The 288,358-nt window shown below is 48.5% G+C and overlaps 2 protein-coding genes across 2 annotated transcripts; both read left to right on the forward strand.

Annotated features, from left to right (window-relative positions):
- Nucleotides 1–14,984: 14,984 nt before the first annotated feature.
- On the forward strand, nucleotides 14,985–214,793 carry LOC138797917 (uncharacterized). The gene is made up of 21 exons (XM_069978720.1): nucleotides 14,985–15,031; nucleotides 34,562–34,895; nucleotides 40,025–40,125; nucleotides 44,494–44,563; nucleotides 46,304–46,434; nucleotides 60,832–60,920; nucleotides 62,083–62,182; nucleotides 65,452–65,495; nucleotides 75,387–75,464; nucleotides 79,037–79,233; nucleotides 96,064–96,122; nucleotides 110,010–110,116; nucleotides 115,765–115,870; nucleotides 122,578–122,677; nucleotides 148,253–148,292; nucleotides 148,672–148,723; nucleotides 157,364–157,475; nucleotides 170,408–170,491; nucleotides 172,683–172,806; nucleotides 206,469–206,559; nucleotides 213,416–214,793. The coding sequence occupies exons 2-21, from the start codon at nucleotides 34,688–34,690 to the stop codon at nucleotides 213,488–213,490; spliced, it is 1,968 nt and encodes a 655-aa protein (XP_069834821.1). The 5' UTR covers nucleotides 14,985–15,031; nucleotides 34,562–34,687; the 3' UTR covers nucleotides 213,491–214,793.
- Nucleotides 214,794–237,033: 22,240 nt separating this feature from the next.
- LRAT (lecithin retinol acyltransferase) lies at nucleotides 237,034–251,050 on the forward strand. Its single transcript, XM_069978723.1, has 2 exons — nucleotides 237,034–237,569; nucleotides 250,777–251,050. Exons 1-2 carry the CDS (start codon nucleotides 237,042–237,044, stop codon nucleotides 250,927–250,929), a joined length of 681 nt encoding a protein of 226 aa, XP_069834824.1. The 5' UTR covers nucleotides 237,034–237,041; the 3' UTR covers nucleotides 250,930–251,050.
- Nucleotides 251,051–288,358: the final 37,308 nt, after the last annotated feature.

Raw genomic sequence — 288,358 nt, forward strand, 5'->3', positions numbered from 1 at the left:
CCAGGCTGCACACCAGACCTACTGCATATACATATATACCAGGCTGCACACCAGACCTACTGCATACATTCTGCATATACATATACATGTATACCAGGCTGCACACCAGACCTACTGCATATACATATATACCAGGCTGCACACCAGACCTACTGCATACATTCCGCATATATATATATATATATATATATATATATATATATATATATATATATATATATATATACCAGGCTGCACACCAGACCTACTGCATACATTCTGCATATACATATATACCAGGCTGCACACCAGACCTACTGCATACATTCCGCATATACATATATACCAGGCTGCACACCAGACCTACTGCATACATTCTGCATATACATATATACCAGGCTGCACACCAGACCTACTGCATATACATATATACCAGGCTGCACACCAGACCTACTGCATACATTCTGCATATACATATACATGTATACCAGGCTGCACACCAGACCTACTGCATATACATATATACCAGGCTGCACACCAGACCTACTGCATACATTCCGCATATGCATATATATATATATATATATATATATATATATATATATATATATATATATATATATATATATATACCAGGCTGCACACCAGACCTACTGCATACATTCTGCATATACATATATACCAGGCTGCACACCAGACCTACTGCATACATTCTGCATATACATATATACCAGGCTGCACACCAGACCTACTGCATACATTCTGCATATACATATATACCAGGCTGCACACCAGACCTACTGCATATACATATATACCAGGCTGCACACCAGACCTACTGCATATACATATATACCAGGCTGCACACCAGACCTACTGCATATACATATATACCAGGCTGCACACCGGACCTACTGCATACATTCCGCATATACATATATACCAGGCTGCACACCAGACCTACTGCATATACATATATACCAGGCTGCACACCAGACCTACTGCATACATTCTGCATATACATATATACCAGGCTGCACACCAGACCTACTGCATATACATATATACCAGGCTGCACACCAGACCTACTGCATACATTCTGCATATACATATATACCAGGCTGCACACCAGACCTACTGCATACATTCCGCATATACATATATACCAGGCTGCACACCAGACCTACTGCATATACATATATACCAGGCTGCACACCAGACCTACTGCATACATTCTGCATATACATATATACCAGGCTGCACACCAGACCTACTGCATACATTCTGATAAAACTTGGGGAATATAGAGTCCATCCACAACCTCTCCACATTGTCTGTTACATTTCCCCCCCTCCTGTTTCAGTCTGGTGGCTGGAACACAACTGGTCATAAAACAGTGAACACGAGAAAGAGCGTCTGCATTTCCCATTTTAGCTCCCGGTCTGTGTTTTACAGTAAATCTGTATTCCTAAGGGCTAAGAACCATCTTGTTACCCTCCTATTTTTCTCTTTATTTTCGCACATCCACTTAAAGAGGACCTGTCACCCCCTGTGTCGGGGTGACAGGCTCCGGACCCCCCGCTGGAGCACCCTATACTCACCCGATCCCCGGCACGCTCCTCAGATGAGTCCTACGCTCATAGAGAATGACGGAGCATCGGACTCGCCCGGGCTTCGGGCGCTGATATCTCAGTCACCCGGCCACCTCCAGAAGCGGGACCCGGCGGGATCAGGTGAGTATAGGGTGCTCCAGGGGGGGGGGGGGGGTCGGTAGCCTGTCACCCCGGCACGGGGGTGACAGGTTCCCTTTAAGCGGGGCATGGTCTGTGACCAATTCAAAGTGCCGACCAATAAGATAATACCGGAGCACCTCTAGTGCCCATGTAATAGCCAGGCACTCTTTCTCAACAATTGCATACTTTTTCTCATGGTCATTCAGTTTCCCACCTTAGTACAGTACGGGATGTTCTTCACCATTTCGTACCTGTGACAGGACCGCCCCAAGACCAACATCAGATGTGTCTGTTTGTAAAATAAATTCTTTTTTAAAGTCTGGAGTTATCAGCACCGGCCGAGCCCACAAAATATTTTTAAGAGTTAGAAACGACTGTTCAGCCTCTGGTGTCCACTTAGTCATGGCTGAGTCTTTCCCTTCTATAGGGGGCAGCTTCTCCTTCCCAAGTTTCTTTGGCTATATCCAGAAGCCCTCTGGGGTGGCGACCATACAGGAGAATACCCTGTGGATGACTGAGGGACCTCACGGACTGCAAACATAAGGTAGGGGAGAAGAAAGTCACAGTTTTCCCATCTTTATCCACCACCTTTTTTAGCATGGCTTTTAATGTTTTATTAAATCTTTCTACCAACCCATCAGTCTGTGGGTGGTAGACAGATGTACGCAAATGTTTAACCTTAAACATCTTACACAATTCTTTCATGACTCTTGACATAAAGGGGGTGTCTTGGTCTGTAAGGATCTCTTTTGGTATTCCTACTCGACTAAATACATGTACTAATTCTTTAGCGATATTCTTGGATGAGGTATTACGTAAGGGGATAGCGAGTAGCGTAATCCAATATGACCAATATGTGCTGGTGACCCCTAGCAGATTTCACAATAGGCCCCACCAGGTCCATTGCTATTCGCTCAAATGGCACTTCAATAATGGGTAGTGGCACCAGGGGACTAGGATAATGTGCCATAGGAGCTGAACGCTGGCATTCAGGACAAGAATCACAATCATTTCTCACATCTCTGTGTATCCCGGGCCAAAAGAATCTTTGTAGGATTCTATCAGTAGTCTTTTCAATTCCCAAATGTCCCTCCATAATGTGACCATGGGCAAGATCTAGTACCATTCTTCTATATACTTTAGGGACCACTAACTGTTCCACCAGATCTTCTCCCTTTTTCACTACTTGATACAACAAATCATTTTTTAAAGCCATATGGGGAAAAGATAAACTAGTTCCTGGCTCAACCAGTGACCCATCAATAACCTTCTTATTTTCCCTGGCTCTAGTCAAGGTCAGATCCTTCAATTGCTCGGCCCCAAACTGGTCCCTCCTCACATCCCAGTCCGGCATCTCATTTGTCGTCAGGTCTCCCCCATCTGTAGAACTAGTTTCCTCTGCTTCCCCAACCATGACAGAAAAAGGAAACGTTTTGGGGTTCCCTGGAGTTCTGCTCACAGACTCAGGTTCATGACATACAGGCATATTAGATGGAACTCTATTTTCTCCCAGAACTGTGGGAAATCCCGCCCCATAATGACATCATGCATCAGCATTGGCACTAACCCAACCTTAAATTTAACAGGACCACAATGGGTATGTATATCAACCATCGCAGTCGGGTAACTACGGGTATCCCCATGTATGCAAATGATATCAATGGTTCCAACCTGACTTTTCCTTAAGTTTACCAAATCAGATTTGATGAGAGTGACCAGACTACCTGAATCTAGTAATATCTAGTAATATCTAGTAATATCTAGTAATATCTAGTAATATCTAGTAATGCATTTACCCTTTTACCTTCTACTGTAATCATGCACATTTGTTTATCACTATCCCCACCAGGCGATGCAACACATGCTAGCCTAGCGTAAAGTGATAAACAACGGTTTATTGATGCAGTATCACATTGCATAGGTTCATAAGACATAGGGCAATTAGCAACAACATGTCCTGGCATATTGCAATGCCCTGGCCCCTAGGGGCCACTCCGCAGTATAGATGGTGCTGACAGGCAGGAACCGGGGGAGCTGTAGGATATAGGGTTGTCACGGTTTAGGCACGAGGGTGATACAGCTGGAAACCGGGCTCCTGACCATGCGGGAATACTGGGCATGCGATTCTTCATTGTCCTTAGTCAGGGCACCAATGATCACACCAATGCCAAGGTTCAGAAACAACGGTAGTTGTATATTTATTGTAACGGTGGTAACTAGTAGTAACAGTCTCTCCGGATGCAACCGGGTATAAGGCAGAGTAATGGGTGATGCTGCAATAGGCTGTGAGAGTAGCGTGCTGAATGATGGGAGTAGTAGTGATACTGAAGTTGAGATGCTGGGTGGAATGAGACTTGAATGAGATACTTGCTGTTGATGATTAGAGAAGATGATGATGAGAGGAACTGAAGAATGACTGAAGAAACGACACCCAGATGAGAATCTTGAGACTTGAGACAGGAACACAGCCAGTGGACTGGAGCAGCAGAGCACAACGCAGGCCTCTCTCTTAGTAGGGAGAGAGGAAGGACACAGAACCTGTTCCCCTGATGGTGGAGAACAAGACTAAGGCAGACAGGAAGTCACATGGTATTCCCAGCCAAAGCTCGATGACCATTGGAGTTACCATGGAAGCAGTGCAAAGTCACGTGACATCCAGCCATTGCATCATCACACCATTAGGCATATGCAGAGGAATATACATGAGAAGTACCATCCTTGAACACTGGGGGGCGACATAATACCATTAGACACTGATACCTGAATACACATGCAATAAATGAATGGAATAGCAGACCTGAATACTGAGAAGGGGGACACAATACACACAGTTTGCAGTGAACCATAGCTTTCCACTTGTTTTTCATGGGCAAATAAATTCACAGATTTTCTTCATTTTGGAGTGCTGCGGTCATCTTGTTTGCTAGATAGATAGATAGATAGAGATAAGACAAGGGTTACCAAGGCTAGGCATCCATCCACAGACTGCAGTTTCGGGGTATTTGCCCCTCGTCAGTGTGGAGCAGGATTCTGGATACTGGGGCAATGATAAATAGACCAACAAAACACAACAATCACCGAACTCAGGGAGAACAGCGAAAAATTCCAATGGAGTACTCATTGCCCCAGTAGCCAGTAGCTGTATGTGTATATATATATATATATATATATATATATATATATATATACCAGCATACCATTAAATATATATATATACAGCCCAGCATACTAATAAATATACATACAGCCCAGCATACCACTATATATATATATATATATATATATATATATATATATATATATATACACAAACTTTGAAAATACAAATACAAAATTTGAATATGCAAAAAAGGGGTCCGTGGAGCAGGATTCTGGCTACTGGGGCAATGAGTACTCCATTGGAATTTTTCGCTGTTCTCCCTTAGTTCAGTGATTGTTGTGTGTTGTTGGTCTATTTATCATTGCCCCAGTAGCCAGAATCCTGCTCCACACTGACGAGGGGCAAATACCCCGAAACTGCAGTCTGTGGATGGATGCCGGCCTTGGTAACCCTTGTCTTATGTCGTTATACTCGCCACAGAGTTAGACTTTGACTTACAGGGGCCACCCTGGTGTTTCCCTATTTAGGTCCCAAAGCTCGCAACAGAGTGAGGACCTGAGGGACTACGTATCAGGGTGGTTTGGTGCTCTCCCCACTGGGAGGCGCCCCTTGGCAATGGGCTTCCTTCTCTGGAGAGAGGGATATCTGGCTATTCCCGTGTTTTGAGACTCGTAACTGAGGCTCCACAGACCCCTTTTTTGCATATATATATATATACACACACAGCCCAGCATACAAATAAATATATATATATATATATATATATATATATATATATATATATACACACAGCCCAGCATACCATTATGTATATATATATGTATATATATAGCCCAGCATACCATTATATATATATATATATATATATATATATATATATACACACACACACACACAGCCCAGCATAATGTATATATATATATATATATATATATATATATATATATATATATATATATATATATACAGCTCAGCATACCATTATATATATACAGCACAGCATACTATTATATATATATATATATATACATACACACACAGCCCAGCATAACATTATATACAGTATATATATACAGCCCAGCATACCATCTATATATATACAGCCCAGCATACCATTATATATATATACACAGCCCAACGTACCATTATATATATATATACAGACCAGAATACTATTATACTTATATATATACAGTCCAGCATAACATTATATCTATTGCCCAGCATACCATTATATATATACAGTTGGGAAGACAGCGTCCTTCGTGAATTAAAAAAGTTTCTTTATTTAGCCATATGCATACACAGAAAAAATCACGACGTTTCGGCTCCTCTAACACATTCTGCATGCATATGGCTAAATAAAGAAACTTTTTTAATTCACAAAGGACGCTGTCTTCCCAACTGTTTTTTTCTGGATTATGTGCTGGGTATAAGCCAACCCAGCTGAGGACTGTGCGCACATAAAGGGATTCCGCTGCTTCCACAACGAATTGGAACTATATATATATATATACAGCCCAGCATACCATTATATATATACAGCCCATCATACCATTGTATATATGTATACAGCCCAGCATACCACTAAACACACTAGCTGCTAACCTCACAGACAAATCCACCTCGAGCAGTGGGTTAGATCAACAATAGCCTAAAACAGCACTTCTCAAACTCAATCTTCTCAATCTCCTGTGTGCACTGAGCTCCATCTCCTGTGTGCACTGAGCTCCATCTCCTGCCTGCACCAAGCTCTATCTCCTGTGTGCACAGAGCTCCATCTCCTGTGTGCATCGAGCTTCATCTCCTGTGTGCACTGAGATCCTTCTCCTGCGTGCACTGAGTTTTATCTCCTGTGTGCACTGAGTTCAATCTCCCAGGTGCACCGAGCTCCATCTCCTGTGTGCACCGAGCTCCATCTCCTGCATGCACCGAGCTGCTGATCCGCACTCGGCTGGCCTGCCCCTTCTAATGATAATCAATAGAGCGAGCAAGCCGGATTGTCTATATACAACTAGGGGAGCACAAAGGGGGTCTATATACTTCTGGGGGAGCACTCAGGGGGTCTATATACAACTGGGGAGCACACAGGGGGTCTGTATACTTCTGGGGGAGCACACAGGGTTCTAAATACAACTGGGAGAGCACACAGGAGGTCTATATACTTCTGGGGGAGCACACAGGGGGTCTATATACTTCTGGGGGAGCACACAGGGGGTCTATATACTACTGAGGGAGCACACAGGGGGTCTATATACAACTGGGGGAGCACATAGGGGTCTATATATTTCTGGGGGAGCACACAGGGGGTCTATATACAACTGGGGGAGCACATAGGGGGTCTATATACTTCTGGGGAAGTACACAGGGGTCTAAATACAACTGGGGGCAGCACGCAGGGGGGCTATATACTACTGGGGGAGCACACAGGGGGACTATATATTACTGGGGGAGCGCACAAGGGGGCTATATACTACTGGGGAGTGCACAGGGGGCTATATACTACTGGGGGAGCAAACAGGGGTCTATATACAACTGGGGGAACACACAGGGGTCTATATACAACTGGGAGAGCACACAGGGGGTCTATATATAACTGGGCGCAGCACACAATGTGTCTATATATAACTAGAGGAGCACACAGGGGTCTATATACCACTTGGGGAGCACACAGGGGTCTATATACCACTTGGGGAGCACACAGGGGGTCTATATACTACTAGGGGAGAACACGGGTCTATATACTACTGAGGGCAGCACACAGGGGTCTATATACTACTGGGGACAGCACACAGGGGGTCTATATACTACTGGGGCAGCACACAGGGGGCTATATACTTCTGGGGGAGCACTCAGGGGGTCTATATACAACTGGGGAGCACACAGGGGGTCTGTATACTTCTGGGGGAGCACACAGGGTTCTAAATACAACTGGGAGAGCACACAGGAGGTCTATATACTTCTGGGGGAGCACACAGGGGGTCTATATACTACTGAGGGAGCACACAGGGGGTCTATATACAACTGGGGGAGCACATAGGGGTCTATATATTTCTGGGGGAGCACACAGGGGGTCTATATACAACTGGGGGAGCACATAGGGGGTCTATATACTTCTGGGGAAGTACACAGGGGTCTAAATACAACTGGGGGCAGCACGCAGGGGGGCTATATACTACTGGGGGAGCACACAGGGGGACTATATATTACTGGGAGAGCGCACAAGGGGGCTATATACTACTGGGGAGTGCACAGGGGGCTATATACTACTGGGGGAGCACACAGGGGTCTATATACAACTGGGGGAACACACAGGGGTCTATATACAACTGGGAGAGCACACAGGGGGTCTATATATAACTGGGCGCAGCACACAATGTGTCTATATATAACTAGAGGAGCACACAGGGGTCTATATACCACTTGGGGAGCACACAGGGGGTCTATATACTACTAGGGGAGAACACAGGGGTCTATATACTACTGAGGGCAGCACACAGGGGTCTATATACTACTGGGGACAGCACACAGGGGGTCTATATACTACTGGGGCAGCACACAGGGGGCTATATACTTCTGGGGGAAGCACACAGGGGGTCTATATTCTACTGGGGGAGCACACAGGGGGCTATATACTTCTGAGGGCAGCACATAGGGGGCTATATACTAATGGGGAGCACAAAGGGGGTCTATATATTACTGTGGGAGCGCATAGGGGGCTATATACTACTGGGAGCAGCACACAGGGGTCTATATACTACTGGGGTAGAGCACAGGGGGGCTATATACTACTGGGAGCAGCACACAGGGGTCTATATACTACTGAGGCAGAACACAAGGTGTCTATAAACTACTGGGGGAGCATACAGGGAGGGCTATATACTACTGGGGGAGCACACAGGGGTCTATATACTACTGGGGGAGCGCAAAGGGGGTCTATATACTACTGGGGCAGCATTTAGCAGTCTATACTATATTGGGGCTGCAAAGAGGGGTCTTACTACTATACTGGGGCACAGAGCATACCTAGTTAAGTGGGGGCACAGGGACACTTTAAAACTATAGGGGCAAAGAGGGTTGTAACTACTATATAGGGCTACAGAGAGGTGTAACTACTATATATGGGTACAAAGAAGTGTAACTACTATATAGGGGCATGGAGGGGTGAAACTACTATATAGGGGTGCAGAGGGGTGAAACTACTATATAGGGGCACAGAGGGGCGTAACTACTATATAGGGGTACAGAGAAGTGTAACTACTATATAGGGGCACGGAGGGGTGTAACTACTATATAGGGGTACAGAGGGGTGAAACTACTATAAAGGGGCACAGAGGGGTGTAACTACTATATAGGGGTGCAGAGGGGGAAAACTTCTATATAGGGGTACAGAGGGGGGTAACTAATCTATATGAGTACAGAGGGGTGGGGGTAACTACTGTATGGGTTGGAGCCTAAAATATTTCTCCGGCATATTCTGGAGAGAGGAAACACAGCTGGGGAAAGACTTCAAGACGGCCGACACTGGAGAGAGAGAGAAAGAGAAACAGTGACAGACTCTGATGAGAGAAGACGCCCCCTGTGAGTGACTGGATGTAACTGCACTCTGTTATAGGGTTGAAGTGAGAGGGGTCATGGTATGGCAGTATTATGTAATTGCATCATTGTGAGATCTTCCTGTTTTGTTCAGGGCAGTTTGGAGGCAGGGCAGTAGGGTGGTAGGAGGGTAATAAGGGGGGGGGGGGGCATTTGCCTTCTCTGCCTTGGGCACCCAAACTCCTTGTCCCGGCCCTGGGCAGACGTGCTTGTGTGAGGCTTCATAGACTGTGTGTCCAAGGGCAGCCACATCTTCCTGATGCCACGAATGGTGTCGCCATGAGCCGGTTCTTGCATGGGCACACTGTATGGTGGTAAGAGATTCGGGGGCGACACAGATGAGTGAGCTGCCCGTCGGCATCAGGGCTAGTGGAAGGGAAATGGGTGGCGACTCTTCCCGTCCCGGCAGGCTACCGCACAGCCGTCCTCAGCAGTGTAACCTGCCGTATAGCCTTCGGTTAGGCCTTAGAGGGTTATGTCTGACCAATACTCTCCCAGCACTGACCACTGTACAATATCACATAATCCCTCATCTGCGGAGTATGGGCGGCTTATGCCCACAACCACCTGTCTAGTCTTACCTGTCTAGTCTTACCTGTCTAGTCTTACCCCAATTCATCAAAAGTCCAAAGAAAACTCTGTGACCAGACTAAGGCTGCGTCTACACAGAAGACAGATTATTGAAGCCAAAGCCAGGAAGAGACCATAAACAGGGAACAGGTCAGAAAGGAAAGACTGAGATTCCTCCTCCTCTCACATCCATTCCTGGCTTTGGCTTCAATCATCTGTCAGATAAATCTCTGTGACCCGGCAGCTTTAGACTAGTGTGACACTCGACCTTGTGGTAATAATCTGAGCCGAATCCAGAAAGAGATGCAGCAGGAGGCAGCCGCCTAGCTCCATAATGATACGTGAAGGTCACCAGGTCGGCTCTATGACCCCGGAGCTTCTAACACACCAGGTCGGCTCTATGACCCCGGAGATTATAACACACCAGGTCGGCTCTATGACCCCGGAGCTTATAACACACCAGGTCGGCTCTATGACCCCGCAGCTTATAAGACACCAGGTCGGCTCTATGACCCCAGAGCTTATAACACACCAGGTCGGCTCTATGACCCCGGAGCTTATAACTCACCAGGTCGGCTCTATGACCCCAGAGCTTATAAGACACCAGGTCGGCTCTATGACCCAGGAGCTTATAAGACACCAGGTCGGCTCTATGACCCCGCAGCTTATAAGACACCAGGTCGGCTCTATGACCCAGGAGCTTATAAGACACCAGGTCGGCTCTATGACCCCGCAGCTTATAACACACCAGGTCGGCTCTATGACCCCGCAGCTTATAAGACACCAGGTCGGCTCTATGACCCCGCAGCTTATAAGACACCAGGTCGGCTCTATGACCCCGCAGCTTATAAGACACCAGGTCGGCTCTATGACCCCGCAGCTTATAAGACACCAGGTCGGCTCTATGACCCCGCAGCTTATAAGACACCAGGTCGGCTCTATGACCCCGCAGCTTATAACACACCAGGTCGGCTCTATGACCCCGCAGCTTATAAGACACCAGGTCGGCTCTATGACCCCGGAGATTATAACACACCAGGTCGGCTCTATGACTTAGGAGCTTATAAGACACCAGGTCGGCTCTATGACCCCGCAGCTTATAACACACCAGGTCGGCTCTATGACCCCGCAGCTTATAAGACACCAGGTCGGCTCTATGACCCCGCAGCTTATAAGACACCAGGTCGGCTCTATGACCCCGGAGCTTATAACACACCAGGTCGGCTCTATGACCCCGCAGCTTATAACACACCAGGTCGGCTCTATGACCCCGGAGATTATAACACACCAGGTCGGCTCTATGACTTAGGAGCTTATAAGACACCAGGTCGGCTCTATGACCCCGCAGCTTATAAGACACCAGGTCGGCTCTATGACCCCGCAGCTTATAAGACACCAGGTCGGCTCTATGACCCCGCAGCTTATAAGACACCAGGTCGGCTCTATGACCCCGCAGCTTATAAGACACCAGGTCGGCTCTATGACCCCGGAGCTTATAACACACCAGGTCGGCTCTATGACCCCGCAGCTTATAACACACCAGGTCGGCTCTATGACCCCGCAGCTTATAACACACCAGGTCGGCTCTATGACCCCGCAGCTTATAACACACCAGGTCGGCTCTATGACCCCGCAGCTTATAACACACCAGGTCGGCTCTATGACCCCGGAGATTATAACACACCAGGTCGGCTCTATGACCCCGGAGATTATAACACACCAGGTCGGCTCTATGACCCCGGAGCTTATAACACACCAGGTCGGCTCTATGACCCCGGAGCTTATAACACACCAGGTCGGCTCTATGACCCCGGAGATTATAACACACCAGGTCGGCTCTATGACTTAGGAGCTTATAAGACACCAGGTCGGCTCTATGACCCCAGAGCTTATAACACACCAGGTCGGCTCTATGACCCCGGAGCTTATAACACACCAGGTCGGCTCTATGACCCCGGAGATTATAAGACACCAGGTCGGCTCTATGACCCAGGAGCTTATAAGACACCAGGTCGGCTCTATGACCCCGGAGATTATAACACACCAGGTCGGCTCTATGACCCCGCAGCTTATAACACACCAGGTCGGCTCTATGACCCCGCAGCTTATAAGACACCAGGTCGGCTCTATGACCCCGCAGCTTATAAGACACCAGGTCGGCTCTATGACCCCGCAGCTTATAAGACACCAGGTCGGCTCTATGACCCCGCAGCTTATAACACACCAGGTCGGCTCTATGACCCCGCAGCTTATAACACACCAGGTCGGCTCTATGATCCCGCAGCTTATAAGACACCAGGTCGGCTCTATGACCCCGCAGCTTATAAGACACCAGGTCGGCTCTATGACCCAGCAGCTTATAAGACACCAGGTCGGCTCTATGACCCCGCAGCTTATAAGACACCAGGTCGGCTCTATGACCCCGCAGCTTATAAGACACCAGGTCGGCTCTATGACCCCGCAGCTTATAAGACACCAGGTCGGCTCTATGACCCCGCAGCTTATAACACACCAGGTCGGCTCTATGACCCCGCAGCTTATAACACACCAGGTCGGCTCTATGACCCCGGAGCTTATAACACACCAGGTCGGCTCTATGACCCCGCAGCTTATAACACACCAGGTCGGCTCTATGACCCCGCAGCTTATAACACACCAGGTCGGCTCTATGACCCCGCAGCTTATAAGACACCAGGTCGGCTCTATGACCCCGCAGCTTATAAGACACCAGGTCGGCTCTATGACCCCGCAGCTTATAAGACACCAGGTCGGCTCTATGACCCCGCAGCTTATAAGACACCAGGTCGGCTCTATGACCCCGGAGCTTATAACACACCAGGTCGGCTCTATGACCCCGCAGCTTATAAGACACCAGGTCGGCTCTATGACCCCGCAGCTTATAACACACCAGGTCGGCTCTATGACCCCGCAGCTTATAACACACCAGGTCGGCTCTATGACCCCGCAGCTTATAACACACCAGGTCGGCTCTATGACCCCGCAGCTTATAACACACCAGGTCGGCTCTATGACCCTGGGGCTTATAACACACCAGGTCGGCTCTATGACCCCGGAGCTTATAAGACACCAGGTCGGCTCTATGACCCCGGAGCTTATAAGACACCAGGTCGGCTCTATGACCCCGCAGCTTATAAGACACCAGGTCGGCTCTATGACCCCGCAGCTTATAAGACACCAGGTCGGCTCTATGACCCCGCAGCTTATAACACACCAGGTCGGCTCTATGACCCCGCAGCTTATAAGACACCAGGTCGGCTCTATGACCCCAGAGCTTATAACACACCAGGTCGGCTCTATGACCCAGCAGCTTATAAGACACCAGGTCGGCTCTATGACCCTGGAGCAGCTTATAACACACCAGGTCGGCTCTATGACCCTGGAGCAGCTTATAACACACCAGGTCGGCTCTATGACCCCGCAGCTTATAACACACCAGGTCGGCTCTATGACCCTGCAGCTTATAAGACACCAGGTCGGCTCTATGACCCCGCAGCTTATAAGACACCAGGTCGGCTCTATGACCCCGCAGCTTATAACACACCAGGTCGGCTCTATGACCCCGCAGGTAATAACACACCAGGTCGGCTCTATGACCCTGCAGCTTATAACACACCAGGTCGGCTCTATGACCCCGCAGCTTATAACACACCAGGTCGGCTCTATGACCCCACAGCTTATAAGACACCAGGTCGGCTCTATGACCCCGCAGCTTATAAGACACCAGGTCGGCTCTATGACCCCACAGCTTATAACACACCAGGTCGGCTCTATGACCCCGCAGCTTATAAGACACCAGGTCGGCTCTATGACCCCGCAGCTTATAAGACACCAGGTCGGCTCTATGACCCCGCAGGTAATAACACACCAGGTCGGCTCTATGACCCCACAGCTTATAACACACCAGGTCGGCTCTATGACCCCGCAGGTTATAACACACCAGGTCGGCTCTATGACCCCACAGCTTATAACACACCAGGTCGGCTCTATGACCCCGCAGCTTATAAGACACCAGGTCGGCTCTATGACCCCGGAGCTTATAAGACACCAGGTCGGCTCTATGACCCCGGAGCTTATAAGACACCAGGTCGGCTCTATGACCCCGCAGCTTATAACACACCAGGTCGGCTCTATGACCCCGCAGCTTATAACACACCAGGTCGGCTCTATGACCCCACAGCTTATAACACACCAGGTCGGCTCTATGACCCCGCAGCTTATAAGACACCAGGTCGGCTCTATGACCCCGGAGCTTATAAGACACCAGGTCGGCTCTATGACCCCGCAGCTTATAACACACCAGGTCGGCTCTATGACCCCGCAGCTTATAAGACACCAGGTCGGCTCTATGACCCCGCAGCTTATAACACACCAGGTCGGCTCTATGACCCCGCAGCTTATAACACACCAGGTCGGCTCTATGACCCCGCAGCTTATAAGACACCAGGTCGGCTCTATGACCCCGCAGCTTATAAGACACCAGGTCGGCTCTATGACCCCGCAGCTTATAAGACACCAGGTCGGCTCTATGACCCTGGAGCAGCTGTGGCCTCCTCCTCCCCCACAGCTCTCCTCACAAGCCTCAGTGAATGACTCCGGAGCTGGCAGAGTAGCCTGTAGTGCCGGGCCAGCAGCCTCACATCCGGGTGACTAAGATGAGCGGTGAGCGGCCTCAGCTGCACGGAAACTGAGCGCCATTCTATACAAACAGCGGTGCTCGTCTGCCACCTAGCGGACAACGCTGGAATCACGCCAGAGCCGCCCTGGTTTTATTTGTGGAAGGTACCAACTCTTAAGTGGGGGAGACCAGAACACGCTATAGGAACATTTCCACAATAATTACTAAGTTCTATGAAGAATAGACGGAGAATTATAGTAAGCGGCGCTTCTTATTATCCTTCCCTATAGAAGAAGCCTCGTTGGGCGTCACAGACCGTTTCGTTGTCTCACAAACCTATTGTCTGTCCCCTATTTTGGTGGCGGCCGGGGGGGGGGGGTCTGTCATGGTCATCTGAGCGGGCTCCGCGGCTGCACAGTAAGTAACAAAACTTTAGGAAAACGCAGAAAGCGGCGGCGCTAGCGGCTCTGGTGCGGTAATGGGAGGCGGCTGGCACATTGTAGCGGATTGGTGTGTGTGTGAGGCGGCTGGCGGGGACCGGGCTCTCCTCAGGGGCTGCACGGACCCCCGAACGGTGGGATCCCGGGATCCAGTCAGGACCGCACTGTAGCATCCTGTTCACACCTGCAGCCGCGGTATATACAGTATACAGGCGAGGTGTGCGAGCGGCCCCACAATGTGCGATTGTGTAATCAGTGTGTTACATCACTGGGCGTCATATATATATATACACACCATACCATATATCATAATAACACAGATATATATCAAGGGATAATGTCATTGTGTTAGATCACTGGGCTTCATATATATATATATATATATATATATATATATACACCATAATAACACAGATATATATATATATACACCATAATAACACAGATATATATATATATATACACACCATAATAACACACACAGAGATATATATATATACACCATAATAACACAGATATATATCAAGGGATAATGTCATTGTGTTAGATCACTGGGCTTCATATATATATATCTCCATAATAACACATATATACACCATACCATATATCATAATAACACAGATATATATATATATATATATATATATATATATATATATATATATATACCATAATAACACAGATATATATCAAGGGATGATGTCATTGTGTTAGATCACTGGGCGTCATATATATATATATATATATATATATATATATATATATACACACCATAATAACACAGATATATATATATATATATATATATATACACCATAATAACACAGATATATATATATACCATAATAACACAGATCTATATATATATATATACACCATAATAACACAGATATATATATATATATATACCATAATAACACAGATATATATCAAGGGATGATGTCATTGTGTTACATCACTGGGCGTCATCTATATATACACTATTTACCATAATAACATATATATATATATATATCAGGGGACCCCCTACTCCATCTATACAGTACATGTATACAGGACCCCCTACTCCATCTATACAGGTATACAGGACCCCCTACTCCATCTATACAGTACATGTATAAAGGACCCCCTACTCCATCTATACAGTACATGTATACAGGACCCCCTACTCCATCTATACAGTACAAGTATACAGGACCCCTTACTCCATCTATACAGTACATGTATACAGGACCCCCTACTCCATCTATACAGTACATGTATACAGGACCCCCTACTCCATCTATACAGTATATGTATACAGGGCCCCCTACTCCATCTATACAGTACATGTATATACAGGACCCCCTACTCCATCTATACAGTACATATATATACAGGACCCCCTACTCCATCTATACAGTACATGTATATACAGGACCCCCTACTCCATCTATACAGTACAAGTATACAGGACCCCTTACTCCATCTATACAGTACATGTATACAGGACCCCCTACTCCATCTATACAGTACATGTATACAGGACCCCCTACTCCATCTATACAGTATATGTATACAGGGCCCCCTACTCCATCTATACAGTACATGTATATACAGGACCCCCTACTCCATCTATACAGTACATATATATACAGGACCCCCTACTCCATCTATACAGTACATGTATATACAGGACCCCCTACTCCATCTATACAGTACATATATATATACAGGACCCCCTACTCCATCTATACAGTACATGTATATACAGGACCCCCTACTGCATCTATACAGTACATGTATATACAGGACCCCCTACTCCATCTATACAGTATATGTATACAGGGCCCCCTACTCCATCTATACAGTACATGTATACAGGGCCCCCTACTCCATCTATACAGTACATGTACATGTATACAGGACCCCTACTCCATCTATACAGTACATGTATACAGGACCCCCTACTCCATCTATACAGTACATGTATACAGGACCCCCTACACCATCTATACAGTACATGTATATACAGGGCCCCCTACTCCATCTATACAGTACATGTATATACAGGACCTCCTACTCCATCTATACAGTACATGTATACAGGGCCCCCTACTCCATCTATACAGTACATGTATATACAGGGCCCCCTACTCCATCCATACAGTACATGTATATACAGGGCCCCCTACTCCATCTATACTGTACATATATATACAGGGCCCCCTACTCCATCTATACAGTACATGTATATACAGGACCCCCTACTCCATCCATACAGTACATGTATATACAGGACCCCCTACTCCATCTATACAGTACATGTATATACAGGACCCCCTACTCCATCTATACAGTACATGTATACAGGACCCCCTACTCCATCTATACAGTACATGTATACAGGACCCCTACTCCATCTATACAGTACATGTATACAGGACCCCCTACTCCATCTATACAGTACATGTATACAGGACCCCCTACACCATCTATACAGTACATGTATATACAGGGCCCCCTACTCCATCTATACAGTACATGTATACAGGGCCCCCTACTCCATCTATACAGTACATGTATACAGGGCCCCCTACTCCATCTATACAGTACATGTACACAGGACCCCCTACTCCATCTATACAGGACATGTATATACAGGGCCCCCTACTCCATCTATACAGTACATGTATACAGGACCCCCTACTCCATCTATACAGTACATGTATACAGGACCCCCTACTCCAACTATACAGTACATGTATATACAGGACCCCCTACTCCATCTATACAGTACATGTATACAGGACCCCCTACTCCATCTATACAGTACATGTATATACAGGGCCCCCTACTCCATCTATACAGTACATGTATATACAGGACCCCCTACTCCATCTATACAGTACATGTATACAGGACCCCCTACTCCATCTATACAGTACATGTATACAGGACCCCCTACTCCATCTATACAGTACATGTACACAGGACCCCCTACTCCATCTATACAGGACATGTATATACAGGGCCCCCTACTCCATCTATACAGTACATGTATACAGGACCCCCTACTCCATCTATACAGTACATGTATACAGGACCCCCTACTCCATCTATACAGTACATGTATACAGGACCCCCTACTCCATCTATACAGTACATGTATACAGGGCAGTATTACCAGCTGCTGCTGCCCTAAGCACTAAACCTGAGGACGCCCCATCCTCACTCACCAATTAGCATCATGATTGGTAGATAATAGCTCCAGAGGTCACATTTAACACCGCCATACCAGACCTGACCAATACCGCCACACTGACTGATAACACCGCCACACCAGACCTGACCAATACCGCCACACTGACTGATAACACCGCCACACCAGACCTGACCAATACTACCATACTGTGACTGGATAACACTGCCAGACCTGACCAATACCACCATACTGTGACTGGATAACACCGCCACACCAGACCTGACCAATACCGCCACACTGTGACTGGATAACACCACCATACCACACCTGACCAATACCGCCATACTGTGACTGGATAACACCGCCACACCACACCTGACCAATACCGCCATACTGTGCTGGATAACACTGCCATACCAGACCTGACCAATACCGACATATTGTGACTGGGTAACACTGCTATACCAGACCTGACCAATACCGCCATACTGTGACTGGATAACACTGCCATACCAGACCTGACCAATACCGACACACTGTGACTGGATAACACCGCCACACCAGACCTGACCAATACCGCCATACTGTGCTGGATAACACTGCCATACCAGACCTGACCAATACCGACATACTGTGACTGGGTAACACTACCATACCAGACCTGACTAATACCGCCATACTGTGACTGGATAACACTGCCATACCAGACCTGACCAATACCGCCATACTGTGACTGGATAACACCGCTATACCAGACCTGACTAAAACTGATCACCCGGATGTGAAAAAAGAAACAAAAAATTCCAACCTAACACCAAATCCAAAAATCATCAACAATTAAACACAGTTCTGGTAAAACACAACCACCTGTGATCATGTCGCAGGTTATCTCTCTATGCCGATAAGATAATCGGACTTATATTATCGGTGCCGGTGTGGTAGCCGGACCTACACCTTTCAGACCTGTATATTAAAGGGAAAAGAAAGCGGACACTATGGATGGGGGTCCTTATCCCTACAGGTGGCTTATTTACCCGGTGACTCGGGGTGAATAGACGATGGACGTGTTGGACGTCTAACGTGGGTGTGTCTATTCAATCCTCGCCTTAGGGCCCTATTGTAACCTGCCCTAGGCGGAGTTTACGTCCTAAAAAGGACGGCCCCGCACCGGATCCTATCCCTTACTCTCCTAAACTTCCCCTACACTGATGTCTACTAACTGTCTCACTGAGGATCCCTGAGCTAGCTAGCGTTGCTAGTGACAATACAGGGCTATAGATGTAAGAATATACTATACACCTATACAACTAATTCAGAATGACATGGGGTGAGGGATAGGAAGTCACAGATATAAAGCAATGATAATTATTGGGGGGTAATCATGATGTAGTCTCAATTATATTGCACTAATTCCTCCCAATTCAAAATACTGTGTTTAAAATATATAAATCAAACAGATGTACATATACTGCTGCCCTGCAGATCAAACTGATACATAAACCAAAGACTGAGAATGCATGTCAACAATATAAGCTGCTAGCCAGACACAGTGTATCCAAATCTGGCTACTGGATTATACTCATCACTGGTCCGGGCAGCAGGGTGGTCTCTACGCGTTTCTTGTCCCCCATCAATCATCAGGAGACCTATTGGGGGGTCTGATATAGGACATCTGTAGCCGTGATAGACGTCATGCCACGATGATGGTTGTTAGGCTTCTATACCTTTCTGGCCGCCGCGCTTCTTTTTATATCCAAGGCTCCTCCCATCTTTGTCCTTATTGGTTGAGGAGTCATGGAGTATCCAATCCTGTAGGGCCTTGCTGGAGCATGTATGTATGACGTGATCCCGCGCGTGCGCTCTGGAAGATATACCATGCGCATGCGCTGTAGTGGACATATGTCAACATTAACCATCTAAGTAGAAGACCAGGTTAACTACGCATGCGCAATGCAATACAGCGTACCCACTTGGATACACAGGTGTCTCTTGACTCAGTATCAATGTGTCAAGGATATGCGCAAGCGCCAATATCGGCGCGTGCGTACTGAGATATGCCTAACATTAAGCCCATGCCGGCAGCCAGGTTCACCACCAGTATAGCGGCGCGTGCGCACTAAAACATACCTGACATTAAGCTCATGCCGGCAGCTAAAATTAACCCCAGGATGTGCGCAAGCGCCTAAAGCCGTGCATGCGCACTGAGATGGAAATGCCTGCCATTAGGTTTGTATTGGCCACTAGAATAAACAACGCCGTCGCCACAGCGCATGCGTACGCCCTTATCCAGCACTACTACTGCGACGTTATATGCAGAGCTGAGATGTACACGTTTTATGTCTCCTATATAGTCCTTTGGCCCTTAATTCTACGACGTGTCATCAGGTGATATTAAAGTAAATATATTTAAAACTGAGGTAAGTATGTCCAAGTACCACAACCGATCAGTGATCGAGATTGGTGCTCAGTAAGGTAACAAAGTTACACAATTAGCAGTTCCATAGATGTAGTAATGATAAATAGTCCAACTTGATGGACCTATGATAATCAGGTGTGATGCACTTCATGTGCTGATAACACACTCTTCAAGGAGATATACTCTACAGCATACTATTGCTACGCAGGTCAAAGACATCCCGTTACTTGGGGGTTAGGATACAGATGATATTCTATAAATCCTAAATAAAACATCCAAAGGACATGGCCTCGTTCATCCCAATTGGTGAGTATGTCTTACACCTATAGATCCATTGTAGTTCTTTTTGTAGTAATCTTTTATTAAAGTCACCTCCTCGCTTTGAGGGTCTTACGATCTCCAAGGTTGCGAAGGTAATCGCCTTCGGGTCTCCCATTATGTTTCTCCATTATATGTCTGGCTAATGGCGTTTCTCGGTTATGTTCTATATCATTAATGTGCTCGCATATCCAACTCCTAAATTCCCTAAAGGTTTTTCCTATGTAGTCCATAGGACAGAAACATTGTGCCATATAAATGACTCCTTTAGACCTACATGTCACCAGGTCCCATATAACAAATTGTTGTCCGGTTGCAGAGGCTACATTAAGTTTGGTTTTCCGTATGAAGCCACATGCTTTGCATCCCCCACATTTGTACTGACCAGCCATTTCCTTTCTCTTTGGTTGGGCCCTGGTAGTGGCTACGAACCAGGCGATCTTTCAGGCTCCTACCCTTCCTATATGTAATTAATGGCCGATCAGAAATTACTCGGTGGAGACTTTGATCAGTCGCCAAAATCGCCCAATGTTTGGTTAGTATTTGGCGTACCTCATGAGATAAATCATCAAAGGTTCCCACAATCCTGGAGACATCATTGGCCTCCCGTGTTCTAGGTATCAGCAAGGAGCTACGTCTTTTCTCCCTCGCTGTTTTGAAGGCATCCTTCAGGATTTCATTAGGGTATCCCCTGTCCAGGAATCTCTTTTGTAGATCCCTGGCTTGTTTATGAAATTCACCATCTGAAGAGCAGTTTCTACGGACTCGATAATACTGTCCTTTAGGAATGCCTTTCTTTAGGGAAAATGGATGATGGCTATTCCAGTGTAACAGACTGTTGGTCGAGGTAGGTTTTCTATAGAGTGTAGTGGACAAACTCCCTGTCTGGTTCTTATATATCAGAATATCCAAGAAGGGAAGTTTCTCCTTGTCAGTTTCTGAAGTAACCCTAAGACACACCACACGGTTCCCTACAACCCTGATCACAGATGATAATTTTACCACTCACCTACGGCAATGGGGGTTACAATTTCTTACTGATAACGACCAACATGCGAATGACCCCATTGTATTATGGGAAACTGCCAAGGCTGTCCTTAGGGGACAGGTCATTTCTTATATATCACATCATAAGAAGAAAGCTAGATGCTCATACGATAGCCTCACCTCTAATCTCCGTATTGCTTACTCTAGTTTTCTTTCTAACCCCTCTCCAGATAACAAAACCAAGTGGTGTAGAACCAAGAAAGAGTTAGAAATGAACTGAATACATTGTACAGAGACCACTACTGTGCCAGACTTTATAAATTTGGTAATAGGTCTGGCAGACTATTAGCTAATCTTACCAAAGGTGAACGCCCAATAAGTCATATCAAAGCCTTGAAAGACCATTCAGGTTGGATACAGTCCAATCCAAAAGCTCTATCTTCCATTTTACATAAATACTACATGTCTTTGTACTCCCCTGACCCTATAGACAAAGATGAAGGAAAGAAATGTATAGAATCCCTCAATCTTCCTAAACTGGATGATGACGCTCCTAAAAACCTTAATGCTCCCATTGCATTAGATTATATTTCTCGCACTATTTCCTCCTTACATGCCAACAAAGCCCCAGGCCCCGACGGATATGGGGCGGAGTTCTATAAATGCCTAAAGGATAATATTATTCCCACCCTTCCATCTGTCTATCGCCACATGATCCAGGATATACGTATGCTCCCTTCAGGTGACATGGCATATGTCACTGTTATTCACAAACAAGGCAAGGATCCTATTTCTCCTGAATCAGATCGTCCAATTTCTTTAATCAATCAAGACTTAAAAATCCAAAAAATCATGGCAGACCGCATAGCCCTTCTTCTTCCCAGACTAATAGGTAACCATCAAAGGGGTTTTATACGAGGTAGAGCTGCTGTTCCTAACATTCAAACAGGTTTAACAATCCAAGACTCTGTAAGAGGAGAAATCCTGCCCATTCCCCAGGTCTACTGACTATGGATGGCGACAATATAAGCGGGGAATGGTTGGATATTGCCCTCTCAAGCTATGGTATAATAGGACCATTCAGAGACCATCATCTATAATCACCCTAAAGCCCGTATTCATACCCCAGGCTTTCTTTCAGATGTATTCTATATCCATAAAGGAACCAGACAGGGACGCCCCATTTCCCCTCTCCTCTTTAATTTAGCATTAGAACCCCTAATTAGACATTTATTGATCTCGCCAGATTTTGATAAAGATCCTGAGATACGAGTACTTTGCTTTGCTGATGATACTTTGATATTCCTAGAAAACCCAAATGTACATATGACTAAGATTCTAGACCTCTTCCATTATTATAACTCTTTTACAGGCTTCACAATCAATGATTCTAAATGTGAATTATTACCACTGATCCCTCATTTAGCACCATCGACTTCTCCTACAGGAATATCTATTGTTAAATCTCATATCACTTACTTAGGTATTAAAATCGGTCCCTCTCCATCCTCTCTGTATACTCTAAACTATAATCCGCTTTTAAAAAAAATCGAACAAGAGCTAATAAGATGGAAAGATTTTCCTTTATCCGTTTTGGGAAGAATACATCTTATAAAAATGATATCATTTCCTCCATTATTATACCCCATACAAATGATTCCCATTCTCCTTAGACATAAAGATATATCTAAACTTAGAGCTACATTCACTGCTTTTATGGAGATCAAAAAAATCCCGAATATCGTATGATACTTTATGCAGATCCAACAACCGAGGAGGCGCTCAGCTACCTGATATCAGGTTATACAATCTGGCATCTATATCCAGACATATTAGAGACTGGCTCAATCACACCTCTTACTTCTCACTAGAATCCTCCCTTACCCATCCACGGCCTTTATCCGCACTCCTCCATAGTACCATCTCGGAATTACCTTCTCATTTCAGGCAGAATGTCATTCTTAGAGACACAATAGCGACTTGGAAAGCTGTCAGGAAACTATACAATTTACCCTTCAAACTTTCTAAATATCTTCCCTTGTGGAATTCGCCATTATTCCGACCTGGAATTAGAAGCCCCGATCATACAGTATGGAAGGAGAGGAGTATCGCTACTTTAGGTCACTTACTTGATTCTGAAGTAGGAATATTTCTTTCCTGGGATCGACTGAGAGAACAATATGTCTTGCCCCAAGAACAAGAAGTACAATACTATAAACTTCTCAAATTAGCAGGCAACCGAGTTCAATCAATAGCCATTGCAGAAAAATCGGGACCGTTTGACCTTCTTTGCTCCAGAACGACCTTACGACTTTCCCGGTCACCAATATACCAAATGCTTTCCTCCATTTCTTTTGACAGTGCCCCCCCCCCCCCCCCGGCATTTGTGACAAAATGGTACGACGACTTACAATGTAATGATTCAGAACAACGATTACTAAATGGAATTAAATTCGTCCACACCGCTACTCCTAGCACAAAACTGAGAGAGCTCCACTTCCGACTGTTATACAAAACAATATACTGTATGCATTTATTCTCTCTTATACTCAACACCTAGAAGGTTATTTACAACACTGTCCTAAATGTGCTAAATCTAAAGCTGATCTCTAGCACTGGGTATGGCTGTGTCCCCATGGCCACTTCTATTGGAAACTGATAGAATCTTTTCTAACACTTGGGGCACGTCTCTGCCTTTGGATCCAATCTGTTATTTGTTCCATGACGTGACGGAAGGAGGTGAGGCTCTCTCAGCCAGAAGGACTCTTCCTCCTGGAGGTCACCTTACTCTATTGTTAGCCCTTAAATACCTTTTAAATCATTGGCTCAAGTCTACATCCCCTACAATACCAGAGTTGGTTGATAATCTCAAGGAAACACTTCATTGGGAAATGATTGATACCCTACGTAGTAATGAAAAGTTTACGGTTTCTTTCATGAAAAAATGGAAACTTTTTATAGTGAGTGCTCTGTCTACAGAAGAAAGAAATTCTGTTATACAACAATTATCCAATCCAGCTTGGTATCACAAAGCAATGGTGGCAGGTACCCTGGGAGTACTTACCTGTACTTGATATAGAGCATAGTATGATACAATGTTACTTCATTTGTATGTTAGAGCAATAATTGGTTACTTTGTTTGTTTTAATGATTTGTTATATTTATTTATGTAATTTTATATAAGTCTACTGACTTGTCATAGTTTATCTATTATTATATGATTGTTCTTATCACTTTATATTTATGTATAACTTCAATAAAATATTGTTTAAAAAAAAAAAAAAAAAAAAAAAAAACACTGCCACACCAGACCTGACCAATACCACCAAACCCCCTTTTGAAAAGACTAGATTTTCTGGCAAGTCTGAACAGGAGGTGGAAGACTAGAAATATAAAAATTTTTTTTAAAGTTGTTGTTTTGAACCCCAAAACTATACACTACAGGTATACAGGACCTCCACCAACTTCCTGATCTATCTCCAGTGTGACACCCAGTGTAATGTGATTTTATGGTGCCGTCTCCTAATGCACAGTTACGCTCAGCAGTAGAGTTGATGGAACCTCGGGAAATCCTAGGTTGGATCTAACTCGAACATTCACGAACCTGCCGCATTAGATTGCTGATACCTTACCGGTCCGTGGGGAAGAAGGAGACATCCCGGGGACCTATTACCTAGGCTGAATCCCAGAATTCCAGGCAGTACTCGGACTGTCTCCTCCTTCCCCACAGACCAGGCAGGCATCAGCAATCTAATGCGGGAGGTTCGGGAATGTTCGAGTTCGATCAACTCCACTCCGCAGCGGAGACAACAGCAGCAGCAATACCTCCAGCAAGGTATAACGTCACCACCCTTCACCCCTCCTCCCAGACTGGGCACCCTCCACCACCCCCCCCCCCCCAGACTGGGCACCCTCCACCCCCCCCCCAGACTGGGCACCCTCCACCCCCCTCCCCAGACTGGGCACCCCCTCCCCAGACTGGGCACCCTCCACCCCCCTCCCCAGACTGGGCACCCTCCACCCCCCTCCCCAGACTGGGCACCCTCCACCCCCCTCCCCAGACTGGGCACCTGTCTCCTCACACTGACAGAGGGCAGGAGGCTTCCAGGCTGCCTCATCCACTGTGATCCTTCTCTCTCTGCTCCCTGTGATGGTGCCCCCCCCCCCCCACGGCCCTGCCTTGAAGGCCCCTTTAACCTCTTAAGGACGGGGCCAATTTCCGTTTTTGCGTTTTCGTTTTTCCCTCCTTCTGTATATAGGGCCATACATAGCACATAGCATTTTTCCACCCAGAAACCCACATGAGTCCTTATCCTTATTTTTTGCGTCACTAATTGTACTTTGCAATTACAGGCTGAATTTTTGCATAAAGTCACTGCGAATCCAGGAAAAAATTCAAAGTGTGGTGAAATTGAACAAAAAAACACATTTCTTTTTTTTGGGGAGGGGGGGGGGTCTTGTTATTTGTTTTTACGCCATTCGCCCTGGGGTAAAACTGACTTGTTATATATGTTCCTCAAGTCATTACGATTATAACGATATATAACATGTATAACTTATATTGTATCTGATGGCCGGTAAAAAATTCAAACCATTGTTACCAAATATACGTCCCTTACAATCGCTCCATTCCCGGCTTATAGCGCTTTTATCCTTTGGTCTATGGGGCTGTGTCAGGTGTCATTTCTTGCGCCATGATGCGTTCTTTCTATCGGTACCTTGATTGCGCATATACGACGATTTTTTTCTGGATTTGATGCACCCAAAAATACTAGAAGCCCCCCTTGGGTTAGGGTTATTCCCCCCCTGGGGTTAGGGTTATTCCCCCCCTGGGGTTAGGGTTATTCCCCCCCTGGGGTTAGGGTTATTCCCCCCCTGGGGTTAGGGTTATTCCCCCCCTGGGGTTAGGGTTATTCCCCCCCTGGGGTTAGGGTTATTCCCCCCTGGGGTTAGGGTTATTCCCCCCCTGGGGTTAGGGTTATTCCCCCCCTGGGGTTAGGGTTATTCCCCCCTGGGGTTAGGGTTATTCCCCCCTGGGGTTAGGGTTATTCCCCCCCGTGGGGCTTGGGGTTATTCCCCCCCTGGGGTTGGGGTTATTCCCCCCCTGGGGTTAGGGTTATTCCCCCCCCTGAGGTTAGGGTTATTCCCCCCCCTGGGGTTAGGGTTATTCCCCCCCTGGGGTTAGGGTTATTCCCCCCCTGGGGTTAGGGTTATTCCCCCCCTGGGGTTAGGGTTATTCCCCCCCCTGGGGTTAGGGTTATTCCCCCCCTGGGGTTAGGGTTATTCCCCCCCTGGGGTTAGTCAGGAGAGGTAGGGGGGAGCACAGAGAGGTATGGAGGAGCGGGGAGAGGTGGGGAGGAGAAGTAGGGAGGAGCACAGTGAGGTATGGAGGAGCAGGGAGCGGTAGAAGGAAGCGCAGAGAGGTAGGGAGAAGTGCGGGGAGAGGTATGGAGGAGCAGAGAGGTGGGGAGGAGAAGTAGGGAGGAGCAGAGAGAGGTGGGGAGGAGCAGGGAGAGGTAGGGAGAGCACAGTAAGGTATGGAGGAGCAGGGAGCGGTAGAAGGAAGTGCAGAGAGGTAGGGAGAAGTGCGGGGAGAGGTAGGGAGAAGCGCGGGGAGAGGTAGGGAGAAGCGCGGGGAGAGGTAGGGAGAAGCGCGGGGAGAGGTAGGGAGAAGCGCGGGGAGAGGTAGGGAGAAGCGCGGGGAGAGGTAGGGAGAAGTGTGGGGAGAGGTAGGGAGAAGCGCAGAAAGGTAGGGAGAAGCCAGGACCGGCCTTTGGGGTGTGCGACCTGTGCAGTTGCACACTGCACATCACTCCTGGCCAGCTGGGGGGGGGGGGGCGCTCTGGCAGACAGCTGCACATCTAACTGCTCTGCCATTCTATCTGTCTGCCAGAGCGCCCCCTAGCTGTCCGCTTACCCTCTGAGCACAGTGGTTGTTTTGGGGCGCTCCTAAAGACAGTTCCGGGTAAGTCCCGGTAAGCCCCGCCTTCCGCCGATAAGTCCCGCCCCCGGCGCCCACCGCGAATACGGACACTCTCCTTATAGTGTGGCCATGACACTATCTGTGTCCCCCTCACCATGTCCTCCTCTGTGCCTCCTCCATAGTGTTATGTGGACACTGATGTGGTTGGGGAGCTCAGACATTAGGAGGATTGTGCAGCATTAGAGAAACATGGCTGCTTTCCTCCAGCACACAGCGCCACCCCTGTGCACAGGTGACACCAGGTATTGCAGCTCCCTCCAGTCTCTTCTCTGGGGCTGAGCTGCAATACCACAAACAACCTGGAGCGGTGCTGTTTTATTTTTAAGCAAATTAAATGAAATCCTTTGATGTTTCTCACAGCTGAGGGTTTGCTACAAGTACGTGTACTCTATTCCATGACAGACAGCAGAGATACTGGAAAGAACTGCAACTATTAGAGAGTTCCAGAACTTTTCATACAATAATCCCTTTAATTCCCCTCTGACCTCGGGAGTCTTTGCCGCAGTCACTCATGACCCCCTCGGTGACTCTCCATTTAATCCAAAAATTTTACGTTAATCTCTGTCAGTGTGGAGTCATCTTCCTGTACGGCGGTGGCGGCTCCCAGGAGCTGAGGTACCGAGTAGCCAGGACGATTCCCCGAGGAGCCAGGAGGGGGCGATACTGAGAGCTCACTGATTGGTCACCAGGAGCTGCGATCTCCAAGGCCTGATGATAGACATGGAGGTCACACAGCGCCGTTTCTAGGTTAGGGGCTCTCTGTGTTATGGCGGGAGTCTGTGCGCCATGTTATCCTGTATGTGCTGAAGCCGCAACGTGTCTGCTGTGGTGCTGATACAGTATCTTATACTCAGTATGATGGAGGTCACCCAGCTTTCCTAGCATCTTATACTCAGTATGATGGAGGTCACCCAGCTTTCCTAGTATCTTATACTCAGTATGATGGAGGTCACCCAGCTTTCCCAGTATCTTATACTTAGTATGATGGAGGTCACCCAGCTTTCCCAGTATCTTATACTCAGTATGATGGAGGTCACCCAGCTTTCCCAGCATCTCATACTCAGAATGATGGAGGTCACCCAGCTTTCCCACCATCCTATACTCAGTATAATGGAGGTCACCCAGCTTTCCCAGTATCTTGTAGTAAGTATGATAGAGGTCACCCAGCTTTCCCAGCATCTTATACTCAGTATGATGGAGGTCACCCAGCTTTCCTAGTATTTTATACTCAGTATAATGGAGGTCACCCAGCTTTCCCAGCATCTTATACTCAGTATAATGGAGGTCACCCAGCTTTCCCAGTATCTTGTAGTAAGTGTGATAGAGGTCACCCAGCTTTCCCAGTATCTTGTAGTAAGTGTGATAGAGGTCACACAGCTTTCCCAGTATCTTATACTCAGTATAATGGAGGTCACCCAGCTTTCCCAGTATCTTGTAGTAAGTGTGATAGAGGTCACCCAGCTTTCCCAGTATCTTGTAGTAAGTGTGATAGAGGTCACACAGCTTTCCCAGCATCTTATACTCAGTATAATGGAGGTCACCCAGCTTTCCCAGCATCCTGTAGTCAGTATGATAGAGGTCACACAGCTTTCCCAGCATCTTATACTCAGTATAATGGAGGTCACCCAGCTTTCCCAGTACCTTGTAGTCAGTATTATGGAGGTCACCAGCTTTCCCAGCATCTTGTAGTCAGTATGATAGAGGTCACCCAGCTTTCCCAGCATCCTGTAGTCAGTATGATGGAGGTCACCCAGCTTTTTCAGCATCTTACACTCAGTATGATGGAGGTCACCAGCTTTCCCAGTATCTTGTAGTCAGTATGATGGAGGTCACCCATCTTTCCTAGTATCTTATACTCAGTATGATGGAGGTCACCCAGCTTTCCTAGCATCTTGTAGTAAGTATGATGGAGGTCACCCAGCTTTCCTAGTATCTTATACTCAGTATGAAGGAGGTCACCCAGCTTTCCTAGCATCTTGTAGTAAGTATGATGGAGGTCACCCATCTTTCCTAGTATCTTATACTAAGTATGATGGAGGTCACCCAGCTTTCCCAGTATCTTATGCTAAGTATGATGGAGGTCACCCAGCTTTCCCAGTATCTTTTACTAAGTATGATGGAGGTCACCCAGCTTTCCCAGCATCTTATACTCAGTAAAATAGAGGTCACCAGCTTTCCCAGTATCTTGAAGTCAGTATGATGGAAGTCACCCAGCTTTCCCAGTATCTTGTAGTCAGTATGATGGAGGTCACCCAGCTTTCCCAGCATCCTGTAGTCAGTATGATAGAGTTCACCCAGCTTTCCCACCATCTTATACTCAGTATAATGGAGGTCACCAGCTTTCCCAGCATCCTGTAGTCAGTATGATGGAGGTCACCCAGCTTTTTCAGCATCTTATACTCAGTATAATGGAGGTCACCAGCTTTCCCAGCATCTTGTAGTAAGTGTGATAGAGGTCACCCAGTTTTCCCAGCATCTTATACTCAGTAAAATGGAGGTCACCAGCTTTCCCAGCATCCTGTAGTCAGTATGATAGAGGTCACCCAGCTTTCCCAGCATCCTGTAGTCAGTATGATAGAGGTCACCCAGCTTTTTCAGCATCTTATACTAAGTATGATGGCGGTCACCCAGCTTTCCTAGTATCTTATACTCAGTATGATGGAGGTCACCCAGCTTTCCCAGTATCTTGTAGTAAGTATGATGGAGGTCACCCAGCTTTCCTAGCATCTTGTAGTAAGTATGATGGAGGTCACCCAGCTTTCCTAGTATCTTATACTCAGTATGATGGAGGTCACCCAGCGTTCCTAGTATCTTATACTCAGTATGATGGAGGTCACCCAGCTTTCCTAGTATCTTATACTCAGTATGATGGAGGTCACCCAGCTTTCCCAGTATCTTATACTAAGTATGATGGAGGTCACCCAGCTTTCCCAGTATCTTGTAGTCAGTATAATGGAGGTCACCAGCTTTCCCAGTATCTTGTAGTCAGTATGATGGAAGTCACCCAGCTTTCCCAGTATCTTGTAGTCAGTATGATGGAGGTCACCCAGCTTTCCTAGTATCTTATACTCAGTATGAAGGAGGTCACCCAGCTTTCCTAGCATCTTGTAGTAAGTATGATTGAGGTCACCCAGCTTTCCTAGTATCTTATACTAAGTATGATGGAGGTCACCCAGCTTTCCTAGCATCTTGTAGTAAGTATGATTGAGGTCACCCAGCTTTCCTAGTATCTTATACTAAGTATGATGGAGGTCACCCAGCTTTCCCAGTATCTTATGCTAAGTATGATGGAGGTCACCCAGCTTTCCCAGTATCTTATACTAAGTATGATGGAGGTCACCCAGCTTTCCCAGCATCTTATACTCAGTATAATAGAGGTCACCAGCTTTCCCAGCATCTTATACTCAGTATAATAGAGGTCACCAGCTTTCCCAGTATCTTGTAGTCAGTATTATGGAGGTCACCAGCTTTCCCAGCATCCTGTAGTCAGTATAATAGAGGTCACCCAGCTTTTTCAGCATCTTATACTCAGTATAATGGAGGTCACCAGCTTTCCCAGCATCTTGTAGTAAGTGTGATAGAGGTCACCCAGCTTTCCCAGCATCTTATACTCAGTAAAATGGAGGTCACCAGCTTTCCCAGCATCCTGTAGTCAGTATGATAGAGGTCACCCAGCTTTTTCAGCATCTTATACTAAGTATGATGGCGGTCACCCAGCTTTCCTAGTATCTTATACTCAGTATGATGGAGGTCACCCAGCTTTCCTAGCATCTTGTAGTAAGTATGATGGAGGTCACCCAGCTTTCCTAGTATCTTATACTCAGTATGATGGAGGTCACCCAGCTTTCCTAGTATCTTATACTAAGTATGATGGAGGTCACCCAGCTTTCCTAGCATCTTGTAGTAAGTATGATGGAGGTCACCCAGCTTTCCTAGTATCTTATACTCAGTATGATGGAGGTCACCCAGCTTTCCCAGTATCTTATACTAAGTATGATGGAGGTCACCCAGCTTTCCCAGTATCCTGTAGTCAGTATAATGGAGGTCACCAGCTTTCCCAGTATCTTGTAGTCAGTATGATGGAAGTCACCCAGCTTTCCCAGTATCTTGTAGTCAGTATGATAGAGGTCACCCAGCTTTCCCAGCATCTTATACTCAGTATAATGGAGGTCACCAGCTTTCCCAGCATCCTGTAGTCAGTATGATAGAGGTCACCCAGCTTTCCCACCATCTTATACTCAGTATAATGGAGGTCACCAGCTTTCCCAGTATCTTGTAGTAAGTGTGATAGAGGTCACCCAGCTTTCCCAGCATCGTATACTCAGTAAAATGGAGGTCACCAGCTTTCCCAGTATCTTGTAGTAAGTATGATGGAGGTCACCAGCTTTCCCAGTATCTTGTAGTCAGTATGATGGAGGTCACCCAGCTTTCCCAGTATCTTATACTTAGTATGATGGAGGTCACCCAGCTTTCCTAGCATCTTGTAGTAAGTATGATGGAGGTCACCCAGCTTTCCTAGTATCTTATACTCATTATGATGGAGGTCACCCAGCTTTCCTAGTATGTTATACTCAGTATGATGGAGGTCACCCAGCTTTCCTAGTATCTTATACTAAGTATGATGGCGGTCACCCAGCTTTCCTAGTATCTTATACTCAGTATGATGGAGGTCACCCAGCTTTCCTAGTATCTTATACTCAGTATGATGGAGGTCACACAGCTTTCCTAGTATCTTATACTTAGTATGATGGAGGTCACCCAGCTTTCCAGCATCTTGTAGTCAGTATGATGGAGGTCGCACAGCTTTCCAGCATCTTGTAGTCAGTATGATGGAGGTCGCACAGCTTTCCAGCATCTTATAGTCAGTAGGATGGAGGTCACCCAGCTTTCCTAGTATCTTATACTCAGTATGATGGAGGTCACCCAGCTTTCCCAGTATCTTGTAGTCAGTATGATGGAGGTCACCCAGCTTTCCTAGTATCTTATACTCAGTATGATGGAGGTCACACAGCTTTCCTAGTATCTTATACTTAGTATGATGGAGGTCACCCAGCTTTCCCAGTATCCTGTAGTCAGTATGATAGAGGTCTCACAGCTTTCCCAGCATCTTGTAGTAAGTATGATGGAGGTCACCCAGCTTTCCCAGTATCTTGTAGTAAGTATGATGGAGGTCACCCAGCTTTCCCAGTATCTTGTAGTAAGTGTGATAGAGGTCACCCAGCTTTCCCAGTATCTTGTAGTAAGTATGATGGAGGTTACCCAGCTTTCCCAGTATCTTATACTCAGTATGATGGAGGTCACCCAGCTTTCCCAGTATCTTATAGTCAGTAGGATGGAGGTCACCCAGCTTTCCCAGTATCTTGTAGTCAGTATGATGGAGGTCACCCATCTTTCCTAGTATCTTACACTCAGTATGATGGAGGTCACCCAGCTTTCCTAGTATCTTACACTCAGTATGATGGAGGTCACCCAGATTTCCAGCATCTTGTAGTCAGTATGATAGAGGTCACCCAGCTTTCCCAGCATCTTGTATATTACTCAGTATGATAGAGGTCACCCAGCTAGATAGATACTGTAGATTGATAGGTAGATACCTAGATAGATAGATATAGAGATACAAAGAGAGAGAGATAGTCTATGTTACTATTGGGGGTATCAACAGGGGGGGGCGCCAAAAGAAAGTTTCGCACAGGGCGCCATCTACCCTAAGGCCGGCCCAGGGAGAAGCGCAGAGAGGTAGGGAGAAGTGTGGAGTGGTAGGAAGAAGTGTGGGGAGAGGTAGGGAGAAGTGCGGAGTGGTAGAGAGAAGCGCAGAGAGATAGGGAGAAGTGGGGAGGTACAGGAGCACGGGGATGTGGAGAGGTAGGGAGAAGTGCGGGGAGAGGTAGGGAGAAGTGCGGGGAGAGGTAGGGAGAAGTGCGGAGAGGTAGTGGGGAGCCGGGAGAGGTAGGGAGAAGTGCGGAGTGGTAGGGAGAAGTGCGGAGAGGTAGTGGGGAGCCGGGAGAGGTAGGGAGAAGTGCGGAGTGGTAGGGAGAAGTGCGGAGAGGTAGTGGGGAGCCGGGAGAGGTAGGGAGAAGTGCGGAGTGGTAGGGAGAAGTGCGGAGAGGTAGTGGGGAGCCGGGAGAGGTAGGGGATAATCCCTTTAAATCCAGGAATGAAAAGCACAGCTGTGTATTATAGTTCTGTACAAGCCGGAGAACGTCCAGAGCTGTAATCTAAGAGTGTGCCGGAGCCCCTGAGAAGCACAAACCCTTTGTTCCTGGGATGTGTGCCAGGCGGGCCCGGGGTATAAGCAGATAAGGGACTGAGGAAGAACGGTATATCGGCGAGCTGGAGAGGAACGGCTCCGTCCCTCACAGGAACTGCTGTTCTATCCTGTTTAGGGTGGCATTGGATGCTCCTATATAGTGTAGCCTGTGTGTGGGGTTATTTACATGGGCCGTTCCGGGCGGCCATGTACAAGTGTGCAGTAGCTTCTGCTCGTGCTTGATGTAAGATGTGGCGGGGGGGGGGGGGGGGGGGGGTGACATCTCTTTGTCCTCTGGGTCCCGCACCGCTTTGCTCTTCTAAGTCCTAGAATTCTGCTTGAAGAACTAACAGCTGTTCTTGTATTTTATAGGTTCCATAGCAGCTGAAAACCAAGCCTGAAAGAAGCGGTTACGTATCTGCAGCACCTACCTCTGTGGCACTTATCTCTGCGGCACTTACCACTGCGGCACCTACCTCTGCCATCACAGCCTCAGACATGGGGTGGACGGTTTTACTTTCAGCAAGAAGGTTCCTCTCGTCGTGGAGGCCTGAAAGCGGTCTCCTCCATAATCCATTGTGCCGGAGCTGCATACGACCGCTGTCTGTGGAGTCTGTAGACCACGGCTGCCCGCCCTCCGCCCAGAGACGCCCCTCAGTAAGAATTGGTTGTGCATCTGGATTCTGGGGGGACACTGCAGCTTCAGGTAACGTCACCTTGTAATACAGATTCAGCTCTTTATCATGTATACAGTTTAATGTGGGTCTAAAGGTGCCGTATACCTTCACTAGGTGCCGACCAACAACTCTGCTTCTCTTTTACTGCATACTTGTGAACTTTTAGCTATAGCAAATGTTTGTGTTCTCAGTGAGGAAAGCTGCTGCCTTGGCCAAGCTTTGTCTAACGTATATGAGGGTCTTCAATTCACGTTCTTACCTGCTCACGCTGTTAGATGCTATTATGCCAGGGAGACACCTGGTACCTTTCATATACCTGTCTGTGCCTCCATAACGTAGAAAAATCCTCGCAAAGTGTCAAAGAGGTGGTCCCAAACCCTAAAGTACAGAAGATGGTAGAACCTGGGATGTGAGGTGCCAGGCCGGCTCCTGGGATCCCACCTCAGCTGGCCTAATGCGTCCCAGCTCCCCACTCAGTCCCATAGTCAGCGGGGGAGGGGAGAGAATCTTACGTTGTTCATCCTTCCCAGCCCGGCGTTCTTCTTTAAGGTCAAAGCACATTGTTGTTTTACGGCCTTCTACGAGTTGCGCATGCCTTTGTATTCCATATGGAGGTTTGGTCTGTAATACATAACCCTACAGCCTCTGTGCCGGAGGTGACAGCTTCTTCCACGCCGCCCATCACCAGGAACTACTTCTCAAATAATTACAACTAGACCTAAGCGAAGCAGCAGGAAATTTTGGGTCAAATTTGTTAATATTCACAAATTGAGTCTCAATAAAGTAGCCAAACTATAGTAGCTACAATACTGGGACTGGGACAGCGAAGGTGTAAATGTAAGTTCTTGTAAAAGTGTCAAAAATCAGAAAATCACAATTTTAAAAAAAATGTCAATCATCCAATCTAGTGAAACCAAACTATAACCCAGTAGGAGTGGGGAGCGATTATGTGAGGTGCACGCTCCACTCACTGATCCCAGTAACTTGGTATTACTCCATGGGAGCTTACAGGAGTGTTCAGTGCCCAGTGAGTGAATAATCTGGACTGCGTCTTCTCTGGTTCCATTCCTATAGGCCCCCAGTTACTTGGACACTTGGTTGACAGCTCCAACAAACAATCCCCCACAATCGCCTCTCCTCTCCCATTCTCTCGTATCCTCTCCTCTCTGTCCGTATATCTCTCTGTAAGTCTCTCCCTCCTCTCCCTTTCACGCATATTCTCTCCTCTCTGTCCCTATATCACTCTCTTAGTCTCTTCCTGCTCTGCTCTACCTGCCTGCTGACATCCTGCTCTCTCTCCTCCTTTCCTCTCTCTTCCTCTCCTCTCTGTCCCTATATCTCTGTTAGTCTCTACCTGCCTGCTGCCATCCTGCTCTCTCCTCTCCTTCTCTCCTATCCTCTCCTCTCTGTCCCTATATCGCTGTTAGTCTCTACCTGCCTGCTGCCATCCTGCTCTCTCCTCTCCTCTATCGCTCTGTTAGTCTCTACCTGCCTGCTGCCATCCTGCTCTCTCCTCTCCTTCTCTCCTATCCTCTCCTCTCTGTCCCTATATCGCTCTGTTAGTCTCTACCTGCCTGCTGCCATCCTGCTCTCTCCTCTCCTCTATCGCTCTGTTAGTCTCTACCTGCCTGCTGCCATCCTGCTCTCTCCTCTCCTCTATCACTCTGTTAGTCTCTACCTGCCTGCTGCCATCCTGCTCTCTCCTCTCCTCTATCACTCTGTTAGTCTCTACCTGCCTGCTGCCATCCTGCTCTCTCCTCTCCTTCTCTCCTATCCTCTTCTATCCTCTCTGTCCCTATATCGCTCTGTTAGTCTCTACCTGCCTGCTGCCATCCTGCTCTCTCCTCTCCTCTATCGCTCTGTTAGTCTCTACCTGCCTGCTGACATCCTGCTCTCTCTCCTCCTTTCCTCTCCTATCCTCTCCTCTCTGTCCCTATATCGCTGTTAGTCTCTACCTGCCTGCTGCCATCCTGCTCTCTCCTCTCCTCTATCGCTCTGTTAGTCTCTACCTGCTCTGCTCTCCCCTGCTCTCTCCTCCACACACAGCCGACTGCCCACCTCCTTATATAGTGGGTGATGACATCACAGAGGGGCATGCAGCTGATTGATTCCTTTCTCCCGCCCAGTGATGTGCGACCGGCATTTTTTATTTATTTTTTGCGAATTTTCTTAAAGAATTTCCGGTGTGTGTGTTTTTTTTTAAATTAGATATTTTTTTATTATAGTGCTTGATAATCCCTATATTGTAATCCGTATTCTTCTTCTTTTTCTGTTTCTTCCAGCTATTTTTCTGCGATTAATACAGCCCGAACCGCTTTGCGCACAGACTCCGTTCAAACTGCGTTTCGAAGCCCTCGGCGGTGTGTGGTGTGCTATCTATTTTTCGTCTCGATCGGATTTGTCGTTTTTAAGAAATTTACGTTTAAAGACCCCTAATTTCCCATAGAAAATAATGGCCCATTGGAAATAATGGCCGCACTCTAACCGCTAACAGCCAATCACAGCACATATGCAAATAGATGAAATATAGCAGCCAATAGGAATTCTAAGGTCTTGTCAGTCAATGTATCACAACATCCACAGTCACATGTCCACTATTGGCCAATAGAAGATGTAGAAGATGGAAGGTCCTTAACGATTTTGTCTCCTTGACATGAGTAAGATTGTCATGGTAACCGAGCAATGATCTTTACCATTATAAGTAGCAGAGCCGCTCGTAAAGGGACCCAGGTCGCTCTTAAAGGGACCCAAGTTGCTCTTAAAGGGATGGGATCCAAGTCGCTCTTAAAGGGACGGGACCCATGTCCTGGGTTCCGTTAAGAGCGACCTGGGTCCCTTTAACCCTTAAGCGACCCTGGACGTACCCGTACGTCCAGTGCCCCCTCACTGCGTTCCCAGGTGCCCGGGACTGCAGGTAGTAGCGGGCAAGGTCCGATCGCCAAGCCCGCTAATACAGTAATTGGATGCAGCTGTCAAAGTTGACAGCTGCATCCGATTACCGAATGCAGCCATTCCCTGGTGTCTAGTCCCGGAGGAGCGATCCACACATCTTACCCCTTCCGGGGTCAGCGTCGTAATGGCGCTGATCCCGGCTCGGCACTTGATTGCTTCCGGCTGCAGCAGCCGGAAGCAATCAATGTGCCTATCTCATGGATCTGTGCTGCATATCTATGCGGCACAGATCTCAATGAGAGATCAGTGCACTTATACTAGAAGTCCCTCAGGGGGAATAACCCTAACCCCAGGGGGGGGAATAACCCTAACCCCAGGGGGGCTTCTAGTATAAGTGTAAAAGTTAAAATAAAAGTGTGGTTATTAGTAAAAAGCCCCCTCCCCTAATAAAAGTCAGAATCACCCCCCTTTTCCCATGTTATAAATAAAAATAAATAAACATGTTTGCTATCGCCGCGTGCGTAATCGCCCAAACTATTAATTTATCATATTCCTGATCTCGCACGGTAAACGGCGTGAGCGCAAAAAAATCCCAAAGTGCTTAATTGCGCATTTTTGGTCGCATCAAATCCAGAAAAATTGTAATAAAAAGCGATCAAAAAGTCGTATATGCGCAATCAAGGTACCGATAGAAAGAACACATCATGGCGCAAAAAATGACACCTGACACAGCCCCATAGACCAAAGGATAAAAGCGCTATAAGCCGGGAATGGAGCGATTGTAAGGGACGTATATTCGGTAACAATGGTTTGAATTTCTTACATCAGATACAATATAAGTTATACATGTTATATATCGTTGTAATTGTAACGACTTGTGGAACATATATAACAAGTCAGTTTTACCCCAGGGCGAATGGCATAAAAACACATTTCCCCCAAATAAAAGAAATGCGCTCTGGAGGTCACTGGTAAAGGGGCGCTCTGGAGGTCACTGGTAATGGGGCGCTCTGGAGGTCACTGGTAATGGGGCGCTCTGGAGGTCACTGGTAATGGGGCGCTCTGGAGGTCACTGGTAATGGGGCGCTCTGGAGGTCACTGGTAATGGGGCGCTCTGGAGGTCACTGGTAATGGGGCGCTCTGGAGGTCACTGGTAATGGGGCGCTCTGGAGGTCACTGGTAATGGGGCTCTCTGGAGGTCACTGGTAATGGGGCGCTCTGGAGGTCACTGGTAATGGGGCGCGCTTTTCAAGCACTATGTATTTCCCTGGAAGTAAAGTAAAAACAACAAGTCAAAGAAAGAACACTGTAGGGGTTACTATTAGGACCCTGATAACCTGTCATGTGGTACTTTCCGGATCCTTCCATCTTGTATACAGTGGTACCTTGGTTTAAGAGTAACTTGGATTAAGAGCGTTTTGGTTTAAAGCTCACAGGTTTTCAAAACTGTAACTTGGTGTAAGAGCATTGCTTTGGTGTAAGAGCTCCCTGTACTGGGGGAGGGGCATGGTCTGCATAGTGGGGTCTACAGCACTGTACTCTGACCCAGGAAGTCTCCCTCACCTTCCAAATCATAGCAGATCCACTTCAGGCTGGGGCTTACATCAGGGGACAGGACTGTGGAGGTAATCTCTCCATAGCTGTAACCCCTCTCTCCCCGGACATAGAGCGCTGCATGTATGTGCCCACATCTCTCCTGCTCATTCCTTCCTGCTCCCTGCAGTCTCTGTCCGCCCTTGTTTCCTATCCTCTCCATTACTGTACAGTAACTTACTTACTTATTACAGTACAGTAATATATCACAGATTCTGCTGTTTCTGAATATTTGTTTCATTTGTTTTACATGTTATTCAAAAATCATTATTTTTGGGGTGTGGAACCAATTGTCTGCAGATGAGTGATTTCTTATGGGAAAATTTGCCTTGGTTTAAGAGTGGATTTGGATTACAAGCGCAGTGCGGGAACGAAACCCAAGGCACCAGTGTATTTGTGAGGTGTAGTGACTCTCAGGCGTGCTCAGTGTAGTGTCACCCCTTACACACCACTCCTCCCCCAGTAGGACGTCTCCATATACTTATTATACCTGGAATAGTTTAATGAACAGTATCTGGTAGTAATGATTGGTGAATCCATATGGAATATTGTGTTCTGATCATAGACGTCGTATAGATATCTATTATGTAGAACTCTTCTCTAGGTCCTTACAGTATAAAGAATAGTTCTCATATATGATATATGTCACTATATTTCTTCTGCTTTTTTTCAGTTCCACAGCTTATATATGGAGGAAAATTAGATTTCTTAGTTTTTGACTACCTCTCTGAGATAACAATGTCTCTTCTGGCGTCAGTGAAAGCCAAGTCACCTGTAAGTATATTGCACAATCTTCTCTCCATACAATGCAGGTGGGAAGCTGATGATATGCTGTATATGCATGGAGCTTGCATGTTTTAAGCTCAGGAGCTAAAGCCACCACAGCTGCCAGGGCTGCAAGGGACATGTTACTAATGTCATTACCTGTCCCGCTCCACCACAGCTGTAGGGGACACATCAGTAATTCATACTTACCTGTCCCACTCCACCATAGCTGCAGGGGCTACAGGGGACATGTTAGTAATGTATACTTACCTCTCCCGCTCCACCACAGCTGTGGGGGACATGTTAGTAATGTATACTTACCTATCCCGCTCCACCACATCTGCGGGGGACATGTTAGTAATGTATACTTACCTCTCCCGCTCCACCACAACTGTGGGGGACATGTTAGTAATGTATACTTACCTATCCCGCTCCACCACAGCTGCGGGGGACATGTTAGTAATGTATACTTACCTGTCCCACTCCACCACAGCTGCCGGGGCTGCAGGGGAGATGTTATTAATGTATACTTACCTGTCCGGCTCCACCCCAGCTGCTGGGGGCATGTTGTTAATGTATACTTACCTCTCCCGCTCCACCACAGCTGCCGGGGACATTTTAGTAATGTATACTTACCTATCCCGCTCCACCACAGCTGCGGGGGAGATGTTAGTAATGTATACTTACCTGTCCCGCTCCACCCCAGCTGCTGGGGGCATGTTATTAATGTATACTTACCAATCCCATTTCTGGGCGTCCTGATCCACGCTGCTGTCAACATTTGGAAACATCTGATGACACTTGCACAGGAAATGGCCGGTCAGCATGGAGTCTATACTGTCTTTGACAAAAACAGAAAAGTGCAACAGCCACCTGCAAGTGCCAGGACTTACCACATATACTCCCCCCAACGTACACACAATAAAACACTGCTCTAAAGTTTTTTTGTTTTGTTTTCTTAAATGAGGTTCTTATCAAACCATTTTCTGAAATAGAGTCAGAGAGATGGTCCTACACTAACAATGGCCGCTCTTGGGCTCAAGGCCCTATTCCACCAGCAGATCTGACGACAGATTATCTGCCAAAGATTTGAAGCCAAAGCCAGGAACAGACTATAATCAGAGATCAGGTCATACAGGAAAGACTGAGATTTCTCCTCTTTTCAAATCCACTCCTTGGTTTGGCAGATAATCTGTCGTCAGATCTGTTGGTGGAATAGGGCCTTAAGCCTACAACTGGGCATGAAGGATCCAACTAGTCTCCTTTTAAAACGGGATGGAGTGCACAGCCAACAGGAGGCCCCCTCCCCCACATATATTATCCACAGCAGTGTGATCAGTGCTATTGGTGTGCTGGCCATTTTGTGTTCTACTGTCTATGCTGACCGGCCGTTTCTTATAGAAATGGCACATTATCAGATGTTTTCAAAAGCATGACAGCGACAGGGAACCCGCAGCTGTGGTGGAGCGAAACAGGTAAGTATACATTACTAGCATGTCCCCCGCAGCCCCGACAATTGTGGTGGAGCGGGACAGATAAGTATACATTACTAGCATGTCCCCCGCAGCCCTGGCAGTTGTGGTGGAGCGGGACAGGTAAGTATACATTACTAGCATGTCCCCCGCAGCCATGGCAGTTGTGGTGGAGCAGGATAGGTAAGTATACATTACTAGCATGTCCCCCGCAGCCATGGCAGTTGTGGTGGAGCAGGATAGGTAAGTATACATTGAGGGGAGTGACTTACATGGCGGACTGAACAGGTAAGTATACACTATTACTAATATGTCTCCTGCAGCCCCGGCAGCTGTGGTGGAGCAGGACAGATAATTATACATTACTGACATGTCCCCCGCCGCCCCGGTAGCTGTAGTGGAGCGGGACAGGTAAGTATACATTACTAACATGTCCCCTGCAGCCCCGGCAGCATAGCCATTCATGCAAGTTTCCAAGATAACCTCTTAGATGCTGAAGATGCCGTGTATTATGCCAGACTCTCAGTATTCTTCTGTGTTTCCACATATGCATGGAAACACAGCATTGCAGATAATCCCCGCAGCATCACGATGGGGGAGGGGCTTGGTTTCCATACACGTATGCTAGACCTGGCCTAACAAGCCCTGGTGTGAACTCCTAGAAACCACAAGGAATTGTGTGTAAAAGCAGCAAATCCAGCAAACTCAGATCTTTGCTTCCTCTTCCTCTCAGGGCTTTGCTTCCTCTTCCTCTCAGATCTATGCTTCCTCTTCCTCTCAGGGCTTTGCTTCCTCTTCCTCTCAGATCTTTGCTTCCTCTTCCTCTCAGGGCTTTGCTTCCTCTTCCTCTCAGGGCTATGCTTCCTCTTCCTCTCAGGGCTATGCTTCCTCTTCCTCTCAGGGCTATGCTTCCTCTTCCTCTCAGGGCTTTGCTTCCTCTTCCTCTCAGGGCTTTGCTTCCTCTTCCTCTCAGGGCTATGCTTCCTCTTCCTCTCAGGGCTATGCTTCCTCTTCCTCTCAGGGCTATGCTTCCTCTTCCTCTCAGGGCTATGCTTTCTCTTCCTCTCAGGGTTATGCTTCCTCTTCCTCTCAGGGTTATGCTTCCTCTTCCTCTCAGGGCTATGCTTCCTCTTCCTCTCAGGGCTATGCTTCCTCTTCTCAGGGCTATGCTTCCTCTTCCTCTCAGGGCTATGCTTCCTCTTCCTCTCAGGGCTATGCTTCCTCTTCTCAGGGCTTTGCTTCCTCTTCCTCTCAGGGCTATGCTTCCTCTTCCTCTCAGGGCTATGCTTCCTCTTCCTCTCAGGGCTATGCTTCCTCTTCCTCTCAGGGCTATGCTTCCTCTTCCTCTCAGGGTTATGCTTCCTCTTCCTCTCAGGGCTATGCTTCCTCTTCCTCTCAGGGCTATGCTTCCTCTTCCTCTCAGGGCTATGCTTCCTCTTCTCAGGGCTATGCTTCCTCTTCCTCTCAGGGCTATGCTTCCTCTTCTTCTCAGGGCTATGCTTCCTCTTCCTCTCAGGGCTTTGCTTCCTCTTCCTCTCAGGGCTATGCTTCCTCTTCCTCTCAGGGCTATGCTTCCTCTTCCTCTCAGGGCTATGCTTCCTCTTCCTCTCAGGGCTATGCTTCCTCTTCCTCTCAGGGCTATGCTTCCTCTTCCTCTCAGGGCTTTGTTTCCTCTTCCTCTCAGGGCTATGCTTCCTCTTCCTCTCATGGCTATGCTTCCTCTTCCTCTCAGGGCTTTGCTTCCTCTTCCTCTCAGGGCTATGCTTCCTCTTCCTCTCAGAGCTATGCTTCCTCTTCCTCTCAGGGCTATGCTTCCTTTTTCTCTCAGGGCTATGCTTCCTCTTCCTCTCAGGGCTTTGTTTCCTCTTCCTCTCAGGGCTATGCTTCCTCTTCCTCTCAGGGCTATGCTTCCTCTTCCTCTCAGGGCTATGCTTCCTCTTCCTCTCATGGCTATGCTTCCTCTTCCTCTCAGGGCTATGCTTCCTCTTCCTCTCAGGAAAAGCAATATCTTGCCTAAGGGCCCTATTCCACCGGATGATTATCGTTCAGATTATCGTTAAATCGTTCGAATCTAAACGATAATCGTTCGGTTGAAATGCAGTTAACGATTAACGACCGAACGAGAAATCGTTGATCGCTTTATAAGACCTGGATCTATTTTTATCGTTGCTCGTTTGCAAAATGTTCGCAAATCGTTCGCATTGAATAAAACATCGTTCGGTTGTTCGCAATAGATACGAATGCAATAGCGAATAAATAGCGAAGAAAAACGATCGCAATTACGATCATAAGTAATGATTATCGTTCCATGGAAATGAGTGAACGTTTTCAGGTCTTTCGCAATAGCGGTCATTTGAGATCGTTAATCGTTAACGAATATGCAAATGATAATCGTCCGGTGGAATAGGGCCCTTACTCCCAGCCCTTCACTTCTGCCTCCTTATTGTCTCGGACGTATGGAGGAGGGGTACCGCAAAGCAGTCATCACATCTAGGCAAAACCACGGCCACACACAATGATCAGTGACCACCTAATGTTGCCGCGGTAACTTTTTGTGGCCATTGGTTTTCTCTTGTGATGATTACGATGCCGTACCCCTCCCCCGTCCTGGAAGTAAAGATATGGCTTCTCCTCCCCTGGACAATTCCTTTAATTTCCTATGACATTGTACAGCCACTAATATACTCCAGAGCTGCATTCACAATTCTACAAACTTCTGACATAGTCAGTTTCCCTTTGCAGCAGAACGGTGTCTAAATGTACAGAGCAGCTAGAGAGTATTATGGAGAGGCTTTACTTTATATACGGGACCCTGAGGGGACGTTGCTGCCGTCCGTTTCTTTTGACTGTGAGTGGGCAGTATATTGGTGACAAATGTTCTGATAAGATGACGTTGTATTTTCAGAGCCTTGGATTTACTCCGGACTTTGTCCACACAGCGATGGCCCCATATCTGAAGGACCTTCATAAGTCAGGTATCACCATGCTTACATAAGGCTTGATGGATATTCTCGCTATTCTCTGATAATAAATGGTGAAGGAGGTCACAACTACTAGGACCCCACCAATTGCTGCCTGCCACTCTATTCATAAGGCTGTGGGGCCCGGCAGTCAGACCCCTAACAGGGGAGACAGGGTGCAGCCCGGCAGTCAGACCCCTAACAGAGGAGACAGTGTGCGGCCCGGCAGTCAGACCCCTAACAGGGGAGACAGGGTGCAGCCCGGCAGTCAGACCCCTAACAGAGGAGACAGCGTGTGGCCCAGGAGTCAGACCCCTAACAGAGGAGACAGCGTGTGGCCCAGGAGTCAGACCCCTGACAGAGGAGACAGGGTGCGGCCCAGGAGTCAGACCCCTAACAGGGGAGACAGGGTGCAGCCCGGCAGTCAGACCCCTAACAGAGGAGACAGCGTGTGGCCCAGGAGTCAGACCCCTGACAGAGGAGACAGGGTGCGGCCCAGGAGTCAGACCCCTAACAGAGGAGACAGCGTGTGGCCCAGGAGTCAGACCCCTGACAGAGGAGACAGGGTGCGGCCCGGCAGTCAGACCCCTAACAGAGGAGACGGTGTGCGGCCCGGCAGTCAGACCCCTAACAGAGGAGACGGTGTGGGGCCCGGCAGTCAGACCCCTGACAGAGGAGACAGGGTGCGGCCCGGCAGTCAGACCCCTAACAGAGGAGACAGTGTGCGGCCCGGCAGTCAGACCCCTAACAGAGGAGACGGTGTGCGGCCCGGCAGTCAGACCCCTAACAGAGGAGACGGTGTGGGGCCCGGCAGTCAGACCCCTAACAGAGGAGACGGTGTGCGGCCCGGCAGTCAGACCCCTAACAGAGGAGACGGTGTGCGGCCCGGGAGTCAGACCCCTAACAGAGGAGACAGTGTGCGGCCTGGCAGTCAGACCCCTAACAGAGGAGACAGTGTGCTGGATTATATTCTGGAACATTCCGCTGTCTTCAGACATCAGTAGAGAGCTGAGGGGGAGGGTTTGGTAGGGGTAGCCTCTGATAATTAGAAGCTAGCCAGCTCACCACTCCATAGAGCACTGGGATGCTGGACCCACAGGAAACGTCCCCCTACATGTTTCAGCTACAATTATTCCATGATTAGAGGTGTGTATTGCACCTGAAACACGTTGGCATTTTCTTTCTCCTCGCGCTGTCGTTCCCGACTTTGCAGAGTTGATGAGGTAGCAGTGGATTATAATCAGCGGCTTTCTCCCCAGTGTCAGGATGGGACACAGGGACCATCGCCCCTGCAGCTAGACTCTTTATAGTCTATGGGAGTCCTGTAATTCCGCCATTTCAGCAGTTTTCCTGACACCTCCAGCGGTCGCTGTTGCAGGTGGATTCTTATATTGCTAGAACGTCCTGCAGCAGTGTAATGTACTGTTATAAGCTTAATGTGCTTGCTATATCCCGGTCACATTACCCCCAGTGTTCTCCTGATGTATTTCTAGGATTCCCGGCTCCCTGCAGCCGCCACCGACACCTCTGAACCCATCTCAGCAGTGACAGCCGCTCAGCCAATCACTAGGCGAGACAGGAAAGCACCATGGCCAATGATGATGAGCGGCCTGTCACTGCAGAGACTGGTTCAGAGGTGTTGGTGGTGGCTGCAGGGAATCCTAGAAACACGCCAGGTGGACACGGGAGAAGCGTGGACAGGTAAGGAACACAATTGTCAGATTGATGAGATTGACAGCCTTGTTATTTTACCAGGGATTCGTGTTATCAGCAATGCTGGAGGGACTAACCCCATCGCCTGTGCCGCTGCTCTGCAAGAGATTGTGAAGAAGAATGACCTCGATCTAAAAGTCGCCGTAGTGACTGGAGACGACCTGATGAAGCAGGTAAGCCGCCCCATACAGGTCAAACCATCCGGGTATGAAATAATCCCCAGCATGGGGGCAAACGGCTTCTAATCCACCAGCTCCTGTAATGTCGGCTGTGACCGTGCAGTAATAATGGGTTAAGATGCCCGCAGTTCTGTCCATAGTGTACGGTGTGTGCACAGACTAGATCTCCAGAATGCAGGAATCTGTCCCGTCTGTGTGCAAGAGCCCGAGTCACTGGGATAACTCTACACACAGTCATATTAAGGCAGAATATGGCCGTAAAAGACACAAGGCCCAAGACATTACTGTCCCTTATGCCCCCAGATAGTAATAATGTCTCTCCATGCCCCAGATAGTAATAATGCCCCCATACAATAATAATGCCCCTCCATGCCTCCATACAGTAATAATGCCCTGCCATACAATAATAATGCCCCTCCATGCCCCAGATAGTAATAATGCCCCCCATGCCCCCATACAATAATAATGCCCCTCCATGCCTCCATACAGTAATAATGCCCTGCCATACAATAATAATGCCCCTCCATGCCTCCATACAGTAATAATGCCCTGCCATACAATAATAATGCCCCTCCATGCCTCCATACAGTAATAATGCCCCTCCATGCCCCAGATAGTAATAATGCCCCCATACAATAATAATGCCCCTCCATGCCTCCATACAATAATAATGCCCCTCCATGCCTCCATACAGTAATAATGCCCCTCTATACAGTAATAATGCCCCTCCAGGCCTCTATACAATAATAATGCCCCTCCATACAGTAATAATGCCCTGGGCTGGGCGGTATACCGCAAAAATACCGATACCGTCACTGGCGTCGGTTAACCGACTTCAACTTAGCCAGGACGGTAATTGCGGTATTTTTGTATTTTTATGTCCCCGCACCCGTCCTCTCAGAGCCCCCCGCACACACGAGCGGCCCGGCACGAGCGCTGCACGTCATGTGCAAGAACGCCAGTATCGGAGCGGGAGCTGGAGGAGCAACAGGGCCCAGGTGACAATGCCGCCCGCCCCTGTCTGCTCCAAGCGCCCCCCCAGTGCGCGCACCTCTCCGCCCTCTCCTCCCGTCCGGTCAGAGGCCCCGTCCTGCCGCATCTGTCCCGTCCATGCGCCCACCACCCGTCCGGTCCGGCGTCCCAGCACACTGAGGGGAGTACAGGACAGCCGCCCCCAAGTGCTGCTCCTCCACCTTCAGCTCTGACATGGCCGCCTCCCTGCACACACAGGACAACGTGTGCAGCGCTCGCCGGCCGGGGGGCGCTCGGACAGGACTGTGCTGGTCCCCCCTCCCGGACCAGTCTCGTCCACCCGGCCGGCGAGCGCTGCACACGTTGTCCTGTGTGTGCAGGGAGGCGGCCATGTCAGAGCTGAAGGTGGAGGAGCAGCACTTGGGAGCAGCTGACCTGTCATCTCATCCCCTCAGTAACAGTACAGGAGTGTAACATAGGAGGAATAATGGGCTGCAGCAGGCAGGATAACTTATAGCTGTGTGGTATCCTGCCTGCTGCAGCCCATCCATTCCTCCTATGTTACTCTCCTGTACTGTTACTGGGGGGACTGCAGTCATACACCCCTGTCCGCGCCCCTGTATAGTCATACACCCCTGTCCGCCCCCCTGTATAGTTATACACCCCTGTCCTCCTCCCCATACAGTCATACACCCCTGTCCTCCTCCCCATACAGTCATACACCCCTGTCCGCCCCCCTATACAGTCATACACCCCTGTCCTCCTCCCCATACAGTCATGCACCCCTGTCCGCCCCCCTATACAGTCATGCACCCCTGTCCGCCCCCTATACAGTCATGCACCCCTGTCCGCCCCCCTATACAGTCATGCACCCCTGTCCGCCCCCCTATACAGTCATGCACCCCTGTTCGCCCCCCCGTATAGTCATACACCCCTGTCCGCCCCCCCATGTAGTCATACACCCCTGTCCGCCCTCCTATACAGTCATGCACCTCTGTCCGCCCCCCCGTATAGTCATACACCCCTGTCCGCCCCCCCCATATAGTCATACACCCCTGTCTCCCACCCTATACAGTCATACACCCCTGTCCGCCCCCTATACAGTCATGCACCTCTGTCCCCCCCCCCCCCCGTATAGTCATACACCCCTGTCTGCCCCCCTATACAGTCATGCACCCCTGTCCGCCCCCCCATATAGTCATACACCCCTGTCTCCCACCCTATACAGTCATACACCCCTGTCCGCCCCCTATACAGTCATGCACCTCTGTCCGCCCCCCCCCCCCCCCCCCCGTATAGTCATACACCCCTGTCTCCCACCCTATACAGTCATACACCCCTGTCCGCCCCCTATACAGTCATACACCCCTGTCCGCCCCCTATACAGTCATACACCCCTGTCCGCCCCCCCCCCATATAGTCATACACCCCTGTCCGCCCCCCCTATACAGTCATGCACCCCTGTCCGCCCCCCCCCGTATAGTCATGCACCCCTGTCCGCCCCCCCCGTATAGTCATACACCCCTGTCCCCCCTGTATAGTCATGCACCCCTGTCCGCCCCCCCCGTATAGTCATACACCCCTGTCCCCCCTGTATAGTCATACACCCCTGTCCGCCCCCCTATATAGTCATACACCCCTGTCCCCCCTGTATAGTCATACACCCCTGTCCGCCCCCCCCGTATAGTCATACACCCCTGTCCGCCCCCCTATATAGTCATACACCCCTGTCCCCCCTGTATAGTCATGCACCCCTGTCCGCCCCCCCCGTATAGTCATACACCCCTGTCCCCCCTGTATAGTCATACACCCCTGTCCGCCCCCCTATATAGTCATACACCCCTGTCCACCCACCATATAGTCATACACCCCTGTCCGCCCCCCCCGTATAGTCATACACCCCTGTCCCCCCTGTATAGTCATACACCCCTGTCCGCCCCCCTATATAGTCATACACCCCTGTCCACCCACCATATAGTCATACACCCCTGTCCGCCCCCCCCGTATAGTCATACACCCCTGTCCGCCCCCCCTGTGCAGTCATGCACCCCTGTCTGCCCCCCCCCCGTATAGTCATACACCCCTGTCCGCCCCCCCTGTATAGTCATACACCCCTGTCTGCCCCCCCCCCGTATAGTCATTCACCCCTGTCCACCCCCCCTGTACAGTCATACACCCCTGTCCACCCCGCCCCACCTGTACAGTCATACACCCCTGTCCACCCCGCCCCCCCCTGTACAGTCATACACCACTGTCTACCCGTCCTCCCTGTATAGTCATACACCCCTGTCCACCCCGCCCCCACGTATAGTCATAAACCCCTATCCCCCCGTATAGTCATACAACCCTATCCCCGCCATATAGTCATACACCCCTGTCTGCCCCCCCACATATAGTTATACACCCGTCTGCCCCCCCTGTATAGTCATACACCCCTATCCGCCCCCTTTATAGTCATACACCCCTATCCCTATGTACTCCCATGTATAGTCATACACCCCTATCCGCCCCTACTCCTATGTGCCCCCTGTATAGTCATACACCCCTATGTACTCCCATGTATAGTCATACACCCCTATCCGCCCCTACCCCTATGTGCCCCCTGTATAGTCATACACCCCTATCCCTATGTACCTCCTGTATAGTAATACATCCCAATCCATCCCCCCCCCCATATAGTCATATGCACCTATCCCCCCCCCCCCCATATAGTTATATACATGTATTCCTATATGACCCCCTGTGTATACACATCCTGTGGAGGCTGTATACCTGTATATACACATCCAGGTCTCTGCTGAGACCCCCTAATAATGACAAATAGTCAATTATCATTATTACTAACCATGGGTTGCTGCTCAGTTCTTTTTTTACTTTTTCTAATCAAAATATCGCCAGTTTGGCATGGAAAGTGGGTGTGGTTTGCAAAAAGGGGCGTGTCATAATTATCATTGAATTATCGTTACCGCTGCTACATGTGCGATAAACCGCGATATTGATTTAGGCCCATATCGCCCAGCCCTATGCCCTGCCATACAATAATAATGCCCCTCTATGCCTCCTTACAGTAATAATGCCCCTCCAGGCCTCTATACAATAATAATGCCCCCCCCATACAATAATAATGCCCCTCTATGCCTCCTTACAGTAATAATGCCCCTCCATGCCTCCTTACAGTAATAATGCCCCTCCAGGCCTCTATACAATAATAATGCCCCCCCCATACAATAATAATGCCCCTCCATGCCCCCATACAATAATAAAGCTGATACTTACCTAGCTCAGGCTCCCAGGAGGAATTCAGCGTCGCTGTCAGGGAGGGGATCCGCAGGGCGCACAATGACGTCATACAGTGTGGGCGTGTCTCCCTGCAGGCGGATGTAGTGCCTGAGGCCTACGAGTGATTGGCAGAGAAGGGGACCGAAGCCCCAGAATGAGGGGCAAATTAGCCTAATATTAGGAGCTCATTTACATACAGCCGGGGCACCGCAGCGATATAGTAGGGGTCCCTCTGCTCTATTAGAGCCCATCAGCAAGGTAAAGAAAAGCTATTTTTTTATTTTTCAGCAGTATTTTTCCTTTTTTGTATGAATCTAGCCTTCAGCATGGGAGAGTTATCTGCCCGATCAGTCAGATCAGTAATAGGATCAGCGATCAGCCGGAAAACGAGCAAACTTCCTAAATGCTTCGAAGTGTGGAAAATAATCTATCAGCTGCATGTAATGGGGGATATGCTGCCGACCGCATGTAATAGGGGATATGCTGCCAACCGCATGTAATAGGGGATATGCTGCCAACCGCATGTAATAGGGGATATGCTGCCAACCGCATGTAATAGGGGATATGCTGCCGACCGCATGTAATAGGGGATATGCTGCCGACCGCATGTAATAGGGGATATGCTGCCGACCGCATGTAATAGGGGATATGCTGCCAACCGCATGTAATAGGGGATATGCTGCCGACCGCATGTAATAGGGGATATGCTGCCGACCGCATGTAATAGGGGATATGCTGCCGACCGCATGTAATAGGGGATATGCTGCCGACCGCATGTAATAGGGGATATGCTGCCGACCGCATGTAATAGGGGATATGCTGCCGATCGCATGTAATAGGGGATATGCTGCTGACCGCATGTAATAAGTGATATGCTGCCAACCACATGTAATAGGGGATATGCTGCCGACCCCATGTGATAGGGGATATGCTGCCGACCGCATGTAATAGGGGATATGCTGCCGACCACATGTGATAGGGGATATGCTGCCGACCGCATGTAATAGGAGATATGCTGCCGACAGCATGTAATGGGGGATATGCTGTGGACCACATGTAATAGGAGATATGCTGCCGACCGCATGTAATAGGAGATATGCTGCCGACAGCATGTAATCGGGGATATGCTGCTTACCGCATGTAATAGGAGATATGCTGCCGACAGCATGTAATAAGGGATATGCTGTGGACCACATGTGATAGGGGATATGCTGCCGTTTGCATGTAATGGGGGATATGCTGTGGACCACATGTAATAGTGGATATGCTACCGACCGCATGTAATAGGGGATATGCTGCCGACCGCATGTAATAGGGGATATGCTGCCGACCGCATGTAATGGGGATATGCTGTGGACCACATGTAATAGGGGATATGCTGCCAATCGCATGTAATAGGGGATATGCTGTGGACCACATGTAATAGGGGATATGCTGCCGATCGCATGTAATAGGGGGTATGCTGCCGACCGCATGTAATGGGAGATATTCTGTGGACCACATGTAATAGGGGATATGCTGCCGATCGCATGTAATAGGGGATATGCTGCTGACCGCATGTAATAAGGGATATGCTGCCAACCACATGTAATAGGGGATATGCTGCCGACCCCATGTGATAGGGGATATGCTGCCGACCGCATGTAATAGGGGATATGCTGCCGACCACATGTGATAGGGGATATGCTGCTGACCACATGTGATAGGGGATATGCTGCCGACCGCGTGTAATAGGAGATATGCTGCCGACAGCATGTAATGGTGGATATGCTGTGGACCACATGTAATAGGGGATATGCTGCCGACCGCATGTAATAGGAGATATGCTGCCGACAGCATGTAATAAGGGATATGCTGTGGACCACATGTGATAGGGGATATGCTGCCATTTGCATGTAATGGGGGATATGCTGTGGACCACATGTAATAGTGGATATGCTACCGCCCGCATGTAATAGGGGATATGCTGCCGACCGCATGTAATAGGGGATATGCTGCCGACCGCATGTAATGGGGGATATGCTGCCGACAGCATGTAATAAGGGATATGCTGTGGACCACATGTTATAGGGGATATGCTGCCGTTTGCATGAAATGGGGGATATGCTGTGGACCACATGTAATAGTGGATATGCTACCGACCGCTTGTAATAGGGGATATGCTGCCGACCGCATGTAATGGGGTATATGCTGTGGACCACATGTAATAGGGGATATGCTGCCAATCGCATGTAATAGGGGATATGCTGTGGACCACATGTAATAGGGGATATGCTGCCGATCGCATGTAATAGGGGGTATGCTGCCGACCGCATGTAATGGGAGATATTCTGTGGACCACATGTAATAGGGGATATGCTGCCGATCGCATGTAATAGGGGATATGCTGCTGACCGCATGTAATAAGGGATATGCTGCCGACCGCATGTAATAGGGGATATGCTGCTGACCGCATGTAATAAGGGATATGCTGCCAACCACATGTAATAGGGGATATGCTGCCGACCCCATGTGATAGGGGATATGCTGCCGACCGCATGTAATAGGGGATATGCTGCCGACCGCATGTAATAGGGGATATGCTGCCGACCACATGTGATAGGGGATATGCTGCCGACCACATGTGATAGGGGATATGCTGCCGACCGCATGTAATAGGAGATATGCTGCCGACAGCATGTAATGGGGGATATACTGTGGACCACATGTAATAGGGGATATGCTGCCGACCGCATGTAATAGGAGATATGCTGCCGACAGCATGTAATCGGGGATATGCTGTGGACCACATGTAATAGGGGATATGCTGCTGACCGCATGTAATAGGAGAAATGCTGCCGACAGCATGTAATGGGGGATATGCTGTGGACCACATGTAATAGGGGATATGCTGCCGACCGCATGTAATAGGAGATATGCTGCCGACAGCATGTAATAAGGGATATGCTGTGGACCACATGTAATAGGGGATATGCTGCTGACCGCATGTAATGGGAGATATGCTGCCGACAGCATGTAATAGGAGATATGCTGTGGACCACATGTGATAGGGGATATGCTGCCATTTGCATGTAATGGGGGATATGCTGCCAATCGCATGTAATAGGGGATATGCTGTGGACCACATGTAATAGTGGATATGCTACCGACCGCATGTAATAGGGGATATGCTGCCGACCGCATGTAATAGGGGATATGCTGCTGACCACATGTGATAGGGGATATGCTGCTGACCACATGTGATAGGGGATATGCTGCCGACCGCGTGTAATAGGAGATATGCTGCCGACCGCATGTAATAGGGGATATGCTGCCGACCGCATGTAATAGGGGATATGCTGCCGACCGCATGTAATGGGGGATATGCTGTGGACCACATGTAATAGGGGATATGCTGCCAATCGCATGTAATAGGGGATATGCTGTGGACCACATGTAATAGGGGATATGCTGCCGATCACATGTAATAGGGGGTATGCTGCCGACCGCATGTAATGGGAGATATTCTGTGGACCACATGTAATAGGGGATATGCTGCCGATCGCATGTAATAGGGGATATGCTGCTGACCGCATGTAATAAGGGATATGCTGCCGACCCCATGTGATAGGGGATATGCTGCCGACCGCATGTAATAGGGGATATGCTGCCGACCACATGTGATAGGGGATATGCTGCCGACCACGTGTAATAGGAGATATGCTGCCGACAGCATATAATGGTGGATATGCTGTGGACCACATGTAATAGGGTATATGCTGCCGATCGCATGTAATGGGGGATATGCTGTGGACCACATGTAATAGTGGATATGCTACCGACCGCATGTAATAGGGGATATGCTGCCGACCGCATGTAATAGGGGATATGCTGCCGACCGCATGTAATGGGGGATATGCTGTGGACCACATGTAATAGGGGATATGCTGCCAATCGCATGTAATAGGGGATATGCTGTGGACCACATGTAATAGGGGATATGCTGCCAATCGCATGTAATAGGGGATATGCTGTGGACCACATGTAATAGGGGATATGCTGCCGATCGCATGTAATAGGGGATATGCTGCTGACCGCATGTAATAAGGGATATTCTGCCGACCGCATTTAATAGGGGATATGCTGCTGACCGCATGTAATAAGGGATATGCTGCCAACCACATGTAATAAGGGATATGCTGCCGACCCCATGTGATAGGGGATATGCTGCCGACCGCATGTAATAGGGGATATGCTGCCGACCACATGTGATAGGGGATATGCTGCCGACCGCGTGTAATAGGAGATATGCTGCCGACAGCATGTAATGGTGGATATGCTGTGGACCACATGTAATAGGGGATATGCTGCCGATCGCATGTAATAGGGGATATGCTGCCGACCGCATGTAATAGGGGATATGCTGCCGACCGCATGTAATGGGGGATATGTTGCCGACAGCATGTAATAAGGGATATGCTGTGGACCACATGTGATAGGGGATATGCTGCCATTTGCATGTAATGGGGGATATGCTGTGGACCACATGTAATAGTGGATATGCTACCGCCCGCATGTAATAGGGGATATGCTGCCGATCGCATGTAATAGGGGATATGCTGCTGACCGCATGTAATAAGGGATATTCTGCCGACCGCATTTAATAGGGGATATGCTGCTGACCGCATGTAATAAGGGATATGCTGCCAACCACATGTAATAAGGGATATGCTGCCGACCCCATGTGATAGGGGATATGCTGCCGACCGCATGTAATAGGGGATATGCTGCCGACCACATGTGATAGGGGATATGCTGCCGACCGCGTGTAATAGGAGATATGCTGCCGACAGCATGTAATGGTGGATATGCTGTGGACCACATGTAATAGGGGATATGCTGCCGATCGCATGTAATAGGGGATATGCTGCCGACCGCATGTAATAGGGGATATGCTGCCGACCGCATGTAATGGGGGATATGCTGCCGACAGCATGTAATAAGGGATATGCTGTGGACCACATGTGATAGGGGATATGCTGCCATTTGCATGTAATGGGGGATATGCTGTGGACCACATGTAATAGTGGATATGCTACCGCCCGCATGTAATAGGGGATATGCTGCCGACCTCATGTAATAGGGGATATGCTGCCGACCGCATGTAATGGGGGATATGCTGTGGACCACATGTAATAAGGGATATGCTGTGGACCACATGTTATAGGGGATATGCTGCTGTTTGCATGTAATGGGGGATATGCTGTGGACCACATGTAATAGGGGATATGCTGCCAATCGCATGTAATAGGGGATATGCTGTGGACCACCTGTAATAGGGGATATGCTGCCGATTGCATGTAATAGGGGGTATGCTGCCGACCGCATGTAATGGGAGATATTCTGTGGACCACATGTAATAGGGGATATGCTGCCGATCGCATGTAATAGGGGATATGCTGCTGACCGCATGTAATAAGGGATATGCTGCCGACCGCATGTAATAGGGGATATGCTGCTGACCGCATGTAATAAGGGATATGCTGCCGACCGCATGTAATAGGGGATATGCTGCTGACCGCATGTAATAAGGGATATGCTGCTGACCGCATGTAATAGGGGATATGCTGCCGACCCCATGTGATAGGGGATATGCTGCCGACCGCATGTAATAGGGGATATGCTGCCGACCACATGTGATAGGGGATATGCTGCCAACCACATGTGATAGGGGATATGCTGCCATTTGCATGTAATGGGGGATATGCTGTGGACCACATGTAATAGTGGATATGCTACCGACCGCATGTAATAGGGGATATGCTGCCGACCGCATGTAATAGGGGATATGCTGCCGACCGCATGTAATGGGGGATATGCTGCCGACCGCATGTAATGGGGGATATGCTGTGGACCACATGTAATAGGGGATATGCTGCCAATCGCATGTAATAGGGGATATGCTGTGGACCACATGTAATAGGGGATATGCTGCCGACCGCATGTAATAGGAGATATGCTGCCATTTGCATGTAATGGGGGATATGCTGTGGACCACATGTAATAGTGGATATGCTACCGACCGCATGTAATAGGGGATATGCTGCCGACCGCATGTAATAGGGGATATGCTTCCGACCGCATGTAATAGGGGATATGCTGTGGACCACATGTAATGGGGGATATGCTGTGGACCACATGTAATAGTGGATATGCTACCGACCGCATGTAATAGGGGATATGCTTCCGACCGCATGTAATGGGGGATATGCTGTGGACCACATGTAATTGAGGATATGCTGCCAATCGCATGTAATAGGGGATATGCTGTGGACCACTTGTAATAGGGGATATGCTGCCGATCGCATGTAATAGAGGGTATGCTGCCGACCGCATGTAATGGGAGATATTCTGTGGACCACATGTAATAGGGGATATGCTGCCGATCGCATGTAATAGGGGATATGCTGCCGATCGCATGTAATAGGGGATATGCTGCCGACAACAGCATGTAATAAGGGATATGCTGCTGACCACATGTAATAGGGGAAATGCTTCCAACAGCATGTAATAGGGAATATGCTGGCGACCGCATGTAATGGCATCGGCTATAGAGAGGGGATGGACGGTAATGGCAACGGCTATAGAGAGGGGATGGACGGTAATGGCAGCGGCTATAGTGAGGGGATGGAGGTAATGGCAGCGGCTATAGTGAGGGGATGGACGGTAATGGCACCGGCTATAGAGAGGGGATGGACGGTAATGGCACCACCTATAGAGAGGGGATGGACGGTAATGGCAGCGGCTATAGAGAGGGGATGGACGGTAATGGCAGCGGCTATAGAGAGGGGATGGACGGTAATGGCACCGGCTATAGAGAGGGGATGGACGGTAACTGGCACCGGCTATAGAGAGGGGATGGACGGTAATGGCACCGGCTATAGAGAGGGGAGGGACGGTAATGGCACCGCCTATAGAGAGGGGATGGACGGTAATGGCACCGCCTATAGAGAGGGGATGGACGGTAATGACACCGCCTATAGAGAGGGGATGGATGGTAATGGCACCGCCTATAGAGAGGGGATGGACAGTAATGGCACCGCCTATAGAGAGGGGATGGACGGTAATGGCAGCGGCTATAGAGAGGGGATGGACGGTAATGGCAGCGGCTATAGAGAGGGGATGGACGGTAATGGCAGCAGCTATAGTGAGGGGATGGACGGTAATGGCACCGGCTATAGAGAGGGGATGGACGGTAATGGCAGCGGCTATAGTGAGGGGATGGACGGTAATGGCACCGGCTATAGAGAGGGGATGGCCGGTAATGGCACCGCCTATAGAGAGGGAATGTACTGTAATGGCACCGCCTATAGAGAGGGGATGGACGATAATGACACCGGCTATAGAGAGGGGATGGACGGTAATGGCACCGGCTATAGAGAGTGGATGGACGGTAATGGCACCGGCTATAGAGAGGGGATGGACGGCAATGGCAGCGCCTATAGAGAGGGGATGGACGGTAATGGCACCGGCTATAGAGAGGGGATGGACGGTAATGACACCGCCTACAGAGAGTGGATGGACGGTAATGGCACCGGCTCTAGAGAGGGGATGGACGGTAATGGCAGCGGCTATAGTGAGGGGATGGACGGCAATGGCACCGCCTACAGAGAGTGGATGGACGGTAATGGCACCGGATATAGAGAGTGGATGGACGGTAATGGCACCGGCTATAGAGAGTGGATGGACGGTAATGGCACCGGCTATAGAGAGGGGATGGACGGCAATGGCAGCGCCTATAGAGAGGGGATGGACGGTAATGGCACCGGCTATAGAGAGGGGATGGACGGTAATGGCACCGCCTACAGAGAGTGGATGGACGGTAATGGCACCGGCTATAGAGAGGGGATGGACGGTAATGGCACCGGCTATAGAGAGTGGATGGACGGTAATGGCACCGGCTATAGAGAGGGGATGGACGGCAATGGCAGTGCCTATAGAGAGGGGATGGACGGTAATGGCACCGGCTATAGAGAGTGGATGGACGGTAATGGCACCGCCTACAGAGAGTGGATGGACGGTAATGGCACCGGCTCTAGAGAGGGGATGGACGGTAATGGCACCGGCTATAGAGAGGGGATGGACGGTAATGGCAGCAGCTATAGAGAGGGGATGTACGGTAATGGCACCGCCTACAGAGAGTGGATGGACGGTAATGGCACCGGCTATAGAGAGTGGATGGACGGTAATGGCACCGGCTATAGAGAGGGGATGGACGGTAATGGCACCGGCTATAGAGAGTGGATGGACGGTAATGGCACCGGCTTTAGAGAGGGGATGGACGGTATTGCAGCGGCTACAGAGAGGGGATGGACGGTAATGGCACCGCCTACAGAGAGTGGATGGACGGTAATGGCACCGGCTATAGAGAGGGGATGGACGGTAATGGCACCGCCTACAGAGAGTGGATGGACGGTAATGGCACCGCCTATAGAGAGGGAATGGACGGTAATGGCAGCGGCTATAGAGAGGGGATGGACGGTAATGGCACCGGCTATAGAGAGGGGATGTACGGTAATGGCAGCGGCTATAGAGAGGGGATGGACGGTAATGGCACCGGCTATAGAGAGGGGATGGACGGTAATGGCACCGCCTATAGAGAGGGGATGGACAGTAATGGCACCGCCTATAGAGAGGGGATGGACGGTAATGGCAGCGGCTATAGAGAGGGGATGGACGGTAATGGCAGCGGCTATAGAGAGGGGATGGACGGTAATGGCAGCAGCTATAGTGAGGGGATGGACGGTAATGGCACCGGCTATAGAGAGGGGATGGACGGTAATGGCAGCGGCTATAGTGAGGGGATGGACGGTAATGGCACCGGCTATAGAGAGGGGATGGCCGGTAATGGCACCGCCTATAGAGAGGGAATGTACTGTAATGGCACCGCCTATAGAGAGGGGATGGACGATAATGACACCGGCTATAGAGAGGGGATGGACGGTAATGGCACCGGCTATAGAGAGTGGATGGACGGTAATGGCACCGGCTATAGAGAGGGGATGGACGGCAATGGCACCGGCTATAGAGAGGGGATGGACGGTAATGACACCGCCTACAGAGAGTGGATGGACGGTAATGGCACCGGCTCTAGAGAGGGGATGGACGGTAATGGCACCGGCTATAGTGAGGGGATGGACGGCAATGGCACCGCCTACAGAGAGTGGATGGACGGTAATGGCACCGGATATAGAGAGTGGATGGACGGTAATGGCACCGGCTATAGAGAGTGGATGGACGGTAATGGCACCGGCTATAGAGAGGGGATGGACGGCAATGGCAGCGCCTATAGAGAGGGGATGGACGGCAATGGCACCGGCTATAGAGAGGGGATGGACGGTAATGGCACCGCCTACAGAGAGTGGATGGACGGTAATGGCACCGGCTATAGAGAGGGGATGGACGGTAATGGCACCGGCTATAGAGAGTGGATGGACGGTAATGGCACCGGCTATAGAGAGGGGATGGACGGCAATGGCAGTGCCTATAGAGAGGGGATGGACGGTAATGGCACCGGCTATAGAGAGTGGATGGACGGTAATGGCACCGCCTACAGAGAGTGGATGGACGGTAATGGCACCGACTCTAGAGAGGGGATGGACGGTAATGGCACCGGCTATAGAGAGGGGATGGACGGTAATGGCAGCAGCTATAGAGAGGGGATGTACGGTAATGGCACCACCTACAGAGAGTGGATGGACGGTAATGGCACCGGCTATAGAGAGTGGATGGACGGTAATGGCAGCGGCTATAGAGAGGGGATGGACGGTAATGGCACCGGCTATAGAGAGTGGATGGACGGTAATGGCACCGGCTATAGAGAGGGGATGGACGGTAATGGCATCGCCTACAGAGAGTGGATGGACGGTAATGGCACCGGCTATAGAGAGGGGATGGACGGTAATGGCACCGGCTATAGAGAGGGGATGGACGGTAATGGCATCGCCTACAGAGAGGTAATGGACGGTAATGGCAGCAGCTATAGAGAGGGGATGTACGGTAATGGCATCGGCTATAGAGAGGGGATGGACGGCAATGGCACCCCATGTGGCCAGCTCCTGCAACAGAACATAATTTCTGGTATTTTTCTTTGTTTTCTAGAAAGCTGCATTTCTGGCGTCTGGGATCAGGGACATGGAGACCGGGGAGCTGTTCCCTGAGCACGTTCAGAGCATGAATGCCTACCTGGGGTAAGTACTGTGTCCAGTGACCTCAGAGGGAGAAGCGGTGGATTATACTGTCCTTGTATCTGTCAGGGAGAGATCTGCCACAGATCCTCACACACAGCCCGATAAATTGCCGCCCGTTCTGCAGATTTCATGCTGTGGTTTTTGGTACAGAAATGTAAGACTAGACAGGCAGCTGGGAATGCAACAACAACGGCCTATAAGCACTAAGGCTCCAGAACTCTAACTTTATGGAGGAATACGAGGATTCGCTAAACCAACTGGTCAGGAACAGCCGGGTCATGTCCCCCCCCCCCCCCCCGCTCCCTGTCCTGGTTTCCTGTTACGGTGTTCCTGTCCTGTGTTCCTGTTCTGAGTTCCTGTATTCCCTGTCCTGTTCCTGTATTCCCTATCCTGGTTCCCTGTTGCGGTGTTCCTGTCCTGTGTTCCTGTTCTGAGTTCCTGTATTCCCTGTCCTGTTCCTGTATTCCCTATCCTGGTTCCCTGTTGCGGTGTTCCTGTCCTGTGTTCCTGTATTCCCTATCCTGGTTCTTGTGTTCCTGGTACAGAAATGTAAGACTAGACAGGCAGCTGGGAATGCAACAACAACGGCCTATAAGCAAAGAGGCTCCAGAACTCCAACTTTATGGAGGAATACGAGGATTTGCTAAACCAACTGGTCAGGAACAGCCGGGTCATGTCCCCCCCCCCCCCCTTATCTATATGTACTGGTATGTGCGTGTGCAGCATCTGCTGCTTATCTATATCTATATGATTATTAGGTTTCACTACAAAAAGGGGAAGAAAAATTTTATAAAACAATTGAGTCTGGGAAGCTGAAGCTTAACATGGATGACAATGACCAATGTCTGATCACAATGATTGCATATCCTAATCACATGTCCTGATCACAACGATCACATATCCAGATCGCATATCCTGATCACAATGATCCCAGATGCCGATGACACATCCCGATCACATGTCCTGATGACGCACCTGGGGTGAGAATCCATCTCTTCTAAGATGAAGGTCACCTGGAAACCCCATTAGGGCAGAGTTGAAGGCCGGCTGCTCTGCTGTCTGCCACGTTTCGTACCTGTATTGTTCTGGTCATCGTTGTAGTTATAGGGTAATATAAGCTGCCATCTTTTTCTGCTTCTTATTTTACGTTAATGTTTTCTAGGGCGAGACCTATTAGCAGAGCTCTGGATCTCGGGGCCGATATCGTAATCACTGGAAGATGTGTAGACAGCAGCCTGGTACTGGGACCTCTAATACACTCTGTATGTATCTGTATTGGGGTATATTGTGTATATATTGGGATATATTGTGTATATATTGGGGTATATTGTGTATATATTGGGGTATATTGTGTATATATTGGGGTATATTGTGTATATATTGGGGTATATTGTGTATATATTGGGGTATATTGTGTATATATTAGGGCAGGGGTACTCAACAACTTTTAGTGAAGGTCCACTTACCGGGGTCTATAGTCAGGTGAAGGTCCGAGCTGAACATCGTTTCACAAACGTTCAACTATTTACATACAGAATTGCTGCTTATTAGCTGGAAAACTGGCATTTTTTCTCTCTCACCAGCCCTTTGATATAAGGTACAAAGGGGGTGACTGCCCTGGTAGTATATAGCCCCCCCTGTTGCTCCCCCAGTAGTGTATAGCCCCCCTGTGAGCTCTCCCCCAGTAGTGTATAGCCCCCTGTTACTCCCCCAGTAGTATATAGCCCCCCGTGCTCTCCCCCTGTAGTATATAGCCCCCCTGTGAGCCCCCTGCAGTAGTATATAGCCCCCCTGTGAGCTCCCCCAGTAGTATATAGCACCCCTGTGCTCTCCCAATGTTGTATAAAGCCCCCTGTGAGGTCCCCCCAGTAGTATATATAGGCCCCATGTGCTCTCCCCCCAGTAGTATATAGCCCCCCTGTGCTCTCCCCCTGTAGTATATAGCCCCTGTGATCTCCCCCCAGTAGTATATAGCCCCCCTGTGCTCTCCCCCTGTAGTATATAGCCCCCTGTGATCTCCCCCCAGTAGTATATAGCCCCCTGTGCTCTCCCCCTGTAGTATATAGCCCCCTGTGAGGTCCCCCCAGTAGTATATATCCCCCCTGTGCTCTCCCACAGTAGTATATAGCCCCCTGTGATCTCCCCCCAGTAGTATATAGCCCCCTGGGCTCTCCCCCTGTAGTATATAGCCCCCTGTGAGGTCCCCCCAGTAGTATATAGGCCCCCTGTGCTCTCCCCCATTAGTATATAGCCCCCTGTGCTCTCCCTCTGTAGTATATAGCCCCCTGTGCTCTCCCCCCAGTAGTATATAGCCCCCCCCTGTGCTCTCCCACAGTAGTATATAGCCCCCCCTGTGATCTCCCCCCAGTAGTATATAGCCCCCCTGTGCTCTCCCCCTGTAGTATATAGCCCCCTGTGATCTCCCCCCAGTTGTATATAGGCCCCCTGTGCTCTCCCCCTGTAGTATATAGCCCCCCGTGAGGTCCCCCCAGTAGTATATAGCTCCTCTGTGCTTTCCCACAGTAGTATATAGCCCCCTGTGATCTCCCCCCAGTAGTATATAGCCCCCTGTAATCTCCCCCTGTAGTATATAGCCCCCTGTGCTCTCCCCCTGTAGTATATAGCCCCCTGTGAGGTCCCCCCAGTAGTATATAGGCCCCCTGTGCTTTCCCCCCCAGTAGTATATAGCCCCCTGTGCTCTCCCTCTGTAGTATATAGCCCCCTGTGAGGTCCCCCCAGTAGTATATAGCTCCTCTGTGCTTTCCCACAGTAGTATATAGCCCCCTGTGATCTCCCCCCAGTAGTATATAGCCCCCTGTAATCTCCCCCTGTAGTATATAGCCCCCTGTGCTCTCCCCCTGTAGTATATAGCCCCCTGTGAGGTCCCCCCAGTAGTATATAGACTCCCTGTGCTCTCCCCCCAGTAGTATATAGGCCCCCTGTGCTCTCCCCCTGTAGTATATAGCCCCCTGTGAGGTCCCCTCAGTAGTATATAGCTCCTCTGTGCTTTCCCACAGTAGTATATAGCCCCCTGTGATCTCCCCCCAGTAGTATATAGCCCCCTGTAATCTCCCCCTGTAGTATATAGCCCCCTGTGCTCTCCCCCTGTAGTATATAGCCCCCTGTGAGGTCCCCCCAGTAGTATATAGGCTCCCTGTGCTCTCCCCCCAGTAGTATATAGGCCCCCTGTGCTCTCCCCCTGTAGTATATAGCCCCCTGTGAGGTCCCCCCAGTAGTATATAGCCCCCCTGTGCTCTCCCCCAGTAGTATATAGCCCCCTGTGATCTCCCCCCAGTAGTATATAGCCCCCTGTGCTCTCCCCCTGTAGTATATAGCCCCCTGTGTTCTCCCCCTGTAGTATATAGCCCCCTGTGAGGTCCCCCCAGTAGTATATAGGCCCCCTGTGCTCTCCCCCCAGTAGTATATAGCCCCCCTGTGCTCTCCCACAGTAGTATATAGCCCCCTGTGATCTCCCCCTGTAGTATATAGCCCCCCTGTGCGCTCTACCCTTATAGATGGCCCCCAGACAAAAAAAAAACAAACAAACCCCAACTCACCTAGCACCTCGCTCCCCCGCTGTCTTCTCTTCTCCTGTCGGTCCAGCCCCCGGCTGATGCGCGCTCTGTAGGGATGTCCTGGGGATTCCCCAGCAGAGCGCACACCAGTGACCTCAGTGTACGCTGCCGGACGGCACTTCCGGTAGAGCAGGCTGACGGCGTACACTGCGGTCACTGGTGGGCGCTCTGCTGGGGAATCCCCGGGACATCCCTACAGAGCGCGTGTCAGCCGGGGACCGGACCGGACCCCAGACCCACAGGCGTACTGCAACCTAAGGAAAGTATGCCTATGGGGCGGGAGGCAGTGCGGTCGGGAGCGGGACCTCCTAACCGTCCCGGAACAGACCGGATCCGGGGCGGTTTGGAGGTCTGACCAGGGGTCCGGACAGCTGGCCTCCGCGGGGGGGTTGTACAGAGAAGACTCAGCCCATAAAGAGTTAACACTAAATAGGACGTTGCTGAGAGAGGCCTGGCCACTAGGCGGCGCCATTCACCAGTGTACTCATAGGTGCCAGAAAACGACTGGAAAATATAAACTAATCTAAGAGTTATACCTTCACAACGGCCGAGCTTCCCGGGATAGAAGAAGAACAATGTGACTGGACAATAAGTGTAAGGACTTTACTGAGCTCCTTCCGGACGTTACAGCTGTAATTAGAGATTTCTCTGACAGATTATTGAAGCCAAAGCCGGGAATGGATGTGAAAAGAGGAGAAATCTCAGTCTTTGCTTTATGACCTGTTCCCGATGTAAAGTCTGTTCCTGGCTTTGGCTTCACAAATCTGTCAGATAATCTCTCTGTGTAATGGCAGCCTTAGTGTCTTTCCTTGTATTTTCTTTCTCCTGGGATTGAGTTTTATCTGTTTGTGCCGTCATATATCCGACGCATTTCTCACATGTAATTCCAAAAAACAACAAATTCTTCAATGATGATGATGGTTTATTTGTTTTCTTCTTCTTTTTTTCTTCTCTAGTTTGGTTGGAAGAGGAATGACTTTGACCTCCTTGCTGCCGGGAGGTGAGTCTTACCATTCAGTGTAATGGAGAATAAAGACACAAGCCATTTTTGCAGAGAAGTCTGTGACTTTTCTCCTCTTACTCAGCGTCGTGGCTTTCGGCCCTAACTGCATGGAGCAACATGTGTCCTCTTTTTCCTTCCTCCCTGCAGTATACATCTGGCCACTAGAGGGGGCGTGTGCACACTGCTCTGTGTTCTAATTACTCTGCACCTGTGGCTTAGCCATGTAAGGAGGCTTCTTGCACATGTGCTCTGCCTGGGCGGCAAGGTCCTGCAGTCCTGCTAAGGTGTTTGTGCATTTGCTCTGGAAAAGCGTTCCTGTATTCCCTGTCCTGGTTCCTGTGTCCCTGTTATGGTGTCCCTGTCCTGTGTTCCTGTATTCCCTGTCCTGGTTCCTGGTTCCCTGTTACGGTGTTCCTGTCCTGGTTCCTGTGTCCCTGTTATGGTGTCCCTGTCCTGTGTTCCTGTATTCCCTGTCCTGGTTCCTGGTTCCCTGTTGCGGTGTTCCTGTCCTGTTCCTGTATTCCCTGTCCTGTTCCTGGTTCCCTGTTGCGGTGTTCCTTTCTTGTTCCTGTATTCCCTGTCCTGTTCCTGTGTCCCTGTTGCAGTGTTCCTGTCCTGTTCCTGTATTCCCTGTCCTGTTCCTGTGTCCCTGTTGCGGTGTTCCTGTCCTGTTCCTGTATTCCCTGTCCTGTTCCTGGTTCCCTGTTGCGGTGTTCCTTTCTTGTTCCTGTATTCCCTGTCCTGTTCCTGTGTCCCTGTTGCGGTGTTCCTATCCTGTTCCTGTATTCCCTGTCCTGGTTCCTGTGTCCCTGTTGCGGTGTTCCTATCCTGTTCCTGTATTCCCTGTCCTGGTTCCTGTGTCCCTGTTGCGGTGTTCCTGTCCTGTGTTCCTGTATTCCCTGTCCTGGTTCCTGGTTCCCTGTTGCGGTGTTCCTATCCTGTTCCTGTATTCCCTGTCCTGGTTCCTGGTTCCCTGTTGCGGTGTTCCTATCCTGTTCCTGTATTCCCTGTCCTGGTTCCTGGTTCCCTGTTGCGGTGTTCCTATCCTGTTCCTGTATTCCCTGTCCTGGTTCCTGTGTCCCTGTTGCGTTGTTCCTGTCCTGTTCCTGTATTCCCTGTCCTGGTTCCTGGTTCCCTGTTGCGGTGTTCCTATCCTGTTCCTGTATTTCCTGTCCTGGTTCCTGGTTCCCTGTTGCGGTGTTCCTGTCCTGTTCCTGTATTCCCTGTCCTGGTTCCTGTGTCCCTGTTGCGGTGTTCCTGTCCTGTTCCTGTATTCCCTGTCCTGTTCCTGTGTCCCTGTTGCGGTGTTCCTATCCTGTTCCTGTATTCCCTGTCCTGGTTCCTGTGTCCCTGTTGCGGTGTTCCTGTCCTGTTCCTGTATTCCCTGTCCTGTTCCTGTGTCCCTGTTGCGGTGTTCCTATCCTGTTCCTGTATTCCCTGTCCTGGTTCCTGGTTCCCTGTTGCGGTGTTCCTGTCCTGTGTTCCTGTATTCCCTGTCCTGGTTCCTGGTTCCCTGTTGCGGTGTTCCTGTCCTGTTCCTGTATTCCCTGTCCTGTTCCTGTGTCCCTGTTGCGGTGTTCCTGTCCTGTTCCTGTATTCCCTGTCCTGTTCCTGTGTCCCTGTTGCGGTGTTCCTATCCTGTTCCTGTATTTCCTGTCCTGGTTCCTGGTTCCCTGTTGCAGTGTTCCTGTCCTGTTCCTGTATTCCCTGTCCTGGTTCCTGGTTCCCTGTTGCGGTGTTCCTGTCCTGTTCCTGTATTCCCTGTCCTGTTCCTGTGTCCCTGTTGCGGTGTTCCTTTCCTGTTCCTGTATTCCCTGTCCTGTTCCTGTGTCCCTGTTGCGGTGTTCCTTTCCTGTTCCTGTATTTCCTGTCCTGGTTCCTGTGTCCCTGTTGCGGTGTTCCTGTCCTGTTCCTGTATTCCCTGTCCTGTTCCTGTGTCCCTGTTGCGGTGTTCCTTTCCTGTTCCTGTATTCCCTGTCCTGTTCCTGTGTCCCTGTTGCGGTGTTCCTGTCCTGTTCCTGTATTCCCTGTCCTGTTCCTGGTTCCCTGTTGCGGTGTTCCTATCCTGTTCCTGTATTTCCTGTCCTGTTCCTGGTTCCCTGTTGCGGTGTTCCTATCCTGTTCCTGTATTCCCTATCCTGGTTCCCTGTTGCGGTGTTCCTGTCCTGTTCCTGTATTCCCTGTCCTGTTCCTGGTTCCCTGTTGCGGTGTTCCTATCCTGTTCCTGTATTTCCTGTCCTGGTTCCTGGTTCCCTGTTGCGGTGTTCCTATCCTGTTCCTGTATTTCCTGTCCTGGTTCCTGGTTCCCTGTTGCGGTGTTCCTGTCCTGTTCCTGTATTCCCTGTCCTGGTTCCTGTGTCCCTGTTGCGGTGTTCCTGTCCTGTTCCTGTATTCCCTGTCCTGTTCCTGTGTCCCTGTTGCGGTGTTCCTATCCTGTTCCTGTATTCCCTGTCCTGGTTCCTGGTTCCCTGTTGCGGTGTTCCTATCCTGTTCCTGTATTCCCTGTCCTGGTTCCTGGTTCCCTGTTGCGGTGTTCCTGTCCTGTGTTCCTGTATTCCCTGTCCTGGTTCCTGGTTCCCTGTTGCGGTGTTCCTGTCCTGTTCCTGTATTCCCTGTCCTGTTCCTGTGTCCCTGTTGCGGTGTTCCTGTCCTGTTCCTGTATTCCCTGTCCTGTTCCTGTGTCCCTGTTGCGGTGTTCCTGTCCTGTTCCTGTATTCCCTGTCCTGTTCCTGTGTCCCTGTTGCGGTGTTCCTATCCTGTTCCTGTATTCCCTGTCCTGTTCCTGTGTCCCTGTTGCGGTGTTCCTTTCCTGTTCCTGTATTTCCTGTCCTGGTTCCTGTGTCCCTGTTGCGGTGTTCCTGTCCTGTTCCTGTATTCCCTGTCCTGTTCCTGTGTCCCTGTTGCGGTGTTCCTTTCCTGTTCCTGTATTCCCTGTCCTGTTCCTGTGTCCCTGTTGCGGTGTTCCTGTCCTGTTCCTTTATTTCCTGTCCTGGTTCCTGGTTCCCTGTTGCGGTGTTCCTGTCCTGTTCCTGTATTCCCTGTCCTGTTCCTGTGTCCCTGTTGCGGTGTTCCTATCCTGTTCCTGTATTCCCTGTCCTGGTTCCTGGTTCCCTGTTGCGGTGTTCCTATCCTGTTCCTGTATTCCCTGTCCTGGTTCCTGGTTCCCTGTTGCGGTGTTCCTGTCCTGTGTTCCTGTATTCCCTGTCCTGGTTCCTGTGTCCCTGTTGCGGTGTTCCTGTCCTGTTCCTGTATTCCCTGTCCTGTTCCTGGTTCCCTGTTGCGGTGTTCCTGTCCTGTTCCTGTATTCCCTGTCCTGGTTCCTGGTTCCCTGTTGCGGTGTTCCTGTCCTGTTCCTGTATTCCCTATCCTGGTTCCCTGTTGCGGTGTTCCTGTCCTGTTCCTGTATTCCCTGTCCTGTTCCTGTGTCCCTGTTGCGGTGTTCCTTTCCTGTTCCTGTATTCCCTGTCCTGTTCCTGTGTCCCTGTTGCGGTGTTCCTTTCCTGTTCCTGTATTTCCTGTCCTGGTTCCTGGTTCCCTTTTGCGGTGTTCCTTTCCTGTTCCTGTATTCCCTGTCCTGGTTCCCTGTTGCGGTGTTCCTGTCCTGTTCCTGTATTCCCTGTCCTGGTTCCTGGTTCCCTGTTGCGGTGTTCCTGTCCTGTTCCTGTATTCCCTGTCCTGGTTCCTGGTTCCCTGTTGCGGTGTTCCTGTCCTGTTCCTGTATTCCCTGTCCTGTTCCTGTGTCCCTGTTGCGGTGTTCCTGTCCTGTTCCTGTATTCCCTGTCCTGTTCCTGGTTCCCTGTTGCGGTGTTCCTGTCCTGTTCCTGTATTCCCTGTCCTGTTCCTGGTTCCCTGTTACGGTGTTCCTGTCCTGGTTCCTGGTTCCCTGTTGCGGTGTTCCTGTCCTGTTCCTGTATTTCCTGTCCTGGTTCCTGGTTCCCTGTTGCGGTGTTCCTGTCCTGTTCCTGTATTCCCTGTCCTGGTTCCTGGTTCCCTGTTGCGGTGTTCCTGTCCTGTTCCTGTATTCCCTGTCCTGTTCCTGTGTCCCTGTTGCGGTGTTCCTGTCCTGTTCCTGTATTCCCTGTCCTGTTCCTGGTTCCCTGTTGCGGTGTTCCTGTCCTGTTCCTGTATTCCCTGTCCTGTTCCTGTGTCCCTGTTGCGGTGTTCCTATCCTGTTCCTGTATTTCCTGTCCTGGTTCCTGGTTCCCTGTTGCGGTGTTCCTGTCCTGTTCCTGTATTCCCTGTCCTGTTCCTGTGTCCCTGTTGCGGTGTTCCTATCCTGTTCCTGTATTTCCTGTCCTGGTTCCTGGTTCCCTGTTGCGGTGTTCCTATCCTGTTCCTGTATTTCCTGTCCTGTTCCTGTGTCCCTGTTGCGGTGTTCCTTTCTTGTTCCTGTATTCCCTGTCCTGTTCCTGTGTCCCTGTTGCGGTGTTCCTGTCCTGTTCCTGTATTTCCTGTCCTGGTTCCTGGTTCCCTGTTGCGGTGTTCCTGTCCTGTTCCTGTATTCCCTGTCCTGTTCCTGGTTCCCTGTTGCGGTGTTCCTGTCCTGTTCCTGTATTCCCTGTCCTGTTCCTGTGTCCCTGTTGCGGTGTTCCTGTCCTGTTCCTGTATTCCCTGTCCTGGTTCCTGGTTCCCTGTTGCGGTGTTCCTATCCTGTTCCTGTATTCCCTGTCCTGGTTCCTGTGTCCCTGTTGCGGTGTTCCTATCCTGTTCCTGTATTCCCTGTCCTGGTTCCTGTGTCCCTGTTGCGGTGTTCCTGTCCTGTTCCTGTATTCCCTGTCCTGTTCCTGGTTCCCTGTTGTGGTGTTCCTGTCCTGTTCCTGTATTTCCTGTCCTGGTTCCTGGTTCCCTGTTGCAGTGTTCCTTTCCTTTTCCTGTATTTCCTGTCCTGGTTCCTGGTTCCCTGTTGCGGTGTTCCTTTCCTGTTCCTGTATTCCCTGTCCTGTTCCTGGTTCCCTGTTGCGGTGTTCCTATCCTGTTCCTGTATTCCCTGTCCTGGTTCCTGTGTCCCTGTTGCGGTGTTCCTATCCTGTTCCTGTATTTCCTGTCCTGGTTCCCTGTTACAGTGTTCCTGTCCTGTTCCTGTATTCCCTGTCCTGGTTCCTGTGTCCCTGTTGCGGTGTTCCTATCCTGTTCCTGTATTCCCTGTCCTGGTTCCTGTGTCCCTGTTGCGGTGTTCCTATCCTGTTCCTGTATTCCCTGTCCTGGTTCCCTGTTACAGTGTTCCTGTCCTGTTCCTGTATTCCCTGTCCTGGTTCCTGTGTCCCTGTTGCGGTGTTCCTATCCTGTTCCTGTATTCCCTGTCCTGGTTCCTGTGTCCCTGTTGCGGTGTTCCTATCCTGTTCCTGTATTCCCTGTCCTGGTTCCTGTGTCCCTGTTGCGGTGTTCCTGTCCTGTTCCTGTATTCCCTGTCCTGTTCCTGGTTCCCTGTTGTGGTGTTCCTGTCCTGTTCCTGTATTTCCTGTCCTGGTTCCTGGTTCCCTGTTGCAGTGTTCCTTTCCTTTTCCTGTATTTCCTGTCCTGGTTCCTGGTTCCCTGTTGCGGTGTTCCTTTCCTGTTCCTGTATTCCCTGTCCTGTTCCTGGTTCCCTGTTGCGGTGTTCCTATCCTGTTCCTGTATTCCCTGTCCTGGTTCCTGTGTCCCTGTTGCGGTGTTCCTATCCTGTTCCTGTATTCCCTGTCCTGGTTCCCTGTTACAGTGTTCCTGTCCTGTTCCTGTATTCCCTGTCCTGGTTCCTGTGTCCCTGTTGCGGTGTTCCTATCCTGTTCCTGTATTCCCTGTCCTGGTTCCTGTGTCCCTGTTGCGGTGTTCCTGTCCTGTTCCTGTATTCCCTGTCCTGGTTCCTGGTTCCCTGTTGTGGTGTTCCTGTCCTGTTCCTGTATTCCCTGTCCTGGTTCCTGGTTCCCTGTTGCAGTGTTCCTGTCCTGTTCCTGTATTTCCTGTCCTGGTTCCTGTGTCCCTGTTGCGGTGTTCCTGTCCTGTTCCTGTATTCCCTGTCCTGTTCCTGGTTCCCTGTTGCGGTGTTCCTGTCCTGTTCCTGTATTTCCTGTCCTAGTTCCTGTGTCCCTGTTGCGGTGTTCCTTTCCTGTTCCTGTATTTCCTGTCCTGGTTCCTGGTTCCCTGTTGTGGTGTTCCTGTCCTGTTCCTGTATTTCCTGTCCTGGTTCCTGGTTCCCTGTTGCGGTGTTCCTGTCCTGTTCCTGTATTCGCTGTCCTGGTTCCTGTGTCCCTGTTGCGGTGTTCCTATCCTGTTCCTGTATTCCCTGTCCTGGTTCCCTGTTACAGTGTTCCTGTCCTGTTCCTGTGTTCCCGCTGTGGTGTCCTTGTTCCCTGGAGTTCCTGCTGTCTAATCCTGCGTTCCCTGTTGCTTCCAGTATACCTGAGTGTTCCTGTCCTGAGTGTGAACCTGACCCAACCTGTGTTTGCACCTGCTACCGTTCCTGCATCTAGTTACCCTCTTTGTGTGACCTGCACCTGTGTCTTGGTTCCCAGCATCTGTCCCCTGCATCCGTTACTTTCATCCGGTGTGTCCTTTTTGCAACACGGGTGGTGATCTCCACCATCAGGAGTATCTCTGGAATAACAGAGGATACGCTCAGACATCACCCTTAGGGACTCACGTCCGCTGATCCTGACATGTATATATTATATAGAGTATATCCTTTTATATACAGTCCATTGTTATATATATATAGTCCATTGTCTTATATATATTATATAGACTGTTGTTATATATATATATATATATATATATATATATATTATATAGTGTCTATTGTTATATATATTGTATAGAGTCTATTGTTTTATATATTATATATACTCTGTTGTTTTATATATTATATAGAGTCTATTGTTTTATAAATATTATACAGTGTCTATTGTCTTTGAGTTGGATACTGACTGAAGGGGCCACTCAATATGTTAAGTTAATACTGTTGTGTCCCTAGTTCCTGGGCAGACCGTTGTGTCCGCAGTTCCTGGGCAGACCGTTGTGACCGCAGTTCCTGGGCAGACCATTGTGTCCGCAGTTCCTGGGCAGACCGTTGTGACCGCAGTTCCTGGGCAGACCGTTGTGACCGCAGTTCCTGGGCAGACCATTGTGTCCCTAGTTCCTGGGCAGACCATTGTGTCCGCAGTTCCTGGGCAGACCGTTGTGTCCCTAGTTCCTGGGCAGACCATTGTGTCCGCAGTTCCTGGGCAGACTGTTGTGTCCCTAGTTTCTGGGCAGACCATTGTGTCCCTAGTTCCTGGGCAGACCGTTGTGTCCGCAGTTCCTGGGCAGACCGTTGTGTCCGCAGTTCCTGGGCAGACCGTTGTGTCCCTAGTTCCTGGGCAGACCGTTGTGACGCTAGTTCCTGGGCAGACCGTTGTGTCCCTAGTTCCTGGGCAGACCGTTGTGACGCTAGTTCCTGGGCAGACCGTTGTGTCCGCAGTTCCTGGGCAGACCATTGTGTCCGCAGTTCCTGGGCAGACCATTGTGTCCGCAGTTCCTGGGCAGACCGTTGTGACGCTAGTTCCTGGGCAGACTGTTGTGTCCGCAGTTCCTGGGCAGACCGTTGTGACGCTAGTTCCTGGGCAGACCGTTGTGTCCGCAGTTCCTGGGCAGACCGTTGTGTCCCTAGTTCCTGGGCAGACCGTTGTGTCCGCAGTTCCTGGGCAGACCGTTGTGTCCGCAGTTCCTGGGCAGATTGTTGTTTCCGTAGTTTCTGGGCAGACCGTTGTGTCCGCAGTTCCTGGGCAGACCGTTGTGTCCGCAGTTCCTGGGCAGACCGTTGTGTCCGCAGTTCCTGGGCAGACCGTTGTGTCCGCAGTTCCTGGGCAGACCGTTGTGTCCGCAGTTCCTGGGCAGACTGTTGTGTCCCTAGTTCCTGGGCAGACCATTGTGTCCCTAGTTCCTGGGCAGACCATTGTGTCCGCAGTTCCTGGGCAGACTGTTGTGTCCCTAGTTTCTGGGCAGACCGTTGTGTCCCTAGTTCCTGGGCAGACCGTTGTGTCCCTAGTTCCTGGGCAGACCGTTGTGACGCTAGTTCCTGGGCAGACCGTTGTGTCCGCAGTTCCTGGGCAGACCATTGTGTCCGCAGTTCCTGGGCAGACTGTTGTGTCCGCAGTTCCTGGGCAGACCGTTGTGACGCTAGTTCCTGGGCAGACCGTTGTGACGCTAGTTCCTGGGCAGACTGTTGTGTCCGCAGTTCCTGGGCAGACCGTTGTGACGCTAGTTCCTGGGCAGACCGTTGTGTCCGCAGTTCCTGGGCAGACCGTTATGTCCGCAGTTCCTGGGCAGACCGTTGTGTCCGCAGTTCCTGGGCAGACCGTTGTGTCCCTAGTTCCTGAGCAGACCGTTGTGTCCGCAGTTCCTGGGCAGACCGTTGTGTCCGCAGTTCCTGGGCAGATTGTTGTTTCCGTAGTTTCTGGGCAGACCGTTGTGTCCGCAGTTCCTGGGCAGACTGTTGTTTCCGTAGTTTCTGGGCAGACCGTTGTGTCCGCAAATCCTGGGCAGACCGTTGTGACGCTAGTTCCTGGGCAGACCGTTGTGACGCTAGTTCCTGGGCAGACTGTTGTGTCCGCAGTTCCTGGGCAGACCGTTGTGTCCGCAAATCCTGGGCAGACCGTTGTGACGCTAGTTCCTGGGCAGACCGTTGTGTCCGCAGTTCCTGGGCAGACCATTGTGTCCGCAGTTCCTGGGCAGACTGTTGTGTCCCTAGTTCCTGGGCAGACCGTTGTGACGCTAGTTCCTGGGCAGACTGTTGTGTCCGCAGTTCCTGGGCAGACCGTTGTGTCCGCAAATCCTGGGCAGACCGTTGTGACGCTAGTTCCTGGGCAGACCGTTGTGACGCTAGTTCCTGGGCAGACTGTTGTGTCCGCAGTTCCTGGGCAGACCGTTGTGTCCGCAGTTCCTGGGCAGACTGTTGTGTCCGCAGTTCCTGGGCAGACCGTTGTGTCCGCAGTTCCTGGGCAGATTGTTGTTTCCGCAGTTTCTGGGCAGACCGTTGTGTCCGCAGTTCCTGGGCAGACTGTTGTGTCCCTAGTTTCTGGGCAGACCATTGTGTCCCTAGTTCCTGGGCAGACCGTTGTGTCCGCAGTTCCTGGGCAGACCGTTGTGTCCCTAGTTCCTGGGCAGACCATTGTGTCCCTAGTTCCTGGGCAGACCGTTGTGTCCGCAGTTCCTGGGCAGACCGTTGTGTCCGCAGTTCCTGGGCAGACCGTTGTGTCCGCAGTTCCTGGGCAGACCATTGTGTCCCTAGTTCCTGGGCAGACAGTTGTTTCCGTAGTTCCTGGGCAGACCGTTGTGTCCGCAGTTCCTGGGCAGACCGTTGTGACGCTAGTTCCTGGGCAGACCGTTGTGTCCGCAGTTCCTGGGCAGACCATTGTGTCCGCAGTTCCTGGGCAGACCATTGTGTCCCTAGTTCCTGGGCAGACCGTTGTGTCCGCAGTTCCTGGGCAGACCGTTGTGTCCGCAGTTCCTGGGCAGACCGTTGTGTCCGCAGTTCCTGGGCAGACCGTTGTGACGCTAGTTCCTGGGCAGACCGTTGTGACGCTAGTTCCTGGGCAGACCGTTGTGACGCTAGTTCCTGGGCAGACCGTTGTGTCCGCAGTTCCTGGGCAGACCGTTGTGTCCGCAGTTCCTGGGCAGACCGTTGTGTCCGCAGTTCCTGGGCAGACCGTTGTGTCCGCAGTTCCTGGACAGACCGTTGTGTCTCCATCGTGCAGACAATACATGTATACTGTGTAGTTTTATAGAAGTTTTTTTTTTTTTTTTGCAAGGTTCCTTTTGTTACTTATTTTAGAATTGTATTTGAATGACACAAAAAAAAAAAATTGCAAAAAAAACGTATAGCCTTTAATTCATCGTGGTGCCGAGTTACTAACTTGTACTTCATGTTCCCGACAGTCTTGCCGGACATCTTATTGAATGTGGAGCCCAGTGCACTGGAGGGATATACACTGACTGGCATCTTGTACCTGACTGGTAAGATGGATCACATATATATATATATTCTCCTTCACCTCTTCACCTATTATCTTCTATTTAAAAAAATTGACGCATCATGAAGATGATACTTACCCCTCAGAGTTACTCTTCAGACTTTACTAAACATCGGTAAGTAATGTAAGTCTGTGATTGGCTGCTCTCTATGCACTGACCTCCTCGGAAGCCTGTGATTGGCTGCTGAGTATGCACTGACCTCCTATGAAGCCTGTGATTGGCTGCTCTCTATGCACGGACCTCCTATGAAGCCTGTGATTGGCTGCTCTCTATGCACGGACCTCCTATGAAGCCTGTGATTGGCTGCTCTCTATGCACGGACCTCCTATGAAGCCTGTGATTGGCCGCTCTCTATGCACGGACCTCCCGGGAGCCTGTGATTAGCCGCTCTCTATGCACGGACCTCCCGGGGAGTCTGTGATTGGCTGCTCTCTATGCACAGACCTCCTGGGGAGCCTGTGATTGGCCGCTCTCTATGCTCTGACCTCCTATGAAGCCTGTGATTGGCCGCTCTCTGTGCACTGACCTCCCGGGAGCCTGTGATTGGCCGCTCTCTATGCACGGACCTCCCGGGGAGCCTGTGATTGGCCCATCTCTATGCACGGACCTCCCGGGGAGCCTGTGATTGGCCGCTCTCTATGCACGGACCTCCTGGGGAGCCTGTGATTGGCCGCTCTCTATGCACGGACCTCCTGGGGAGCCTGTGATTGGCCGCTCTCTATGCACGGACCTCCCGGGGAGCCTGTGATTGGCCGCTCTCTATGCACGGACCTCCCGGGGAGCCTGTGATTGGCCGCTCTCTGTGCACGGACCTCCTGGGGAGCCTGTGATTGGCCGCTCTCTGTGCACTGACCTCCTGGGGAGCCTGTGATTGGCCGCTCTCTATGCACGGACCTCCCGGGGAGCCTGTGATTGGCCGCTCTTTATGCACAGACCTCCTGGGGAGCCTGTGATTGGCCGCTCTCTGTGCACTGACCTCCTGGGGAGCCTGTGATTGGCCGCTCTCTATGCACGGACCTCCTGGGGAGCCTGTGATTGGCCGCTCTCTATGCACGGACCTCCTGGGGAGCCTGTGATTGGCCACTCTCTATGCACGAACCTCCTGGAGAGCTTGTGATTGGCTGCTCTCTATGCACGGACCTCCCGGGGAGCCTGTGATTGGCCGCTCTCTATGCACGGACCTCCTGGGGAGCCTGTGATTGGCCGCTCTCTATGCACGGACCTCCTGTGAAGCCTGTGATTGGCCGCTCTCTATGCACGGACCTCCCGGGGAGCCTGTGATTGGCCGCTCTCTGTGCACGGACCTCCTGCCGAGCCTGTGATTGGCTGCTCTCTGTGCACGGACCTCCCGGGGAGCCTGTGATTGGCCGCTCTCTATGCACGGACCTCCTGGGAAGCCTGTGATTGGCCGCTCTCTATGCACGGACCTCCCGGGAGCCTGTGATTGGCCGCTCTCTATGCACGGACCTCCTGGGGAGCCTGTGATTGGCCGCTCTCTATGCACGGACCTCCCGGGGAGCCTGTGATTGGCCGCTCTCTATGCACGGACCTCCTGGGGAGCCTGTGATTGGCCGCTCTCTGTGCACGGACCTCCTGGGGAGCCTGTGATTGGCCACTCTCTGTGCACGGACCTCCTGGGAAGCCTGTGATTGGCTGCTCTCTATGCACGGACCTCCTGGGGATCCTGTGATTGGCCGCTCTCTATGCACTGACCTCCTGGGGAGCCTGTGATTGGCCGCTCTCTATGCACGGACCTCCTGGGGATCCTGTGATTGGCTGCTCTCTATGCACGGACCTCCTGGGGATCCTGTGATTGGCCGCTCTGTATGCACTGACCTCCTGGGGAGCCTGTGATTGGCCGCTCTCTATGCACGGACCTCCTGGGGAGCCTGTGATTGGCCGCTCTGTATGCACGGACCTCCCGGGGAGCCTGTGATTGGCCGCTCTCTATGCACGGACCTCCTGGGGAGCCTGTGATTGGCCGCTCTCTATGCACGGACCTCCTGGGAAGCCTGTGATTGGCTGCTCTCTATGCACGGACCTCCTGGGAAGCCTGTGATTGGCCGCTCTCTATGCACGGACCTCCCGGGGAGCCTGTGATTGGCTGCTCTCTATGCACGGACCTCCCGGGGAGCCTGTGATTGGCCGCTCTCTATGCACGGACCTCCCGGGGAGCCTGTGATTGGCCGCTCTCTATGCACGGACCTCCCGGGGAGCCTGTGATTGGCCGCTCTCTATGCACGGACCTCCTGGGGAGCCTGTGATTGGCTGCTCTCTATGCACGGACCTCCTGGGGAGCCTGTGATTGGCCGCTCTCTATGCACGGACCTCCTGGGGAGCCTGTGATTGGCCGCTCTCTATGCACGGACCTCCTGGGGAGCCTGTGATTGGCTGCTCTCTATGCACGGACCTCCGGGTGAGAGGTGTAGAGACTCTGTGCGTCTTTTCCTCTGTAGCTTGCAGTGATACTTGCTGTTCTGTTGCATCGGAGCCGTCCCTCCTCATGGATCTGCCGGCCGTATATGAGCCATTCCATCCAAACTGAACCTTTCGTAACACCCGTAACACCTAGTTAAACATTTTTTTAACAGCTAATTAAAAAAAAATGCAATTCAACCACAAAAGTTATAAATATACATTAAGGGTACAAACACACACGACGTATACGCAGCAGAAACGCAGCAGATTAGATCTAAACAACTGAACACGGCATCAAATCTGCTGCGTATACGCTGTGTGTGTTTGTACCCTAAGACCCTTAATGTATATTTATAACTTTAGTGTTTAAATTGCAGTTTTACTAGGTTTATCTAGGTGTTACGGGTGTTACCAAAGGTTCAGTTTGGATGGAATGGCCCATATATATCTCAGCCCTTGGCCGCCACCGATGTGTACTGTACTCTATGGGCTTTCTTCCTGAACGTTTTTGGTTTTGGATATAACTTTTGACATCTAATCTGCTGTGTCAGATACTTTACTGTAAATGAGGTCTGATGGCCGCTCGGGGATTTGCAATATGGCCGCCGTGCTGTCTGTCTGACCCCAATATGAACAAAAGAACACAGAACGTTGTGGTGTCTCATGGATCTTTGTGTTATAACGTTCTGTACATGAGATAATCCATAGGAGCGGCCGCTCTGAGCAGTTTATGTGACTTTTGTGTGGATGACCCCCCCCCCCCCCCCAATAACTGCACCTGGTAATGACCGGCTATGTGTAACCAGACGCCATGACAATTACTACATGTGTATATACTGGCATCTCCCAGCCCAATCGCAGGTAATGAGGGCACCCGTATCATGGCAGCTGTCACATACAGAAGGCTCCTCACCCCACAGCCGCAGCACAGAGGTAGTTGAGCCTTGCTCTGTCTGGGCCCCCGACCTACCGCCTGTTGTTTGCCAATCACATGATAGTCGACACAACTGCTGCAACCAAAAGAAGCGAAATTAGTCGGCAGGAATACTGGTCCTGATGATTCTATCCTATATATGTATATATATGTATATATATATATACCTGAGTGATGTGTGATGACTTGTATCTTCCTTCAGGCATAATATCGGCTTCCCCATTGTGGAGTCCACGGCTGATGGAAAGTTCACCATCTCCAAGCCTCGGGATACTGGAGGACTCCTCTCTTTCGGCACAGTGGCGGAACAGCTGGTCTATGAGATTGGAGATCCGGAGCATTATATCCTTCCTGACGTCTCCTGTGACTTCTCCAATGTCTCTATAAGTGAAGTTCAAGGTACGCAGACGCAGACACACAGACGCAGAGGCGCAGACGCAGACACACAGACGCAGAGGCGCAGACGCAGACACACAGACAGCTTCACTCAGACGCAGACACATAGACACATAGACGCAGAGGCGCAGACACAGACGCGCAGACTCAGACACACAGACAGCTTCACACAGACACAGACGCGCAGACACAGAGACGCAGACTCAGACACACAGACGCAAAGGCGCAGACACAGACACACAGACGCGCAGACACAGAGACGCAGACGCGCAGACACAGAGACGCAGAGGCGCAGACACAGACACACAGACGCGCAGACACAGAGACGCAGATGCAGACACACAGACAGCTTCACACAGACGCAGACGCAGACAAACAGACGCAGACACAGACAGCTTCACGCAGACACACAGACGCAGACACACAGACGGCTTCACGCAGACGCAGACACACAGACGGCTTCACGCAGACGCAGAGACACAGACGCAGACACACAGACGGCTTCACGCAGACGCAGAGACGCAGACGCACAGACACAGACGCAGGCGCAGACACACAGACCACGCAGACACACAGACGCAGACACACAGACGGCTTCACGCAGACGCAGACACACAGACGGCTTCACGCAGACGCAGACACACAGACGCAGACACACAGACGCAGACACACAGACACAGACACACAGACGCAGACACACAGACGGCTTCACGCAGACGCAGACGCACAGACGCAGGCGCAGACACACAGACCACGCAGACACACAGACGCAGACACACAGACGGCTTCACGCAGACGCACAGACGCAGACACACAGACGCAGGCGCAGACACACAGACCACGCAGACACACAGACAGGCTACACAGACAGCTTCTTGGCTTCCTCGATTCCACATACATATTTTAAAGGGGTACGCCGAAGACAAGAAAGAAGTTCAGTACATTGCTTTAATAAAAGTTAATCAAATATAGATTAAATAACTTAATATAAAAAGTTATTAAATTAAAATAAAGTTCTTCTGGTGCCTGGAAGTAGTAAGGGAGACGCGGCCCTCCCTGCTGCCACCACCCATAGTGTCAGCTACAGGCGGGCTACAATCCATGGAGTTCTCTAACGCTGCTGAGGAGCGGTATACATAGCAGGGGGGTGTTGTATACTCTTATATACAGTACACAGGGTGGGGGGGGCTGCCCGAGCAATTGCTGTGTCTCCCGGCAGCCTCTTCACAGTGGGCAGTGATTCCTGTCAATGATTCCTGTATTTAAGAATATACAGCACACAGAGGAACAAAACCCCCTGCTCTGTATAGTGCTGTGTATTACCAAATAAAAAAAAAAGTTTTTCTTTAACCTCTTAAGGACCCATGACGTACCAGTACGCGGGTCCTTTAAGAGGGCGCCGCGGACCGGCCGCATGCGATCGGGAGAGATGGCCTGCAGAAATACACTGCAGGCCATCTCTCCCTGTCGGTATGGGGGGTTGTTAACACCCCCCCCCCCCCCCCCCCATGCTGACGATCGCCGCTATTGGCTTATCAGTGCAGATCAGCCAATAGCAGCGATCGGAACCTTTCCGGGCCATCAGTGACCCGATGACCCGGAACAAATGGCGGTCGGTGTAAAAAGTAATGGTGGTCACGGTGCCACCGGCCCGATTGCCGTGATCAGCCGGCCGGTACTGACCGGCCATTCAAGGCGATGAAAGTCCCCAAAAGTTATAAATACCTGCTCCGGACCCCTCAGCTAGGTAGCTGAGGGGTCCAGAGCAGGTATTTGTACATTACTCACCTGTCCCGGGGTCCTGATCGGCGTCTTCCGGGTTCGCGGTGTCCTCGTCTTCTGGTCGGGTCTTCGGCTCCTTCCGTGACGTCCCGTTCGGCTTTTTTCGGCTCCAGCGTCGTCTTTTTTGGGATTTTGCGCTCTGCTGCCCTCTAGCGGTTGATATGTGTAATACACTTATCAGCAGCTATAGGGATGTTCAGTATGTAATAAAGTTTTTTTTTTTTTTTTTTTCCAAATTTTTTTTTTTATATTCTCCGCAGCCTATCGCCGCTGAGTGTTGATCAGCATCGCACGAAAGTGCGCTGCTAATCAGCAACTCCTCCTTTTTGGTCGTAGGGTGTTTTTTTTTTCTATATCCTACTTCCACGGTCTGCTGATAAGTGCCGAACATAAGTGCGGCATTTATCAGCAACACCATTTTTGGCGTAGTTTTTTTTTTATACTTACTGTAAAAAACACGTAAAAAACACTACATTACACCACACTACACTGAATAAAGTTTGACACTACACCACTACATACCCCATATACTAGTCCCCATATAAAGATGGCCCCCAGGGTGTTTTCGGCGTCAGAGGGATACGTTATTATTGCCTCCGACACCAAAACAGCCAGTGAGGATGAATGGGGGGATCCTTCTTTCCTCCATTCATCCTCATCCTCATCATCCAATGACGTATCTGGGGGTAGTGTAGCGTACGCTGCCCCCCAGACACGTCTTTTCTGCCAGTACCGTCCCAATAAGAGATGACGGTATGGTGTAAAATTCTCCAAACTCTGTGAGCGTACCTCAGGGTACACTTACAGATTTAGGGTACGTGCACACTGCGGAATGGCGACGGATAACCCTCTGTGCATTCCGCAGCTGGCACCCGCCGGCGGACTGATGCGGGCGCATGTCTCCACCCGTTTCATAGACTCCATGTTATGCACGGGGGGATTCCGTCGTCCGTCAAAAGAATGAATACGTTGGACGGAGAGCGGAATCCGCCCGTGCATAGAATGGAGTCTATGACACGGACGGAGACGCGCGCCTGCATCACTCCGCCGGTGGGTGCCAACTGCGGAATGCACAAAGGGTTATCCTTCGCCATTCCGCAGTGTGCACGTACCCTTAGAGTGTATGTAGGAAGGGACACCCCAGATGCCCCCACAATGCCCCCCCCATCCTCGGAGTTAGTGGGGACATCGTCCGGGAACTGATCTTCCCACTGCTGGATAAAGGTCACCACCTGTATGGGGATAACTTTTATAGCAGCACCCCCTCTTCTGGTCCCTCGCTGCCCGAGCTACTGTAGTTTGCGGCACGATCCGAAAATATCAGAAGCCGTAATAGAGCCCTAATATTTAGCAGCCATGGAGCGGACCCAGCGCTTCTGGATATGAAGGACCCCGTATCGCACCAGGACAACATTTTCCAGGTGACGTCCCCCACACTGGAGAACGGGAGACCCCAGAAGAAGTACAGAGTGTGGCGTAACAGGGGGATCAGGAAGGACACCATTCTCCAGTGTGACGCCTGTCCTGATCACCCCGGCCTCTGCATACTGGATCGCTCCAAGGCGCACCACACGTCATTGGGGTTCTACATTATCTAAATTCTGTCCCTTATTCCTATTTCAGGGGTCACGTTGGTCCGGGGATTATTCTGATCGCCATTATGGAGTCGGGAAGGAATTTTTCCCCAGTGATGAGGCTACTGTCGTCTGCCTCACGAGGGTTTTTTGCCTTCCTCTGGATCAACACAGGTTGAATTTGATGGACACCTGTCATTTCCAACCTTATAAACTAATAATTGGCCTAATACCCCCAAATAAATTAGAATTGTCCCTTTTCCCCAGCTAAGTAGGTATGGCTGCCATTCCCATTAGAGGAGGCCATGATTACAAAGCCTCTGTGCGGCCAGGACAGTAGAAACCCCCCACAAGTGACCCCATTCTGGAAACTACACCCCATAAGGAATCTAACAAGGGGGGCAGCGGGGATATGACCCCCTAGTGACGGCCACATTTGGGACGTGAAAATGAAAAAAATGGTAGTTTTTATTTTCACGGCACATGTTCTACATATGTGCCCGTCACCAGTGGGGTCCATATGCTCACTGCACCCCTCGTTAGATTCCTTGAGGGGTGTAGTTTCCAGAATGGGGTCACATGTGAGGAGTGTCCAGTGTTTTGGCAGCACGAGGGCTCTGTAAATGCGACATGGCCTCCATCCTCCATTCCAGTGAAATCCAGCTTCCAAAAGCCAATTGGCGTTCCTTCCCTTTGGAGGTTCGTCCTGCGCCCCCTTGGCACTTTATCGCCACATGTGGGGTATTTCTGTACTCGGGAGAAACTGCACTACATGTTTTGTGTTTTTTTTTTTTTCCTCTTATCCCTTTGTGAAAATGAAAAATTGAAGGCTAGAACAACGTTTTAGTGTAAAAAATACTTTTTTCTTTTTTCACGCCACATTGTTCGGAAAATCTGTGAAGCACCTGTGGGGTCCAGATGCTCACCGCACCCCTTGTTACATTCCTTGAGGGGTGTAGTTTTCTAAATGGAGTCCCTTTAGGGGTGTTTTTTAGGTTTTGGCACCCCAGAGCCTCTGCCAACCTGAAGTGGTACAGTCAGAAATGACCAAATATAACGGAGCCATTGAAATTCACTAGGCGCTCCCTTATATCTGAGGCTTGTGGTTGCGTCAAATAGCGCAATAGGGCCACATATGGGGTATTTCTATAAACTGCAGAAACGGGGCAATCAATATTGGGGTGCATTTCTCTGGTAATAGGTTTATAATTATAAATATTACAATAAAATCTCTGCACAGAAAATTAAAATTTTCACATTTCTTACACACTTAGCTTTTATTTCTGTGACTCCCCTAAAGGGTTAAAAAACTTTCTGGATGTGCCTTTGAGTTTGGGGGGTGCAGTTTCTGAAATGGGGTGCTTCGTGGGGCTTTCTAACATACAGGCCCCTCAAATACACTTTAAACCTGAACAGGTCCCTAAAAATATCTGATTCTGAAATTTTACAGAAAATTTGGAAATTTGCTGCTAATGTTTTACGCTTCCTATTGTCTAAAAAAAATGAAAGATAGTTTAATAAATGCGGCCAACATAAAGTAGACATGTTGCTAATGCTATTTAATATATCATTTATGTGGCATAACCATTTTCTGTATAAGCAGAAAAGTTTTAAAGTTGGAAAAATGCATTTTTTCACAATTTTTCACGCTATTTTGGTTTTTTTCATAAAGATTCGTTATAAGTATCGACTCCAATTTACCAGAAATGTAAAGTACAATATGTCACGAGAAAACAGTCTCAGAATCAGCCGGATAGGTAAAAGCATCCCGAAGTTATTAATGACTAAAGTGACACAGGTTATTTTCATAAAATTTGCTCCAGTCCTTAATTAAGGCCATTTCAGGCTCTGTCCTTAAGGGGTTAAACAGTCACTGTCGTATTTTATTTTATTTTTTTTTTTTTTGCAGAAATCAATAGTCCAGGCAATTTTAAGAAACTTTGTAATTGGGCTTATTAGCCAAATCTGCCATTATCTGCATTTAAAAAGCCTTTTCCCAGGTCCCCCCCCCCCCTCCCTCCTCTTTTCCATCCACTGCAAAAAATCAGGAAATTGTGACTTGTTGCATCAGACGTCCCCAGTCTGTAGAGAGGGGAGGAGGAAGGAGGGAGTTAGTCAGCAGCAGAAAGCAGATAACAGAGGATTACAGGCAGCTGGGTGACAGCTGTAATCAGAGCTCAGAGAGGTCAGTGCTGACTGTCAGAGGAGATAGAGGGTGAGGTATTTGTAGATTAACTCTTTGTTGTCCTGTTTTGGTCTTTTCTTTAGCTCTCTCCATAGGAGAACAATGAAGACAGGGGGGAGAGCTTCAAACTGCTTTTTCATGATAAAAATGCATTTTTCGGCTAATAAACCCAAATACAAAGTTTCTTAAAATCGCCTGGACTATTGATTTCTGCACAAAAAATTCACAACAGTTTAACCCCTTAACGACAAAGGGCGTATACTTACGCCCTGTTGCAGTTAAGGACGTTCAGAGCGGGGCTGCGCGGCGCCCCTGCTCTTAACCGCGGCTGTCCCGGGTGCCGCTTGTAGCCCGGGACCGCAGGTATTAGTGGGCACGGTCTGATCGCCGTGCCCGCTAATACAGTAATCAGATGCAGCTGTCAAACATGACAGCTGCATCCGATTACCAGATTCAGCTGTTCCCTGGTGTCTAGTGGCGGAGATCCCTGCTCCGGGACGTTATCCCGGAGGAGCGATCTCCGTAACTGAAGCCGGCCGGGGACCGCTCCAAGATGGCGCCGTCCCCGGCTCGGCACTCGTTTGTTATCGGCTGCAGCAGGCGAAAGCATCAGAGTGCCGATCTCATTGATCTTTGCTGTGTATCTTTACAGCAAAGATCTCAATGAGAGATCAAAGTGTATATACTAGAAGTCCCCCAGGGGGAATAACCCTAACCCCAGGGGGGGAATAACCCTAACCCCAGGGGGGGAATAACCCTAACCCCAGGGGGGGAATAACCCTAACCCCAGGGGGGGAATAACCCTAACCCCAGGGGGGGAATAACCCTAACCCCAGGGGGGGAATAACCCTAACCCCAGGGGGGGAATAACCCTAACCCCAGGGGGGGAATAACCCTAACCCCAGGGGGGGAATAACCCTAACCCCAGGGGGGAGAATAACCCTAACCCCAGGGGGGAGAATAAGCCTAACCCCAGGAGGAACAACCCTAACCCCAGGGGGGGAATAACCCTAACCCCAGGGGGGGAATAACCCTAACCCCAGGGGGGGAATAACCCTAACCCCAGGGGGGGAATAACCCTAACCCCAGGAGGAATAACCCTAACCCCAGGGGGGGAATAACCCTAACCCCAGGGGGGGAATAACCCTAACCCCAGGGGGGGAATAACCCTAACCCCAGGAGGGGAATAACCCTAACCCCAGGAGGGGAATAACCCTAACCCCAGGGGGGGAATAACCCTAACCCCAGGAGGAATAACCCTAACCCCAGGGGGGGAATAACCCTAACCCCAGGGGGGGAATAACCCTAACCCCAGGAGGGGAATAACCCTAACCCCAGGAGGGGAATAACCCTAACCCCAGGGGGGAATAACCCTAACCCCAGGAGGAATAACCCTAACCCCAGGGGGGGAATAACCCTAACCCCAGGGGGAATAACACTAACCCCAGGGGGGGAATAACCCTAACCCCAGGGGGGGAATATCCCTAACCCCAGGAGGAATAACCCTAACCCCAGGGGGGGAATAACCCTAACCCCAGGAGGAATAACCCTAACCCCAGGGGGAATAACCCTAACCCCAGGGGGAATAACCCTAACCCCAGGGGGGGAATAACCCTAACCCCAGGGGGGAATAACCCTAACCCCAGGGGGGGAATAACCCTAACCTCAGGGGGGGAATAACCCTAACCCCAGGAGGAATATCCCTAACCCCGGGGGGAATAACCCTAACCCCAGGGGGGGGAATAACCCTAACCCCAGGGGGGAATAACCCTAACCCCAGGGGGGAATAACCCTAACCCCAGGGGGGGGAATAACTATAACCCCAGGGGGGGGATAACCCTAACCCCAGGGGGGGAATAACCCTAGCCCAAGGGGGGGAATAACCCTAACCCCAGGGGGGCTTCTAGTATATGTGTAAAAAAATAAATAAAGTGTTGTCAATAAAAATCCCCTCCCCTAATAAAAGTCTGAATCACCCCCCTTTTTCCAGGTTATAAATAAAAATAAATAAATAAATAAACATGTTTGCTATCGCCGCGTACGTAATCGCCCGAACTATTAATTAATCACATTCCTGATCTCGCACGATAAACGGCGTCAGCGCAAAAAAATCCCAAAGTGCAAAATTGCACATTTTTGGTCGCATCAAATCCAGAGAAATTGTAATAAAAGCGATCAAAAAGTCGTATATGCGCAATCAAGGTACCGATAGAAAGAACACATCATGGCGCAAAAACTGACACCTGACACAGCCCCATAGACCGAAGGATAAAAGCGCTATAAGCCGGGAATGGAGCGATTGTAAGGGACGTATATTCGGTAACAATGGTTTGAATTTCTTACATCAGATACAATATAAGTTATACATGTTATATATCGTTGTAATCGTAATGACTTGAGGAACATATATAACAAGTCAGTTTTACCCCAGGGCGAATGGCGTAAAAACACATTTCCCCCAAATAAACAAAATGCGTTTTTTTTTCAATTTCACCACACTTTTATTTTTTCCTGGTTTCGCAGTGTACTTTATGCAAAAATTCAGCCGTCATTGGGAAGTACAATTAGTGACGCAAAAAATAAGGGCTCATGTGAGTTTCTAGGTGGAAAAATTCAAGTGCTATGTAGTATGGCCTAATATACACAAGGAGGGAAAACCGAAAACGCAAAAACGAAAATGGGCCCCGTCCTTAAGGGGTTAAAGTGTCACTGTCATTTAATCTTTTTTTTTTTTTTTTTTTTTTTTTTTTTTCAGAAATCAATAGTCCAGGCGATTTTAAGAAACTTTTTATTTGGGTTTATTAGCCGAAAAAAGCATTTTTATCATCAAAAAGCAGTTTGAAGCTCTCCCCCATCTTCATTATTTTCTATGGAGAGGGGAGAGGTTGAGGGAGATGAGGCACCAAAACAGGACAACAAAGAGTTAATTTACAGCTACATCACCGGCTATCTCCACTGACCTCTCTGACCTCTGAATACCGGCTTTCACACAGGTCCCGCTGTGTAATCCTTTGTTCTCTGCTGGCGACTAATCTCCCTCCTGCTTTTCCAAATGCACAATAGTATTTACAGAGCGAAAAAGTGTAAAAACACATTTTAAAAAATGGAAAAAAGCCAAAGGTGCAGCAAACATGCATCATAAAAAATTAATTTTTTTAAATTACAAATACGGACCAGGAACGGAGTGTGCCCGCTGCTTTATCACAATGTATTATTAGGGGTTTTCCAGGCTTAGAAAAAAGAAAAACATGGGCGCTTTCTACCAAAGACAGCAGCAGCCCAGTCCTCAGTTTGGGGGGGGGGGGGGCTTTGTTCTGTAGATCCCGCACACAACCTGTGGCGGACAGATGTGTCGCTGTTTATGTAAAATATTATGTGTTTTTTCTATGGGTGACATCTATGCTTCTCCCCGGTCCTGTCTCATACGATGTAGCTGACAGATCTATGGGTGACATCTATGCTTCTCCCCGGTCCTGTCTCATACGATGTAGGTGACATATCTATGGGTGACATCTATGCTTCTCCCCGGTCCTGTCTCATACGATGTAGGTGACAGATCTATGGGTGACATCTATGCTTCTCCCCGGTCCTGTCTCATACGATGTAGCTGACAGATCTATGGGTGACATCTATGCTTCTCCCCGATCCTGTCTCATACGATGTAGCTGACAGATCTATGGGTGACATCTCTGCTTCTCCCCGGTCCTGTCTCATACAATGTAGCTGACAGATCTATGGGTGACATCTATGCTTCTCCCCGGTCCTGTCTCATACGATGTAGCTGACAGATCTATGGGTGACATCTATGCTTCTCCCCGGTCCTGTCTCATACGATGTAGCTAACAGATCTATGGGTGACTATGCTTCTCCCCGGTTTTGTCTCATACGATGTAGGTGACAGATCTATGGGTGACATCTATGCTTCTCCCCGGTCCTGTCTCATACGATGTAGCTGACAGATCTATGGGTGACATCTATGCTTCTCCCCGGTCCTGTCTCATACGATGTAGGTGACAGATCTATGGGTGACATCTATGCTTCTCCCCGGTCCTGTCTCATACAATGTAGCTGACAGATCTATGGGTGACATCTATGCTTCTCCCCGGTCCTGTCTCATACGATGTAGCTGACAGATCTATGGGTGACATCTATGCTTCTCCCCGGTCCTGTCTCATACGATGTAGCTGACAGATCTATGGGTGACATCTATGCTTCTCCCCGGTCCTGTCTCATACGATGTAGCTGACAGATCTATGGGTGACATCTATGCTTCTCCCCGGTCCTGTCTCATACGATGTAGCTGACAGATCTATGGGTGACATCTATGCTTCTCCCCGGTCCTGTCTCATACGATGTAGCTGACAGATCTATGGGTGACATCTATGCTTCTCCCCGGTCCTGTCTCATGCGATGTAGCTGACAGATCTATGGGTGACATCTATGCTTCTCCCCGATCCTGTCTCATACGATGTAGGTGACATATCTATGGGTGACATCTATGCTTCTCCCCGGTCCTGTCTCATACGATGTAGCTGACAGATCTATGGGTGACATCTATGCTTCTCCCCGGTCCTGTCTCATACGATGTAGCTGACAGATCTATGGGTGACATCTATGCTTCTCCCCGGTCCTGTCTCATACGATGTAGCTGACAGATCTATGGGTGACATCTATGCTTCTCCCCGATCCTGTCTCATACGATGTAGCTGACAGATCTATGGGTGACATCTATGCTTCTCCCCGGTCCTGTCTCATACGATGTAGCTGACAGATCTATGGGTGACATCTATGCTTCTCCCCGGTCCTGTCTCATACGATGTAGCTGACAGATCTATGGGTGACATCTATGCTTCTCCCCGGTCCTGTCTCATACGATGTAGGTGACAGATCTATGGGTGACATCTATGCTTCTCCCCGGTCCTGTCTCATACGATGTAGCTGACAGATCTATGGGTGACATCTATGCTTCTCCCCGGTCCTGTCTCATACGATGTAGCTGACAGATCTATGGGTGACATCTATGCTTCTCCCCGGTCCTGTCTCATACGATGTAGCTGACAGATCTATGGGTGACATCTATGCTTCTCCCCGGTCCTGTCTCATACGATGTAGCTGACAGATCTATGGGTGACATCTATGCTTTCTCATCCTACTGTAGACGGCTTTTTAGCCTCCTCTCCTCTGTGGCATCTATGTGTCCATGAACAGGCCGGGGGGGAGCTGAGGGTGGGATGGAAGCTGATGTGAACTTCCTGGCCTATAGATGACCTCTAATATCCTTCTATTACATTCACTTTGATTATTTATGACCCTTCAGTTAGATATGAGACATTATATATGCAGTCTGTATGGATGGATTTATGTGGAAGCATCTGAAGGCCGGACGCCCGGGTGCAGGGGAGTCCGCAATCTAAATATTTACCTCATGATGTATATTCTATTGACAAACAGCCACGTTATTCTGACCGTTTCAGAAATGGATTTTAACCTCCCAGTGAACTTTCACCTTGACAAAAACTTAATATAACAGGGTTGAACTTTAAATGAACTTTCCTGTGAACTTTCTTGAAGTTCTCTGCAGCGGATTGTGAAAATTTTGATTCCTTCCACATTTTAGACTCCAGAGCTTTGACACGTACAGCAGATTGGGAGTCACTATCTATTTGCCATTCATTATTGTTAATTGCCGTTATCTGTCCTGTCCATTCTGGATGCTGTATGAACCGAACGTGAACCTTTCTGGCTGTTTTTCCAGCTGTTTTAGTCACTGAAAATGATCACAGAAGGTAAAGTCATAAGTTTGGACAATGTCACCAGTGCTGACGGTTCAGTGGTGGACGGAGCATTTACATATACAGATAGACATGGTTGTTCTGCTCCTCTCTGCATCACATACGCTGGGTCCTTGGGTGCAGATAGATGTGATTCTCCTCTCTGCATCACATACGCTGGGTCCTTGGGTGCAGATAGATGTGATTCTCCTCTCTGCATCACATATGCTGGGTCCTTGGGTGCAGATAGATGTGATTCTCCTCTCTGCATCACATACGCTGGGTCCTTGGGTGCAGATAGATGTGATTCTCCTCTCTGCATCACATACGCTGGGTTCTTGGGTGCAGATAGATGTGATTCTCCTCTCTACATCACATACGCTGGGTCCTTGGGTGCAGATAGATGTGATTCTCCTCTCTGCATCAGATATTCGGGGTCCTTGGGTGCAGATCGATGTGATTCTTCTCTCTACATTAGATATTCAGGGTCCTTGGGTGCAGACAGATGTGATTCTCTTCTCTGCATTAGATTTTCGGGTCCTTGGGTGCAGATAGATGTGATTCTCCTCTCTGCATTAGATTTTCGGGTCCTTGGGTGCAGATAGATGTGATTCTCCTCTCTGCATCAGATATTCAGGGTCCTTGGGTGCAGATAGATGTGATTCTTCTCTCTACATCAGATATTCGTGGTCCTTGGGTGCAGGTAGATGTGATTCTTCTCTCTGCATCAGATATTCGGGGTCTTTGGGTGCAGATAGTTGGGATTCTCCTCTCTGCACCAGACATTCGGGGTCCTTGGGTGCAGATAGATATGATTCTCCTCTCTGCATCAGATATTCGGGGTCTTTGGGTGCAGACAGATGTTATTCTCCTCTCTGCATTAGATTTTCGGGTCCTTGGGTGCATATAGATGTGATTCTCCTCTCTGGATTAGATTTTCGGGTCCTTGGGTGCAGATAGATGTGATTCTCCTCTCTGCATCAGATATTCGGGGTCCTTGGGTGCAGATCGATGTGATTCTCCTCTCTACATTAGATATTCAGGGTCCTTGGGTGCAGACAGATGTGATTCTCCTCTCTGCATTAGATTGTCGGGTCCTTGGGTGCAGATAGATGTGATTCTCCTCTCTGCATCAGATATTCGGGGTCCTTGGGTGCAGATAGATGTGATTCTCCTCTCTGCATCACATACGCCGGATCCTTGGGTGCAGATAGATGTGATTCTCCTCTTTGCATTAGATATTCGGGTCCTTGGGTGCAGGTAGATGTGATTCTCCTCTGCATTAGATATTCGGGGTCCTTGGGTGCAGATAGATGTGATTCTTCTCTCTGCATCAGATATTAGGGGTCTTTGGGTGCAGATAGTTGGGATTCTCCTCTCTGCATTAGATATTCGTGGTCCTTGGGTGCAGATAGATGTGATTCTCCTCTCTACATCAGATATTCTGGGTCCTTGGGTGCAGATAGATGTGATTCTCCTCTCTGCATCAGATATTCCGGGTCCTTGGGTGCAGATAGATATGATTCTCCTCTCTGCATCAGATATTCGGGGTCCTTGGGTGCACATAGATGTGATTCTCCTCTCTGCATCACATACGCCGGGTCCTTGGGTGCAGATAGATGTGATTCTCCTCTCTACATCAGATATTCGGGGTCCTTGGGTGCAGATAGATGTGATTCTCCTCTCTGCATGAGATATTCGGGGTCCTTGGGTGCAGATAGATGTGATTCTCCTCTCTGCATGAGATATTCAGGGTCCTTGGGTGCAGATAGTTGTGATTCTTCTCTCTGCATCAGATATTCGGGGTCCTTGGGTGCAGATGGATGTGATTCTCCTCTCTGCATGAGATATTCAGGGTCCTTGGGTGCAGATAGTTGGGATTCTTCTCTCTGCATCAGATATTCGGGGTCCTTGGGTGCAGATAGATGTGATTCTCCTGTCTGCATCAGAAATTCGGGGTCCTTGGGTGCAGATAAATGTGATTCTCCTCTCTGCATGAGATATTCGGGGTCCTTGGGTGCAGATCGATGTGATTCTTCTCTCTGCATTAGATATTCAGGGTCCTTGGGTGCAGATAGATGTGATTCTCCTCTCTACATCAGATATTCGGGGTCCTTGGGTGCAGATCGATGTGATTCTTCTCTCTGCATTAGATATTCGGGTCCTTGGGTGCAGATAGATGTGATTCTCCTCTGCATCAGATATTCGGGGTCCTTGGGTGCAGATCGATGTGATTCTCTATCAGATATTCGGGGTCCTTGGGTGCAGATAGATGTGATTCTCCTCTCTGCATCAGATATTTGGGGTCCTTGGGTGCAGATAGATGTGATTCTCCTTTCTGCATCACATACGCTGTGTGCTTGGCTACAGATCGATGTGATTCTCCTCTCTGCATTAGATATTCAGGGTCCTTGGGTGCAGATAGATGTGATTCTTCTCTCTGCATCAGATATTAGGGGTCTTTGGGTGCTGATTGTTGGGATTCTCCTCTCTGCATCAGATATTCGGGGTCCTTGGATGCAGATCGATGTGATTCTCCTCTCTGCATCACATACGCCGGGTCTTTGGGTGCAGATAGATATGATTCTCCTCTTTGCATTAGATATTCGGGGTCCTTGGGTGAAGATAAATATGATTCTCCTCTCTGCATCAGATATTCGGGGTCCCTCGGTGCAGATAGATGTGATTCTCCTCTCTACATCAGATATTCGGGGTCCTTGGGTGCAGATAGATGTGATTCTCCTCTCTGCATCAGATATTCGGGTCCTTGGGTGCAGATAGATGTGATTCTCCTCTGCATCAGATATTCGGGGTCCTTGGATGCAGATCGATGTGATTCTCTATCAGATATTCGGGGTCCTTGGGTGCAGATAGATGTGATTCTCCTCTCTGCATCAGATATTTGGGGTCCTTGGGTGCAGATAGATGTGATTCTCCTTTCTGCATCACATACGCCGTATGCTTGGCTACAGATCGATGTGATTCTCCTCTCTGCATTAGATATTCAGGGTCCTTGGGTGCAGATAGATGTGATTCTTCTCTCTGCATCAGATATTAGGGGTCTTTGGGTGCTGATTGTTGGGATTCTCCTCTCTGCATCAGATATTCGGGGTCCTTGGATGCAGATCGATGTGATTCTCCTCTCTGCATCACATACGCCGGGTCTTTGGGTGCAGATAGATATGATTCTCCTCTCTGCATCACATACGCCGGGTCCTTGGGTGCAGATAGATGTGATTCTCCTCTTTGCATTAGATATTCGGGGTCCTTGGGTGAAGATAAATATGATTCTCCTCTCTGCATCAGATATTCGGGGTCCCTCGGTGCAGATAGATGTGATTCTCCTCTCTACATCAGATATTCGGGGTCCTTGGGTGCAGATAGATGTGATTCTCCTCTCTGCATCAGATATTCGGGGTCCTTGGGTGCAGATCGATGTGATTCTTCTCTCTGCATTAGATATTCAGGGTCCTTGGGTGCAGATAGAAGTGATTCTCCTCTCTGCATTAGATATTCGGGGTCCTTGGATGCAGATCGATGTGATTCTCTATCAGATATTCGGGGTCCTTGGGTGCAGATAGATGTGATTCTCCTCTCTGCATCAGATATTTGGGGTCCTTGGGTGCAGATAGATGTGATTCTCCTTTCTGCAACACATACGCCGTGTGCTTGGCTACAGATCGATGTGATTCTCCTCTCTGCATTAGATATTCAGGGTCCTTGGGTGCAGATAGATGTGATTCTTCTCTCTGCATCAGATATTAGGGGTCTTTGGGTGCTGATTGTTGGGATTCTCCTCTCTGCATCAGATATTCGGGGTCCTTGGGTGCAGATAGATGTGATTCTCCTCTCTGCATCAGATATTCGGGGTCCCTCGATGCAGATAGATGTGATTCTCCTCTCTACATCAGATATTCGGGGTCCTTGGGTGCAGATAGATGTGATTCTCCTCTCTGCATCAGATATTCGGGGTGCTTGGGTGCAGATAGATATGATTCTCCTCTCTGCATTAGATATTCAGGGTCCTTGGGTGCAGATAGATGTGATTCTCCTCTCTACATCAGATATTCGGGGTCCTTGGGTGCAGATAGATGTAATTCTCCTCTCTGCATCAGATATTCGGGGTCCTTGGGTGCAGATCGATGTGATTCTCCTCTCTGCATTAGATATTCGGATCCTTGGGTGCAGATAGATGTGATTCTCCTCTCTGCATCAGATATTTGGGGTCCTTGGGTGCAGATAGATGTGATTCTCCTCTCTACATCAGATATTCGGGGTCCTTGGGTGCAGATAGATGTGATTCTCCTCTCTGCATCAGATATTCGGGGTCCTTGGGTTCAGGTAGATGTGATTCTCCTCTCTACATCAGATATTTGGGGTCCCTGGGTGCAGATATATGTGATTCTCCTCTCTGCATCAGATACCCTGTGACTGTGACTAGTTCCCTGTGACTGTGACTAGTTCTCTTTGACTAATGCCCTGTTACTAGTGCCCTGTGAATGTGACTAGTGCCCTGTGAATGTGACTAGTGCCCTGTGACTAGTTTCCTGTGACTGTGACTAGTACCCTGTGAGTGTGACTAGTTCCCTGTGACTGTGACTAGTGTCCTGTGACTAGTACACTGTGACTAGTACCCTGTGACTGTGACTAGTTCTCTGTGGCTAGTACCCTGTTACTGTGACTAGTTCCCTGTGACTAGTTCCCTGTGACTGTGACTAGTGTCCTGTGACTAGTACCCTGTGACTGTGACTAGTTCCCTGTGACTGTGACTAGTTCTCTTTGACTAATGCCCTGTTACTAGTGCCCTGTGAATGTGACTAGTGCCCTGTGAATGTGACTAGTGCCCTGTGACTAGTTTCCTGTGACTGTGACTAGTACCCTGTGAGTGTGACTAGTTCCCTGTGACTGTGACTAGTGTCCTGTGACTAGTACACTGTGACTAGTACCCTGTGACTGTGACTAGTTCTCTGTGGCTAGTACCCTGTTACTGTGACTAGTTCCCTGTGACTAGTTCCCTGTGACTAGTTCCCTGTGACTGTGACTAGTACCCTGTGACTGTGACTAGTACCCTGTGACTGTGACTAGTTCCCTGTGACTGTGGCTAGTACCCTGTTACTGTGACTAGTTCCCTGTGACTAGTTCCCTGTGACTATTACCCTGTGACTACTTACTAGTACCCTATGACTCGTTCCCTGTGACTAGTTCCCTGTGACTAGTTCTCTGTGACTAGTACCCTGTGACTACTGACTAGTACCCTGTGACTGTGACTAGTGCCCTGTGTGTAATTACGAGGAGTTCTTTGGAGTTAGTCCTGGAGATTCCCCCACATGTGTTACACTTGTTATGTTATGGTGGAAGGTATAGGGATAGAACTATATATACCTGCCGATCCGTCCACATGTCCTTTCTTGTCGGTACAGCTGGAGGTGCTGGGATACAGAACTTAAGCTGCGGGGTGAATGGCGCAGAGGGACGTGAATGTGTTTGGGTTTTTCTGACCTTTGGCCTTTTCCTTTTTCAGATGCTGAAGCGGTGACAGTCCTGGGGGCCCGGGGGGAGCAGCCGTCCTCACTCTATAAGGTTTTCTCTCTTGTCTATGTTTGTGTGGTATTATTTCCAGTACAGTCACTAACACTGGTTCCAAGTCACAAATCGTCTCATATATACAGTAGGGGAGCGTTATCACAGGGTATAATATAGACTATGTCACAGGGCACTGTGACTAATATATTGTGACTGTGACTATTGGCCTGTGACTAGTGCCCTGTACCCTGTAACTGTGACTAGTGTCTGTGACTAGTGCCCTGTACCCTGTAACTGTGACTAGTGCCCTGTAACTAGTACCCTGTGACTAGTGCCCTGTACCCTGTGACTGTGATTAGTACCCTGTACCCTGTGACTAGTGGCCTGTGACTAGTGCCCTGTACCCTGTGACTGTGACTAGTGCCCTGTAACCTGTGACTAGTACCCTGTACCCGGTGACTAGTGCCCTGTACCCTGTCCCTGTGACTGGGACTAGTACCCTGTGTCTGTGACTAGTGCTCTGTACCCTGTGTCTGTGACTAGTGCCCTGTACACTGTGACTAGTGCCCTGTACCCTTTACCCTCTGACTAGTACCCTGTGACTAGTGCCCTGTACCCTTTGACTAGTGCCCTGTTCCATCTGACTAGTGCCCTGTACCCTCTGACTGTGACTAGTGCCCTGTGACTGACTAGTGCCATGAGTTATAATGACGTTACGACTTGGAGGAGGGGGGGTATGCACAAAGCTGCAACATGAAGCACATTAGACGCCTTTGGTGTTAAAGGGGAGTTAACACCTTCTGCTCCATGTGCTTCTGAGGCTTCTGAGACATGGAGGGGGCACACACATATCCTGAATCTACGCCTGTACGCAATCTCCAGTAGCTGCATGTTGTCTCTGCAATCTCAGTGACATTGTGCAGCTATTGGACGACGTGTCCCGGCGTGGTTTCCTTCGCATGCGATTATCGGGATATGCACCCGAGCGATGGGAAGAAGAAACCCACAGTTATAAGTTGTAACACCCCGACAGAGCTTCTCATCCAGCGTCAGTGCTGGGGGCCGCTCAGGTGGGTGGGCTGCTTAGGAGTTTCATCCCTTTATTTTTATAACTGATTCTGCAGCACTTCTCATAGATTTGTCAGGTTTGGTCCCTGTCCCCATTAGGCCTCACAATCTAATGTTTAGTATGATTGGGAGGAAACTGGAATACCACAGTTGGAGGCATTATTACTACAGTATATGTGGACACAGCAGGGGGCATTATTACTATATGGGGGCACAGCAGGGGACATTATTACTATATAGAGGCACAGCAGGGAAAACATTATTACCATATGGGGGCACAGCAGGAGACATTACTATATGGGTGCACAGGAGGGGGCATTATTACTATATGGGAGCACAGCAGGGAAGACATTATTACCATATGGAGATGCACAGCAGGAGACATTATTACTATATGGGGGCAAAGCAGGGGGTATTATTACTATATGAGGGCACAGCAGGAGACATTATTACTGTATGGGAGGCACAGCAGGGAGCATTATTACTATATGAGGGCACAGCAGGGAAGACATTATTATCATATGGGGGGCACAGCAGGGACATTATTACTATATGTAAGACACAGCAGGGGACATTATTACTATATGGAGGGCACAGCAGGGGACATTATTACTATATGGAGGCACAGCAGGGGACATTATTACTGTATGGAGGACACATCAGGGGGAATTATTACTATATGGGGGCACAGCAGGGGACATTATTACTATATGGGAGCACAGAAGGGGGCATTATTACTATATGGGAGCACAGCAGGGGGCATTATTACTATATGGGAGCACAGCAGGGAAGACATTATTACCATATGGAGGGGCACAGCAGGAGACATTATTACTAAATGGGGGCAAAGCAGGGGCATTATTACTATATGAGGGCACAGCAGGAGACATTATTACTGTATGTAGGACACAGCAGGGGAAATTATTACTATATAGAGGCACAGCAGGAGACATTATTACTATATGGGGGCACAGCTGGGGTCATTATTACTATATGGGGGCACAGCAGGGGTCATTGTTACTATATGGGGGCACAGCAGGGGACATTATTACTGTATGGAGGGCACAGCAGGAGGCATTATTACTATACGGGGGTACAGCAGGGGACATTATCACTATATGGGGGAACAGCAGGGGACATTATTACTATATGGAGGGCACAGCAGGAGGCATTATTACTATATGGGAGCATAGCAGGAGGCATTATTACTATATGGGGCACAGCAGGAGGCATTACTATATGAGAGAACAGCAGGGAAGACATTATTATCATATGGGGGCAAAACAGGGACATTATTACTATATGTAAGACACAGCAGGAGACATTATTACTATATGGAGGGCACAGCAGGGGACATTATTACTGTATGGAGGGCACAGCAGGGGAAATTATTACTATATGGGGGCACAGCAGGGGAAATTATTACCATATGGAGGGGCACAGCAGGAGACATTATTACTAAATGGGGGCAAAGCAGGGGCATTATTACTATATGAGGGCACAGCAGGAGACATTATTACTGTATGTAGGACACAGCAGGGGAAATTATTACTATATAGAGGCACAGCAGGAGACATTATTACTATATGGGGGCACAGCTGGGGTCATTATTACTATATGGGGGCACAGCAGGGGTCATTGTTACTATATGGGGGCACAGCAGGGGACATTATTACTGTATGGAGGGCACAGCAGGAGGCATTATTACTATACGGGGGTACAGCAGGGGACATTATCACTATATGGGGGAACAGCAGGGGACATTATTACTATATGGAGGGCACAGCAGGAGGCATTATTACTATATGGGAGCATAGCAGGAGGCATTATTACTATATGGGGCACAGCAGGAGGCATTACTATATGAGAGAACAGCAGGGAAGACATTATTATCATATGGGGGCAAAACAGGGACATTACTATATGGAGGGCACAGCAGGGGACATTATTACTATATGGAGGCACAGCAGGGGACATTATTACTGTATGGAGGGCACAGCAGGGGAAATTATTACTATATGGGGGCACAGCAGGGGAAATTATTACTATATGGAGGCACAGCAGGTGACATTATTACTATATGGAGGCACAGCTGTAGACATTATTACTAGGGATGAGCGAACCGAACCGTTACGAACCAGATTAGTTAAGAACTTTGCAAAAAGTTAGGTTCGGTACCGAACCGAACTTTCCAAAAGTTTGTTACGAAGTTCGTTAAAATCGCAACGGCGTCGCAAAACTGTATTGTTTTCACAAAATGGAAGAGGATATAAGGAATTATTACTCCTATAATCCTTTGTATCCTGTTATTATGTGAATATCAAGGTGTGTGACGTCACTACAGGAACAGGAAGTGCCTGAGCGTCCATGCTCTTTCTCATTGTGTGTCTAGACTGCAGAGAGAGAGGAGGTGTACGTTAGGCAGAGAGGGAAAACACATAGATTACATATCCAAACAACTGGATAAGTACAGGGAGAGATAGAGAAGGAGTATATATTGTTTGTGAGAGAAGCCGGAGAGAGGAAGATAAAAAACAAAAATCGCAAGATCCAGGGAAAGCTTGATAAGCCCATACATAGTGAGAGAGGCTGAGAAATCAAGAGTTAGGTAGAGAGAGGGAGAGATAGGTAGAGAGAGGGATAGATAGGTAGAGAGAGGGATAGATAGGCATCTAACTCAAAAATCGTGATATCTAGGAAGAGATAGGGAGATAAAAAAAAGAAATAGGGAGAGAAAAGTGAGAAGAGTCACTCAGGACACGTAGCATTGAACCAGCTACTGTTCCGTGACAGAGAGGAGACGCTAGACGTTGCTGCTCTGCTGGGTGCCGTTAACCGCGTATAGCCGCAAGCAAAAAAGTTTTAAAAAACTTAAAAAAAAAAAGTTTGTTTGTTTGCTTGTGATAAGCTGTTCTAGGTGACGCTAAGTCAGCGTCCCACAAAAGCTGTCCGTTTGTGCTCTGCTGGTTGCCGTCACACCGGTTTAGCCACCCGCAACCAAAAAAAGTTAAAAAATAAAAAATAATTGTTTTTTTGTGATAACCTGTAAATGTCTCCTTTGCTGGGTGCCTCCAACCCACAAAGCAATAGTCACTGAAACTTTCTGCCTTCTGCCCAATAGATTATTTCTTTTTCAAAATTTACACCAACCAAACAACTATGTCCAAGCGTCCTACTTCCAGCACTTCCCAGGCAAGGACTGCAACGGCAGGCGGTGAGGGTAGGAGGAGTGGCAGCACCAGGCCCGGTGGCAGCCGGGGCAACAGGCGTGGCAGCAGGGTGCAGCTACCCCAGACGCCCACGGGTCATGTAAGAACCACACAGCCAGCGTTTCTAGATTGGCTTACCCAATCCTCTAGTTCCACTGCCCAAAGCTCCCAAACGAGGTCGGCTGGATCATCCGACACCACCCTTACATGGGACGGTCGGCGATAGTCCTCTGCCCCGTCCCCTGTTATTACTATGCCACCCACCTCTGGGGCACCTTCTGCCAGGGAACTCTTGGCAAACCTTGATTTGCCCTTGGAGTCTCTACCACTTTTTAGTGATGATGATGAGGAGGAGGTAGTAGTCCCCCAAAGGCAGCAGGTGGAACGTGCAGAGGCTGCAGAGGAGGGGTTGGCTGTAAGCAGGGAGGGGCATCCAGTGCCACACCTGAGATTCTGTCCCAGCCCCTGGAGGAAAGTAGCAGTGGTGGTGATGATGATGATGATGTCGCTGATCGGACGTGGCGCGCTCAAGCAGCATTATCTTCGGCGTCATCAGGGGAGGAAAGTGAGGTGCTACCGAAGCAGCAACATCCCACTGGTGCAAGGAAGCGAGGCACAAGAGGGAGGGGTAGAAGACAACCTACCAGGCAGACTTCATCAATACCTTTACGCCTTGGTCCTGAGAGGGGACCCCCAGGCAGCGGTGGCAGTGAACAACCAGCAAGACCCCCCGTGGCTGCCAGCAAACCACGGTCCGCTGTCGTCTGGCAGTTCTTTCGGCTGGGGACAGATAAGCACATCGCTCTGTGCCTGCTGTGCAATGAGAGGGTCAGTCGTGGCAGGGGTGATAATCTTGGGACAACATCCATGAGGAAGCACATGGAAAGGCAACACCAACAGGCCTGGAAAAAACTTGACCCAAATACCACCTCCTGTCAGGATGCACTTTACACTGCAGATCCCATCATGCAGCATCCTGTCACTGGAACTCAGGCCTCGTCAGCCTCAGTTGCCAGCAGCAGCACAGTCTCACTGCCATGTACACCCCTAATGAGGCAGCAATCCCTGACCGAGTCCATGGCCAAACATCAGGTGTACTGCAGCAGCCATCCCATGGCACAGAAACTAACCGGAAACCTGCGCACTCCAGATGGCGAGTACCCAGCCGCCACTACTTCTCTAGCAAAGCTGTCCCATCACTGCACAGTTATGTGAAGAGAAAGGTTGGCGACTCATTGGGACTCTCTGTGTCCAAGACAGTGCACCTGAGTGCTGATGTCTGGTCCTCTAATTATGGGCAAGGGCAGTACATGTCCGTTACTGCCCATTGGGTCAACATCCTCCCAGGAGACCATCAGGAAGTTGGCCCATTCTTGCCACTGTCACCTCCACGGTGCTTTAGTGCCCCCACCGTCAATTGTCTATTTGAAAACATACTGGGTGGAATCAAGAGCTGCGGAAGCTGCCATCTCAACTTGTCTGTTTTTAACAATACTAGCCTGAGAGCCATCAACTGCTGCCATCTTCTGCTCCTCAACTGGTCTGTTTTTAATACTACTGACATTGAATCAATCAACTGCTGCCTCATCCTCAAGTAGCCTCTCCTCGATAATACTGGCCTGGAATCAATCAACTGCTGCCTCATGCTCCTCAATTAGCCTCTCCTCGATAATACTGGCCTGGAATCAATCAACTGCTACTTCCTCCTCCTCCTCAAGTAGCCTCTCCTCGATAATACTGGCCTGGTATCAATCAACTGCTGCTTCCTCCTCCTCCTCCTCAAGTAGCTTCTCCTCGATAATACTGGCCTTGAATCAATCAACTGCTGCCTCATCCTCCTCAATTAGCCTCTCCTCGATAATACTGGCCTTGAATCAATCAACTGCTGCCTACTCCTCGAGTAGCCTCTACTCGATAATACTGGCCTTGAATCAATGAACTGCTGCCTCCTCCTCAAGTAGCCTCTCCTCGATAATACTAGCCTGGAATCGATCAACTGCTGCCTCCTCCTCAAGTAGCCTCTCCTCGATAATACTGGCCTTGAATCAATCAACTGCTGCCTACTCCTCGAGTAGCCTCTACTCGATAATACTGGCCTTGAATCAATGAACTGCTGCCTCCTCCTCAAGTAGCCTCTCCTCGATAATACTAGCCTGGAATCGATCAACTGCTGCCTCCTCCTCAAGTAGCCTCTACTCGATAATACTGGCCTGGAATCAATCAACTGCTGCCTCATCCTCCTCAATTAGCCTCTCCCCGATAATACTGGCCTGGTATCAATCAACTGCTGCTTCCTCCTCCTCCTCAAGTAGCTTCTCTTCGATAATACTGGCCTTGAATCAATCAACTGCTACCTCATCCTCCTCAATTAGCCTCTCGATAATACTGGCCTTGAATCAATCAACTGCTGCCTCCTCCTCCTCAAGTAGCCTCTCCTCGATAATACTAGCCTGGAATCGATCAACTGCTGCCTCCTCCTCAAGTAGCCTCTCCTCGATAATACTGGCCTTGAATCGATCAACTGCTGCCTCCTCCTCAAGTAGCCTCTCCTCCATAATACTGGCCTTGAATCAATCAACTGCTGCCTCATCCTCCTCAAGTAGCCTCTCCTCCATAATACTGGCCTTGAATTGATCAACTGCCTCCTCCTCCTCAAGTAGCTTTCCTCGATAATACTGGCCTTGAATCAATCAACTGCTGCCTCCTCCTCCTCAAGTAGCCTTTCCTTGATAATACTGGCCTTGAATCTATCAACTGCTGCCTCCTCCTCAAGTAGCCTCTCCTCAATAATACTGGCCTTGAATCGATCAACTGCTGCCTCCTCCTCAAGTAGCCTCTCCTCGATAATACTAGCCTGGAATCGATCAACTGCTGGCTTCTCCTCAAGTAGCCTTTCCTCGATAATACTGGCTTTGAATCAATCAACTGCTGCCTCCTCCTCAAGTAGCCTCTCCTCAATAACACTGGCCTTGAATCGATCAACTGCTGCCGCCTCCTCAAGTAGCCTCTCCTTGATAATACTAGCCTGGAATCGATCAACTGCTGCCTCCTCCTCAAGTAGCCTCTCCTCGATAATACCAGCCTGGAATCGATCAACTGCTGCCTCATGCTCCTCAATTAGCCTCTACTCGATAATACTGGCCTGGAATCAATCAACTGCTGCTTCCTCCTCCTCCTCAAGTAGCCTCTCCTCGATAATACTGGCCTTGAATCAATCAACTGCTGCCTCATCCTCCTCAATTAGCCTCTCCTCGATAATACTGGCCTTGAATCAATCAACTGCTGCCTACTCCTCAAGTAGCCTCTACTCGATAATACTGGCCTTGAATCAATGAACTGCTGCCTCCTCCTCAAGTAGCCTCTCCTCGATAATACTAGCCTGGAATCGATCAACTGCTGCCTCCTCCTCAAGTAGCCTCTCCTCGATAATACTAGCCTTGAATCAATCAACTGCTGCCTCATCCTCCTCAAGTAGCCTTTCCTCGATAATACTGGCCTTGAATTGATCAACTGCCTCCTCCTCCTCAAGTAGCTTTCCTCGATAATACTGGCCTTGAATCAATCAACTGCTGCCTCCTCCTCCTCAAGTAGCCTTTCCTTGATAATACTGGCCTTGAATCTATCAACTGCTGCCTCCTCCTCAAGTAGCCTCTCCTCAATAATACTGGCCTTGAATCGATCAACTGCTGCCTCCTCCTCAAGTAGCCTCTCCTCGATAATACTAGCCTGGAATCGATCAACTGCTGGCTTCTCCTCAAGTAGCCTTTCCTCGATAATACTGGCCTTGAATTGATCAACTGCTGCCTCATCCTCCTCAAGTAGCCTTTCCTCGATAATACTGGCTTTGAATCAATCAACTGCTGCCTCCTCCTCAAGTAGCCTCTCCTCAATAACACTGGCCTTGAATCGATCAACTGCTGCCTCCTCCTCAAGTAGCCTCTCCTTGATAATACTAGCCTGGAATCGATCAACTGCTGCCTCCTCCTCAAGTAGCCTCTCCTCGATAATACCAGCCTGGAATCGATCAACTGCTGCCTCATGCTCCTCAATTAGCCTCTACTCGATAATACTGGCCTGGAATCAATCAACTGCTGCTTCCTCCTCCTCCTCAAGTAGCCTCTCCTCGATAATACTGGCCTTGAATCAATCAACTGCTGCCTCATCCTCCTCAATTAGCCTCTCCTCGATAATACTGGCCTTGAATCAATCAACTGCTGCCTACTCCTCAAGTAGCCTCTACTCGATAATACTGGCCTTGAATCAATGAACTGCTGCCTCCTCCTCAAGTAGCCTCTCCTCGATAATACTAGCCTGGAATCGATCAACTGCTGCCTCCTCCTCAAGTAGCCTCTCCTCGATAATACTAGCCTTGAATCAATCAACTGCTGCCTCATCCTCCTCAAGTAGCCTTTCCTCGATAATACTGGCCTTGAATCGATCAACTGCTGCCTCCTCCTCAAGTAGCCTCTCCTCAATAATACTGGCTTTGAATCGATCAACTGCGGCCTCCTCCTCAAGTAGCCTCTCCTCGATAATACTGGCCTGGAATCAATCAACTGCTGCCTCATCCTCCTCAATTAGCCTCTCCCCGATAATACTGGCCTGGTATCAATCAACTGCTGCTTCCTCCTCCTCCTCAAGTAGCTTCTCTTCGATAATACTGGCCTTGAATCAATCAACTGCTACCTCATCCTCCTCAATTAGCCTCTCGATAATACTGGCTATGAATCAATCAACTGCTGCCTCCTCCTCCTCAAGTAGCCTCTCCTCGATAATACTAGCCTGGAATCGATCAACTGCTGCCTCCTCCTTAAGTAGCCTCTCCTCGATAATACTGGCCTTGAATCGATCAACTGCTGCCTCCTCCTCAAGTAGCCTCTCCTCCATAATACTGGCCTTGAATCAATCAACTGCTGCCTCCTTCTCAAGTAGCCTCTCCTCGATAATACTGGCCTTGAATCTATCAACTGCTGCCTCATCCTCCTCAAGTAGCCTCTCCTCCATAATACTGGCCTTGAATTGATCAACTGCCTCCTCCTCCTCAAGTAGCCTTTCCTCAATAATACTGGCCTTGAATCAATCAACTGCTGCCTCCTCCTCCTCAAGTAGCCTTTCCTCGAAAATACTGGCCTTGAATCAATCAACTGCTGCCTCCTCCTCAAGTAGCCTCTCCTCAATAATACTGGCCTTGAATCGATCAACTGCTGCCTCCTCCTCAAGTAGCCTCTCCTCGATAATACTAGCCTGGAATCGATCAACTGCTGCCTCCTCCTCAAGTAGCCTTTCCTCGATAATACTGGCCTTGAATCAATCAACTGCTGCCTCCTCCTCCTCAAGTAGCCTTTCCTTGATAATACTGGCCTTGAATCTATCAACTGCTGCCTCCTCCTCAAGTAGCCTCTCCTCAATAATACTGGCCTTGAATCGATCAACTGCTGCCTCCTCCTCAAGTAGCCTCTCCTCGATAATACTAGCCTGGAATCGATCAACTGCTGGCTTCTCCTCAAGTAGCCTTTCCTCGATAATACTGGCCTTGAATTGATCAACTGCTGCCTCATCCTCCTCAAGTAGCCTTTCCTCGATAATACTGGCTTTGAATCAATCAACTGCTGCCTCCTCCTCAAGTAGCCTCTCCTCAATAACACTGGCCTTGAATCGATCAACTGCTGCCTCCTCCTCAAGTAGCCTCTCCTTGATAATACTAGCCTGGAATCGATCAACTGCTGCCTCCTCCTCAAGTAGCCTCTCCTCGATAATACCAGCCTGGAATCGATCAACTGCTGCCTCATGCTCCTCAATTAGCCTCTACTCGATAATACTGGCCTGGAATCAATCAACTGCTGCTTCCTCCTCCTCCTCAAGTAGCCTCTCCTCGATAATACTGGCCTTGAATCAATCAACTGCTGCCTCATCCTCCTCAATTAGCCTCTCCTCGATAATACTGGCCTTGAATCAATCAACTGCTGCCTACTCCTCAAGTAGCCTCTACTCGATAATACTGGCCTTGAATCAATGAACTGCTGCCTCCTCCTCAAGTAGCCTCTCCTCGATAATACTAGCCTGGAATCGATCAACTGCTGCCTCCTCCTCAAGTAGCCTCTCCTCGATAATACTAGCCTTGAATCAATCAACTGCTGCCTCATCCTCCTCAAGTAGCCTTTCCTCGATAATACTGGCCTTGAATCGATCAACTGCTGCCTCCTCCTCAAGTAGCCTCTCCTCAATAATACTGGCTTTGAATCGATCAACTGCGGCCTCCTCCTCAAGTAGCCTCTCCTCGATAATACTGGCCTGGAATCAATCAACTGCTGCCTCATCCTCCTCAATTAGCCTCTCCCCGATAATACTGGCCTGGTATCAATCAACTGCTGCTTCCTCCTCCTCCTCAAGTAGCTTCTCTTCGATAATACTGGCCTTGAATCAATCAACTGCTACCTCATCCTCCTCAATTAGCCTCTCGATAATACTGGCTATGAATCAATCAACTGCTGCCTCCTCCTCCTCAAGTAGCCTCTCCTCGATAATACTAGCCTGGAATCGATCAACTGCTGCCTCCTCCTTAAGTAGCCTCTCCTCGATAATACTGGCCTTGAATCGATCAACTGCTGCCTCCTCCTCAAGTAGCCTCTCCTCCATAATACTGGCCTTGAATCAATCAACTGCTGCCTCCTCCTCAAGTAGCCTCTCCTCGATAATACTGGCCTTGAATCTATCAACTGCTGCCTCATCCTCCTCAAGTAGCCTCTCCTCCATAATACTGGCCTTGAATTGATCAACTGCCTCCTCCTCCTCAAGTAGCCTTTCCTCAATAATACTGGCCTTGAATCAATCAACTGCTGCCTCCTCCTCCTCAAGTAGCCTTTCCTCGAAAATACTGGCCTTGAATCAATCAACTGCTGCCTCCTCCTCAAGTAGCCTCTCCTCAATAATACTGGCCTTGAATCGATCAACTGCTGCCTCCTCCTCAAGTAGCCTCTCCTCGATAATACTAGCCTGGAATCGATCAACTGCTGCCTCCTCCTCAAGTAGCCTTTCCTCGATAATACTAGCCTGGAATCGATCAACTGCTGCCTCATCCTCCTCAAGTAGCCTTTCCTCGATAATACTGGCCTTGAATCAATCAACTGCTGCCTCCTCCTCAAGTAGCCTCTCCTCAATAACACTGGCCTTGAATCGATCAACTGCTGCCTCCTCCTCAAGTAGCCTCTCCTCGATAATACTAGCCTGGAATCGATCAACTGCCGGCTTCTCCTCAAGTAGCCTTTCCTCGATAATACTGGCCTTGAATCGATCAACTGCTGCCTCATCCTCCTCAAGTAGCCTTTCCTCGATAATACTGGCTTTGAATCAATCAACTGCTGCCTCCTCCTCAAGTAGCCTCTCCTTGATAATACTAGCCTGGAATCGATCAACTGCTGCCTCCTCCTCAAGTAGCCTCTCCTCGATAATACTGGCCTTGAATCAATGAACTGCTGCCTCCTCCTCAAGTAGCCTCTCCTCGATAATACTGGCCTTGAATTGATCAACTGCTGCCTCCTCCTCAAGTAGCCTCTCCTCGATAATACTGGCCTTGAATCAATCAACTGCTGCCTCCTCCTCCGCAAGTAGCCTTTCATCGATAATACTGGCCTTGAATCAATCAACTGCTGCCTCCTCCTCAAGTAGCCTCTCCTCGATAATACTGGCCTTGAATCGATCAACTGCTGCCTCCTCCTCAATTAGCCTCTCCTCGATAATACTGGCCTGGAATCGATCAACTGCTGCCTCCTCCTGCTCTTCAAGTAGTCTGTTTTTAATTATACTGGCCTGGAATCAATCAACTGCTGCCTCCTCCTACTGCTGCTCAAGTAGTCTGTTTTTAATTATACTGGCCTGGAATCAATCAACTGCTGCCTCCTCCTCAAGTAGCCTCTCCACAATAATACTGGCCTTGAATCGATCAACTGCTTCCTCCTTCTCCTCAAGTAGCCTCTCCTCGATAATACTAGCCTGGAATCGATCAACTGCTGCCTCCTCCTCAAGTAGCCTCTCCTCGATAATACTAGCCTGAAATCGATCAACTGCTGCCTCCTCCTCAAGTAGCCTCTCCTCGATAATACTGGCCTTGAATCAATCAACTGCTGCCTCATCCTCCTCAATTAGCCTCTCCTTGATAGTACTGGCCTTGAATCAATCAACTGCTGCCTCCTCCTCCTCAAGTAGTCTCTCCTCGATAATACTAGCCTGGAATCCATCAACTGCGGCCTCCTCCTCAAGTAGCCTCTCCTCAATAATACTGGACTGGAATCGATCAACTGCTGCCTCCCCCTCAAGTAGCCTTTCCTCGATAATACTTGCCTTGAATCAATCAACTGCTGCCTCATCCTCTTCAAGTAGCCTCTCCTCGATAATACTAGCCTGGAATCGATCAACTGCTGCCTCCTCCTCAAGTAGCCTCTCCTCAATAATACTGGCTTGGAATCGATCAACTGCTGCCTCCTCCTCAAGTAGCCTCTCCTCGATAATACTAGCCTGGAATCGATCAACTGCTGCCTCCTCCTCAAGTAGCCTCTCCTCAATAATACTGGAATCAATCAACTGCTGCCTCCTCCTGTTAATCAACTTGTCTCTTCTCAACAATACTGGCCTGAGAGGTGAGCAATCTACTGCTGTCTCCTCCTGTTCCTCGACTTGTCTCTTCTCAACAATACTGGCCTGAGAGGCGAGCAATCAACCGCTGCCTCCTCCGGCTGCTCAACTTGTCTCTTCTCAACAATACTGGCCTGGGTGCAATCAAGTGCTGCCGCATCCTCCTTGTAAACTTTTTTTTTCAATATTTTTTGTCACTATTTTGGCACTTTTATTTACTATATTTTATTATTATTTCTATAATTATTTTTTATTTTCTCATTATTTTTTTCCCCACTTTTTTCATTGTAATATCAACTGCAACCAAACGGAACTATACCCTATCACACTCCCACTATTGTAGCTGCAATTATTCAGCCGTTAGAGCAAGGTTCATTTTCGGTTCGGTTCGGACCAATCCGAACTTCACGAAAGTTCGCCGGATCGAACCGAACCGAACTTTTCAAAAGTTCGCTCATCCCTAATTATTACCATATGGGGGCACAGCAGGGGTCATTATTACTATATGGAGCACAGTAGGGGACATTATTACTGTATGGAGGGCACAGCAGGGGGCATTATTACTATATGAGAGCACAGCAGGGAAGACATCATATGGGGGACACAGCAGGAGACATTATTACTATATGGAGGGCACAGCAGGGGACATTATTACTATATGGAGGCACAGCAGGAGACATTATTACTATACGGGGGCACAGCAGGAGACATTATTACTATACGGGGGCACAACAGGGGAAATTATTACTATATGGAGGCACAGCAGGAGACATTATTACTATATGGGGGCACATCAGGGCTCATTATTACTATATGGGGGCACATCAGGGGTCATTATTACTATATGGGGCACAGCAGGGGTCATTATTACTATATGGGGCACAGCAGGAGACATTACTATATGGAGGCACAGCAGGAGACATTATTACTACAGTATAAGAATTATGGTGCCAGGATATTAACAATAAAAAACAAATCATTTATTTTATCAAAAATTGGCAATATGTTTTTCATTGTAACTCCTTTACTGTACTGCTAGGTGTGTGCCACATATCACGATGGATACAGAGCCACTGCTGTATGTGCTGTAGGGGGACCAAGGTCAGCAGAGAAGGGAAGACGCACAGCGGAGAGCATTCTCAGGAGGTAACAGCTTCCCCAACCCAGGAACACTCTGTGACTCTTGTTACTAAATAATGAAAGCGTTTTCTACATTCTGATTCAATGGTTTTTATTAAGGTTTTTTGAATAAAGAAAACAGTAGTAAACAATCAGTATACAAGAAAACGGTATACACATGAGATGTACAGTTAAAAGTATACATCAATTTTCTTAACAGTATATAAAAATTTTCTGCTATTTTAAGCAGAGAAATTATAAGAAAATAAGAAAGAAAGGAAAAGAACTCAAGTCCATTATAAGTGTCAGCACAGACAGCTCTCTGACAGGTAGCAGGTGTCTCCCTGATCTAACAGGGAATCTGACTTACATGGGACAGATCCCCTTTCGGCGCGGCCCCGGACACTCAGTCCACATCTTTACTTCTTCTACTACAAAGAGTTTTAGAACCTGGATTTTGTACTTTGTAACATTTATTGCTCATTTTATTATTTTGATCTGATTACAACTGGGGACTGTGCAGGAAATCTCTGTATCCCGTGTATATACCTGTATCCCTCGTGTATACCTGTATCTGTATATACCTGTATCCCTCGTGTATATACCTATATCACTCATGTATATACCTGTATATCCTGTGTATACCTTTATCCCTTGTATATACCTGTATCCCTCATATATATATGTGTATCCCTCATATATACCTGTATATCTCGTGTTTTTGGCTATGTTCACACAACGTAAAACTACGGTCGTAGTTCTCGCCGCAGAACTAAGGCCGTAGTTTTGCGGTGTGTGACACAGCTTTGTGTTGAATGGGATCCCGGCCGGAGCGTACACACATCGTATGCGCTCCGGCTGGGATCTGTGCGGCCCCGCAAATAACTGACAGGTCAGTTTTCTGCGGCCGGAGATCAGTGAATTGCGACCGCAGAAAGCCCTGTCAGTGCACACAGTGAAGCGAGCGGCTCCGGCCGCTTGCTTCACTGTGTGCTATGGGAAGCTCTGATGCGGGTGCACGCTAATGTGCCTGCATCAGAGCTCCGCGGCTGGAAAGATCACCCGGCCGGGATGATCCGGGCTGAGACCTGTATCCCTCATGTATATACCTGTATCCCTCGTGTATATACCTGTATACCTCGTATATACCTGTATCTGTATATACCTGTATCCTTCTTGTATATACCTGTATCTCTTGTGTATATACCTGTATATTCCGTGTATACCTTTATCCCTCGTATATACCTGTATCCCTTGTGTATATACCTGTATCCCTCATGTATACCTGTATCCCTCGTATATACCTGTATCCCTCGTGTATATACCTGTATCTGTATATACCTGTATCCCTCGGATATACCTGTATCCCTTGTGTATATACCTGTATCCCTCATGTGTATACCTGTATCCCTCATGTGTATACCTCTATCCCTCATGTGTATACCTCTATCCCTCGTGTATATATCTGTATCCCTCATGTGTATACCTATATATCCCGTGTATACCTGTATCCCTTGTGTATATACCTGTATCCCTCGTGTATATACCTGTATCCCTCGTGTATATACCTGTATCCCTCGTGTATATACCTGTATCCCTCGTATATACCTGTATCCCTCGTATATACCTGTATCTGTATATACCTGTATCCCTCGTATATACCTGTATCCCTTGTGTATATACCTGTATCCCTCGTATATACCTGTATCCCTCGTGTATATACCTGTATCCCTCGTATATACCTGTATCCCTCGTATATACCTGTATTTGTATATACCTGTATTTGTATATACCTGTATCCCTCGTATATACCTGTATCCCTCGTATATACCTGTATCTGTATATACCTGTATCCCTTGTATATACCTGTATCTGTATATACCTGTATCCCTCGTATATACCTGTATCTGTATATACCTGTATCCCTCGTATATACCTGTATCCCTCGTATATACCTGTATCCCTCTTATATACCTGTATCCCTCGTGTATATACCTGTATCCCTCGTATATACCTGTATCTGTATATACCTGTATCCCTCGTATATACCTGTATCTGTATATACCTGTATCCCTCGTATATACCTGTATCCCTCGTGTATATACCTGTATCCCTTGTGTATATACCTGTATCTGTATATACCTGTATCCCTCGTATATACCTGTATCCCTCGTGTATATACCTGTATCCCTTGTATATACCTGTATCTGTATATACCTGTATCCCTCGTATATACCTGTATCCCTCGTATATACCTGTATCTGTATATACCTGTATCCCTCGTATATACCTGTATCCCTCGTATATACCTGTATCTGTATATACCTGTATCCCTCGTATATACCTGTATCTGTATATACCTGTATCCCTCGTATATACCTGTATCCCTCGTATATACCTGTATCTGTATATACCTGTATCCCTCGTATATACCTGTATCCCTCGTATATACCTGTATCCCTCGTGTATATACCTGTATCCCTTGTGTATATACCTGTATCTGTATATACCTGTATCCCTCGTATATACCTGTATCTGTATATACCTGTATCCCTCGTATATACCTGTATCCCTCGTGTATATACCTGTATCCCTTGTATATACCTGTATCTGTATATACCTGTATCCCTCGTATATACCTGTATCCCTCGTATATACCTGTATCTGTATATACCTGTATCCCTCGTATATACCTGTATCCCTCGTATATACCTGTATCTGTATATACCTGTATCCCTCGTATATACCTGTATCTGTATATACCTGTATCCCTCGTATATACCTGTATCCCTCGTATATACCTGTATCCCTCGTGAATATACCTGTATCCCTTGTGTATATACCTGTATCTGTATATACCTGTATCCCTCGTATATACCTGTATCCCTCGTGTATATACCTGTATCCCTTGTATATACCTGTATCTGTATATACCTGTATCCCTCGTATATACCTGTATCCCTCGTATATACCTGTATCCCTCGTATATACCTGTATCCCTCGTATATACCTGTATCTGTATATACCTGTATCCCTCGTATATACCTGTATCTGTATATACCTGTATCCCTCGTATATACCTGTATCCCTTGTGTATATACCTGTATCCCTCATGTATACCTGTATCCCTCGTATATACCTGTATCCCTCGTGTATATACCTGTATCTGTATATACCTGTATCCCTCGGATATACCTGTATCCCTTGTGTATATACCTGTATCCCTCATGTGTATACCTGTATCCCTCATGTGTATACCTCTATCCCTCATGTGTATACCTCTATCCCTCGTGTATATATCTGTATCCCTCATGTGTATACCTATATATCCCGTGTATACCTGTATCCCTTGTGTATATACCTGTATCCCTCGTGTATATACCTGTATCCCTCGTATATACCTGTATCCCTCGTATATACCTGTATCTGTATATACCTGTATCCCTCGTATATACCTGTATCCCTTGTGTATATACCTGTATCCCTCGTATATACCTGTATCCCTCGTGTATATACCTGTATCCCTCGTATATACCTGTATCCCTCGTATATACCTGTATTTGTATATACCTGTATCCCTCGTATATACCTGTATCCCTCGTATATACCTGTATCCCTCGTATATACCTGTATCTGTATATACCTGTATCCCTTGTATATACCTGTATCTGTATATACCTGTATCCCTCGTATATACCTGTATCTGTATATACCTGTATCCCTCGTATATACCTGTATCCCTCGTATATACCTGTATCCCTCTTATATACCTGTATCCCTCGTGTATATACCTGTATCCCTCGTATATACCTGTATCTGTATATACCTGTATCCCTCGTATATACCTGTATCTGTATATACCTGTATCCCTCGTATATACCTGTATCCCTCGTGTATATACCTGTATCCCTTGTGTATATACCTGTATCTGTATATACCTGTATCCCTCGTATATACCTGTATCCCTCGTGTATATACCTGTATCCCTTGTATATACCTGTATCTGTATATACCTGTATCCCTCGTATATACCTGTATCCCTCGTATATACCTGTATCCCTCGTATATACCTGTATCCCTCGTATATACCTGTATCCCTCGTATATACCTGTATCTGTATATACCTGTATCCCTCGTATATACCTGTATCTGTATATACCTGTATCCCTCGTATATACCTGTATCCCTCGTATATACCTGTATCTGTATATACCTGTATCCCTCGTATATACCTGTATCCCTCGTGTATATACCTGTATCCCTTGTGTATATACCTGTATCTGTATATACCTGTATCCCTCGTATATACCTGTATCTGTATATACCTGTATCCCTCGTATATACCTGTATCCCTCGTGTATATACCTGTATCCCTTGTATATACCTGTATCTGTATATACCTGTATCCCTCGTATATACCTGTATTCCTCGTATATACATGTATCTGTATATACCTGTATCCCTCGTATATACCTGTATCCCTCGTATATACCTGTATCTGTATATACCTGTATCCCTCGTATATACCTGTATCCCTCGTATATACCTGTATCCCTCGTGTATATACCTGTATCCCTTGTGTATATACCTGTATCTGTATATACCTGTATCCCTCGTATATACCTGTATCCCTCGTATATACCTGTATCCCTCGTATATACCTGTATCCCTCGTATATACCTGTATCCCTCGTATATACCTGTATCCCTCTTATATACCTGTATCCCTCTTATATACCTGTATCCCTCGTATATACCTGTATCTGTATATACCTGTATCCCTCGTATATACCTGTATCTGTATATACCTGTATCCCTCGTATATACCTATATCCCTCGTATATACCTGTATCCCTCGTATATACCTGTATCTGTATATACCTGTATCCCTCGTATATACCTGTATCCCTCGTATATACCTGTATCCCTCGTGTATATACCTGTATCCCTTGTGTATATACCTGTATCTGTATATACCTGTATCCCTCGTATATACCTGTATCCCTCGTGTATATACCTGTATCCCTTGTATATACCTGTATCTGTATATACCTGTATCCCTCGTATATACCTGTATCCCTCGTATATACCTGTATCCCTCGTATATACCTGTATCCCTCGTATATACCTGTATCTGTATATACCTGTATCCCTCGTATATACCTGTATCTGTATATACCTGTATCCCTCGTATATACCTGTATCCCTCGTATATATACCTGTATCCCTTGTGTATATACCTGTATCTGTATATACCTGTATCCCTCGTATATACCTGTATCCCTCGTATATACCTGTATCCCTCGTATATACCTGTATCTGTATATACCTGTATCCCTCGTATATACCTGTATCTGTATATACCTGTATCCCTCGTATATACCTGTATCCCTCGTATATACCTGTATCCCTTGTATATACCTGTATCTGTATATACCTGTATCCCTCGTATATACCTGTATCTGTATATACCTGTATCCCTCGTATATACCTGTATCCCTCGTATATACCTGTATCTGTATATACCTGTATCCCTCGTATATACCTGTATCCCTCGTATATACCTGTATCTGTATATACCTGTATCCCTCGTATATACCTGTATCCCTCGTATATACCTCCTCCACACAGGAGAACATTTCTAAGACCTGTGAATCTTTGCTTTTCTCTCCTCAGAACCCGGGAAATGTTTGCCCAGCTCGGTCTGGAGGATTATAGCGCGGTCCATGTGCAGGTTATTGGTGCTGAAGATGTGTACGGAGCCCACGCTAGAGGAAAAGAGGTGAGATTGTATATTCCCTATATTACACAGAGGGAGATTATCAATCACTGCCGGATACTGGAGAGTTATAGAAGAATAGACACATTCCCATTGTAAACTGTACGGAGGGAGGGGGAGAGAGGGGGAGGGGAGGGAGAGAGAGGGAGAGAGGGAGGGGGAGACATAGAGAGGGAGAGACGGAGGGGGAGGGAGAGAGGGGGGGGAGGGGAGACAGACAGAGAGAGAGAGGTAGAGGAGAGGAAGGGCGGGACAGAGAGGAGAGGGGGAGACAGGGGGAGGAGGAGACAGAGAGAGGGAGGGACAGGGCGGCAGAGGAGAGGGAGACAGAGGAGGAGAGAGGAGAGGAAGGGCGGGACAGAGAGGAGAGGGGGAGACATAGAGAGGGAGAGACGGAGGGGGAGACAGAGAGAGGGAGGTACAGGGCGGCAGAGGAGAGGGAGACAGGAGGAGAGAGGAGAGGAGAGGAAGGGCGGGACAGAGAGGAGAGGGGGAGACAGAAGGAGCAGGAGACAGAGAGAGGGAAGGACAGGGCGGCAGAGGAGAGGGAGACAGAGAGAGGAGGAGAGAGGAGAGGAAGGGCGGGACAGAGAGGAGAGGGGGAGACATAGAGAGGGAGAGACGGAGGGGGAGACAGAGAGAGAGAGGTAGAGGAGAGGAAGGGCGGGACAGAGAGGAGAGGGGGAGACAGAAGGAGGAGGAGACAGAGAGAGGGAGGGACAGGGCGGCAGAGGAGAGGAAGGAAGATGGAGGGGAGAGAGAGAGCGCCCCGTGATGACAGACAAAATGAGAGCCTTATTATACGCTAGCATTTGTCTTGTCTGTGGTGACTGGGGTTGTAGTTCCAGGTTATTTTGTTCTGTTACTGGTTTTGTGAGGGAACCATCGGATGATGTGGTCGTATGTACAGGCACTGTGACTGGAGGAGCTCACCTCTCTTTTTATGACCTATGACCCCTCTGGTTATGACCTATCTCCCCTCTGGTTATAACTCATCTCCCCTCTGGTTATGACCTATCTCCCCTCTGGTTATGACCTATCTCCCCTCTGGTTATGACCTATCTCCCCTCTGGTTATGACCTATCTCCCCTCTGGTTATAACTCATCTCCCCTCTGGTTATGACCTCTCACCCCACTGGTTATGACCTCTCACCCCTCTGGTTATGACCTCTCACCCCTCTGGTTATGACCTGTGACCCATGTCTGGCCTCCTCAGGGTATTGGAACTTTTCTCCTGATGTAATTACTATTTGTACAATTGTCCCGTTGATTTGCCAGTCGGCCCCCGGCCATTGCTTTTGGCAGCTACGTCCCGTTTTCCCCCTAAATGCTGGAACTCAGTGTCCGTGCTTCATGTCTTCCCCTTGTGCACAGTTTGGCACAGTCTGTAGTCTTTATAGGGCTATAAATAAACTCTCAAAGACTTAATGGAGACTTTGAGGATTGGAGGATCAGTATGAAGCTGATTATTTCGGGAAGACGTTCTATAATTTCCTGTATAACTGGTGCGGTTATGGACCCTGCGTGCAGATATGAAAGTGTCAGAGCGTGAAGGTAGGATGTGCCGCTCCTGCGTCGCCTCCTGCGTCCTGTGTCCACTAATCAGCAAGAACATTGATTTCCTAACAATCGCACCTTGGAGGGCCGGGACATAGCGGGCAGCAAGTAACAAGGCAAGAAGGGGGGGGGGGGGGAATAGAAGAGGAGTCAGAGGAGTCCAGCACCAAGACTAGTAGGGAAGAACACACTCATTAGAGGAGACCATGAAAATCAGGCCAAGCCCCGACTAAAGTGCCACCCTGAGTGTATAGGTAAGGAAAACGGAAGGCGAAATTGTTCAGGGGCTCCCGAGGACCCACTCAGACGGAGCTTCACATCACACCAGTCTAGTACAGGAGAAGCAATGTGGTCGACTTTCCAGTAGTGACCGACAAGGAAGACTCTGCAGCTCTGTGGTACTGGACGCCATTCAGTTTCAGACACTTCTTCAGTAAGGCTCTACTGGCCTCCAGAGGAAGGGTAGCATCTGGATATAGACCCCCCGGAGGAAGGGCAGCATCTGGATATAGACCCCCCGGAGGAAGGGTAGCATCTGGATATAGACCCCCCGGAGGAAGGGCAGCATCTGGATATAGACCCCCCGGAGGAAGGGCAGCATCTGGATATAGACCCCCCAGAGGAAGGGTAGCATCTGGATATAGACCCCCGGAGGAAGGGCAGCATCTGGATATAGACCCCCGGAGGAAGGGCAGCATCTGGATATAGACCCCCCGGAGGAAGGGCAGCATCTGGATATAGACCCCGGAGGAAGGGTAGCATCTGGATATAGGCCCCCCCCCCCGGAGGAAGGGTAGCATCTGGATATACACCCCGGAGGAAGGGTAGCATCTGGATATACACCCCGGAGGAAGGGTAGCATCTGGATATAGACCCCCGGAGGAAGGGCAGCATCTGGATATAGACCCCCCGGAGGAAGGGCAGCATCTGGATATAGACCCCCCGGAGGAAGGGTAGCATCTGCATATAGACCCCCCGGAGGAAGGGTAGCATCTGGATATACACCCCGGAGGAAGGGTAGCATCTGGATGAAGACCCCGGATGAAGGGTAGCATCTGGATATAGACCCCCCGGAGGAAGGGTAGCATCTGGATATAGACCCCCCGGAGGAAGGGCAGCATCTGGATATACACCCCGGAGGAAGGGTAGCATCTGGATATAGACCCCACCCCCCCCCCCCCCCCCCCCCCCCCCCCCGGAGGAAGGGTAGCATCTGGATATAGACCCCCCGGAGGAAGGGTAGCATCTGGATATACACCCCGGAGGAAGGGTAGCATCTGGATGAAGACCCCGGATGAAGAGTAGCATCTGGATATAGACACCCCCCCCCCCCCCCCCCCAGAGGAAGGGTAGCATCTGGATATAGACCCCCCCCGGAGGAAGGGTAGCATCTGGATATAGACCCCCCCCGGAGGAAGGGTATGACCTGGATATAGACCCCCCGGAGGAAGGGTAGCATCTGGATATAGACCCCCCGGAGGAAGGGTAGCATCTGGATATAGACCCCCCGGAGGAAGGGTATGACCTGGATATAGACCCCCCCGGAGGAAGGGCAGCATCTGGATATAGACCCCCCGGAGGAAGGGTAGCATCTGGATATAGACCCCGGAGGAAGGGTAGCATCTGGATGAAGACCCCGGATGAAGGGTAGCATCTGGATATAGACCCCCCCCCCCAGAGGAAGGGTAGCATCTGGATATAGACCCCCCCCGGAGGAAGGGTAGCATCTGGATATAGACCCCCCCGGAGAAAGGGTAGCATCTGGATATAGACCCCCCCCCGGAGGAAGGGTATGACCTGGATATAGACCCCCCGGAGGAAGAGTATCATCTGGATATAGACCCCCCCGGAGGAAGGGTATGACCTGGATATAGGCCCCGGAGGAAGGGTAGCATCTGGATATAGACCCCCCCCCTCCTCCGGAGGAAGGGTAGCATCTGGATATAGACCCCGGAGGAAGGGTAGCATCTGGATATAGACCCCCCGGAGGAAGAGTATTATCTGGATATAGACCCCGGAGGAAGGGTAGCATCTGGATATAGACCCCGGAGGAAGGGTAGCATCTGGATATAGGCCCCCCCCCGGAGGAAGGGTAGCATCTGGATATACACCCCGGAGGAAGGGTAGCATCTGGATATACACCCCGGAGGAAGGGTAGCATCTGGATATAGACCCCGGAGGAAGGGTAGCATCTGGATATAGACCCCGGAGGAAGGGTAGCACCTGGATATAGACCCCCCCCCCCCCCCTGGAGGAAGGGTAGCATCTGGATATAGACCCCCCGGAGGAAGAGTATCATCTGGATATAGACCCCCCCGGAGGAAGGGTATGACCTGGATATAGGCCCCGGAGGAAGGGTAGCATCTGGATATAGACCCCCCCCCCTCCTCCGGAGGAAGGGTAGCATCTGGATATAGACCCCGGAGGAAGGGTAGAATCTGGATATAGACCCCCCGGAGGAAGAGTATTATCTGGATATAGACCCCGGAGGAAGGGTAGCATCTGGATATAGACCCCCCGGAGGAAGAGTATTATCTGGATATAGACTCCCCGGAGGAAGGGTAGCATCTGGATATAGACCCCCCCGGAGGAAGGGTAGAATCTGGATATAGACCCCCCGGAGGAAGAGTATTATCTGGATATAGACCCCGGAGGAAGGGTAGCATCTGGATATAGACCCCCCGGAGGAAGAGTATTATCTGGATATAGACTCCCCGGAGGAAGGGTAGCATCTGGATATAGACCCCGGAGGAAGGGTAGAATCTGGATATAGACCCCCCGGAGGAAGAGTATTATCTGGATATAGACCCCGGAGGAAGGGTAGCATCTGGATATAGACCCCCCGGAGGAAGAGTATTATCTGGATATAGACTCCCCGGAGGAAGGGTAGCATCTGGATATAGACCCCCCCGGAGGAAGGGTAGCACCTGGATATAGACCCCGGAGGAAGGGTAGCATCTGGATATAGACACCCCCCCCCCTCCTCCGGAGGAAGGGTAGCACCTGGATATAGACCCCCCCGGAGGAAGAGTATCATCTGAATATAGACCCTGGAGGAAGGGTAGCACCTGGATATAAAACCCGAAGGAAGGGTAGCATCTGGATATAGACCCCGGAGGAAGGGTAGCATCTGGATGAAGACCCCGGATGAAGGGTAGCATCTGGATATAGACCCCCCCCCCCCCCCCCCCCCCCAGAGGAAGGGTAGCATCTGGATATAGACCCCCCCCGGAGGAAGGGTAGCATCTGGATATAGACCCCCCCCGGAGGAAGGGTAGCATCTGGATATAGACCCCCCCCGGAGGAAGGGCAGCATCTGGATATAGGCCCCCCCCCCCGGAGGAAGGGTAGCATCTGGATATACACCCCGGAGGAAGGGTAGCATCTGGATATACACCCCGGAGGAAGGGTAGCATCTGGATATAGACCCCGGAGGAAGGGTAGCATCTGGATATAGACCCCGGAGGAAGGGTAGCACCTGGATATAGACCCCCCCCCTGGAGGAAGGGTAGCATCTGGATATAGACCCCCCGGAGGAAGAGTATCATCTGGATATAGACCCCCCCGGAGGAAGGGTATGACCTGGATATAGGCCCCGGAGGAAGGGTAGCATCTGGATATAGACCCCGGAGGAAGGGTAGCATCTGGATATAGACCCCCCGGAGGAAGAGTATTATCTGGATATAGACCCCGGAGGAAGGGTAGCATCTGGATATAGACCCCCCGGAGGAAGAGTATTATCTGGATATAGACCCCCCGGAGGAAGGGTAGCATCTGGATATAGACCCCCCCGGAGGAAGGGTAGCATCTGGATATAGACCCCGGAGGAAGGGTAGCATCTGGATATAGACACCCCCCCCCCCCTCCTCCGGAGGAAGGGTAGCACCTGGATATAGACCCCCCCGGAAGAAGAGTATCATCTGAATATAGACCCTGGAGGAAGGGTAGCACCTGGATATAAAACCCGAAGGAAGGGGAGCATCTAGATATAGACCCCAGAGGAAGAGTATCATCTGGATATAGACCCCGGAGGAAGGGTATGACCTGGATATAGACCCCCTGGAGGAAGGGTATGACCTGGATATAGACGGCCCCCGAATGATTATCGTTTAGATTCGAAAGACTTAACGATAATCTGAATGACAATCGTCCCGTGGAATAGGGCCCTTATTGACTTGTATTATTATTATTACACCGTTTGTGGAAATGAAATTGTGGCACTCACCATCTGCTTAAAAAACCTCTTTATTCCAGTATGGTGGTGGTGTGGAGGAATACAGGCTACGGCCGTTTCACGCGAACACTTCAGGGCCAGATGAAGTGCGGAAGTGTTCGCGAGGAAAGGGCCGTAGCCTGTATTCCTCCACACCACCACCATACTGGAATAAATGAAGACGTTTTTTAAGCAGATGGTGAGCGCCACAATTTCATTTCTACGAACTGTGTATCCAAGTATGCTGAACACTGCTGAGCACCACCTGGAAGGCTTGTAAGGCTGGAGTATATTGGCCTGAGCTCCAGCTGCTACTGCCCTCTAGTCCGCTGAGGATAGTGCCCTCTAGTCCGCTGAGGATACTGCCCTCTAGTCCGCTGAGGATACTGCCCTCTAGTCCGCTGAGGATACTGCCCTCATGCGTGAGTAAGGGGTCCGCCCCGAAACGTCGCGTCACGGCAGTAAGGAACGTCCACTCCGTTCTATGCACACCCGAGAGAGCCCACTAGCTACCGGTATGGATTCACCATGCGAAAATTTCTGAAATAAAACGGATAAAATTCAGCAACTGAAACGTGAGTCTACCTCTCCTTTATTTCTGAAAATATAAGGAATCATAAACAGTATTGTACGTATTTATACGGCACTCCAGCACCTTTATATCCGATATTATTGCATGTGTACGGGCTAGTGGCAGCCTGGGAGTCTGAGAGTGCACATCACCTGTGCGGATCATTGACACACACAGTGTATAAGAGACTTTGTTCACACTAGACATTTTTTGTACTTTTGATATTGTTACTATTATTATCATTATTACTACTTCTATTATTGTTAACGTATTAACTATTATATGTTTTACTCAAAAGAAGCTGTAATTGTTGTTATTTTAGTGTCCTCCATTTCTCTGCTTCTAGTAACACTCTATGACCCATTTCAGCTTGTTCGGGAAGCCGTCATTTGGCTCGGTGTTCATCACAAACAGAAGAAAGCTCTAGAAATCTTTGCAAGGGAGATTGCACCTGCAGGCACTGGAATGGGTAAATATCTTTGTATTGTCCCTGTTGTGTTACTGATGTAGATCTCCGTCTCATGCTACATACATACAGGTTTCCATGACTCCATGATTCCATGACTGATGGAAACCTGTATGTATGTAGGATGAGACCGAGATCTACATGTGACTGATGGAAACCTGTATGTATGTAGGATGAGACCGAGATCTACATGTGACTGAACTTCACTGAGAGTGTCCAGACACTTAGTGGCCACAGACACGCAGCAAATATCACATATATATATACATAGAGGGAGGTTTATTATGTCTGGTGTTTATAGCACTCGCACAATGCCGCTACATAAATCCCACACCAGAGCCTCTCCATGAAACCTACAGCACCTCAGAGCTGGAAATGGTAGTTGCGGTGCACGCAGACGCCTCTACTGTGTGGATCTGTGGGCCCAGTACATGAAATCTCTGTTTGTCTGAAAGTGTCATAGAGTTGTGTCCTGGGATAAATCACCTTCCCCTGATCCATTACATTGCACTCTCCAAGCCCTGCTGAAATTCCGTACAGGTATTGTTCCCATCCAGGTTGCAGCAGGAAGTCAGGAACGCCTGTCAGAGAGTCCTGCAGGGAATCAGGAACACCTGTCAGAGAGTCCTGCAGGGAATCAGGAACACCTGTCAGAGAGTCCTGCAGGGAATCAGGAACACCTGTAGCATGTCTCTATGACAAGTAACATGGCTGGAGGGGTAATTGCGTGTGCGCTAAGGGTGCTGTGTCTGCTGAGTGTGTTTTGCCTGGGCTGAGGGTGCTGTGCATGCGCTGAGGGTGTGCTGTGTGTGAGCTGTGTGTACTGAGGGTGCTGTGTGTGTACTGAGGGTGCTGTGTGTGTACTGAGGGTGCTGTGTGTGTACTGAGGGTGCTGTGTGTGTACTGAGGGTGCTGTGTGTGTGTGTGTGTACTGAGGGTGCTGTGTGTGTGTACTGAGGGTACTGTGTGTGTACTGAGGGTGCTGTGTGTGTGTACTGAGGGTGCTGTGTGTGTACTGAGGGTGCTGTGTGTGTACTGAGGGTGCTGTGTGTGTACTGAGGGTGCTGTGTGTGTGTACTGAGGGTGCTGTGTGTGTGTACTGAGGGTGCTGTGTGTGTGTACTGAGGGTGCTGTGTGTGTGTGTGTGTATTGAGGGTGCTGTGTGTGTGTGTGTGTGTGTACTGAGGGTGCTGTGTGTGTGTACTGAGGGTGCTGTGTGTGTACTGAGGGGGCTGTGTGTGTGTACTGAGGGTGCTGTGTGTGTACTGAGGGGGCTGTGTGTGTGTGCGCTGAGGGTGCTGTGTGTGTGCGCTGAGGGTGCTGTGTGTGTGTGTACTGAGGCTCCTGTTTGTGTGTGTGTGTACTGAGGGTGCTGTGTGTGTGTACTGAGTGTGCTGTGTGTGTGTGTACTGAGGGTGCTGTGTGTGTGTGCGCTGAGGGTGCTGTGTGTGTGCGCTGAGGGTGCTGTGTGTGTGTGCTGAGGGTGCTGTGTGTGTGTGTTGAGGGTGCTGTGTGTGTGCGCTGAGGGTGCTGTGTGTGTGTACTGAGGCTCCTGTTTGTGTGTGTGTGTACTGAGGGTGCTGTGTGTGTGTACTGAGTGTGCTGTGTGTGTGTGCGCTGAGGGTGCTGTGTGTGTGCGCTGAGGGTGCTGTGTGTGTGTGTGCTGAGGGTGCTGTGTGTGTGCGCTGAGGGTGCTGTGTGTGTGTGCTGAGGGTGCTGTGTGTGTGTGCTGAGGGTGCTGTGTGTGTGCGCTGAGGGTGCTGTGTGTGTGTACTGAGGCTCCTGTTTGTGTGTGTGTGTACTGAGGGTGCTGTGTGTGTGTACTGAGTGTGCTGTGTGTGTGTGTACTGAGGGTGCTGTGTGTGTGTGTGCGCTGAGGGTGCTGTGTGTGTGCGCTGAGAGTGCTGTGTGTGTGTACTGAGGGTGCTGTGTGTGTGTACTGAGGGTGCTGTGTGTGTGTACTGAGGGTGCTGTGTGTGTGTGTGTGTGTGTGTGTACTGAGGGTGCTGTGTGTGTACTGAGGGTGCTGTGTGTGTGTACTGAGGCTCCTGTTTGTGTGTGTGTGTACTGAGGGTGCTGTGTGTGTGTACTGAGGGTGCTGTGTGTGTGTGTGTGTGCTGAGGGTGCTGTGTGTGTGTACTGAGGGTGCTGTGTGTGTGTGTGTGTGTGTGTGTACTGAGGGTGCTGTGTGTGTACTGAGGGTGCTGTGTGTGCTTTGGGTGCTGTGTGTTTGTGCTGAGGGTGCTGTGTGTGTGTGTGTGTACTGAGGGTGCTGTGTGTGTGTGCTATGGTTGCTGTGTGTGTGTGCTATGTGTGCTGTGTGTGTGTACTGAGGTTGCTGTGTGTGTGTGTGTGTACTGAGGATGCTGTGTGTGTGTACTGAGTGTGCTGTGTGTGTGTGCGCTGAGAGTGCTGTGTGTGTGTACTGAGGGTGCTGTGTGTGTGTACTGAGGGTGCTGTGTGTGTGTGTGTGTGTGTGTGTGTGTGTGTACTGAGGGTGCTGTGTGTGTGTACTGAGGGTGCTGTGTGTGTGTACTGAGGGTGCTGTGTGTGTGTGTGTGTGTGTGTGCTGAGGGTGCTGTGTGTGTGTACTGAGGGTGCTGTGTGTGTACTGAGGGTGCTGTGTGTGTGCTGAGGGTGCTGTGTGTGTGTGCTGAGGGTGCTGTGTGTGTGTGTGTTGAGGGTGCTGAGAGTGCTGTGTGTGTGTGTGTGTGCTAAGGGTGCTGTGTGTGTGTGTACTGAGGGTGCTGTGTGTGTGTGCTGAGAGTGCTGTGTGTGTATGTACTGAGGGTGCTGTGTGTGTGTGCTGAGGGTGCTGTGTGTGTGTACTGAGGGTGCTGTGTGTGTACTGAGGGTGCTGTGTGTGTGTACTGAGGGTGCTGTGTGTGTGTGTGTGTGTGTACTGAGGGTGCTGTGTGTGTGTACTGAGGGTGCTGTGTGTGTGTGTGTACTGAGGGTGCTGTGTGTGTACTGAGGGTGCTGTGTGTGTGTACTGAGGGTGCTGTGTGTGTACTGAGGGTGCTGTGTGTGTGTGTGTGTGTGTGCGCTGAGGGTGCTGTGTGTGTGCTGAGGGTGCTGTGTGTGTGTGTTGAGGGTGCTGAGAGTGCTGTGTGTGTGTACTGAGGGTGCTGTGTGTGGGTGCTGAGGGTGCTGTGTGTGTGTGTACTGAGGGTGCTGTGTGTGTGTACTGAGGGTGCTGTGTGTGTGTACTGAGGGTGCTGTGTGTGTGTGTGTACTGAGGATGCTGTGTGTGTACTGAGGCTCCTGTTTGTGTGTGTGTGTACTGAGGGTGCTGTGTGTGTGTACTGAGGGTGCTGTGTGTGTGTGTGTGTGTGTGTGTGTGTGCTGAGGGTGCTGTGTGTGTGTACTGAGGGTGCTGTGTGTGTGTGTACTGAGGGTGCTGTGTGTGTGTGTGTGTACTGAGGGTGCTGTGTGTGTGTACTGAGGCTCCTGTTTGTGTGTACTGAGGGGGGCTGTGTGTGTGTGTACTGAGGGTGCTGTGTGTGTGTGCTGATGGTGCTGTGTGTGTGTGCTGATGGTGCTGTGTGTTTGTGCTGTGGGTGCTGTGCGTGTGTGCTCAGGGTGCGGTGTGTGTGCTGAGAGTGTACTGAGGGTGCTGTGTGTGTGCTATGGGTGCTGTGTGTGTGTGCTATGTGTGCTGTGTGTGTGTACTGAGGTTGCTGTGTGTGTGTGTGTGTGTGTGTGTGTGTGTACTGAGGGTGCTGTGTGTGTGTGTGCATACTGAGGGTGCTGTGTGTGTGTGTGTACTGAGGGTGCTGTGTGTGTGTGTGCTATGGGTGCTGTGTGTGTGTACTGAGGGTGCTGTGTGTGTGTATGTGTGTACTGAGGGTGCTGTGTGTGTGTGTGTGTGTGTGCGCTGAGGGTGCTGTGTGTGTGTGTGTGTGTGCTATGGGTGCTGTGTGTGTGTACTGAGGGTGCTGTGTGTGTGTGTGTGTGCTATGGGTGCTGTGTGTGTGCTATGGGTGCTGTGTGTGTGTACTGAGGGTGCTGTGTGTGTGTGTGTGCTATGGGTGCTGTGTGTGTGCTATGGGTGCTGTGTGTGTGTGTGTGTGCTGAGGGTGCTGTGTGTGTGTACTGAGGGTGCTGTGTGTGTGTGTGTGTGTGTGTGTACTGAGGGTGCTGTGTGTGTGTACTGAGGGTGCTGTGTGTGTACTGAGGGTGCTGTGTGTGTGTACTGAGGGGGCTGTGTGTGTGTACTGAGGGTGCGGTGTGTGTGTACTGAGGGTGCTGTGTGTGTACTGAGAGTGTGCTGAGGGTGCTGTGTGTGTACTGAGGGTGCTGTGTGTGTACTGAGGGTGCTGTGTGTGTGTGTGTGTGTGTGTGTGTGTACTGAGGGTGGTGTGTGTGCTGTGTGTGTGTACTGAGGGTGCTGTGTGTGTGTGTACTGAGGGTGCTGTGTGTGTGCGCTGAGGGTGCTGTGTGTGTGCTGAGGGTGCTGTGTGTGTGCTGAGGGTGCTGTGTGTGTGTGTACTGAGGGTGCTGTGTGTGTGTACTGAGGGTGCTGTGTGTGTGCTGAGGGTGCTGTGTGTGTGCTGAGGGTGCTGTGTGTGTGCTGAGGGTGCTGTGTGTGTGTACTGAGGGTGCTGTGTGTGTGTACTGAGGGTGCTGTGTGTGTACTGAGGGTGCTGTGTGTGTGTACTGAGGGTGCGGTGTGTGTGTGTACTGAGGGTGCTGTGTGTGTACTGAGAGTGTGCTGAGGGTGCTGTGTGTGTACTGAGGGTGCTGTGTGTGTACTGAGGGTGCTGTGTGTGTGTGTGTGTGTGTGTGTGTGTACTGAGGGTGGTGTGTGTGCTGTGTGTGTGTACTGAGGGTGCTGTGTGTGTGTGTACTGAGGGTGCTGTGTGTGTGCTGAGGGTGCTGTGTGTGTGTGTGTGTGTACTGAGGGTGCTGTGTGTGTGTGTGTGTGTGTACTGAGGGTGCTGTGTTTGTGTGTGTGTGTACTGAGGGTGCTGTGTGTGTGTGTGTGTGTGTGTGTGTGCTATGGGTGCTGTGTGTGTTCTATGGGTGCTATGTGTGTGTACTGAGGGTGCTGTGTGTGTGTGTGTGTGTATGTGTGTACTGAGGGGGCTGTGTGTGTGTGTGTGTGCTGAGGGTGCTGTGTGTGTGTGCTATGGGTGCTGTGTGAATGTGTGCTATGGGTGCTGTGTGTGTGTGTGTGTGTGTGTGTGTGTGTGTGTGTGCTGAGGGTGCTGTGTGTGTACTGAGGGTGCTGTATGTGTGTGTGTGTACTGAGGGTGCTGTGTGTGTGTGTGTGTGTACTGAGGGTGCTGTGTGTGTGTGTGTGCTATGGTTGCTGTGTGTGTGTGCTATGTGTGCTGTGTGTGTACTGAGGTTGCTGTGTGTGTGTACTGAGGGTGCTGTGTGTGTGTGTACTGAGGGTGCTGTGTGTGTGTGTGTGTGCTGATGGTGCTGTGTGTGTGTGTGTGTGTGTGTGCTGATGGTGCTGTGTGTGTGTGTGTGCTGATGGTGCTGTGTGTGTGTGTGTGTGTGTGTGTGTACTGATTGTGCTGTGTGTGTGTGTGTGTGTGTGTGCGCGCTGATGGTGCTGTGTGTGTGTGTGTGTGCTGATGGTGCTGTGTGTGTGTGTGTGTGTGTGTGTGTGTGCTGATGGTGCTGTGTGTGTGTGTGTGTGTGTGTGTGCTGATGGTGCTGTGTGTGTGTGTGTGTGTGTGTGCTGATGGTGCTGTGTGTGTGTGTGTGTGCTGATGGTGCTGTGTGTGTGTGTGTGTGTGTGCTGATGGTGCTGTGTGTGTGTGTGTGTGTGTGCTGATGGTGCTGTGTGTGTGTGTGTGTGTGCTGATGGTGCTGTGTGTGTGTGTGTGTGTGTGTGTGCTGATGGTGCTGTGTGTGTGTGTGTGTGTGTGTGCTGATGGTGCTGTGTGTGTGTGTGTGTGCTGATGGTGCTGTGTGTGTGTGTGTGTGCTGATGGTGCTGTGTGTGTGTGTGTGTGCTGATGGTGCTGTGTGTGTGTGCTGATGGTGCTGTGTGTGTGTGTGTGCTGAGGGTGCTGTGTGTGTGTGTGTGTGTGTGCTGATGGTGCTGTGTGTGTGTGTGTGTGTACTGAGGGTGCTGTGTGTGTGTGTGTGTGCTGATGGTGCTGTGTGTGTGTGTGTGTGTGTACTGAGGGTGCTGTGTGTGTGTGTGTGTGTGTGTGTGTGTACTGAGGGTGCTGTGTGTGTGTGTGTGTGCTGATGGTGCTGTGTGTGTGTGTGTGTACTGAGGGTGCTGTGTGTGTGTGTGTGTGTGTGTGTGCTGATGGTGCTGTGTGTGTGCTGTGTGTGTGTGTGTGTGTGTGTGTGCTGATGGTGCTGTGTGTGTGTGTGTGTGTGTGCTGATGGTGCTGTGTGTGTGGATTCTCTGACCAGTTAGTTGGAGATGACCCCCAGAGATGATGATTGGTGTCAGGCGTTCTGGGCGGCCTTCTCAGCACCGCATCAGGGTGACAGCATTTCTCCAGAGATTCTCATGTGGGTTCATAATGATTAGATCCTGCACCTTCAGCTCTGTGTTCAGCACCAGGGACAACACTTTCAAGACGTTAAAGCGATAGTTCACCCCAAAAAATTTCTTTCACATCAACTGGTACAAGAAAGTTGTGGAGATTTGTAATTTATTTCTATTTAAAAGTCCCCAGTCTTCCAGTAATTATTAGCTGCTGTATGTCCCGCAGGAAGTGGTGTATTCTCTCCAGTCTTCCAGTACTTATCAGCTGCTGTATGTCCTGCAGGAAGTGGTGTGTTCTCTCCAGTCTGACACAGTGCTCTCTGCTGCCACCTCTGTCCATGTCAGGAACTGTCCAGAGCAGCAGCAAATCCCCATAGAAAACCTCTCCTGCTCTCCAGACTGGAGAGAATACACCATTTCCTGCAGGACATACAGCAGCTGAAAAGTACTGGTAGACTGGAGATTTTTTAATGGAAGTAAATTACAAATCTCTGGCTCCAGTTGATTTGAAAGAAATTTTTTTGTCAACTACCTCTTTAAATAGCTGCGGAGAACCACGGAGAACCTTCCCGGAAAATTGATTTCTAAGACAATTGTGGTCGTCTTTGAAGTTCTACAAGACCCCATAACGTGGCCATGGTCCAGTATGGCAGCTTTCAAGATGGCAGCCATGTTGTGGACCTAGAAGATATCCCCTCACCCATCACCCGCGGGGTCTTCGGATGAGCCCTTTCCCCTTCTGAAGGTCTGATGGAGCAGCAGGCTCAGATTTTAGCCCTGATCCCACAATTTGAATGGTTTGATTGTTGTTTTACTTTTATCCCTTCATTTTTTGCAACTTGATTCCAGAATCTTTCCTCTCCGTATAATTAACAGCAATATTTTTTACTTGACCTTTAAAATCAGCTGGGACTGTGAAGATGCCGGGATGGCCGGGCTGTATTTACACAAGAGAGGTCGGTTAGTGGTCAGTCAGTGGTCGGATGCTCCAAACGCGTCTGTTATTTCTCAGTTACAGAAGCCGCGCTCGGCATCTCGGGAAATCTCAGGAAATCTCGTCTTCCCACCAAGGTCCTTACAGAGACTAAATGCCGAGCTTCAATATTTTACTATGTTTTTCCTTACGGTCACAGTGCCAGGGTTCACTAGGATGTATCTAAGAGAGCACATCCCCACGTCAGGGATCACTAGGGTGTATCTAAGAGACCACATCCCCACATCAGGGATCACTAGGATGTATCTAAGGGAGGACATCCCCATGTTAGGGTTCACTAGGGTGTATCTAAGGGAGCACATCCCCACGTCAGGGATCACTAGGATGTATCTAAGGGAGCACATCCCCACGTCAGGGATCACTAGGATGTATCTAAGAGACCACATCCCCACGCCAGGGTTCACTAGGATGTATCTAAGGGACCACGTCCCCACATCAGGGATCACTAGGATGTATCTAAGAGACCACATCCCCACGTCAGGGTTCACTAGGATGTATCTAAGGGAGCACGTCCCCACATCAGGGATCACTAGGATGTATCTAAGGGAGCACATCCCCATGTTAGGGTTCACTAGGATGTATCTAAGGGAGCACATCCCCACGTCAGGGTTCACTAGGATGTATCTAAGGGACCACATCCCCACGTCAGGGATCACTAGGATGTATCTAAGGGACCACGTCCCCATGTTAGGGTTCACTAGGATGTATCTAAGAGAGCACATCCCCACGTTAGGGTTCACTAGGGTGTATCTAAGGGAGCACATCCCCACGTCAGAGATCACTAGGGTGTATCTAAGAGACCACATCCCCACGTTAGGGATCACTAGGGTGTATCTAAGGGAGCACATCCCCATGTTAGGGTTCACTAGGATGTATCTAAGAGAGCACATCCCCACGTTAGGGTTCACTAGGATGTATCTAAGGGACCACGTCCCCACATCAGGGATCACTAGGATGTATCTAAGGGACCATGTTACGGTTCACTAGGATGTATCTAAGGGAGCACATCCCCACGTCAGGGTTCACTAGGATGTATCTAAGGGAGCACATCCCCATGTTAGGGTTCACTAGGATGTATCTAAGAGACCACATCCCCACGTCAGGGATCACTAGGATGTATCTAAGGGAGCACGTCCCCACGTCAGGGATCACTAGGATGTATCTAAGGGAGCACATCCCCACGTCAGGGATCACTAGGATGTATCTAAGAGACCACATCCCCACGTCAGGGATCACTAGGATGTATCTAAGGGAGCACGTCCCCACGTCAGGGTTCACTAGGGTGTATCTAAGGGAGCACATCCCCACGTCAGGGATCACTAGGATGTATCTAAGGGACCATGTTACGGTTCACTAGGATGTATCTAAGAGACCACACCCCCACGCCAGGGTTCACTAGGGTGTATCTAAGAGACCACATCCCCACGTCAGGGATCACTAGGGTGTATCTAAGAGACCACATCCCCACGTCAGGGATCACTAGGATGTATCTAAGGGAGCACTTCCCCACGTTACGGTTTACTAGGATGTATCTAAGAGAGCACGTCCCCACGTTAGGGTTCACTAGGATGTATCTAAGAGAGCACGTCCCCACGTTAGGGTTCACTAGGATGTATCTAAGAGAGCACATCCCCACGTTAGGGTTCACTAGGATGTATCTAAGAGAGCACGTCCCCACGTTAGGGTTCACTAGGATGTATCTAAGAGAGCACATCCCCACGTTACGGTTTACTAGGATGTATCTAAGAGAGCACATCCCCACGTTAGGGTTCACTAGGGTGTATCTAAGAGAGCACATCCCCACGTTAGGGTTCACTAGGATGTATCTAAGAGACCACATCCCCACGTTAGGGTTCACTAGGGTGTATCTAAGAGACCACATCCCCATGTTAGGGTTCACTAGGGTGTATCTAAGAGACCACATCCCCACGTTAGGGTTCACTAGGGTGTATCTAAGAGACCACATCCCCACATCAGGGATCACTAGGATGTATCTAAGAGAGCACATCCCCACGTCAGGGATCACTAGGGTGTATCTAAGAGAGCACATCCCCACGTTAGGGTTCACTAGGGTGTATCTAAGAGACCACATCCCCATGTTAGGGTTCACTAGGGTGTATCTAAGAGACCACATCCCCACATCAGGGATCACTAGGATGTATCTAAGGGAGGACATCCCCATGTTAGGGTTCACTAGGGTGTATCTAAGGGAGCACATCCCCACGCCAGGGTTCACTAGGATGTATCTAAGAGACCACATCCCCACGTCAGGGATCACTAGGATGTATCTAAGGGAGCACATCCCCACGTCAGGGATCACTAGGATGTATCTAAGAGACCACATCCCCACGTCAGGGATCACTAGGATGTATCTAAGGGAGCACATCCCCACGCCAGGGTTTACTAGGATGTATCTAAGAGACCACATCCCCACGTTAGGGTTCACTAGGATGTATCTAAGAGACCACATCCCCACGTCAGGGTTCACTAGGATGTATCTAAGGGAGGACATCCCCACGTCAGGGATCACTAGGATGTATCTAAGAGAGCACATCCCCACGCCAGGGTTCACTAGGATGTATCTAAGGGAGGACATCCCCATGTTAGGGTTCACTAGGATGTATCTAAGGGAGCACATCCCCATGTTAGGGTTCACTAGGGTGTATCTAAGGGAGCACATCCCCATGTTAGGGTTTACTAGGATGTATCTAAGGGACCACGTCCCCACATCAGGGATCACTAGGATGTATCTAAGGGACCACGTCCCCACATCAGGGATCACTAGGATGTATCTAAGGGACCATGTTACGGTTCACTAGGATGTATCTAAGGGAGCACATCCCCACGTCAGGGATCACTAGGGTGTATCTAAGGGACCATGTTACGGTTCACTAGGATGTATCTAAGAGACCACACCCCCACGTCAGGGATCACTAGGGTGTATCTAAGGGAGCACATCCCCACGTTAGGGTTTACTAGGATGTATCTAAGGGACCACACCCCCACGTCAGGGATCACTAGGGTGTATCTAAGGGAGCACATCCCCACGTTAGGGTTTACTAGGATGTATCTAAGGGACCACACCCCCACGTCAGGGATCACTAGGGTGTATCTAAGGGAGCACATCCCCACGTTAGGGTTTACTAGGATGTATCTAAGAGACCACACCCCCACGCCAGGGATCACTAGGGTGTATCTAAGTGACCACTCCCCACATTAGGGTTCACTAGGATGTATCTAAGGGACCACATCCCCACACTTACACTTTACAGACACATTTAGAGGGTTTCCCCAAGCAAAACATAGTCATTCTTTTCAGAAACAGCACTACTCTTGTCCTTAGTGTTGCTGTGGGTTCCATCAAAGTGAATGACTAAAAGAGAACAGAGAGAGCGCTCCGTGCTGCAGGATCAGCCGGAGTCTAACAGTGATTCCCTCCCCTGATACAGTGAGACTGAGGCGCCGCTCTCCAGCAATGTGCAGCCGCCCCTGTGCACCCTCACCGGGGCTATAGACAGACGCAGACCTCCTCTCCTGTGCACCCTCACCGGGGCTATAGACAGACGCAGACCTCCTCTCCTGTGCACCCTCACCGGGGCTATAGACAGACGCAGACCTCCTCTCCTGTGCACCCTCACCGGGGCTATAGACAGACGCAGACCTCCTCTCCTGTGCACCCTCACCGGGGCTATAGACAGACGCAGACCTCCTCTCCTGTGCACCCACACCGGGGCTATAGACAGACGCAGACCTCCTCTCCTGTGCACCCTCACCAGGGCTATAGACAGACGCAGACCTCCTCTCCTGTGCACCCTCACCGGGGCTATAGACAGACGCAGACCTCCTCTCCTGTGCACCCTCACCGGGGCTATAGACAGACGCAGACCTCCTCTCCTGTGCACCCTCACCGGGGCTATAGACAGACGCAGACCTCCTCTCCTGTGCACCCTCATCGGGGCTATAGACAGACGCAGACCTCCTCTCCTGTGCACCCTCACCGGGGCTATAGACAGACGCAGACCTCCTCTCCTGTGCACCCTCACCGGGGCTATAGACAGACGCAGACCTCCTCTCCTGTGCACCCTCACCGGGGCTATAGACAGACGCAGACCTCCTCTCCTGTGCACCCTCACCGGGGCTATAGACAGACGCAGACCTCCTCTCCTGTGCACCCTCACCGGGGCTATAGACAGACGCAGACCTCCTCTCCTGTGCACCCTCACCGGGGCTATAGACAGACGCAGACCTCCTCTCCTGTGCACCCACACAGTGTAATCCCTATTACTGGGAGGAGGAGGAGGAGAAGTACAGTGTAATCCCTATTACTGGGAGGAGGAGGAGGAGAAGTATAGTGTAATCCCTATTACTGAGAGAAGGAGGAGGATGAGCATAATGTCTCATCCTCCCAGTTTGCGTATTCACTTAGTGCAATAAAAGGATTCAAGGTCTTAGAGAATAATAATATTTTTTATCTAACTTGTAGAGTAAAATGTGCAGAAGTATCTGCGAGTCCTGTCTGTATATAATGGGGGTAGGAGCGAGGGACCTGTAGTTCCCATTGAGTCCTGTCTGTATATAATGGGGGTAGGAGCGAGGGACCTGTAGTTCCCATTGAGTCCTGTCTGTATATAATGGGGGTAGGAGCGAGGGACCTGTAGTTCCCATTGAGTCCTGTCGGTATATAATGGGGGTAGCAGCGAGGGACCTGTATCTCCCGTTGAGTCCTGTCGGTATATAATGGGGGTAGGAGCGAGGGACCTGTAGTTCTTGTTGAGTCCTGTCGGTATATAATGGGGGTAGGAGCGAGGGACCTGTAGTTCCCATTGAGTCCTGTTGGTATATAATGGGGGTAGGAGCGAGGGACCTGTAGTTCCCATTGAGTCCTGTCTGTATATAATGGGGGTAGCAGCGAGGGACCTGTAGTTCTTGTTGAGTCCTGTCTGTATATAATGGGGGTAGGAGCGAGGGACCTGTAGTTCTTGTTGAGTCCTGTCGGTATATAATGGGGGTAGCAGCGAGGGACCTGTAGTTCTTGTTGAGTCCTGTCTGTATATAATGGAGGTAGCAGCGAGGGACCTGTAGTTCCCATTGAGTCCTGTCGGTATATAATGGGGGTAGCAGCGAGGGACCTGTAGTTCTTGTTGAGTCCTGTCGGTATATAATGGGGGTAGGAGCGAGGGACCTGTATCTCCCGTTGAGTCCTGTTGGTATATAATGGGGGTAGCAGCGAGGGACCTGTAGTTCCCATTGAGTCCTGTCTGTATATAATGGGGGTAGGAGCGAGGGACCTGTAGTTCCCATTGAGTCCTGTCTGTATATAATGGGGGTAGGAGCGAGGGACCTGTAGTTCCCATTGAGTCCTGTCTGTATATAATGGGGGTAGGAGCGAGGGACCTGTAGTTCCCATTGAGTCCTGTCTGTATATAATGGGGGTAGGAGCGAGGGACCTGTACTTCTTGTTGAGTCCTGTCTGTATATAATGGGGGTAGGAGCGAGGGACCTGTATCTCCCGTTGAGTCCTGTTGGTAAATAATGGGGGTAGGAGCGAGGGACCTGTAGTTCCCATTGAGTCCTGTCTGTATATAATGGGGGTAGCAGCGAGGGACCTGTAGTTCTTGTTGAGTCCTGTCTGTATATAATGGGGGTAGGAGCGAGGGACCTGTAGTTCCCGTTGAGTCCTGTCGGTATATAATGGGGGTAGGAGCGAGGGACCTGTAGTTCCCATTGAGTCCTGTCTGTATATAATGGGGGTAGGAGCGAGGGACCTGTATCTCCCGTTGAGTCCTGTCGGTATATAATGGGGGTAGGAGCGAGGGACCTGTAGTTCCCATTGAGTCCTGTTGGTATATAATGGGGGTAGGAGCGAGGGACCTGTAGTTCTTGTTGAGTCCTGTCGGTATATAATGGGGGTAGGAGCGAGGGACCTGTAGTTCTTGTTGAGTCCTGTCGGTATATAATGGAGGTAGCAGCGAGGGACCTGTAGTTCCCATTGAGTCCTGTCGGTATATAATGGGGGTAGGAGCGAGGGACCTGTAGTTCCCGTTGAGTCCTGTCTGTATATAATGGGGGTAGGAGCGAGGGACCTGTAGTTCTTGTTGAGTCCTGTCGGTATATAATGGGGGTAGGAGCGAGGGACCTGTAGTTCTTGTTGAGTCCTGTCGGTATATAATGGGGGTAGGAGGAGGGACCTGTAGTTCCCATTGAGTCCTGTCTGTATATAATGCGGGTAGCAGCGAGGGACCTGTAGTTCCCATTGAGTCCTGTCTGTATATAATGGGGGTAGCAGCGAGGGACCTGTAGTTCTTGTTGAGTCCTGTCGGTATATAATGGGGGTAGGAGCGAGGGACCTGTAGTTCCCATTGAGTCCTGTCGGTATATAATGGGGGTAGGAGCGAGGGACCTGTATCTCCCGTTGAGTCCTGTCTGTATATAATGGGGGTAGGAGCGAGGACCTGTAGTTCCCATTGAGTCCTGTCTGTATATACTGGGGGTAGGAGCGAGGGACCTGTAGTTCCCATTGAGTCCTGTCTGTATATAATGGGGGTAGGAGCGAGGGACCTGTAGTTCCCATTGAGTCCTGTCTGTATATAATGGGGGTAGCAGCGAGGGACCTGTATCTCCCGTTGAGTCCTGTCGGTATATAATGGGGGTAGCAGCGAGGGACCTGTAGTTCTTGTTGAGTCCTGTCGGTATATAATGGGGGTAGCAGCGAGGGACCTGTATCTCCCATTGAGTCCTGTCTGTATATAATGGGGGTAGGAGCGAGGGACCTGTATCTCCCGTTGAGTCCTGTCGGTATATAATGGGGGTAGCAGCGAGGGACCTGTAGTTTTTGTTGAGTCCTGTCGGTATATAATGGGGGTAGGAGCGAGGGACCTGTATCTCCCGTTGAGTCCTGTTGGTATATAATGGGGGTAGGAGCGAGGGACCTGTAGTTCCCATTGAGTCCTGTCTGTATATAATGGGGGTAGGAGCGAGGGACCTGTAGTTCCCATTGAGTCGTGTCGGTATATAATGGGGGTAGCAGCGTGGGACCTGTATCTCCCATTGAGTCCTGTCTGTATATAATGGGGGTAGCAGCGAGGGACCTGTATCTCCCGTTGAGTCCTGTCGGTATATAATGGGGGTAGGAGCGAGGGACCTGTAGTTCTTGTTGAGTCCTGTCTGTATATAATGGGGGTAGGAGCGAGGGACCTGTAGTTCTTGTTGAGTCCTGTCTGTATATAATGGGGGTAGCAGCGAGGGACCTGTAGTTCCCATTGAGTCCTGTCGGTATATAATGGGGGTAGGAGCGAGGGACCTGTAGTTCCCATTGAGTCCTGTCGGTATATAATGGGGGTAGGAGCGAGGGACCTGTAGTTCTTGTTGAGTCCTGTCTGTATATAATGGGGGTAGCAGCGAGGGACCTGTATCTCCCGTTGAGTCCTGTCGGTATATAATGGGGGTAGGAGCGAGGGACCTGTAGTTCTTGTTGAGTCCTGTCGGTATATAATGGGGGTAGGAGCGAGGGACCTGTAGTTCTTGTTGAGTCCTGTTGGTATATACTGGGGGTAGCAGCGAGGGACCTGTATCTCCCGTTGAGTCCTGTTGGTATATAATGGGGGTAGGAGCGAGGGACCTGTAGTTCCCATTGAGTCCTGTCTGTATATAATGGGGGTAGCAGCGAGGGACCTGTAGTTCCCATTGAGTCCTGTCTGTATATAATGGGGGTAGGAGCGAGGGACCTGTAGTTCCCATTGAGTCCTGTCTGTATATAATGGGGGTAGGAGCGAGGGACCTGTATCTCCCGTTGAGTCCTGTCTGTATATAATGGGGGTAGGAGCGAGGGACCTGTAGTTCTTGTTGAGTCCTGTCGGTATATAATGGGGGTAGGAGCGAGGGACCTGTAGTTCTTGTTGAGTCCTGTCTGTATATAATGGGGGTAGGAGCGAGGGACCTGTAGTTCCCATTGAGTCCTGTCGGTATATAATGGGGGTAGGAGCGAGGGACCTGTAGTTCTTGTTGAGTCCTGTCTGTATATAATGGGGGTAGCAGTGAGGGACCTGTATCTCCCGTTGAGTCCTGTCTGTATATAATGGGGGTAGGAGCGAGGGACCTGTAGTTCTTGTTGAGTCCTGTCGGTATATAATGGGGGTAGGAGCGAGGGACCTGTAGTTCTTGTTGAGTCCTGTCTGTATATAATGGGGGTAGGAGCGAGGGACCTGTAGTTCCCATTGAGTCCTGTCGGTATATAATGGGGGTAGGAGCGAGGGACCTGTATCTCCCGTTGAGTCCTGTCTGTATATAATGGGGGTAGGAGCGAGGGACCTGTAGTTCCCATTGAGTCCTGTCTGTATATAATGGGGGTAGCAGCGAGGGACCTGTAGTTCCCATTGAGTCCTGTCTGTATATAATGGGGGTAGCAGTGAGGGACCTGTAGTTCCCATTGAGTCCTGTCGGTATATAATGGGGGTAGGAGCGAGGGACCTGTAGTTCTTGTTGAGTCCTGTCGGTATATAATGGGGGTAGGAGCGAGGGACCTGTAGTTCTTGTTGAGTCCTGTCGGTATATAATGGGGGTAGCAGCGAGGGACCTGTAGTTCCCATTGAGTCCTGTCTGTATATAATGGGGGTAGGAGCGAGGGACCTGTAGTTCTTGTTGAGTCCTGTCGGTATATAATGGGGGTAGGAGCGAGGGACCTGTAGTTCCCATTGAGTCCTGTCGGTATATAATGGGGGTAGGAGCGAGGGACCTGTAGTTCCCATTGAGTCCTGTCGGTATATAATGGGGGTAGGAGCGAGGGACCTGTAGTTCTTGTTGAGTCCTGTTGGTATATAATGGGGGTAGGAGCGAGGGACCTGTAGTTCCCATTGAGTCCTGTCGGTATATAATGGGGGTAGGAGCGAGGGACCTGTAGTTCTTGTTGAGTCCTGTCTGTATATAATGGGGGTAGCAGCGAGGGACCTGTAGTTCCCATTGAGTCCTGTCGGTATATAATGGGGGTAGCAGCGAGGGACCTGTATCTCCCGTTGAGTCCTGTCGGTATATAATGGGGGTAGGAGCGAGGGAACTGTAGTTCTTGTTGAGTCCTGTCTGTATATAATGGGGGTAGGAGCGAGGGACCTGTAGTTCTTGTTGAGTCCTGTCTGTATATAATGGGGGTAGAAGCGAGGGACCTGTAGTTCTTGTTGAGTCCTGTTGGTATATAATGGGGGTAGGAGCGAGGGACCTGTAGTTCCCATTGAGTCCTGTCGGTATATAATGGGGGTAGGAGCGAGGGACCTGTAGTTCTTGTTGAGTCCTGTCGGTATATAATGGGGGTAGCAGCGAGGGACCTGTATCTCCCGTTGAGTCCTGTCTGTATATAATGGGGGTAGCAGTGAGGGACCTGTAGTTCTTGTTGAGTCCTGTCGGTATATAATGGGGGTAGCAGCGAGGGACCTGTAGTTCTTGTTGAGTCCTGTCTGTATATAATGGGGGTAGGAGCGAGGGACCTGTAGTTCCCATTGAGTCCTGTCTGTATATAATGGGGGTAGCAGCGAGGGACCTGTAGTTCTTGTTGAGTCCTGTCGGTATATAATGGGGGTAGCAGCGAGGGACCTGTAGTTCCCATTGAGTCCTGTCTGTATATAATGGGGGTAGGAGCGAGGGACCTGTATCTCCCGTTGAGTCCTGTCGGTATATAATGGGGGTAGGAGCGAGGGACCTGTAGTTCTTGTTGAGTCCTGTTGGTATATAATGGGGGTAGGAGCGAGGGACCTGTATCTCCCGTTGAGTCCTGTCTGTATATAATGGGGGTAGGAGCGAGGGACCTGTAGTTCTTGTTGAGTCCTGTCTGTATATAATGGGGGTAGGAGCGAGGGACCTGTAGTTCCCATTGAGTCCTGTCTGTATATAATGGGGGTAGCAGCGAGGGACCTGTAGTTCCCATTGAGTCCTGTCGGTATATAATGGGGGTAGGAGCGAGGGACCTGTATCTCCCGTTGAGTCCTGTCGGTATATAATGGGGGTAGGAGCGAGGGACCTGTAGTTCCCATTGAGTCCTGTCTGTATATAATGGGGGTAGCAGCGAGGGACCTGTATCTCCCATTGAGTCCTGTCTGTATATAATGGGGGTAGGAGCGAGGGACCTGTGTCTCCCGTTGAGTCCTGTCGGTATATAATGGGGGTAGCAGCGAGGGACCTGTAGTTCCCATTGAGTCCTGTCGGTATATAATGGGGGTAGGAGCGAGGGACCTGTAGTTCTTGTTGAGTCCTGTCTGTATATAATGGGGGTAGGAGCGAGGGACCTGTAGTTCCCATTGAGTCCTGTCGGTATATAATGGGGGTAGCAGCGAGGGACCTGTAGTTCCCATTGAGTCCTGTCTGTATATAATGGGGGTAGGAGCGAGGGACCTGTAGTTCCCATTGAGTCCTGTCTGTATATAATGGGGGTAGCAGCGAGGGACCTGTAGTTCTTGTTGAGTCCTGTCTGTATATAATGGGGGTAGGAGCGAGGGACCTGTAGTTCCCATTGAGTCCTGTCGGTATATAATGGGGGTAGCAGCGAGGGACCTGTAGTTCCCATTGAGTCCTGTCTGTATATAATGGGGGTAGGAGCGAGGGACCTGTAGTTCTTGTTGAGTCCTGTCTGTATATAATGGGGGTAGGAGCGAGGGACCTGTAGTTCTTGTTGAGTCCTGTCTGTATATAATGGGGGTAGGAGCGAGGGACCTGTAGTTCCCATTGAGTCCTGTCTGTATATAATGGGGGTAGCAGTGAGGGACCTGTAGTTCCCATTGCGTCCTGTCTGTATATAATGGGGGTAGCAGTGAGGGACCTGTAGTTCCCATTGCGTCCTGTCTGTATATAATGGGGGTAGGAGCGAGGGACCTGTGTCTCCCGTTGAGTCCTGTCGGTATATAATGGGGGTAGGAGCGAGGGACCTGTAGTTCCCATTGAGTCCTGTCGGTATATAAAGGGGGTAGGAGCGAGGGACCTGTAGTTCTTGTTGAGTCCTGTCTGTATATAATGGGGGTAGGAGCGAGGGACCTGTAGTTCCCATTGAGTCCTGTCGGTATATAAAGGGGGTAGGAGCGAGGGACCTGTAGTTCTTGTTGAGTCCTGTCTGTATATAAAGGGGGTAGGAGCGAGGGACCTGTAGTTCTTGTTGAGTCCTGTCTGTATATAATGGGGGTAGGAGCGAGGGACCTGTAGTTCCCATTGAGTCCTGTCTGTATATAATGGGGGTAGCAGCGAGGGACCTGTATCTCCCATTGAGTCCTGTTGGTATATAATGGGGGTAGCAGCGAGGGACCTGTAGTTCCCATTGAGTCCTGTCGGTATATAATGGGGGTAGGAGCGAGGGACCTGTAGTTCTTGTTGAGTCCTGTCGGTATATAATGGGGGTAGGAGCGAGGGACCTGTAGTTCTTGTTGAGTCCTGTCTGTATATAATGGGGGTAGCAGTGAGGGACCTGTAGTTCCCATTGAGTCCTGTCGGTATATAATGGGGGTAGGAGCGAGGGACCTGTAGTTCCCATTGAGTCCTGTCTGTATATAATGGGGGTAGGAGCGAGGGACCTGTAGTTCTTGTTGAGTCCTGTCGGTATATAATGGGGGTAGGAGCGAGGGACCTGTAGTTCCCATTGAGTCCTGTCGGTATATAATGGGGGTAGCAGCGAGGGACCTGTATCTCCCGTTGAGTCCTGTCGGTATATAATGGGGGTAGGAGCGAGGGACCTGTAGTTCCCGTTGAGTCCTGTCGGTATATAATGGGGGTAGGAGCGAGGGACCTGTATCTCCCGTTGAGTCCTGTCTGTATATAATGGGGGTAGGAGCGAGGGACCTGTATCTCCCGTTGAGTCCTGTCTGTATATAATGGGGGTAGGAGCGAGGGACCTGTATCTCCCGTTGAGTCCTGTCGGTATATAATGGGGGTAGGAGCGAGGGACCTGTAGTTCCCGTTGAGTCCTGTCGGTATATAATGGGGGTAGGAGCGAGGGACCTGTATCTCCCGTTGAGTCCTGTCGGTATATAATGGGGGTAGCAGCGAGGGACCTGTATCTCCCGTTGAGTCCTGTCGGTATATAATGGGGGTAGGAGCGAGGGACCTGTAGTTCTTGTTGAGTCCTGTCTGTATATAATGGGGGTAGCAGCGAGGGACCTGTATCTCCCGTTGAGTCCTGTCTGTATATAATGGGGGTAGCAGCGAGGGACCTGTATCTCCCGTTGAGTCCTGTCGGTATATAATGGGGGTAGGAGCGAGGGACCTGTAGTTCCCATTGAGTCCTGTCTGTATATAATGGGGGTAGCAGTGAGGGACCTGTAGTTCCCATTGAGTCCTGTCGGTATATAATGGGGGTAGGAGCGAGGGACCTGTATCTCCCGTTGAGTCCTGTCTGTATATAATGGGGGTAGGAGCGAGGGACCTGTATCTCCCATTGAGTCCTGTCTGTATATAATGGGGGTAGGAGCGAGGGACCTGTATCTCCCGTTGAGTCCTGTTGGTATATAATGGGGGTAGCAGCGAGGGACCTGTAGTTCTTGTTGAGTCCTGTTGGTATATAATGGGGGTAACAGCGAGGGACCTGTAGTTCCCATTGAGTCCTGTCTGTATATAATGGGGGTAGGAGCGAGGGACCTGTAGTTCTTGTTGAGTCCTGTCGGTATATAATGGGGGTAGGAGCGAGGGACCTGTAGTTCTTGTTGAGTCCTGTCGGTATATAATGGGGGTAGGAGCGAGGGACCTGTAGTTCCCATTGAGTCCTGTCGGTATATAATGGGGGTAGCAGCGAGGGACCTGTAGTTCCCATTGAGTCCTGTCTGTATATAATGGGGGTAGGAGCGAGGGACCTGTAGTTCCCATTGAGTCCTGTCTGTATATAATGGGGGTAGGAGCGAGGGACCTGTAGTTCTTGTTGAGTCCTGTCTGTATATAATGGGGGTAGGAGCGAGGGACCTGTATCTCCCGTTGAGTCCTGTCTGTATATAATGGGTGTAGCAGTGAGGGACCTGTAGTTCCCATTGAGCGACCTTCGGGTGACCCCATTATGGCAGCTGCTTCGTGTAGTCAGAGATTTCAAAGCGTTTCCTTATTTATAAATATTATGTCTGATAAGGAGAACATAGTGAGATGGAGACGCTTTGCAGAGAAGTCAGAAGTTTAAGGCTGTGACCTCTACCCCCTGTGTGACCCCAGGCATACAGATAATGGCAGCGAGGGCAATGGCTTGCTGTATTTCCCTATAGATGTCAGGACTAAAGGACATTGGGACCCATCGTTACCGGAGAGCCGGACTTTCCCACAGTCCAGCATCAACAGCAATAGTGGAATCCAAAGGACAACAACGTTATTAAACAATGGATTTACTCTACATAGCGATCACATTAGAGGGCGGAACATGCAGACAAGCAGTGGTCTACATTCAGAAACTTCTAGAAATGGGAGTCATTGCCGCTATTACAGTCTGGGGTATAATATAGGTCTGTATGCCGCTATTACAGTCTGGGGTATAATATAGGTCTGTATGCCGCTATTACAGTCTGGGGTATAATATAGGTCTGTATGCCGCTATTACAGTCTGGGGTATAATATAGGCCTGTATGCCGCTATTACAGTCTGGGACACAATATAGGTCTGTATGCCGCTATTACAGTCTGGGGTATAATATAGGTCTGTATGCCGCTATTACAGCCTGGGGTATAATATAGGTCTGTATGCCGCTATTACAGCCTGGGGTATAATATAGGTCTGTATGCCGCTATTACAGCCTGGGGTATAATATAGGCCTGTATGCCGCTATTACAGTCTGGGGTATAATATAGGTCTGTATGCCGCTATTACAGTCTGGGGTATAATATAGGTCTGTATGCCGCTATTACAGTCTGGGGTATAATATAGGCCTGTATGCCGCTATTACAGTCTGGGACACAATATAGGTCTGTATGCCGCTATTACAGTCTGGGGTATAATATAGGTCTGTATGCCGCTATTACAGCCTGGGGTATAATATAGGTCTGTATGCCGCTATTACAGCCTGGGGTATAATATAGGCCTGTATGCCGCTATTACAGTCTGGGGTATAATATAGGCCTGTATGCCGCTATTACAGTCTGGGGTATAATATAGGCCTGTATGCCGCTATTACAGTCTGGGGTATAATATAGGTCTGTATGCCGCTATTACAGTCTGGGACACAATATAGGCCTGTATGCCGCTATTACAGTCTGGGGTATAATATAGGCCTGTATGCCGCTATTACAGCCTGGGGTACAGTATAGGCCTGTATACCGCTATTACAGTCTGGGGTATAATATAGGCCTGTATGCCGCTATTACAGTCTGGGGTATAATATAGGCCTGTATGCCGCTATTACAGTCTGGGGTACAATATAGGCCTGTATGCCGCTATTACAGTCTGGGGTATAATATAGGCCTGTATGCCGCTATTACAGTCTGGGGTATAATATAGGTCTGTATGCCGCTATTACAGCCTGGGGTATAATATAGGCCTGTATGCCGCTATTACAGCCTGGGGTATAATATAGGCCTGTATGCCGCTATTACAGTCTGGGGTATAATATAGGCCTGTATGCCGCTATTACAGCCCGGGGTATAATATAGGCCTGTATGCCGCTATTACAGCCTGGGCCACAATATAGGCCTGTATGCCGCTATTACAGCCTGGGGTATAATATAGGCCTGTATGCCGCTATTACAGCCTGGGGTATAATATAGGTCTGTATGCCGCTATTACAGTCTGGGGTATAATATAGGCCTGTATGCCGCTATTACAGCCTGGGGTATAATATAGGCCTGTATGCCGCTATTACAGCCTGGGGTATAATATAGGTCTGTATGCCGCTATTACAGTCTGGGGTATAATATAGGCCTGTATGCCGCTATTACAGTCTGGGGTATAATATAGGCCTGTATGCCGCTATTACAGCCTGGGGTATAATATAGGCCTGTATGCCGCTATTACAGCCTGGGGTATAATATAGGTCTGTATGCCGCTATTACAGCCTGGGGTATAATATAGGCCTGTATGCCGCTATTACAGTCTGGGGTATAATATAGGTCTGTATGCCGCTATTACAGTCTGGGGTATAATATAGGTCTGTATGCCGCTATTACAGTCTGGGGTATAATATAGGCCTGTATGCCGCTATTACAGTCTGGGGTATAATATAGGTCTGTATGCCGCTATTACACTCTGGGGTATAATATAGGCCTGTATGCCGCTATTACAGTCTGGGGTATAATATAGGCCTGTATGCCGCTATTACAGTCTGGGGTATAATATAGGCCTGTATGCCGCTATTACAGCCTGGGGTATAATATAGGTCTGTATGCCGCTATTACAGTCTGGGGTATAATATAGGCCTGTATGCCGCTATTACAGTCTGGGGTATAATATAGGCCTGTATGCCGCTATTACAGTCTGGGGTATAATATAGGCCTGTATGCCGCTATTACAGTCTGGGACACAATATAGGCCTGTATGCCGCTATTACAGTCTGGGGTACAATATAGGTCTGTATGCCGCTATTACAGTCTGGGACACAATATAGGCCTGTATGCCGCTATTACAGTCAGGGGTATAATATAGGTCTGTATGCCGCTATTACAGTCTGGGGTATAATATAGGTCTGTATGCCGCTATTACAGCCTGGGGTATAATATAGGTCTGTATGCCGCTATTACAGCCTGGGGTATAATATAGGCCTGTATGCCGCTATTACAGTCTGGGGTATAATATAGGTCTGTATGCCGCTATTACAGTCTGGGGTATAATATAGGTCTGTATGCCGCTATTACAGTCTGGGGTATAATATAGGACTGTATGCCGCTATTACAGTCTGGGGTATAATATAGGCCTGTATGCCGCTATTACAGCCTGGGGTATAATATAGGCCTGTATGCCGCTATTACAGCCTGGGGTATAATATAGGTCTGTATGCCGCTATTACAGTCTGGGGTATAATATAGGTCTGTATGCCGCTATTACAGCCTGGGGTATAATATAGGTCTGTATGCCGCTATTACAGTCTGGGGTACAATATAGGTCTGTATGCCGCTATTACAGTCTGGGGTATAATATAGGTCTGTATGCCGCTATTACAGCCTGGGGTATAATATAGGCCTGTATGCCGCTATTACAGTCTGGGGTATAATATAGGCCTGTATGCCGCTATTACAGTCTGGGGTATAATATAGGCCTGTATGCCGCTATTACAGTCTGGGGTATAATATAGGCCTGTATGCCGCTATTACAGTTTGGGACACAATATAGGCCTGTATGCCGCTATTACAGCCTGGGGTATAATATAGGTCTGTATGCCGCTATTACAGTCTGGGGTACAATATAGGTCTGTATGCCGCTATTACAGTCTGGGACACAATATAGGCCTGTATGCCGCTATTACAGTCAGGGGTATAATATAGGTCTGTATGCCGCTATTACAGTCTGGGGTATAATATAGGTCTGTATGCCGCTATTACAGCCTGGGGTATAATATAGGTCTGTATGCCGCTATTACAGCCTGGGGTATAATATAGGCCTGTATGCCGCTATTACAGTCTGGGGTATAATATAGGTCTGTATGCCGCTATTACAGTCTGGGGTATAATATAGGTCTGTATGCCGCTATTACAGTCTGGGGTATAATATAGGCCTGTATGCCGCTATTACAGTCTGGGGTATAATATAGGCCTGTATGCCGCTATTACAGCCTGGGGTATAATATAGGCCTGTATGCCGCTATTACAGCCTGGGGTATAATATAGGTCTGTATGCCGCTATTACAGTCTGGGGTATAATATAGGTCTGTATGCCGCTATTACAGCCTGGGGTATAATATAGGTCTGTATGCCGCTATTACAGTCTGGGGTACAATATAAGTCTGTATGCCGCTATTACAGTCTGGGGTATAATATAGGCCTGTATGCCGCTATTACAGTCTGGGGTATAATATAGGCCTGTATGCCGCTATTACAGCCTGGGGTATAATATAGGTCTGTATGCCGCTATTACAGTCTGGGGTACAATATAGGTCTGTATGCCGCTATTACAGTCTGGGGTACAATATAGGCCTGTATGCCGCTATTACAGTCTGGGGTATAATATAGGCCTGTATGCCGCTATTACAGCCTGGGGTATAATATAGGTCTGTATGCCGCTATTACAGCCTGGGGTATAATATAGGCCTGTATGCCGCTATTACAGCCTGGGGTATAATATAGGCCTGTATGCCGCTATTACAGTCTGGGGTATAATATAGGCCTGTATGCCGCTATTACAGTCTGGGGTACAATATAGGCCTGTATGCCGCTATTACAGCCTGGGGTATAATATAGGCCTGTATGCCGCTATTACAGTCTGGGACATTATCCTGCGCCATGGTTTTCAGGACGCCCTTTGTGTTGCGCTCATGTTTGCGGTTATTGGGCGGCGACCGGTAAGAGGAGGGATTTGTGTCGTTTTGGAAGTGGTGGAGAAGAGCTGGAGGAACCGATGAGGTGACGGCTACAGAGAACCCTAGACTGTCCTGTCATCTATCACTTGTACGGTCTTGAGTCCGTGGTGCCTGTGTGGCGGTGATATTAATCTGTCTGTAGTGTTTATAGTCAATAGCAGGATGGGAATATCAGTCTATCCTGGTAATTGTAGTGGTTACGGTGTGCCGCTATCATGTGTCCTGGGATGGGAATATCAGTCTATCCTGGTAATTGTAGTGGTTACGGTGTGCCGCTATCATGTGTCCTGGGATGGGAATATCAGTCTATCCTGGTAATTGTAGTGGTTACGGTGTGCCGCTATCATGTGTCCTGGGATGGGAATATCAGTCTATCCTGGTAATTGTAGTGGTTACGGTGTGCCGCTATCATGTGTCCTGGGATGGGACTATTATTGGACTTACGGGCCCCGTGCGATGGTTCCATAGGGCCAGGCTGGTTTTCTTTCCTGCATCCTTAGCGCCTGTTAATGAAATCCTCCGTTTTATTAATATCTTATGGGGTTTGGCGCAGCGGGGGGAGGGGGGGTGGCGGCTCCAGTTTGTGTCGGTCTCATTTGGCGCCATCATTATCCACACATCATCCATTCTCTTCCAGACAAGTGTTAGAAAACCGTTCTCATATATCTATCTTTTCTTCTAGCTCCAGGCCTCACTGCTGTTGTCGGTGGACGTCCTCGAATGTGAGTGTCACCGTTCTTCAGCGCTCTGTAGAAAGGGACATGAAATACATTTTTATTCTTATTTTCTAATCAGCCAAACAAACTGTGGTATTAAGGAGGAGGGGGGGGGGGGTACTCCAGAGGGAGAAAAGTTTGTAGATCATCTGGTATCAGAAAGTTGTAAAAGTTTGTAAATAACTTCTATTTAAAAATCTGAAGGCTTCCAGTACTTATCAGCTGCTGTATGTCGTGCAGAAAGCCTTAATAGCCATTATGATGCAAGCCGCTTTAATATGTTCCATGCAAGACAGGGTTATTTGGCGGGGTTACTCTTTATATACTGTTAGAGACAAATCTTATGTTTTCTCTTGGAGTTGTAACTCACCTCTCTGCTTCACAGATCTCCAGTCCTGAAGCCATTTTTCTTCCTGCACCCCAGGAAAGATGTAAATGTAAGTGGGGTTCAGTATTTGTTACACTCATCAGCCTTCAGTCACTTTACAGACGGTGGCAGCGGCGGTCTGATACTGTATGTCCCATCTACTACTGTGTGTCCCATCTACTACTGTATGTCCCATCTACTACTGTGTGTCCCATCTACTACTGTGTGTCCCATCTACTACCGTATGTCCCATCTACTACTGTGTGTCCCATCTACTACTGTGTGTCCCATCTACTACTGTGTGTCCCATCTACTACTGTGTGTCCCATCTACTACTGTGTGTCCCATCTACTACTGTGTGTCCCATCTACTACTGTATGTCCCATCTACTACTGTATGTCCCATCTACTACTGTGTGTCCCATCTACTACTGTATGTCCCATCTACTACTGTGTGTCCCATGTACTACTGTGTGTCCCATCTACTACTGTGTGTCCCATCTACTACTGTGTGTCCCATCTACTACTGTATGTCCCATCTACTACTGTGTATCCCATCTACTACTGTGTGTCCCATCTACTACTGTGTGTCCCATCTACTACTGTGTGTCCCATCTACTACTGTATGTCCCATCTACTACTGTGCCCCATCTACTACTGTGTGTCCCATCTACTACTGTGTGTCCCATCTACTACTGTATGTCCCATCTACTACTGTGTGTCCCATCTACTACTGTGTGTCCCATCTACTACTGTGTGTCCCATCTACTACTGTATGTCCCATCTACTACTGTGCCCCATCTACTACTGTGTGTCCCATCTACTACTGTGTGTCCCATCTACTACTGTGCCCCATCTACTACTGTGTGTCCCATCTACTACTGTGTGTCCCATCTACTACTGTGTGTCCCATCTACTACTGTGTGTCCCATCTACTACTGTGTGTCCCATCTACTACTGTGTGTCCCATCTACTACTGTGTGTCCCATCTACTACTGTGTGTCCCATCTACTACTGTATGTCCCATCTACTACTGTGCCCCATCTACTACTGTGCCCCATCTACTACTGTGTGTCCCACCTACTACTGTGTGTCCCATCTACTACTGTATGTCTCATCTACTACTGTATGTCTCATCTACTACCGTATGTCCCATCTACTACCGTGTGTCCCATCTACTACCGTGTGTCCCATCTACTACTGTGTGTCCCATCTACTACTGTATGTCCCATCTACTACTGTGTGTCCCATCTACTACTGTGTGTCCCATCTACTACTGTGTGTCCCATCTACTACTGTGTGTCCCATCTACTACTGTGCCCCATCTACTACCGTGTGTCCCATCTACTACCGTGTGTCCCATCTACTACCGTGTGTCCCATCTACTACCGTGTGTCCCATCTACTACTGTGTGTCCCATCTACTACTGTGTGTCCCATCTACTACTGTATGTCCCATCTACTACTGTGTGTCCCATCTACTACTGTATGTCCCATCTACTACCGTATGTCCCATCTACTACTGTGTGTCCCATCTACTACTGTGTGTCCCATCTACTACTGTGCCCCATCTACTACTGTATGTCCCATCTACTACTGTGTGTCCCATCTACTACTGTGTGTCCCATCTACTACCGTATGTCCCATCTACTACCGTGTGTCCCATCTACTACTGTGTGTCCCATCTACTACTGTGTGTCCCACCTACTACTGTGCCCCATCTACTACTGTGTGTCCCATCTACTACTGTATGTCCCATCTACTACTGTATGTCCCATCTACTACTGTATGTCCCATCTACTACTGTGCCCCATCTACTACTGTGCCCCATCTACTACTGTGTGTCCCATCTACTACCGTGTGTCCCATCTACTACTGTGTGTCCCATCTACTACTGTGCCCCATCTACTACTGTGTGTCCCATCTACTACTGTGTGTCCCATCTACTACCGTGTGTCCCATCTACTACTGTGTGTCCCACCTACTACTGTGTGTCCCATCTACTACTGTGCCCCATCTACTACTGTGTGTCCCATCTACTACTGTGTGTCCCATCTACTACTGTGTGTCCCATCTACTACTGTGTGTCCCATCTACTACCGTGTGTCCCATCTACTACCGTGTGTCCCATCTACTACCGTGTGTCCCATCTACTACCGTGTGTCCCATCTACTACCGTGTGTCCCATCTACTACCGTGTGTCCCATCTACTACCGTGTGTCCCATCTACTACCGTGTGTCCCATCTACTACTGTATGTCCCATCTACTACTGTATGTCCCATCTACTACTGTGCCCCATCTACTACCGTGTGTCCCATCTACTACCGTGTGTCCCATCTACTACCGTGTGTCCCATCTACTACTGTGTGTCCCATCTACTACCGTATGTCCCATCTACTACTGTGCCCCATCTACTACTGTATGTCCCATCTACTACTGTACGTCCCATCTACTACTGTATGTCCCATCTACTACTGTGCCCCATCTACTACTGTATGTCCCATCTACTACTGTGCCCCATCTACTACTGTATGTCCCATCTACTACTGTGTGTCCCATCTACTACTGTGTGTCCCATCTACTACTGTGTGTCCCATCTACTACCGTGTGTCCCATCTACTACTGTATGTCCCATCTACTACTGTATGTCCCATCTACTACTGTGTGTCCCATCTACTACTGTGTGTCCCACCTACTACTGTGTGTCCCACCTACTACTGTGTGTCCCATCTACTACTGTGCCCCATCTACTACTGTGTGTCCCATCTACTACTGTGTCCCATCTACTACCGTGTGTCCCATCTACTACTGTATGTCCCATCTACTACTGTGTGTCCCATCTACTACCGTATGTCCCATCTACTACTGTGTGTCCCATCTACTACCGTGTGTCCCATCTACTACTGTATGTCCCATCTACTACTGTATGTCCCATCTACTACTGTGTGTCCCATCTACTACTGTATGCCCCATCTACTACTGTGTGTCCCATCTACTACTGTGTGTCCCACCTACTACTGTGTGTCCCATCTACTACTGTGTCCCATCTACTACTGTGTGTCCCATCTACTACTGTATGTCCCATCTACTACTGTATGTCCCATCTACTACCGTGTGTCCCATCTACTACCGTGTGTCCCATCTACTACCGTATGTCCCATCTACTACTGTGCCCCATCTACTACTGTGTGTCCCATCTACTACTGTACGTCCCATCTACTACTGTATGTCCCATCTACTACTGTGCCCCATCTACTACTGTATGTCCCATCTACTACTATGCCCCATCTACTACTGTATGTCCTATCTACTACTGTGCCCCATCTACTACCGTGTGTCCCATCTACTACCGTATGTCCCATCTACTACCGTATGTCCCATCTACTACTGTGTGTCCCATCTACTACTGTATGTCCCATCTACTACTGTGTGTCCCATCTAATGCTGGGTTCACACACTGTATACTTCAGGCAGTATTTGGTCCTCAAGTCAGGTCCTCATAGCAACCAAAACCAGGAGTGGATTGAAAACACAGAAAGGCTCTGTTCACACAATGTTGAAATTGAGTGGATGGCCGTCATATAACGGTAAATAACTGCCATTATTTCAATATAACAGCCGTTGTTTTAAAATAACAGCAAAAATTTGCCATTAAATGACGGCCATCCACTCAATTACAACATTATGTGAACATAGCCTTTCTGTGTTTTCAATCCACTCCTGGTTTTGGTTGCTATACAGCCTCACAAATACAGCCTCAAATATACATAGTGTGAACCCAGCCTAATACTGTATGTCCCATCTACTACTGTGCCCCATCTACTACTGTATGCCCCATCTACTGCTGTGTGCCCCATCTACTACTGTGTGTCCCATCTACTACTGTGCCCCATCTACTACTGTGCCCCATGTTCCATCATGTGTCCCATCTTCCATCATTTGTCCCATCTGCCATCATGTGTCCCATCTTCCATCATGTGTCCCATCTGCCATCATGTGTCCCATCTTCCATCATGTGTCCCATCTTCCATCATGTGTCCCATCTTCCATCATGTGTCCCATCTATTATCATGTGTCCCATCTATTATCATGTGTCCCATCTTCCATCATGTGTCCCATCTGCCATCATGTGTCCCATCTTCCATCATGTGTCCCATCTACCATCATGTGTCCCATCTGCCATCATTTGTCCTATCTGCCATCATGTGTCCCATCTTTCATCATGTGTCCCATCTTCCATCATGTGTCCCATCTACCATCATGTGTCCCATCTGCCATGACGTCTCCCATCTACCATCATGTGTCCCATCTACCATCATGTGTCCCATCTACCATCAGGTGTCCCATCTTCCATCATGTGTCCCATCTACCATCATGTGTCCCATCTGCCATGGCGTTTCCCATCTAACAGGGCGTTTCCCATCTACCATCATGTGTCCCATCTGCCATCATGTGTCCCATCTACCATCATGTGTCCCATCTGCCATCATGTGTCCCATCTACCATCATGTGTCCCATCTGCCATCATGTGTCCCATCTGCCATGGCGTTTCCCATCTACCATCATGTGTCCCATCTGCCATCATGTGTCTCATCTGCCATCATGTGTCCCATCTACCATCACGTGTCCCATCTACCATCATTTGTCCCATCTACCATCACGTGTCCCATCTACCATCACGTGTCCCATCTTCCATCATTTGTCCCATCTACCATCATGTGTCCCATCTACCATCATGTGTCCCATCTTCCATCATGTGTCCCATCTACCATCATGTGTCCCATCTACCATCATGTGTCCCATCTTCCATCATGTGTCCCATCTTCCATCATGTGTCCCATCTACCATCATTTGTCCCATCTACCATCATGTGTCCCATCTTCCATCATGTGTCCCATCTACCATCATGTGTCCCATCTTCCATCATGTGTCCCATCTTCCATCATGTGTCCCATCTACCATCATGTGTTCCATCTTCCATCATGTGTCCCATCTTCCATCATGTGTCCCATCTTCCATCATGTGTCCCATCTGCCATGGCGTCTCCCATCTTCCATCATGTGTCCCATCTGCCATGGCGTCTCCCATCTACCATCATGTGTCCCATCTTCCATCATGTGTCCCATCTACCATCATTTGTCCCATCTGCCATGGCGTCTCCCATCTACCATCATGTGTCCCATCTACCATCATTTGTCCCATCTGCCATGGCGTCTCCCATTTTCCATCATGTGTCCCATCTTCCATCATGTGTCCCATCTTCCATCATGTGTCCCATCTACCATCATTTGTCCCATCTGCCATGGCGTCTCCCATCTTCCATCACGTGTCCCATCTACCATCACGTGTCCCATCTGCCATCATGTGTCCCATCTTCCATCATGTCTCCCATCTTCCATCATGTGTCCCATCTTCCATCATGTGTCCCATCTACCATCATTTGTCCCATCTGCCATGGCGTCTCCCATCTTCCATCATGTGTCCCATCTTCCATCATGTCTCCCATCTTCCATCATGTGTCCCATCTACCATCATTTGTCCCATCTACCATCATTTGTCCCATCTGCCATGGCGTCTCCCATCTACTATCATGTCTCCCATCTACCATGGTGTAAAGGAGCCTTCACACACATTTAATCTGGTGTTTTTTCCATGCAATTTTGTTTTTTTTCTGGCATTTTTTTTCCGGTAAATATAGTTTTATTAGAAATAAAGACACAGAAAAATCCAACAGACCTCCAAGGTTATCACACAAAGGAATAGATATACACATCCATAATGAACAGTCTTATCATAGCAAAAAGAGGAAAGTCACAAAAATATAAATTGGCATAAAACACCAAGTCAAAACATCATAAGATAATGCTCACTGAGCCAGATAGACATAGTGATAAAACTATTTTCCAATATTGGTTAAGATGGTCCCAAAGAGATCCATGGAAAATTAAAATACAAACGAAAAACAAAATTCAGGAGGACTAGACTGGGGAGAAGAGAAAGAATAAGACAAGACCACATGAGGGTACACAAACAAGGGAAGGAAACAGGACAAGGGGGGGACAGTGCTTTACCTGGGATATACCACTATAATAGAAAAAGTCAGAAGTTATTAGTTAGATCGAGCTATATGTTATGTTGAGAAATCCACGAAGCCTGATCTCCAGAGCCACTAAAGGAATCCCAAGAGAACCAAGACCTCCCACGGTCATCATCAGCCGATAATTCTTCCATACGTCTAATGTATAGGAGGCAGTCTAAAAAGTCCCCAAGAGAGGGAGGCGCAGTGGACTTCCACTTACGAGGAATGGCCTGCCCAGCGGCATGTAGAAAATGTCGTAGGGAGCCCTCTCGCAGAGACAGAAGAGCTAAGTCCATTGAAGGTTGGGTAGATACTGAGCAGACTCTATCATATAAGGCAAAAACTTGTGGCCAAAAAGGCCTTATCGCCTGGCAGGACCACCGTATCTGTTCCATATTACCCCTCTTTCTGGCATTTTTTTGACCTTGTGTGTGAGCAATGTTTTTTGTGGTTTAAGCGTCAGAAAAAGAAATTCTGTACGGATAGCAATGGCGTTTTTTTATTTTTATTTATTTAATTTTTTATATTAAACGAGGCCGGAAAGGACAAAACATGTAATAAACAAACCAATTGTTTACGACCAGCCATAGAATAGGAGTGTAAAAGTGAACAAACAATAGTGCAATTGTTGGAGGAAGTCCAAGGCCGGTAACGTTGGCTGATCTTCTTGTTGGAGGTCGAAGTAGGCGACAAAAAAGCTTCATGTAAGTATTGATAGTTAACCCGTCTGATGACCTCGGATAATGAGGGAGGTGTATGCAACGTCCACTAAGCAACAGCAATGACCAGAACAATCCCATCAAAGTCTATGGGAGAAAAAACTCACCCCCTCTGCATGCTGCGTTCTGGAAAAACTGCCGGAGCCTCAAAAACGCCTCTCCAAAAAACCGCTGTGTGTGTAAGGCCGATCACAGACTTCCATTGATTTGGCCACTGGCGTTTTTATTGGCGTTTTTCCGAGATCCCTCGCCCTCCTTACACTTCATTCATTGTCAGGCTCCGCTCACACACTGCTGGAATTGAGTGGATGGCCGCCATTTAATAGCAAATAATTTCCGTTATTTTAAAACTATGGCCGCTATTTGACATTTAATGGCGGCCATCCACTAACTGTGTGAACACTGCCTGAGCGAGATTTCTTCTTTGTTCTCTGAAAAATGAAAGTTGGAATCTGATTGGTTGCTAAAACATGATTGGCGGCTGAGAAGATGATGCAGGAGAAAGGGCCAGTTACCCTAATATACATAGGAATGGTCTAGGCTCTCTATTACATCTATATACAATGTATCTCCCTGGTTTCTGACGTTTCTCTACCTTTCCCAGTCTGCCACCGCGGATTGCACAGAATAAACCCTCTAATGCCTCCGTCTGCCCGTCAGCAGCAATTCTTTATAGAGGAGGATCTGTCAGGAGAACCACAAAATGAGCTGCTCATAAAGGGAGACACAGCCAGGCACAAGGCTCTGCTGACGTAACATACAAACACAGCCAGGCACAAGGCTCTGCTCATGTAACATACAGACACAGCCAGGCACAAGGCTCTGCTCATGTAACATACAGACACAGCCAGGCACAAGGCTCTGCTCATGTAACATACAGACACAGCCAGGCACAAGGCTCTGCTGACGTAACATACAGACACAGCCAGGCACAAGGCTCTGCTCATGTAACATACAGACAAAGCCAGGCGCAAGGCTCTGCTGACGTAACATACAGACACAGCCAGGCACAAGGCTCTGCTCATGTAAAATACAGACACAGCCAGGCACAAGGCTCTGTTGACGTAACATACAGACACAGCCAGGCACAAGGCTCTGCTCATGTAACATACAGACAAAGCCAGGCGCAAGGCTCTGCTGACGTAACATACAGACACAGCCAGGCACAAGGCTCTGCTGATGTAACATACAGACACAGCCAGGCACAAGGCTCTGCTGACGTAAGGCACGCAGCTCTGCTCATGTAACACAGCTCAGCCGGTCTTGGCTGCCACTGCATATACTATGGGGCTCCATTCTGTCCTACATTGTGGGAACACCCTCTATACAGATCCATCATAAATGTTGGGGTTCAGGACACCCGGTCATCCGGGCGAGCCAGGACACCCAATCATCGGAACGAGCCGGGACACCCAGTCATCCGGGCGAGCCGGGACACCCAGTCATCTGGGCTAGCCGGGACACCCAGTCATCTGGGCGAGCCGGGACACCCAGTCATCCGGGCGAGCCGGGACACCCAGTCATCCGGGCGAGCCGGGACACCCAGTCATCCGGGCGAGCCGGGACACCCAGTCATCCGGCGAGCCGGGACACCCGGTCATCCGAACGAGCCGGGACATCCGGTCATCCGGGCGAGCCGGGACACCCAGTCATCCGGGCGAGCCGGGACATCCGGGCGAGTCGGGACACCCAGTCATCCGGGCGAGTCGGGACACCCAGTCATCCGGGCGAGCCGGGACACCCAGTCATCCGGGCAAGCCGGGACATCCGGGCGAGTCGGGACACCCAGTCATCCGGGCGAGCCGGGACACCCAGTCATCCGGGCGAGCCGGGACATCCGGGCGAGCCGGGACACCCTGTCATCCGGGGCGAGCCATAACCTGAAGCTCTGAAGTTTAGTTTCTGTCTTTCAGATTGACATCTTTATGGATGGGAAACATATAGAAGGGTTTGTTGACGATCACATCTTTACTGTGGACGAGTACGTCTCTGCTGTGGAGCCCATACCGCCCGTAGTGCCAAAAGGTATCCGACATGATTGACGTCTATCCCAATGACAAACGAGCATTATATAGAGGATATTACATCATATAGGGAATATTACATCATATACAGGATATTACATCATATAGGGGATATTACATCATATACAGGATATTACATCATATAGGGGATATTACATCATATACAGGATATTACATCATATACGGGATATTACAACATATAGGGGATATTACATCATATAGGGAATATTACATCATATACAGGATATTACATCATATACGGGATATTACAACATATAGGGGATATTACATCATATAGGGGATATTACATCATATACAGGATATTACATTATATACAGGATATTACATCATATAGGGGATATTACATCATATAGGGGATATTACATCATATAGGGAATATTACATCATATAGGGGATATTACATCATATACAGGATATTACATCATATACAGGATATTACATTATATAGAGGATATTACATCATATAGGGGATATTACATCATATACAGTATATAACATAATTTAGGGGATATTACATCATATAGGGGATATTACATCATATAGAGCAGGGGTCCCCAAACTACGGGCCGCATGCTGCCCCCCGAGGCCTTTTATCCGGCCCCCGCCGCACTTCCGGAAGGGACAACTCTTTAATTGGTGGTCAGTGAGAAGACTGCTCTCACTGAGCACCAATAAAAGAGTTCCCCCTGCCGGATCACGCCAGCCCCTGCCCCGCATCCACACTGCTGCCGACATCCCCGCCGACGGGATCCCCCAGCAGGTACAGCGACATCATCACTGCCCCTGCCGGAGGATCCCTCAGAGATCATGTCCAGGTTACATCCAAGGCGGGGGGGTTGGTGGTCCGAGCGGCGCGGAGGAGGCTGGCGGCAGGGCGACATCTCACACTGCTCCGAGATCTGCGGTCCTGCTCCGGGATCTGCGGTCTGGTGCAACGGACTGCAGATCCCGGAGCAGTGTCAGATGTTATCCCTGCCGCCAGCCTCCTCCGCGCCGCATGTACCACCAACCCCCCCGCCTGGGATGTAACCTGGACATGATCTCTGAGGGATCCTCCGGCAGGGGCAGTGATGACGTCGCTGCTCCTGCTGGGGGATCCCTCCGGCGACTGACCGGCTGCAGAGGCTAGAAGAGATGAACACAGTATTAGGTGAGTATAATTTTTTTTTTGTAGCAATGCAGGGGGGCATAATAACTATATGGGGGACATTGCAGGGGGACAATATAACTATATGGGGGACATTGCAGGGGGACAATATAACTATATGGGGGACATTGCAGGGGAACATTATAACTATATGGGGGACATTGCAGGGGGACAATATAACTATATGGGGGACATTGCAGGGGGACAATATAACTATATGGGGGACATTGCAGGGGAACATTATAACTATATGGGGGACATTGCAGGGGAACATTATAACTATATGGGGGACATTGCAGGGGGACAATATAACTATATGGGGGACATTGCAGGGGGACAATATAACTATATGGGGGACATTGCAGGGGGACAATATAACTATATGGGGGACATTGCAGGGGGACAATATAACTATATGGGGGACATTGCAGGGGAACATTATAACTATATGGGGGACAATGCAGGGGGACAATATAACTATATGGTGGTCATTATAACTATATGGGGGACATTGCAGGGGACAATATAACTATATGGGGGACAATGCAGGGATACATTATTAGTATATGGGGTGAGGGGGCTGGTTGAGGGTGTGAAGGGGGAGTTAGGGGAGGCTGGTTGAGGGGGGAGTGAGGGGTTGAGTGTGGGCTGGGTGAGGGGTGGAAAGGGAGTGATACTTTTACTTTTTTTTTTTGGGGGGGGGGGGCGTTGTGGCATTTTGCACTGAGATTTGATTATAGTTTTTTTTTATAGTTCGGCCCTCCGACGGTCTTAGGTACAGTGAACTGGACCCCTGTGTGAAAAGTTTGGGGACCCCTGATATAGAGGATATTACATCATATACAGTATATAACATCATATAGGGGATATTTTCATATACAGGATATTACATCATATAGGGGATATTACATCATATACAGTATATAACATCATATAGGGGATATTACATCATATACAGAATATATCATAAAAATCAAAGTCTGTCTGTCTGTCTGTCCTTCTGTCTGTCTGTCCTTCTGTCTGTCTGTCTGTCCTCTATAGACTTCCAAACGCCTGAACCGTTTGACCCCAAATTTGGCCCACAGATACATTAGGTGCCCGGGAAGGTTATTGCGAAGGTCCCGTCCCCGCCAGATGTACAGGAGGGGAGGGGGAGGGGAAAGAGAGGCGCCCCATAGAGACGAATTGGAAAATCTCCTCACTGCAAACACAGGTGATATAATTAGCTGCAGCAGACACGGCAGTTGGAGCCTTAGCAACCAATAGGATTACTGCTTTCATTGTCACAGGGAGCAATGGTTGCTAGGGAAGCTGCCTCCCAACATCCACAGTAATAACTGGTAGACCCCCTACTCCATCTATACAGTACAGGTATACAGGACCCCCTACTCCATCTATACAGTACATGTATATACAGGACCCCCTACTCCATCTATACAGTACATGTATACAGGACCCCCTACTCCATCTATACAGTACATGTATATACAGGGCCCCCTACTCCATCTATACAGTACATGTATACAAGACCCCCTACTCCATCTATACAGTACATGTATACAGGACCTCCTACTCCCATCTATACAGTACATGTATACAGGACCCCCTACTCCATCTATACAGTACATGTATACAGGACCTCCTACTCCATCTATACAGTACATGTATATACAGGGCCCCCTACTCCATCTATACAGTACATGTATATACAGGACCCCCTACTCCATCTATACAGTACATGTATACAGGACCCCCTACTCCATCTATACAGTACATGTATATACAGGGCCCCCTACTCCATCTATACAGTACATGTATACAAGACCCCCTACTCCATCTATACAGTACATGTATACAGGACCTCCTACTCCATCTATACAGTACATGTATACAGGACCCCCTACTCCATCTATACAGTACATGTATACAGGACCCCCTACTCCATCTATACAGTACATGTATACAGGACCTCCTACTCCATCTATACAGTACATGTATATACAGGGCCCCCTACTCCATCTATACAGTACATGTATATACAGGACCCCCTACTCCATCTATACAGTACATGTATATACAGGGCCCCCTACTCCATCTATACAGTACATGTATATACAGGGCCCCCTACTCCATCTATACAGTACATGTATATACAGGACCCCCTACTCCATCTATACAGTACATGTATATACAGGGCCCCCTACTCCATCTATACAGTACATGTATATACAGGACCCCCTACTCCATCTATACAGTACATGTATATACAGGACCCCCTACTCCATCTATACAGTACATGTATATACAGGACCTCCTACTCCATCTATCCAGTACATGTATATACAGGACCCCCTACTCCATCTATACAGTACATGTATATACAGGACCCCCTACTCCATCTATACAGTACATGTATACAGGACCCCCTACTCCATCTATACAGTACATGTATATACAGGGCCCCCTACTCCATCTATGCAGTATATATATATATATACAGGACCCCCTACTCCATCTATACAGTACATGTATATACAGGGCACAACAGGTATACCAAACTGTGACTGGGTAACACTGCTACACCAGACCTGACCAATACCGCCATACTGTGACTGGATAACACTGCCAGACCTGACCAATACTGCCATACTGTGACTAGATAACACCTCCATACCAGACCTGACCAATACCGCCATACTGTGACTGGGTAACACCGCCACACCAGACCTGACCAATACCGCCATACTGTGACTGGATAACACTGCCACGCCAGACCTGACCAATACCGCCATACTGTGACTGGATAACACTACCATACCAGACCTGACCAATACCGCCATACTGTGACTGGATAACACTGTCATACCAGACCTTACCAATACCGCCATACTGTGACTGGATAACACTGTCATATAAGACCTGACCAATACCGCCATACTGTGAATGGATAACACCACCACACCAGACCTGACCAATACCGCTATACTGTGCTGGATAACACTGTCATACCAGACCTGACTAATACCGCCATACTGTGACTGGATAACACTGCCATACCAGACCTGACCAATACCGCCATACTGTGCTGGATAACACTGTCATACCAGACCTGATCAATACCGCCATACTGTGACTGGATAACACTGCCATACCAGACCTGACCAATACCGGCAAACTGTGACTGGGTAACACCGCCACACCAGTCCTGACCAATACCACCATACTGTGACTGGATAACACCATCATATCAGACCTGACCAATACTGCCATACTGTGACTGGATAACACCGCTATACCAGACCTGACCAATACCACCATACTGTGACTGGATAACACCGCCACACCAGACCTGACCAATACCGCCATACTGTGACTGGATAACACCCCCATACCAGACATGACCAATACCGACACACTGTGACTGAATAACACTGCCATACGGGTAAATACAACCCTGCAGGTATACAGGACACTATAGGTATACAGGACCCCAAAACTATACACTACAAGTGCACGGGACCTCCACAAAACTATATACTACAGGTGTACAGGACCCCAAACTTTACACTACAGGTACACAGGACCCCAAAACTATATACTACAGGTATACAGGACCTCCACCAACTATATACTTCAGGTATACAGGACCTCCACCTACTATATACTACAGGTATACAGGACCCCAAACTATACACTACAGGTATACAGGACCCCAAAACTATACACTACAGGTATACAGGAACTCCATCAACTATATACTACAGGTATATAGGACCCCAAACTATACACTACAGGTATACAGGACCTCAAAACCATACACTACAGGTATACAGGACCTACACCAACTCTATAATACAGGTATACAGCACCTTCACCAACTCTATACTACAAGTATACAGGACCCCAAATATACTACAGGTATACAGGAACTCCACCAGCTATATACTACAGGTATATAGGACCCCAAACTATACACTACAGGTATACAGGACCTCCACCAACTCTATACTATAGTTATACAGGACCCTCAAACTATTTACTACAGGTATACAGAACCCCCGAACTATATACTACAGGTATACAAGACCTCCACCAATTATACACTACAGGTATCCAGGACCCTCAAACTATAAACTACAGGTATACAAGACCTCCACCAACTATACATTACATTACAGGTATATAGCACCAACTATATACTACAGGTATACAGGACCCCCAAACTATACAGTACAGGTATACAGGACCTTCACCAACTGTACACTGCAGGTATACAGGACCTCCCTCAACTATACACTATAGGTATACAGCCCCCCAAACTATGCACTACAGATAAGCGAGACCCCTAAAAACTATACATTGTGGGTATACAGAACCCCTCCAACTATGCACTACAGGTATACACTAATTCCACTGATTAACTCAGATGAAACAATACCTTTAGCTTGGCCTCCTGGGCACCTTAGAACAAATCTAATTAACACACTGACACTTTATACCCGGGCAGCGCCGGGTACATTTTCTAGTAACATCATGTAGGGGATATTACATCATATACAGTATATAACATCATATAGGGGATATTACATCATATACAGGATATTACATCATATACAGTATATAACATCATATAGGCAATATTACATCATATACAGGATATTACATCATATAGGGGATATTACATCATATACAGGATATTACATCATATACAGGATATTACATCATATAGGGGATATTACATCATATAGGGGATATTACATCATATACAGGATATTACATCATATAGGGGATATTACATCATATACAGGATATTACATCATATAGGGGATATTACATCATATACAGGATATTACATCATATACAGGATATTACATCATATACAGGATATTACATCATATACAGGATATAACATATACAGGATATTACATCATATAGGGGATATTACATCATATACAGGATATTACATCATATAGGGGATATTACATCATATACAGGATATTACATCATATAGAGGATATTACATTATATAAGGGATATTACATCATATACAGTATATAACATCATATAGGGGATATTACATCATATAGAGCAGTGTTTCTCAACCTTTTCAGGCCAAGTACCCCCATGTGACAAGATGCTCCAGCCGAGTACCCCCAACGATGCCATCCATTAATAACATTGCCCGGGGTAGATTTACATGTACGTTTCACAGCAAAATCCACTGCGATACTCTGTACTGTTATGGCCTATGGCTCTGCATTCTCACAGAGGATTTTCAATCTGCTGCGAGAATGTAGCCGCTGCCTATTTACCTAATTAGCTGCCGGCCCCTAACAGATCATACTTACCTCCCTGTACTCCCACCTGCTTCTCTGGCTCCCAGCTCACTGACAGCCCGCTCATCCAATCAGTGGCTACGGTGGGACTGTGCACTGATTGGCTGAGCAGGCTGTCAGTAAACCGGGTGCCAGAGAAGCAGGTGGGATATATCCCACAGAGATGGATATGTCCCCCTGGAGCCAGATACCTCCCCCCATGTAGTCAAGAGGCCTTCTTCTATGTAGCCAGATATCTCCCCCATGTAGTCAGATACCTCCCCCATGTAGTCAAGAGGCCTTCTTCTATGTAGCCAGATATCTCCCCCATGTAGTCAAGAGGCCTTCTTCTATGTAGCCAGATATCTCCCCTATGTAGCCAGATATCTCCCCTATGTAGCCAGATACCCCTTATATGTAGCAAGATATCTCCCCATGTAGCCAGATACCTCCTCCCCATGTAGCCAGATACCTCCCCCCATGTAGCCAGATACCTCCCCCCATGTAGTCAGATACCTCCCCATGTAGCCAGATACCTCCTCCATGTAGTCAGATATCTCCCCATGTAGTCAGATACCTCCCCCATGTAGCCAGATACCTCCCCCTATGTAGTCAGATACCTACCCCTATGTAGTCAGATACCTACCCCTATGTAGTCAGATACCTCCCCCTATGTAGTCAGATACCTCCCCCTATGTAGTCAGATACCTCCCCCATGTAGCCAGATACCTCCCCCTATGTAGTCAGATACCTCCCCCATCTAGCCAGATACCTACCCCCTTGCAGCCAGACATCTCCCCATGTAGTTAATATACCTCCTTCTATAGCCAGACATCTCCCCATGTAGTTAATATACCTCCTTCTATAGCCAGATACCTCCCCATGTAGCCATATATCACTTTTCCTTTTCCTCTCCATCTTGCCCAGACCACCATGTTGATTTCTTGCAGCTACAATTTACTTCTTGCCAGAGAACCTGCCAAACATCTTAGGCGTCACAGTTTTCCTTTAACTTCCCTCCCTTTTTCCTACCTATAGGCTCCCATACAGTAATAATTTCGCTGTTTGGTGTAATGCGCTGTAAAGTGAGTAGGTGTGTGGGTTGTCCCCGTATTTAGGATCCCTCATTTAAAAATAATATCCCCTTCTATGACCCCCCCATATAGTAATAATGCCTCCTGCCCTGCCCCCATAGTAATGCCCACCATTCTACACCCTCCCCCTCCTGCCCCAACAAACAAACAAACAAAAAATCATACTCACGTTATCCGCCCATGGAGGGGATCTTCCTCTATTCTCCAGCCTCTGAGCCACAAGGAGATTAAGGGGAGAGTAAGGTCTGAGGGGGAAAAGAAGGAAAGAGGAGGATAGAGGAGGTAAAGAGGGAGAGGAAGAGAGAGAAGGTGAAGGGGGAGAGGAAGAGAGAGGAGGTGAAGAAGAGAGAGGAGGTGAAGGGGGAGAGGAAGAGAGAGGAGGTGAAGGGGGGAGAGGAAGAGAGAGGAGGTGAAGAAGGGAGAGGAAGAGAGAGGAGGTGAATGGGGAGAGGAAGACAGGAGAGAAAGGAGGTGATGGGGGAGAAGAAGACAGGGAAGAGAGTAGGTAAAGAAGGGAGAGGAAGAGAGGAGGTGAAGGGGGGAGAGGAAGACAGGGGAGAGAGGAGGACAGAGGAGGAGAGCGGTGATGCGGGTGAGAGAAGGTGATGGGTGATGAGAGGTGAGAGGAGGTGGTGGGGGTAGGGAGGAGGTGGAGGGGGTACAGAGGAGATGATGGGGGTAGGGAGGAGATGATGGTGGTAGAGAGGTGATGATGGTGGTAGAGAGAAGGTGGAGGGGTACAGAGGTGATGATCGGGTTAGAGAGGAGGTGGAGGGGGTACAGAGGTGATGATGGGGGAAGAGAGGTGATGATGGGGGTAGAGAGGAGGTGGAGGGGGGAGAGAGCTGATGATGGGGGTACAGAGGTGATGATGGGGGTAGAGAGGAGGTGGAGGGGGGAGAGAGCTGATGATGGGGGTACAGAGGTGATGGGGGTACAGAGGAGGTGGAGGGGGGAGAGAGGTGATGATGGGGGTAGAGAGGAGGTGGAGGGGGGAGAGAGCTGATGATGGGGGTAGAGACGAGGTGGAGGGGGGAGAGAGGTAATGATGGGGGTAGAGAGGAGGTGGAGGGGGGAGAGAAGTGATGATGGGGGTACAGAGGTGATGATGGGGGTAGAGAGGAGGTGGAGGGGGAGAGAGGTGATGATGGGGGTAGAGACGAGGTGGAGGGGGGAGAGAGGTGATGATGGGGGTACAGAGGTGATGATGGGGGTAGAGAGGTGATGATGGGGGTAGAGAGAAGGTGGAGGGGGGAGAGAGGAGGTGGAGGGGGAGAGAGGAGGTGGAGGGGGGAGAGAGGTGATGATGGGGGTACAGAGGAGGTGGAGGGGGGAGAGAGGTGATGATGGGGGTAGAGACGAGGTGGAGGGGGGAGAGAGGTGATGATGGGGGTAGAGAGGAGGTGGAGGGGGGAGAGAGGTGATGATGGGGGTAGAGAGGAGGTGGAGGGGGAGAGAGGTGATGAGGGGGGAGAGAGGTGATGATGGGGGTAGAGAGGAGGTGGAGGGGGGGAGAGAGGTGATGATGGAGGTAGAGACGAGGTGGAGGGGGGAGAGAGGAGGTGGAGGGGGAGAGAGGAGGTGGAGGGGGGAGAGAGGTGATGATGGGGGTACAGAGGAGGTGGAGGGGGGAGAGAGGTGATGATGGGGGTAGAGACGAGGTGGAGGGGGGAGAGAGGTGATGATGGGGGTAGAGAGGAGGTGGAGGGGGGAGAGAGGTGATGATGGGGGTAGAGAGGAGGTGGAGGGGGGAGAGAGGTGATGAGGGGGGAGAGAGGTGATGATGGGGGTAGAGAGGAGGTGGAGGGGGGGAGAGAGGTGATGATGGGGGTAGAGACGAGGTGGAGGGGGGAGAGAGGTGATGATGGGGGGAGAGAGGTGATGATGGGGGGAGAGACGAGGTGGAGGGGGGAGAGAGGTGATGATGGGGGGAGAGAGGTGATGATGGGGGTAGAGAGGAGATGGAGGGGGGAGAGAGGTGATGATGGGGGTAGAGAGGAGGTGGAGGGGGGAGAGAGGTGATGAGGGGGGAGAGAGGTGATGATGGGGGGAGAGAGGTGATGATGGGGGGAGAGAGGAGGTGGAGGGGGAGAGAGGTGATGATGGGGGTAGAGACGAGGTGGAGGGGGGAGAGAGGTGATGATGGGGGTACAGAGGAGGTGGAGGGGGGAGAGAGGTGATGATGGGGGTAGAGACGAGGTGGAGGGGGGAGAGAGGTGATGATGGGGTAGAGAGGAGGTGGAGGGGGGAGAGAGGTGATGATGGGGGTAGAGAGGAGGTGGAGGGGGGAGAGAGGTGATGAGGGGGGAGAGAGGTGATGATGGGGGTAGAGAGGAGGTGGAGGGGGGGAGAGAGGTGATGATGGGGGTAGAGACGAGGTGGAGGGGGGAGAGAGGTGATGATGGGGGGAGAGAGGTGATGATGGGGGGAGAGAGGTGATGATGGGGGGGAGAGACGAGGTGGAGGGGGGAGAGAGGTGATGATGGGGGGAGAGAGGTGATGATGGGGGTAGAGAGGAGATGGAGGGGGGAGAGAGGTGATGATGGGGGTAGAGAGGAGGTGGAGGGGGGAGAGAGGTGATGAGGGGGGAGAGAGGTGATGATGGGGGGAGAGAGGTGATGATGGGGGGAGAGAGGAGGTGGAGGGGGAGAGAGGTGATGATGGGGGTAGAGACGAGGTGGAGGGGGGAGAGAGGTGATGATGGGGGTACAGAGGAGGTGGAGGGGGGAGAGAGGTGATGATGGGGGTAGAGACGAGGTGGAGGGGGGAGAGAGGTGATGATGGGGTAGAGAGGAGGTGGAGGGGGGAGAGGTGATGATGGGGGTACAGAGGAGGTGGAGGGGGGAGAGAGGTGATGATGGGGGTAGAGACGAGGTGGAGGGGGGAGAGAGGTGATGATGGGGTAGAAAGGAGGTGGAGGGGGGAGAGAGGTGATGATGTAGTGGTGCGCTGGGTTACCCCGCCGGGGGCTTCTGCTGCACTGGATTGTGGACCGGGAGATGGCGCACACCACTTCCACAGGCAGCAGCGTCAGCCGTAGGGGAGAAGCGGCGGCAGGTGGACATGGGGGCCGCCCTATATCCTGGTCCACAATCTACGGCAGGAGCCGCGGGCAGGGTAGCACCACTACCCCCTCGCAACTCACTGTGGCCCTGCTGGTCCGGCCGCCTGCGGGGACATCAGCCTGCCGCCGCCGCATCTCCTCTCCGCCGGGTCACCTCAGGCAGCCTGTTCGGGATTCGTCCCCAGGCTGCCGTATATCCTCCTGGAGCCCCCGGCTGGACGCTGCAACCCGATCCGGCAGCCGCGGGGGAAGAGCGTGAGGCTGCCTGGGGACGAATCCCGAACAGGCTGCCTGAGGTGACCCGGCGGAGAGGAGAGGAGATGCGGCGGCGGCAGGCTGATGTCCCCGCAGGCGGCCGGACCAGCAGGGCCTCAGAGACAGTGAGTTGAGAGGCTGCTGGTTTGTGACCTCGGACTTCATCCTTCCCCCAGCAGCCTCACCATGTCCTGTACCCCACAGAAAGCTGGTGAGGCTGCTGAGGGAAGGATATGAGAGAAGCGGCGTGGATAGGTGCCGGGACATTGCTGGGTGATAGCAGTGTCCCGGCACCCAAAATAATTTTTTTCCCCACGTCCCGGCGTACCCCCTCAACCTGCGGTGCGTACCCCCTGGGGTACGCGTACCGCAGGTTGAGAAACACTGATATAGAGGATATTACATCATATACAGGACATTACATCATATACAGTATATAACATCATATAGGGGATATTACATCATATAGGGGATATTACATCATATAGGGGATATTACATCATATACAGGATATTACATCATATACAGGATATTACATCATATAGGGGATATTACATCATATACAGGATATTACATCATATACAGTATATAACATCATATACAGGATATTAGATCATATAGAGGATATTACATCATATACAGGATATTACATTATATACAGGATATTACATCATATAGGGGATATTACATCATATACAGGATATTACATCATATAGAGGATATTACATCATATACAGGATATTACATCATATAGAGGATATTACATCATATACAGTATATAACATCATATAGAGGATATTACATCATATACAGTATATAACATATAGGGGATATTACATCATATACAGGATATTAGATCATATAGAGGATATTACATCATATACAGGATATTACATCATATAGGGGATATTACATCATATAGGGGATATTACATCATATACAGGATATTACATTATATAGAGGATATTACATCATATACAGGATATTACATCATATACAGGATATTACATCATATAGAGGATATTACATCATATACAGGATATTACATCATATAGAGGATATTACATCATATACAGTATATAACATCATATAGAGGATATTACATCATATACAGTATATAACATATAGGGGATATTACATCATATACAGGATATTAGATCATATAGAGGATATTACATCATATACAGGATATTACATCATATAGGGGATATTACATCATATAGGGGATATTACATCATATAGGGGATATTACATTATATACAGGATATTACATCATATACAGGATATTACATCATATACAGGATATTACATCATATACAGGATATTACATCATATAGAGGATATTACATCATATAGGGGATATTACATTATATACAAGATATTACATTATATAGGGGATATTACATCATATACAGGATATTACATCATATAGGGGATATTACATCATATAGGGGATATTACATCATATAGAGGATATTACATTATATACAGGATATTACATCATATACAGGATATTACATCATATAGGGGATATTACATCATATACAGGATATTACATCATATACAGGATATTACAACATATAGAGGATATTACATTATATAAGGGATATTACATCATATACAGGATATTACAACATATACAGGATATTACATTATATAAGGGATATTACATCATATACAGGATATTACAACATATACAGGATATTACATTATATAGGGGATATTACATCATATAGGGGATATTACATCATATACAGGATATAACATCATATATTGGATATTACATCATATAGGGGATATTACATCATATACAGTATATCACATCATATAGGGGATATTACATCATATAGGGGATATTACATCATATACAGGATATTACATCATGTAGAGGATATTACATTATATACAGTATATTACATCATATACAGGATATATTTACATACAATTGTTATACATATTTATTAATGTTTGTAATGACACAATAGAACTGAGGTCAGCTGACTGGTGTCTTGATGTTATTGTCTTGTATTTTCACAGATTTACCAAGCGGTCCTTATGCCTATCGTCTGGAGGAGCTGGCTTACACTAGAAGTGGGGACAAAGGAAACACTGCAAACATAGGCCAGTATCATTTCAATATAAAAACATTAAAGGGGATTTTCACCAAAATCTTTCAAATCAACAAGTGGCAGAAAGTTATATAGATTTGTAATTTACTTGTATTAAAAAATCTCCGGTCTTACAGTACTTATCAGAAGCTGTATGTCCTGCAGGAAGTGGTGTATTCTCTCCAGTCTGACACAGTGCTCTCTGCTGCCACCTCTGTCCATGTCAGGAACTGTCCAGAGCAGGAGAGGTTTTCTATGGGGATTTGCAGCTGCTCTGGACAATTCCCGACATGGACAGAGGTGGCAGCAGAGAGCACTGTGTCAGACTGGAGAGAATACACCACTTCCTGCAGGACATACAGCAGCTGATAAGTACTGGAAGGCCGGAGATTTTTTTAATACAAGGTAATTACAAATCTTTGGCACCAGTTGATTTTTTTTTTTAACTATCCCTTTAAACCTAAGTATTGTGCATTTTGTGTGTACTTCTATAAAACTTCAATCATCTAGAACAATTAGGACCCTTCCCTTTCCAAAGTACTTTTGCTGGGATGCTAATTGATATTACATTTAAAGGGAACCAGTTGGTCCATTAAGCAGCAAGAAGTGGTGACAGATACGCTGACTTCTATGATGCGTCAAAGATTAGGAGAACTCACCTTATATGCCGCAATGGACACACTGTGCATCCGCTCTTACATCTAGACACAGGGGATGTAACAATGACATTACTGGGGCTGTCATTGGCCAATAGCTTCCCACTAATTTTCCCAGTCCTGGGGGTCTCCCCTGTCTCCTGTCCTGGCACTGACGCAACGTTCGGTTGAGTGAGTGCCTATCTCTTTGTACTCTAGGTGTTGTCTTATGTTTCCATGGAGTGAGTGCCTATCTCTTTGTACTCTAGGTGTTGTCTCATGTTTTGGTGGAGTTAGTGCCTGTCTCTTTGTACTCTAGGTGTTGTCTTATGTTTCCATGGAGTTAGTGCCTGTCTCTTTGTACTCTAGGTGTTGTCTTATGTTTCCATGGAGTTAGTGCCTGTCTCTTTGTACTCTAGGTGTTGTCTTATGTTTCGGTGGAGTGAGTGCCTATCTCTTTGTACTCTAGGTGTTGTCTCATGTTTTGGTGGAGTGAGTGCCTGTCTCTTTGTACTCTAGGTGTTGTCTCATGTTTTGGTGGAGTGAGTGCCTGTCTCTTTGTACTCTAGGTGTTGTCTCATGTTTTGGTGGAGTGAGTGCCTGTCTCTTTGTACTCTAGGTGTTGTCTCATGTTTTGGTGGAGTGAGTGTCTATCTCTTTGTACTCTAGGTGTTGTCTCATGTTTTGGTGGAGTGAGTGTCTATCTCTTTGTACTCTAGGTGTTGTCTCATGTTTTGGTGGAGTGAGTGCCTGTCTCTTTGTACTCTAGGTGTTGTCTCATGTTTTGGTGGAGTGAGTGCCTGTCTCTTTGTACTCTAGGTGTTGTCTCATGTTTTGGTGGAGTGAGTGCCTGTCTCTTTGTACTCTAGGTGTTGTCTCATGTTTTGGTGGAGTGAGTGCCTATCTCTTTGTACTCTAGGTGTTGTCTCATGTTTTGGTGGAGTGAGTGTCTATCTCTTTGTACTCTAGGTGTTGTCTCATGTTTTGGTGGAGTGAGTGCCTGTCTCTTTGTACTCTAGGTGTTGTCTCATGTTTTGGTGGAGTGAGTGTCTATCTCTTTGTACTCTAGGTGTTGTCTTATGTTTCCATGGAGTGAGTGCCTATCTCTTTGTACTCTAGGTGTTGTCTCATGTTTTGGTGGAGTGAGTGCCTGTCTCTTTGTACTTTAGGTGTTGTCTTATGTTTCCATGGAGTGAGTGCCTATCTCTTTGTACTCTAGGTGTTGTCTCATGTTTTGGTGGAGTGAGTGTCTATCTCTTTGTACTCTAGGTGTTGTCTCATGTTTTGGTGGAGTGAGTGCCTGTCTCTTTGTACTCTAGGTGTTGTCTCATGTTTTGGTGGAGTGAGTGCCTGTCTCTTTGTACTCTAGGTGTTGTCTCATGTTTCGGTGGAGTGAGTGTCTATCTCTTTGTACTCTAGGTGTTGTCTTATGTTTCCATGGAGTGAGTGTCTATGTCTTTGTACTCTAGGTGTTGTTTCATGTTTTGGTGGAGTGAGTGTCTATCTCTTTGTACTCTAGGTGTTGTCTTATGTTTCCATGGAGTGAGTGTCTATCTCTTTGTACTCTAGGTGTTGTCGCTCGTCACCCATTATATTACCCATATCTTAAAAGAGCTCTGACATCACAAGTGGTAGAAGAATATTTCCAGCACTTACTGCAGGGAGATCGGCCTGATGAGCCGCTGGTCACCAGGTATGTACCCTTACTGATCATTTACCATTGATTGATCGATTGATTGAGGTGTTTGTGTCTGTACAGGCTGCAGGTCAGCAATGGTTCTCATCCCTGATTCTATGTTCCATGACGGCCGCCAATCACAGATGTCAGATGGTATAGATGATATATATCTCATATAGTGACTTGGGGGGGGGGGGGATGGTATAGATGATATATATCTCATATAGTGACCGGGGGGGGGGGGGATGGTATAGATGATATATATCTCACATAGTGACCGGGGGGGATGGTATAGATGATATATCTCATATAGTGACCGGGGGGATGGTATAGATGATATATCTCATATAGTGACTGGGGGGGATGGTATAGAAGATATATATCTCATACAGTGACTTGGGGGGGGGATGGTATAGATGATATATATCTCATACAGTGACTTGGGGGGGGATGGTATAGATGATATATCTCATATAGTGACCGGGGGGGATGGTATAGATGATATATATCTCATATAGTGACCGGGAGGTGATGGTATAGATGATATATCTCATATAGTGACCGGGAGGTGATGGTATAGATGATATATATCTCATATAGTGACCGGGGGGATGGTATAGATGATATATCTCATATAGTGACCGGGGGGGATGGTATAGATGATATATCTCATATAGTGACCGGGGGGAATGGTATAGATGATATATATCTCATATAGTGACCGGGGGGGATGGTATACATGATATATATCTCATATAGTGACCGGGGGGAATGGTATAGATGATATATATCTCATATAGTGACCGGGGGGGGGATGGTATAGATGATATATATCTCATATAGTGACCGGGGGGGATGGTATAGATGATATATCTCATATAGTGATGGGGGGGGGGGGGATGGTATAGATGATATATATCTCATATAGTGACCGGGAGGTGATGGTATAGATGATATATATCTCATATAGTGACCGGGGGGAATGGTATAGATGATATATATCTCATATAGTGACCGGGGGGGGGATGGTATAGATGATATATCTCATATAGTGACCGGGAGGTGATGGTATAGAGGATATATATCTCATATAGTGACCGGGGGGGATGGTATAGAAGATATATATCTCATACAGTGACTTGGGGGGGGGATGGTATAGAGGATATATCTCATATAGTGACCGGGGGGGATGGTATAGATGATATATATCTCATATAGTGACCGGGGGGGGATGGTATACATGATATATATCTCATATAGTGACCGGGGGGGGATGGTATAGAGAATATATATCTCATATAGTGACCGGGAGGGATGGTATAGATGATATATATCTCACATAGTGACCGGGGGGGGGATGGTATAGATGATATATATCTCATATAGTGACCGGGGGGGGATGGTATAGATGATATATATCTCATATAGTGACCGGGAGGTGATGGTATACATGATATATATCTCATATAGTGACCGGGAGGTGATGGTATAGATGATATATCTCATATAGTGACCGGGAGGTGATGGTATAGATGATATATATCTCATATAGTAATCAGGGGGGGATGGTATAGATGATATATCTCATATAGTGACCGGGAGGTGATGGTATAGATGATGTATATCTCATATAGTGACCAGGGGGGGGGGGGGGATGGTATAGATGATATATATCTCACATAGTGACCGGGGGGGGGGGGGAATGGTATAGATGATATATCTCACATAGTGACCGGGGGGGGGGGGGGATGGTATAGATGATATATATCTCATATAGTGACCGGGGGGGGATGGTATAGATGATATATATCTCATATAGTGACCGGGGGGGGATGGTATAGATGATATATATCTCATATAGTGACCGGGGGGGGGGGGAATGGTATAGATGATATATCTCACATAGTGACCGGGGGGGGATGGTATAGATGATATATCTCACATAGTGACCGGGGGGGGGGATGGTATAGATGATATATATCTCATATAGTGACCGGGGGGGGGGGGGATAGTATAGATGATATATAGCTCACATAGTGACCGGGGGGGGGGGGGATGGTATAGATGATATATAGCTCACATAGTGACCGGGGGGGATGGTATAGATGATATATATCTCACATAGTGACCGGGGGGATGGTATAGATGATATATCTCATATAGTGACCGGGGGGGGGGGATGGTATAGATTATATATATCTCATACAGTGACTTGGGGGGGGGATGGTATAGAGGATATATATCTCACATAGTGACCGGGAGGGGGATGGTATAGATGATATATCTCATATAGTGACCGGGGGGGATGGTATAGATGATATATATCTCACATAGTGACCGGGGGGGATGGTATAGATGATGTATATCTCATATAGTGACTTGGAGGGGGGGATGGTATAGATGATATATATCTCACATAGTGACCAGGGGGGGGGGGATGGTATAGATGATATGTATCTCACATAGTGACCGGGGGGGGGGGGGGGGGGGATGGTATAGATGATATATATCTCACATAGTGACCGGGGGGGGGGGAATGGTATAGATGATATATATCTCATATAGTGACCGGGGGGGATGGTATAGATGATATATATCTCATATAGTGACCGGGGGGGATGGTATAGAGGATATATATCTCATATAGTGACCGGGAGGGATGGTATAGATGATATATCTCACATAGTGATGGGGGGGGGGGGATGGTATAGATGATATATATCTCACATAGTGACCGGGGGGGATGGTATAGAGGATATATATCTCACATAGTGACCGGGGGGGATGGTATAGATGATATATCTCATATAGTGACCGGGGGGGATGGTATAGATGATATATATCTCATATAGTGACCGGGGGGGATGGTATAGATGATATATATCTCACATAGTGACCGGGGGGGGGGATGGTATAGATGATATATATCTCATATAGTGACCGGGGGGGGGGGGGGAATGGTATAGATGATATATCTCACATAGTGACCGGGGGGGGGGGGGATGGTATAGATGATATATAGCTCACATAGTGACCGGGGGGGATGGTATAGATGATATATATCTCATATAGTGACCGGGGGGAGGGGGGGATGGTATAGATGATATATATCTCATATAGTGACCGGGGGGAATGGTATAGATGATATATATCTCATATAGTGACCGGGGGGAATGGTATAGATGATATATATCTCATATAGTGACCGGGGGGGATGGTATAGATGATATATATCTCATATAGTGACCGGGGGGGATGGTATAGATGATATATCTCATATAGTGACCGGGGGGGATGGTATAGATGATATATATCTCATATAGTGACCTGGAGGTGATGGTATAGATGATATATATCTCACATAGTGACCGGGGGGGATGGTATAGATGATATATATCTCATATAGTGACTGGGAGGTGATGGTATAGATGATATATATCTCATATAGTGACCGGGGGGGATGGCATAGATGATATATCTCATATAGTGACTGGGAGGTGATGGTATAGATGATATATATCTCACATAGTGACCAGGGGGGGGATGGTATAGATGATATATATCTCATATAGTGACCGGGAGGGGGGGATGGTATAGATGATATATATCTCATATAGTGACCGGGGGGGATGGTATAGAAGATATATATCTCACATAGTGACCGGGGGGATGGTATAGATGATATATAGCTACAACAAAGAGAGGCCCCTTATCTTCACGCTAAGTACTATATGTACAAACCAACAAAAAACTTATTGCTATGAAGATACTAGAAATTAATTTAAGAATTAAAAATTAACTTTTATTACTATTTATTAAAAATTGTGATCAAAAAAGAAAAGGTGATTAAAAATTCCTCTGGATGTAGGAGGTAACAGTATGTATATGTATGCCTGTGTATACCTCAATGTGTGCTCTGATGATATATAAACAGATGAGTATCAACAAGGCATAAGAATTCAAACCTCATAAAGAAATAATATATTAACTATTAACTAAATCGGAAAACCGATTTTAGGAGTGATAATCCATTATGTCAGGCGTATGAGCCAAGTATAGTCTCTATGTTCATCGAGCATGCCATCCAAAGAAGTGGCGTTTCTATAAGATCTAATGACACTTGTGGAGTGTACCACTAGAGATCGGCTGTTAGATATATACGTGATAAGGGTAGGTTAGCCAAATACACTAACTAATGATTCCCGTATCTGATCATTCAATACCAGTCACCTCCAAGATCATTCAGCCGATCACTCAGATAGAATCTCATAGAGCCATATAAGTCAGTGGTCAGTCCGGCACAACCGGCTAGCCGGACTGCTCACTGGCAAATTCACAGACTTAGTATGGTATGTAGATACCAATCCTACAATGATAGAATGCCTCCTAATCACATCCAGATATTAAAATCCACACTGAAAAACCCACCACCCACCCGACGTTTCACCGCTATGCTGCGGCTTTATCAAGGGCAATATATGAGGGGCGAGGCGCTCTGCGAACTCTTATATGGGGCTGTATCCGAGGTCCAAAAGACCCATTGGTCAAACAATCAATGTAATTAACCTACTGCATTATTTGTATTTATTCAAACCTTCCAATAAAGACACAGTATCAATTGTCACATGACACAATGATGTCATGTATTCAGATGTCATGTGACTGCTGTCCTCCGCGCATGGTTCTTTTTGACAAAGCCGAACTTAGATACGGGATCCATGAAAGCTAGTCTACTGCGCATGCGATCACACTTAGCCGAATTCCTCACTCCAAGGATCGACCACGCATGTGTATATACTTAGACAAATCCAAGCTTGAAGGATCTACTGCGCATGCGATCACACTTAGCAGAATTTATCCATCCAAAGGTCAATTACGATTACAAATTCACACATACTTAAAAGAGATTTACTGCGCGTGCGTTTATACTTAGCCACAATTATCGCCAAAGGGAGCCACTGCGCATGTTTCCGGACTTAGAGAATATTCTCTTCTTGAGCATTCTTTTACATATGTCTGCGGAAATTCTCAACAAATCCAGATTTCCAGAAAGCAGAAATCAATTTACAAAAAAACATTGACAATTTGAAAAAAGAAATCAAGGAACGTAAACACAGAAAGTTTATAAGGGACGCTACTGATTTCGAGACAGGCAATATATATAACATCAAAAGGAACACTAGTAATTATAAACCACGTCGTAAAACAAAAGAAACTGATTTTTCAGAGTCAGATATATCTGAATCGGATACCTCTGTAAATCAGGATTCACGTACAGGTACTAAACGCAAAACTGCATATAAACATTCTCAACCAGCTAACAAATTGCACCAACCCCGACCATCTAAACCACCAACATGCGATTCAGTCCAGGCTTCTTCCTCACGGTCATATATCTCCAATGCCTCTACCTCGGATCCCACAGATCATGGGAACCTAGCGCAAAATTTACAACATACCAACATGGAGACTACTCAGGCAATAAGCAACACTACAACAATTCCATCTATTTTTTTAGGGATGAAGAGACAACCCTGAATAAAGAATTGCAGGTGATAAACCTTTCTGGTTTCCCCCTTACTGACTACCAGCTCTCCGTTCTTAGAAAGGGTCTTACATTTACACCAACTCCTGATTTCCAGGAATTTACATGGGTGAAGGATGTTAATTTATTCGCCCGAAAGTTGATTCTTCATAAATACCATCTAATGAGGTCCAGAAATCCATCACGCATCCTACAACGTGAACAGGAAGCCATTAGAATATTAGAATCTTTAGAGGATGAAAATACCACAGGTCCCCCCCAAAAAATTGCTCCCTTTACGGACCTTAAACCTAAGAGCCAGTTTACACCATCGATCACATGGTATAACAATATAGAAATGTTTGTGAACATGGTGACACTGGATCTGATTGAGTTAGGAAAAAGAAATAATAAACAAAAAATCCCGGATAATATGAGCAGGGAGGAATGGTTGGCTGTGGAGCAATTGAGACAGAACGGGGACCTGGTAGTCAAAAGTTCGGACAAAGGGGGAAATGTTGTTGTGATGCAGAGAAATACTTATATCTCCATGTGTCAAAGGATACTGGATGACAGAAATACATATCAGATCTTGAAAAAAGATCCTACACCAGTTTTTTTGAGAGAATTGAAAGTGCTGCTTATGAAGGCTAAGACAGATAAATTACTGTCAGAAGATGAGTTCAAAGTACTATATAATCCGAATCCCACCATGGCCACTTTTTATGCACTTCCCAAAGTGCATAAAAAGGTGAATCCAGTCCCGGGCAGACCAATTGTCTCTGGGAATGACAACATCACTCAGGAGAGCAGCAGATATATTGACTGTATCCTTCGACCTTTTGTGGAGTCTTTACCTTCGTATCTGCAAGATACGAAGGATCCGGTCTTGAAACTCCACAATGTAGGAGTAACAGAGAATACAATACTGGTAAGCCTGGATGTTGAAGGCCTCTACAGCAACATTAGACATGATCTTGGTATCCAAGCAATAGCTAAATTCCTGAACACCAGAGGCATTCAGTACACAGCACACAATTCCTTTACACTGACACTTCTAAGTTTTGTATTGACACATAATTTCTTTACCTTTAATGGCACCATTTACAAACAAATTCGCGGCACAGCAATGGGCACTATTAGTGCACCTTCCTTTGCAAATCTTTTTTTAGGATTTTGGGAGGATCAAATTGTCTTTTCGGAACAGAATCTACCATTCACAGAGCACATATCTTTTTGGGGGCGGTATATTGACGATATTCTGATTTTTTTGGGAAGGGGATTTAGACACTTTACAACAATTCATTTTAAGTTTAAACACTAATCAGATTGGGATGCATTTTACATCAGAGATCGGAGGAAGGAGAATTAATTTTCTGGACTTAGAAATATATATTGATTTTGACAATACCATTTAAACAAATATTCACAGGAAGGACACAGCAACTAATAATCTATTGCATTGGCAGAGTCACCATCCAAAAACCCTAAAATCTGGAATCCCTATCGGACAATATTTACAGGTGCGTAGGAATTGTTCTAACGATCTAAATTTTAAAGAAGAATGCCAAAATTTAAAGACACGATTTAAAGCAAGGGGTTATCCGAGACAGGTCTTAAATAAGGCCTTTAACAGAGCTATAAGTACACCAAGAACTGATCTCATTAATGACACCCCGTCACTGCCAAGAGTTCCTTCTAAGAAAATAATTAGAGTTATCGGGACTTATGACAATCAGTCATCAGGGGTCCTGAAGACCCTACGAAAATATTGGCCACTATTGTTAGGCGATAAGGAATTACAGGAGGTTCTGAACCCATATCCCAACGTTACTTACAGACGAGGACGGAATTTGAAGGACTTGTTAGTCTATAGTCACCTCTCTACCCAGGAACACAACAAATTGGAGATGAGACAGGGAAATGGTACTTCGCCCTGTGGACAGTGTTCCTTCTGTAGATTCGTGCCTAGGAGGAGAGAATTTGTCAACCCCTCTGCTGGTAGAACATTCAAACTGTACGATACCATCAATTGTAAAAGTAGGGGTGTAATATATGGTATTATGTGCACCTGCCCTAAACTGTATGTGGGCAAGACAATACAGGAATTAAGATGCAGGATTAGCCAACATTTGAGCAACATTAAAACAGGCACGGATACTGCAATAGTGAGACATATGAAGGAATTTCACAACAGTGACAAGAATAGCCTAACCTTTTTTGGTCTACGTAAAATAGCTTTGGGTCCGAGAGGTGGAAATCTGGATAGAATCTTGTTACAGGAGGAGGCCAAATGGATATTTAGATTGGACTGTATGTTTCCAAAGGGCCTGAATGAAGGCTTCACCTATACACCATTCATTTAGAATATATGGTCCATTATATATATCTCTCTTTTGAGGCTGGAACTTGATATTTTCTTTTGAAGTTGTTTTTCATTTAAAATAAACTTAAAATAAATATAGTGATCATATCGGAATTACCATCTATTTGAGGGGCTGTGGGGCTGTTTGCTCTGTGTATACAGTGTTTACCAATTATTAACCACACCAGTATATTATGGCTATCAACTACTTTACTAAATACCTTTTGGATTGATTCTTGTCACATGATCCAATATGCAAAGTTTCCTCTGATACCTAAGGAGGATAGTGGAAATTTAATTATTAGGGATCGCTATGTTTTCATACTTAATAGTAGGGGACGCCTAAGTAATGGATTAATTGGTAAGATATTTGTGTGTTCTGGTTATTTTTGTATATTTTAATGATGACAGTTTTATCTGAAGCACATACCTTTTGGCGAGAAAGCCATCCAGACTGATGGTTCTTCGATTTCCGCAGACATATGTAAAAGAATGCTCAAGAAGAGAATATTCTCTAAGTCCGGAAACATGCGCAGTGGCTCCCTTTGGCGATAATTGTGGCTAAGTATAAACGCACGCGCAGTAAATCTCTTTTAAGTATGTGTGAATTTGTAATCGTAATTGACCTTTGGATGGATAAATTCTGCTAAGTGTGATCGCATGCGCAGTAGATCCTTCAAGCTTGGATTTGTCTAAGTATATACACATGCGTGGTCGATCCTTGGAGTGAGGAATTCGGCTAAGTGTGATCGCATGCGCAGTAGACTAGCTTTCATGGATCCCGTATCTAAGTTCGGCTTTGTCAAAAAGAACCATGCGCGGAGGACAGCAGTCACATGACATCTGAATACATGACATCATTGTGTCATGTGACAATTGATACTGTGTCTTTATTGGAAGGTTTGAATAAATACAAATAATGCAGTAGGTTAATTACATTGATTGTTTGACCAATGGGTCTTTTGGACCTCGGATACAGCCCCATATAAGAGTTCGCAGAGCGCCTCGCCCCTCATATATTGCCCTTGATAAAGCCGCAGTATAGCGGTGAAACGTCGGGTGGGTGGTGGGTTTTCAGTGTGGATTTTAATATCTGGATGTGATTAGGAGGCATTCTATCATTGTAGGATTGGTATCTACATACCATACTAAGTCTGTGAATTTGCCAGTGAGCAGTCCGGCTAGCCGGTTGTGCCGGACTGACCACTGACTTATATGGCTCTATGAGATTCTATCTGAGTGATCGGCTGAATGATCTTGGAGGTGACTGGTATTGAATGATCAGATACGGGAATCATTAGTTAGTGTATTTGGCTAACCTACCCTTATCACGTATATATCTAACAGCCGATCTCTAGTGGTACACTCCACAAGTGTCATTAGATCTTATAGAAACGCCACTTCTTTGGATGGCATGCTCGATGAACATAGAGACTATACTTGGCTCATACGCCTGACATAATGGATTATCACTCCTAAAATCGGTTTTCCGATTTAGTTAATAGTTAATATATTATTTCTTTATGAGGTTTGAATTCTTATGCCTTGTTGATACTCATCTGTTTATATATCATCAGAGCACACATTGAGGTATACACAGGCATACATATACATACTGTTACCTCCTACATCCAGAGGAATTTTTAATCACCTTTTCTTTTTTGATCACAATTTTTAATAAATAGTAATAAAAGTTAATTTTTAATTCTTAAATTAATTTCTAGTATCTTCATAGCAATAAGTTTTTTGTTGGTTTGTACATAGATGATATATAGCTCACATAGTGACCGGGGGGGATGGTATAGATGATGTATATCTCATATAGTGACCGGGGGGGGGATGGTATAGATGATATATATCTCATATAGTGACCGGGAGGTGATGGTATACATGATATATATCTCATATAGTGACCGGGGGGGGGATGGTATAGATTATATATATCTCACATAGTGACCGGGGGGGATGGTATAGATGATATATATCTCATATAGTGACGGGGGGGGGATGGTATAGATGATATATATCTCACATAGTGACAGGGGGCGGGGGGATGGTATAGAGGATATATATCTCACAGTGACCGGGGGGGGATGGTATAGATGATGTATATCTCATATAGTGACTTGGAGGGGGGGATGGTATAGATGATATATATCTCATATAGTGACCGGGGGGGGGGGGATGGTATAGATGATATATATTCCATATAGTGACCGGGGGGGGATGGGGGGATGGTATACATGAGATATATCTCACATAGTGACCGGGGGGGGGGGGGGGGGATGGTATACATTATATATATATATCTCACATAGTGACCGGGGGGGGGGGGGGGAATGGTATAGATGATATATATCTCATATAGTGACCGGGGGGGATGGTATAGATGATATATATCTCATATAGTGACCGGGGGGGATGGTTATAGAGGATATATATCTCATATAGTGACCGGGGGGATGGTATAGATGATATATCTCATATAGTGACCGGGGGGGATGGTATAGATGATATATATCTCATATAGTGACCGGGGGGATGGTATAGATGATATATATCTCACATAGTGACCGGGGGGGATGGTATAGATGATATATATCTCATATAGTGACCGGGGGGGATGGTATAGATGATATATCTCATATAGTGACCGGGGGGGGGGGATGGTATAGAGGATATATATCTCATATAGTGACCGGGGGGGGGGGAATGGTATAGATGATATATCTCATATAGTGACCGGGGGGGATGGTATAGATGATATATATCTCATATAGTGACCGGGGGGGATGGTATAGATGATATATATCTCATATAGTGACCGGGGGGATGGTATAGATGATATATATCTCATATAGTGACCGGGGGGGGATGGTATAGATGATATATATCTCATATAGTGACCGGGAGGTGATGGTATAGATGATATATCTCATATAGTGACCGGGGGGGGATGGTATAGATGATATATCTCATATAGTGACCGGGAGGTGATGGTATAGATGATATATCTCATATAGTAATCAGGGGGGGATGGTATAGATGATATATCTCATATAGTGACCGGGAGGTGATGGTATACATGATATATATCTCATATAGTGACCGGGAGGTGATGGTATAGATGATATATCTCATATAGTAATCAGGGGGGGATGGTATAGATGATATATCTCATATAGTGACCGGGGGGGATGGTATAGATGATATATCTCATATAGTGACCGGGAGGTGATGGTATACATGATATATATCTCATATAGTGACCGGGAGGTGATGGTATAGATGATATTCTCATATAGTGACCGGGGGGGATGGTATAGATGATATATATCTCATATAGTGACCGGGGGGGGATGGTATAGATGATATATCTCATATAGTGACCGGGGGGGATGGTATAGATGATATATCTCATATAGTGACCGGGGGGATGGTATAGATGATATATATCTCATATAGTGACCGGGAGGTGATGGTATAGATCAGTGTTTCTCAACCTGCGGTACGCGTACCCCAGGGGGTACGTGCCGCAGGTTGAGGGGGTACGCGGCCGGAGTGTAAAAAAAATGAAGTTTGGCTTTGGGTGCCGGGACACTGCTATCACCCAGCAATGTCCCGGCACCAGTCACCGCGGCAGCTCTCTCCTTTATTCCCCCAGCAGCAGCTCCTCAGCAATCTGTGGGGGACGGGAGATGTTGCGGGGGAAGATGGAGAGAGCCAGAGAGATCAAAGGGGGATCAGGGCACCAGCAGCGTCTGCTGCATGCTATCCCCTTGCGGCTGCCGGAAGGTCGGCAGCGGGTGAGTGATGGGTGCAAAGGAGGTGGATTTTGCGTCAGGGTCTAATCGGGACGGGAGGGTCTTATTCTGACCTGAGAGGGGTCCGGCCAGCTCCCAGACTACTGGGCCGGCAATGAGTGGTGGTGCGCGGGGCTCCCCCACCCGGGCTGTGACAGATGTGGGATGCAGACTGGAAGATCGGGTAGCCCCCGCGTCCACCGGCCTGCCTCCCGGGCTGCCCCATCTTCCGGTCTGCATCCCACATCTGTCACAGCCCGGGTGGGGGAGCCCCGCGCACCACCACTCATTGCCGGCCCAGTAGTCTGGGAGCTGGCCGGACCCCCTCTCAGGTCAGAATAAGACCCTCCCATCCCGATTAGACCCTGACGCAAAATCCACCTCCTCTGCACCCCATCACTCACCCGCTGCCGACCTTCCTCAAGCCGCCGCTCCCGGAATCCGGCAGCCGCAGGGGGACAGTGTACAGCAGACGCTGCTGGTGCCTTGCTCCCCCTCTCAGCCCCCATCACCTCCTATCAGCCCCCCATCACCTTTTCTCAGCCCCCATCACCTCCTCTCAACCCCCCATCACCCCCTCTCCGCCCCCCCATCACCTCCTCTCCACCCCCCATCACCTCTTCTCAGCCCCATCACCTCCTGTCAACCCCCCATCACCTCTTCTCAGCCCCATCACCTCCTGTCAACCCCCCATCACCTCTTCTCAGCCCCATCACCTCCTGTCAACCCCCCATCACCTCTTCTCAGCCCCATCACCTCCTGTCAACCCCCCATCACCTCTTCTCAGCCCCATCACCTCCTGTCAACCCCCCATCACCTCTTCTCAGCCCCCCATCACCTGCTCTCAGCCCCCCATCACCTCATCTCACCCCCATCATCTCCTCTCACCCCCATCATCTCCTCTGAGCCCCCATCATCTCCTCTCAGCTCCATCATCTCCTCTCACCCCCATCTTCTCCTCTCAGCCCAAATAATCTCCTCTCTACCTCTATCATCTCATCTCTCTTCCTCTCTCCCCTTCACCTCCTCTTTATTACTCTCTCCCCTTCACCTCCTCTTTCTTCCTCTCTCCCCTTCACCTCCTCTCTCTACCTCTCTCTCTTCCTCTCCCCCCTCATCTCCTCTCTGCACCCATCACTCACCCGCTGCCGACCTTCCTCAAGCCGCCGCTCCCGGATCCGGCAGCCGCAGGGGGACAGTGTACAGCAGGCACTGCTGGTGCCTTGCTCCCCCTCTCAGCCCCCCATCACCTTTTCTCAGCCCCCCAATCACCTTTTCTCACCCCTATCTCCTCCTCTCAGCCCAAATAATCTCCTCTCTACCCCCATCATCTCCTCTCTCTTCCTCTCTCCCCTTCACCCCCTCTTTCTTCCTCTCTCCCCTTCACCTCCTCTCTACCTCTCCCCCTTCACCTCCTCTCCCTTCCTCTCTCCCCTTCACCTCCTCTCTCTTCCTCTCCCCCCTTCACCTCCTCTCTCTTCCTCTCCCCCCCTTCACCTCCTCTCTCTTCCTCTCCTCCCTTCACCTCCTCTCTCTTCCTCTCCCCCCTTCACCTCCTCTATCTTTCTCTCCCCCCCTCACCTCCTCTCTCTTCCTCTCCCCCCTTCACCTACTCTCTCTTCCTATGCCCCCATCACCTCCTCTCTCTTCCTCTCCCCCCTTCACCTCCTCTATCTCCTCTCCCCCCATCACCTCCTCTCTCTTCCTCTCCCCCCTTCACCTACTCTCTCTTCCTATGCCCCCATCACCTCCTCTCTCTTCCTCTCCCCCCCTTCACCTCCTCTATCTTTCTCTCCCCCCATCACCTCCTCTCTCTTCCTCTCCCCCCTTCACCTACTCTCTCTTCCTATGCCCCCATCACCTCCTCTCTCTACCTCTCCCCCTTCACCACCTCTATCTTTCTCTCTCCCCTTCACCTCCTCTCTCTTCCTCTCTCCCCTTCACCTCCTCTCTTCTCCTATCCCCCTTCACCTCCTCCCTTCCCTGTCCTCCTCTCCCCCTTTCACCCCCTCTCCCCCCCATCACCGCCTCTCTCTCTCTCTCTCCCCCCATCACCTCCTCTCTCTTCCTCTCCCCCCCCATCACCTCCTCTCTCTTCCTCTCCCCCCATCACCTCCTCTCTCTTCCTCTCCCCCCTTCACCTCCTCTCTCTTCCTCTCCCCCCATCACCTCCTCTCTCTTCCTCTCCCCCCTTCACCACCTCTATCTTTCTCTCTCCCCTTCACCTCCTCTCTCTTCCTCTCTCCCCTTCACCTCCTCTCTTCTCCTATCCCCCTTCACCTCCTCCCTTCCCTGTCCTCCTCTCCCCCTTTCACCCCCTCTCTCCCCATCACCGCCTCTCTCTCTCTCTCTCCCCCCATCACCTCCTCTCTCTTCCTCTCCCCCCATCACCTCCTCTCTCTTCCTCTCCCCCCCTTCACCTCCTCTCTCTTCCTCTCCCCCCATCACCTCCTCTCTCTTCCTCTCCCTTCTTCACCTCCTCTCTCTTCCTCTCCCCCTTCACCTTCTCTCTCTTCCTCTCCCTCTTCACCTCCTCTATCCTCCTCTTTCCTTCTTTTCCCCCTCAGACCTTACTCTCCCCTTAATCTCCTTGTGGCTCAGAGGCTGGAGAATAGAGGAAGATCCCCTCCATGGGCGGATAACGTGAGTATGAATTTTTTTTTTTGTTTGTTGGGGCAGGAGGGGGAGGGAGTAGAATGGTGGGCATTACTATGGGGACAGGGCAGGAGGCATTATTACTATATGGGGGGTCATAGAAGGGGATATTATTTTTAAATGAGGGATCCTAAATACGGGGACAACCCACACACCTACTCACTTTACAGCGCATTACACCAAACAGCGAAATTATTACTGTATGGGAGCCTATAGGTAGGAAAAAGGGAGGGAAGTTAAAGGAAAACTGTGACGCCTAAGATGTTTGGCAGGTTCTCTGGCAAGAGGTAAATTGTAGCTGCAAGAAATCATCATGGTGGTCTGGGCCAGATGGAGAGGAAAATGAAAAGTGATATATGGCTACATGGGGAGGTATCTGGCTATAGAAGGAGGTATCTTAACTACATGGGGAGATGTCTGGCTGCAAGGGGGTAGGTATCTGGCTAGATGGGGGAGGTATCTGACTACATAGGGGGAGGTATCTGACTACATGGGGAGATATCTGACTACATGGGGGAGATATCTGACTACATGGGGGAGGTGTCTGACTACATGGGGAGATATCTGACTACATGGGGGAGATATCTGACTACATGGGGGAGATATCTGGCTACATGGGGGAGAGGTATTTGACTACATGGGGGAGGTATGTGACTACATGGGGAGAGGTATGTGACTACATGGGGGAGGTATCTGGCTACATGGGGGGAGGTATCTGGCTACATGGGGAGGAGGTATCTGACTACATGGGAGGAAGTATTTGGCTACATGGGGGAGGTATCTGACTACATGGTGGGAGGTATCTGGCTACGTATAAGGGGTATCTGGCTACATAGGGGAGATATCTGGCTACATGGGGAGGAGGTATCTGGCTACATGGGGAGATATCTTGCTGCATATAAGGGGTATCTGGCCACATATAAGGGGTATCTGGCTACATAGGGGAGATATCTGGCTACATGGGGGGAGGTATCTGACTACATGAGGAGGTATCCGGCTACATGGGGAGATATCTTGCTACATATAAGGGGTATCTGGCTACATAGGGGAGATATCTGGCTACATAGAAGAAGGCCTCTTGACCACATGGCGGAGGTATCTGACTACATGGGGGAGATATCTGGCTACATAGAAGAAGGCCTCTTGACTACATGGGGGGAGGTATCTGGCTCCAGGGGGACATATCCATCTCTGTGGGATATATCCCACCTGCTTCTCTGGCACCCGGTTTACTGACAGCCTGCTCAGCCAATCAGTGCACAGTCCCACCGTAGCCACTGATTGGATGAGCGGGCTGTCAGTGAGCTGGGAGTCAAAGAAGCAGGTGGGAGTACAGGGAGGTAAGTATGATCTGTTAGGGGCCGGCAGCTAATTAGGTAAATAGGCAGCGGCTACATTCTCACAGCAGATAGAAAATCCTCTGTGAGAATGCAGAGCCATAGGCCATAACAGTACAGAGTATCGCAGTGGATTTTGCTGTGAAACATACATGTAAATCTACCCCGGGCAATGTTATTAATGGATGGCATCGTTGGGGGTACTCGGCTGGAGCATCTCGTCGCATGGGGGTACTTGGCCTGAAAAGGTTGAGAAACACTGGTATAGATGATATATCTCATATAGTGACCGGGGGGGATGGTATAGATGATATATCTCATATAGTGACCGGGGGGGATGGTATAGATGATATATATCTCATATAGTGACCGGGGGGGATGGTATAGAGGATATATATCTCATATAGTGACCGGGGGGATGGTATAGATGATATATCTCATATAGTGACCGGGGGGGATGGTATAGATGATATATATCTCATATAGTGACCGGGGGGGATGGTATAGATGATATATATCTCATATAGTGACCAGGGGGGATGGTATAGATGATATATATCTCATATAGTGACCGGGGGGGATGGTATAGATGATATATATCTCATATAGTGACCGGGGGGGATGGTATAGATGATACATATCTCACATAGTGATCAGGGGGGGGGGATGGTATAGATGATATATCTCATATAGTGACCGGGGGGATGGTATAGATGATATATCTCATATAGTGACCGGGGGGGATGGTATAGATGATATATATCTCATATAGAGACCGGGGGGATGGTATAGAGGATATATATCTCATATAGTGACCGGGGGGGGGGGGATGGTATAGAGCAGCGTTTCCCAACCGGGGTGCCGCGGCACACTGGTGTGCCGTGAGAACCCGCCAGCTGTGCCGCGGGATCCCGGTCGGAAATTAGAAACTGTCCCTTTAATATCCCTAGAAGCTGCGGCCGCGCAGCTTCTAGGGATATGCCGATGGATTGATGTTCCGCGAAACATTCAATCGCGCACAATGTCAGAGCAGGACCTGTCAGCGTCCTGCTCTGACATTGACTCCCATAGGCCGCGGCACTTCATGCCAGCAGCCTATGGGAGGCCGGGACGTGACCTCTCCGGCAGGCGTGATGATGTGACGTCATCACGCCTGCCGGAGGTTCAGTCGCCGCGGCTCACAGGACGGAGCCTGAAGAGGAGGGAGAACACACAGCGCCGATTAGGTGAGTATGATGGTTTGTTGTTTTGTTTTTTTTAAAACTATTGGTGCATATTCTCATACTGCAGGGGGCATTATATGGGGGCATACTGCAGGGGGCATTATATGGGGGCATACTGCAAGGGGCATTATATGGGGGCATACTGCAGGGGACATTAATATATGGGGGCATACTGCAGGGGGCATTAATATATGGGGGCATACTGCAGGGGGCATTATATGGGGGCATACTGCAGGGGGCATTATATGGGGGCATACTGCAGGGGGCATTAATATATGGGGGCATACTGCAGGGGGCATTAATATATGGGGGCATACTGCAGGGGGCATTATATGGGGGCATACTGCAGGGGGCATTATATGGGGCATACTGCAGGGGGCATTAATATATGGGGGCATACTGCAGAGGGCATTATTAATATATGGGGGCATACTGCAGAGGGCATTATTAATATATGGGGGCATACTGCAGGGGGCATTATTATTATATGGGGCATACTGCAGGGGGCATTATTATTATTATATGGGGGCATACTGCAGGGGGCATTATTATTATATGGGGCATACTGCAGGGGGCATTATTACTGTATGAGGGCAAAGCAGGGGGCACTTGTACTCTGGCCTCATGGCCATAGTACGTCTCATTGTACCCCTTTATACTGCAGTTATATGAGCCACATAATTATCAGCACCATATACTGTGGCTATACAGTGCACATCACCACAGTATATGGTGCTGATAATTATGTGCTCATATACGTGGGACTGTATGTATGAGTTTTCATGGGACTGTTATATATGGGAATACATGGCACTGTATGTATGAGGTTACATGGGATTGTATATATGAGGGGGTTATCCTTTTTTATTTCACTTTTTTAAAATGAATAATTTATTGAAAGGATCTCTGCCCGGCATATGTCACTCTTGAGGGCTTAAAAAGCAGCTCTTGTGGTGATAAGAAGCTGATTTAAAACCCCCAAGAGTGAACTCCGTGAACTATATGTATAATATGTACTGTTTTAGTGTCATTTTGTGCCATTTTGGTTGGTGGTGTGCCCCGGGATTTTTTAAGTATAAAAAGTGTGCCGCTGCTCAAAAAAGGTTGAAAATCACTGGTATAGAGGATATATATCTCATATAGTGACCGGGGGGGGGGGGGGGATGGTATAGATGATATATATCTCATATAGTGACCGGGGGGGGGGGGATGGTATAGATGATATATATCTCATATAGTGACCGGGGGGGGATGGTATACATTATATATATATCTCACATAGTGACCGGGGGGGGGGAATGGTATAGATGATATATATCTCATATAGTGACCGGGAGGTGATGGTATAGATGATATATATCTCACATAGTGACCGGGGGGGGATGGTATACATGATATATATCTCATATAGTGACCGGGGAGGGATGGTATAGATGATATATATCTCATATAGTGACCGGGGGGGGATGGTATAGATGATATATATCTCACATAGTGACCGGGGGGGATGGTATAGATGATATATCTCATATAGTGACCGGGGGGGATGGTATAGATGATATATATCTCACATAGTGACCGGGGGGGGGGGGATGGTATAGATGATATATATCTCATATAGTGACCGGGGGGATGGTATAGATGATATATATCTCATATAGTGACCGGGGGGGGATGGTATAGAGGATATATATCTCATATAGTAATCAGGGGGGGATGGTATAGATGATATATCTCATATAGTGACCGGGAGGTGATGGTATAGATGATATATATCTCATATAGTGACCGGGAGGGGGGGATGGTATAGATGATATATCTCATATAGTGACCGGGAGGTGATGGTATAGATGATATATATCTCATATAGTGACCGGGAGGGGGGGATGGTATAGATGATATATATCTCATATAGTGACCGGGAGGTGATGGTATAGATGATATATATCTCATATAGTGACCGGGGGGGGATGGTATAGATGATATATATCTCATATAGTGACCGGGGGGGGATGGTATAGATGATATATATCTCACATAGTGACAGGGGGCGGGGGGATGGTATAGAGGATATATATCTCATATAGTGACCGGGGGGGGGGGATGGTATAGATGATATATATCTCATATAGTGACCGGGGGGGGGGGATGGTATAGATGATATATATCTCATATAGTGACCGGGAGGTGATGGTATAGATGATATATCTCATATAGTGACCAGGGGGGGGATGGTATAGATGATATATCTCATATAGTGACCGGGGGGGATGGTATAGATGATATATATCTCATATAGTGACCGGGGGGATGGTATAGATGATATATCTCATATAGTGACCGGGGGGGATGGTATAGAGGATATATATCTCATATAGTGACCGGGGGGGGGGGATGGTATAGATGATATATATCTCACATAGTGACCGGGGGGGATGGTATAGATGATATATCTCATATAGTGACCGGGGGGGATGGTATAGATGATATATCTCATATAGTGACCGGGGGGGGATGGTATAGATGATATATATCTCATATAGTGACCGGGGGGGATGGTATAGATGATATATCTCATATAGTGACCGGGGGGGATGGTATAGATGATATATCTCATATAGTGACGGGGGGGGATGGTATAGATGATATATATCTCATATAGTGACCGGGGGGGATGGTATAGATGATATATCTCATATAGTGACCGGGGGGGGATGGTATAGATGATATATCTTATATAGTGACCGGGGGGGATGGTATAGATGATATATATCTCATATAGTGACCAGGAGGTGATGGTATAGAGGATATATATCTCATATAGTGACCGGGGGGGGGGGGGGGATGGTATAGATGATATATATCTCATATAGTGACCGGGAGGTGATGGCATAGAGGATATATATCTCATATAGTGACCGGGGGGGATGGTATAGATGATATATATCTCATATAGTGACCAGGGGGGGATGGTATAGATGATATATATCTCATATAGTGACCGGGAGGTGATGGTATAGATGATATATATCTCATATAGTGATCGGGGGGGATGGTATAGATGATATATCTCATATAGTGACCAGGGGGGATGGTATAGATGATATATATCTCATATAGTGACCGGGGGGGATGGTATAGATGATATATCTCATATAGTGACCGGGGGGATGGTATAGATGATATATCTCATATAGTGACCGGGGGGGATGGTATAGATGATATATCTCACATAGTGACCGGGAGGTGATGGTATAGATGATATATCTCATATAGTGACCGGGAGGTGATGGTATAGATGATATATCTCATATAGTGACCGGGGGGGATGGTATAGATGATATATATCTCATATAGTGACCGGGGGGGATGGTATAGATGATATATATATCTCATATAGTGACCGGGGGGGATGGTATAGATGATATATATCTCATATAGTGACCGGGGGGGGATGGCATAGATGATATATATCTCATATAGTGACCGGGGGGGATGGCATAGATGATACATATCTCATATAGTGACCGGGGGGGGGGGGATGGTATAGAGGATATATATCTCATATAGTGACCGGGGGGGGGGGGGATGGTATAGAGGATATATATCTCATATAGTGACCGGGGGGGGGATGGTATAGATGATATATATCTCATATAGTGACCGGGGGGAATGGTATAGATTATATATATCTCACATAGTGACCGGGGGGATGGTATAGAGGATATATATCTCATATAGTGACCGGGGGGGATGGTATAGATGATATATATCTCACATAGTGATCAGGGGGGGGGTGATGGTATAGATGATATATATCTCATATAGTGACCGGGGGGGGGGGGGTGGTATAGATTATATATATCTCATATAGTGATCAGGGGGGGGGGGGTGATGGTATAGATGATATATCTCATATAGTGACCGGGGGGGATGGTATAGATGATATATATCTCATATAGTGACCGGGAGGTGATGGTATAGATGATATATATCTCATATAGTGACCGGGGGGGGGGGGATGGTATAGATGATATATCTCATATAGTGACCGGGGGGGATGGTATAGATGATATATCTCATATAGTGACCGGGGGGGATGGTATAGATGACATATCTCATATAGTGACCGGGAGGTGATGGTATAGATGATATATATCTCATATAGTGACCGGGGGGGATGGTATAGATGATATATATCTCATATAGTGACCGGGAGGTGATGGTATAGATGATATATATCTCATATAGTGACCGGGAGGTGATGGTATAGATGATATATATCTCATATAGTGACCGGGAGGTGATGGTATAGATGATATATATCTCATATAGTGACCGGGGGGATGGTATAGATGATATATCTCATATAGTGACCGGGGGGGATGGTATAGAAGATATATATCTCACATAGTGACCGGGGGGGATGGTATAGATGATATATCTCATATAGTGACCGGGGGGGGATGGTATAGAGGATATATATCTCATATAGTGACCGGGGGGGATGGTATAGATGATATATATCTCATATAGTGACCGGGAGGTGATGGTATAGATGATATATCTCATAAAGTGACCGGGGGGGGGATGGTATAGATGATATATATCTCATATAGTGACCGGGGGGATGGTATAGATGATATATATCTCATATAGTGACCAGGGGGGATGGTATAGATGATATATATCTCATATAGTGACCGGGAGGGATGGTATAGATGATATATATCTCATATAGTGACCGGGAGGGATGGTATAGAGGATATATATCTCATATAGTGACCGGGGGGGGGATGGTATAGAGGATATATATCTCATATAGTGACCGGGAGGTGACGTACACACAGCCGCTCTTTCCTCCACTCCGTCAGTAGCTAAAGGCCCTATTCCACCAACAGATCTGCCAAAGATTTGAAGCTAAATCCAGGAGTGGATTTGAAAAGAGGAGAAATCTCAGTCTTTCCTTTATGACCTGTTCTCTGATTATAGTCTATTCCTGGCTTTGGCTTCAAATCTTTGGCAGATAATCTGTCGTCAGATCTCTTGGTGGAATAGGGCCTTAACACGTTCTCCTATGTGTCATCCATCCTGCTGTCTCTGTTACTAGAGAGAGATTTCCCCCCAGAGAAGTGAGACACCTAGTGGCCGAGATTTTAGAGCTTTTTTTCCTGGGGTAAGGAGTAATTTCTTGTAATTTCAGCGATTTCCAGAAATGTTAGGCCCCGTTCCCACTGAGCAAAGCTAGCGGAATTCCGCAACGGAATTGTCCGCCGCGGAATGCCGTTAGCCTCCCGCTCATAATGGGACTCTATGGGAGGCGCGCGCTGCTGCTCTATACGCGCTGAAGAATGAACATGTTCATTCTTCAGCGCGGACAGGGCAGGAGCGCGCGCCTCCCATAGAGTCCCATTATGAGCGGGAGGCTAACGGCATTCCGCGGCGGACAATTCCGTCGCGGAATTCCGCTAGCTTTGCTCAGTGGGAACGGGGCCTTAGAATTAATGTAAGCTGGGGGGGGGGGGCCTTAATTGTGTTACCTCTAAGCAGAAAGTCGTAAAAACAAGAGAAGATGCAGAACTATGGAGGCAGAGTGAGGAGAGAGTGCGGGACCATGGAGGCAGAGTGAGGAGAGAGTGCGGGACCATGGAGGCAGAGTGAGGAGAGAGTGCTGAACCATGGAGGCACAGTGAGGAGAGAGTGCGGGACCATGGAGGCAGAGTGAGGAGAAAGTGCCGAACTATGGAGGCAGAGTGAGGAGAGAGTGCCGAACCATGGAGGCAGAGTGAGGAGAGAGTGCGGGACCATGGAGGCAGAGTGAGGAGAGAGTGCGGGACAATGGAGGCAGAGTGAGGAGAGAGTGCGGGACCATGGAGGCAGAGTGAGGAGAGAGTGCGGGACCATGGCAGCAGAAAGAGAAGAGAGTGCTGAACCATGGAGGCAGAGTGAGGAGAGAGTGCAGAACCATGGCGGCAGAAAGAGAAGAGAGTGCTGAACCATGGCGGCAGAAAGAGAAGAGAGTGCTGAACCATGGAGGCAGAGTGAGAAGAGAGTGCGGGACCATGGAGGCAGAAAGAGAAGAGAGTGCTGAACCATGGAGGCAGAGTGAGGAGAGAGTGCTGAACCATGGAGGCAGAGTGAGGAGAGAGTGCGGAACCATGGCGGCAGAAAGAGAAGAGAGTGCTGAACCATGGAGGCAGAGTGAGGAGAGAGTGCAGAACCATGGCGGCAGAAAGAGAAGAGAGTGCGGAACCATGGCGGCAGAAAGAGAAGAGAGTGCTGAACCATGGAGGCAGAGTGAGGAGAGAGTGCTGAACCATGGAGGCAGAGTGAGGAGAGAGTGCTGAACCATGGAGGCAGAGTGAGGAGAGAGTGCAGAACCATGGAGGCAGAGTGAGGAGAGAGTGCTGAACCATGGAGGCATAGTGAGGAGAGAGTGCTGAACCATGGAGGCAGAGTGAGGAGAGAGTGCAGAACCATGGAGGCAGAGTGAGGAGAGAGTGCTGAACAATGGAGGCAGAGTGAGGAGAGAGTGCGGAACCATGGAAGCAGAGTGAGGAGAGAGTGCGGGACCATGGAGGCAGAGTGAGGAGAGAGTGCTAAACCATGGAAGCAGAAATAGAAGAGAGTGCAGAACTATGGAGGCAGAGTGAGGAGAGAGTGCAGAACTATGGAGGCAGAGTGAGGAGAGAGTGCGGAACCATGGAGGCAGAGTGAGGAGAGAGTGCGGAACCATGGAGGCAGAAAGAGAAGAGAGTGCAGAACTATGGAGGCAGAGTGAGGAGAGAGTGCCGAACCATGGAGGCAGAAAGAGAAGAGAGTGCAGAACTATGGAGGCAGAGTGAGGAGAGAGTGCAGAACTATGGAGGCAGAGTGAGGAGAGAGTGCTGAACCATGGAGGAAGAGTGAGAAGAGAGTACGGAACCATAGAGACAGAGTGAGGAGAGAGTGCGGAACCATAGAGAAAGAGTGAGGAGAGAGTGCGGGACCATGGAGGCAGAGTGAGGAGAGAGTGCGGAACCATGGAGGCAGAGTGAGGAGAGAGTGCGGAACCATGGAGGCAGAGTGAGGAGAGAGTGCGGAACCATGGAGGCAGAGTGAGGAGAGAGTGCGGAACCATGGAGGCAGAAAGAGGAGAGAGTGCGGGACCATGGAGGCAGAAAGAGGAGAGAGTGCGGAACCATGGAGGCAGAGTGAGGAGAGAGTGCAGAACCATGGAGGCAGAGTGAGGAGAGAGTGCGAAACCATGGAGGCAGAGTGAGGAGAGAGTGCGGAACCATGGAGGCAGAGTGAGGAGAGAGTGCGGAACCATGGCGGCAGAGTGAGGAGAGAGTGCGGAACCATGGAGGCAGAGTGAGGAGAGAGTGCGGGTCCATGGCGGCAGAGTGAGGAGAGAGTGCGGAACCATGGAGGCAGAGTGAGGAGAGAGTGCTGAACCATGGAGGCAGAGTGAGGAGAGAGTGCGGAACCATGGAGGCAGAGTGAGGAGAGAGTGCGGAACCATAGAGGCAGAGTGAGGAGAGAGTGCGGAACCATGGAGGCAGAGTGAGGAGAGAGTGCCGAACCATGGAGGCAGAGTGAGGAGAGAGTGCGGAACCATAGAGAAAGAGTGAGGAGAGAGTGCGGGACCATGGAGGCAGAGTGAGGAGAGAGTGCGGAACCATGGAGGCAGAGTGAGGAGAGAGTGCCGAACCATGGAGGCAGAGTGAGGAGAGAGTGCGGGACCATGGCGGCAGAAAGAGAAGAGAGTGCTGAACCATGGAGGCAGAGTGAGAAGAGAGTGCGGAACCATGGAGGCAGAGTGAGGAGAGAGTGCCGAACCATGGAGGCAGAGTGAGGAGAGAGTGCTGAACCATGGCGGCAGAAAGAGAAGAGAGTGCTGAACCATGGAGGCAGAGTGAGAAGAGAGTGCGGGACCATGGAGGCAGAAAGAGAAGAGAGTGCTGAACCATGGAGGCAGAGTGAGGAGAGAGTGCTGAACCATGGAGGCAGAGTGAGGAGAGAGTGCGGAACCATGGCGGCAGAAAGAGAAGAGAGTGCTGAACCATGGAGGCAGAGTGAGGAGAGAGTGCAGAACCATGGCGGCAGAAAGAGAAGAGAGTGCGGAACCATGGCGGCAGAAAGAGAAGAGAGTGCTGAACCATGGAGGCAGAGTGAGGAGAGAGTGCTGAACCATGGAGGCAGAGTGAGGAGAGAGTGCTGAACCATGGAGGCAGAGTGAGGAGAGAGTGCTGAACCATGGAGGCAGAGTGAGGAGAGAGTGCAGAACCATGGAGGCAGAGTGAGGAGAGAGTGCTGAACCATGGAGGCATAGTGAGGAGAGAGTGCTGAACCATGGAGGCAGAGTGAGGAGAGAGTGCAGAACCATGGAGGCAGAGTGAGGAGAGAGTGCTGAACAATGGAGGCAGAGTGAGGAGAGAGTGCTGAACCATGGAAGCAGAAATAGAAGAGAGTGCAGAACTATGGAGGCAGAGTGAGGAGAGAGTGCAGAACTATGGAGGCAGAGTGAGGAGAGAGTGCGGAACCATGGAGGCAGAGTGAGGAGAGAGTGCGGAACCATGGAGGCAGAAAGAGAAGAGAGTGCAGAACTATGGAGGCAGAGTGAGGAGAGAGTGCCGAACCATGGAGGCAGAAAGAGAAGAGAGTGCAGAACTATGGAGGCAGAGTGAGGAGAGAGTGCAGAACTATGGAGGCAGAGTGAGGAGAGAGTGCTGAACCATGGAGGAAGAGTGAGAAGAGAGTACGGAACCATAGAGACAGAGTGAGGAGAGAGTGCGGAACCATAGAGAAAGAGTGAGGAGAGAGTGCGGGACCATGGAGGCAGAGTGAGGAGAGAGTGCGGAACCATGGAGGCAGATGTGAGGAGAGAGTGCGGAACCATGGAGGCAGAGTGAGGAGAGAGTGCGGAACCATGGAGGCAGAAGAAGGAGAGAGAGTGCGGAACCATGGAGGCAGAGTGAGTGAGAGAGTGCAGAACCATGGAGGCAGAGTGAGGAGAGAGTGCGAAACCATGGAGGCAGAGTGAGGAGAGAGTGCGGAACCATGGAGGCAGAGTGAGGAGGAGAGAGTGCGGAACCATGGCGGCAGAGTGAGGAGAGAGTGCGGAACCATGGAGGCAGAGTGAGGAGAGAGTGCGGGTCCATGGCGGCAGAGTGAGGAGAGAGTGCGGAACCATGGAGGCAGAGTGAGGAGAGAGTGCGGAACCATGGAGGCAGAGTGAGGAGAGAGTGCGGAACCATGGAGGCAGAGTGAGGAGAGAGTGCGGAACCATAGAGGCAGAGTGAGTGAGAGAGTCGCGGAACCATGGAGGCAGAGTGAGGAGAGAGTGTCCGAACCATGGAGCAGAGTGAGGAGAGAGTGCGGAACCATAGAGAAAGAGTGAGGGAGAGAGTGCGGGACCATGGAGGCAGAGTGAGGAGAGAGTGCGGAACATGGAGGCAGAGTGAGGAGAGAGTGCCGAACCATGGAGGCAGAGTGAGGAGAGAGTGCGGACCATGAGGCAGAGTTTAGGAGAGACGTGCGGAACCATAGGAGCAGAAAGAGGAGAGAGTGCTGAACCATGGAGGCAGAGTGAGGAGAGAGTGCGATGCCATGGAGGCAGAGTGAGGAGAGAGGTGGCGGGACCATGGAGGCAGAGGTGAGGAGAGAGTGCGGGACCATGGAGGCAGAGTGAGGAGAGAGTGCGGAACCATGGAGGCAGAGTGAGGAGAGAGTGCTGAACCATGGAGGCAGAGTGAGGAGAGAGTGCTGAACCATGGAGGCCGAGTGAGGATAGAGAGTGCGGGTCCATGGCGGCAGAGTGAGGAGAGAGTGCGGAACCATGGAGGCAGAGTGAGGAGAGAGTGCGGAACCATGGCGGCAGAGTGAGGAGAGAGTGCAGAACCATGGAGGCAGAGTGAGAAGAGAGTGCGGGACCATGGAGGCAGAAAGAGAAGAGAGTGCTGAACCATGGAGGCAGAGTGAGGAGAGAGTGCTGAACCATGGAGGCAGAGTGAGGAGAGAGTGCGGAACCATGGCGGCAGAAAGAGAAGAGAGTGCTGAACCATGGAGGCAGAGTGAGGAGAGAGTGCGAGAACCATGGCGGCAGAGTGAGGAGAGAGTGCGGAACCATGGAGGCAGAGTAGAGAAGAGAGTGCGGAACCATGGAGGCAGAGTGAGGAGAGAGTGCTGGAACCATGGAGGCAGAGTGAGGAGAGAGTGCTGAACCATGGAGGCAGAGTGAGGAGAGAGTGCGGGAACCATGGAGGCAGAGTGAGGAGAGAGTGCGGGAACCATGGAGGCAGAGTGAGGAGAGAGTGCTGAACCATGGAGGCAGAGTGAGGAGAGAGTGCGGAACCATGGAGGCAGAGTGAGGAGAGAGTGCCGAACCATGGAGGCAGAGTGAGGAGAGAGTGCGGAACCATGGAGGCAGAGTGAGGAGAGAGTGCGAACCATGGAGGCAGAGTGAGGAGAGAGTGCGACTTGGAGGCAGAGTGAGGAGAGAGTGCGGAACCATGGAGGCAGAGTGAGGAGAGAGTGCGGAACCATGAGGCAGAGTGAGGATGAGAGTGCGGGAACCATGGCGGCAGAAGAGAGAGAGTGCTGAACCATGGGGCAGAGTGAGGAGAGAGTGCAGAACCATGGCGGCAGAAAGAGAAGAAGAGTGGCGGACCATGCGGCAGAAAGAGAAGAGAGTGCTGAACCATGGAGGCAGAGTGAGGAGAGAGGGCTGAACCATGGAGGCAGAGTGAGGAGAGAGTGCTGAACCATGGAGGCAGAGTGAGGAGAGAGTGCTGAACCATGGAGGCAGAGTGAGGAGAGAGTGCAGAACCATGGAGGCAGAGTGAGGAAGAGAGTGCTGAACCATGGAGGCATAGTGAGGAGAGAGTGCTAGAACCATGGAGGCAGAGTGATGAGAGAGTGCAGAACCATGGAGGCAGAGTGAGGAGAGAGTGCTGAACAATGGAGGCAGAGTGAGGAGAGAGTGACTGAACCATGGAAGCAGAAAGAGAAGAGAGTGATGCAGAACTAATGGAGGCAGAGTGGAGGAGAGAGTGCAGAACTATGGAGGCAGAGTGAGGAGAGAGTGCGGAACCATGGAGGCAGAGTGAGGAGAGAGTGCGGAACCATGGAGGCAGAAAGAGAAGAGAGTGCAGAACTATGGAGGCAGAGTGAGGAGAGAGTGCCGAACCATGGAGGCAGAAAGAGAAGAGAGTGCAGAACTATGGAGGCAGAGTGAGGAGAGAGTGCAGAACTATGGAGGCAGAGTGAGGAGAGAGTGCTGAACCATGGAGGAAGAGTGAGAAGAGAGTACGGAACCATAGAGACAGAGTGAGGAGAGAGTGCGGAACCATAGAGAAAGAGTGAGGAGAGAGTGCGGGACCATGGAGGCACAGTGAGGAGAGAGTGCGGAACCATGGAGGCAGAGTGAGGAGAGAGTGCGGAACCATGGAGGCAGAGTGAGGAGAGAGTGCGGAACCATGGAGGCAGAAAGAGGAGAGAGTGCGGGACCATGGAGGCAGAAAGAGGAGAGAGTGCGGAACCATGGAGGCAGAGTGAGGAGAGAGTGCAGAACCATGGAGGCAGAGTGAGGAGAGAGTGCGAAACCATGGAGGCAGAGTGAGGAGAGAGTGCGGAACCATGGAGGCAGAGTGAGGAGAGAGTGCGGAACCATGGCGGCAGAGTGAGGAGAGAGTGCGGAACCATGGAGGCAGAGTGAGGAGAGAGTGCGGGTCCATGGCGGCAGAGTGAGGAGAGAGTGCGGAACCATGGAGGCAGAGTGAGGAGAGAGTGCTGAACCATGGAGGCAGAGTGAGGAGAGAGTGCGGAACCATGGAGGCAGAGTGAGGAGAGAGTGCGGAACCATAGAGGCAGAGTGAGGAGAGAGTGCGGAACCATGGAGGCAGAGTGAGGAGAGAGTGCCGAACCATGGAGGCAGAGTGAGGAGAGAGTGCGGAACCATAGAGAAAGAGTGAGGAGAGAGTGCGGGACCATGGAGGCAGAGTGAGGAGAGAGTGCGGAACCATGGAGGCAGAGTGAGGAGAGAGTGCCGAACCATGGAGGCAGAGTGAGGAGAGAGTGCGGGACCATGGAGGCAGAGTTAGGAGAGAGTGCGGAACCATAGAGGCAGAAAGAGGAGAGAGTGCTGAACCATGGAGGCAGAGTGAGGAGAGAGTGCGATGCCATGGAGGCAGAGTGAGGAGAGAGTGCGGGACCATGGAGGCAGAGTGAGGAGAGAGTGCGGGACCATGGAGGCAGAGTGAGGAGAGAGTGCGGAACCATGGAGGCAGAGTGAGGAGAGAGTGCCGAACCATGGAGGCAGAGTGAGGAGAGAGTGCGGAACCATGGAGGCAGAGTGAGGAGAGAGTGCGGGTCCATGGCGGCAGAGTGAGGAGAGAGTGCGGAACCATGGAGGCAGAGTGAGGAGAGAGTGCGGAACCATGGCGGCAGAGTGAGGAGAGAGTGCAGAACCATGGAGGCAGAGTGAGGAGAGAGTGCCGAGCCATGGAGGCAGAGTGAGGAGAGAGTGCGGGACCATGGAGGCAGAGTGAGGAGAGAGTGCAGAACCATAGAGGCAGAAAGAGAAGAGAGTGCTGAACCATGGAGGCAGAGTGAGGAAAGAGTGCAGAACCATGGAGGCAGAGTGAGGAGAGAGTGCGGGACCATGGAGGCAGAGTGAGGAGAGAGTGCCGAACTATGGAGGCAGAGTGAGGAGAGAGTGCGGGAACATGGAGGCAGAGTGAGGAGAGAGTGCAGAACCATAGAGGCAGAGTGAGGAGAGAGTGCGGAACCATGGAGGCAGAGTGAGGAGAGAGTGCCGAACCTTGGAGGCAGAGTGAGGAGAGAGTGCCGAACCATGGAGGCAGAGTGAGGATAGAGTGCGGGACCATGGAGGCAGAGTGAGGAGAGAGTGCGGGTCCATGGCGGCAGAGTGAGGAGAGAGTGCCGAGCCATGGAGGCAGAGTGAGGAGAGAGTGCGGGACCATGGAGGCAGAGTGAGGAGAGAGTGCAGAACCATAGAGGCAGAAAGAGAAGAGAGTGCTGAACCATGGAGGCAGAGTGAGGAGAGAGTGCAGAACCATAGAGGCAGAAAGAGAAGAAAGTGCTGAACCATGGAGGCAGAGTGAGGAAAGAGTGCAGAACCATGGAGGCAGAGTGAGGAGAGAGTGCGGGAACATGGAGGCAGAGTGAGGAGAGAGTGCGGAACCATGGAGGCAGAGTGAGGAGAGAGTGCGGGACCATGGAGGCAGAGTGAGGAGAGAGTGCGGAACCATGGAGGCAGAGTGAGGAGAGAGTGCGGAACCATGGAGGCAGAGTGAGGAGAGAGTGCGGAACCATGGAGGCAGAGTGAGGAGAGAGTGCGGAACCATGGAGGCAGAGTGAGGAGAGAGTGCGGAACCATGGCGGCAGAGTGAGGAGAGAGTGCGGAACCATGGAGGCAGAGTGAGGAGAGAGTGCGGAACCATGGCGGCAGAGTGAGGAGAGAGTGCCGAACCATGGCGGCAGAGTGAGGAGAGAGTGCCGAACCATGGAGGCAGAAAGAGAAGAGAGTGCCGAACCATGGCGGCAGAGTGAGGAGAGAGTGCGGAACCATGGAGGCAGAGTGAGGAGAGAGTGCAAAACCATGGCGGCAGAGTGAGGAGAGAGTGCGGAACCATGGAGGCAGAGTGAGGAGAGAGTGCAAAACCATGGAGGCAGAAAGAGAAGAGAGTGCTGAACCATGGCGGCAGAGTGAGGAGAGAGTGCGGAACCATGGCGGCAGAGTGAGGAGAGAGTGCGGAACCATGGAGGCAGAGTGAGGAGAGAGTGCGGGTCCATGGCGGCAGAGTGAGGAGAGAGTGCCGAGCCATGGAGGCAGAGTGAGGAGAGAGTGCGGGACCATGGAGGCAGAGTGAGGAGAGAGTGCAGAACCATAGAGGCAGAAAGAGAAGAGAGTGCTGAACCATGGAGGCAGAGTGAGGAAAGAGTGCAGAACCATGGCGGCAGAGTGAGGAGAGAGTGCTGAACCATGGAGGCAGAGTGAGGAGAGAGTGCGGAACCATGGAGGCAGAGTGAGGAGAGAGTGCCGAACCATGGAGGCAGAGTGAGGAGAGAGTGCCGAACCATGGAGGCAGAGTGAGGAGAGAGTGCGGAACCATGGAGGCAGAGTGAGGAGAGAGTGCAGAACTATGGAGGAAGAGTGAGGAGAGAGTGCGGAACCATGGAGGCAGAGTGAGGAGAGAGTGCGGGACCATGGAGGCAGAGTGAGGAGAGAGTGCAGAACCATAGAGGCAGAAAGAGAAGAGAGTGCTGAACCATGGAGGCAGAGTGAGGAGAGAGTGCAGAACCATAGAGGCAGAAAGAGAAGAGAGTGCTGAACCATGGAGGCAGAGTGAGGAGAGAGTGCAGAACCATAGAGGCAGAAAGAGAAGAGAGTGCTGAACCATGGAGGCAGAGTGAGGAAAGAGTGCAGAACCATGGAGGCAGAGTGAGGAGAGAGTGCGGGAACATGGAGGCAGAGTGAGGAGAGAGTGCGGAACCATGGAGGCAGAGTGAGGAGAGAGTGCGGGACCATGGAGGCAGAGTGAGGAGAGAGTGCGGAACCATGGAGGCAGAGTGAGGAGAGAGTGCGGAACCATGGAGGCAGAGTGAGGAGAGAGTGCGGAACCATGGCGGCAGAGTGAGGAGAGAGTGCCGAACCATGGAGGCAGAAAGAGAAGAGAGTGCGGAACCATGGAGGCAGAGTGAGGAGAGAGTGCGGAACCATGGAGGCAGAGTGAGGAGAGAGTGCAAAACCATGGAGGCAGAAAGAGAAGAGAGTGCTGAACCATGGAGGCAGAGTGAGGAGAGAGTGCGGAACCATGGAGGCAGAGTGAGGAGAGAGTGCGGAACCATAGAGGCAGAGTGAGGAGAGAGTGCGGAACCATGGAGGGAGAGTGAGGAGAGAGGGCGGGACCATGGAGGCAGAGTGAGGAGAGAGTGCGGAACCATGGAGGCAGAGTGAGGAGAGAGTGCGGGACCATGGAGGCAGAGTGAGGAGAGAGTGCGGAACCATGGAGGCAGAGTGAGGAGAGAGTGCGGAACCATGGAGGCAGAGTGAGGAGAGAGTGCGGAACCATGGCGGCAGAGTGAGGAGAGAGTGCCGAACCATGGAGGCAGAAAGAGAAGAGAGTGCCGAACCATGGCGGCAGAGTGAGGAGAGAGTGTGGAACCATGGAGGCAGAGTGAGGAGAGAGTGCGGAACCATGGAGGCAGAGTGAGGAGAGAGTGCGGAACCATGGCGGCAGAGTGAGGAGAGAGTGCGGAACCATGGAGGCAGAGTGAGGAGAGAGTGCTGAACCATGGAGGCAGAGTGAGGAGAGAGTGCGGGACCATGGAGGCAGAGTGAGGAGAGAGTGCGGGACCATGGAGGCAGAGTGAGGAGAGAGTGCGGAACCATGGAGGCAGAGTGAGGAGAGAGTGCGGAACCATGGAGGCAGAGTGAGGAGAGAGTGCGGAACCATGGAGGCAGAGTGAGGAGAGAGTGCGGAACCATGGAGGCAGAGTGAGGAGAGAGTGCGGAACCATAGAGGCAGAGTGAGGAGAGAGTGCGGAACCATGGAGGCAGAGTGAGGAGAGAGTGCGGAACCATAGAGGCAGAGTGAGGAGAGAGTGCGGAACCATGGAGGCAGAGTGAGGAGAGAGTGCCAAACCATGGAGGCAGAGTGAGGAGAGAGTGCAGAACCATGGAGGCAGAGTGAGGAGAGAGTGCGGGACCATGGAGGCAGAGTGAGGAGAGAGTGCGGGACCATGGAGGCAGAGTGAGGAGAGAGTGCGGAACCATGGAGGCAGAGTGAGGAGAGAGTGCAGAACCATGGAGGCAGAGTGAGGAGAGAGTGCGAAACCATGGAGGCAGAGTGAGGAGAGAGTGCGGAACCATGGAGGCAGAGTGAGGAGAGAGTGCGGAACCATGGCGGCAGAGTGAGGAGAGAGTGCGGAACCATGGAGGCAGAGTGAGGAGAGAGTGCTGAACCATGGAGGCAGAGTGAGGAGAGAGTGCGGGACCATGGAGGCAGAGTGAGGAGAGAGTGCGGAACCATGGAGGCAGAGTGAGGAGAGAGTGCGGAACCATGGCGGCAGAGTGAGGAGAGAGTGCGGAACCATGGAGGCAGAGTGAGGAGAGAGTGCTGAACCATGGAGGCAGAGTGAGGAGAGAGTGCGGGACCATGGAGGCAGAGTGAGGAGAGAGTGCGGGACCATGGAGGCAGAGTGAGGAGAGAGTGCCGAACCATGGAGGCAGAGTGAGGAGAGAGTGCAGAACCATGGAGGCAGAGTGAGGAGAGAGTGCGGGACCATGGAGGCAGAGTGAGGAGAGAGTGCGGAACCATGGAGGCAGAGTGAGGAGAGAGTGCGGAACCATAGAGGCAGAGTGAGGAGAGAGTGCGGAACCATGGAGGCAGAGTGAGGAGAGAGTGCGGAACCATAGAGGCAGAGTGAGGAGAGAGTGCGGAACCATGGAGGCAGAGTGAGGAGAGAGTGCCGAACCATGGAGGCAGAGTGAGGAGAGAGTGCAGAACCATGGAGGCAGAGTGAGGAGAGAGTGCGGGACCATGGAGGCAGAGTGAGGAGAGAGTGCGGAACCATGGAGGGAGAGTGAGGAGAGAGGGCGGGACCATGGAGGCAGAGTGAGGAGAGAGTCTGGGGAGGGATTCTTTTGGGGACGGGTTCTGCTGACTCTCGAGTCCGTACGAGGGAATATTAGAGAGTAGTTCGGACGTTGCGGGTGACTGCGCTTCTTGCAGCCAATATTTCCTTGTGTTTCCTTTTCTACAGATATGAGTTACCAGGAATCTATGGATTAAATTTTGTTTTGAAGAATGCGTTAGGCGGTGGAGGCGTTGCATCGCTGAGGAGTGACCCCCAGGTAGAGTATATAGTATCCACTGAGCACTGCTACTATATACCGCTCTATAGATAATACAGCTCCCTGCTCTCCTCTCCCCAGGTCTATCAGGTCCCAGGCGTCAGCAAGTTATCTTCATGTAGAGATTGGGGGGGGGGGGTTGCGGCTGGTGGGCTGTCGTCCGCTGTCTTCCAGTCACTCAGCATTGTGACTGACGGCCAGAGAGGCGGGATTACAGCGGATTACAGCCCACCAGCCCGATGCCTACATAGGGAGGTAGGTGCATAGAAGGGCGGGTGCCCAGATCCATACAGGAGCCACCCGTGGGTCACAAACCCTCCTCGTTATATGAGTAAAGGGTCCGACACTCCAATATCTGGGTATTCCACGGTCTGATACGCCAGTCCGAGGCATGTCACCTGGGCATGTGCTTGGTCCCTGGCATTGGTTTGGCGCACTATGTAATGACCATGGAATAAAGGTCACATGTTACCAAGATGTTGGAGTGCCGGAGCCTCTACTCATATAACGAGGATCGGACCCGATAGAAGAAGGCTTCTGCCCGGCAGATGAGTGGACTGACTGCAGCTGGATCAGGGAATATATTTAGCTGTATACCTGTATATGCTGTGATCGGTTCCCATCATCATATCCAATGTGTCTTCATCATCATCATTATTTTCCGATAGTCTTCCTGAGATCTTGGGTGGGACATTTCCCTGCGGTGGGGGCTCTCGGTTATTTCACCGCCGTGTCATGGCCGCTGCGTCCCTGCTGCTCAGTAGCACCAATGTGGACAGCTCCCAGGCATGCCAGTTAGTCTGTGATCACGATTGGCTAAATGACGGACACCAGCAGCAGGATCGATGGTGTCAGTCATTAGCAGCGGCTGTCTCCATTGTGTATGAAGACCGCTCCATATACCTCTGCCCCTCCAGATTTGTAATTTACTTCTATTAAAAAGAAATCTTGTCTTCCTATACGTATCAGCTGCTGCATGTCCTGCAGCAAGTGGTGTATTCTTTTCAGTCTTCCAGTACTTATCGACTGCTGTATGTCCTGCAGGAAGTGGTGTATTCTTTCCAGTCTTCCAGTACTTATCGACTGCTGTATGTCCTGCAGGAAGTGGTGTATTCTCTCCAGTCTTCCAGTACTTATCGACTGCTGTATATCATAGAATTATAGATAGATATGCAGCACAGGCAGCAGCTGATAATTACTGGAGGAATTGAGATTTTTTAATAGAAGTAAATTACAAATCTCTAGCACTTTCTGACACCAGTTGATTTGATAGAATTTTTTCTCTGGAGTACCCCTTTAACTTGGGGCTGTCAGGATGAGGTTAATAATGTTACTTTAAAAATAGATATGAGAGCTCGGTAGAGTGACCCCTCTGTGCCCCATTCTCCAGATCTGAGAAGCCCACCCCCTTGCTGTATTGTCCTTGTCGGCACTGTTACTACTGAGGAGGCCTTTGAGCCTGTGGCTTTGTCTTTGCTCTGCTATGTACCATGGGCCCCAGGCTGTTGACACAACTTCCATAAAACCATAATATACTGAGTCTCATGCTGTATCCTCTAATGTAGTTAGACACAAGGAGTTACATAGACATTGCCATGCATGCGCAGTGACAGCACTTGTCTTTATTTGTTTTGCAGGTAAGATTTTTCCATTTTTATTTTTTAACCTCTTATGGACGTATGACGTATCGGTACGTCATGCACCCGCAAGAGGAGTTCATAGCGGGGCCACCCGGCGACCCCGCTCTGCACCGCTGCGGTCCCGGGTGCCGCTGGTAATCGCCGTGCCCGCTAATACAGTAATCAGATGCAGCTATCAAAGATGACAGCTGCATCTGATTACCGGATGCAGACGTTCCCTGGTGTCTAGTGGGGGAGATCGCTCCTCCGGGACGTTGTCCCAGAAAAGCAATCTTCGTGACTGGTGCCGACCGGGGTCTCCGCCAAAATGGCGCTGATCCCGGCTCGACACTCGTTTGTTTCCGGCTGCAGCAGCAGAAAGCATCAGAGTGCCGATCTCATTCATCTTTGCTGTATAACTATACAGCAATAATCAATGAGAGATCAAAGTGTATGTACTAGAAGTCCCCCAGGGGGAATAACCCTAACCCCAGGGGGGGAATAACCCTAACCCCAGGGGGGAGAATAACCCTAACCCCAGGGGGGGAATAACCCTAACCCCAGGGGGGAGAATAACCCTAACCCCAGGGGGGAGAATAACCCTAACCCCAGGGGGGAGAATAACCCTAACCCCAGGGGGGGGAATAACCCTAACCCCAGGGGAGAATAACCCTAACCCCAGGGGGGAGAATAACCCTAACCCCAGGGGAGAATAACCTTAACCCCAGGGGGGGGAATAACCCTAACCCCAGGGAGAATAACCCTAACCCCAGGGAGAATAACCCTAACCCCAGGGGGGAGAATAACCCTAACCCCAGGGGAGAATAACCCTAACCCCAGGGGGGAATAACCCTAACCCCAGGGAGGAGAATAACCCTAACCCCAGGGGGGAGAATAACCCTAACCCCAGGAGGAATAACCCTAACCCCAGGAGGAATAACCCTAACCCCAGGGGAAATAACCCTAACCCCAGGGGGGAGAATAACCCTAACCCCAGGGGGGGGAATAACCCTAATCCCAGGGTGGGAATAACCCTAACCTCAGGGGGGAGAATAACCCTAACCTCAGGGGGGAATAACCCTAACCCCAGGGGGGAGAATAACCCTAACCCCAGGGGGGGAATAACCCTAATCCCAGGGTGGGAATAACCCTAACCCCAGGGGGAATAACCCCAACCCCAGGGGGGAATAAACCTAACCCCAGGGAGAATAACCCTAACCCCAGGGGGGGAATAACCCTAATCCCAGGGTGGGAATAACCCTAACCCCAGGGGGAATAACCCCAACCCCAGGGGGGAATAAACCTAACCCCAGGGGGAATAACCCTAACCCCAGGGAGGAGAATAACCCTAACCCCAGGGGGGAGAATAACCCTAACCCCAGGAGGAATAACCCTAACCCCAGGGAGGAGAATAACCCTAACCCCAGGGGGGAGAATAACCCTAACCCCAGGAGGAATAACCCTAACCCCAGGAGGAATAACCCTAACCCAAGGGGAAATAACCCTAACCCCAGGGGGGAGAATAACCCTAACCTCAGGGGGGAATAACCCTAACCCCAGGGGGGAGAATAACCCTAACCCCAGGGGTGGAATAACCCTAACCTCAGGGGGGAATAACCCTAACCCCGGGGGGGGAATAACCCTAACCCCAGGGGGTGGAATAACCCTAACCCCAGGGGGGGGGGAATAACCCTAACCCCAGGGGGGGAATAACCCTAACCCCAGGAGGAATAACCCTAACCCCAGAGGGGGAATAACCCTAACCCCAGGGGGGGAATAACCCTAACCCCAGGGGGGAATAAACCTAACCCCAGTGGGAATAACCCTAACCCCAGGGGGGAATAACCCTAATCCCAAGGGGAATAACCCTAACCCCAGGTGGGGAATAACCCTAACCCCAGGGGGGGAATAACCCTAACCCCAGGGGGGGAATAACCCTAACCCAATGGGGGGGGGGAAACCCTAACCCCAGGGGGGGAATAACCCTAACCCCAGGGGGGGAATAACCCTAACCCCAGGGGGGAATAACCCTAACCCAATGGGGGGGGGGAAACCCTAACCCCAGGGGGGGAATAACCCTAACCCCAGGGGGGGAATAACCCTAACCCCAGGGGGGAATAAACCTAACCCCAGTGTAATAACCCTAACCCCAGGGGGGAATAACCCTAACCCCAGGGGAATAACCCTAACCCCAGGGGGGCTTCTAGTAAAAGTGTAAAAAAAAAAAGTATTGTTATTAGTAAAAAGCCCCCTCCCCTAATAAAAGTCTGAATCACCCCCCTTTCCCCATGTTATAAATAAAAGTAAACAAATAAATAAATAAACATGTTTGGGATCGCCGCGTGCGTAATCGCCCGAACTATTAATTAATCACATTCACATTAATCTCACCTCCTGATAAAAAGCGATCAAAAAGTCGTATATGCGCAATCAAGGTACCGATAGAAAGATCACATCATGGCGCAAGAAATGACACCTGACACAGCCCCATAGACCCAAGGATAAAAGCGCTATAAGCCGGGAATGGAGAGGTTGTAAGGAACGTATATTTGTTAACAATGGTTTGAATTTCTTACATCAGATACAATATAAGTTATACATGTTATATATCGTTGTAATCGTAACGACTTGAGGAACATGCATAACAAGTCAGTTTTACCCCAGGGCGAATGGCGTACAAACAAATACCCCCCAAATAAAAGAAATGCGTTCTTTTGTTCAATTTCACGCAAGTTCTATGTATGGCCTTATATACACAAAGAGGAAAAAACGAAAACGCAAAAACGAAAAGTGGCTCCGCCCTTAAGGGGTTAAAATCTAATTTAACCCCTTAAGGACCGGGCCAATTTCAATTTTTGCGTTTTAGTTTTTTCCTCCTTGTGTATATAAGGTCATACATAGCACTTGCATTTTTCCACCTAGAGACTTGTTATATATGTTCCTCAAGTCATTACGATTACAACGATATATAACATGTATAACTTATATTGTATCTGATGTAAAAAATTTAAACCATTGTTAACAAATATATGTTCCTAAAATTGCTCCATTCCCCGGCTTATAGCGCTTTTATCCTTCGGTCTATGGGGCTGTGTCAGGTGTCAGTTTTTGCGCCATGATGTGTTCTTTCTATCGGTACCTTGATTGCGCATATACGACTTTTTGATCGGTTTTTATTACAATTTTTCCGGATTTGATGCGACCAAAAATGCGCAATTTTGCACTTTGGGATTTTTTTGCGCTTACACCATTTACCATGCGAGATCAGGAATGTGATTAATTAATAGTTTGGGCGATTACGCACGCGGCGATAGCAAACATGTTTATTTATTCAGTTTGCTTTTATTTGTTACATGGGAAAAGGGGGGTGATTCTGACTTTTATTAGGGGAGGGGCTTTTATTACTAATGACACTTTATTTTTTTATTTTTTTTACACTTATACTAGAAGCCCCCCTGGGGTTAGGGTTATTCCCCCTGGGATAAGGGTTATTCCCCCCTGGGGTTAGGGTTATTCCCCCCTGTGGGGTTAGGGTTATTTCCCCCCCCCTGGGGTTAGGTCCAGTCTCCTGAAGGCAGCTATATACCAGCTATACTTACTATATCCAGGTCCAGTCTCCTGAAGGCTGCTATATAACAGCTATACTTACTGTATCCAGGTCCAGTCTCCTGAAGGCAGCTATATAACAGCTATACTTACTATATCCAGGTCCAGTCTCCTGAAGGCTGCTATATACCAGCTATACTTACTGTATCCAGGTCCAGTCTCCTGATGGCTGCTATATAACAGCTATACTTACTGTATCCAGGTCCAGTCTCCTGAAGGCAGCTATATAACAGCTACACTTACTGTATCCAGGTCCAGTCTCCTGAAGGCTGCTATATAACAGCTATACTTACTGTATCCAGGTCCAGTCTCCTGATGGCTGCTATATAACAGCTATACTTACTGTATCCAGGTCCAGTCTCCTGATGGCTGCTATATAACAGCTATACTTACTGTATCCAGGTCCAGTCTCCCGAAGGCAGCTATATAACAGCTACACTTACTGTATCCAGGTCCAGTCTCCTGAAGGCTGCTATATAACAGCTATACTTACTGTATCCAGGTCCAGTCTCCTGAAGGCAGCTATATAACAGCTATACTTACTGTATCCAGGTCCAGTCTCCTGAAGGCAGCTATATACCAGCTATACTTACTGTATCCAGGTCCAGTCTCCTGATGGTTACTATATAACAGCTATACTTACTGTATCCAGGTCCAGTCTCCTGTAGGCTGCTATATAACAGCTATACTTACTGTATCCAGGTCCAGTCTCCTGAAGGCGGCTATATAACAGCTATACTTACTGTATCCAGGTCCAGTCTCCTGAAGGCAGCTATATAACATCTATACTTACTGTATCCAGGTCCAGTCTCCTGAAGGCAGCTATATAACAGCCATTCTTACTGTATCCAGGTCCAGTCTCCTGAAGGCAGCTATATAACAGCTATACTTACTGTATCCAGGTGCAGTCTCCTGAAGGCAGCTATATAACGGCTATACTTACTGTATACTTACTGGCTAAAATTTTCCATCTATTGTTGATTTTGATAGTGATGACAGCGGGGACACTTTATTTTGTGCACTCTTAACCATTTTAGGCTATGTTCACACTACGTATATGTCCGGCTGCATATTTTACACAGCCGGACATATACGTGTGAAACTCCGGCCGGGGATTTACGTAAGTTGCGGCCGGCTACGTTTGGTCCACGAACTTATGCCCGTAGTCTTCTTACGCTTCCCGAGCACCATACGTTGCGATCTGACAGCTGTCTTTTACTTGGAAATCTTCACCTAGCCCCGGACACCCCACAGAACCTTTTGGATCGGCAAATCAAAGTGCAAAAATGAAGATATCACCACTCCGTACGGGACCGCATGTTATGCTACGGGCGTAAGTTACAGCATTTCCCTCCTCAAACAATGGTCTGGTTCATTTTTTACGGCGCTGCATACGATCCGGGCGTAAGTTCTTACATAGTGTGAACTGTGCAGCCGTAGATCCTATACTTTCCATTGTACGCAAACTACGTAAGTCTCCGGCCGCTTATTCACGGAACGCGCTACGGACGTATACTTATGTAGTGTGAACCCAGCCTTAAAATAGATCAGTTGAACGTTGTCGGTTTTCTATCTGTGTGTTGTGTAGAAATGTTTGTTCACATATTCCTTTTTGCTCCTTTTTTTCCCAGGGAAAAGCATTTGGACAAATGTTACTTGACCTTGAGATAAAAAATGTCCCTGATTTAAAATCATTGATCGACTAATCTGATGGAATGGAAATAATCCGGTGCCAAAATGTTTATCGGAGTTCTAATATAGAAGATAGAAATCTCTCTATTTACAGAGAAACATAACAGCGGGTTATACACAAGAAGCCATTCTGTATATTATTAGTCCATTAGGTTTTATATGTAGCTATATATATGTGGTCTGGAGAATGGAGAGGAAATGCGGCATCATGTTCTGGACTTCTATCCTCTTCTATGTGCTCTTCTTACCCGCATCTGCATTAAAGAATACCTGTGGGGAGTAAAACAGAGATTTTATAGAATTTTGTAGCCTCTGGTATCCGAATTTAATGTTGTTTTTATTTTGCTTAATATATGGACAGGAACTTTATTTGATTATCAGGTCTGATTTGTAGGTTTGAGGGGGATGAGCCTGATTCTCCCACCTGAGCTTGATTCCCTCCCCCGAGCCTGAATCTCCCCCCGAGCCTGATTCTACCCCTGAGCCTGATTCTCCTTGTTCTTATGTTCTCCCCCCTGAGCCTGATTCTCCCCCCCTGAGCCTGATTCTATCTATTCTTATGTTCTCACTCCAAGCCTGATTCCCTTCCCCAAGCCTGATTCACCTTGTTCTTATGTTCTCACCCCTGAGCCTGATTCTCCCCCCTGATCCTGTTTCTTCTTATGTTCTCCCCCCTGAGCCTGATTCTCCCCCCCTGAGCCTGATTCTATCTATTCTTATGTTCTCACCCCCAAGCCTGATTCCCTTCCCCAATCCTGATTTACCTTGTTCTTATGTGCTCACCCCTGAGCCTGATTCTCCCCTTGAGCCTGATTCTCCCCCTGAGCCTGATTCTCCTTGTTCTTATGTCCCCCCCCCAGCTTGATTCTACCTATTCTTATGTTCTCACCCCGAGTCTATTTCCCTCCTCTGAGCCTGATTCTCCTTGTTCTTATGTTCTCACCCCCGAGCCTGACTCTCCTTGTTCTTATGTCCCCCCCAGCTTGATTCTACCTATTCTTATGTTCTCACCCCCGAGTCTGATTCCCTCCTCCGAGCCTGATTCTCCTTGTTCTTATGTTCTCCCCCCTGAGCCTGATTCTCCCCCTGAGCCTGATTCTCCTTGTTCTTATGTTCTCCCCCCTGAGCCTGATTCTCCCCCTGAGCCTGATTCTCCTTGTTCTTATGTTCTCCCCCTGAGCCTGATTCTCCTTGTTCTTATGTTCTCCCCCTGAGCCTAATTCTCCTTGTTCTTATGTTTTCCCCCCTGAGCCTGATTCTCCCCCTGAGCCTGATTCTCCTTGTTCTTATGTTCTCCCCCCTGAGCCTGATTCTCCCCCTGAGCCTGATTCTCCTTGTTCTTATGTTCTCCCCCCTGAGCCTGATTCTCCCCCTGAGCCTAATTCTCCTTGTTCTTATGTTCTCCCCCCTGAGCCTGATTCTCCCCCTGAGCCTGATTCTCCTTGTTCTTATGTTCTCCCCCCTGAGCCTGATTCTCCCCCTGAGCCTGATTCTCCTTGTTCTTATGTTCTCCCCCCTGAGCCTGATTCTCCCCCTGAGCCTGATTCTCCTTGTTCTTATGTTCTCCCCCTGAGCCTGATTCTCCCCCTGAGCCTAATTCTCCTTGTTCTTATGTTCTCACCCTGGCATTTCCCCATCCATTTTTCTATACTGACCACAGGTACTCTTTAACATTGGTTTCATGTTTTCTCTCAATCAGTTTTTCCAGTTTAAATCAGTTTTCCAGTTTCAAGTTTAAAAAAAAATTTAAAAGAAAAAGAAATCCATTCTGATGATTAACAATTGAGAAGGGTCCTTGATGTCTGTCATTTATCCCTCAGAAATGAATCCACTGGGCTGTTTCATTTGAGCTCCAACATGGGAGCTGGGTCCTATAGTGTAAAGTGTACCTATACTTTTAGGTGACTTAGAATAAGCCGCCATGTGTGGATACATAGAAATAGCAGCACTTTCCATGAGTTCTATGTATCTAGTATGTCCCCCAGCTGTCCTTTCTAGCTCCGTTCCAGAGTTGGTGGAGACCGGCTGCTATGATGTCTTCCATACATCACAGCACAATGAAGGACATTAATAAACAATGGAGTTGAGCGTCCAGCCCTGGGATGAGACTTAAAGTGTCACTGTCGTGAAATTTTTTTTTTTGCAGAAATCAATAGTCCAGGCGATTTTAAGAAACTTTGTAATTGGGTTTATTATCCGAAAAATGCATTTTTATCATGAAAAAGCAGTTTGAAGCTCTCCCCCCTGTCTTCATTGTTCTCCTATGGAGAGAGCTAAAGAAAAGACCAAAACAGGACAACAAAGAGTTAATCTACAAATCCCTCACGGATATCTCCTGTGACAGTCACCAGTGACCTGTCTGAGCTCAGATTACAGCTGTCACCCAGCTCCGTGCCTGTAATCCTCTGTTATCTGCTTTCTGCTGCCGGCTAACTCCCTCCTTCCTCCTCCCCCCTCCCCTCTCCATAGAGCAGACAGGGTACGTCTCCTGCAACAAGTCACAATTTTCAGATTTTTCAGAGTGGATGAAAAAGAGGAAGGAGGGGTGGACCTGGGAAAAGGCTTTATACATGCAGATAATGGCAGATTTGGCTAATAAACCCAATTACAAAGTTTCTTAAAATCGCCTGGACTATTGATTTCTGCAAAAAAAAAAAATATGACAGTGACTCTTTAAAAGCCATATTACACGGGACGATTCTCCTGAGAAAAATCGTTATATTGTTCAAATTTAAACAATAATTGTTGCGTGTGTATGCAGGCAACGATGGATAAAATCTTGTGTGATAAAATCTTCAGTGTGGCGTTAATCGCATCTTTTAAGCTGACAATCGGCTGATACTGGTTTGTAACGATGTTTGTCCATTAGTTCTGCATACAGGGAAAACATCTCCAGTACAAACCAGTCAGACTTTAGTGGTGTCACTGTGCCTCCTGCACTGCAGATGGTCGCGTCTGCTATCACACGAGGCCACTTTCATATTCATGTAGATAAAGTACAATATAAAAATAGAAAGAAGTTAGAGAAGCCTGTGGTTATTAGGAAGCATGAGGGTAGAAGGTCTGAGAAATCTGCGCTTTGGTTCACGTAAAGTTCAGCTGCTTCACTTGTGGAGACGTTCCAGCGGAACTGGTTGTCAGGCAGCAAATACAATGTTATTTATCAAGCGTCTGTTCCACCATAATGAATTTCCACATATCATTGAGTTCATAAAGTGACTGTTGACTAATTGTGCAACAAAGCTATCCTTAAAGTGTCACTGTCGTTTAATTTTTTTTTTTTTTTTTTTTTGCCGAAATCAATAGTACAGGCGATTTTAAGAAACTTTTGTAATTGGGTTTATTAGCCGAAAAATGAATTTTTATAATGAAAAAGCAGTTTGAAGCTCTACCCCTGTCTTCATCATTGTATATGAAGAGGGGAGGGGTGGAGGGAGATGAGGCACCAAAACAGGACAACAAAGAGTTAATTAACAGCTACATCACCGGCTATCTCCTCTGACAGTCAGCACTGACCTCTCTGACCTCTGAATACAGCTTTAATGAAGCTCCCGGCTGTGTAATCCTGTGTTCTCTGCTCTCTGATGCCGACTCATGTCCCTCCTCCCCCCTCCCCTCTCTATAGAACAGACAGGGTTGTGTCTGATGCAACAAGACACAATTTCCTGATAATGAGCAGTGAATAGAAAAGAGGAGGGAGTGGGGGCTGGGAAAAGGCTTTTTGAATGCAGATAATGGCAGATTTGCGTAATAAACTTAATTACAAAGTTTCTTAAAATCGCCTGGACTATTGATTTCTGGAAAAAAAATAAGACAGTGACTCTTTAAAGCGACTGCATCAGTGGGCTATGCCATCCTGTTTAATGGTGGCATTAACTAGTGATAGAGAAGCTGGACAGAATGACGCATCACTTACATTATTCTGTTTTGGAGCTGTCCTCCTAAATAATGAGGACTCTGAGCACATAGTCTGCTCCATTATGTGTGAGTGCTCAGTAGTCCTCGATATTTATGAGCACCACTGGCTGCTTATTGCCAGTTGTCTGTGTATAGGCAGATAGCTGTCAGTCAGCACCTGGGTGGTGGAGAAAGTGGCACTGCATGAAGCCCATTCTCCTTCATATCAGGAGAACGCTTGAACCGAATACACAATATATCGTTTTGTTCAGCAGTTCTGTCGCTAATTTACTCTGCCCTCATTTAAAGCTGCAGAAACTTAGTGACAGTTTCCCTTTAACAACAAACATATGGTACATATAAAGCAAACCTGTCAGTGATAAAACATATGTCATAGAGATATATCAGTCAGGGTTTGAGCCTGACCAATCTCGAGAAGGAGCCATTAGCATGTTCCTTCCTTCCTGTCATGTGACCTTGAAGGCTGCTTGTTCTACTAAGCAGTTGTGGTCTCAACACTTCTATTTTAACCTTTAAAAACTTTTGACCCTGCAAAATTTTTGTTTGTTTGTTTGTTGCTGGCAGGAACGCTTTAAAAATTTTCTAGAGTTCCATTATGGTGAGATGCAACCATATGAGTCCCCAATGTCAGATTGGATGGGAGAAAGAAGCGACATTGTTGTGTATACATTTCTGTAGATGTCTGCAGTTCGGGTGCAGTGTATCTCCATGTAGTATATAGCAGGTATTGGTTTACATCCTGTGGGTTTTGTTTCTTTCTGTTCCGGGTTCTGGTCATGTGGTAAGCTTGCAGTTCTTAAATGATGCTAATATTTAGCTTTTGTCGCCAAATCCCACACGATCCATTCATAGGTATAATAGATGAAAACGGCGAATGTTGTCACCGTGATTGCATGTTACATTTGTATCCTCCAATAACACTCTGAAATATCTTTTGTACTCTAAATAAATTTTACTCTTCTATATTGTATACGTTGTGTTTTGTTTAATATATGATCATCTTATATTTTCTTCTTTGTGGCCGTTGGGTGGTGTCCACATGGGATGTAGGATATGATAAGTTAAAGGGATATTCCCAGCTCAGCTCATAGTTATACTTGTAGGACTTGTCAAGGTCTTCAGTAAACTTCCCTCCTGATCTGCTGCTCTTTCCCTCCCATTGTTGACAGCTTGGTTTCTACGTTACCGACCACTATTCTGCTCTAAAAGCAGTGGTCTGGCTGGTGTATATATAACTATAGTATACATAGTTATATTTATATCTATATCATAAAAATGAAAGTCTGTCTGTCTGTCTGTCCCATATAGACTTCCAAACGCCTGAACCGTTTGACCCCAAATTTGGCACACCGATACATTGGGTGCCCGGGAAGGTTAGAGCGAAGGTCCCGTCCCCGCCAGATGTACAGGAGGGGGAAGAGCGGCGCCCCATAGAAATAAATGGGAAAATCTCCACACTGCACACACAGGTGACATAATTAGCTACAGCTCTGCCCAGCAGTAAATGGCAGTTTGGAGCCTTAGCAACCAATAGGATTACTACTTTCATTTTCACAGGGAGCTGTGGTTGCTAGGGAGGCCGCCTCACAGCAGATCCACAGAAATAACTGGTAGACCCCTACTCCATCTATACAGTACATGTATACAGGACCCCCTACTCCATCTATACAGTACAGGTATACAGGGCTGTATTACCAGCTGCTGCTGCCCTAAGCACTAAACCTGAGGACGCCCCATCTTCACTTACCAATTAGCATCAAGATAGATTGGTAGGTAATAGCTCCAGAGGTCACATTTAACACTGCCATACCAGACCTGACCAATACCAATACACACTGTGACTGGATAACACCGCCAGACCTGACCAATACCGCCGTACTGTGACTGGATAACACTGCCATACCAGACCTGACCAATACCACCATACTGTGACTGAATGACACCGCTATACCAGACCTGACCAATACCACCATACTGTGACTGAATGACACCGCCATACCAGACCTGACCAATACCGACACACTGTGACTGGATAACACCGTCATACCAGACCTGACCAGTACCGCCATACTGTGACTGGATAACACCGCCACACCAGACCTGACCAATACCGACATACTGTGACTGGGTAACACCTCTATACCAGACCTGACCAATACCACCATACTATGACTGGATGACACTGCCAGACCTGACCAATACCACCATACCCCCTTCGAAAAGACACTAGATTTTCTGACAAGTCTGAACAAGAGGTGGAAGACTAGAAAATTTTTTAAAAAATAAAAAGTTTCCTTCCCCCTGCTCCCTGGTGCTGCCCCCATGCAAGGTGCTGCCCTAGGCAAGCACCCAATACAGGACCCTCAAACTATACACTACCGGTATACAGGACGCCCGAACTATATACTTCAGGTATACAAGATCTCCACCAACTCTATACTACAGGTATACAGCACCTCCACCAACTCTATACTACAAGTATACAGGACCCCAAACTATACACTACAGGTATACAGCACCCTAAAACTATACACTACAGGTATACAGGACCTCCACCAACTATATACTACAGGTATACAGGACCCCAAACGCTAAACTACAGGTATACAGGACCCCAAAACTATACACTATAGGTATACAGGACCTCCACCAACTATACACTACAGGTATACAGGACCCCAAAACTATACACTACAGGTATACAGGACCTTCATCAACTATATACTACAGGTATACAGCACCCCCACCAACTCTATACTACAGGTTTAAAGGACCCCAAACTATACACTACAGGTATACAGGACCTCCATCAACTATATACTACAGGTATTCAGGACCCCAAAACTACACTACAGGTATACAGGACCTCCACCAACTGTATACTACAGGTATACAGGACCCCAAACTATACACTACATGTATACAGGACCCCAAAACTATACACTACAGGTATACAGGACCTCCACCAACTCTATACTACAGGTATACAGCACCTCCACCAACTTTATACTACAGGTATACAGGACCCCCAAACTTTACACTACAGATATACAAGACCTCTACCAACTATAAACTACAGGTACACAGGACCCCCAAACAATACACTACAGGTATACAGGACCCCAGAATTATATACTACAGGTATACAAGACCTCCACCAACTATACACTACAGGTATCCAGGACCCTCAAACTTTAAACTACAGGTATAGAAGACCTCCACCAACTATACATTACAGGTATACAGCACCTTCACCAACTATATATTACAGGTACACTGGTCCCCCAACTATACAGTACAGGTATACAGGACCTCTACCAGCTATACACTGCAGGTATACAGTACTAACCAAACTATACAGTACAGGTATACACCCCCCCCCCAAGACCTCCCTCAACTATACACTACAGGTATACAGCCCCCCCAACTACACACTACAGGTATACAGGACCCTTCTCAACTATACAGCCCCCCCCCCCCCAACTATACACTACAGGTACACAGGGCAAATGTTTGAAGTTTTTAGTTTATTTCTAATGTGCATAAGCTACAATTTACATAAACAGTGCAGAACTGACGGGTTTATAGGGGCATATAGGGCTACTGGCGATTTCCCCTTAAACAAAAAAAAACCAAGGACATAGATTGGCCTCGTGGGCACCTTAGAATAAATCTAATTAACACACTGACACTTTATACCCGGGCAGCGCCGGGTACATTTTCTAGTTATACATATATCTATATACATAATCTGTATAATCTTTGAGTACTCATGATATTGTTATACGACTCTTCCATATCACCACCCCATACCAGTCTTTCCTGCCCTATTTTATCCCTGGGGGAAACACAGGAAACCTTCAGGAATTTACTGGGTCAGGTGGACATTCAAGAAGCAAAGCAGGGCCATCCTGAAGCAAAGCAGGACCATCCAGGAACAAAGCAGGACCATCCAGAAGCAAAGCAGGACCATCCAGAAGCAAAGCAGGACCATCCAGGAACAAAGCAGGACCATCCAGAAGCAAAGCAGGACCATCCAGAAGCAAAGCAGGACCATCCAGGAAACAAAGCAGGACCATCCAGTAGCAAAGCAGGACCATCCAGGAACAAAGCAGGACCATCCAGAAGCAAAGCAGGACCATTCAGGAACAAAGCAGGACCATCCAGGAACAAAGCAGGACCATCCAGAAGCAAAGCAGGACCATCCAGGAACAAAGCAGGACCATCCAGAAGCAAAGCAGGACCATTCAGGAACAAAGCAGGACCATCCAGGAACAAAGCAGGACCATCCAGGAACAAAGCAGGACCATCCAGGAACAAAGCAGGACCATCCAGGAACAAAGCAGGACCATCCAGAAGCAAACCAGGACCATCCAGGTTAGGATGAAAAGAATTATATCAACTTTATTCCCAAGCGAAAAGGCATTTACAAAAAAAGGGACAAGCAATTATCCATCCAGGGCCTCAAAACAGAAGACAACTTTTTAGCACTAAATAATATAAATTCACATGTTTAGAAACTGTATATGTATAGAACCTACCCATCATGTATAGAGCCTACCCGTCATCCCTTCCCCTTCCCTCTATCCATCCCTCCTTGTATATGTATAGAACCTACCCATCATCCCTCCCCGCCATCCATCCCTCCTTGTATATGTATAGAGCCTACCCATCACCCTCCCCCTTCCCTCCATCCCATCCTTGTATATGTATAGAGCCTACCCATCACCCTCCCCCTTCCCTCCATCCCATCCTTGTATATGTATAGAGCCTACCCATCACCCTCCCCCTTCCCTACATCCCTCCTTGTATATGTATAGAGCCTACCCATCATCCCTCCCCCTTCCCGCCATCCATCCCTCCTTGTATATGTATAGAGCCTACCCATCATCCCTCCCCCTTCCCGCCATCCATCCCTCCTTGTATATGTATAGAGCCTACCCATCATCCCTCCATCCATCCATCCATCCCTCCTTGTATATGTATAGAGCCTACCCATCATCCCTCCCCCTTCCCGCCATCCATCCCCTTCTTGTATATGTATAGAGCCTACCCATTGTCCCTTCCTTCCTTCCCTCCATCCATCCCCTCCCTGTATATGTATAGAGCCTACCCATCATCCCTCCCTCTTCCCTGCATCCATCCCCTCCTTGTATATGTATAGAGCCTACCCATCATCCCTCCCTCTTCCCTGCATCCATCCCCTCCTTGTATATGTATAGAGCCTACCCATCATACCTTCCTTCCCTCCATCCATCCCCTTCTTGTATATGTATAGAGCCTACCCATCATCCCTACCCTCCATCCTTCACCTCCTTGTATATGTATAGTGCCTACCCATCATCCCTCCCCCTTCCCTCTATTCATCCCTCCTTGTATATGTATAGAGCCTACCCATCATCCCTCCCCGCCATCCATCCCTCCTTGTATATGTATAGAGCCTACCCATCATCCCTCCCCCTTCCCTCGATTCATCCCTCCGTGTATATGTATACAGCCTACCCATCATCCCTCCATCTATTCCTCCTTGTGTGTGTGTGTATATATATATATATATATATATATATATATATATATATATAGAACCGACCCATCACCAATCTCCCTTCCCTCCATCCATCCCTCCTTGTATATGTATAGAGCCTACCCATCATCCCTTCCCGCCATCCATCCCTCCTTGTATATGTATAGAGCCTACCCATCATACCTTCCTTCCCTCCATCCATCCCTCCCTGTATATGTATAGAGCCTACCCATCATCCCTCCCCCTTCCTTCCATCCATCCCTCCCTGTATATGTATAGAGCCTACCCATCATCCCTCCCCCTTCCCGCCATCCAACCCTCCTTGTATAGGTATAGAGCCTACCCATCATCCCTCCCCCTTCCTTCCATCCATCCCTCCCTGTATATGTACAGAGCCTACCCATCATCCCTCCCCCTTCCCGCCATCCATCCCTCCTTGTATATGTATAGAGCCTACCCATCATCCATCCATCCATCCCTCCTTGTATATGTATAGAGCCTACCCATCATCCCTCCATCCATCCATTCCTCCTTGTACATGTATAGAGCCTACCCATCATCCCTCCCCCTTCCCGCCATCCATCCCCTTCTTGTATATGTATAGAGCCTACCCATTGTCCCTTCCTTCCTTCCCTCCATCCATCCCCTCCTTGTATATGTATAGAGCCTACCCATTGTCCCTTCCTTCCCGCCATCCATCCCCTCCTTGTATATGTATAGAGCCTACCCATCATCCCTCCCTCTTCCCTGCATCCATCGCCTCCTTGTATATGTATAGAGCCTACCCATCATACCTTCCTTCCCTCCATCCATCCCCTTCTTGTATATGTATAGAGCCTACCCATCATCCCTCCCCTCCATCCATCCCCTTCTTGTATATGTATAGTGCCTACCCATCATCCCTCCCCTCCATCCTTCACCTCCTTGTATATGTATAGAACCTACCCATCATCCCTCCCCCTTCCCTCTATTCATCCCTCCGTGTATATGTATAGAGCCTACCCATCATCCCTCCCCCTTCCCTCGATTCATCCCTCCGTGTATATGTATAGAGCCTACCCATCATCCCTCCCCCTTCCCGCCATCCATCCCTCCTTGTATATGTATAGTGCCTACCCATCATCCCTTCCCTCTATTCATCCCTCCGTGTATATGTATAGAGCCTACCCATCATCCCTCCCCCTTCCCGCCATCCATCCCTCCTTGTATATGTATAGTGCCTACCCATCATCCCTCTCCCTTCCCTCCATCCATCCCTCCTTGTATATGTATAGTGCCTACCCATCATCCCTCTCCCTTCCCTCCATCCATCCCTCCTTGTATATGTATACAGCCTACCCATCATCCCTCCATCTATTCCTCCTTGTGTGTATATATATATATATATATATATATATATATATATATATATATATATATATATAGAACCGACCCATCACCAATCTCCCTTCCCTCCATCCATCCCTCCTTGTATATGTATAGAGCCTACCCATCATCCCTTCCCGCCATCCATCCCTCCTTGTATATGTATAGAGCCTACCCATCATCCCTCCCCCTTCCCGCCATCCATCCCTCCTTGTATATGTATAGAGCCTACCCATCATCCCTTCCCTCCATCCATCTCCCTTCCCTGCATCCACCCCCCTCAGCAGGAGAGCCACACCAGAATTTGAAAACCTTCACCACTCTATTGTAAACCTTCATAGTTGCCGGTCTCCTTGATGACAACAGGATCTCCGCCACATCATCCGAAAACGCTTTTATCAGAAGGCCTCCAGACTGTTAAATGAAAGTTCTGGGGGCAAGGATGAAGAAACCCCACTTGGGTGAGAAGGTCCCGGCGGACTGGAAGACTCCTGTAGCAGCCCTTCGAAAGCCATAATGCGAGCAGGAACCAAGCCCTTCTATGGGAGAACTGCTATGACCGTGGCTTGGTCTTCTAGAATCTTCTTGAGAACCCTCGGGATCATCGGAGAAGAAGGAAAGATATAGATCAGCCTGTTCTTCCAGCTGATGGATAGTCCGTCTATGTAATCCAGACAGTCTTGCTTGTAGATCTAACAGAAAGTTCTCACCTTCCTGTTCTCTTGTTGCCATTACATCGATGTCCGGAAGGCCCATGATGTTGGTAATTCAAGTGAAGGTATGGGGAGGGAGACTCCATTCTGACTGGCAGAGTTGATTCCTGCTCAGCCAATCCGCTGCCACATTCAGGACTCCCCTGATATGTACCGCTCTCAAGTCCTGCAGATTCTCCTCTGCCCATGTCATCAGAAACCGACATTCCTTGATCAGCAAGGGGGACTTGGTTTGTTCAGATAGAACAAGGTTGCTGAAATGTCTGACTGGATCAGAACATGTCGGTTTTGGACATGATGAGAGAACGAGACCAGAGCATGATCAACTGCTCGTTGTTCCCTCAGGTTTGATGAACTCTGACCCTCCGCTGTGGTCCACGCCTGCTGGACCCACAGGTCTCCCATGTGCGCCCCCCAACCAACTCTGGAGGCATCAGTGATCAGTGGTGATCAGTACCTGAGGAGCACTGGAAAGTGACCTCCCTACACAAACCTTGTCCCGTCTCAACCACCAAGAAAGGTCTTGTCGGGTAGTGCTGAGGAGAAACAGAGGCCGGTCTAGGCCCGATTGGAGGCGATTCCACCTGGAGAGAATGTTTTGCTAGAGCAGGGGTACTCAACAACTTTTAGTGTAGGTCACTTACCGGGGTCTATTGTCAGGTGAAGGTCCGAGCTGAACATCAGTAGGAAACGTGTTTTGTTACTTTGTCACAAACTTTCAACTATTTATATACAGAATTGCTGCTTATTAGCGGGAAAACTGGCATTTTTTTCTCTCTCACCAGCCCTTTGATATTAGGTACAAAGGGGGTGACTGCCCTGGTAATATATAGCCCCCCTGTTGCTCCCCCAGTAGTGTATAGCCCCCCCTGTGCGCTCTCCCTCAGTAGTATATAGCCCCCTGTTGCTCCCCCAGTAGTATATAGCCCCCCTGTGCGCTCTCCCCCTGTAGTATATAGCCCCCTGTGAGCTCCCCCCAGTAGTATATAGCCTCCCCGCGCTCTCCCCCTGTAGAATATAGCCCCCTGTGAGCTCCCCCCAGTAGTATATAGCCCCCCTGTGCGCTCGCCCCCTGTAGTATATAGCCCCCTGTGCGCTGTCCCCCAGTAGTATATAGCCCCCTGTGAGCTCCCCCCAATAGTATATAGCCCCCGTGAGCTCCCCCCAAGTAGTATATAGCCCCCTGTGAGCTCCCCCCTGTAGTATATAGCCCCCTGTGAGCTCCCCCTGTAGTATATAGCCCCCCCCCCGTGCGCTGTCCCCCTGTAGTATATAGCCCCCTGTGAGCTCCCCCCAGTAGTATATAGCGCCCCTGTGCTCTCCCCCCAGTAGTATATAGCCCCCTGTGAGGTCCCCCCCAGTAGTATATAGCCCCCCTTGTGCTTTCCCCATGTAGTATATAGCCCCTGTGAGGTCCCCCCTGTAGTATATAACCCCCTGTGCGCTCCCCCCAGTAGTATATAGCCCCCTCATTAGTATATAGCCCCCTGTGAGGTCCCCCCTGTAGTATATAGCCCCCTGTGCGCTCCCCCCAGTAGTATATAGCCCCCTCAGTAGTATATAGCCCCCTGTGAGGTCCCCCCTGTAGTATATAGTCCACCTGTGCGCTCTCCCCTTGTAGATGTCCCCCAGACAGAAAAAAAAAATAACAAAAACAACTCACCTAGCACCTCGTTCCCCGCTGCGGCTGTCTTCTTCTCTTCCCGTCGGTCCGGCCCCCGGCTGATACGCGCTCTGTAGGGATGTCCCGGGGATTCCCCAGCAGAGCGCGCATCAGTGACCTCAGCGTACGCCGCCGGCCTGCACTTCCGGGAAGGACAGGCCGGCAGCGTACACTGAGGTCTGTGGTGCGCGCTCTGCTGGGGAATCCCCGGGACATCCCCAGAGAGCGCGTATCAGCCGGGGGCCGGACCGACACTGCCCCCAGCCCCACAGGCGTACTGACATCTAAGGACAGTACGCCTATGGGGCGGGAGGCAGTGTGGTGGGGAGCGGGACCTCCTAACCGCCCCGGGACGGACCGGATCCGGGGCGGTTAGGAGGTCTGACCAGGGGTCCGGACAGCTGGCCTCCGCGGTCCGGGTTCGGACCACGGTCCGCCAGTTGAGGACCCCTGTGCTAGAGCAATCTCATGTGCGCCCGTGCCCATGGCACGGCCTCCAGTGAAGCCGTCATCGACCCTACAACTCGCATGCCCATTCTAATTGTAACTTGAGGACAGGAGAGGAGAGACTGGACTTCCGACATCAGCTTGGATGATCTTTCTTCGGTCAGGTGAAGAGTCCACGATGAAACCTAGAAACCTTCACATTTGTAAAGGAACTAAATTCGATTTGTTCAGGTTCAAGACAAACCCATGACTTTCCAGGACTTCTCTGGTCATCTGAATATGATTCAGAAGACTTTCTTTGGACGAAGCTTTGATGAACCAACCGTCCAGACAGGGGACGATGAATATTCCTTGAAGCTTGAGGTGTGCAGCTAAGATGACGATGATCTTTGTGAAAACCCTCGGTGCTGTTGACAGGCCGAAAGGAAGGCATCTGATTTGGTAGTGGAGAGTTCTCTTCCCTCTGAATATGGCCACTCGAAGAAATCTGCGATGGGACGGCAGGATGGGAATGTGTAGATACGCATCCCCTAAGTCTATGGTGGCAGCAAAATCGTCTTTCTGGAGAATGGCAATTACTGATTTGATTGTTTCCATTTTGAAGCATTTGCAATTGATAAATCGGTTCAGAAAAGATAGATCTATCACCAGACGCCAGCTGCCTTCCTTCTTGGGGACCGCAAAGATCCTGGAGTAGACGCCGCGGCCCTGCTGGTGAAGAGGAACTCTTTCCAAGGCATTCTTCTCTATGAACTCTGACAGGACAGCATGAAGGTTCGGACAGTCTTTGTTGCGAAAGAACACATTCGGAGGAAAGTGAGAAAACTCTGTGGAGTATCCTTTCGAGATTACAGATTTAGCCCATGCGTCTGAGGTAGTTTTTTCCCATACCGATGCGAAGAGGCTGAGCCTGGCCCCTACCGCAGTGGAAAGGGATTTGGTGTCATTGTTTCTTGTCCTTGTCCTCGGAGAACGGCTTTTTCTTGAAGCTGGAGGAGATATCTCCACAGGACCTCAATCTATTCTGTCTCTTGCCCGCAGGCGATCTTTGGAAGGACTTGCGAAAGGAACGATTCTGATATCTGTTGGGCCATGGAAAAGAAATCCCTTTAGATTTGTTAAGGTATTTCAGGATAATCTTTCAGCCAAAAACTTTTTCTAGCAGTAGTAGCCATAGCTATGATTTTAGAATTCAGGCGCAAAGAATCTAGAGGAAAGTCTGCCAGGAAATCTGAAGCCAGTTACATGGTCTGAACATCATGTAGCAAATCCTCTCTTCTAACCCCTTGCTCAATAACTCTAGACAATTCGCTAAGCCAGACCCTAAGGTCTGGGGCCTATTCCACGGAGCGATTAATTAGCAAAAAATTAGGGCTCATGGGGGTCTGTAGGGGGAAATATGCAAGCGTAGTGGCCTTTTAAATATGAGGAGGAAAAAATGAAAACTGGCTCTGTCCTTAAAGGGTTAAGGCCTTAAAGTTTATGTTTATTGAGGTAAAAATACAGCGGTAAATAACAGCCATGCTCTTTATTTCTGTTCGGAATTGTCCCAAAAAAATTGCTGAATTTTCACCTCAAAAAACATTGAACATAGCCCGTTTTGGTTTTGTATGGTATCCACGGCACTGTGCACCTGCCCCATCATTACACTTTAAGAGACTGTGTGTTGTTTTTTGTGTTGCTCACCCTGGTTGGTGACAGACTTCATTTTGAAGATGCAAATTAGTTATGTCCCCATTAGTTTTGAGCGGATCGGGTTGGCATGGAGAAGCATGGAGGAGTTCTGATTAGTTTAACACTTTTTTGCTCGCTAGTTAATTCCTCATGTTCCTTCCTGGTTTTCATGTGGATAATATGAATTTACAGCAAATATGAAAAATTTTAAATATGAATGTTAAAGTGAATCTAGTGGCAGGTTGGAAGGATCTAACCTGCTAATGGATTCTAATAGGGCAGGGGACGGGGAGTGCAGCCATAGCGGACACATGAATCGTGAATTGTTCTCTTTCCTAATATGTAAATGAGGTGGTGGAGTGCACTGGGGGTGGTCCGCCGCTCCGCCTGCCCATCCTGCAGAACACCTTCTCATGAGCTTTCATAACGGTGCTCTACAGTGGGTGGTCCTATCATCAGACTCCTAACAGAGTTGAATACTGACTGAAGGGGCCACTTAATATGGGGGTGTTGGTGGTCTCTGTACAGAAGCCCCCCCCCCCCCTTTGCTAGGTTCTTCCCTGGAGGGATATGTGGCTAGTCCTGAGACTTGTAACTGCGGCTCTGTGGATCTTTTTTGCATCCAACAGTGAGAGTGACATTGTGTTATAAATATTCATAGGAAGGCATGCTGCAGGAGGTGACAACCATCTCATGTACATATGTGGTCTTAGTATTATGTTGGTTTTGCTGTACAGCTCCGCCAGTGATGTTAGTGTTGTGTTGCCAGTGCTAGTCCAGCACACAGGTGGGATGTTGGTACCTGCTTTATGTTTTGGCTGGCTGTATTCTCCAGAAATGATCGGTGACCTGCCGGGCTGTGATGGGTCCCGTGGGCGGAACGGGGGGGGGGGGGGGCGGGGCGCGGACTCAGAGTCCGCGCGATTCATCATTGTTTTTGCGCTAAGATGTGCAGAAAACCTACTCCAGCTCTCAGCTGGCATAGGTTTTCTGCTGTGCGCACCGGCGCGCACAGGATTTATGTAGAGGCAGTCCGCCTTTACATAAATCTCCGTAGTCCCGGAGCTGCGGGGATATTTTTTTGTCCGGCGCAGAAAACGTCAGACTTAATAAATGTCCTCCTCTGTGTATAGACTGTGGTCTGACTGTGGTGTCCCACCACAGGTGTTATGTATTTATTTTGATTAGTGTTATCTGTGATCATTACATAGAGCCTGTCTGTGGCCATAGCACTGATCAGTGTTATCTGTGATCATTACATACAGCCTGCCTGTGGGCATAGCACTGATCAGTGTTATCTGTGATCATTACATACAGCCTGCCTGTGGCCATAGCACTGATCAGTGTTATCTGTGATCATTACATACAGCCTGCCTGTGGCCATAGCATAGCACTGATCAGTGTTATCTGTGATCATTACATACAGCCTGCCTGTGGCCATAGCACTGATCAGTGTTATCTGTGATCATTACATACAGCCTGCCTGTGGCCATAGCACTGATCAGTGTTATCTGTGATCATTACATACAGCCTGCCTGTGGGCATAGCACTGATCAGTGTTATCTGTGATCATTACATACAGTCTGCCTGTGGCCATAGCACTGATCAGTGTTATCTGTGATCATTACATACAGCCTGCCTGTGGCCATAGCACTGATCAGTGTTATCTGTGATCATTACATACAGCCTGCCTGTGGCCATAGCACTGATCAGTGTTATCTGTGATCATTACATACAGCCTGCCTGTGGCCATAGCATAGCACTGATCAGTGTTATCTGTGATCATTACATACAGCCTGCCTGTGGGCATAGCACTGATCAGTGTTATCTGTGATCATTACATACAGCCTGCCTGTGGCCATAGCACTGATCAGTGTTATCTGTGATCATTACATAGAGCCTGCCTGTGGCCATAGCACTGATCAGTGTTATCTGTGATCATTACATACAGCCTGCCTGTGGCCATAGCACTGATCAGTGTTATCTGTGATCATTACATACAGCCTGCCTGTGGCCATAGCACTGATCAGTGTTATCTGTGATCATTACATACAGCCTGCCTGTGGCCATAGCATAGCACTGATCAGTGTTATCTGTGATCATTACATACAGTCTACCTGTGGCCATAGCACTGATCAGTGTTATCTGTGATCATTACATACAGCCTGCCTGGGGCCATAGCACTGATCAGTGTTATCTGTGATCATTACATACAGCCTGTGGCCATAGCACTGATCAGTGTTATCTGTGATCATTACATACAGCCTGCCTGTGGCCATAGCACTGATCAGTGTTATCTGTGATCATTACATAGAGCCTGCCTGTGGCCATAGCACCGATCAGTGTTATCTGTGATCATTACATAGAGCCTGCCTGTGGCCATAGCACTGATCAGTGTTATCTGTGATCATTACATACAGCCTGCCTGTGGCCATAGCACTGATCAGTTTTATCTGTGATCATTACATACAGCCTGCCTGTGGCCATAGCACTGATCAGTGTTATCTGTGATCATTACATACAGCCTGTCTGTGGCCATAGCATAGCACTGATCAGTGTTATCTGTGATCATTACATACAGTCTACCTGTGGCCATAGCACTGATCAGTGTTATCTGTGATCATTACATACAGCCTGCCTGTGGCCATAGCACTGATCAGTGTTATCTGTGATCATTACATACAGCCTGCCTGTGGCCATAGCACTGATCAGTGTTATCTGTGATCATTACATACAGCCTGTGGCCATAGCACTGATCAGTGTTATCTGTGATCATTACATACAGCCTGCCTGTGGCCATAGCACTGATCAGTGTTATCTGTGATCATTACATAGAGCCTGCCTGTGGCCATATCACTGATCAGTGTTATCTGTGATCATTACATACAGCCTGCCTGTGGCCATAGCACTGATCAGTGTTATCTGTGATCATTACATAGAGCCTGCCTGTGGCCATATCACTGATCAGTGTTATCTGTGATCATTACATACAGCCTGCCTGTGGCCATAGCACTGATCAGTGTTATCTGTGATCATTACATAGTCTGCCTGTGGCCATAGCACTGATCAGTGTTATCTATGATCTTTATATAGAGCCTGTCTGTGGCCATAGCACTGATTAGTGTTATCTGTGATCATTACATACAGCCTGCCTGTGGCCATAGCACTGATCAGTGTTATCTGTGATCATTACATAGAGCCTGCCTGTGGCCATATCACTGATCAGTGTTATCTGTGATCATTACATACAGCCTGCCTGTGGCCATAGCACTGATCAGTGTTATCTGTGATCATTACATAGAGCCTGCCTGTGGCCATATCACTGATCAGTGTTATCTGTGATCATTACATACAGCCTGCCTGTGGCCATAGCACTGATCAGTGTTATCTGTGATCATTACATAGTCTGCCTGTGGCCATAGCACTGATCAGTGTTATCTATGATCTTTATATAGAGCCTGTCTGTGGCCATAGCACTGATTAGTGTTATCTGTGATCATTACATACAGCCTGTCTGTGGCCATAGCATTGCACTGATCAGTGTTATCTGTGATCTTGTCATACAGTCTGCCTGTGGCCATAGCATAGCACTGATCAGTGTTATCTGTGATCATTACGTAGAGCCTGCCTGTGGTCATAGCACTGATCAGTGTTATCTGTGATCATTACATACAGCCTGCCTGTGGCCATAGCACTGATCAGTGTTATCTGTGATCATTACATACAGCCTGCCTGTGGCCATAGCACTGATCAGTGGTATCTGTGATCATTACATACAGCCTGCCTGTGGCCATAGCACTGATCAGTGTTATCTATGATCATTATATAGAGCCTGCCTTTGGCCATAGCACTGATCAGTGTTATCTGTGATCATTACATACAGCCTGTCTGTGGCCATAGCACTGATCAGTGTTATCTGTGATCATTACATACAGCCTGCCCGTGGACATAGCACTGATCAGTGTTATCTGTGATCATTACATAGAGCCTGCCTGTAGCCATAGCACTGATCAGTGTTATCTGTGATCATTACATACAGCCTGTCTGTGGCCATAGCACTGATCAGTGTTATCTATGATCATTATATAGAGCCTGCCTGTGGCCATAGCATAGCATTGATCAGTGTTATCAGTCATCATTACATAGAGCCTGCTTGTGGCTATAGCATAGCACTGATCAGTGTTATCTGTGATCATTACTTAGAGCCTGTCTGTGGCCATAGCATAGCACTGATTTGTGTTATCTGTGATCATTACATAGAGCCTGCCTTTGGGCATAGCACTGATCAGTGTTATCTGTGATCATTACATAGTGGCCATAGTGTGGTATCCCACAACGGGTGTTGCTATTGTATACACCCTTCGCAAAAGCCTGTACTCTAAGTAAAAGTGGTAATTAAGTAGTACCTAAGTTTTGCCACTAGATTGCACAGCTGTAGTGAGCAAGGGCTTATTGTTCATTTGTGATCTGTGCACCAATGAGAGCTCCTCCTTTTCTCCGCCTATCTTTATCCTCTTTTTTTCTACACTTTCTTCTCCACCACTCACAGGAGCTATTACATACCCTCTAGGAAGTTGTCACATGGGGAGAGGAAATGCACACCCACACTTAGTGCATCTTATCAAAGTCTTGGGGAGGGAGAAAGCAAGACAAGATGGTCCCTGCTGTAGTCCAGCTGGGCCCTGGCTTTGCCAGGTCCCGCACCATGTCTAGTGTAGTCTTGTCTGGAGTGTTGTAGTGGAAAGACACACATGGGAGACGCATGTGTGTCTCAACTATGCCGTGCTAAACCACTCAAGAGAGGACAGGTCAGGGATCACCCCAACCCACGCCGTTGAACGCCTCTAAAGGGGCAGGACAGTATCCTAAAGCTAGAGGAACTGATCCGGATAGAACAAAGTTGCTAGAAGCCTATGTACTCTATCTCAAAGCGCAGGTGTAGCCAGGTAATCTTGGCCCCCTTGCTGAACTCAGGTAACAAGGACTGGGGCTTGTGTCACCTTGTTAGGTCGGGTCACTCGTATCACAACAGAGGTCGAAACACGAGCACAAGGATACTTCTACTCTCAAGTATTCTCAATTATTCTATTTCTTCTTCTAAAGTTCCGGCAGAGCACGTTTCTAAACTGGGTTAGGACTCTCCAGACAAACTCCTCTACTCTGAACTTACTCTACTTCTCAGCAACCAAGTCAGCACTACTATTCTACTTCTAAAGCTCTCAGCACAGATCTTGTCTATTTAAGTCAGCAGCCTATTATCAGCTGGTGTACTAAAGTGTTTCTTCAGTAAAGAAGAGTTTATTTATGATAACAGGACAGGTTATTGCTCAAGCACCTATACAGTAGTTACACCGTCCTTGGGTCATCTCCCCTTTCTGTGGGTTGCGGTACCGACAGTCCGGGTGGGTCACAACTCCACTCCGGACCACCGTGATAAGCACCCAAGGGACCCCCTCACAGCCCGGCAGGTCACCAACCACAGGGGAAAGGGTATAGACAGCCATTCTAAACTAATAGCAGGTGTGCCTCCATATCTATGTGCCCAAACGGCACTGGCGTCAGGGCAATCCACCATCAGGCTGAGCTATACTCCGACCGACCCCCACAGTAGTGGCGTCACACAGCACCATCTAGCAAGTGACCGGTCGAGTGCACGCCACACTCACAGGGTTTTTTACACATCCCTTTAGGAAGTAGTCACTTGGTGGGAGGAAGTGTAGCATCAATCTTACACAGATTCTCATGGGAGAAGGACACACAGAGCAGACATCCAAGCTGTAGCCAAGCCAGGGCCCGGCTTTGCCAGGACCCCTGTCTGAGACAGTTCAGTTGTGTTAGCGAGTCTGAGACACACAGTTATTGAACCAGTCAGAGACATTCAATTTCTTCAGTCTATCAACTATTTTTACTATGCAGTGCTGGACACTACAAGGAGGACAAGTCGGGGATAAACCCAGCCCACCCCGAGAACCACTCTACAAAGTGCAGGGCAGTATAATGAAACATAGAGGAACCTAATAGGACAAAGAAACCAGAGGGTCTACATATCCTATCTCGCAGTGCAGGTGAAACCGTGAAGGCTCGGACACTTCGCTTCACCCAGGTAACCATGGCTGGGGCTTGTATGACCCTAGTACAACAGGTAACTCGACACTGTAGGGCAGAAGGTGGTCAGACAAGTCTAAACACGGGCACAAGTAAACTTCTCACTCTCAAGTATCTCCCAAGTATTTCTCTAAAGACCCAGCAGAGCACAGAACTACTTTGGATTGGGACTCCTTTGACAAACTCCTCTCCTCTACGCTGCTCCACTCTACTCTCAACTATCTAAGCACCGCTACAGCTACTTTTACTGTATTCAGCACTTACAAGTATCTCTCAGCACAGATCCAGTGAAACATTAAAGTCTGTATCAAGATAAGCTATTTACTGCTAAAGTGTTTATATTGTTCAGAGACTGTACAGTAAAGCTGTTCTATTTATTTCACTGGGACACCAGCACCTAAATACATTCGCTACACACCATTTTCCCATTTTCACCATTTTCTGTTGGTCGCGGTACCCATAGTCTGGGTGGGTCGATTGCCACTCAGGACTACCATGACAGGAGCCCAAGGGATCCATCACAGCCTGACAGGTGACTGACCATTGGGGAACAGTACAAACCGGCCAAATATGTGTGGTGGACTGGCGTCACAACACTAACATCATTGGCCGAGTACCACACCACATGACTACCTTGTGCCCTACAGTGTCGAGTGACCCATCCTAATAGGGTGATACAAGCCCCAGCTGTGGCTATCTGGGTAAAGCTAAGCTCCCAGGGTGTCTCAGTTACTTGCACTGCGGGATAGGATACATAGACCTTCCTTGGTAGCTTTGTCCTATCCAGGCTAGTTCTTTTTTTTTTCTCAGGATACAGCACTGCACTTTTTAGACTGGTTCACGGTGTGGGCTAGGATGTTCCTAGACTCTTCTTCTGTCGTAGTGTTTAGCACTGCATAGTAGATATAGTATAAGTAGCAAACAAACTGGTTGTCCATAGCTGCATCTGTACACACGTGTCTTAGACTTAGACCAGACTACAGGCAACAAACTTTTGTCCCAGACAAGGGTCCTGGTTTGCCTACAGCAGGGACATTTGCTCTGTGTGTCCTTCTCCCACAAGAATCTGGGTAAGACTGAAGCTACACCTCCCCCACCAAGCAACAGCTTCCTACAGGGGCTAAGTAATCTACCCTGTGAGTGGTGGAAAGGAGTGTGTGCAAGAGAAAGAAGAAAAATAATAGGGTGAGAAAGAGCACCTCCTATTGGACAATAAGAACAGCTGGTACACAGAACTTTCCTGACCCATTACCTTCCTCAGCTGTGCAATACAAAAGAATACACATATAAAAGATACTGACATCTGGTGGTAAAACCATAAAAATACCCTTATCACCACTTAAAACATGGCCACTCTCTTCCAGAGACAGCACCACTCTTGTCTCCAGGTTGGGTGTAGGTTCTTTAACTCTGTTCCGTTTAAGTGAATGGAGCTTACCTGTGAACCACACCGGACCTGGACACCAGAGTAGTGTTGTCTCTGGAAGAGAGTGGCCATGTTTTTGTGTTTGTGTTGGAGAACCCCTTTAATGGTGCAACAGACCTTCTAAATAAAGGTAAAGCATGGTCTCACTCCCGTCCCCTGCCCTATTAGAATTAGCAGGTTAGATCCAAAAAAACATGGACTGAAGAGGTGCGTCCAAACTTTTGACAGGTACTGTGTATAAAAAAATGAGTAAAATGCCTCCCTTTCTTCTGTGTAACATACAGTAGAATGATCTGCCATTATATGTGGGAATCCTGATGGTAAAAATGAAGTAATCATGATAAATATCACCCAGTCTGGTCCGTCTGCAACTGGGAAACACCGAACAGTTAAACTAAGAAGGAAATGGAAAGAAGTTTTAGGCCCTCCAGGTCTGCTTGTGAAGCTCCATTCATGAATCAGCCTGTTATCCGCTGTGGAAAATCCCTGGTGTGGGATAGGGAGCGCCTGTTCTGAGAATTCCCTCTGGTGAGGCTACGAGAGAAGTGCCGTGTCGGCCGGGGGTTTATGTCTAGAGGGTTTGTTCCAGTCGTAGCTGCCAAACCCTTCCAGCCAATGGCGACCACTGAGCTGTGATGTCACCTCAAAACACAGAAACCTAATATATATTCTGGAGATTAAAGAGCCCCAAACCATCGCTTCCTCAGCAGTTAAAGCAATAAGTGACAAGATGAAAAGTTCACTGCTAGAATTGCTGGTTCTTCTACTTGATAAAATATCATTGGTCACCAAGCTCTTCAGCGTGCCGGAAGAGGATCCAGGAGACACCGATTACCAGGACACATCCTTTATGAAACGGGGAGACCTGTTAGAGGTCCCCAGAACCCTGTTCATTCACTATGGGATCTATCTGGGAGATAACAAGGTGGCTCATCTCATGCCGGATATCCTCCCTGCCATTTCAGAGGACAAGTGTCTGATTGGGAAAGTGGTCACCAACAAGAGGCTTATACTGGGCGTCCTGGCTAAGGTGGCCACTATCAGAGTAGACACTGTGCAGGACTTTGCTTATGGTGGAAGGATAATAGTGAATCACATGGACAAAAGTTTCAAGACAAAACCGCTTTGTAATGAAGAAGTGGCTGAGAGGGCTGAGAAACTGGTGGGGGCCAAAGCGTACAGCCTGCTGTGGGATAACTGCGAGCACTTTGTCACTTACTGCAGATACGGCCGTCCTGTCAGCTCGCAGACGGACAAGGTAAATACACTGTATTGCTGAGGATTTTATTGTTGTGTTTGACTCTATTTTACTAAATGACATAAATGATCAGAGAGCCTTGTAGATGAGGTAAGCGGCCAGGAGAGAATGAATGAGCCCAGTCATATGCACAGTACGTTATCCTTCCTCAAGGTTCAGTGGATTTAGGAATCATATCCAGTGGTCTCCGCAGCTTCTGCCCTTGTGGCTACGGAGTCATGCAGACATTGCTCTATTGCTTGCAGCATGTGATAATGGGCAGCAATGAGAAGGAGTCTTCAGTGCTTATAGTTTATTTCTTTTTACTGCATTTCCAGGAATTTAATGCAAAAAAAAGGAGCAAATGGAGACAAAGAGACAAACAAGAAGGTGATAGGCTGAGTGAAAGTAGTTGGACGTGTAAAGCACATGTGGAAGAGTTACTTTCCTGTTCCAAAGCTTCATAATGTAAATGCATATAAAAAAAACATTCTAGTAATAGGCCGGTATTAGAACAGATATTGATATTGTCTATAGTCCTTCCATGGTAGCCAGGTCCTGTATTAGGTGCTCCCCACTTTTTGACACAATTGTTGCTACAAACATTGTTATTGTGCCCCAACTTTATACTGCAGGCAAATGTAGCATCTTCTACTGTGCAAACAGGGCTGAGGGCTGTCCTGTCCAGTATCTGCTCCCCAATCCATGACCTATCGGGTATCCTGGGCAGTATCTGCTCCCCAATACATGACCTATCGGGTATCCTGGGCAGTATCTGCTCCCCAATCCATGACCTACCGGGTATCCTGTCCAGTATCTGCTCCCCAATCCATGACCTATCGGGTATCCTGGGCAGTATCTGCTCCCCAATACATGACCTATCGGGTATCCTGGGCAGTATCTGCTCCCCAATCCATAACCTACCGGGTATCCTGTCCAGTATCTGCTCCCCAATCCATGACCTATCGGGTATCCTGGGCAGTATCTGCTCCCCAATCCATGACCTACCGGGTATCCTGGGCAGTATCTGCTCCCCAATCCATGTTCTACCGGGTATCCTGGGCAGTATCTGCTCCCCAATCCATGACCTATCGGGTATCCTGTCCAGTATCTGCTCCCCAATCCATGACCTATCGGGTATCCTGGGCAGAATCTGCTCCCCAATACATGACCTATCGGGTATCCTGGGAAGTATCTGCTCCCCAATCCATGACCTACCGGGTATCCTGGGCAGTATCTGCTCCCCAATCCATGACCTATCGGGTATCCTGGGCAGTATCTGCTCCCCAATCCATGTTCTACCGGGTATCCTGTGCAGTATCTGCTCCCCAATCCATGACCTACCAGGTACCCTGGGCAGTATCTGCTCCCCAATCCATGTCCTACCAGGAATCCTGTCCAGTATCTGCTCCCCAATCCATGTTCTACCGGGTATCCTGTGCAGTATCTGCTCCCCAATCCATGACCTACCAGGTACCCTGGGCAGTATCTGCTCCCCAATCCATGACCTACCAGGTACCCTGTGCAGTATCTGCTCCCCAATCCATGTCGTACCAGGAATCCTGTCCAGTATCTGCTCCCCAATCCATGTTCTACCAGGTACCCTGGGCAGTATCTGCTCCCCAATCCATGTCCTACCAGGAATCCTGTCCAGTATCTGCTCCCCAATCCATGACCTACCAGGTATCCTGTCCAGTATCTGCTCCCCAATCCATGTCCTACCTGGTATCCTGTCCAGTATCTGCTCCCCAATCCATGACCTACCAGGTATCCTGGGCAGTATCTGCTCCCCAATCCATGAGCTATCGGGTACCCTGGGCAGTATCTGCTCCCCAATCCATGTCCTACCAGGAATCTTGTCCGGTATCTGCTCCCCAATACATGTTCTACCAGGTACCCTGGGCAGTATCTGCTCCCTAATCCATGTCCTACCAGGTATCCTGTCCAGTATCTGCTCCCCAATCCATGTCCTACCGGGTATCCTGTCCAGTATCTGCTCCCCAATCCATGACCTACCAGGTATCCTGGGCAGTATCTGCTCCCCAATCCATGTCCTACCGGATATCCTGGGGAGTATCTGCTCCCCAATCCATGACCTATCGGGTATCCTGGGCAGTATCTGCTCCCCAATACATGACCTATCAGGTATCCTGGACAGTATCTGCTCCCCAATACATGACCTATCGGGTATCCTGGGCAGTATCTGCTCCCCAATCCATGACCTACCAGGTATCCTGTCCAGTATCTGCTCCCCAATCCATGTCCTACCGGGTATCCTGTCCAGTATCTGCTCCCCAATCCATGACCTATCGGGTATCCTGGGCAGAATCTGCTCCCCAATACATGACCTATCGGGTATCCTGGGAAGTATCTGCTCCCCAATCCATGACCTACCGGGTATCCTGGGCAGTATCTGCTCCCCAATCCATGACCTATCAGGTATCCTGGGCAGTATCTGCTCCCCAATCCATGTTCTACCGGGTATCCTGTGCAGTATCTGCTCCCCAATCCATGACCTACCAGGTACCCTGGGCAGTATCTGCTCCCCAATCCATGTCCTACCAGGAATCCTGTCCAGTATCTGCTCCCCAATCCATGTTCTACCGGGTATCCTGTGCAGTATCTGCTCCCCAATCCATGACCTACCAGGTACCCTGGGCAGTATCTGCTCCCCAATCCATGACCTACCAGGTACCCTGTGCAGTATCTGCTCCCCAATCCATGTCGTACCAGGAATCCTGTCCAGTATCTGCTCCCCAATCCATGTTCTACCAGGTACCCTGGGCAGTATCTGCTCCCCAATCCATGTCCTACCAGGAATCCTGTCCAGTATCTGCTCCCCAATCCATGTCCTACCGGGTATCCTGTCCAGTATCTGCTCCCCAATCCATGACCTACCAGGTATCCTGGGCAGTATCTGCTCCCCAATCCATGAGCTATCGGGTACCCTGGGCAGTATCTGCTCCCCAATCCATGTCCTACCAGGAATCCTGTCCGGTATCTGCTCCCCAATACATGTTCTACCAGGTACCCTGGGCAGTATGTGCTCCCTAATCCATGTCCTACCAGGTATCCTGTCCAGTATCTGCTCCCCAATCCATGTCCTACTGGGTATCCTGTCCAGTATCTGCTCCCCAATCCATGACCTACCAGGTATCCTGGGCAGTATCTGCTCCCCAATCCATGTCCTACCGGATATCCTGGGGAGTATCTGCTGCCCAATCCATGACCTATCGGGTATCCTGGGCAGTATCTGCTCCCCAATACATGACCTATCAGGTATCCTGGGCAGTATCTGCTCCCCAATACATGACCTATCGGGTATCCTGGGCAGTATCTGCTCCCCAATCCATGACCTACCAGGTATCCTGTCCAGTATCTGCTCCCCAATCCATGTCCTACCGGGTATCCTGTCCAGTATCTGCTCCCCAATCCATGACCTACCAGGTATCCTGTCCAGTATCTGCTCCCCAATCCATGTCCTACCGGGTATCCTGGGCAGTATCTGCTCCCCAATCCATGACCTACCAGGTACCCTGGACAGTATCTGCTCCCCAATCCATGACCTACCAGGTACCCTGTGCAGTATCTGCTCCCCAATCCATGTCCTACCAGGAATCCTGTCCAGTATCTGCTCCCCAATCCATGACCTACCAGGTATCCTGTCCAGTATCTGCTCCCCAATCCATGTTCTACCAGGTACCCTGGGCAGTATCTGCTCCCCAATCCATGTCCTACCAGGTATCCTGTCCAGTATCTGCTCCCCAATCCATGTCCTACCGGGTATCCTGTCCAGTATCTGCTCCCCAATCCATGACCTACCAGGTATCCTGTCCAGTATCTGCTCCCCAATCCATGTCCTACCAGGTATCCTGGGGAGTATCTGCTCCCCAATCCATGACCTATCGGGTATCCTGGGCAGTATCTGATCCCCAATACATGACCTATCGGGTATCCTGGGCAGTATCTGCTCCGCAATCCATGACCTACTGGGTATCCTGGGCAGTATCTGCTCCCCAATCCATGTTCTACCGGGTATCCTGTCCAGTATCTGCTCCCCAATCCATAACTTACCGGGTATCCTGGGCAGTATCTGCTCCCTAATCCATGTCCTACCGGGTATCCTGGGGAGTATCTGCTCCACAATCCATGACCTATCGGGTATCCTGGGCAGTATCTTCTCCCCAATCCATGACCTACCGGGTATCCTGGGAAGTATCTGCTCCCCAATACATGACCTATCGGTTATCCTGGGCAGTATCTGCTCCCCAATCCATGACCTACCGGGTATCCTGGGCAGTATCTGCTCCCCAATCCATGACCTACCAGGTACCCTGGACAGTATCTGCTCCCCAATCCATGTCATACCGGGTATCCTGTCCAGTATCTGCTCCCCAATCCATGTCCTACCAGGTATCTTGTCCAGTATCTGCTCCCCAATCCATAACCTACCGGTATCCTGGGCAGTATCTGCTCCCTAATCCATGTCCTACCGGGTATCCTGGGCAGTATCTGCTCCACAATCCATGTCCTACCGGGTATCCTGGGGAGTATCTGCTCCCCAATCCATGACCTATCGGGTATCCTGGGCAGTATCTGCTTCCCAATCCATGACCTATCGGGTATCCTGGGCAGTATCTGCTCCCCAATCCATGACCTACCGGGTATCCTGGGGAGTATCTGCTTCCCAATCCATGACCTATCGGGTATCCTGGGCAGTATCTGCTCCCCAATCCATGACCTACCGGGTATCCTGGGCAGTATCTGCTCCCCAATCCATGACCTACTGGGTATCCTGGGCAGTATCTGCTCCCCAATCCATGTCCTACCGGGTACCCTGTCCAGTATCTGCTCCTCAATCCATGTCCTACCGGGTATGCTGTCCAGTATCTGCTCCCCAATCCATGTCCTACTGGGTATCCTGCGCAGTATCTGCTCCCCAATTCATGTCCTACCGGGTATCCTGGGCAGTATCTGATCCCCAATCCATGTCATACCGGGTATCCTGGGCAGTATCTGATCCCCAATCCATGTCCTACCGGGTATCCTGCGCAGTATCTGATCCCCAATCCATGACCTATCGGGTATCCTGCGCAGTATCTGATCCCCAATCCATGTCCTAGAAAATATTATCACCATACATATTACTGCCATACTGTCACTAACCAAATCCTGTGTACTGAGACCAATATTGCCAATAATACCAGTACACAAGGAGGAAATATTACCACCACAACCACTACCATCACCACCATATTGTTACTGACCAAATCCTGTATACTAAATCCAATAAAACACAGTGCCAGATAACAAGTAACAAATATTACCACCACATACTGACTAACACCGCCACATACTGACTAACACCACCGCTGCTACTAAATAACATCCACTGTACACAGATCACCATCACCTCATCAAGTCATATAGAGGCTGACCCAGCTCTACACAGGTTCTGTACACCATATACATTACAGTGCAGTTATGTCAGGTGACTCACAGGGAGCGTCTTCTCTGATCAGAGTTCTTCCCTTTTCATCTTCTCCACGTGCCCTGGACCGTTAAGAGAACTTCTCCGAGCCACGAATCCACAGAATCTGCCAGACAAACATATTAGGCTCCTCACTCCATTAGGCACTATCCTCATCTCTCTACACACTGCACATCTGTGTTGGCCCCTTTGTGCCCTCATTTAGTGGGTAGGCTGACTCTATGTGACCCCCCTTATAGTACATACCCCCCTCTATGTAGACCACTATAGTACATGCATTCCTATGTGCATGCCATATACACCCCCCGTGTATTCCCCCTTATAGTTGGCCCCCCTTGTGTAATCCCCCTTATAGATGGCCCCCTTGTGTTATCGCCCTTATTGATGGCCCCCCTTGGGTTATTCCCCTTATAGATGCCCCCCAATGTTTCCCCAATAGAGATTGCGCCATCTGTTTTGTCCCCCTTATAGATGGCCCCCATGTTATCCCCCTTATAGATGCCCCTGTTGTCCCCTTTATAGATGGCCCCCATGTTATCCCCCTTATAGATACCCCACGTATCCCCCTTATATATGCCCCTTCTGTTATGCCCCCCATGTATCCCCCTTTTGTTGCTCCCATGTTATCCTCCTTATAGATGCCCCCCCATGTTATCCCCCTTGTAGATGGCCCCCCATGTATCCTTCATATAGATGGCCCCCATGTTATCCCCCTTATAGATGGCCCCCATGTATCCCCCTTATAGATGGCCCCCCACATATACCCCTTATAGATGCCCCCCCCCATTTATCCATGGATACATGGGGGGGCATCTATAAGGGTATAGATGCCCCCCCCCATGTATCCCCCTTATAGATGCCTCCCCATGTGCAAAGCAGATGAGAGAAAAAAAAACAACAACACTCACCTGCAACTTGCACCCCGCCGTGTCTCTCTTCTGCAGGCTTGGCCCCCGTCTGATGCTCGGCTCCCAGCTCCCCGGCATGGTCCCATCCCCGGCAGCACACACATCAGTGAACTCTGTGTGCGCTGGGGATGTTACTTCAGTTTCAGGGGCGCTTGTTATACACGCTCCCTGCGCCTGAAGTACTTTACCGGCGCACACAGAGTTCACTGATGTGCAGGGGCGTAGCTAATGTCTCTTGGGCCCTAGAGCAAGAGGAAAACTTGGGCCCCCCCTTCCTCAACCAAGCGATGCTATTGGTATATCTCAAGACCACCGATATTACCAATAATACCAGTATATAAGAAATATTATCACCATAAATATTACCGTCATACTTTTACTAACCAAATCCTGTATACTGAGACCAATGTTACCAATAATACCAGTATACAAGGGGCAAATGTTATCACCACAACCATCACCACCATATTGTTACTGACCAAATCCAGTATACTAAATCCAATAAAACACAGTACCGGATTACAAGTAACAAATATTACCAGCACATACTGACTAATACCAGCGCATACTGACTAACACCGAAACATACCGACTAATACCAGCACATACTGACTAACACCACCACATACTAACACCGCCACATACTAACACCGCCACATACTGACTAACACCGCCACATACTGACTAACACCACCACATACTGACTAACACCACCATATACTGACTAACACCGCCACATACTGACTAACACCACCACCGCTGCTACTGAATAATCCACTGTACACAGATCACTATCACCAGTAATATAGAGGCTGACCCAGCTCTACACAGGTTCTGTACAACATATACATCACAGTGCAGTTATATCAGGTGACTCACAGGGGACGTCTTCTCTGATCGGAGTTCTTCCCTTTTCATCTTCTTCTCCATCCGTCCTGGGCCATTATGAGAACTTCTTCGAGCCACAAATCCACAGAATCTGCCAGACAGACATATTAGGCTCCACACTACTCACCATCCTCATCTCTACACAAACAGCACATCTGTATTGGCCCCTTTCTGCACTCATTTAGTGGGTAGGCTGACTCTTTGTGACCCCCCCTTATAGTACATACCCCCCTCTGTGTAGACCACTATAGTACATGCATCCCTTTGTGCATGCCCTATTGTATACGCCCCCTTATAGATGACCCCCCTTGTGTTATCCCCTTATAGAAGGCCCCCTTGTGTTATCCCCCTTATAGATTTCCCCCTCTGTGTTATCCCCCTTATAGATGCCCCCCATGTATCCCCCTTGTAGATGCCCCTCCTGTTATCCCCCTTATAGATGCCCTCCATGTATCCCCCTTTTGTTGCCCCCCCCCATGTTATCCCCCTTATAGATGCCCCCCCATGTATCCCCCTTATAGATGCCCCCCATGTTATCCTCCTTATACATGGCCCCTCTGTATTCCTCCTTATAGATGGCCCCCATGGTATCTCCCTTATAGATGGCCCCCATGTATCCCCATTATAGATGGCCCCCCATGTTATCTCCCTTATAGATGGCCCTCATGTTATCCCCCTTATAGATGCCCCCCCCATGTATCCTTGGATATATGGGGGGGCATCACTTGCAACTCGCTCCCTCACCGTGTCTCTCTTCTGCAGGCTCGGCCCCCGTCTGATGTGCGGCTCCCGGCTCCCCAGCAGCACACACATCAGTGAGCTCTGTGTGCGCTGGGAATGTTACTTCTGGCTCATGCGCTCTTGTTATACACGCTCCCTGCTCCGGAAGTACTACCCCGCGCACTCAGAGGTAACTGATGTGTGCTGCCGGGGACGGGACTGAGCCGGGGAGCCACGCGTAAGCTGGAGGACCAGCCTCTTGTGACCACAAGCAAGACACTGCTTGCGGTCACAGGAGGGAGGGGGCAGTGCGGTGGCAAGGGGGCCTCGCGGGCCCCCCTTGGTAGCGGCCCGGTCGCAGTGGTCGCCGCCGCTGAGTGTGACGCCACTACTGGTGGTGGATGGCCGAGATACAGCTGGACTGTAAGGGTTTTGTCACGTGACACCAGTGCCTGTGGGCACACAGGTGTGATGGCACACCTGCTTTTTGAGTATAAGGCCGGTTGTACCCTTCTCCCCTGTGGTCGGTGTCCTGTCAGGTTGCTGCAGGGTCCCTTGGGATAGCGTAGTCACGGGTGTCCAGAGTGGTGTAGTAACCCTCCCGAATAGTGGTAGGACCCGCCACCCACAGATATGGGGGATATTCCAAGGTTGCAGTGTGCGTGCTGTGCAGGTGGTAGTGAGTAATCACAGACTCAGGTGATAACTTGGTTACTACTTGTAAATGTGCAGCAGGGAATACAACGAATCTTGAAATACACTTGATACAGTTCCAATAAATATACGAACATAGAACCACCAGATCTGTGAGATAAGTGCTGAGTAGGATGTAGAGGAGTGGATAAGGTTGTACTGAGGTAGCGTAGTAGAGAGGAGGGTGCCGTGAGAATCTCAACCCAATTAGTAATGTGCTCTGCCGGGAGGTTGGAGTGTAGAGAAGAATACTTGTAGAGGAAGAAGAAGAAACAACAACCTGTGCCTGTGTTTTGACCTTCTCCTATAGTCTTCACACCCCCTGATGCCCACAAGCTTCGGCTGAACCGTACCGATGGGTGACACAGGCCTCCGACCCCGTTACCTGGGTTGAGCGGAATGGTTAGGATTTCACCCGCGCTGCGAGATGGAGTTCATCGACCTTACATAACTTTGCTCCACCCGGATCAGTTCCTAGCTCTTTGGCTCTTTTGTGAATACTGTCCTGCACTGTAGTGACTCCTAGTCCTTTGCGTGGGTTGAGGTTATCTGAAGGCTAGTCCTCTCCTGAAGGGTCTAACAGTGTGTGGTGCTTCAAGAAAAAAAGCTGCCTGTTCTGCGTCCTACCCCTGTGGAGTACTAAGAACCCACACTACTTGTGAACTCCTCCCCTTCCTGTCCAACGTGCGTGTGAAGTGTGCTGTGATTGGGTGGAAAGAGTACAATAGAGAAGGGGGAAAGAAAGAGAGAATAGGATAGAAGAAAGGAGTGATCCTACTGGATAACATAATCTGGTGCATACATACACAAATAACCCTTGAGGCACTTCAGCTGTGCAACTTCTGGACCTTGGTTATACTATACAGCAACATCTACTGGTCACATTTGGCAATACTACATTTACAACAAGACTACAAAGACGTAAGACTTTCTAGAGGGGTGTAAGGAATAGCAACACCCGCAGTAGGCCACCACAGGAGTACCGGGCTGGTGAGAAGTGTCTTTATATGATTGTTCTTCTGAATCCTCAGAATATTCCCTCTGGTGTGTATCGAGGTTCTGCAGATGCCTCAGCAGACAACGTGCGTCCCCTGATGCAGCACTGCAAGGAAATGCTCAATTACTGCAATGAGCATTTGTGAACACAGCTTAAGGCGTTGTTCATACTCAGTATATTGCTCAGTATTTTTGGTCAGTATTTTGCAAACAAAACCAGGAGTGGATTGAAAACACCGGAAGGCTATGTTCTAACACTGCTAAATTTAAATGGATGGCTGCCATTTACTAGCAAATAGTTACTATCATTTTAAAACAACGGCCGTTATTTGCCATTAAACAACGACCATCCAGTAAATTTCAACAGTGTGTTAGCATAGCCTTTCTGTGTCTTTAATCCATTCCTGGTTTTGGTTGCAAAATACTAACCAAATATACTGAGTGTGAACATAGCCGTTTACACAGACAGATTTATCTGACAGATTATTGAAGCCAAAGCCAGGAATGGCCTCGAAAAGAGGAGAAATCTTAGTCTTTCCTTTCTGACCTGTTCTCTGGTTAAAGTGTGCGCCTGCGCCCGTCCGTGTCACACATCTCAGCTGTGTCTGGCAGGAGAGCATAGCATCAGTTCTGGCCTCCGTCTTCAGTGTTTCTGCATTGCGCAGGGGAGGGACTGACACCTGGACGGACGGGACCTGATGGCTCCTGTTTAAGCCTCCCAAGTCCTGATATTCTCCAGATCCTGTATATAAGTGAAGCTGCAGGATCGGGCTGGGTGCGGACAGGCAGGACACTGGCAGCCACTTCCTTTGCAGGGAGTTTACAGCGGTGCTATTACAGGCTTCTGTGAACTCCTGGCTGCCGGCTCGTAAAACGCTGCCCATTAGAGACATTTGTCTGGCTCTCTAGTTTTATTGGGGGATCTGGGCCAATTCTTACCGTTTAGCTTCGGAGCCGACATCGTAAATCCCAGAAAGGAATGTTTAGGGCGAATATTGCGCAAAATGATGGATTCTGTCAAGGTTCTGTATTAGCTGAATGCTCTGCTGTCTCCATCTCGCCCCATCACCCACAACGGACCAGAATCTCACCCTAAACTCCTCCAATCAAAGCTCGGCTTTTATGGACTGTGATTTGTGTCCGTGTTGTATCAGACAGATGATATTGTGTCCTATAACTAATATTACCGCCCTGTGTATCACCGCATAGGGGGGCGCTGTAATATGGCTCCATTGCTGAAATACGGCTCCATCAATGTTAAACGGCTCTCTGTATTATAGCTTCATCACTGTAATATGTGTCCGTCGCTCCATCACAGTAATCCTGCTCCATTGCTGTAATGCGGCTCTATCGCCCTATCACTATAATACGGCTACATTGCTATAATACGGCTCCATCGCTGTAATACGGCTCCCAGTCAGGTAGACGACACATATATGCCCCTTCCCACCATTACTCCCAGTCAGGTAGAGGACACATACAGTATATGCCTCTTCCCACCATTACTCCCAGTCAGATAGACGACACATATACGCCCCTTCCCACCATTACTCCCAGTCAGGTAAAGGACACATATATGCCCCTTCCCAACATTACTCCCAGTCAGGTAAAGGACACATATACGCCCCTTCCCAACATTACTCCCAGTCAGGTAGGCCCTTCCCACCATTACTCCCAGTCAGATAGACAACACATATACGCCCCTTCCCACCATTACTCCCAGTCAGGTAAAGGACACATATACGCCCCTTCCCACCATTACTCCCAGTCAGGTAGAGGACACATATACGCCCCTTCCCACCATTAATCCCAGTCAGGTAGAGGACACATATACGCCCCTTCCCACCATTATTCCCAGTCAGGTAAAGGACACATATACGCCCCTTCCCACCATTACTCCCAGTCAGGTAGAGGACACATATATGCCCCTTCCCAACATTACTCCCAGTCAGGTAAAGGACACATATACGCCCCTTCCCAACATTACTCCCAGTCAGGTAGGCCCTTCCCACCATTACTCCCAGTCAGATAGACAACACATATACGCCCCTTCCCACCATTACTCCCAGTCAGGTAAAGGACACATATACGCCCCTTCCCACCATTACTCCCAGTCAGGTAGAGGACACATATACGCCCCTTCCCACCATTACTCCCAGTCAGGTAGAGGACACATATACGCCCCTTCCCACCATTATTCCCAGTCAGGTAAAGGACACATATACGCCTCTTCCCACCATTACTCCCAGTCAGGTAGAGGACACATATACGCCCCTTCCCACCATTACTCCCAGTCAGGTAAAGGACACATATACGCCCCTTCCCACCATTACTCCCAGTCAGGTAGAGGACACATATACGCCTCTTCCCACCATTACTCCCAGTCAGGTAGAGGACACATATACGCCCCTTCCCACCATTACTCCCAGTCAGGTAGAGGACACATATACGCCCCTTCCCACCATTACTCCCAGTCAGGTAAAGGACACATATACGCCTCTTCCCACCATTACTCCCAGTCAGGTAAAGGACACATATACGCCCCTTCCCACCGTTACTCCCAGTCAGGTAGAGGACACATATACGCCTCTTCCCACCATTACTCCCAGTCAGGTAGCCCCTTCCCACCACTACTCCCAGTCAGGCAGACGACACATATATGCCCCTTCCCACCATTACTCTCAGTCAGGTAGAGGACACATATACGCCCCTTCCCACCACTACTCCCAGTCAGATAGACGACACATATATGCCCCTTCCCACCACTACTCCCAGTCAGGTAGGCCCTTCCCACCATTACTCCCAGTCAGGTAAAGGACACATATACGCCTCTTCCCACCATTACTCCCAGTCAGGTAGAGGACACATATACGCCCCTTCCCACCATTACTCCCAGTCAGGTAGAGGACACATATACGCCCCTTCCCACCATTACTCCCAGTCAGGTAAAGGACACATATACGCCCCTTCCCACCATTACTCCCAGTCAGGTAGAGGACACATATACGCCCCTTCCCACCATTACTCCCAGTCAGGTAAAGGACACATATACGCCCCTTCCCACCATTACTCCCAGTCAGGTAGAGGACACATATATGCCCCTTCCCACCATTACTCCCAGTCAGGTAAAGGACACATATACGCCCCTTCCCACCATTACTCCCAGTCAGGTAGAGGACACATATATGCCCCTTCCCACCATTAATCCCAGTCAGGTAGGCCCTTCCCACCATTACTCCCAGTCAGATAGACGACACATATACGCCCCTTCCCACCATTAATCCCAGTCAGATACAGGACACATATATGCCCCTTCCCACCACTACTCCCAGTCAGGTAGGCCCTTCCCACCATTACTCCCACCATTTCCTAGCATTGACCTGCTCTGGTGGCCACGGAGCTCTCAGTCTAGAGTCAGCTGTAGATTCGTGTGTCCAGGTAACATTATTGGCATATATAATGTGTAATACTGATCCATTGGGACTGGTTACTTCTCGGCGGCCGTATAACAGGGATTTGCTTTGTCTTCTAGTTTTGTGAGATTGTCAAGAGGATCATCAGAGACCAGAGAAGCATCTTATTCTCTGCTGCTTTAGGACTTGTGTTCGCTCTATGTCTGGGACTGGAACCTTTTACAACGCTACCTTGTCTCCTCATCACTTTCACCCTGTGGATCGCAGAGTGACCGGCCGGCTGTATATAGTACAAATCCTCTATTTATAAGGATCCATTGAGGAGATGTGGAAGACGCCTCATATTTACTCTTCTTTACTGCACAATAAATAATTTTTTTTTACTAAGTGTGATTGTTGGTTGTCATGTTTTTATGTTGTAGGTATACAGATAGGACTGCTGCTCCTAGGATCTGCTACGACACATAATGTATATACGCCTCTTCCCACCATTACTCCCAACATTTCCTAGCACTGACCTCCTCTGGTGGACATTTTTATATTGTAGGTTCATAGATAGGACTGCTGCCCTGGGATCTACTGTAACATTCTGATTGCTGATCCTTACATTGATCCATTCAGATCACCGGGCCTGGGCTTCACTTCCCTACAATTTGAACAATTAGTAACATTACATGAAAGGACTCATCTTTGTATCAAGGGTATTTTGCAGGGAATTACAAGATGACTCAATAATATCCAGAATCTGACTGGTAGACGCCAGGCTGCTGCTTTCTGATCACATCATATTGATCTCACTGATATTATGGGAAAATATTATCTGGTAAGGAAGTCGCAACATAGAAAACTGGCCACAAGGCGGCAATAGCGTTCACCCATGGGCCATATTTACGCTAAGTGCAAAAAAATGAAGAGGAGTCCGTTATTGCCGTGATGTAATTATCCTCTTTGCAGAGTACATTGAAGTCAATGGAATGACGGACATCCAATGCATACAGTGCATGAAATAATGGATGTCCAGTGCACAGAGACACACGTGTATGGGGCAACCAGAGACCCTCAGTTCCTGTAGTCTAACTGTTCTCACTATGTAGTGTTAGACCCTACAAGGAGGAAACGTCAGGAATCATCCCAGCCCACACCGAGAACGTCGCTATACAGTGCAGGGCAGTATCCTAAGACAGAGGGACTGACCAGGTGATCAGGACAGGTTATCAAGCTTGGGGTTATTTACGCTAGAAAAAGACGTCTTAGGGGCGATCTGATCCCAATGTACAAATATATGAATGGACAGTACAGAGATCTTTGTAGGGGTCTCCTTACTCCTAGGTCTGTAACCATGACAAGGGGGCATCCTCTACGTCTAGAGGAAAGAAGATTTCATCATCAGCATCGACGCGGGTTCTTTACTGTACGAGCGGTAAGATTGTAGAACTCTCTGCCACATGATGTTGTCATGGCCGATTCATTAAATAAGTTCAAGGGAGGCCCGGATGCTTTTCTTGAACAATATAATATTACAAGTTATGGGCATTAGATTTCCGGTGATACGTTGATCCAGGGATTGTTCTGATCGCCATTGGAGTCGGGGGGAGTTTTTTCCCTGTGATGGGGCAATTGTCGTCTGCCTCACGGGGGTTTTTGCCTTCCCTGGATCAACACAGTAGGGTTCCCCTAGGTTGAACCTGATGGACTCTAGTCTTCTTTCAACCTTATTTACTATGTTACTATGTTACTATTATAAGCCTGGATAATAATGGCCCAAGTTTTATTATGGTAATCACATTTTATAGACAGAATATGGGGCGGTACTACTCATTCATATGAAATATGTAACATCCAATACAGGAGGGGTTCCAAGTCACAAGACACATACATGTCACACTCTGATAGGCCAGTCCATATATGGTCAGTAGCTTCCTGTACTGCGCAGTCAAGGTAACACAATGTTTTATTATTCACAAATTGTTTATAGATAAGAGTCTCTCCTTCGTTCCTTGGGTATTGTGACTACAAATGATAACTTTCCAGGAGCTGTTCTCATTGACGTGCTGCCAGCATTCCTCTTCTTCATCCAGAACATCTCTCTGTCACCCTCTGATCACGCTCTGATCACGCTCTGATCATCTCCAGTCTCTTCAGAGGGCAGTCTATATAGGTGTAGTCATATAGGTACGGTGCAAGTAGGTAAAATCCCAATACCTGGCCTTATCAGTCCCCCATTTGACACCCGTGAAGCCTTGGACTGGAATCACTGTGGTTGGTACATAGCCAGAAGTTCCAAGGATACTGTCTGAGCCGCGGGTTGCTCAGGGGCCACATCTTCTCCAGGGGTGAACCCATCCTCCAAGTACTTGTCCAGCATCCAACCTCCAGAAATGTCCAGGCGACACAGATTCAAGAGAACTGATAAGAGAAAGAAACATAATCCCGTTAGCCACCTATATGATGGTAGACCTTCTTTTTGTTCGTTGAGGTTTTATACGAGAGAGAGAATACACATAAACAGTTTTACTGGCAAACAGATCAGTATTATGGATAAGACCACTTGGAAGAGACCCTGAAGGACTCCTATTAGTTTATGGGCATACCCATAGGATAGACAAAAATAGTACTATATGTTTTATTGAGAGTTATAGATGGCGGAACAAACTTTCAGCAGATGAGGTAGGTAGATCTGCAATAACCGAAAGAAAATACTAAACAATGGGTGAGTCTGTACAGTATACATCAATATACAGCTTAGTTACAACAAAACAAATAAAAGCTTATTATCAATACCCAAACTAATATATATATATATATGACAAATACCTCTCTGGATTTTATCAGAATAACCAAACCTTATTGTCTTATCACTGTATATAACAGACGTGACTCTATCACAAGGACTCTACCACTTAGGCATCATGTGGGGATTGAAAAGTCACAACAACTAACTTTAAAAAGTTTCTGAAAAGGAAAAGTTTAGATGTGAGCAAATCTTATCTCATGGCAAAAGCAAAATAAAAAGTTGATTGACACATAAACTAAAAACAGCATAACAGGTAAATGCAATAAAATCTCCACAATGTGACCTACTATGTAACCACTAGATTCACTTATAATAACCAGATAGCGAATTCACACTCGTCAGTATCGGATTCTCAGAATTTTCCACTTCTTTTTAGTCTTTTTACTTTATTTTCTACCTAGAAAACGTCTTTATGATTAGATCACACAGGACTAATGACTGGTCACATGGTCACATCTCTTCCTGTAAATAATCATATAATATAATACATAGACCAATAATATGGATTAACTGGACGCTTATTACCAATATAATATTTTGCTCCTACTATTGTCTCTTGTCTCACTGAGATCATCACATATTACACATAAAATAACCACCATAGAAATAAAAGCAAAGTATATACTATACATCACCTAAGGTTTCAAACGGGTTTTGTTTTTTGTTTTTAAATATACCATATGATCCTTTTTGTAATAGTAGCATTGGTATGGATCCTTTATCCTTAAACCTATCTTTTGACTGACAGGCCTCTTTACAGACACTTGGGGCCACATGTATCATCCGGCGAATGGATGATTTTCGGCGGAAAGTGCCGATTTGCGTCTTTTTTTAAGCAAAAATGGCGGATTTGCGAATAAAATATTCGCAAATCGGCACTTTCCGCCGAGTACGCCAGGGGGCGGAAAAGGGGCGGAGAGTGGGCGGAACGGAGGGCGCGGACTCAGAGTCCGCGCGATTTATCATCCGTTCCGCCAAAATGTACGCCGAAAACCTACTCCAGTCCTCAGCTGGCGTAGGTTTTCGGCGGTGCGCAACGGCGCGCACGGGATTTATGTAGAGGCAGTCCTCCTCTACATAAATCTCCGTAGCGCCGGAGCTGCGGGGGCATTTTTACGTCCGGCGTAAAAAACGCCGGACTTAATAAATGCCTCCCTTGGACTCTTGGCCTCAGTTATATATAGGCCACTAGTATCACCTCAGACATTGGCTTTGTTCTCTCCCATAGCTTTGGCTGACCTGTAAAGAAGACACCAGTACAGACAAGGACATACCTGTATATACCACCTGTAAGGACATACCTATATATACTACCTGTAAGGACATACCTATGTAGGCCACCTGTAAGGACATACCTATATATACCACCTGTAAGGACACACCTATATATACCACCTGTAAGGACATACCTATATAGGCCACCTGTAAGGACACACCTATATAGGCCACCTGTAAGGACATACCTATATATACCACCTGTAAGGACATACCTATATATACCACCTGTAAGGACATACCTATATATACCACCTGTAAGGACATACCTATGTAGGCCACCTGTAAGGACACACCTATATAGGACACCTGTAAGGACATACCTATATAGGCCACCTGTAAGGACACACCTATATATACCACCTGTAAGGACATACCTATATACCACCTGTAAGGACATACCTATATATACCACCTGTAAGGACATACCTATATAGGCCACCTGTAAAACAGGCACTTTACGGTGTTAGTTACAGTAGGTTATGACAGGTGTAGATAATACAGCCGTACACAACCCTCTCTGCTATATTTGTTGTCCCCTGGGCCGCCCAATGTGAGGATACTACATCACATTACACATGGCTTCTTTCTGCTGGTTTCGTCCGATAACTCAGTGAGATACAAGGCGGTTGGCAAACACAGTTACTTACTCTCCGGATGCCATCTTTACCCTGTACCTCCTCTCCATCTGCTGGTCTCACCGCTTGTCGCTGATTGTCTCTGGAAAAGACTTAAAAGCTAACAGATCCACATCTCCTCCTCCACCTGTATACTATGTACGGTTACCTCAGGAAGAGACCGGAAAAATCTCCCCATCCACCTGTATACTATGTACGGTTACCTCAGGAAGAGACCGGACACATCTCCCCATCCACCTGTATACTATGTACGGTTACCTCAGGAAGAGACCGGAAACATCTCCCCATCCACCTGTACACTATGTACGGTTACCTCAGGAAGAGACCGGAAACATCTCCCCATCCACCTGTACACTATGTACGGTTACCTCAGGAAGAGACCGGAAACATCTCCCCATCCACCTGTATACTATGTACGGTTACCTCAGGAAGAGATCGGAAACATCTCCCCATCCACCTGTATACTATGTACGGTTACCTCAGGAAGAGACCGGACACATCTCCCCATCCACCTGTATACTATGTACGGTTACCTCAGAAAGAGACCGGAAACATCTCCCCATCCACCTGTACACTATGTATGGTTACCTCAGGAAGAGACCGGAAACATCTCCCCATTCCCTTGTATACTATGTACGGTTACCTCAGGAAGAGACCGGAAACATCTCCCCCTCCACCTGTACACTATGTACGGTTACCTCAGGAAGAGACAGGAAACATCTCCCCATCCACCTGTACACTATGTACAGTTACCTCAGGAAGAGACCGGAAACATCTCCCCCTCCACCTGTATACTATGTACGGTTACCTCAGGAAGAGACCGGAAACATCTCCCCATCCACCTGTATACTATGTACGGTTACCTCAGGAAGACACCGGAAACATCTCCCCATCCATCTGTACACTATGTATGGTTACCTCAGGAAGAGACCGGAAACATCTCCCCATCCCCCTGTATACTATGTACGGTTACCTCAGGAAGAGACCGGAAACATCTCCCCATCCACCTGTATACTATGTACGGTTACCTCAGGAAGAGACAGGAAACATCTCCCCATCCACCTGTATACTATGTACGGTTACCTCAGGAAGAGACCGGAAACATCTCCCCATCCACCTGTACACTATGTACAGTTACCTCAGGAAGAGACCGGAAACATCTCCCCATCCACCTGTATACTATGTACGGTTACCTCAAGAAGAGACCGGAAACATCTCCCCATCCACCTGTATACTATGTACAGTTACCTCAGGAAGAGACCGGAAACATCTCCCCCCCACCTGTATACTATGTACGGTTACCTCAGGAAGAGACCGGAAACATCTCCCCATCCACCTGTATACTATGTACGGTTACCTCAGGAAGAGACCGGAAACATCTCCCCATCCACCTGTATACTATGTACGGTTACCTCAGGAAGAGACGGGAAACATCTCCCCCTCCCAGGGGCGGGCTGGGCCGGGGGGCAGGGGGGCACATGCCCCCCGGGCCGGTCTTCCCCCAGTTGTCAGGGCCGCATGGCTGCTGACAGCTGGCTGGAGTCCTCAGTGCCTCCCCTGCTTACAGCCCCGCCCCTCTTCAGTCATATTTACCTGTGGCTGTGCTGTGGATCCGGTCTGTGCTGGAAGCGGCCGCTGAAGCCCCGCCCCCATGCCGGTAAGCCCCGCCCCCTTTATGGCCATTATGCTTTCTATAAGCCTATGAGGCTTATGGTAAAAAGCAAACTGCTGTAGGCAGTATCTTCCTCCGGCCACCAGAGGCCGCTCTCTCCTCCCAGCTGGTTCTCCTGTGTCTGGGCTAGAAGAGCCTGAAGACAGAGAAGATGGTGTCTGCAGGAAGCCAGGTACCTACACAGCAGGACATCTACACAGGAGGACATAGGGCAGGGGGAGGGAACCAAGGCCCTCCAGCTGTTGCAAAACTACTACTCCCATCATACCTGGGCAGCCATAGGCTGTCCATGCATGATGGGAGTTGTAGTTTTGCAACAGCTGAAGAGCCAAGGTTCCCTATCCCTGACATAGAGGATGGTATATACAGAAGGATACATATATACAGGAGACCTACACAGGAGGATACATATATACAGGAGGAGACATACAGAGGAGTATATAGAGGATACATATATACAGGAGGAGACATACAGAGGAGTATATAGAGGATACATATATACAGGAGGAGACATACAGAGGAGTATATAGAGGATACATATATACAGGAGGAGACATACAGAGGAGTATATAGAGGATACATATATACAGGAGGAGACATACTGTATATACAGGGGTACATGGAGGATACATATATACAAGAGGAGACATACAGAGGAATTAGGGCTGGGTGAGTAAACAAATTAATTCGCCCAGAAGGTTAGAATCGATTAGATTTTTGTAAAAATCTTAAATTAAATTTTCACAAAAAATCATTGCAGGCGGAGCAGCATGGATTGTCGGGTTGGCGGCCGGGCAAGAGGTGCAGGTCAAGCGGGCGGCGCAGAGGTGAGGTGCATGGCGGGCTTATGGCGGTGCGTGGAGTGTCGGGCCGGAGGTGAGGTGCAGGGCGGGCTTATGGCGGTGCGTGGAGTGTTGGGCTGGAGGTGAGGTGCAGGGCCGTCGGGCAGTCCGCCTAATAGAGCTGCGACTGACCTGCCTGAGCTATAAATATCACGTCCTGCTCCCCTCCCGGCCACACGTGCAGGTCCCCGGTCTCTGGAGCAGGTGATATCACCACTACAGTCCCTGTGGCCTCCTTCAAAGACTGGGGACCTGCATGTGTGGCGGGGAGGGGAACTTGTGTGCCAGGGTGAGAGGAAGAGGAAGAGGGCTATGTGCTCTCCTGCCCCAATCACCCCCCAGCTGCCCCAGTCCCCCTAGAGTCACCCCCAGTCTGCCTCAGTGCCCCTCAATCACCCCCAGTCTGCCCCAGTCCCCCTCAGTCACCCCCAGTCTTTCCCATTTCCCCTCCGTCATCCCCAGTCTGCCCCAGTCCCCCTTCAGTCAACTCCAACTGTCCCCAGTCCCCCTTCAGTCAACCCCAGTTTGCCCCATACACCCCCAGCTCTCCCAGTCACCCTCAGCTCCCCCAGTTTGCCCCATACACCCCCAGCTCTCCCAGTCACCCTCAGCTCCCCCAGTTTGCCCCATACACCCCCAGCTCTCCCAGTCACCCTCAGCTCCCCCAGTTTGCCCCATACACCCCCAGCTCTCCCAGTCACCCCCAGCTCCCCCAGTTTGCCCCATACACCCCCAGCTCTCCCAGTCACCCCCAGCTCCCCCAGTCACCCTCAGCTCCCCCAGTTTGCCCCATACACCCCCAGCTCTCCCAGTCACCCTCAGCTCCCCCAGTTTGCCCCGTTCACCCCCAGCTCTCCCAGTCACCCCCAGCTGCCCCAGTTTCCCCCAGTGACCCCTCAGCTATACCCGTATTACTAATACACCCCTCATTTATACCTGTACTACTACTACTAATGCCCCTCATCTGTATTACTAATACCCCCAATATCTATACCTGTACTACCTCACCCCTCATCTTTACCTGTACTACTACACCCCTTATTCACTATACCTCCACTACTATACCCTACCTAGATGGAGGCACCAGTGGTATGGTGATAATATTTGTTACTTATATAATGGTAATAGATGATGTGGCTATGGGGTCATAGAGCGCAGTTATGGGCGTGGCTATGTCCCTCTTTCCCCGCAGCAAAAGTTGGGGGGTATGCATATATACAGGAGTACATAGAGAAGACAGATATACAGAAGTATATAGATGATACATACAGTATATACAGAAGTATATAGATGATACATATATACAGGAGTACATAGAGCACATATATCCTCTATGTACTGCTGTATATATGTCTCCTCTGTACTGCTGTATATATGTCTCTTCTATGTACTGCTGTATCTATGTACTGCTGTGTAGGTCTCCTCCTGTGTGTGTGTATATATATATATATATATATATATATATAGTTACACTGATCCAAATTTTCCTGCATTGCATATTCCCTCATGAATATATATATATATATATATATATATATATATATATATATATATATATATATACGCACACACAGGAGGAGACCAACACAGCAGTACATAGAGGATACATATATACAGCAGTACATAGAGGATACATATATACAGGAGGAGACATACACAGCAGTACATAGAGGGTACATATATACAGGAGTAGACATACACAGCAGTACATTGAGGGGACATATATACAGGAGGAGACATATACAGGAGTACATAGAGGATACATATATACAGGAGTACATAGAGGATACATATATACAGGAGTACATAGAGGATACATATAAGTATGTGTGTTTGTTATTTTGTTTATTATTATTTTTACTAATGGGGGGTGCACACACGAGGGGGGTGTTCTAAAAAGAGGAATGCCTATACCCACAGGACCACAGCAGTGATATAAACTATTGTAAAAAAAAAATACAGAAACCCCAGCTTTCCCAGCATCTTGTATTTGTAGTCAGTATAATGGAGGTCACCCAGCTTTCTCACCATCTTATACTCAGTATGATGGAGGTCACCCAGCTTTCCCAGCATCTTATAGTCAGTAGGATGGAGGTCACCCAGCTTTCCAGCATATTATACTCAGTATGATGGAGGTCACCCAGCATTCCTTGCATCTGTCTATGGGTACGTTCCGTGTCATCGCTGAGCCGCCCCATAGACTTATACAGGAAAGTGACTTCTGATCCCTTCACAGGGCACAGTAGGATATTTGGTCACAAATGACGAAGATGTTATAGGTAAGGGCCAGAGTGGTCCTTAAAGAATGGGCCGCCAGCCTGCTACTTATGGGCCAGTGCTGTGTGTTTGCCCCCCGGGCTAAAATTTGCCAGCCAGCCCCTGCCCCCTCCCCCTGTACACTATGTACGGTTACCTCAGGAAGAGACCGGAAACATCTCCCCATCCACCTGTACACTATGTACAGTTACCTCAGGAAGAGACCGGAAACATCTCCCCATCCACCTGTATACTATGTACGGTTACCTCAGGAAGAGACCGGAAACATCTCCCCATCCACCTGTATACTATGTACGGTTACCTCAGGAAGAGACCGGAAACATCTCCCCCTCCACCTGTATACTATGTACGGTTACCTCAGAAAGAGACCGGAAACATCTCCCCATCCCCCTGTATACTATGTACGGTTACCTCAGGAAGAGACCGGAAACATCTCCCCATCCCCCTGTATACTATGTACGGTTACCTCAGGAAGAGACCGGAAACATCTCCCCATCCACCTGTATACTATGTACGGTTACCTCAGGAAGAGACCGGAAACATCTCCCCATCCCCCTGTATACTATGTACTGTTACCTCAGGAAGAGACCGGAAACATCTCCCCATCCCCCTGTACACTATGTACGGTTACCTCAGGAAGAGACCGGAAACATCTCCCCATCCACCTGTACACTATGTACGGTTACCTCAGGAAGAGACCGGAAACCTCTCCCCATCCCCCTGTACACTATGTACGGTTACCTCAGGAAGAGACCGGAAACATCTCCCCCTCCTCCTGTACACTATGTACGGTTACCTCAGGAAGAGACCGGAAACATCTCCCCATCCACCTGTATACTATGTACGGTTACCTCAGGAAGAGACCGGAAACATCTCCCCTCCACCTGTACACTATGTACGGTTACCTCAGGAAGAGACCGGAAACATCTCCCCCTCCACCTGTACACTATGTACGGTTACCTCAGGAAGAGACCGGAAACATCTCCCCATCCACCTGTATACTATGTACGGTTACCTCAGGAAGAGACCGGAAACATCTCCCCCATACACCTGTATACTATGAATACAAAAAACAGCCATGGGCATAGATTCTGAATCACTACAAAGTTTATTTATCGTCGGCGCGCCAGGCCGGAAGTAAGGACCGTGTCACTTCCGGGTCAGCAGCTCACCCCACGCACGCACGGCCGCGACGTGTGACGTCACGGACATGCGCACTAGGAGTATTGAGGCCACCCAGAAGTGACCGCAGCGTCAACAACCGGCCGGGCGCGCACACCCATCTGCGGTGGCTTCCCAATTTTAACTCAAAACTTACTGGAACAGCGGTGATCAAATCAACAGGGGTAATTGGACATATACTAATAATAAAGGCCATATTTATTCACATTCCCCTAACACACTCTACATAAATAATATCATAACATCAAATGTAAGTATACCAATTCATAGAATAAGTGATTTAATGATGAATACATTAATATCTATAAATATGTATAAAGTGACTAGTGCTAATTATAAGTGAATTATTACAAAATAATAAAAAATACTACACAAAAAATGCTCTCAATTTATATATTATACACAAATGACTAGTGCCATAAAACATACAAATAGTGTTACTAGGCAGAAAAATACACAAGTGCTGCGCAAACAAACGCATCAAAACCGCAAGTACGAAAAACGCATAAAGTGAATAAGTGTAAAAAAAAAATTTTTTTTATAAAATTAAGAAAAGTATATCAGTTTAATTACTATTATTTCATATATATTATTTATTAATAGAAATTTTATATCCAATAATATCCCCTTAAACAATTAACATAAGATATCACAACGTTGTCCAATATTCTTAGCTTCTTGAGGTACCCGAAACCTAAATATAGATAGGAAAACTTTATGCTAGAGTTTATGCTATGCTAGAGCGGGGGCTTCGTCATGTAGTCACAGGCTCCTGGGCCGCCTCCGGTGCTGTAATCACGCCCCTCCGGGCGTGTTGTAAAGCGGCTCCTGGTGACGTCACTCGGGGGGGCTGGCACTGCACGTCGGCCACGCCGACGTCTTTACTAAGCTGCGCATGCGCAGTGCAGCCTGAGAAGACGCTGCTGTACTGCGCTTGCGTGGCGTAGTACAGCAGCGGCTTCACCCACTGTACTGCGCATGCGCAGCTTAGTAAAGACGTCGGTGTGGCCGACGTGCAGTGCCGCCCCCCCCCGAGTGACGTCACCAGGAGCCGCTTTACAACACGCCCGGAGGGGCGTGATTACAGCAGCGGAGGCGGCCCAGGAGCCTGTGACTACATGACGAAGCCCCCGCCCACCGTGACTACTTGACCAGCCGCCCGCCCACCTTGACTACTTAGATGGTAATTTGCATACAGCGCGGGACACTATTAAACTAACTTTGCGGGCTGAATGTTCATGGGACGGAGGGGACAGGGGGATGGTTAGGAAGCGTGCTGGCTGATGTACCAGCACGTTTCCTTATCTTTATGGCCAATTTGTGTGTGATTGGTTCCCTTTAAGTCCTGAAGGGGCTACTGTACCTAACACTGTAATCCAGCGGCACTCCTTCTGCGCCAGGATTCTCCTCACATTGCCTCCTCTAATACCGACCTTGACCTTTTCAATCCCTCTAACCTGAAAACTTTTTGGATCACTTCCATGAAATAATTTAAAATGTCGGGGGATGGTTTTAAGGGAATCAATATCCTCTATATCTTTGGCTGCCACTATACCTCTCACGTGTTCCCTTACTCTCACTTGTAGTTCACGTGCAGTTAAGCCCACATATATTTTGCCACAGCCACATGTGTACTGTTGCAGGACACAAAGTCCCGAATCGTGTATTGTCTTGTGTTATGTCTTGTGCATTTTGAAACGTCCCTATCCTCATGACATTCGGGCATGCTACACAGTTTCCACATGGGAAACACCCTTGTTTCCGGGTAATCTGCCCAAATGGATTCTCCACTTTTGGAACATAGTGGCTCTTTACCAAGAGATCTTTCAAGTTCTTTCCCCTTTTAGCTGTCATTGCTGGGGTTGGAGGAAGTTTACACGCCAACACTGGGTCTGTAGTTAAGACCTGCCAGTGTTTATGCAATATTTTCCTCATCATTTCCCATCTACAATTATATGTTGACACAAATCTCACAGTCCCATCACTTTTTTTTTATATTTCTTACCCCTGTCTGTAGGGTGTCCTCCCTTTTTGTCTGCTTAGCTCGTCTAAACCCTCTCTCTATCACCCTCTTACTATATCCTCTCTCTCTCAACCGATTTTTTAAATCCTCCGCTTGGGTCTCAAATTTGGACTCAGAGGAGCATATACGACGCATCCTTAGGAATTGTCCAGTCGGGACAGCCCTAATGGTTGCCGGTGTGTGTGCTGAGGATGCATGGAGCAATGAATTTGTGGAGGTTTTTTTGCGGAACACGTCCGTCTGCAACATACCCACATCATCACTCTCAATCAAGATATCCAAAAACTCTACCTTCTTTGGATCACTTCTATAGGTGAGTTTGATGTTAAGGTTATTGTGGTTGAGTTCATCCATGAAGCTCCCCAGTTGGGACTCAGACCCCTGCCAAATAAATAAAACATCATCGATATATCTAAGCCAGCACTGGACATGGGTGGCGGCCTGAAATACCCCCCACACTGAAATACCCCCCTCTCCCAGAAACCTAGAAAGAGGTTGGCGTATGAAGGCGCACAGGCCGCCCCCATGGCAGTGCCGCGTGACTGTAAATAAAAATTATCCTTGAACACAAAAAAATTGTGCGTCAGAACAAAACGTAATAATTCCAAAATTAAACGGCAGGTGTCCGAGTCCCACTGGCTTGCCCCCAGGAAGAACTCAACCGCACGCAGACCATCTTCATGCCCTATACAAGTGTACAGCGACTCAACGTCTGCTGTCACAAGTAGCATGTCTGGATCCACAAAGATCCCATCAATCCGTGCCAGGGCGTCCGAGGTGTCTTTGATGTACGAGGGTAGGTTACCAACTAATGGTTTCAAGTAGTAATCTATAAATTTACAGATTGGGTCACAAAGACCATCTACCCCAGACACAATCGGACGCCCCGGAGGATTAAGGGGATCCTTGTGGATCTTTGGGAGGAGATAAAAAGTAGCGATCTGTGGCCAGTTTTGTGTCAATCCCTCAACAATTTTTTGGGGGATGATTCCCTCTTCACAGGCCCGTTCTAGAATTTTTTGTAATTCCATTGACAAGGATCCCAAGGGATTAAAAGTCAATTTTTTATAGGTGTTCTTATCCCTTAACTGCCGTAGTGCCTCACGTTCATATTTTAATGTCGGCCATACTACTACATTTCCCCCTTTGTCCGCCATTTTAAACACAATATCATCCAGAGCCCGCAGATCCTTAAGTGCTGTACGTTGTTCATATGTAAGATTATCTCCTATTATAGATGAGGAGATTTCCTTAAATTCTTTCTCTACTAATTTAGTAAAAATCTCGATCTGCGGGCAAAGAGACCTGTATACTATGTACGGCTACCTCAGGAAGAGACCGGAAACATCTCCCCATCCACCTGTACACTATGTACGGTTACCTCAGGAAGAGACCGGAAACATCTCCCCATCCACCTGTACACTATGTACGGTTACCTCAGGAAGAGACCGGAAACATCTCCCCATCCCCCTGTATACTATGTACGGTTACCTCAGGAAGAGACCGGAAACATCTCCCCATCCCCCTGTATACTATGTACGGTTAAATCAGGAAGAGACCGGAAACATCTCCCCCTCCACCTGTTTACTATGTACAGTTACCTCAGGAAGAGACCGGAAACATCTCCCCATCTACCTGTACACTATGTACGGTTACCTCAGGAAGAGACCGGAAACATCTCCACCTCTACCTGTACATTATGTACGATTACCTCAGGAAGAGACCGGAAACATCTCCACCTCTACCTGTACATTATGTACGGTTACCTCAAGAAGAGACCGGAAACATCTCCCCATCCACCTGTACACTATGTACGGTTACCTCAGGAAGAGACCGGACACATCTCCCCATCCACCTGTACACTATGTACGGTTACCTCAGGAAGAGACCGGAAACATCTCCCCATCCCCCTGTACACTATGTACGGTTACCTCAGGAAGAGACCGGAAACATCTCCCCATCCACCTGTACACTATGTACGGTTACCTCAGGAAGAGACCGGAAACATCTCCCCATCCCCCTGTACACTATGTACGGTTACCTCAGGAAGAGACCGGAAACATTTCCCCGTTTACCTGTACACTATGTACGGTTACCTCAGGAAGAGACCAGAAACATCTCCCCCATCCACCTGTACACTATGTACGGTTACCTCAGGAAGAGACCGGAAACATCTCCCCATCCACCTGTACACTATGTACGGTTACCTCAAGAAGAGACCGGAAACATCTCCCCATCCTCCTGTATACTATGTACGCTTACCTCAGGAAGAGACCGGAAACATCTCCCCATCCCCCTGTATACTATGTACGGTTACCTCAGGAAGAGACCGGAAACATCTCCCCATCCACCTGTACACTATGTACGGTTATCTCAGGAAGAGACCGGAAACATCTCCCCCTCCACCTGTACACTATGTACGGTTACCTCAGGAAGAGACCGGAAACATCTCCCCCTCCACCTGTACACTATGTACGGTTACCTCAGGAAGAGACCGGAAACATCTCCCCATCCACCTGTATACTATGTACGGTTACCTCAGGAAGAGACCGGAAACATCTCCCCATCCACCTGTACACTATGTACGGTTACTTAAGGAAGAGACCGGAAACATCTCCCCATCCACCTGTACACTATGTACGGTTACCTCAGGAAGAGACCGGAAACATCTCCCCTCCACCTGTATACTATGTACAGTTACCTCAGGAAGAGACGGGAAACATCTCCCCCTCTACCTGTACACTATGTACGGTTACCTCAAGAAGAGACCGGAAACATCTCCCCATCCACCTGTACACTATGTACGCTTACCTCAGGAAGAGACCGGAAACATCTCCCCTCCACCTGTATACTATGTACGGTTACCTCAGGAAGAGACCGGAAACATCTCCCCCTCTACCTGTACACTATGTACGGTTACCTCAAGAAGAGACCGGAAACATCTCCCCATCCACCTGTACACTATGTACGCTTACCTCAGGAAGAGACCGGAAACATCTCCCCATCCCCCTGTATACTATGTACGGTTACCTCAGGAAGAGACCGGAAACATCTCCCCTCCACCTGTACACTATGTACGGTTACCTCAGGAAGAGACCGGAAACATCTCCCCATCTATCTGTATACTATGTACGGTTACCTCAGGAAGAGACCGAAAACATCTCCCCATCCACCTGTACACTATGTACGGTTACCTCAGGAAGAGACCGGAATCATCTCCCCATTGCCCTGTATACTATGTACGGTTACCTCAGGAAGAGACTGGAAACCTCTCCCCATTCCCTTGTACACTATGTACGGTTACCTCAGGAAGAGACCAGAAACATCTCCCCATTCCCCTGTATACTATGTACGGTTACCTCAGGAAGAGACCGGAAACATCTCCCATCCACCTGTACACTATGTACGGTTACCTCAGGAAGAGACCAGAAACATCTCCCCATTCCCCTGTATACTATGTACGGTTACCTCAGGAAGAGACCGGAAACATCTCCCCATCCACCTGTACACTATGTACGGTTACCTCAGGAAGAGACCGGAAACATCTCCCCATCTATCTGTACACTATGTACGGTTACCTCAGGAAGAGACCAGAAACCTCTCCCCATTCCCTTGTACACTATGTACGGTTACCTCAGGAAGAGACCAGAAACATCTCCCCATTCCCTTGTACGCTTTGTACAGTTACCTTGGGAAGAGCACAGAAACCACAGCATCACCAGCTTCATCCATCATCCATCACCCTTTTGGCCTCAGGGTTTGTCTGCGTGAACGTTGCGTCAGCCGCTCTATGGTGGCTTTTCTTCTTCTTTGAACATTTTTTTTTCTTTCTACAAGTGTTTTTGGTAAGCCCAGGGACCAAACAAATCTCTAATTTGTTAATTAACCCATAATGGTGGGCTTCATATAGACATCTGCACAGTTACCTTCAACCATCCTACATGTCTCAGTGATTGTCCTCACCTCCAGCTTATGGCAGGAGCGGTTTCTGCAGTGGAACGTCACGCTGCCTGGCGGTCACCATATATCCTTGCGTCTTGTGTCATCCATCTTTTAAAAGTCTGGGATAATCTACAATGAAAACTTTTAAACTTTCATTAATATTTGGGCTTTCAATTACATTTTTAACCTTCAGATTTAAAATATCAAACACAATAAGTAACAAAAACATCTTTATTCAAAAATTAAAAAAAAATTTGTACGGTGCTTAAAATTTTTTTTTAAAACATCAAAATTGGCTACTCCCATTTCCATTCACCTCTATCCCCCCCCCCCCCCCCCCATTTGAATCTACATCAAGAGGCAACAGAGATGCTGGATTCAATGCACTTAGCACAAGATATATATATATTGGGGGGCATAAGGCGTGCAGACTGGAGCCATGGATATGGGTTTGGCTTTACTAGGGATGGGATATAGTCATGAGCTAGTTTGCTATAATCATCACAAAACAATAATAATAACACATATTACACTCGGCTAGTTCCATTTAACCTTCTTTTGCTATAAATCAAATAAAATACACCTTTAGGCTGGGTTCACACTACAAATGTTTCAGTTAGTATATTTCAGTCAGTATTGCAACCAAAACCAGGAGTGGATTAAAAACACAGAAAGGATCTGTTCACACAATGTTAAAATTGAGTGGATGGCCGCCATATAACGGTAAATAACGGCCATTATTTCAATATAACAGCCGTTGTTCTAAAATAACAGCAAATATTTGCCATTATATGGCGGCCATCCACTCAATTTCACCATTGTGTGAACAGATCCTTTCTGTGTTTTTAATCCACTCCTGGTTTTGGTTGCAATACTGACTGAAATATACTGACTGAAATATACATATACATACTGAAATATACGTAGTGTGAACGCAGCCTTATAAAGATGAAATGTAAAACATACTGTATATAGAATAATTCTTTTTATCAGAATTCTTTTTGTCCGAAGCTTCAGCTTAATTTGTACCATTATTAGCTGAAATGAATCCATTCCTCCAGTTAGCGGCTCTTATCAGTAAGCAGAACGCTCTGGACCTCACCTCTAACCTTGAGCAGTGAGCATGAAAATCATAGATTACAAGAGTGAAAAAAAAACTTCTTAGAAATATCATACGTTGGGGACACACACAAAGAAAATCTGCTTACAATATATATTGGATATATTAGATATATCTACAAAAAAATAATAATTATTTTTTTTTAAATTACATAGAAATATATATTACAGTAGTAAGTTACTCCGGGCTCTTATACCATCGGGTTTTTAATAAGTGCACAAAATTCTGCGTTTGATCTTTACCAATTATCACTTTCTCTTGACATTCCTAATAAACGTGCTTTTTCCCTCTGACTCCTCCTACTGACACTTCCGTATAACAATCTTATACACTAACAGGTCTACTAGACCCGACTCCTTCAAACAGTCTCTATACTTTTCCTTTCAACAAACCTTTGTCTAATTTTCCTAACCATCAGGTAATAACATTCATTAATAAATGTGCTAAACAGTTGTTAGACTCTATCGGAGAGTCCTGTGCCCGCCCCCTCAGTGACACTAAGCAGTATGGGCGGAGGACAGAAATGCCAGGAGTTAAAATGGCAACCGGACTAGATAACCGGATATAGGGGTGTTGGCTTAGAGCGTGATTTTGAGACGTCACAATTATAATACAGATGTGGATGATATGTGGGAGTGGTTGGCTTTCAGTCGCCATCTTTGAAGGCTGATTACAGAAAAGTGGCGTACATAAATAAATACATGTTTTATGATCGGGACAACAGAAAATGATCAACATAACATACTATATAACACATAACATACTACTTCTAAAGGGTGACACCAATTTAGTAAAACTGGCTAAAATACAACAGTATATAGTATATAGTTTAGGGGATTACCATAACAGCTGATTTTTTTTTTACTCTAACTCTGCTTGCATGTAATCTGCAGCCCACTGGTTGATGACCTTGTACAAAACATAACAAATAACACAAAAAAACTTTGTATGCTGCTTCACTATGCAGCATTAATTAACCTCTTCAGCTCTCTCAGTACTGTATCTAGCAATGAGCTGGACTGTTCTCCTTGTCTGAGTACGTGGCATTGTACTTAGACACTTACATGGCACTGTACACTATTTGAGGTTAGGCTGCCCACAAAGGCATCACTACTATCAGGTCAGGGGCACTTTAAATCAAAGTAACTACTTCAACAGCTGACCAAGGGGAAGATTCCTGCAGAACAAAGGGTCTATATGCCACCATTGGAGGTAGGTTGGCTTTTTGCAGGATCTGGGGTTTATATACAGATATATACTGGGTACAAGGGTGTAACATAATGATGTGGCTTGGGTCGGCCACACACACTACAATATTCTGTCTTATCTAGATATTGCTGGTAACCGGCACATGACATGTCCACCCAGCTGGACCTGTGCTTCCCACCCATTATCCTAAATGTTTTCCTTCTGTCTGACCCTCTGGCTCTCATCTCTCTTCCCCACACCCTTCCCTCTTAGAACTCTAATCCTTGATTCCCCCTTAGGGATAGTACTTACATTAACCCCTAAGGTTCCTGGAAATTCCAAGGACCCATTTGCCCTGCATGTTACATTTAAGTCTGGTTACCTACCCACAAGGCAAAAATAAGTGTGCACAGGAGTGTGAGGAGTTCCCCAGGTGTTGGTCAGAGAGCCAGAGGTCGGTGGGGCTAAGGTATGTATCTGCCTTCATATCAAACCTCCTCAAGATCTGTTCTAGATCTTGCACTGCATCTTCTCATGCCCATCGCTAACTATATCTTAGCTATTCAATTTCCCATAGCCCTCCCATAAAGATGATGGGTTCCTCTTTAGTGAACATCTGTCCCATTCTCACCCTGATCCTAGATAGCTTATCGGGGACTCTCCAGACCTGTCTAGGTCTTGTCTAGTAGGCTCCTGCTTGCGCGGGCGGGATGCTCTCCCTCTTTGCTCTCTCCTTCTAGGAGGCGAGAATCGTCCACGGATCTACTGATCCATGCCGTGTATGTCGGTAAGCCTTCCACAAGGCAAACCCAAGGAGTGGAACTCATACAAGTACTGTCTCCACTATCCTCTGGACAGATAATTCTCAGGTTCAGGAACCCATTCATACAGAGAGTCTATGCGCCTACTGTCTGTGACCTCGCAGCTGTTCTCGATGTTATGCTGTATTAAAAGGGTTAAGCAATAATCACAGCCTCCCCATAAGGATGTACAAGTGATCATGTTCGGCAATCCCTTTCCTTAATTCAGCATAAATACAGCAACAGCTTATCTCAATCACACAACAGTTTGCGACGGCAATGCAGCACTTTAACCTTGTCCTATCCTGGGTTACAGAGTTCTTTGTCTAACAAATAGACTCAGCATTACAAACCTATAGAGAACACAGGTGTGACGGGAATCTCATTGGATCCGTTCCCCTGAGGCACAGATAGTACGTAAGAACGGAAGTCTTTCTTACCTGGCCAGTTATATCTGTGCGTCCGATGACGGATAAATCACCGCATCCCGTCTGTCTGCGTTCTGGTTTGCAGAGGCTGGGTCCCTGTTCGGACGCCAAATTGATAAGTCTAAATTAAGATGTTGACCCCTCTCTATGGAGAAAAAGTCAAATACCCAGGATGGATGGTTTTTAAATATATCTAGAGCTGTAACCTGGAGTTTTAACAACTCGTCACTTATAAATCACGGACACAGATAAGACATTGTATCATGATTATAATATGCACAAGCCAAAAAGACAGAAATGGCTGCACATCGCACCCATGGCTGACACGAAAGCTTATTCAGCTACATTTAAAACCAACATCAGAAGTTAGTATATAATTTGGCCAAACCATATTGCCTCATGTACCACATGCAGGTCTTCTGATATCACTGACATCACTGTGCCGGTCAGCGACCACAATCCCCACAAAACGTGAGCAAGCAGAGAAGGGGAGCCACGGAATGGCCCTGCAACCCCATTGTCACAGGACCAGACCCTAAAGGGCCCCCCCGAACCCCGCAGGCGCCACCAGCGGAAAAAATGATTATAAGCCTGGAGAAATGGCCCAAGTTTTATTATGGTAATCACATTTTATAGACAGAATATGGGGCGGTACTACTCATTCATATGAAATATGTAACATCCAATACAGGCGGGGTTCAAAGTCACAAGACACATACATGTCACACTCTGGTAGGCCGGTCCATAAATGGTCAGTAGCTTCCTGTACTGCGCAGTCAGGGTAACACAATGTTTTATTATTCAAAAATTGTTTATAGATAAGAGTCTCTCCTTCGTTCCTCCGTTCCTTGGGTATTGTGACTATAAATGATAACTTTCCAGGAGCTGTTCTCATTGACGTGCTTCCAGCATTCCTCTTCTTCATCCAGAACATCTCTCTGTCACCCTCTGATCACGCTCTGATCACACTCTGATCATCTCCAGTCTCCTCAGAGGGCAGTATATATAGGTGTAGTCATATAGGTACGGTGCAAGTAGGTAAAATCCCAATACCTGGCCTTATCACAGGAAAGAGCAAAGCAACCGTAACAAAGGTCTAGGTACTCTATCTCGCAGCGCAGGTGAAATGGACACGCTCGAACACTTAGCTTCGCCCAGGTAACTACGACTGGGGTTTGTGTCACCCTAGTAGGACGGGTCCCCCGACACTGTAGGGCAGAAGGTGGTCAGACTATAGTCAAAACACGGACGCAAGTATTCTTATCTCCAAAAGTTCCGGCAGAGCACACAACTACCTTGGGTTCGGACCCCCTTCGACAAACTCCTCTCCTCTTCACTGCACAACTCTAAACTATACAAGTACCGCTACAACTATCTCTTATATCAGCACTTACAAGTATCTCCCAGCACAGATTCAGTGAACACAAGTCTGTATCAAGAAAAGCTATTTACTGCCAAAATGTTCTGTATTTCCAAGTGACTGTTCAGTAAAGTCGTTGTATTTATTCTACGGGACTCAGTCACCATTACACCAGCACCAGCACCTACACACATCTGCTACACACCTTGGGTCATTTTCCCCTTTCACCCATAGTCCGGGTGGGTCATTTTCCACTCAGGACTACCATGACAAGAGCCCAAGGGACCCATCACAGCCCGGCAGGTCACCGACCATTGGGAAAAGTACAAACCGGCCATATATAAAACAGGTACCAACACGACACCTGTGTACTGTGCTAGCACTGGCCTCACGACACGAACATCACCGGCCAGGTACTGCACCACCACAATAGCTTGACTGCAGATTCAGATATCAAGAAGTCTATTATAATTCTTAAATCAGGCCGGTCAGTTAATCCACATAACGTGAAGCTTGAGCTACAAACCCACCACAAGACACAGGGGCACAGAGATACAAAGCTTGTCCAGCCAGATCATCTATATATATATAAAGCAAGGTTTGCAGCATCAACCTCAATGTTTACTATGAAAGAATTCTCTGTATATTCCACAGAATGGTTTTATCCTATGGCAGATGGAGTAAAAGCAGGAAGGAGGATGAGAGGGAAGAGATGTATAGAGCCGGGCCAGCACTTTATATTAAAGGGAAACTCCACATAAGGATTTTTTTTTTCTATTAAAACTACATTAAAAGTTCTATAGCTGTGTCTATATAATGTTTTATCATATCTGTGCGGTTCTGCCACACTGGTAGCTGATAGAAATCTAGGAAGTGAAGAAAAATGGCCTCTGTGCCAATTCACATTGTATCCTGCTCCCTCTGCTCTCTCACCTTAGGAGACAAATCTTCCATGCCTCTGTCTCACATTGTGTGTGTTTGCTGAGCACAGGCTGATGATGCAGACAGGAGGTAGGGTGTGATGTCACAAGAGGCGGGGCTGGATCCCAAATCCCATGATTGATTCACCATCTCTGACCGGCCAGAAGCAGCTGCTGCAAGGAATATTTCTTTTATTAAAATTTTAAACATAACAATAAATAAATACAGAAATAACACACCGTATCTAACCAGAACAAAACAATAAACAGAAAAATTACCAAAACAAAATGAAACCATAACATAAAGCACCGGTCCATCCCCACAATCATTCCTCCACACAGACAACCCATATTCCTATATACAATATATACACCCATATACTTATATACAATATTTACACAATATAAGCAATTTTAGCTAAACTAATAATAAACTATATACACTACTATATACAAACCTATATACACTACTATATACAAACTTATATACACTACTATATACAATACACCACTATATACTATACACCTATATAAATAACTAAATGTGAACTCCCTGGCCCAGTTGCATTGTGCACAACCTAATACCACAGACACAATTCTATACAAACCAACACCAACTAAACAAGACATCATTACACAAATAACCTACAACTAAACAAGACATGATAGAAAAAGAATAACTGTAGAAGACTGTAGACTGTAATGAACAGCTGAGGGAAAGCATTGCATTCTGGAACCAGTACTGCATTCTGGGAACTGCTCAACCAGGAAGTACAGAAACACAATACAGAACAAAACCCCCCAAAACAAATGGATTTTTGGCATTTTCAAAACTGGGATAGACAGGTCAGTAATGCGTTATGCTTCTGCAGAAGTTTTTTTAACCTCTACCTGGAGTTCCCCTTTAATCTATCTGTATGTTTTTGGGTGTAGGAGGAAAGCGGAGGACCCGGAGAAAACCCACCAAACATAGAACTCCAGTGCTGCAAGGCTACAGTGCTAACCACTGAGCCACCTGTAGTATACTGGAGCGCAGTCCCTGCGGCTGGGCCTTGGATGGCATTTTGTGTGTTCCATAAGGTAACATGTTCCTGTGTAAACTGTTATATGTATTTCTCTGTTCCAGTGTAACTGGCCAGCAGAGAATGGTTTACATCAGCGGCGTAGCTACCACGGTCGCTACCAAGGGGGGGGCCCGCGAGGCCCCCCCTTGCCACCGCACTGCCCCCCTCCCATTCCCCCTTGTAACCGCAGGCAGGGTTCTGCTTTCGATCACAAGAGGGAGGCTGGGACGGGCCCCCAGCTGACAACACCTCCCGGCTTTGTCTGGTCCTGTCCCTGGCAGCACAGCACCTGTGTGCGACAGGGAAGTACTTCCGACACAGGGTGCAGGGCCGGATTAAAGGGAGGGCACCAGGGGAACGTGCCCTTGGGGCCTCCACCACTAGGGGGCCTCCACCAGCTGGAACCCGGAAGTGGCGACAGGGAGACAGTCCTGTGCTAAAAGCATTTGAAAATCCCACATGGATACAGCACTACATGCTGTCCAGCCAGGGAGGGAGGTGTAGGGTTAACCCTTTGTATACCTCTCCTGCCCGGCGTGCTCAGACTCCCCCCTGGAGAGCTGTAAGTGGATTCTTCCTGTCTTGGTCCTGTCTCCTGCCTCACTCCCCCCTCCCCGCCTCACTGAGGAGAGGACAGCATGGGACCTCAGCAAGGAAACCTGATCTCTCCAGCAGGGATGTGACATCATGGTGTCTGCTGGAGGATCTGTCACAGCGGCTGACAGGCTGAAGGAACAGAGAAGAGCCAGAAGAGAGAAGACCTGTCTCCTGCCCGGATCAGGTGAGTATGAGGTTTTGTTTTGTGTTGGGTCACATTAGAGCAGGGGGTATATACTATGGGGGCACATATCAGAGCAGGGGGTATATACTATGGGGGCATATATCATAGCAGGGGGTATATACTATGGGGGCACATTACAGCAGGGGGTATATACTATGGGGGCATATATCAGAGCAGGGGGTATATACTATGGGGGCACATATCATAGCAGGGGGTATATACTATGGGGGCACATATCATAGCAGGGGGTATATACTATGTGGGCATATATCAGAGCAGGGGTATATACTATGGCACCAAGCAGCAGAATTCCTACAGCATGGGAGCCTATAGTTAGGAGAAAGGAGAAAGGGAAGGAAGTTGTTGTAAAAGTGCGGAGCCTGAGATGTTTGTCTGGCAGGTTATGAAGAGACGAATTGTAGCTGGAAGAAATCATCATGGTGGTCCGGGCCAGATGGAGAGGAAAAGGAATTGACGCCTCAGATTAAAGAAGACGTCACCTGTGAGTCACTGAATTAAATGGGTTTTTTTTGTTTGTTTTGTGTTTTTTGTAGAAAACTATTTGGTCGGACGCCCTGAAGTGAAAAGGGAAACGTTGCTCTTTGCCATAATACACACGCTGCTTTTTCATAGCAGAGTTTTACTGTGTCAGCTGAAATTGTGGCAAAAATGCATGAGAAAATATTTATATTTGTGAATACAGGATAAGTACTAGGAGAATTCTCTACATCAAGTAGTTTACTACAAGAAAAAGGAATTCCTGTCAGGTTGAAAGGGGTCCCCGCTGCACTTAGCAGGTGAGAATCCCCCTGGTCACATACACGGCTATATGCAAAGTCGCTGTGTGAGGGTAGTTCTATGTTTTTATACTTTTATATTGAGAAATTATATTTTCCTTTAAACGGACGAGCAATGCTTATGCAATTTAAGATGGTGCCTGTATCCTGCCAAGTATGCCTGAGAGCTGATAGAATAGTAACAAGATGTGAGGTATAACAAAGGAACTGCTGTGATCACGGGGAGAACATTGCAGAATACAGCAAGGACAGCACGGTCGGATACTAGATAGAGATGCTTACTATCTGTTTTAAACACGTCCTTCCTTTGCACTGTGTGTAAGCTATTACTTTCTCTCTAATAAACCTCAGTGCCGTGTGATGATCCCAAGGGCTGACACTGCAGGGACTCAGATTGAAGCTGAACTTTGCGTCAGAGTCTTTCTTAGTGTGCGCGCACCTGCCTGAATGATTTGGAGCAAGTGACTGACCACTATTAAAGTGACCCCTGTCCTTGGCGGGAGTCACAACCCCGTCAATTGGCGCCCAAGCGTGGGACCACGGCCAGAGGACCATTGAGGATCATCAACCCGTGCCAGACCCTTGGTGTTGGACCGCGATTCACTGACCCGAGGCTTGATCACCCTCATCAGAGTCACGGTGAGTGTATGCATATTTATATGTGTCATTTGCCAGTGATCGTCAGTGAGTTGTTGTCTGACTTGGGGGTCCATCTGGATCGGTGTTCCACGTTGAGGTGATACAACAGTATTGGTCTGTGTGCCGTGGTCTGAACTTCAACTGTTCACCGGCTCAGCACCAGTTGCTCAGTCGCTTGTGGTTCACTTAATCAGAAGATTTCTTTGCAGATTCAAAGGAAAGAGAAAGTGAAACTTGCAGTCATATGTTTGGCTAGAAGCTGACTCGAATTAACTCTTTATAGAAAGTAAACAATCGCAGCATCTAGCCTAGGCACAAGGCTGCTAGTCCGAGAAAGGAAACAGAGCAGGTGCTGTCTGAGGTAGACGTGTAGGTTTATGTAGATATTACCCAGTGACAACAATCTGTGGTTGGGGACCTAACACTCGGAGCCTGTAACCTGGTCTTGGTGGTTCCGAGTGGTGATTGTGGAGTCACATATCCGGTGAGTAGCTACACGGATAAGTAATATCACCAGGCTGTTAACATGCTGAGATTGTTTAAAAGGAAGCACACACTGCCAGACGGTGCACAGACGGCAGTGGATTTAGTTTGGGTCAGGGAAGGCAAGAAATATGTGAAGGATGCCCAGAAGCTGTATAAACTCGCTGAATTGCCGACCACTGGGAGGCTTCAGCCGAGTATATGGAGAAAGATGACCGAAGAGTTGCGAGGCATGTTGGAGGACAAAGGCCTCCTGGAGACGGCACAGCCCACCTCCGAGTGGCACGGGAGGAGATGCAGGATGTGAAGAATTATATGGTTAGGTGAAAAATGTCGATAAATCCCTTCCTGAAACTCCCCAGACTGACCTTACCCCCACAATGGACCCTATTGTTAAGAAATCAGAGCCACCGCCCTATAATGGTGCTGGTTCTGGTCACCGAGGGTGGACCTGTTTTAAGTGTGGCATGCAGAATCCTGATTGGCGAGACATATGTTATAATTGTGGCGCCCACAAGCCGCAGCTTGACGAGGGTGTATCCAAAGTCCCGCCCCATGAGGTCACACCTCAGGCCTCGCCTGTTGCCCCTCTCTATATCCGGTACTCACCCCTTCTGGTTCCTATTACCAAGGCCCTGTTTCCGCCCAAGCCCAAGGTGGAACGCATGGTGACACGCAAGGCCCTAAGCGTGTCGCCATTTTCCCTAACTTGATTGATTTTCTCAATACTCTGGAAGCTCAAGCCATGCTCCGTAATCGGAGACAGGCAATAGAACCGGACACTAGATCCACTGGAAGTGATTCCGGATGGAGAGAATTTGACCCGGTCCAACCACAGACGCGGCAGAGTGAAGATTGGCCACCGCCCCCTCTATCTCTTTCGCCCCCGGAGCCTGAGCCTGCCCCCATAGTGATCCAGGCCACCCCAGTCAAACCCGAAGTAGTGTCCCCCACAGGACCGCTCCCTTCTACCCTCCCTCGACCAGGCGAACAATGGAGTGGTAGAGCGCTTAAAAGTTATGCAGGAAAAAGTGGGTAACAGATATCTCTCTGATGTTATTGTAAACTTTGCTAATGAACATCTAAAGCATCAAGGAGGACTGGCCCGGTCTGTAGCATTAGCAGCAGGTCTCTCTCTACAAAGGGATAGTGACCAGCTGGTTAGTGAACAAGGCCCTATGGCTACAGGAGGGATTGCAGTTACTGGCCCAGGTTTTGATTATACATGCAGTGGGCCCCAGATATGACCCAAACCAGGCTGATGACTGTAAGCGCCAGTTGCAAAGTGCAGTCTGGAACACTTTAGTATACCTGTCTACCCCAACCGCAGTGGAAAGAGGTATCAAGTCGGTCATATTTCCCCTCATTTCTGTAGGACTATTTGGGTACCCTGTAAGAGAGGGAGTACAGACTCTGATGCAGACCATAAAATCATTCATTGCCACTCAAACCACACAGTTAACTGACATTAGGGTAATCACTGATGATCCGGACAAACTCCCTCTATTAAAAGAATACCTACAGGAAAATTCAGTTGTTAAACCAGAAAAACCCGATATACCCCCTGTGATGATGAATACCATTCCTGAGGAGGAAGAAGGAGGAGAAGAGACTGTTTCTTCATGGGTGCAGTCCTCAGCTCGGCAGCCTACCCAAGGGGAGAGTCCCCTGAAATATGTCAAGTTCACCCCCACACAAGTCTCCACCCTAGTGAACACCATACCTGACCCTGAGAAACAGCCTATGCCATTCTATAGGAGGATGTGTCAGATTCAGAAGACATATGCTGCTACTTGGCAGGATCTCCATTCCCTTACTGAAATAAAAGCTTCTGACAGCTTTTTACCCCTGATGGCTCCAGCCTTCGACCCAAGTCAGTCCCCACCGACAGATAGCTATCCCTCAGGTCTTACATATTGCCAACAACTCAAGCAATGGGCACGGGAGGCCCTGACAGACCTACAAGGCTCACTCCAAGATGTAACACAGGGGCCAGAGGAAACGCGGCTAGATTACAACTGATGTTTGACGACCTTGGATTCACACCTCAGGCGAAGGCCCACCGGATGCTGCTTACCAAAGCCTTCATAGAAGGACTGAACGAGCCATTGAAAGATAAAATTCTGTCCATCCGCCCAGACTGTGTTGGAGGTACGTTACAAGATGCCGTCACGGTGGCAAAGGGTTTTGCACGGTCCCTGGCCAAGGAGATAAAGGATAAGTCTAAGAAGAAAGCTGTAGCCTTAATGATGCAAGATGAAGGGTGTGAAGAAGCTGTCTTATGCCCGGTGGTGCCCTCTGTGGCAACAACTTCAGTTCAACCTACTTGTCCTTCACCTCCACAGCCACCTTATCCTATGGGACCACAAGCTGTCCCCTACCAGACTTGGATGCAGTATCCTCAGCAATATTCTGGCCCACCCCAATCATACTCCCAACACAGCCTATACCACCCGCCAAGAGGAGGGCCAAATCAGGATGAAAGCCTACCTGTTGGAATTTTGGAAAACCAGGACACGTGAGAAGAGAGTGCAGAAGCCAACTCAAGAATGATGAACAGCGCCCTAACATGCAAGAGAACCCTGGGAACCCCTGGTCTAGGCAATGACGGGGAGGGCAACCCGAGTCCACCATGCCAGTTGTTGGGTCATCCCCTACTTGCGGGAAAGTCACTTTGAATGTGGCTGAGGTGCCTATTGATTTCCTGGTGGATTCGGGGGCATCCACGTCTGTTATCTCAAAGGTTAAGCTCCCCCATTCCATTGAACTTTCAGAAGATTGGATGTCCTGCATCGGACTGGAAAGAAAAACGCCAACAAAGTCGACTCACTGTACTGGTCCCTCTTGGACCCTTTCCGGATGTGACTGCAAGATTTCTTGTCTCAGACACTTGCCCACTCAACCTCCTGGGGTCTGACATTCTTAAAAGACTGAGAGCGCAGATCTCCTATGATACCGATGGGATGCAACTGAGACTACACCGTCCAGATGGTGAAGACACAGTCACCGACATCTGTGTCCTCAGAGCCTTGCCCCTGATGATTCTCCAAGAAAAATCCAATCCAGACACAGGGATACCTTCCCATGTTGAAGAACAGGTACCACTCAGCTTGTGGTCTACTGGACCTGATGATGTTGGACTGCTCCCAGTCCCACCTGTCGTGGTACACCTGAAACCTGGAGTTCCTCACCCCAGAGTCCCACAATATCCCTTGAAAGTGGCCCAAGAAGTTAGTCTAAAAGAACAGATCCAGGCCTATTTAAAAGCAGGAGTACTGAAACATTGTACCTCACCCTGCAACACTCCATTGTTTCCAGTCAAGAAGAAGAGTGTGAAGGGCCAGCCTGACCGGTATCGACTCGTGCAGGACCTGAGAGCAGTCAATGCTGCTACAATCTTGGAAACACCAGTAGTGCCAAATCCAAACACACTCCTAAGTGGGGTACCTCAAGACTCACCCCTCTTCACAGTTATCCACCTTGCCAACGCTTTCTTCAGTGTGCCTCTCCATGAGGATTCACATTTTCTGTTCTCTTTCACGTTCCAGGGGGCACAGTTTACATGGACAAGGACCCCCCCAGGGAGCCCAGAATAGTCCCAACCAGTTCTCACAGGCCTTGAAGCTTGCCCTCTCACCATGGATCGCCACCCATCCTGAAGCCACCCTACTTCAATATGTGGATGATCTCCTCCTCTGTGGGCCTAACAACATGCAGGCGTTGGAAGATCTCTCCATTTCCCTTCTCCAACATCTGGCAGCAATCAACTGCAAGGTTTCTAAAGCAAAGGTCCAATGGTGTCTACCTCAGGTCATTTTATATCTCAAGGGGTGAGACACCTGACTGAAGAAAGAAAATGAGCCATCTTGGCTGTCCCCTATCCAACTACTGTTAATCAATTGCAGATGCTTCCAGGCTCATGCAGCCCCTCTACGATGCTTTGAAGACTGGCCCTTATGAAGAAGATGTGCCAAACCCTTTCATATATGAACAGTATCAACAGTGTTTCCGCCTCCTGAAAAACGCCATTGCCAGTGCCCCTGCCTTGGGTCTCCCAGACTATGTCAAATCATTTCATCTTTATGTTTCTGAGAAAGATGGCCATGCGTCTGGTGTCCTTGCTCAGGACCATGGTGGTAAACAACGTCCCCTTGGATACTACTCTTGCAGACTGGATCCAGTCGCCAGAACATCACCTACCTGCCTGCGAGCGGCCCATGCAGCCCAGAAGCTCTTAGACAAAGTTGCAGACATCACATTGGGACATGACGTGATCATACAGGCCCCTCATGACCTTGCTGCAGTTCTCTCTCTCACATTGCCTCGTCATCTTTCTCACTAGAGACACCTCAGACTTCAATGTTCGCTGTTACTCCCCTCCTATGTCTCTTTCAAAAAGTGTACCACCATCAACCCTGCCACAGGTCCCAAGGGGGGAAGGAGAACCTGACCCTGATGAATGGGAAGAACCACCCCATGACTGCTTGCACACGTTACAACAAGACACATCAGAACCTCAAAACATGTCTATCACAGAGATTCCAGACGCAGATCTGGAGTTGTGGACGGATGGATCAAGGTATGCTGATGATGGAGGCAAGTTTCACACGGGATTTGCAATTACAACCGAAACCCAAGTATTACACGCTGAGGCCTTGACACCTGGCAGGTCGGCCCAAGAAGCGGAACTAATTGCCCTTCAAACTGCCTTGCAAATGGCTGAAGGAAAGAGAGTGAATATCAGAACAGACTCTCGTTATGCCCACGGTATTGCCCATGACTTTGGCACTATATGGAAAAATCGAGGATTTATAACATCTTGCTGAGCTTATACAAGGACTTATGCAGGCCATGGAACTACCCACTCAAGTGGCTGTCATCAAAGTGAAAGCACATGGGAGAATCAACAGCAAAGAAGCTAGAGGAAATCAGCTAGCAGACCAGGCGGCAAAACAAGCTGCTATGGGACCTGTGTCCGTAAGATGGCAGTATATGGACTATCAGTGGGATCCTGTAGATACAGAAGTCCCCATGGTGAGTACAAGGGCACAGAGGAAGAAATTTCTAGAAAATGAGGATTTGAAAATACCAGCGGAGAATCCAACAGACTTGGTGGTGGTAAGGCCACCCTCTCTAAAACTGCAGCAGGAACAGTTCAGTGCACCTACAGAGGAAAGAAGACAATGGAAAAAAGAAGGTGCAGTATTGGAGAAACAGACAGGCCTATGGAAGAAGGAAAATTGCCTCCGAAAAAGAATGTACCCGGCCATCGCAGCATGGGCACATGGAGCTACACACAGAGGAAAGAACCAATCTCTGGCTTACATCAGGAAGTTTTACCATGCTCCAGGAATCAGCACCACCCTGACGGCATACAATCAAGCTTGTCAAATTTGTCAGATCTGCAATCCCAGCAGTACCCAGACTGTTCCTGCCCAACACTTGGCCAAACCAGACTACCTATGGCAAAGGATACAAGTGGATCACATACATATGCCCCTGGCTGGAGGGTATGAGTATGTGCTCGTGGTGGTGGACATGTTCTCAGGATGGCCAGAAGCCTTCCCAGTCAAGAATATGACAGCAAAGACCACGGCTAAGAAGATGCTCATTGAAATTGCCTGCAGATTTGGCATTCCAGAAGTTATTGAAAGTGATCAAGGCCCAGCCTTCACGGCCTCAGTGTTCTCAGAGTTGTGGTTCATGCTTGGTGCACACCAAGGCTTACACACCCCTTACCACCCCCAGAGTTCAGGGAAAGTTGAGAGGATGAATGGCACCCTCAAAACTAAATTACTTAAAATGAGTCAGGAACATCCTCTCCCATGGCCAGACCTGCTGCCTATTGCTCTGTACCATGTCAGACACAGACCACAGGCTAGACATGGACTTACTCCCTATGAGATCTTATTTGGGTCCCCTCCTAAGATAGATGAGATAGACACTCAGGAATTGCAGAAAGGTCAGGATAAACTTGTACAATTTGTAATTTCTCTTGCTCGAGAACTGTCTAACTCTCGTACTGCAGTGTCTGCTTCTCTTCCAGAATCCACAGGAGACACAGTCCATCCGTTCAAACCGGGAGATAGTGCGTACCTGAAGAGACATATCAGGAGAGATTGCCTGGTAAACACCTCTGTCCCTGTAGTTACGTTCCAATTCGACTATTGTGATGTAGTGAGACACGCTCACGTATGTAAAGAAGGGATTAAATTGGACCATGAGTCATACAACGAGGGAGAATCCTATTTGTGTGTAACTAGACCAGGGAATGAGAACTCTTAATATTGGTCAGACGTGGGTTGGAACACAGGGACAGACTGAAATTATAAACCAAAGGAGGGCAGAGATCGTAAAGACAGTAATTGAAGATCGCTACTGACCAGAATGACGCTAACTAGAGGTCGGAAAATCCCCTGGGGCCGATGTGCCCTAAAGAACTGTTTCCCCTTGTTCTTGAATATAGAAAACCCTTCTCCCGGTGATTTAGGCAAATATGTTCTCGGGGCACATATTGGTACCATTAATCCCTCGTTAGGACTAGTAGAACTCAAGGATATAAAGTTAAAACCCACTGTAGCCCCCTCAGTTGTTGGTAGCTTGAAAAACAACCGTGATAAAACGGTCCAGGACATCCTCCCCATTCCGGGACTATCCTGGCAGGATGTGTTTAGCATTGAGACCCAGACTACTCCCAGGAAAAATTTATGGATTGAGTGGGTTAGGTATACAGTGAGAACGGCCAACATATCTGTAGGTTGTATAGCATGTGCAGCGGCAAATATATGACTACAATACCCCTAGATCTCCCTGAAATAAATCACACAGAATGCCTCCTCAACTTATTAAAGGGTGAAAATGATACTAAATGTCCAGAACTCCGTCCCCTATTGACCCTCAAACCGAAGGGGAGACCCCCAGGAGAAGTCTATGTCCATGATGGTAACTACACTTGCTTTACAGCCAATTAAACTACTGGTACGCAAATGGGTATTTTTGGCCCTGGTTTCTGCAAGTATAACTCCTCTATTGGTTCCTCAATGTTACAGAATCTGACCCATGCTGTATTTGATGTATTCTGGTTATGTGGGGATGGGAGACTGAGAAACAAGTTGCCTAGCCTATGGAAGGGTCAGTGTACCCTAGTGAAAGTTATTATGCCCTTCCGAGTACTCCCATGGGATCCAGAAGCCCCAGATGCAGAATCCCAACCCAGTAGCCATCATAGACAAAAGAGATCTGCCCTATTGCGAGACTTTCAGCAAGACCCCCAGGTGTATATAGATGCTATTGGAGTGCCACCGGGGGTTCCAGATGAGTTTAAGGCCCAAGATCAGATTTCTGCAGGTTTCCAGTCCATCATTCCCCAGATACAGATCAACAAAAATGTGTCTTGGATCAATTACATGTATTATAATGAGCAGAGGTTTGTCCATTACAGTAGAGATGCTTTCCAAGGTATAGTTGAAGAATTAGGCCCCAATACTAGGATGACTCTGCAAAATAGGTTCATCATAGACATGTGGACAGCTGAGAAAGAGGAGCTTGCCCAATGATAGGAGAAGAATGCTGCACCTCCATTCCTGACAACACTGGAGATGATGGTAAAATCACGGTAGCCCTGGGTAAGATAAAAGGATTAGCTACGGAAATAAAGCAGAATGCTGGAGCAGACACCAGCTGGGCCAATTGGATGACAGAATGGGCTGGAGGTTGGAAACGCTTCCTCCTCACCATAGGTATGATCTTGACAGGACTACTAATAGCTGGCCTGATTGTTCTATGTTGTTGCATACCCATTTATAAGAAATTAATGTTGAAGGTCACTGGGATAGAGATGTAGTCTCGGGGTGACCAGAAGAGGAACCCCTAGTTGGTACCACAGAAATTGATATGCCCACAAAGACTCCCTCATTCTCCAAGAAGTTTGAGGTATCTGCTTATCAAGGGTTAATTTAGGGATAGATAAGGGAAGGGTAGACTCTCATGGTGGTTAAGCTCCCAGTGGAAGGAGGAGGTGTTAGGAACACAAACTCCAGTAGCTGGGTGAAGTATCCCCATCCCCTAACCCCCATCAGGAGATAGCTACAAAGGCTCAAGACTATCAGTATTAGGGAAAAGAAAAATATAATTTAGGGGGGATTGTGAGGGTAGTTCTATGTTTTTATACTTTTATATTGAGAAATTATATTTTCCTTTAAACGGACAAGCAATGCTTATGCAATTTAAGATGGTGCCTGTATCCTGCCAAGTATGCCTGAGAGCTGATAGAATAGTGACAAGATGTGAGGTATAACAAAGGAACTGCTGTGATCACGGGGAGAACATTGCAGAATACAGCGAGGGACAACACAGTCGGATACTAGATAGAGATGCTTCCTATCTGCTTTAAACACGTCCTTCCTTTGTACTGTGTGTAAACTATTACTTTCTCTCTAATAAACCTCAGTGCCGTGTGATGATCCCAAGGGCTGACACTGCAGGGACTCAGATTGAAGCTGAATTTTGCGTCAGAGTCTTTCTTAGTGTGCGCGCACCTGCCTGAATGATTTGGGGCAAGTGACTGACCACTATTAAAGTGACCCCTGTCCTTGGCGGGAGTCATGACCCCGTCAGCTGTACTAATAGGAATTGTTTGGTGCTGGTGAAATCTGTGTATGTAGAGTGAATCCATAGGGTCAGTTACCCTGGTGGGCCCAAGGTACCCCAATGTAACACTGCCGCCCCGCTCCCAACCCCTGGTCCTAACAACCACCTCATTCACCAATCCCATTCCTCTCCCACCAGTTTCCTCAGCTCAGCTGCACCACACGGACGCTCCAGCCGCCAGTCACAGGACCAGGACGCCAGATGAGAAGACCAGACATGTTTAGTTTCCAGCGTGCTCTGGCTCCGGTCCAACTCCTTCAGGCAGGCCAGCCCCCCTATATTTTGCATGGGACTGCACAAGTAAAAGCCACTTCACAGAAGGGACTTGACGTTAGGGGACATTGCAGGGACATTACAGTGGAAAAACATCATATTACCTGCAGGAAATTCACCTCTGCTATATCTGTGTTGAATTTCGGCTCTGCTACATTGGTGTGATTAACACAGAAAGATTTATCTGACAGATTTTTGATGCCAAAGCCAGGAATGGATTTGAAAAAAGGAGAAATTTCAGTCTTTGCTTTATGAGCTGTTTGGCTTCAATAATCTGTCAGATTAATCTGTCTGTGTAAAGGCCCCTTTGCCAGCCAAATCCAGCAGCATAATGTCCCTAACCTATTGCTAAGATTTGGAGGTTAGATTACCACCCCCACCATGCATTAAAATGTAATGGATGTTGGGGGTTGTAATTGATTTGTCATGTGAGCCCGAATGTGTGACAAGGCCAACTCCCCTGCTCTGGTGGTCCAGTATAACTTGTACAACTGCATATGCTGCTTTGGTGGCTAACATGGTGGGCAAGAGCGCACAGAGAGTGCTAAAAGACTGTATTCTCCCATTGCATTAAGTGGAAACACACCCCGATGCTCACCCCTCCCCCATCCTGTCTTTAGGGCCTGGCATCCTCCTCTGGACTGCAGCCTCTAGTGACCATCACATGCAGAACAGAGGAGGATGCTGAACCATACAGCCAGGAGTGAGGAGGGGTAGGTGCTAAGTCCCCTACAGTAATCAGCCACCTGTATAGATCACTACTACACAGGGGCTGTATGCAATAGGGCATGTACTATAGTGGACCACACAGAGGGGGGCACATACTATAAGAGGGGGGGTCACATAGAGTCAGCCTACCCACTAAATGAGGGTGTAAAGGGGCCAATACAGATGTACAGTGTGTAGAGAGATGAGGATGGTGCTTAATGGAGTGAGGAGCCTAATATGTTTCTCAGGACGATTCTTTGGATTTGTGACTCTGAGAAGTTCTCATAATGGCCCAGGACAGATGGAGAAGATGAAAAGGGAAGAACTCCGATCAGAGAAGACGTCCCCTGTTTGTCACCTGATATAACTGCACTGTAATGTATATGGTGTAAAGAACCTGTGTAGAGCTGGGGCCACCTCTATATGACTGGATGAGGTGATGGTGATCTGTGTACAGTGGATTATTCAGTAGCAGCGGTGGTGTTAGTCAGTATGTCGGGGTATTATTTGTTGCTTGTTACCTGGTACTGTGTTTTATTGGATTTAGTATACTGGATTTGGTCAGTAACAATATGGTGGTGATGGAAGTGGTTGTGGTGGTAATATTTCCCCTTGTATACTGGTATTATTGGTAATATTGGTCTCAATACACAGGATTTGGCTAGTGACAGTATGGCGGTAATATGGATGGTGATAATATTTCCTGTATACTGGTATTATTGGTAATATCGGTCTTGAGATTATATATATATATATACATACATATACACTACCGTTCAAAAGTGTGGGGTCCCCAAACAATTTAGTGTTTTCCATGAAAAGTCACACTTCTTCACCACCGTACGTTGTGAAATGAATAGAAAATAGAGACAAGACAAGGTTAGAAATAATGATTTGTATGTGAAATAACATTGTTCTTCCATCACACTTTGCTTCCGTCCCAGAATCCTCCTTGTGCAGCAATTCCAGCATTGCACACCTTTGGCATTCTAGCTATTAATCTGTTGGGGTAAGCTGGAGAAATTGCCCCCCACGCTTCTAGAAGCAGCTCCCACAAGTTGGATTGGTTGGATGGGCACTTCTGGCGTACCATACGGTCCAGCTGCTCCCACAACAGCTCAATGGGGTGGTGATCTGGTGACTGCGCTGGCCCCTCCATTACCTATGATAGAATACCAGCTGCTGCTTCTGCTGGAAATAGTTCTTGCACAATTTGGAGGTGTTTAGGGTCATTGTCCTGTTGTAGGATGAAATTGGCTCCAACCAAGCGCTGCCCACTGGGTATGGCATGGCGGTGCAGAGTGATGGCCTTCCTTATTCACAATCCCTATTACCCTGTACAAATCTCCCACCTTACCAGCACCAACCCCAGACCATCACATGACCTCCACCATGTATAACAGATGGCGTCAGGCATTCTTCCAGCATCTTCTCATTTCTTCTGCGTCTCACAAACCTTCTTCTTTGTAAACAATGTACACTATAGCACTTCCCCACACAGACCCTCCGGTCTAAGTGTAATATCAAACACAAAAAAATTGTATATAGATGCAAAAGTTACCTGTCCCTGTGTCCTGTAGGGACAAAATAATTCAAGTTCAGTAGCATGGTAACAGCATCTCACTTAGGCGGGAATACGGAAAAAAGAGTTTTATTCCAGCATGGCAAACAGAGCGACGTTTCAACCTTATAGGTCTTTCTCAAGCATACAAAGTTAGGACAAACATGCAGTATATAAGGGATCATCAGCCAATGAACAGGGAACGTATAATTAACACATATTAACCCTTAATAACCCGTGTTTCAACAACAATTACAGATAACCTTTATTTAAACAAAATCAAGT

The sequence above is a fragment of the Dendropsophus ebraccatus genome, chromosome 7, assembly GCF_027789765.1.
Source record: "Dendropsophus ebraccatus isolate aDenEbr1 chromosome 7, aDenEbr1.pat, whole genome shotgun sequence".
Taxonomy (NCBI): Eukaryota; Metazoa; Chordata; class Amphibia; order Anura; family Hylidae; genus Dendropsophus; species Dendropsophus ebraccatus.

What these genes read in the sequence shown, in the direction of transcription:
- LOC138797917 (XM_069978720.1), top strand. Translation starts at nt 34,688, where the DNA reads ATGGGGTGGACGGTTTTACTTTCAGCAAGAAGGTTCCTCTCGTCGTGG. An exon ending in AGCCGTCCTCACTCTATAAG is followed by an intron (nt 96,123 to 110,009) that starts GTTTTCTCTCTT and finishes CTGTACTGCTAG; the next exon opens with GTGTGTGCCACATATCACGA. An exon ending in CCCACGCTAGAGGAAAAGAG is followed by an intron (nt 115,871 to 122,577) that starts GTGAGATTGTAT and finishes GACCCATTTCAG; the next exon opens with CTTGTTCGGGAAGCCGTCAT.
- LRAT (XM_069978723.1), top strand. Translation starts at nt 237,042, where the DNA reads ATGAAAAGTTCACTGCTAGAATTGCTGGTTCTTCTACTTGATAAAATA. An exon ending in TCAGCTCGCAGACGGACAAG is followed by an intron (nt 237,570 to 250,776) that starts GTAAATACACTG and finishes TTTGTCTTCTAG; the next exon opens with TTTTGTGAGATTGTCAAGAG.